The 271,922-nt window shown below is 46.9% G+C and overlaps 5 protein-coding genes, 1 long non-coding RNA gene and 1 pseudogene across 11 annotated transcripts; 2 read left to right on the top strand and 5 right to left on the bottom strand.

Moving 5' to 3' along the window:
- Window positions 1-34,996: 34,996 nt before the first annotated feature.
- LOC149334829 (uncharacterized) lies at window positions 34,997-41,674 on the bottom strand. Its single transcript, XR_016283970.1, has 3 exons — window positions 41,568-41,674; window positions 39,361-39,408; window positions 34,997-35,041 (listed from the first exon to the last, which is right to left on the bottom strand). It is a non-coding gene; the product is annotated as an uncharacterized LOC149334829 (long non-coding RNA).
- A 54,106-nt stretch (window positions 41,675-95,780) lies between these two features.
- Window positions 95,781-111,091, bottom strand: LOC149334830 (large ribosomal subunit protein uL16m-like). 2 transcript variants are annotated; one of them, XM_089551458.1, is made up of 6 exons: window positions 110,969-111,091; window positions 110,411-110,476; window positions 108,130-108,287; window positions 103,662-103,793; window positions 102,356-102,487; window positions 95,781-96,046 (listed from the first exon to the last, which is right to left on the bottom strand). In XM_089551458.1, exons 1-6 carry the CDS (start codon window positions 111,033-111,035, stop codon window positions 95,852-95,854), a joined length of 750 nt encoding a protein of 249 aa, XP_089407584.1. In that variant the 5' UTR covers window positions 111,036-111,091; the 3' UTR covers window positions 95,781-95,851. The 2 variants fall into 2 exon arrangements, with proteins under 2 accessions (XP_089407584.1, XP_089407585.1); XM_089551459.1 differs by having other exon boundaries at window positions 95,860-96,046; window positions 102,356-102,516.
- A 435-nt stretch (window positions 111,092-111,526) lies between these two features.
- LOC149334831 (RNA polymerase II-associated protein 3-like) lies at window positions 111,527-134,726 on the top strand. 3 transcript variants are annotated; one of them, XM_089551453.1, is made up of 10 exons: window positions 111,527-111,920; window positions 112,931-113,038; window positions 113,106-113,198; window positions 113,698-113,825; window positions 114,172-114,364; window positions 120,892-121,086; window positions 123,166-123,351; window positions 126,204-126,301; window positions 128,945-129,039; window positions 133,748-134,726. In XM_089551453.1, the coding sequence occupies exons 1-10, from the start codon at window positions 111,768-111,770 to the stop codon at window positions 133,813-133,815; spliced, it is 1,317 nt and encodes a 438-aa protein (XP_089407579.1). In that variant the 5' UTR covers window positions 111,527-111,767; the 3' UTR covers window positions 133,816-134,726. The 3 variants fall into 3 exon arrangements, with proteins under 3 accessions (XP_089407579.1, XP_089407581.1, XP_089407580.1); XM_089551455.1 differs by having other exon boundaries at window positions 111,532-111,672; XM_089551454.1 differs by lacking the exon at window positions 111,527-111,920 and adding an exon at window positions 112,102-112,818.
- Window positions 134,727-137,179: 2,453 nt separating this feature from the next.
- LOC149334832 (histone-lysine N-methyltransferase SUV39H2-like) lies at window positions 137,180-201,105 on the bottom strand. 2 transcript variants are annotated; one of them, XM_089551451.1, is made up of 11 exons: window positions 200,789-201,105; window positions 200,452-200,583; window positions 198,539-198,579; window positions 192,375-192,499; window positions 183,269-183,416; window positions 176,811-177,053; window positions 174,884-175,117; window positions 172,629-172,730; window positions 149,586-149,756; window positions 141,903-142,038; window positions 137,180-138,852 (listed from the first exon to the last, which is right to left on the bottom strand). In XM_089551451.1, the coding sequence occupies exons 1-11, from the start codon at window positions 200,958-200,960 to the stop codon at window positions 138,755-138,757; spliced, it is 1,602 nt and encodes a 533-aa protein (XP_089407577.1). In that variant the 5' UTR covers window positions 200,961-201,105; the 3' UTR covers window positions 137,180-138,754. The 2 variants fall into 2 exon arrangements, with proteins under 2 accessions (XP_089407577.1, XP_089407578.1); XM_089551452.1 differs by lacking the exon at window positions 200,452-200,583 and having other exon boundaries at window positions 137,181-138,852; window positions 200,789-201,104.
- On the bottom strand, window positions 158,967-159,443 carry LOC149334833 (uncharacterized; annotated as a pseudogene).
- A 234-nt stretch (window positions 201,106-201,339) lies between the features above and the next one.
- Window positions 201,340-205,518, top strand: LOC149334834 (NADH dehydrogenase [ubiquinone] iron-sulfur protein 5-like). Its single transcript, XM_089551462.1, has 3 exons — window positions 201,340-201,426; window positions 201,519-201,736; window positions 205,333-205,518. The coding sequence occupies exons 2-3, from the start codon at window positions 201,554-201,556 to the stop codon at window positions 205,453-205,455; spliced, it is 306 nt and encodes a 101-aa protein (XP_089407588.1). The 5' UTR covers window positions 201,340-201,426; window positions 201,519-201,553; the 3' UTR covers window positions 205,456-205,518.
- A 12,153-nt stretch (window positions 205,519-217,671) lies between these two features.
- LOC149334835 (tRNA selenocysteine 1-associated protein 1-like) lies at window positions 217,672-240,659 on the bottom strand. Of its 2 annotated transcripts, none has more exons than XM_089551461.1 (7): window positions 240,417-240,659; window positions 239,878-239,975; window positions 237,272-237,371; window positions 235,298-235,410; window positions 228,088-228,194; window positions 227,873-228,020; window positions 217,672-218,476 (listed from the first exon to the last, which is right to left on the bottom strand). In XM_089551461.1, exons 1-7 carry the CDS (start codon window positions 240,450-240,452, stop codon window positions 218,404-218,406), a joined length of 675 nt encoding a protein of 224 aa, XP_089407587.1. In that variant the 5' UTR covers window positions 240,453-240,659; the 3' UTR covers window positions 217,672-218,403. The 2 variants fall into 2 exon arrangements, with proteins under 2 accessions (XP_089407587.1, XP_089407586.1); XM_089551460.1 differs by having other exon boundaries at window positions 235,286-235,410.
- Window positions 240,660-271,922: the final 31,263 nt, after the last annotated feature.

Raw genomic sequence — 271,922 nt, forward strand, 5'->3', positions numbered from 1 at the left:
TCTATCCATCGTGTTCTGTCATTAACCTGTCAATTGTTGGAAGTGTCTAGGATGTTCGACACAACGTATATGAAACGAGCAACGTCTTACTGAGTGGGGAAGTGCGTGGTGGTGGAGGGAACGCGGCTTCGTACTTATCTGTTTTTTTTTCAGCAGCGTCTCCTTCCGAGGACGCTGTTGTCGCTGCGGCGCGCGTCTTTCTTTTCTTTTCTTCTGACCTCTTCATTCTCCTCTATATTAATTAGGCTGATTGATTAATTAAGCAATTAACTAAACTCAGTCCAACTTAGTTGCAGCATCACTATACGATCCCTTTCATTGGTTGCATGGTTACTAGCCAAAGTGCAATTGGCCCCATTTGAAATTCGCACACTGTGACGTCACGAGCATTTCGACCAATTGAAAAGCGTGACATTGGGGGCGGAGCTGGTTACGAGGCCGACGACGACGCGAAACCCAGGAACGGACGCCAAAGAGCTGCGCTCTAAAAAAACATGCACTGGCCACAAACACGACGACTGCAGGCATCCAAGCAGTGCACTGTAGAACGCTGCGCGCTAGAAAGTATCTGTGGTGGGGAGGCAAACCGGAGACAGAACGAGCGTTCCGGCGACGGCGCCGCCAGCAACAACAGACCAGCCACCGACATGCGTCGCCTCGTGCGTCCGCGGTGCGTCCGTCGCGCGTCCGCGGCTCCATGAATTCGGTAACTCTTCGACCGGGGACAGGTGCACAGGTCAAAGTCTCGCTCCGCGCATGATGATGATGATGATGAAAACTTTATTTATAACAAGGGAGTTTTGGACACGCACTGTGCTGGAGGCTGGATGGCGCCGCAGAAAGTTCTGCGAACTTCACATAACTATTCAAGGACTCTTGAACGCAGCCGTTGGGGGACCACCAGCAAGAGATCAGTGCCTTCAGGCTGCATATTGCGGTGGTATATGATGTTTTCGTGGAGCTCAAATGTGGCGAAGGAAGCATCAGTGCGGTTGGCGGTGAGGCGGTCAGTGACCGAGTATAACGAAGTTTATGAACACAGCTCTTGATCAATCTAGCGGGAGCCCCATATGGACAAAATTCAAGCGTTAGCCTTTCCTTTGCTGGAAGGGAGTGGATCGACAGACTAGCGAAGCCATCTGCATCTTGGTGCAAGCGCCCGAGCTGGCCAGTAGGTTAAGGTTTATGGGGTTTGACGTTTGAATGCGACTCAGGCTATGAGGGACGCCACAGCGAAAGGGTCCGGATAATTTCGGCCAGCTGGGCTTGTTTACCGTGCACCGATATCGCACAGCACACAGACCTCTAGAATTTCTCCTGTAGTCTTGTATCAGTAGCGTCTTTGAGCGAAGATAGCCAGCACAACACGCGATGACCCGTTACAACCGGCAAGGAGGGGGGGGGGGGGAACAAATAAGCACAAAATGACAGTTGCCAAAACGAGAATGACGCATTTTCGCTAAATGATAAAGTACCTACGATCAGGCATGGAAAGGAGGCGGCTGGCGTACGTAATCACGCGATTCTGGTCGCATTGGCGAAGGGCAACTATAGCATCGATACAATGGCCACTGACGTCGGTCCGAAAATCTGAGAGGGCTAAAGGATTTAAATTAGCTAAAACATGCGGAGTGTGGGGGGGGGACTTATAAGTGGGCTGAAGGAGTCAGCTATGTCCGACCCCCAAGAAGGATGTCCTTCTTTAGGAGCGTGGTAAGAGGGCGAGTAATTGCCGCAAAGTTCTGGATGAACCTATGCAAATACGAGTATAATCAGGAAGCTGCGCAAATCACCACGAGAACGCGGTGTAGGGAAAGGAACTCATGGCGCGGACTCTATCGGCTTCTGGCTGGACACCGGCAAGACCGACCATGTGACCGAAGACCTTGAGCTAACGGCGTGGTGGTGCTGGTGGAAAACGGTTATTTGCTCTATTTTACAATAGTTTTTTTCCGGCTTCAGATGGAGTCTTCCATCTTATCATCAGGGTCGGTTCCCCTAGCCGAGGGCTCCGCTGAGGGTAGCTGCCCTGCGTGCACGCCTTACTAGTCCTTGTTGGACTTTCAGGATGTAGCTGGGCAGCACCCTCTCCCACTGTTCCTCACTCAGGTTTTGAATTATGGGTAGCTTGTCTATTTTCTGGCATGCCCATGTAGTATGGTATAATGCTGGTTTGTCTCCACACCACGGCCACTCGCTCTTGTACTGTGTGGGGTAGATTTTACTTAGGATCTTTAGGCACGGGAATGTTCCCGTTTGTAACTGTCGCCATGCTACCGCGTTTCCTCTATTGAGTTGTTTGTGTGGGGGCGGGTATTTTCGTGTGATCCCTTTGTAGTAGTTAAGAATATCTGTATAGCTTTGGGCTACCGGCTCGGGTTCCTCAGCGGGGTCGGGAATGTTGGATGCTCGGTGTGTTGCGTACCCTCGAGCTGTCCTATCCGCCTCCTGATTTCCCGTAATGTCGATATGCCCCGGCACCCAAACTATCGTGTGTTTGGCCTGGTTGTTTTCGGTTTTGCCACGTGAGTGAAGAATGCGAAGCGCGCTGTGGCTGATTCTGTCGTTTAGGTAGTTGCGGCATGCAGCTTGTGAGTGGGTGGCCGAAGGTACAATTCTTCGAGTTAAACTGAAGAGGAGCACAATTTAAGAGGGCAAAGATGGTAGAAAGGCGGCGCAGATAGGTTCGGAATGTGGACGAAAAACAATGACATCATCCAAGCAACGGACGCACGTCATTCATTAGCCGCGCAGGAGCAAGTCCATGATGTGTTCGAAGTCCTCCAGGCCGTTGCAGAGACCGAAAGGCATGACTAAATTGATACATGCCGCCCTGGAAAAAACGGTGATTTTCTGCCGTCCCGTTAGTCAAGAGGTGGCGTCCTGAAAAGAGATCTATAGAAGGAAAGTAGCTGGCACTGTGCAAGCAGTTGATAGCGTCGCCATTTCGGCAAATGGGTAGACGACTTTATTTGTGATGGTGTTCAGCAGGCGGTAATGAACGCAGAACATCCAGATCTGATCTTTATTTTGACAACCAATGCAAGGACTACTTGAAGGCTCGACAATGTTGCTGGCAAACACCTTCTTTACCTCTGCCTGGATGCCACGGCGCTCAGAGAAAGAGAGGCCGTCTGTGGGTAGAATGGGCATCGTGGGTATAAATTCGTTGAGCGACAACTGAGGTTTTATCCAAGAGACGGTCATCAAAGCCGAAAATGTTGTTTTATAAGGACCGGAGGTTGAGAAGGGCCGTGGAGTTCACATAGTTCAGAGCGTCCACAAACCTGCTGGAAATAGGAACCGTACGCGAGCGCGGTTATGCGTAGGCGTTGGGGATGTCAGAAGGTAGTTAGAAACTAGGACATAAACTGGGCTATCGGTCCGTGGGGACAGCCCAGCAAGTGAAATGCCACCGGGGAGAACTGCAGACGGGGTCAAGTTGAGGAGATGGTGTAGGTGCGGTTCTGGGGGATATACAGACCGGTGCTGAAAGACGACATTATGGACATAATCACAGCGGTGATAGGTTAAGTGACGTAGGTGCCTTCAAGGACTGGGGAAGAAGGCGAAAAAGGGATGCGGACGGCAGCTTCCGGTGGTAGATGAGCAAACTCGGTGAGTGGAAGGAAGGATTGGCTTGTGGAGTCTTTATAGCAGAGGTGCTGTTCCAATGGAAGGCCAGTGCAAAAGTCAGAAAGGGCAGCAGTTAAGCAGCCCTTTTTGCCCAACGAAATGAAAGTGAACCCCAACAAACACATCCAGAGGGCACCTGGTTAGGTCGGTGAAAGGAACTGCGATATGACGACCGGTAATGCCCATTTCTGCATTGCACATTCTTGTTGCAGCCATAAGCAACGAGAATTGTGCCCGTGGCGGGTGGCGCTAAAACCTTCTTGAGGCGTCCGCGCAACGATGACATTATTACAGATACTTGGGCGCCAGTAACAGCGACGGTATGGACCGAGACACAATCCACAGGAACATTCACGACATTAATTTAGGTGGTAATAGTACAAAAAAAAAATTCAGTACGGGTGAATGATGCAGCGTCACCTTTGGAGGCGAATGACCTAGTTTCCTGATAGGTGGCCGCTGCTGGACGGAGATAAGTTGCCGCATTTCAAAGGGAAATGGGATCCACGAACTTGCGGGAACGGAGAGCGGCTGCACACACGAGATGGCAAAGTGCGCTCGCCAAGAGGCGCATGTGTACGAGATGAGTAACGACACCGGGTGTAGTGGCTGTGGCGGCCGCCGAAGGACTGGGAATGGGGTTGCGGGTACCAAAATCTCCGGTAATGAAGGGACATGTGCCCGAAACGTGAGCTTGTAATACAGATAGGCCGACCATGCGGCCAACGGCATTAAGTGTGATTGCGGTACCGGCACCGAGGAAAGAAGCTGGTACTGTAAATGGAAGCCGCGATCACGATCCATGGAGGGTCTGGGCTGGAGGAAACATAATCCGCGACGTGGCTAGCAGGCACGGCGATGTGGATAAGACGACAGCGTGGATAAGGGCCAGGATGTTGCTGGAAGTTGCAAAGTGGAGACAGCGGTGATCATTGCCCTCAGTTCACGACGCGCAATGCGGGTCAAGGTAGCCTGGTGGGAAGGCTGCCGCAGAATCGATAGGTCATCGCACGAGGAGCTGGCAACCGTTTTTGGCAGCCGATCGCAATGTTAGCAAATGCGCCCGTGTTTTCCCTGCTCGAAGCGCACGCGCACATCGAGAACAGACGAGAAAGTACAACAGTCTTTGTAGAGCAGGTGCAGAAGGGCGTCGTCGGCAATATCTTTAAGAGGCCAACTTTATCACCCTTCAACATATTTATCAACCTTCCTGCACATGGCAAGGACGCCTTGGTTAAAGTCAATGTAAGGCTGGGAGATTTTAATCCCACGACGAGACACCCATCTTGGCGGCGGCTGGACCTCCGGTAGGTTTGCCGAACAGGCCGCGGAGTCTCTGGGTGTTGCCGTTCAAAGATTTCAAATCATCTTCGTACGTTTCAAACCCCACCCGCGCGGTGTCGGTCAGAGAAAAGATCACATTGGCGAGCATCAGCGTCGCATCCCATGGGTTATGTTTTTGTGAAGGGCAGTACACGGGAGGCCTAGGCATTGCGCAAAACAACTCACTCTGCCAAATAATGTAACATGCATTGTGCCTGTCTTCAAAATTACCGCCTTGCACACGTGTGCGAAGGTCATTGTGTGGAATGCGGGCGAAAAAGAGGACAGACGTGCAAAGCAGCCAGAGGGTTAAATACGACAGGCCGTGCGAGGAGCCCAAACCAACCACAGACTTCCCTGCGGCGTGTTGTGCGGGGCCCCCTCCCCTCCCCTGGAGCGCAGACAAGCATGTTTGTGCGTTTGTGAGTGCGCGCGTGCGCGCCAGCAGGCGGCCTTACTAGCAGCGGACACGACAGACTGCGTAACGGCTCGAGGTTACGCAGAGGGCGGGACACTGGCTTCGGGGAAGCGTTGCCCTCTGAGGGACACCTTATCCCCTTCGACACATCCCAACAAGGCCATCGGCCGTCATGTCGTAACGGTCGCGGCTTCTTGAAAATTTCATGGGCACTCTAGGTCGGCTGCATGAGCAGCGACGGCGAAAAACCGTTGGGCGAGGACGACCTCGGCCCAGAGAAAGGAAATCGCCAGAGAGACACAGCGGCGGCAGAAAAGACAACAGAAACAAAACAAGCAGATACAAGTGAAGTGAGCAGAGGCATGATCGCGCTAGTCTATAGTCGACGAAGCCGGAGCTCAGGGGACCATAGCCAACTCATCGCCAGCCGAGACGCCTAAGAAGCTGAGCTCTCGACCTGTCTTAGCAATGCCAGCCACGACGACTAGAAGAACCGATCGTGTCAAGATCGAAGCCCCAAGTCAGCGGTCGCCGGACTGCTGGACCGTCACAATGCTGAGCACCAGCCCGCCTGAGCAGCCAGGAGCAAGGCACCTGTTGGATGAACTAGACCGACTCCTCACACAAGTCAGCGGTGAGCGGCACCCCCAGTTCCGACTTCACGCAGAGCGTCAATAAAAAAGGTTGGCCCAGAGGTGTTGTGTGTTGGCTCAGTTCTCGCTTCAGCAGGACCGGCAGAAAGCAACAAATTAGGTTGCTTTGTGACTGACCCCCGACAGATGGGAATGTCACACGTGCTGTTACTTCATAAAGTACGAACCTATCGTACGCATCAGTGTCTTTGGTCCCGCAAAATGTTCCTGGTTCGCCTGGGTGGGTGTGATGTGCACACCACACTGTCGAGGGATTTTTGGAACGCGGCGTGTCGGCAGTGATGCTTCGGACAGCGGAGCGCCGTGCCTGCCAGCCCCGCGTTGCGCGTGGGCGTGTACGCGAGGCAGGCACGAGGAGCGGAAGGCTGACGTGTCAGCACACCGAGGTGTTGAGGAACAGAACGCAGTACAAGTTTGGTCATTCAAGCGTGGAAGTGGCAGCTGTCGGACTTTGCGTTCGAGCTGCCAGTGACTGTCTGTGCTGCCGCGTACTTCCCTTGAATCAACGACGCAGGCCTACTGCGATCGCCACTTTGCTGCCAAGGCTTCCTTCGATAGGCTGCACAAGCCTACGTTGTTTTGGAACGCCGTCGACAGGTCCTGGCTACGGTTTTCCTGCTGCAGCTGCCCAGTTCTTGGGGGCGGCTGACAGGAGTTCGTCAGCGTCTCCTGTCTCCATCTCCGTTCGTCACCTCCTGGTGCTCTACCACCGCTTCCCAGGACGCAACGCCAGCGACGCATCGCAAGTCGACAACGCGCGTCTCGCTGCCTGAAAGGCATTCCCGCTCCACCTGGGACGCTTTGTATCCGGTGAACTCTCTCCTTTTTATCCATAGTGTTGTACGCGTTTCTAGTGTGTTTTCCTCGTATTTTCGTTTCTTTTATTGGCTCTTTTCCTTTAAAGTATAAACAGGGTTTCGTTTTGTTCTGTTTGATTCGTTTGTTTTCTTCGTCGAACCTGCACGCGAAAGCGTTCCCACTCAGCAGTCAGGGACACGTCACCCCCATTCGCTACAGTGGAACAGGCCTATGTGGCGTTGGTGATGTGGATAGTGTGAATTTGGGAGACATGATGACGATGCCGAAGCGGCAACCAGAGCGAAGATTCAATATTCTTTGCAACGAAAAGCCGACTGGGACAGCCGTACAGCTCAAAGCACGCGGTACAGCGTCGCCATCGTCCTGAGCATTTCACAGTCTTCTATCCGTAAGCAAAGAGACAAGAGAGGCAACTCATGTGAACTTCCATAGTCGTTATTTGAATGTTCTGCTCCGTAGATCAGCGTTTCTGAGAGCAAGATTGAGCTTTGTCAGCTTCACCTTCGTGAATATGCCTTTAATTGGCGCTGGCCTCGGGTGCTTAAAGCTCCATCTATCATTCTTAAAATTGCCCGGGATTAAAAGGCGTCATCTTGGTGGCATAAGGACATGAGACTATAGCTGTGCCGTAGTAGGGTTTCAGGCGGCCAGACTGGACAATTTCTTGGCCACGGCGACGGGGATCTGACGAGGACATGAGGGGCTTCGACGAGGTGACTCCGTAGGTTTGCTCAAGGACGCGATACGGAACCTGGTATGTGGTCACACGCCTGAGGTAGAGAAGGGCACCCAATGCCAAACTAAGCAGTCGGGACGATAAGAAGGCTGTAGACGGGCAGAAGTGGCAGGCTTCTTTTCAGACTGTGAGCTGGTCGTGAGCTGCAAATTTACGGGCGATTTGACGGAATTCTTCGGCATACGTTGCGGCTTGGGAGAGGATTGGAAATCCGGATGCATCAGGTCGGTCAGAGAGCATGGTGCTCCTTATGTACGAAGGCCCATGGCTCTACAGCAGAAAATACCGTGGAAAAACGGCATATGCTTACGTCAAAGAGTTTTAAGTTGATGTTGCGTATGGTAAAAGTCCCAGTTTGAGTGACGGGTTGAAAATAGTTTTCCATTATGTTGCCGAGGGTCTCATTAAAGTGCTCTTTCATGCCGTACGTCTGTAGATAGTACGAAAGCGTTGTGTAGCGAACGATATGACGCTCTGCAGAAAGTCTTCCAAGGCATCGGAGAAGAAGACGCGACCCCAACCGCTAAGCAATTCTTGGGGAGCTCCTATTACGTAGAATTATATTCTGGACTATGAAACCAGCGACGTCAGCGACGACGTCGAGGCTGTTAACGTAGATATCCCGCAAAGCGCGTCAGATTATCGGTGGTGGCAATGGTGCAGCTGTTCTGTCCAGAAGTGCTGGGAAGTGAACCATAAAGAGCGACTCCAACGCTGTTGAATGGCAGGGCTAGACAAAGTAATGGCTGCATAGCAGAAGGAGCGTGCGGTGGTTGGTTCGTTGGGCGCTGAATTTCGAGACAACAGCGGCTGTACGTACTGGCGGACGAAACTGTACATGCCCGCCAGTAGTACCCCGGCCGCACGCTGGTAAACATTTTCAGTAGGCCAGGACGGGCGCTTGTCACGTCGCCTGGATAACCGACCCCCAGTAGCACAAGGTGGTGGGCCCATGCGGGTCCGACATCGGCAATGAGGGCTGGTGGCTGCCCGCAATAAATCCACATGGGTCCCCCGCGGGTGCAGTGATGGCACAAAACGCTGGGGCTGCCCACTCCGTGCCCGAATGGGACCCTCGTCGGCTAGGCATGGTCTTAAACAGACTGGGCAGCCCACCTTGGTGCCACCGCAGATACACGCGGGCTAGGATGCGGGCTCTATTTTGGTGAAGCGCGGGCAACCCCAAAATCGGCTGCCCGTACCCCACCGTGAGGGAGTCCCAGTGTTTTTGTGTGGGCAAAGAGCTAGTAATCCCGTCTTCAGCCAACATGGGTCCCACAGAGGAAATACACGGGCTAAACTATGGGCTTCACAGTGGCGAAGCGTTTCTGACATGCAGTTCGGGCTGTCTTAGCAACACCGGCGAAGGTCCCGCCTGGGCTGCGTGCAGTTGGTGTGCATAAAAGATGGGGCTACATTACGGTGAAGTGCGGGCACACCCAAACGTGCAGCACCCTGACGGTGCCAATTGGGCTGTGTGTGGGCTAACTCCAGTATTCCCGGCTGTAGCCTACATGGGTCCTGCATAGAAAATATATGGGCTAGGCATGGCCACAATTGCGATTCCAACATCTTCCCCACCTGTATCGTACATATCTGGTAGAAAAGACCTAAGCGTGAGCTGTGCAGTAGCGAAACATGCGGTGTGTGCGTTCAAACGGCGAGTATATATCCGCCAGCACTCTTCGTAAATCCTGCGCAGATTACTCTGGGCTTCACAGTGCAGAAACATCATGCGCCATTAACGAGTTGCCGGACAACACCTATCGACAGTCCCACGTACATTAGTTGTACACGGGAAGAGTTGACATTCTCGCATTTAGTCCGCCTGCCTACCAACATCAGAGGTAAAAGGGTTAAGCGCGCCCAAATAGAGAGACCTTGCATGTTTCACACAGACGAAGAGCTGCTCTTTGAACGTCTTAATAACAAAAGAACCCGCTTCTGAGATTTATTGGTGCTTCTTTTGCGTTTATCGCATTGCATTTTTTTCTGGAGTGCTTCGGTCGCCGCGGAGAAAGCTGCGAGCATAAGGTTTCTTGCTTGTTTCAATGCACTGCAATTACGCCAGCACTGCAAGCGCTTTCGTCGTCTCCATGCAACATGTGGCGCATGGAATTCACGACTGGTTGATGAACATAGCGAGCTCCGGCGACTGCGCCAGAGGCTGCAAAAGGTTTGTTACTGTCGCGTTCATTGCAGCAGCTTTCTGAATGTCCGCTAGCAGCAGTCTGTAGCCCCACATCGATCAAGACACAAAATTCTTGGTTTTTGCGCAGGCATTCTTTGCGCTCCTTCTTTGCCAAGTGATCGCACACTGATAACGCAACTTGCCAAGTGCCATCGCGAGCGGCCCCACCCTTCACCCTATCAGGAAGAGATACTAATCACAAATCGCCCAGAACATTTCTAACCACGAACAAGAAAAAGTTAACTCAACGGAGCCGGCAGCTTGGGGTGTTCCCTAAAGGGCGAAAATTCGGGCTAGCGAAAAGGTACAGTGCTAGAGAGAACAAAATAAAAACAAAAATTCGCGTAGAAACGTCACACGAGTAACCTGTCTTTGCGCACACTTTTTTTTTTCAAGATTTTTTCTTTCCTCTCAACACCGCCTTCCCTGCTTTCCCTGGGTCCGCTCTCAAGAAAAAAACCTGCTCAACCCTGGTTTTTCTGTCTGCCTTTGTTCCTTCCCCGAGGACTCCTCTGTATCTGTCCTGTCCCTCCCAACCCCCTTCCCCAAAATGGCGCGGAGGCACTCACTCTACAACCCACTACCGAACATTTTAAGCCGTTCTCCCGACCACACTCCCCGCGACCCTTCCATGAAGGGGAGAGGGAGCTCCGATTCCACTTGTTCACTGTGTCCAGTCGCTGCGCGGTGACGTTATGCAGAAGTGCTCCCCCGCCTTTCCTGCGTTTGTTTGCAACAGGTTTTTCTTCTCTCCTGCGGTTGGGTTGAGTGTCAAGGGATGAAGGTAGCTGCGAAAACGCGCTGGCACTCGCTAGTCCTCGTTGAATTTGTGTTATACAGTTTTTTGTGCCTTTCCTCGTGTTGCTCGATCAATCCACGATCGAAGATGACATCGCCTTCCATGCGTACGTCCAGTGCAAGTATGATGGAACCCTGTCGTCCTTGTCTCAGTGTTGAATAACTTGGTTGGTTGGTTGGTTTATGGGGTTTAATGTCCCAAAGCGACTAAGGCTATGAGAGACGCCGTAGTGGAGTGCTCCGGAAATTTCGACCACCTGGGGTTCTTTAACGTGCACTGACATCGCACAGTACACGGGCCTCGAATTTCTCCTCCAAAGAAATTCGGCCGCCGCGGCCGGGATCGAACCCGCGTCTTTCGGATCAGCAGCCGAGTGCCGTAACCGTTGAGCCACCGCGAAGCCAGACAAATATTAATATGCTAATTACGCGTCAGAAATTGGACGGAATGAAAAGGAGTGTTATGGTGCTTCAGTGTACTGAAACAAATGGTGTGTATGTGTAGAAGTGGCGTAGTATCCAGTGCTCTGTAAGCTAGATAAGTATTGATGATAGGTAATCGATAATTGGGATTGTAATCGACGATCGTTATCGGTAAAGTGAGTGTGGATTGCTAATCGCTAAGAAAACACGCCTTGAGCAATTACCCTTCGTGGCCTACGGGAATAAAGAACAAACAAAAAACCTTCGTGGCATACGCGTTACTTGACTACCTGGCGCAGTGGGGCTATTTTCTTTTTCTATTTACAGGACTTGGGGTTTGTTTCGACGGGCGGAGCCGGGATTTCACCTGAACGAGCTCCTTACGCTGTCGCTTAATACTTGCGGCTGTCCAATAGACCTTTTCTGGAATGCATCACAGCTCGTGTTTCTGGTTCGATGGGAAAAAGATAGCGCGCACCGAGGTGTCTCTAACAAGGAGAAGAAATTGGGCGGGGGAGCGATCGTCGCAAGGAAAACCGGTTGAGAAGCAATAGTGGGCTGTTTTGCCTATGGAAGAAGTGCAGATTGGGCTAATTAGTGTATATTCATAATGGTTGTTCAACAGCGCGAACACACGAAGACCAAGAAAGAAAGAGGACACACACCAGCGCTGAATTCAGCGCTGGTGTGTGTCCTGTCTCTTTCTTGGTCTATGTGTGTTTGCCTGTGGGCCGAACTTGGGCTAGCCCATGTGGGCCGGACTTGGGCTAGCCCATGTGGGTCCCCGCTGCACTGCCGCCTAAGCCCTCCTGGAGGTCCCCTCTGAGAAGCCCATTAGTTCTCCTATGGGTCCAAGAAAGGACCGAGGAAAGCCCCCTTTATCGTTTTTATGCATGCAGACCATAGGGGTCCCCTGCTGGTCCTATGTAGCAAGCCCACTGGGCTGCCCCTGTGGGTCCCGCGCGATGCCGAGTTCAAATCCCGCACATATCACACATCGGGCCCCCATGGGCTGCCCGTGTCGGGACCACGAGGACCCGCAATTCAGAGCCCCGTTTGTGCTACTGGGGACGCAAATGATGGAGCGAAAATGCCGTGTAATAACTAGAAGTCATTTGCGACTACCCGGTAGATAGTTCACATGGTAAAGCAGCTTATCAGGTAAGAAAAATTGATGGGCTTGAGTCATAGCCAGCGGTTCGCTAAGAACTCCAAATTTGAAACAACCCAGGGATCCTTGCACTGCTGAGAAGCCTTATGAATGGCGTCAAGAGAAGAAGGTGTCAAGCCGGATACAGACGTGGATCAGGATCAGGGAATACATGGAAGCGAGATAGGGCGACGGCATCTGGGTGCGTATGACCGGAGTAATGAATCAAACGAATCTCACACTCTTGTAAACAAAGCCCAAAGATCGAGGCAGCGGGAAGAATATTCGAGAGAAGGCCGCCAGCGGCAAGCATGTTGAGCTGTGATAACATAAAATGGACGCCCACATAAATAAGGGAGAAAGATTGTCATCACAGAAATATGCGGCAAACGTTCTTAATTTGTGACCTAATAATTAGTCTTGGCTTTCGTGAGTGCGCGGCTGGCGTAAGCAACGCCGTGGTTTGCGCTGAGTGAAATCAACATCAGTACCCCTGGCGTCTGTGTGAAGTTCTGTAGGAGCGTGGAGATCGAGTGAGTGAGTGAGTAGAAACTTTATTGATTTATAAGATTTAGCCTGCGGTGGAGGTCTTCTTCAAGTCTTCTCTTCAAGTCTTGAGGTTGCCTCCTAGCCTTGGGTGGTCCCCTAGTCCAGGGCTCCACTGAGTCTGGCCACCTCGCTTGCGTGTGCTATGAGTGCCCTTTGGGCCTCTAGCTCGCAGCTGGTGAGCCGGCTCTCCCATTGCTCCGCACTTGGTGTGTCGTGTTTGTGGAACGATATGTTTCTGTCGCATTCCCATGTTATGTGGTATAGTGTTGGCCTCGCTTCGCACCAAGGGCATGTGGCGCGGTATTGTGTCGGGAACATCTTGCTTAGTATATATAAGTTGGGGAAGGAGCCTGTCTGTAGCTTCCGCCATTTTGCGGCTTCTTCCTTGCTTAGCTCTTTGTGTGGTGGGGGGTATTTGTATCTTAGCCCCCTGTATAAACTTAGTGTTTCAGAGTACCCAGCCCCTAGGCTAGTCCAGAGCTCCTCCGGGGCTTGTGACCCCCCAGCTCGGATAGTAAGCCCTCGAGCTAGTTCGTCCGCCCTTTCGTTGCCCCAGACCCCCGCGTGGCCTGGTATCCAAATTATGTTATGTTTCTCTCTCCTCCCCGAGGGTGTCCCCTCGCTAAGGATCCTGAGTGTCGTTTTGCCTACCCTTCCTTTTGTGTAGTTTCGACACGCTTCTTGTGACTCTGTTAAAATATTCAAGGGTCTCCCCTTTCTATCCACCTCCCTCATTGCTAGGGCTATCGCTGTCTCCTCCGCCTCTGCTACATTTGATGCCCTGGCCGTGAGGCTCGTTATGTGTTCTCCCTGGTGGTTGACGACTACCGCCACCATTTTATTTCCTCGTTCACCATAGTACGGGGTAGCGTCGGTGTATACCGTGCTGTCCCTGTGCCCTATTGTTTTTTTATAGTATTCTGCTCTGGCTCTCCTCCTGCTGGCATGGAGGTTTGGGTCCATGTTGCGGGGGATGGGTTGTACGCTTATGTTTCTTCTTAGTGCGTCTGGTATGTTTGCCCTGTTGTTGTGATGGTTCTCCGTCTCCCGACCCAACCTAGTCAGAAGTGCTCGTCCGGTTCTTGTGTCGCTGAGTCTTTGTAGTTGTGCCTTTATTTGGCATTCACTCAGCTCTTCAAAAGTGTTGTTTAGCCCTAGTTGCATTAGCTTCTCGTTGGACGTGTTCCTTGGTAGATGTAAGGCTATCTTGTACGCTTTGCGAAGGATAGCTTCTGCTTGCTCTCTTTCAGCTTTGATGGTTACGTGGTATGGTAGTGAGTATGTTATTCGACTGACTATCAGGCTGTTCACCAGTCTGATTGTGTCTTCTTCCTTCATGCCATGCCTTTTGCTGGCTACTCTATTTATCATTCGGCCTACTTGCTCCCCCGCTTTGCGTAGCAGGCTGAGTGTGTGGCTGAATTTCTTGCTACCTTGCAGCCACATACCGAGTATTCTTATCATTCTTTGTTCCGGTATGTTCTGCCCTTCTCACCTCGAGGTTAGCCTCTGTAGGGTGCCTTCCTACTCTGAGAAGTTCGGACTTTTCGGTGGAACACCTTAGTCCCCTCTTCTTCATGTATCCTTCAATGCAGGTGGCTGCCGCTTGTAGACTTTCTTCTTTGCTTCCTAGCGAGCCTTCGCTGGTCCATATGGTGATGTCATCCGCATACATTGCGTGTCTGATTCCTTGTATCTGGCTGAGCTCTTTGGCTAGGATGATCATTGATATGTTGAAGAGCACTGGTGATATCACTGAGCCCTGTGGAGTTCCCCTGCATGGTGTTTGAAAGACCTCGCTTCGTAGGTCTCCCAAACCCACCATTGCAGTTCTGTTTGTGAGGAAGCTTCTCACGCAGTCGTGTGTTTTCTTTCCGCAGTTGGTGGCGTTGATGCCTTCCATGATTGCTGCGTGGGATACGTTGTCGAAGGCCCCTTTGATGTCCACGGCCATGACTACGTTTTCCCATTTGCTTGGCATTGTTTCTAGTACTTCTTCTTTGAGCTGAAGCAGCACGTCTTGGGTCGATAGATGTTCCCTGAAGCCGAACATGGTGTTGGGGTACCATCCTCCGTCTTCTAGGTGTCTTTGTATTCTTTTAGTGATGATTCTTTCGAAAAGCTTGCCCAGACACGATGTTAGCGAGATAGGTCTGAGATTTTCTATCTGCAGTTTTTTGCCTGATTTGGGTATCATAACGACTTCCGCGTGTTTCCACTCTTTCGGAACCATTCCCTCTTCCCAGAGTTTGTTTAAGTATTTTGTGAGCTGTTCTACCGCTTCATCGCTGAGATTTCTTATCAACGAGTTCTGGATCTTGTCCGCCCCCGCTGCCGTGTTCTTTGTCGTTGCCCTTATGGCTTGAATAACTTCTTCTCTTGTTATCGGTTTGTCCATGTCCTGGTTTTCTTTCCCTTGGTATTCTCCTTGGTAGGCTTTCACCTGTTTTTTTCCGTAGCATTTCTCTTTTACTGCTTGGATTAGCTGCTCCTCCGTCCCTTCGTATTGGTGGATCAGTCTGTATCGATTTGTTACTTTCTGCTTTGTTCTTCGATGGGTCCATGAGCTTCCTTAGTATTTGCCACGTTCTGGCCGTGCCTAGGGTGCCATTCAGTGTTGTGCTGAATTGTTGCCATCCCTGTCTAGCCAGTTGTGTTGCGTATTCTTCCGCTCGCTGGGTGATTTCTGCTATCTTCTTTTTTAGTTTCCTGTTAAGCTTCTGTTTCTTCCAGCGTTTGGTTAGGCTTTTCCTTGCCTCCCATAGGCCGAGGAGTCGTTTGTCTACCTCTGGTGCCTGTTCTGTGCGGTTAACTTCTTTGGTATATGTATCTCTTATTTGTTTAAGTTGTTGGCTCCATTCTTCTAAAGACGTGATGTCGCCTTTGATGCTTTTGCAGTGGGTGCGGAAAGCGTCCCAGTCTGTCAGTCTTGCCTTGCCTATTTTCCTTCTGATGCTTTCGGCTTCAATGGCCACTCTGATTATAAAGTGGTCGCTGCCTAGGTTCTCCTGTGTGTTTTCCCACTCTGCTTGTTTAGCTCCTCTGACAAAGGTTAGGTCGGGACACGTGTCTACGCTTACGCTGTTGCCTTGCCTTGTGGGTTGGCTCTCATCCGTAAGTAGCTCGCAGCCTGTGTTTTCTGCTGCTGTACATATGCTCCGCCCTTTTATGTCCTCTTTTTTGCTGCCCCATTGCGGGCTTTTCGCGTTGAAGTCTCCAGCTATAACTAGGCTGTTCTGCCCTGCAAGTTTCTTTGCCTCCGAGAAAAGCTTGATGAAGTCTCCCCTGTTTTTAGGTGGGCTATATATGTTTATAACAAAGGTGCTTTTTGCTTTCCTTTTCCTTTTGGGAATTATTTCAGTTATCACGTGTTCTAGCTGTGTGTCTGCTATTTCCCCATGATTTATTGCTGTTATTTTGTCGCTAATGAGTGTTGCTGTTTTCCCTTTTTCCTGGCATGAGTAGCCTCTTAGGGTTGGGGTACAGTTTGTTTCTTGTAATAAGATTAGGTCTGGTGGGGTTCCCCTAGTGCTAATGAATTCCTGCAGGAGCCCCTGCTTGCGCCTGTAGCCCCTGCAGTTCCATTGCCAAATCTCTAGTTGTTGTCCTCCTGCCATGTTGCTGTGTTGCAGCTACTATTGTTCCCTTGGGTTTCTGTTCCGAACCTCCGCTCATTAAAGAGGCGGTCTCTGGCGTCGTTTAGTGTTCTCTGTGTTGTTTGATTTTTAACGTAATTACGGAAGCTCTGGTCTTGCAAAGCTATCTTCTGGCTTAGTTGTTGCATTTGTTGCTGCATTTGTTGTTGCATTTGCAGCATGAGTGTTTTTAGGTCTTCCCCTGCCGTGTTGGTCTCCCCCATGTTTTGTGGGTTCTCTATAGTTTGTGGTGGTGGTGTTGCCGTTCTCACTGGTGAGAAACCTGTTCTCCGTATCTCCTGTAGTTCTGCGATTAATTCGCTGATCTGCTTTCTTAGCTGCCTATTCTCCTTTCTTATGTTGTTGATTTCTGCTCTTAGGCTTTCGTTTTCTGCCTTGGTGTCTGTTGTGTTGTTTTCCTCGTGCAGAGCAAAAAGTATTTTGGGAGAGCCGCCTCCCCAGCTTACCTTAACTCCGCCGCTTTTCTTCTGCTGCGTTTGCTGCTGGCTGGCCGTGGTCTGGCTCGCCTCGCCTCGTCCCCGGCTCTGGCTCCGGTCCCGACTGCGGCTGTTGCTGCGTCCCCTGGACTCGCTTCCGTAGTCAGGTTGTTTCTCCTGGTCCTCGTTCCGGAACCAGCGTGGTCGTCGTCCTCCATTTCTGCCTTGGCTGCGGCCGCGTTGCTGCTGACCCCAGGCTCGTAGCTCTCCGAATGATTTTAGTCGCTGTGTGCATTCCCTTGCTCCTGTGACGTGGGAGCCCTTGCACACGAGACACTTCGGTACGCATTGGTGTTGCGTCTCCGGATTTGCTTGGCCGCATTGCCTGCACGCCTTGCTTTCCGGGTTTGGGCATACATCTGCTCGATGCCCTTGCTGGTAGCAGTTGTAGCATATTTGCCTCGTTGGTCTATATGGGTGGCACCACATCTCTCCCCCGTAGAGCAGGACTTGCTTGGGAAGGATTGGGCCGCTGAAGGTAATGACTGCTGTGCTGGATCTCCCTAGCATTCGTGCCGCCAAAATCTTCACTCCGTGCGTTCTTGTCCTTAGGTTGGCCTTTAATTCTTCTGGGGTTCCCGGGTCTACCCCGTGGATGACTCCCCGTAGCGTTCCCTCCAGCGCCGCCACGTGTGCCGTGACTTGGTAGCTTCTTCCACCGAAGTTGAGCTGCGCTATGTTTCTGACTTGTTTGGCTGTCTCTTCCTTATTCGTGCTGACGATTATGATGTTTGAGCCGTTGCGCAGCCGGATTATAAGGTCTTCTGCCTTGCATCCATGCCCGGTGGCTGCAACCACCGCTCGCGCCACTTGGTGTGTTTGCAGCTCTCGCACTGCTAGTCCCTTTGGCCTCAGGATCACCTTTAAATCTTCTTTCGGTAGGGGAGGGAGTCTCCTCTTCGGCGCTCCTTCCCTCTCGCCTTGCTTGGTTGTGCTTTGTTTGTCGCCTGTGCTTTTCCCTCCGCTTGAGGGGCTCGGATCCCCCGTCACGTGGCCTGCCGTCGCTTCCGGGCTCTTCCGTATTTTCTTGTGCCGCCGTTGCGACATGGCTACTGTCCAGTCTGAGTCCGAATCGTATTTGCGACTCGCCTGCGCTGTTTTTGTTAGGGTGCTGCCTCCCGGGATTTGGGTGTTCACCGTCGGGCCCTGTACGTGGGATCCCCCGGCGGAGGCGTCTCGTTGGTCTTCCTCCATTCTTTCTTGGGTCTCCATAATTCGGTTTGCCAAAAATTCATGTCTGGCATGGATGTCTTGCGTCTGGGCCATCTTTCCGCTGCCTCCTTCGCCTGCTGAGGTCGAGGAGTCCGCGGAAGTCGCCGCCCGTGAAGCCTAGTCGCTAGGCCTAGCGTTGGCTTAGCTCATGCGTCCACGTGGTTGATCTTCAAGACCGGATAAATCCAAAAATATTGGGCCCACCGGCTTGAAAATGGTGTCCTCGTGGTCCGCTTCTCTTCCTGCGTCGCCTCCCACCAAAATTTTGGCAGTTCCGCTGAGTTGACCGGGCCAAAAAGCCCAAAAACTGCGGAGCGCATGTGGCGTACGTCCGCTCGTAGTGGTAGAGGAACGCACCTCCTGGAGATCGAAATTATGCAAGAATTATGCAAGAATAAAATCAGGGGCCACTTTGACTGTCTAAAGTGCATTGAGGCGAAAGCGTTTTCCGCACCACTTTGACTGCTTCTGTGGGACTGGTGGCGTCACATGTAATTGAGTACTAATTACTAAGTGATGACAAATCACCAATTAATGGTTAATTATTGATTAATGCATGAATACTAATTAACTGCTAATAAGCTTCGCCTTTAGGAGTAGAACGCGACAGCGTGTTGTAGCGCTGCCAGGGAGTCCACGGAACGCCACCACCCGTTCGGCGCGATGTTTTTCCCTCTGAACGCAACGCTTTTTAAGGAAAGGAAATGGCGCAGTAATTCTCTGTCATCTCGGTGGACACCTGAGCCGCACCGTAGAGGAGGGAGGAAGTGGAAGTGAAAGAAGACAAAGATGGGCCGTAATGAAGAAAATGAAAATTGTATTTGAGGAAAGGAAATTACGCAGTAACGGTCTCACATATCACGGTGGACACCCGTCAAAATTCAGGGGGGGGGGGGGGCACTTTTTTGACCTAAAGTGCGGTCACTGATGTGTGGTTAAGATGTTAAGCTTCGCCTCTAAGTGAAACGCGACAGCGTCTTGCAACGCTGCCAGGGAGTCCATAGAACGCCATCGCCCATTCGGTTCTACGCCTCGCTCGTCGGTAAATTGGTTTTTGAGGAAAGGAAATGTATCTGCCTCTCATATCTCGGTGGACACCTAAACCTCGCCGGAAGGGAAGGGAGGAGGATGGGAGTGAGCGAAGACACCGTATTCACTAGACGCGCCTTTGTTCATTCCAAACCATCGAGCTGGCATGACAGAGGGAGAAAGACGAAGACGGCGTTGCGAACTGTCGCGTTTTTGATGCTGTCCGCAGAAATGGATAAATCCACCCTAGGCCGAGGTACTGTTGCGGCTTCTGCTGCCAGTAATACTTACCGTACTGTTCTTCAACGTCTGCCTGCTGGTAAGCTGGTTTTTAACTCCGTATTTCTGCATGCGGACCTTGCTGGCCGTCCCTATCGTGCACAGGACTTGAGATGCCTTACGGGGTGTCATTGACCTCTGTGACATCAGCTCTATCGGACAGTTTCAGATGTCTCACGTATGGATGATAACATGCAAGACAGCGTTAGCGAAAGCTAAGCTATTGAGCACTCAGGAGTTGCAAGTGAAAAACCGCCGTTTTCTAGTGATTGACCCGGAACCGAAGACAGTAAAGCTCAAGATACTTTGGCTCCCAGAACATCTTGAAGATTTTTACATTCGGGACGCCCTTCGCGCTTGCGGAACGATTACGTCCATCACAGTGGAGCACTGGAGGGTTCCAGAAATGGAAGGCATGCGCACCTTGAATCGAGACGTTGCCTTGACTCTTGCTGATGGCGTCACTGTCAACGACGTGCCTCACATTTTGACAATTTGCGGTGTACAATGTCTGGTTTTAGTGCCAGGAAGGCCACCACTGTCTCTGTTGCCACAAGGTTGGCCATATACGCCGTCATTGCCGCAATCCTCGGTGTGATGATTGTCGGCGTTTTGGTCATATTACAGAGGAGTGCGTAGTGTCGTATGCTGATAAGCTACGCGGTGGCACCCGTGCCATGGACGACGCATTGCAGGGGCACTTGATGGACGCAACAGAAGTTTTGGATGCTGCTGGTGGCACGCCAGCCGTTGCGCCCATTGACTCAGCGACTACTGACCCGCTGTCTGGCCCCGTTCCTGCTGTGCACCAGCCTTCACAGATGGAGCAGCTGTCTGCAGATGATGAGCGTCGATGCCTGGCGGAGCAGGCTCCAGCTATATGCAGTGTCAGTGATGGCACTCTTGGCGCACGTGCCTGTGCTGTGCGTGGGCCAGAGGAAGACAAGGACGACGGTGTGGCTCCGGCGCCGAGTGCCTGCACTGCTACATCTTCTGAGGCTCCTGGCGGATGTTCCACACAGGTAACAGAGTGCCAACCTGGCACTTCACTCCCCGACGGCAACTGTAATGCTGATGAGCAAATTTTAAGTGTGGCCTCGAAGCGCGGTGTGTCTCCGAGTTCTGCCTCCTCTGAGGAGGACAGTGTCCCCGCGAAGCACAAGTCCCGCCGTCGAAAGTCAAAGAATAAGAAACCTCCTCGGCGCTCCAGATCAAGGAGAAAGGGCGTCAACTCTAGGGAGGTCTCACCTTCCGGAGTGATGCCCCCAGACATCGTGGATGCCTGATTGAAGCTCAAGTTAGCCACCATGGCGTCTAACCAGCAGTTCACTGTCGCAACACACAACATATGTGGACTCCGTTCAAGGCAGAAACAGGTACAGTTACGCCGATTGCTTTGGGGCAATCGGCTAAACATTGTCGCTATTCAAGAAACTAAGATAGAAAGTGAAGTGGATACAGAGATAGCCCTGCGACCTTTCCTAACAGATTGCAACGTCTGTGTGTCGCACTCAGTGGGTCTTTCGGCAGGTTGCTTTCTTTTCTTAAAGAAGAGTCTACCTATTTCTGACTTTAAGTACCAGGTTGACATAGAAGGGCGTCTGATATGTTGTGACTTTCGATTGCATGGCGAGTCGTGGAGGGTTATCAACGTGTATGCTTAAAATAATCCGGTGCAACGAGCAGTTTTTTTTCATGCAATTGCAACTCTCCTAGGATGTGATCGTTATGTGGTTTTCATGGGTGACTTCAATTGTGATGCGACCCACGCGATCGCACAGGTCCTAACCAAAACGCCGATAAGAGCTCTGGTATATTATTGTCTATTACCGAAAACGCAGGTTTAATTGATGCCGGATTGTCATCCGCCTTCACATACATCAGAGGAGCCTCACATTCACGCCTTGATCGCATTTACGTTTCCGTAGATCTCCTTAAACGGCCCATTTCATGTGATGTCAAGCCTGTTTCTTTCTCAGATCATGCTATGGTCATTGCGCGGATTGGAGAATGCGCCCGCCCCAAATTTCAGCCACAGTGGGAACTGTGGAAGCTTAATTCCGAGCTTCTAAATTATGAGCATTTTCAGCAGCGAGTGATGACAGCTTTGGAATCTTGTTTGGTCATAGATGTCCCATTATTTGCAGCTTGGGAGATGTTTAAGCTCGAAGTTCGTAGTATAGCTATTGAGATCGGCTCCGTGAAGTCTTATCTTAAGCATGGTAAGGAGAAACGGTTACTTCAGAGTCTTCATAATCTGCATGCGCTTGAATGTGAGGCTCCTGGCTTGTACACAGAGGAAATTGGTGCTGTTAGTGCAACCTTCAGAAGTTTGATGCAGAACGCTATCGTGCGGCCCGTGCACGATCCCGCAGCAACCGTGTTCTGCACTCTGAGGAGCCTACTAGACAGGCCTTGCTAGATGAGCGTCTTCATGTGGCTGCCAAGCGGATTTCTGAGCTCTACTGTGGTAGTGCCCTGGTCACAAGTACAGATGTCATAGTTACCGAGTTTGAAAACCACTATAGCTCTCTGTTTGCTGCCACGTCTAGCACTGCTGATGATCATATAGCGCGAGTGGTGCCCATGATTAACCCACTCAATGAGGATGAGTGCAAGGCAATAAGTGGCTGTTTAAGCTTGGGTGAATTGCAAGATGCAATTGATCAATTGCCGCTTTCGAAAACCCCGGGGCCTGATGGCCTCTAAGGAGAATTTTACAAGGCATTTAAATCCGTTCTAGCCCCTCTCCTGCTCCAAATTTTTGAGACAAGTATTGATGTTAAATTTCTGCCTCAGTCATTTACGAAAAGTCATATTGTCTTTATACCAAAGACCGAGGATAAGGAAAAACTTCGATTTGTAGATGGCTACAGACCAATCAAGCTTTCTAATGTAGATTATATGATTTTTGCTAAAGTACTGTCACATCGGCTGCAGCTGCAATGTCTACTTTGATTGGCCCTCATCAAACATGTGGCTTGCGGGAACGATCAATAAAAACTAACCTACATGTAGCGCGTACAGTGTTGCAGTATTGCAGTGACGCTCAAGAACAATTAGCAATGCTGCAAATTGACCTGGCAAAGGCATTTGATCGAGTGTGCCATTCATTTCTTTTTGCACTTTTAAAACACGTCAATCTCGGTTCAATACTTTCTACTGGCATACGCCTTTGTTACATATCCTGTACCACGCGCTTGATTGTTAATGGCTGTCTCTCGCAACCAGTCCCAATTCAGTCTTCGGTGAAACAAGGGTGCCCACTGTCTCCGCTCCTGTTCGCATTATACTTGGAGCCACTTTGCATATGTGTTATAAACAGTAGAGCTGTCAATGGTTTCTGAATAATGGGCCACGAACTGAAGGTATTGGCTTATGCAGATGACCTTGCGTTTTTTTGTACTGATAAGCCAAGCATCGATGAGGTTATTCGTTTAACGGAGGACTTTGGTTCGGTGTCAGGGAGTTGGATTAATCGCTCTAAGAGTTGCGGTCTTTGGTTTGGTAGCTGGGCTACGACACCTGCAGAATATGCTGGTATAACATGGACATGCAGGCCACCAAAGTACCTTGGCGTCCCTTTGAGTGCCTATAAGCATAGCGCACATTATTGGAAAGACCGCGAGTCAACTCTTCAGCGCTATGCTCAAACGTTTGTCCCCCATGGCCTCTCAATTTTTGGCTGGGCGACCGCCTGTAATCTGTTTCTCGCCACTAAAATATATTATGTACTGCAAATTATTCATTGCGCAAGACTTCCTATCCATCGTTTTCACAGGGTTTTCGCTACTTTTGTGTGCGATTCGTATTTTGAATCCATGAGGCGTGATAACCTTTTCCGGCCTGTAAGCGCTGGTGGCCTTGGTCTAGTTCACCTGTATGTCCGACAGATAGTGTCACGTTTCATGTTTTCCGTGACACTACACACCCAATAGTACGTTCATTCCTGCAAACAAATTTAGTTCATGTTTTACCCAACCTCACTGTGTCTACCAATGTTTGTGACCGTCCGTGTTTGTGGGGCATAATGCAAGAGGTGTATTTGGCTGTCCGTTTCCTACTTGTTCGTTTTTCTCCCGAGTTCCTCTTTTTAGTGTCGAGGAAAAAGTTGTATAAGGATTTGATTAGTATGCTCTTCCCTGCGCCCATGTACCGCTCTCTGTATTTTGGTTTACCTGGGCATAACGTACTCAAAAGAGTACGTCAGATGCCAGTCTCGCCGTGTACAAAGACCTTTTTCTTTAAGTTACACACCGGTACGTTGCCCGTTAGAACATGGTTAGAGAAAAAGGGCATTTTTGTGTCTACCGCTAATTGCCGCCTTTGTGATGAACCAGAAACAATTGAGCATTGTTTCATCAGTTGCAAAGATGCAGTACTCTTCTGGAATATCCTGCAACGCACATTTAAAAAAAAGAATTCATCTGACTCCACATTCGGTTCGCTATCTCACTGCGCTGCGATTTGTTGATGAACCCCTGGACATGTTCTTTCTGATTGGACTGCACAGCCTCTGGAAAACCCGCATGATGGACAGACACTGTGAACCTGTTGTGTCTACAAAGGATCACTTCAGTCGAATGGTTGTTCATCTAAGAGACGTGTATGCCCAGACTGAGTACGAACCGGAGTGGCACTCACTATTAGTGATGTGCTCTGCATTGCCCCTTTTCTAGTGCATGGTCTTTTCAATGTGTATTGTTTAACACTGTTTTCATGGTGGCTTGTATATAGTTCATGTACATAGAACATTACATCACTGTAATAAATACCATGTTGAAAAAAAAAGCTGGCATGGCAGAGTGGATAGCATACTCGTCTCGCACTCCAAAGACTGGGGTTCGATTCCCGAGCCCGACCAATTTTCTACTCAGTTTTATTTATATGGCCTGACTAGAAAAGTTAATTAGTCTAATTGGGTAATTAAGCAAATAACTAATCTCAGTCCCACTTACTTGGAGCATCACTACATGATCCCTTCAATTGGCTGCATGGTTACTAGCCAAAGTACAATTGGCCCCGTTTGAAATTCGCGCACTGTGACGTCACGACCGTTTCGACCAATTGAAAAGCGTGACATTTCTGTCGACCACTGCTGCTTACAACGATGAGACATTAAAGGCTTTCGCCTTAACATTCAGGACGTGAGTAACGGGCGCAGCGTTGTAACAGCTTCGCCTCACGCAGGGGTACAAAAGCTTTCTGCTTAGCTATTGATAATGCTGCCCTAACGATAAAACAAGCCGTGAAATTTAAAATTGCACTAAAGCTATCAAGTCCTTATGGCTACCTCATAAGTGTAGTGGACAGGCTTCCGGAAGACAGAATGGGAGTTTTGACTAATCAAAGCAGTAGGCAAGGTGTGTTCTCACTTCGTGAATTTCAGGTGTCATCCTGCACAATGCTATTTAGAGCAGATGCTTTTGGATCAGCTTTCATGAAGGCTAACGGAATGAAGTCAACAGGGTATGTTCTACGCGCATCCGGCCTGAATAACAGGACACACAATTAAATCTGCTCGTTTCGATGTAGCCTCAACTTCGAGCTGGCAAACTTCTCAACAAAGTCTCCTTCAGAATGAGCTGTAAAGTCAAGCTCAGCCAATTTTTAACTAATGTAGATTCTTTGATGTCGTTTAAGGTACCAGGGGATTCAAGCTTAGTGCTTTTTAACGAAAATTTAGTCAGGATTGAAATATCATAGAGACCACCTCTTAATCATGCAACGTGGCGGTTTATCTGCGGTGGCCTTTTAGAGTTGCATGTAAGTTCGCTTTATTTGGTGCGCCTATTTGCTGTAGGCTGCTAAATTTTGTTTTTTCGGGGATGCAAGACATTTGTAGTGCCCAATACCCTGGCGGCTCTCAGGTTGATTCATTACACTGGCCAGGGAGTGGTGCAGTGTTGTGTGATCGGTTTCGACTACAGCCTACATTGCTAGAGGCTTAAAACTGATTAGTTATCGTAGAGAAGAGCAAGGCCCCCATGCAGATCCAGTCCTAATATCTCTGCGGCAAGTGACTGCGACCACTGGCTGGCCGACATTATCCTGGCCCTGGAGCAGCGGTCGTCAATGGAGACCTCCAACCAGGGACAAACTTTACATGCGGGACATATCGTTAGGCATCAACAGACGCTTCTCCTAACAGGCGTTCGAGTTGCACCAACATCCAGCATGCCGCCAAGGTTGCGGTGCCACAGCAGTAAGGTCTTTAGCGGCGTTTAGCGGCGTTTAGCGGCGTCGCCATTGCCGTCGCCGTTGCCGTTGTAACCACCAGTGGACACCTAAATCACGTTTTCAGCTGCGAAACCAATGGAGCGGGAACATGGAAAGCAAAGGAAAGGCGCATAACTGCCCTCTTTGAACAGAAGACCCCTCAGTCGTACTTTAAGCTACGCGGCGGGAGTGAGAGATGTGCGCTGCATGCTTTGGCATTGACAACGTTGTGCAATTTTAAGGAAAGGAAGTGGCTCCCTGGGTCAGTGGACGCCTGAATCACGCTTATAGGTACGCGGGGGGATCAGAGAGATGCGGGCTGCAGGCATTGACAACTTTGTGCCAGAAACGCCGCACTGAAGCCATAGGCCGCCAGCGTTCATTGTGTTCATTGACGTTGGCGTTGGCAACGGTTGATAATCCGATCATTTTAAGGAAAGGAAGTGCATATAATTGGCTTCCTGGGTCAGCGGACGCCTGACTCGCGCTTATAGGTAATTGGGGGGATGAGAGAGAGAGGTTTGGGTTGCATGCGTTAGCACTGAGAATGGTGAACGAACTCTCACGATCAACCATTAATAACCACCTGCCAGAGTGGCTGGATGGGTGATGATTTTAATGTACATATAATGACAAAGGAATTTGTTTACCACTTATCCGGAACATCCCGTTACTCTCGCTCGTAACGGCTCCCGCGGCTGTGACAACCTCGCGAAATACTTTCATAGACCTCGTCTTCGAGAACCAGGCATTGGTGCAGCAAATCGAGCATATATCCATATATTTCTCCGACCACAAACCTTCGTTCATCACAAGCAAGAACTGTTAGTGTAGTGTTTCTTAAAGAAAGAAAATGTGCGAAAAATAACATATTGTCTGTAGTTGGACATACACGTCTTGCTCAAATTTTTTGCCTCAGTCTATTGAAAAGCTAAAACAGCTGATGAGCTGCTCCGAAATTTTTGCATTAGGAAGTAACGTAATCGTCACCAATTATTTTTTTTGCGGCAGAAAGAGTTAGGCGACCGAAGCTTTGGCGAGGCGAATGTTGTGTTGGCTGACCACTCGGGGCTAACCAGATCGCTGGGAAAAGTTGAAATTTATTATTTGATGAAAGGCAATGACGCATTATCTGTATCACATATCACGGTGGACGCCTGAGCCGCGCCGTGAGGGAAGAGGTGAATGAGAGAGCGAAAGGAGAAAGAGAGATAGAAGTGCCGTAGTTGAGGGCTCAGGGATAATTTCGGCCTCCTGGGGACCTTTAACATGCATTAACATTGCACAGCACAAGGGTAGAAGTGTTCCCAACCATGTGAAATGGTGGCACAAAAAGAAAGGAGCCATAACTTTCCTAAGGCACCCGGCTGCCCAACCTGTCTGAAAGCCATCCGTCCCTATTTCCTGGAACGAAAACGACGGCTGATATCCCCTCACATCTCTACGAAGCGCTGCAGTTCGAAGCTGGTGACTGTGTGGACACGATACTTCTAGTTAACGCTGGTCAATGACCGATGTAATCAGGACCTGCTATTCATGATGCTGAATTGTCTTCTCCTCCTAAATAGCTGAAAATTTGCGACCGAATCGACTTCGCGGTCTGTATAGCGGACTGTCGGCACTATAAATGCTGCAAAGCGGCCGCGATACGGCTTGCTTCGGTGCTCACCTCCCCAAGACAATTTGAGGCACCCTTCGACTGGGCATTGATAAAGTTCGAAGACTTTCCAGCTAGGAAACCGGCGATCTAGCACTGTTTTTGAGCATAGGAACTGCGTGTGTGCCAGGCATCGTATTTATTACAGACTTTCGCTGCTCTCTCACGTGCTCCTACAAAAATGTAAAACCAACCCTGCTCTCTTCAAAGCCGGGACCTCCTTGAATAAAGACAGGACCGGTCTTTCGGCACAGAATCCCTGTACTTCGACGTGACTGAGTCGAGCCAGTGGAAATAAGTGCCCACATCTGGAAAGGGGTCTTCATATACATCAGTGCACCTAGAAAAAACTTGTTACGTGCGCTAGGCGGGCAGCCGCTGGAGTCACTATCAGGGGGCACGCTCGTGCTGGAAGTTTCATAACACTACAACAGTGTTCCTTTGACATCATTTTTGGAAAAGAACCTTATTTTGAGCACACTGTGAGCATTCAAGTCCGCTTCCGCTTGATTTCGCTTTCCGTGTGCAAGACCCTGCCACAACAAGGTACAACAAGGCGGTATGCTGTTTTGTTCGGTGCGAAGTTCTTCTTCACGATGACAACATTCTGTTCGCAGAACTAAGGCAATCCACGATTTCCAGATTGAGTTAGTCATCGACAGAACGAGAAAAATTTCTGGCTGTGTCTTCTCGAGTAAAAAAAAAAGAAAGACGGTGTTCGTTATAAACAAAGCTCATCCAAAAATACCAACAGCTGATCAGAAGGCAGGACGATCATTTTGAATGTAATCACTGAAATGACCAATGCGGTCGTTCTCTAAGAATGATCATTTAGGATCCCTGTTACGCAGTCCGGCGATTCCTGCATGGTTTCAGACCGCTGCAAAATATATTTCCAAAGCTGTCATTTTTCTCGATCGATATCAAGAGCCACGGAGGAGCGTTGTTTCGACAGTGTTTGTGGCAGAGTGTCCTCTAACCTTTTCGAAATCATGTCCGTTTCGTATTTCCCGTGTCTGGATTGCGGCGAACACGTGCCTGAAACAGTTGGAGACGCACGGTTGACTATACTGCGCTTCTTCCAAGGCAGCTGAGTGAAAAATACCACAGAACTGTTGCTGCACAAAATCGGCGCAAATGCCTCTCTAACAAGTGGCCAGCGGGGATTAAAGTGGACTCCTGACAGCGAAAAGGATAACTCTACGCGATCCTAGATAGCCAACAGTTCACTGTAGAAAACTTTCCGAGTAAACAATGGCGGCGCCTCAGTTAATGCGCGGGACTATCTGTCTTCGATTCCGCAGCGAAGGCCCAGGGATTAGCGTACTCGGCTGTTCAGCCCGAGCACGCAGTATCCCGGCTGCGGCAGCCTCGTCTTCCTGGAGGCGAAAGGCTAGGCACCCGTGTACAGTGCATGAGAAGGAACGCTATGGATGGTAGACATTAATCCGCAGCCGTCCACTGCGGTGTTACATCATACCACATGTCAGTTTCAGACGTTAGAGCCCATATACCATACCGTCACGTAGTGGTGACTGCAGTCCGGCGAGAAGGAAAATAGCGAGAATGGGTTCCAAACGAAACTATTGAATTTGAGTGGACTTCCGCCCGCAAACAACTGAATGACTCAGCGGCAGTGTAGGAACAGGCGTGCTTGGCGGTCGTCGAAACGAATTCCCGCCGCTCTCGGTTGCGCTCAGTTCAAAGCTGATAGCGAACTTTATATATAAAGCGTGCAAAGTTACTAGAACACTCTGGGACAGCAGTTTAATCGGCTCCACACGGATGCGACCAATAGAGATAAGTCTGATCACATCTTGCATCACAAACAAATCGATAAAGCGGCGTGCCGGCAGCTTTGAAGAATGACCAAGCACTACAAGAATTCCCGGCAGTACTCCCCTCTCAAAAAAACATCGACCCGATGCTTTAAAACATAAGGCAACTACAAACAAATAAAACGGATTGTGAAAAAATAAACACTGAGTGAGGAAACACAGCGTACTTTAGCGCGTATAACAGGGCTTTAGATGGATGACAGGGACAACTTCTGGTCCAAAGCGGCGTCGCTAGGATGCAGTCACTTCTTCAGGAAAAACTTCATCGTCCAGTTCACATAGCCGGCGAAAACTTTTGTATGGACCGAAATAGTAGCGCAAAAGCTTTTCACTGAATCCGTGACGGCGACGTTCTTCTTCACGAGGACAACATTCTGCACACAGAACGAAAGCAATCCTCGCTTGAACGAAGCGGGAGGTGAAGAAACCTTGCCTTCCAAGTACTTGATGAGGCGTTTTAGGTAGGGGTCTGAGCGTTGCTGCTGTGCAAAACAGCTGTAGCTAATGGGTCCCAGGAAGGCGTCCTCATCGTCGTCCGGCGGTGGTGCATCTACAGGGGCTCGTAACAGGCAGTCGGCGTCAGAGTGCTTGCGTCCAGACTTGTAAAGGACGGTGACGTCAAACTCCTGGAGTCGCAGGCTCCATCCAGCGAGGCGGCCGGAGGGGTTCTTCAAACTTCCGAGCAATCACAGTGCCTGGTGATCGGTGACCACCTATAACGGTCGTCCGTACAGGTAGGGGCGGAATTTCGACGTAGCCCAGATGATGGCAAGGCACTTTTTCTGAGTTGTTGAATAGTTAGCCTCAGCCTTGGACAGTGAACGGCTAGCGTATGCGATTAATTTCTCCAGTCCGTCGGTTTTTTGAACGAGGACGGCGCCGAGGACCACACTGCTTGCTTCGGTATGAATTTGAGTCTCGGCGTTTCCATCAAAGTGCCCGAGGGTGGGTTGGAACTGTAAATGGCGCAGAAGTTCCTTGAAGGATTCCGCTTGCGGCGCTTCTCAATTATATGGCACGTATGCCCTTGTCAGTTGGGTCAAAGGCTCAGAAATGCCCGGAAAGTTCTTTACAAATCATTGATAATATGCGCAGAGTAGACGATGCGGGGGCGAGGGTAGACGTCCTTCTTCGTTATGCTTTCATGCGGCGGTAATCGACGAAGAATCGGAGCGCGCCGTCTTTCTTGTTCACTAGAACAACCGGCGCTGCCCAGGGGCTGTTTGGTGGCTGCATGACGTCCTCGCGAAGCATTTCATGCACTTGGTCCCAGATGGCTTTGTCGTTCTCGCGGCGACACAGGGAAAGTGCTTTGGCGGAAAGGTCCGGCGTACAGGTCAGTTACAATGCGATGCTTGGCAATCAGAGTTTGTCGGACTTTCGGCGATGACGAGAAACACTCGCTGTAGCTTCGAAGCAGATTGCGGATTTGGTCTTGTGTGTTCCAGGACTGGGCTGGTTTGATGTCGCAGATATGCTTGTGAACCTCATTAGGTGAATTTTCTGGAACTCGTTCGGAGAGGGCAAAAGCGTCGTGAAGATCGGATAGTTCGTCCAAGAAAGCAATCGTCGTTCCCTTTTTAACGTGCCGGTATTGATCAATGAAGTTCGTCAGCAGTACTTCAGCTTGTCCATTCCGAAAATGAGCAATGCCTCTAGCGATGCCGATCCCTCGCTCAGGGACAACTCCATGTTCCCCTCGGTGAGATCTTCTTTTTCTTGCATCAGTGGCACCTAAGGTGACTATAACGCTTGATCGGGGTGCGACGTCCACTTGTTCATCCCTGATACTCAGGGCAACATGCTTCTCCATGGTTGTCATTGAAGGGACGACCTCATTCGTCGAAAGCATGATTAACTTGGATCGCAGGATGATGATCGCCTGATGCTCCTTACGAAAATTCACACCCAAGATCAGTTCGCGGCAACATTGCTGTGGCACAACGAATTTCACTGGATAAGTATGTCTTTTGACGTTCGCTCGCGCTGTGCATCGTCCCAATGGAGTGATGAGGTGGCCTCCAGCGGTGCGGACTTTGGGCCGTCCCAAGCGGTTGTGGCCTTTTTCAGCTGAGCAGCGAATGTTGCGCTCATCGCTGAATAATCGGCTCCTGTGTCAACTAGAGCGGCAACTGTACGGCCATCGATAGCCACACTTTCAAGTCCGATGTCCTAACTGTTGCGTTGCACGTCGTCCTTGGCGTCTGGTCACGTCTTCGTCGGGCATGAGAACCATGGGTAGGGCGTGTCAGGGATGCTTTACTCGGCGGCGGCGTCACTGTCAAGTCAGATATCGTCATGGCTGAGCTCCTGTTTGTATGTGGCATAGGCGCAGTGGGTGCGGCGTCTTCATAGGAGAAGGTCGTTGGAGGATATTCGTCCTTTCCTCCAGCGATCCAGGTTGTTTCAGCTTCCCCTACCAGGCGTCAAGGTTCCTTTCGATGGTCGAAGCTTCGACTACGGACTCTGCGACGGTTTTTGGAAGATACCGAATCAGGCCAGCCAACAGTTGCTCCTTTACGCACGCATCAGTAAGGTGAGGTTCTTTTATTCATTCATGTCAGGCTTGACGCGCCTGAAAAGGCGTTTCACTTCTACCACAATCGGAGCCACAGCCTCGTTTGGGTGTTGAATTCGTGACTGCAGCAGGGCCTCCCCTCTTTCTTTCTTTTTGCACGACGCTAGTGAAGCGGTCGTCGAAAAGAATTCCCGCCGATCTCGGCCATGCTCATTTTAAAGCTGATAGCTGAAGTTACTAGAACGTTCTGGAACAGCGTAGAATCGACTCCGCCTGGATGCGATTCCGCCTGGATGCGATAAGTCGAGATAAATCTCGTCGCGTGTTGCACCACAAGCAGAAACACAGCTTTGAAGAATGAAAAAACAAGCACTACAAACATTCGTGGAAATACCAGCTCTCTTCGAAGGTAGCCGTATTCATTCTAGTACCTCTGCCATAATCAGTAGACAATACCCCCGCGCTTGTGGAGCCCATCGGCGCACAATCATACAGCAGTTGCCGATGTCTGTACGGGGACGCAGTATCCTTCTAATGGAAAGGCTGGTCCCGTCGGGGCAGTGGCGTCAGGGAATGGTGAATGTAATCGCACAAAAAATAAATATTGCGGTCAGTCGTGAATAAACATGGAATGCATCTCTGGAAGGGCATAACGCCTTACAAATTGACATATAGATGGTGATACCTGCATTGTGGTATCGTCCTGGTGTCAGTATCTCAGTTGTGAGCAGGCGCCCGATTCAACCGACGCTACCTATTAAGTTTCTGTTTCCGTTCCTCGTGCCTAAGAATTTCCTTCATTTCCGCCTGAGACCGCCCTGTCAGCCTGATAAAAGGCGATCTGTAATCTGTGGCAGCTTTATCGACGAAAAATCAATGTGGTTGAACAATAAGGTCCTTGTTTCACATCATCGCCTCACTATCGCTGCCTGAAGATTATGGACAGCAGTTAACTGTTGTAATGGCTTTTCCCGAAATGTATTTCATTTGAGCTAGTCCTGTCTTATCACTGCTTCACTTGGTATCTTTACTAAATATTGTTGTACCTCACTCGATCTGCGCTAGAACTGGTGCCAGCCTTTACCATGGTTCTGAAGGAAGGGGACTTTCTGCGAAAAATGTTCACGACCCTGACCTTAGCGCTCAACTGGCATCCGACCGGGACAACCGCTCCTTCGTTCAAGGTCACGGCATCGACAATGATGTCCGGAATGTGCCTAGATAAAAGCGGCTTACGAGAAGCCGAAGGTATGAGTCGTCGTGGGAACAGCATCGTTGTGCGGCTTGCTTACAGCGTGCGTTTGTTCATTCCGGTTAGTAGCCTTCAAACCTTCCATGCAAAAAGTTTCATTAATGTTTGCCTATTGCTGTCCCAGAGGAGTGTTATTCTCTTTGTCCGCTCAGTATTTTCGCGCTGTCAAATGCTTTTGCTCCGCGGGGATATCGAAGTTAACCGCCGTCAAGCGGTCTGAAAAACTCTATGGTGCTCATCTCTGTTACAACGGGTCAACTTACGAACATAGAAGTTTTATAAGGAACAGCTTCAGCTTATTAGTTCAATAGTTCAACTAATAATGCGGTCACATTCATCTGCTATCCTAGACTTTTCTCGACGGAATGCAACAACTTTCTTCAAATGTGTGCCAATTTTAGCCTATCACAACTTTTCACTGAACCAAACAAAACTGCGTTATCGTCATCAAGTGTGTTAGGTCTAGTATTAACCATGTCCCAAGGCCTCATCATTTGTCTTGCATACCTTCCGGCGTTAAGCGATCGTTCATTGTTTCATTTGGAACTGAATATTTCTGCCCCTATTAGCGATAGGCAATTAATACCCCTCAAGAATTATAACAGATTTTATCACTATTAATCAAGAGCTTTGCCTTCTTTAATAACTACTTGCTAGGGTTGTCTCAACACTGGCTCGACGCAAGCTAGAATCTCTTTAAGGAAATGGTTTCTTTGCTCACTAACACATTCATGCCGCTAATAACGGTGACGACTAATAAGCCAATGACCGCTGGTTAGCCAGTTCATAAAGACTTCTAGCAAGAAAAGGTCTATCCTTCGTTCGCCTAATCGACGAAATTCTCTGGGGGGCGTATTTCGATGGCAGACGTATTTTGTGTATCGCCAGCGAACGACATAGCGTTTCAAAATCCTGAAGACTCATTTTTTAACCCCACTCTACCTTCGATGCTGATAATCAGCGTAAAACTATTTCGTGATGTAGTCTACAGAAAAGATGCTTCTAATCTCGGGTATTAGAAACTCTTTATTGGGCTGACTAGCACCCACAAAGATCTGGATGATTTGGCGGCGGCGTAGCTACAAGCGTGCTCGGCGGTTGCCGAACAGAACGGCTGCCGCTGGTGGCCATGCTAAGAAAAAAGCTGACAACGGATGCGGCGTGCAAAGTAACTACAACAGTTTGGAACAATGGAGCAACGTGGAATCAGTTCCGCCCGTGAGTGATCATTCGAGACAAATCTGGTCGCGTTTTGCATAACAAGTAAAGCGGTGAAGCTGCGTGCCAGCAGCTTCGAAGAAAAAACATATACCAATTACAAAGCTTTGCGCTAATATTGGCTCTCAGTTTTCCCCAGTTGATTCCGGTTTGCGTCAGGGTTTATTCTCTGGACTCCTGCCTTTCCTCGCATGCATAAATGGCTCGGCGGCAAACATTAGTTCATCCGTTTGTGTCTATGAGGATGACTGTTACGTTTGTCGTAAAATAAACAACTACTGCGACATCTCTATCTTACAATCAGATATTAGTAGCATCTCCGAATGGTGTCAACGGTGGAATATGAAACCCAACAAGAACAAGAGTGGATGTTTGCGTGTCACTCGTAGCAACCTGATGCAACCTGAAGAACTTGCACGTAGCAACCTGTCGCAACCTGAAGAACTTGCACACTCTTGTTTACGACACCCGTGTCTTCCAATTTGCTGCACACGTCCGCAGTAATCACTCCAGCTCGGCGACCTGCCCACGGTCTGTCTCGCAAAGAACGGGATGTGCCGAGATGAGGATATATGGCGCACGTCCGCCGCGCATATTCTTCATCCCCTTATGAACACTTGTCAACGCTGATTCCGATCTTATAAAAGAATAATTACGGCAAAATGCTCAACGTAGTATTCTGTACCAAGCGATGCTACCTACCCACTTTCTTTACACAGCGCGAAGCGATATCGAACCCCGGGAGAAAGCTCCTCGACATGTAACCGTTAGGTGCAAAGATGATGCAATGTGAGTATTTACTGAATGCCCCTTGCGCAAGGCTAGCATCTTTTATTTTGTAGTCAAAGTAGTATTTCCTGCAGAGTAAAAGTAAGTTAATCAACAGGTAGCTCTTTTTCTTGGCCCACCATTGTAGTGCACACATCTGATATGAGAGACAACTCACCTGTCGTCACCTTCGGATCACTTTTGCCTGAAAGGCTTGGCCCACCTGCGAAAGAAGCCTCGTTAAGTTCGTTAAAGTAGTGCTCTGCTATTTTCTCTTGCAATGCTCTAATGCTACAACATAATAAAGCGAATCCACACAACAACACAATAGGTCGCCAAATTAGCAGCGCAGTAGATGGGGCATAGCAGAAGACACAGACAGCGGCGCTGATTTCTTTCTGTCCTTTTGCTATGTCCGGTGTAGTAAGATGCTGATTTCTGTGGCATGTGTGTCAATTCCCCTCTTCGACCATAAAGCGCCGTTTTATTCATTTCTGCTGGCTACTTTCAGTATAGACCAACACCGAGCCGTGACGTAGGATGCGAAAGCGCTGCTGTCGCCGGCCGAGTCGATTTCGGGTGTAAAGTACACTGTAAACAAGTATAAACCCAATTGGGAGTATAAATGGTTTGCGTCACCCTTTAAACTCCATATGGCGAAATATTTACTCCATCCATATAAAGTAAAAATGTGATAAATGACATATTTTACTCCCTTCACTCAAAAACGGCGTATAAAGGAGGATTCTCCTCCTTATAAATCCCATCTTTAAAGGAGTTTCTTGGTTTCAATTCACCCTAAGTCCCCAGTAGAGTAAAAACATCATTTTGCGCCATACGCCCGCTACCTAGCGTCGCCTCTGCTTCTGGTCAGTCGCCTGATAATGGCGGTGAGTGACGATCTCTTGCTTACCATCATCGTTTGATATCTGCTCACTTCTGCTCCTTCACGGGCGCCTCCCACGGTGCAAGATATCGGGCTGTCGCGGTTCTCCACTACAGTAAGCTGCACAGCTGAACCACTCTTGTGAAGCCTCCAGTATTCTAACCATACCTGAACTCCCTTAATGACTGTCGCCTACCCTTCAGAGCCCACGCTTAGGCCTAATTCTTACAGCTTTTTTCAGTGTGGCTTTCGCGGTGTGTTGCAGCGGATCATAATGTGCTGCATGAACATGAAACTGTTATACAACGTAGTTTCAACGCTGAGCTTTTGGTTGAGCTGATGAGGGTACGTATTTCCTCAGTCATAATGAAAAGCCAAGCCTTAAAAAAGTGAATATGAAAGCAAACATTGCCATTCCAAAATACCTTCAAGTGTGTTGTCATTTTCAACCTATGTAGTCTGCTCTGGTTTAAGTCAAGTGTTGTGTAATGCATGACCGTGAAAATTAATCCACAAGCGACTCTTTTTCAAGTTTTAGCCGTTCATTCTAATGTCAAATCCCTTTATCAAAGAACATAGACAACCAAACGAGCTCGTACAGCAAAAGCAGACGACTCCTGTTGCCTTCGCCTACGCCGCCGCTAGGTTTGCACACGCAGAAAACAACGCGTGACGCGGAGTCACAATAGGGCAGTGCAGTTTAGTAAGTTGGGTTGCCCACCGCCCCAGCAGCTACTGCCCATTTTAGCAGCTGGCACGGCTGTAAGAATGAGCCTTAATGATGACAAATTAACATGACGCCATTTTCGGCTCCATTCCTGCGGGTAGTAAAAATTGCTTGTACACCTAAATACCCCCCTTGTTAAAAATATTATACTCCATTTATACGGAGTAAATAAAATCTCTTTTTTGGGTGCGCACTAGAGGGCGATGCATTTGCTCCCATTTGGGTTTTTTTTAAGAGTGCGGCGTTTTATAACTGACTTTCCATGTAATGCTGCCTGGGCTGTCTAATTTGAACGAAGCATATGTGAGGAAACGTAGCACACGCGACAGCGTGGTTAACTACACGAGAAGCATACAAGATTCGGGGAGACACCTGTCGGAGTGCCCCTTAAGAGCACCTCCTGAGGGTACGTAAGGCTTTACAATTCACAGTAATCGTGGAATTTTAAAGCGATATCTTCGAAATGAGGTCGCGTACCTTGTCGCACACTTCTCGAAAACACTATTCAACTGCGATGAATAGGCGCCTCCAAAGGTACTTTGCGAGATGATCAAAATAAGTTGGAAAGTATTCCTTACATCTTTTTGTAAGGGTCCACTCCCTACCTTTGACTCCCACGAACACGTATTGCGAAGTTTTCAAAGTACACCATCTCTCAAATGGTGATTCGTAGTTTAACAACCAATGTTCTCCCAATCTCGCGTCTGGTTCTCTACCATCCGAGCTACGTAGACGGCTGTGCAATCTGGTGCTTTTTGAGGTTATTCATCTATAGTTGAACCGAACCTTGAGAGTGTTCACCAGAGCTACCCTCGGCGGACGTAGAACGCCCTTTATTACTGCGAGTGCCACGTTCGGGCATCATCGAACGGTGAGAGCGGAAGCTGAGCGCGAACCCTCTTATGATTCCCACAGATCAAGACGCGAGAACGGAGGCGCAAGTTATCTATTCGGCAGAAAAATGAAGGAAAAAGAGAGGCTCTTTGTAACGTACATGACAGAAGCCAACAGTCACCAAAACCAAGGAGCAACCGGGCTGTTTTTTTTCTAATATGTGCTGTTCATTTATGGGAGTGACATGGGGTTTTTTTTAACGGTAACTGATTATGAAGCAGAGGAAAAAATAACCACATGCCGCCGGTGTGATCCGAACCCATGATCTCCGAATTTCGCGTCGGTACGTGTAGTATAACCGAACCGAACTAGGGTGGCCCTGCAGAACACTCTCGAGGTTCGGTTAGAGTACAAGTAAATGCCCCCGAGAGGCAGAACATCGGACAGCGTTTGCAGTAGCTCAGTTGGTAAAGCACCGGACACTAAATTCGTAGGTCGTGGGTTCACCGGCGGCATGTGATTATTTTCTGCTGCTTTATAATCACTTGTAAATAAACACCAAAATTAATAAAAAAACATCCCGCATTCTCCTTGGTTTCGGTATGTTCGCTTCCGTTGTGTGTGTCATATCGAGATAGTTATTTGAATGACCCTGAACAATCTGGTCCAGCAAACTCGTCAACCATGCTTCGACTACACACACGCACAGAATTTGGCCATTTTTTCTGCAGGCTCAGAAACCAAATAGTGCCAGAAAATAATACTCTTTTATAAATAGCGGCACAGCCACGGTGGCTCAGCAGTTATGGCATTCGGCTTCTGACCCGAAAGGCGCGGAATCGATCCCGGCCGCAACGGTCGAATTTCGATGAAGACGAAATTCTAGTGACCCATGTACTGTGCGAAATCAGAGCACGTTAAAGAACTCCAGGTCATCGAAATTTCCCGAGTCCTTTACAACGGCCTTTATCATAGCCTGAGTTGCTATGGGACGTTAAACACCCATCAACCAGACCTAACTACACTGATTCTGGCCTTCCTAAAACTTGTATAAACATACAGCGTCCAAACGTCATGTCTTATTTTAAAGCACCGGCATCATAAACATCACGTCTACGATGGCGCCGGTTTTAGCAGCATCAGATGGAACTCGCATGCTCGACAGGTAAGTTCATGATCCAAGCTTCTTCCAGCGGCACCGACAATCGCAATGTCGGAAACACTCGGCTATTGCAAGCTGACAGGGCAAAGTAATAAACCCTGCGTGCATTGAGAGCAGCACCGAATGAAAAAAGACGAAAATATAAAGTAACAAGCTCATCAAAATAGCTAATATTACCTGTAGTTAACCGGATACAACCATCTGAGATGGTGCAGGAAGGATATACACAGTAACTTATATAACTTAAAATATGAAATTCCGCAAAAGTTCTGACCAAGTGCGGGAAACGTAGCAAGATGGCGTTAAAAATAAAGAGCAAGAGGGTTTGATCAATAGAACTATCGAAGCTCCTATTGATAGTGCTTTCGATACTACTATCGAAAGTACTAACTATCTATAGTACTATCGATAGCGTGTGTGGGGATTCATGTTGCCCCTCGCCCGCCGGATGCACCCTTCTCTCTCTCGTGGCCTACCGCGGCTCTTCCTCTGGCGGCCCCCGGGCCCCGACTAGGCGCGGCAGCGGAGGGAGCGGAGGGGAGGCGCCCGCGACTACGCGTCGTCACGTGGGCAGCCCTCCTTACCCACCCCTCTCGGTTTCGGCGGCCGCACGGGCCGCGCGCACGGGTTTGGCAGGCCCAGTTAGAGCGAAGAGGTGGTTCAGCTTTATTGTTTCCGAATTATTATAAAAATTCAGGTCTGATTCTTTATTATCATTTCCTTTCAACGGCTCAGGATGGAGTGCGCGATTTCTCACTGCTGTGGAATGCACTCTTCGACGCAACTCGTGACTGTCTTTAAAGAACACTGTGTGCTACTAAGCTTTCTTTGCAGGCCTTGTCTAGCATTGCAGCCACACCAACAATAACACTATGAGGACGTACACGTAACCTTTGAATTGAAATCATAAAGAGACGTCACTTGGCGCCTTACCTTTGGCGTAGTTAGGTGGACTAGTTTCATCTGTTTCTTTAGCTTCCTCTGCGAATAGAATACGATTAATTAGTATTACAATACAGTTTTTTTCAACCCCTATGACATAGAGACGACATATTTTCTCCCAACACCAAAGGGTAAAATTTTTTCACTCTTGAAAGCAAAAAGCATAACGTAGTGATCAATATGGCATAGTTATGACTGTACGTTGGTGTGTATTGCAGACCCTTGCGGTCATCGGAGGACAGCAAAACGTTTTTGTCACACGAAAAACGCGAATTCTGTCGCATTTGGACGCAGTTCCGAACTCTCGAAAGTCGCTTCAAGGACTGCGACTCATTATCATCTGCTAAACTCACGCACTGCGAGCAGTTTAAAATTCATCGAAGTCTCGGAACTCCGTTGAACTGCTCAGGAAAATCACAAATCGCCTTTCCAGGCTGGCGGTGTTCGAAATTGGTTTTGCCCTCCTAACGATGCAGCCATGTTTGTGAAGCTTTTTGCAAACGCGAATTGTGCCCAAGCCCTGTACCTTTAAATTGGACTATGAGCTGTAACTTTTTCCTAGTGCGAATTTATTCTATCGCTCTTTCTACGTATCTTGTTGTTGTCTAGCAGTAAACGACGCATTTATTTAAAAATAGATTTAGATATCTTTCCGCCACGTGGTTCAAATTCGGGACATCTACGCGAGAAATCAGTGCATGAATAACCTTTTGACGTGATAACTGTCTAGACGAGCCTCCAGAATATGCGTAAAAAAACTGTGTCGACGAATTACACTTTACATCAAAAAACCAGATGGTGGAGCCAGCACTTCTTTATTTTCCCGACTCCTTCTACATTTCAAGCTCCATTTAAAGTGAAAACAGAGTATTTTTTGTTGTATTGCAGTAACCTAACGATAGAGGTCATTCGGAGGACATGACTCGCTTCAAGGGATAGCCGTGAAAACTTCGTTAAGTCAGTGCGAACGCAAACCCCCCTGCACCGAAAGTTTTGCACTCGGGAAGCGGAGCGATATCACCAATACAGAGAGAGGATTCTGCAGCCCGAGTCGACGAGGCCGATAAGACGAGATAATGGTGCCAGGCTCTGCAATTCTGAGCAGGAGACGTCTCAAGAAAGGGGTGAATAAGATGGTTCCACACGCGTGTTGGCCCATTAATTAAATGCCAAGCCAATCGGTTTTGCATATATCAATTGCAATAGCCTCTCACTGATGCGGCGGATACTAACGCCCGGTTTGCATTTGAACACATCATTCATTAGTAGCATCAAAGTTGCGCTTAGGATTAGCGATCAGCTGGCACTGTAATTAGCAGTACCTTTGATGCTCCTGGTTAGCTTTTCTTCATTTTCTCCGCGTTACATCTTACACTTTTTTGTGTTAACAAATTGGCAACATTTTCAACAGCAGAAGCGTTCGAGGAGATACGTAGCAGAATGCGCATATATATCGCAGTTACCCGTGCGCTCTTTGGAATGTACAAGAAAGTTAGCACTGATAAGCCTCCGCGAGTAGAACACGAATAGAAGAAAAGGAAGCAGTGTTCGAAGCCTGTTGACATTAGGTACAATTTACTCTTCCAGTGCTTGAAAAGGCAACCGATAGGAGCTGAAGAAGTGCTTTGTAATAAGAAAATGCATTTAAACGGAGTAGAAACTTCACGGCTCTACATGCGACATTGTTCATCCACAAATGGCAGAAATAAAAGCAACTATTGCATAATAAATTTTATTCTAAAGCGCCCCTTAACTTCATTTAACTGTTGACATCTAGACAGCTAATGCTTCTATGATCCACGACAAAAAATATTTCATGATCACCATTGTGATGCGAACGGTGGTTTCGGGCTGTGAGCCCGAAAAATTACTGTACAAATCGTAATTAATTCGTGCTATCTCGCGGTGAAGGCTGCAGATATATCTTAATATATGGGCCTTCTGGTTTAAAATAGCCGGGTTCCGGAGAAAATAACTTTCTGGTTAGATTGTCTTAATCCATCGTTACAGAACAGATTTCGTTCCCCCTCGTGTCCTTTTAATTGGGGCAGTGGTGGGCGCCTTTAGAAGGATGAATGAGATAACTTGGCAGTACGCATTCGAGATCTGGCTGGGTGTATTGAAGCCACCGCCAAGGATAATACCGCCTGGCACAAAAGGATCAGCTGCGTAGGTTTTACCTGTTGTTTGTACCTTACCTTCTTTAGAAAGGAGGCCAGACGCAGCGACCAAAGCAGCCACCACAAGGAGGCAACAGATCCCGAAGATAAGGCCAGCCTTACGGCGCTCATCGTCATCATCGCTGCGTGGACAAATACACAACAACCGCAACCTCAGTGTCCCAAGACCCAGCCCTCCTTTCGTGGCTTGCCACCCAAGATCGCGAGAAAACACGCAAGGTATGAATATTGCCTTTTCAGCCCATGGTATGGTACAACACTGGGGCTTCCCTCTACACGTCCAAGATTCACGAACAAAAATTTTACAAATTGGAAAATTGTAAGACACACTTCTGGAAATATTGAAGTAAATAATGAAGTCCATTATTTTTATATGTAGTAAAATATATCTTTTATACAGTTCCATTGATTGCATCAAACAGTTGTGGTTTAGGGGGGGGGGTTTAACGTCCCAAAGCGACTCAGGCTACGAGGGACGCCGTAGTGAACGGATCCGGACCTCCTCGGGTTCTTTACCGTGCACTGACATCATATAATACACGGGCCTCTAGAGTTTCGCCTCCATCGAAATTCGACAGCCATGGCCGGGATCCAGCCTGCGTATTCCGAGTTAGAAGCCGAGCGCCATTACGTCTTAAGCCAACGCGCCGGATCGCATCGAACAGTTAGGATTTCCATACAAAACCAATTTGAAACGCTTTTGACGATAGCAAAAACGTTAATAAAAAATATAACACTGGCGTCAAGTGATCAGTGGATATATTAATTGTTATAGTAAAATCGTAGGTTATAAGAAATAATTGCGTCCAGAGACGGATTCCCGCTCAAGAATTCTTTTATCCAGAATTGTTCGGTATCTACCCCTATCGCAAAAAGTAAACGAGCAACAGGTTTTTGCTTCTCAGCCGTATAACAGAGACGTTGCGGCACCCCTTTAAGACCGAAAGGTGTCAAAGCGTGAAGAAAAGGAATCACCTTACTTTACACCGAATTAGAGCTTAAGGGCTGCCATAGGTGCTCCGCTACTCGGCTAAGAAACAAACCACCTGTCGACGGTTACTTTTCGCAAAGACCATGCATCCATCATATGGGCTTCGAGCCAAATAACAAAACAGAGGTGGTAACACGCACCTTAACATTTTTTTTTATTCTAAGCACCAGGTGATCAGATCAAAAGGCTGCACATGCTGCACAAATTGCGAGATGTAATCGCTCGAAGTTTCCACACTGAGTATTGGCGCGGATTGGCAAAGAGAATGTGCGGACATAGGCCAGCCCAATATGGCACATGCATCCTAATAGTGTGTACATTCATACGCCCTTAGAATGCATGGGATTAGCTGTTCCTGTCCTTGAGAGATGCCGTCGACTTGTGGCATGTTAGCCGGAGTCAAGCTACCTAGTGACCAAGAGGGCGGTCGCCTGGTGCCCAGCTTTCGCCGGTCGCAACACAGAGAATGGGCTGGAGTCAAAGGCGCAATAACAAAACAAGCTTTACATAGCGAATGCACCATACATAGATATTACATCGTACTCATGGGGAAGCATGTAATTGTGAGCGGCGACCACCCTCCCGTTTCGCCTTACGCTCTCGCCGTACCTTCCTCCTTCCACGAAGACCATAACAAGGTTAAGCTTTGTGACATGCTCTCATCATACGCCTGCTCCTTCGGTGGTAACCGTCTTCCGGTTGGGGATTCCACTATTCCCATCACACCCTCCTCCCTCTACGGTAATCATCTTAACCCGCCTCCTCCAACATCCATGTAAACTGTCCTCCGTTTGGTTCCCGTGGCCACCATCCACCGATTGTGCCTTTTTACGGCCTCTCCACACCTTCCTGGTTTCATGGCAACGACTCTCCAGTTGGGGATTCTTCCGCTATGGCGATACCCTCCTCCTTCTGGGGTAACCCCCCCCCTGGCTCGTTCCGGGGCAACCACCCACCGGTTATGCATTCCTCCGCTCAAGTCATATACCCTCCTTCCACTGTGACCACATTCCTAGTGGTTCCCATGGCAACGCACCCACCGAACCGATCACGCCGATTCCAACCATGAACTAACCAGGATCGTCACTGTGAACCCATCGACGCATTTGGAGAGTGCAGCGGCGACACTATCAATCCCGTAGGGACTTGCCGAAGAGGCACAGTGTAAAAATAAAGAATTTTCTATCTTCTTGACTGTAGGCAACGTAGGCAGCAATATCGTATATTTTGAGCGAGCGACAGCACCTTCAGACGGATAGGAACACAGTTAAAGTGCTTGTGCGCCTGCCGCTTTAGAAAAGCTCGTTCCCTCCGTTACTGTTCCTTCTAAGCGAGGCACACACAGTCTGTATCCACTAAGCCTCCGCGAGGACAGAAACTGGGTGCATTATATTTGCTTGTCAAGCGTAAATGCGCCTTTACGTAGTTTGCGTATTTTCGTCAATTGTATAAATTCGCCGATGCCCTGCAGTTCTCACATTGTCATAACAACTCAAAACTGGCTGTTTCATCGCCTTCTAAGGCGGCTTGTAATTCTTGCTACATACAGACTCATTAGAGTCATCAGCTCGCGGCATAATATTTCATTTATTTTGGCATGCACCGAGCGGAGTGGCGACGCCGATAATACACTTCGAACTAGGCACTTCTAGGCGTAAACCCACAGGGAAACGTTAACGAAAGACAGTTAGGTTGGATCATTTTCCTAACTGCAACAGTGACGGACGCAGCAAAAATTGCGAAAAACAGGCCATGTGTTCTAATTTTTTTGTTCTCCTTCCAGGCTGCATGGTTAACCCCTTGCTAGTCATTTACTTCACATCTTTCACTATATTCGCACTAATGCTTCCATTACGCCCGTCCATAAAAGATAGTGCATTCGCCAAAGCTACTTCATGCACTACGTCGCATTCTGTGAAGCTTCCTGTGCATATTTCAATGGCCACCACCATGTTTCAGTTACCATCCAGCATATTTTCCAAGTTGCTGGCGACAATTTGCTTTCTTCCTTTTATTTATGAGTTTGAATTCCTTCAGGTCACTTACGTGAAGATATGCCGCTACATCCATCAAGTTGCATCATGCGGTTATCAGCTCACCTCGAAGCTAGGAGCAATAACAAGAAATTTCATTGCACTAAGTCCCACTCACGCATATCCGGTATGTGCGCTATGCCACACACAGATAAACCTTTTCAAAAGGCAACTGCGTAGGTTTCAGAAATCCAGACGAATGTGTGAAACTTGGAGGTAAAACATGCGGAGTCTTTTTGGGCTAGCATTCGATATAGTGATGTAATCTCCGATTAAAATCGCGACGCCTTTCAATCTTCTCCGCAGGGCACAACGCAAAGTGGGGGATAGATTTTGTCATCATGGAGGTAGCTATTCAAAACTATCGATAGTAATATCGATATAGGTGAGTCACTATCGAACTATCGATGGAAAAAAAGACTATCGATAGTTAGTACTTTCGACAGTGAATCGATAGTACTAGCAATAGCACTATCCAAAGGATTGAGCCTAGGCGTACATTAAATGAACGGTTGGACAAAAAGTATTTAATGGTGTTCAGCATTCTGCCACGGATGCCGAGCTCAGCTAAGTGCTGAAGAATCCCGAACCTCCAGGTAGTATCATATGCTTTTTCTAAATCAAAAAAGACGCTAAGACAGTGTTGTTTGTGTATAAAAGCTTCTCTGACAGTATTATAAACGCGGACTAGGTGATCTGTAGTGGAGCATCCCTTTTTAAATCCACACTGATGGATATCAAGAAGTTCACAGGATTGAAGAACAAAATTTAATCTTATATTAAGGACACTTTCAAAGAATTTGACGAGACAACTGGTTAACGCTATGGGTCTATAACTGCTAGCAGAGGTTGGGGGTTTACTAGGTATAAAAAACGGTACAATAATAGCTTTCTTCCAAGCTACAGGTATTTTCCCAGATATCCAAACTGGGTTAAAGAATCTTAAAAGTGCTTCTACGGCAGGCTCGGAAAGATGGGGAAGCATTTCATAATGTATTTCGTCGATCCTGGAGCAGATTTCTTGCCGGCAGATAGTACTCTATTGATTCCTTGGAGGATAATTACTCGATTGTATTTTTCATTTGCACCTCCACTTGTTGGGAGCCTCTGTTTTTCAGCCGTGTTTTTGTATTTTAAAAAGGGCTGCGTATAGTGTGATGAACTTTGTTTTTGTGCCATGTGTTGTGAAAAAAGGAATTGTGAATCGTGAATAGTTGCCGTTTAATTTCCGAACTTGCTCCCACATTTTTTTACATGGGATTTGACTGTTGGTAGGTGAAACATAATTCTGCCATGATGCTTTCTCGGCACTCCAACGGACGTACCGAGCTTTAGCTTTTGCCTTTTTAAAATTCAAGAGATTTTCATGTGTCGGATACCTACGGAATTTACCCCAAGCTCTATTTTGTTGTTTTTTAGCTTCTTTACAGTCTTTTGTCCACCATAATTTATGGTTTTGTCGCGCCACTCCTGACGACTGAGGAATAGCTGTGAGTGCGGCAGTTATGATACAATTAGTGAACTTTTCGTTTATCTGGTCGATGCTGAGATTTTATACAACTACGCGTATATTTTCTAAAGTTGCCTTTGCTCTAAAAAGTGACCAGTCAGCGAGGTGGAGCTTCCAGCGCCGTGGCCTTGTGGGGATTAATTCCGGTGGGGATGTTAAAGTGATTAGTACAGGGAGGTGATCGCTGTCATATGGGTTGTCAATGACGTCCCATTTAAAATCGTTAAAAACAGAATGTGAACTAAAGGACAAATCTCAACAGGTCATTTTCCCTGTGGTAGGGGAACAGTATGTGGCTTTTCTGTATTTAAAAGCATACAGTATTTGTGAGGATAAAATCTTCGATTATTTGACCCCTAGAGTCAAAGCGCTCGCTTCCCCATAAAGGAGAGTGAGCGTTAAAATCCCCAAGTACTAGGTATGGTTCTGGAAGTTCATTGATTAGTTCTTGTAGATCGTGGACTCTTAATGTAAAATGTGAAGGAATATATACAGAACAGATAGAAATTGTTTTATAGCTGACGACACTGACCGCAACGGCTTCAAGTGTTGTTCTAAGTTTGATTCTTGAGCAGGGACGCCGCTTTGTACGGCAATCGCGACGCCTCCAGAGAGTCTGTTTGCCTGCTCACGATCGCGTCTAAAAGTTTTATAATGTTTCAGGATATTCATGACTTGTGGACCTAGATTGGTTTCCTGAAGACATAAGGCTACGGGCGACATTGACCCTAAATATTTTTATGTCATTGTAATTTCTCAATATTCCTTTACAGTTCCACTGAACTAGAAAAGCCATGTTTATGTTTTGGGGTAGGAACTACAAGGGGTTTACTTATGTTCTGGGGCTGTTATGACGGCCCTGTCTTTTTTCCCCTCACGAGAGCTGTTCCGCCGCTGTAAAGCAGGCGGGCTGCGGGTTACGTCCATCACCTCGCAAGAGATGCTGGACGACCGCGGAGAAGCCGCGGGTGTGCGGGTGTCAGGCCTCCCCCGACGGGGGGAAGTCCTGCGGGATGCCGACCCATGGGCCGGCACTCCCTGCTTTGGAGTTGGCAAAGCAGCCTTCGCTGTCCCTGCCTGGGGCGTGGATGGCCCTGCCACAGGCTTGATGCAAGTGGCCTCAGCAGGTGCCGGAGTGCTGTGTGGTGCTACGTCCCTGCGCACCACATCAGCTAAGTTTGGTTTTGCTGTGAAGGAGATTGTATTCGTAAGCGCAAAACGCCTCCACGCTTCTCTGAATGAAATGTTTTCTTTGGTATCTGTGGTAAAAATTCAGGGGGGCACTTTGTTGGCCTAAAGTGCGGTCAGGGGAAAGCCTTAAGCTGGTGTTGCTGCCTGTGTCCATGATGTGTGGTTAAGGTGTTAAGCTTCGCCTCTAAGAGTGGAATGCGACAGCGTCTTGCAACGCTGTCAGAGAGTCTACAGAACGCCATCGCCCGTTCGGCTCTACGCCTTGCTCGTCGGTAAACTGGTTTTTGAGGAAAGGAAATGTGTCTAGCATATCTCGGTGGACACCTGAACCTCGCCGTAACGGGAAGGGAGGAAGATGGGAGTGAACGAAGACACCGTGTTCACTAGACGCGTCTTTTTTCATTCCAAAGCGTCGAGATGGCATGGCGGAGTGGTTGCGTGCTCGTTTCGCAATTCGGTGACCCTGGTTAGATTCCCCAAGTCGACCAATTTCCTACTAGTATTTATTTATTTATCTGGCCTGACTAGAAAAGTTAATTAAGCTAATTGGTTAATGAAGCAATTAACTAAAGTCAGTCTCACTTCCTTGGAGCATCACTAAACGATCCCTTTAATTGGTTGCATGGTTACTAGCCAACGTGCAATTAGCACTGTTTGAAATTCGCGTGCTGTGACGTCACGACCATTTCGACTAATTGAAAATCGTGACATTTCTGTCGACAACTCCTGCTTACAACGATGAGACATTAAAGGCTTCCGCCTTAATAATTTGTTTCTCCTTGTAAGGGTTCGGTAGCGTTCGCGGGGGTCATCGGAACGCGGCTGGGGGTGCTCAAAGCGAAGCGTCTCCTTTCTTGGAACGCGGCCGCTCGCGAACGCGCCGACAGGTATACGGGTGTCCCCCCACCCGCGGTACTGATTCGCACACGTGCTGGCACGGATGTCTATTTGTGTTTGTTCTTATTTTGTGGTGGAGGGAATGTTCTCTGCACGTACTGGCACGACCGTGCGTTTGTATTTGTGGAAAGGGCGTTTTGCCCTACGGAAGCTGGAGGGCTGGCCAGGCTCTTGATAAACCAATCATGTGAACATTGTGACATGATTGGAAGCTACGAAATGTGGGCCGGGCCTTTAGGACTTTAAAACCGGGCCCCGGAGCGGGAAGCGGGGTTCTGTGCTTAGGTGAGATGCAACGCATCTTCGGCAACGCCGAGTAGGGGCCTCCCCTAGTATTAGCCAGTTCCACCTTTTTGTTGTTTTGTATATTTGTGTCGTTAATTTGTCTCGAGTGCCTGAACTTGTATCTATTGTAAATTGCTGTACATAAACTGTACATAAGTTTTCCCTTTATCCCTGCGTCTTGAATCATCGAGAGACCGTCTCTGACGGGCACCCCTGGTGCGAAGAGCTTCAGTCTTCGAGTTAGATAAACCGTCTCTGGCGGTGCACCTCTGGTGCAAAGAAGAAGAAGAACCTGATCTTTACTCTCCTTTTTCCAGGACGGACACGCCCTAGAGTACGCAGCGTGGTCTCCTTCGCAGTTTGCACAGCGTAGTGCTGCGTCACATTCCTCAGAAGGGAGGTCTTTCGAAGTGCATTTCACGCAAGTTTTGCGGCCGCGGCAACTCTGTGAGCCGTGGTCAAACTTCTGACAATTGAAATGTCGGCGGGGATTGGGTATGTAGTGTCTGACAGTGACTTTCAAGTGTCCAACTTTATCGTTTCGGATAAGCTGGTGTTAAATGTCAGGACCATGTGTTTGGTATCTATTTTCTTGTTATCCTTGCGGAGATTGATCCTGTGAACGTCAATTACATTTTCGTCGGACAGTCCTTGAAGCATTTCGGATTTTGTTAGGTGGATAAAGTCAGCTTCTGAGATAACTCCTTTGACTGTGTTGAGATATCGATGCGGGGTCATGTAGACAGAGATGTCCCCTATAGAAGCGATGTTTGAGAGTTTTGAGCACTGGATGCTCTCGCGCAGTTCAAGGAGTAGGTCGCCACTGGCCATTTTTGATACCTTGTAGCCAGGCCCTATGGTATCTGTTAAGCATTTGGTAACAAGAAATGGGGATATTATACGGACTTGCTTTTCATCACAGTTACTGTGTATTACGTGAAACTTTGTCAATGTCACTTTCTTTTTTTGCAAAAATTCTGCTGCCTCATTCCGCCCTCTTTTGAGAGAGCGATTTGGTTTGGAAAGGGGAGGAGCCATAAAATATATAATTTCTTCGGTCATGGTGCCAGCCACCCACCACGAAGTCCAACAAGGGGACGGGACAGGAACTTAGAAGCAAGTCCTGCCTACGCCAGCTGTAGACCTTAACTATAACCAAATACGACGCAACTCAGGGTAGTTGGTCACACAAGGTTGTCCCTCACCACCTGGAAAAAAACAAAAAGCCAATAGGGGGGAAAGGACAGGAAAGTTTCCAGAAAGAAAATAGAAAAGTGAAAGATGAAGGGGAGGACAGGAAAAGGCGACTGCCGATTTCCACCGGTCGGGTCAGGCCGGAGGCGCCGTCTACAGGAAGCTGCGGCCAAAGTGGTGTGTTGCCTCCGCCGAGGGGCCTTAAAGGTCCAAACGCTCGGCATCGACTCAACCACCAGGATCCCCTTTTCCCAGGACACGGCGATGCCACGCACGGCTAGGCGCGGATGCTCGGGTTCGTGGTGACGCATTGCTCACCATCATCCCCCTGCGGGGATGTCCCTGCGGACGCTCAAGAACCCGTGGTGTCGCAACTCACCAACGTCTGCATGCTGCAGACGCCCCCCTGCGGGGACGATATATTCGTACTGATACTACTTGTTAAGCATAGTACTATCGATTCTATAAAATAAACTACACGTACCCACTGCATCCTAAACTTGGTTTCCCGAGTGGGTGGTATGGAGGTGATGGTATGAGTAACTGACAGGACTCGCCTGTTTTCGCGGCCTGCGCGTCACCGAGCTCTGTAGATGTTCCCTACGTAAAGTTGCTGGATAAAATGTTAGCGTGCGAACATCCCATTTGCGAAGCATGTGTGCGAAAAGCAATCCTGCAGCGTTTACGTCAGCAAGACAACGTCTGCAGTGCACGGTAGTGTCGTGTGTGCCAGCACAACTTCTGTTTTTTGTTCTTTCATCCCATGCAGTTCCAGGTATTTTTCCGAACTGTCCCAAAGCCCGTTAAAGAACCACAGCTGGTCGAAATTTACCCGGAGACCTCCACTACGGCATCCCTCATAGCTTGTGTCTCTTTAGGACGTTAAGCCTCATGCTACAGTGAAACCAATCAGGTATCGCAGATGTTTTTGTTGTATCGCTGGCCAACAAATGCATAATATCAATATTGTTACTAGCAATAGGTTTACCATCGACAGTTTCACTATCGATAGTCACAGCCACAGCGATAGTCATAGATAGTCATAGCGCATAGCTTGACTACCTTTGGGTCATTAAACCCCCATAAGTTAAACCAAACTATCGATAGTCTTGCTATCGATAGCGATACTATCGCTAGTAATACTATCGATGGCAACACTATCGATAGTATTACTATCGATAGTAGGCTCTCGATAACACTATCGAGAGTCTATCGATAGTAGCAATATCGATAGTTCAAAAGAAACTATCGATACTATCGATAGTCAACTTTCCGATAGTTTTGCATCATTACATGAAAGGCATGGGTACATTTCCAAGGCATAAACGCCTGCTTTAAAAGTAAAAAACCAACGCCACCGAGGACAAATCTCTCCGAGCGTTTTTTGGCAGCGTCTAACGAGGCACGGCAGGGTGTGGCTGACGACAGCGGTAATTGGAAAGCATACCTTCCGTGACGTCGCACTGAACTTCCCAGCACTCCTCGTGTGCATTGAGAAAAAGCGCAAAATTCAATCATCCATTACGTCACTATTTTAAATGCTATTGTCTCACTTGGCATGCCTTACCTATAGCCTACACAGATTTGAATCCTTGAATATCGTGAAATTCTGAAAACTTGGTGCAATAGCCCTTTACGCTCCGAACGGCTCAGGTCTTCCCGGTAGAATTGCAACCTGACTCCTTTTGAATCTCTATAAGCACCGAACAGTACCGGTATCTCCGTTACTCTTGCTTCACTGTACCCGCTTAAACCTGTCCGAGTTACAACGAATACCGATACCTCCATTACGAGCGCTATATTAGGCCCGGTTAAACCATTTTTTAGCTCGCAATAGTGCTATTCTCGCCGATATTAGCGCTAAAATGGCATCAGAGAAACCCGCTTAAGGCCAGGTATCCACCTGTTTGCTAGGAACAGGACCGGTGTAAAACCTGTTTCTTCCATAAAAATTCGTTTTCGTAACATGCGATGTTTTTAGTAAAATTTTGCCTAATCTATTCAATGCTATACTCAACTGATGCTCGGGATTGCGCCAAAAACTTTTCTTTTTCTTTCCCGTTATGCTTGGTGCATCCGAAGGCAACTTGCTGAGGCGGCATGCAGCCTGCGCTCTCGTTATAAGGAGCTTAATGTCAAGGCCCTAGCAACCCGCAACGACGGACGTTTCGCAGACTGTGTCTTGTATGATATTCCGCTATAGGATGCAAACTACATAATCTGTGAAAGAGTTTCAGGAGGCTATTTCAAATGATTACATACACGGTGGAAAACGAATACCTATTGACTACTTAGCCAATGCATTGTTGTGGTCCTCCAAAAACTTTGTGTGCAGGTAATTACTTTACATTGCCTTTCGAGGCCACACTTCGAGAAAAAAAAATTCTGGATAAATTCTAACCACTCTATAATGTCCAATAAACCTTTTTTGGGCAGCTTGCCTGCCGCTACCACTTTTCTACAGGCTTGCTTAAGCCCGAAAAGTTGTCTTCGTGGCGCTAAGAACTTGTCCCCTTCCACTCTTCAAATATTTCCTAACCGGTTTGTTTTCGGAATAATAAAAAGAGCTCTTCGATCGTTTCATGGGCATGAGAAAGCACAGTTTACAGCAACTGTACTGTTGGTTCGCAGTGGTGTTCCGCAATGGACACACTGTATCACGTTTTTCCCTATCCAGGAGGCGCTTATGTCACTACCATTGGAACCACTTTTATTTGCGCTAATTTCTCACTGATAACTAATTTATCTACTACAGAGCGAAAGTAGCGACCGATAGCTTGCACAATGACGCTATCCTCTCGGCAATCTCCAGCGCTGCTCTGAATGTGTCCAGATCTGTCAACCTGGTGAGATGTTGAAATGAAACATTAAGCAAAGACGCTTTCTTGTGCGTTCAAGTCAGGACGTGGGTATCCTGTCGAAGCGTTGTAGCGGCCGCAGTCCAATGACTGGAACACGGAACCCAAACCCAAATAGTATTTGCACGACTGGTCTTGGGTTCTCTGATCAAAAAAAAAAGTTATCTTCGGCCAACCGAAAAATGAGGCGCGAGCGCGAGGCTCACCGCCGTGACTACCGCCGCCCTCCGCCGACGGATCGAGCTGGGGCCCTTTTTTTCGCAGCTGGTATGACGTCACCTCGACTGTAGCGCCACTGGTGAGAGGAGCGCGAGGCTCACCGCCGTGACTACCGCCGCCCTCTGCCGACGGATCGAGCTGGGGGCCCTTTTTTTCGCAACTGGTATGACGTCACCTCGACTGTAGCGCCACTGGTGAGAGGAGCGCGAGGCTCACCGCCGTGACTACCGCCGCCCTCCGCCGACGGATCGAGCTGGGGGCCCTTTTTTCCGCAGCTGGTATGACGTCACCTCGACAGTAGCGCCACTGTTGAGAGGAGCGCGAGGCTCACCGCCGTGACTACCGCCGCCCTCCGCCGACGGATCGAGCTGGGGGCCCTTTTTTTTCCGCTGGTATGACGTCACTCCGCGATAGGTACCGTAACTACCGCCGCACCAACGCTGAAGGCTCAAAACCTAGCGTAGTATTGCTTCGCAATAAAAGAGATGATTTAATGGCCGCTGGCCTAGCTTGAACGTTCCCTCCCGCGCCACTGCCAGCTTTGTCTTCTTCGTCACACTACCCGGTGGCACCGAGCCAGTGTTGTCGGTAACGCGTTACAAGGAACGGCGTTACCGGTAACGCGTTACTTTTTGCGGTAACTTAGTAACCTACTCGTTACCATTTCGGAACTGTAACGGGTAACGTACTTAATTTAACATTTTTCGGTAGCGTGAGGTGTCACGTTACTAGTTACTTTTTATTTCAATTATCCCCCTTCGCCTCTTTTTCAAAAAATAAACGCCGAAAATGATGTTGCAAATAAACAAAATCTACCGGTGCTCTCGACGACCCTTGTTGCGGCTCGCATGCATGCCAAAAAACAGCTGCTCTTGACGACGCACTCAAGTAAAAAAAAATTGGAGGCTTATCAAGGTTAAGCCCAGTGGATGCGAAGCATGTTTAGCAGCTGCCTCAGTGTTGATGGGGCTAAGTAACGGAGACGTGGTTTTAGGTTAATCGTCGTACTTTATTCTTTGCAGCCCGACAAACACACTCTTATCGTCCGTAAATGCATGACTCTTGGTTTGCACGTCACTTATTCTGTATTGTCTTTGAGCATTTCTACACAACACCAAGTCTAAACTGTTTCCCCACTGATTCGTTTTGCATTACTATTATTAACGTCCTTAGCGTTTGGAGGCATCTTGACAGCATACACGCCCGGCGCAAAGACGCTGGCGCGGTTGCGGGCACAGAGACTGACGCGACGGCGGGCGCGCGCCGCTTCATCCCTGGCGTGACGTCACATATCACGTGATGCAGCGATGGTAGCGCCGCCGCCGCGTCGCGCGCGACGGCGCGAACCGAAGCGTGGAGGCGTCCGCCGGGCGACGTCCGACGGCGCGATATGAGGCCGCATCTGCAGCCGGTGTGACGTCATCACGTGACGTCACATCATGTGATCTCTCTTCAAGGTCAATGGTGGCCACCGCCGGGCGTCGCGCGAAGGCCCGAAACCTACGTTAATATGCTTCGCATCAAAAGCACGAACACGCACTGACCACTTATCTTCACCCCCAAACCACTCACACACACACAACTCTCTAAAGAGTGGACGCATGCCGAGCCACCAATGAACCATTTGCAGAAATCTGTAAGTCAATTTCTGCGTAAGCTTGTTTTCCAACCAAAAGGTCTCGTTCCCTGGCGACACTCTCGCATTCTTTGTGGAAGCAGTTCCCTCTTCTGAGTAAACTCTGGAATGTCGCCACTTTACTTCAAGATGGCCCCAAGACAGCCGTCGAAAGAGTGCAATGGTACAGCAAAGAAACGGGGATTGCAGTCAACCGGCTTTTTCTATCTGCAACTGCGGCTACGTTTCTGGTTATTGAGTTCCTAAGCGAGTAAAGCTGAACTTGAACACCTTGACGTAAACACTCGCGTTTTTGCGAATAATTATGCAGGTCGAAGTAAAAAAATTGTTTATGTGCGCAAATATATTTTTTCCGGCACTCTGACATTTAAGCATTTCTTTATTGCTACACAATTTCCGCGTAATTTCGTAAGCAGAAGCACAATAATTACTGTAAATTTGTTGAGTTCAGCTTTGTTTTCTTTGTGAAGTTTGAATTATATGAATTATGAGCTTGATAAAATTATTATCTTGAGTTCTTACAGCGAAGGCGCACTGATTAAAATTTATGGCCATGGAGTAACGGCAAATTAACGTGCGATACTTTTTTTCGGTAACAGTAACGCTAACGCGTTACCTTTGTTTGTAGGTAACGTAGGACGGTAACGCGTTCTTTTTTTTTTGTAGTGTAACGAGTAACGTGTTTAGTTACTTTTTTTCGGTAACGCCTACAACACTGCACCGAGCGACCCCCCCCCCCCCCCCCTTCGTCACAATATTACCACTTAGAAGTGTTAACATTTTTGTTCCCATGTGCTCTCCGTATGAACAATAAATAGCTGCCTAAATACTATGCTATCGGGCTCATAGCTTCTCCTCCATTAAAGCTGATCCTCATAGTTAAAGAAAAATTATCCTTCCAGCCTAAAAACATTGCAAGCGCAAATAAGTCCTCATCGAAGACTACTTACCGAGGGTTGGCTGGAAACACAAGAAAAAGTATTTCAACTTATTTTCCTAAACTTACACCGATTGTAATTTCGATCCATTGAGAATCGTCAGATACACACACAAGGCTTATCCAGTATTTCAATAAAGAAAAGCGAATGCTTTTATAGTGATGCTCTCAAGAGCCCGTTTCTCGCTTGTGCGTGGTCGTCGCTGTCGTCGGAGTAATTGGCAGACCAATAGCAAAGCACAGAGAAATAGCTTTTGACGAAAGGAAAGGGAGCAGCAGCAGCCTCACTTTTTGATGGACACCCGAACCGCGTCGTGAGGAAGAGAGACAAAAGCACCTTTAATTGCCAAGAACTTGTCGACCGCAGGCAGGCGCCTGAGTCTTAGTGCGACCCCCGTGAAGGAAGGGAAGGCGGAAGGCGGTGAGAGACGATATCGAAAAAATTGGCGGTGGTTTAGCATTGCTAAGCACGGAATAATGTGCTTGCTTGAGAAACACCTTTATTTGCACAGTCAAAGAGGAGGCTGGCCGGCGAAGATGGTGCGGGCCGCCGCAAGTGGCAGCCGACGCGCGACCGTCGAGCACCCGAGGAGGAAGGCATGACCCCAAGCCTCTTTAGGGAGGGAAAGGGAAGTAAGGACTGGGATGAGTATTCCCACACCAGACGGGAGAAAGAGCGCAACGGCTCTCTTCCCAGTGCGGATACTCGGGCTTCACGTTCGGGTCGTAGCGAGCAAACTGGGCCGGACAACGAAATGTGCGGGTCTCGAGCTGCCGCAAAACGCGTTCGTCGGGCATCGACGCAGGTTGCTAAGAAATGCGGATCCTAGTAGGTCTCAGCCATTAGCAAAAAGGCCGACAGTTGCACGACGCCAGCCTCTGTTGAAATTAGAGGGTTACACAGCAGAACGCCAGCACTTAACAATTGTTTCGGTCATGAAGCCGGACTGAGTTGCTCTGTGGGGAATCCTGTTTATCTCGACCACTCTAATAGACCGCCTGTACTCTGCATTCCTATAAACAGGGCACTAATTTCCGCTGTACGTAAGAAAAGCATATTATCATTTCTAATAACTTCCACTACAGCAAGTATATACAGGAGATATCAAAATTTCCAGGCCAGAATTTCGTATCTCTGCAGGCGTTAGAATAAGTGTCATTTTCCTCTTATTAGTCCCATGGGCGTCTGAGGCGGCAGAATATACGGCGCGAAAGGCAGACTCTGCAGCCTAAAAACTTTTTATGCAGCCTTTACATGTACTAGGAGCAGTAGCTGCAGAATAACATTAATGTTCATGTTTCCAGGGTCTCAAGAAAAAATAAATAAAGAGGAAAAACTGCTCACCCGGATCGTTGGTACCTGCGAATAGAAAAAAAAAGAAAACAGAAATCGATACATGAACTAGAGGATCCTTAACCAAGCACTAATTTTTCTGAAGTAAAACTACCCTTCAAGGCATTTGACAAAACCGGGCTTCTCGCCCTCAGTTCGCTGTGTCTCCGCTCAAAAACTGCTTCTCATTTTTACAACTTGTGCTCAGGATAACAACAAACAGGCACGAGGGCGAAATTGCGGTTAGCCTGGTCTGTTACTTGTCCTAGAATTGCAACAGCATTCCTGCTGACCATTTATTCTGAAAAAGCGCAGTGCCTTACGGGTTGGTCTGTGCCTTAGATAAACTTAGCAGCAAAATGAGCCGTGCGCAATGTTTACACTGCCACATGAAACAGGACGTGACAGTCGTCATTACCTGCGACTGGCCTAGTGCGTCGAGACAGCCCCAGACTACCTCTCCGTAAAGATTGGAGTTCAACATAGTTACGCTGAACATGTGCTGCCAAAAAGAATTGCCGCTCATTCCCCGGCTATTGAATGCGAGCTGAGAGGGAAATCCAGTGGGCCGAACTAACGGACACAGATACGAAAATATACGTGACCAAATCATCTGGGTGCTTGTTAATCGTCACTGTTCTTCTCAAAAACCTCATTTGTGCACCATAAAAAGTAGCCGCGAAGGAACAATGCGCAAACAAAAAAAAACCTTTCGACGATAATAATAAGAACTTGCCGCTTTTCTTTTTTCCTGCAAGACGCAGTGCGCGGAAAGCCAGAAGCCACTACGCACATCAAGGTCCGCGATGTACAAGCCCTCTTTCCAGCCACCACGGGAACATTTCGCTAAATTTCTATTGCTGTACAGGAATAAGATAGTGGTTCACATGCGGCTCTGTGTCTTAATTGCTGAGTTATTTCCGTTTTTAGAGTGATAGGAGTCTTGCGTTGTGGAAGCATGATGCCAAAAAGTTTGCACATTGATAATTCGTGACCCCGGTAACCAAGGAAGTATTTCTATTCAAGCAATACCCAACATAATAGTTTTTACCTAAACATGCCAAATGGTCCATATCGCCGGCATTGGAAAAACCAGCTTTCGGGGGGGACGAAAGCACTTTTCTCTCAGGTTTTTGTGTCCACGTATATGGGAACGTACACTGTTCTCTAACCGACATCTGCACCGCTTTGAATATGTGTGCGCATTCTGTTCTATAAAGTATAAAAGCTTAACAACTCATCCCACCCTCATCCCACCCTCAGGTGCACCAGGTGGTGTCCCCGAGAATTAATGAAGCGCATTTTTGCAAAACCTCGGCAAAACCAATAAAGTTTTACAGTGTGTCTGGATAAAATGGCCAGAATAAAGGGAGGAACCACAGACAAGCCCAAAGAAAAGTGATATCGCCCATTATCAACAGTGATGTTCATTAAGTGGTTATCAGTTACTTGCGGTGCTATAACGATAATTTCTAATGATACTTGTCTTCAAAAAGAAAATAGCCTGCTTATTACCGTCTGAGCATGTCATGCTCTGAAAGCAAAAAAGTCATTTACGTACCGCTTTCGGTCATCGTAGACATCGAGCCTAATGTGGAGAAATAATAACAAAAACAGCGATCAGTCTATCGCATACACAATGACTAAGCAATAAATGGCACTTTAGTGTTTGATATGGCAACACTGAAGAAAAGAAAGCGCATGGTGTAAGGGATACCAGAGAGTGGATGCTGTTAATGCTTTCATTGAGACGACGTTTGCGCTCTTTTTTCCACAAGTTCACAAGTCCTAAATAGGCACTACTCGAAGACGTAGAACGCTTCACAGGCGAAGAATTCCATATTACGGCTACAGCCGCACTTGGCGAGGAAACCATGCTGATGCTGGTTTGTTCCCGTGACAGCCTGCAGTACTTCCATGCAAAGAGCGAAGACACTCCTCCCCTCTCCCCATCCTGCTCGTACATATGCAGCATTCGCGAAAGCCACGATCTGTCAAGGTGTTCGCGCCCATCAGTTTTGGCGTTTTATAACAGACTAAATAAGAAAGTTATATTATCTAGGTCAGAAGGCTGTCACACTGAAAGATAATCTTTGGGCCCAAACTCGCCAGAAAATATATCACTGTGGGAGAAGCTAACAAATCACAAAATAAAGTGACAATGAAGGAATAAAAGCTAATGCGCTCACAAGATAGACCACTGACTGTGCTCCGTTTTCGAGCTCTACCCGCGATACGGTGACAAAGTTAGCCCGAAGCAATCTGACAATTCAACCCTAATCGCCTCTTTAAGAACACCTTAGTTTTAATTCAGGAACTCCTTAAGGGTCTTCGTTTTCACGTCGCCTTGTTATCATACTTTATCCACCCGTCTCTCCACAGCTTGACAGAATTCGAGGAAATAAAACGCCAAAAAGAAGTTGGTTCGAGGTAGATCCGAAAAAACTCTTCTTATGGGCCAGTAAGGGTAGGGGCAACGCGGCTCGCCGAGGCCGCATGCGCCGACGTGATCTCACGGCGTTCCTACTCATTCAACACAGCAAGAAGGTCGTAAAATATCACGAAAAAGGCGCTTAGTAATCTAGTAGTTAGCTTTCAATTAGTGCGTCATGAACGACAACAGCGCTGCTGAAAATCTTCATAGCAAAGCGTGAGGAAAGCTGAGATTTATATGAAATGCACCACGCGGAACCAGAGTTGCATGCACAGCATCCCCCGGAATGACGGAAGAATTACACTTTGGAAACGTTTCTTCTGAACCACATTCGTAAAGAAAAAGATGCTGTATCATTTGGAAGTTGTCCTTCACCCAAAACATCCAAATGGCACCCCAAATTTTGGAAGTAGATCCACTCCAGAAAATGAATTATTGTAGGTAATGTGGATTAGGGAGTGGATTTAAGCGGATAATTGGGTCTGAAAACTATACTATCATACGATAGGCTAATGGAACGTGCCCAGAGATTCTAGCCCTAAGATTCGCAAATTGCGGGCTGATGGTGCCACGCTCACGGTGACGAACTAAAACGTTTACCCCAAATCGCTCGCCTCCGCTGTCTTTATGAAACTAATATCATACCACCCGCTCATCTCTCCTTTCCACGGCGAGAGACCGGAGCCGTGGCCCCGTGGTAGAGCACCCGCCTGTCTTCCATAGGTAGTGGTCCGACTCTCGCTGCTGGCCGGGTACCCACCGGTTTTCTCAAAATGAGTAGAAGCTATCGCCCTGCCTGGTGATGGGCTTCCTAGGGTTGCATTGCTTCCGAAAGGAGCCTGCATGCGCCATCAAATTCCGTCACTCTGGGTTTGATGACTGGCCGTGGCATCATTTTTGAGCGCTTGCCTCTGCTTCTCGAGTTCTGCGGTTCGACCTCCACGGCCGCCAGTCTACCCAACCGCCCAAACCGTTGGGAACAGGTGGTTCCCCAGCCTTAGCGCTCGATTCTACAGGAATGCACCACATAGGAACGTATCCTGCGCCTCGAAATTCCAGTTGAATGTGGGCAAGAACTCGGAAGCGGTGGAACCCGCAGTCAAACTCGCTTGCCTCGTCAAGACTGGAACCCACAGAATGCGAAGTTGGCAGGGAAACTATGAAGAGGTGTACAGAGGTGTACACTCTTGTGAAACCCTCCGGAGGCCAATGCGGTGGCCTTGTGGTAGAGCATGCGGCTCGCATTCAGAAGGTGCTGGGTTCGATCTCCAGTGCCGCCGGGAGCCTACCAGTTTCCTAATGCGTACAAGATTTCCCTTCGTCTGGTGCTCGTCCTTTCTGGAGTGAAATGATTGGGAAAAGGGTCACGGACCGAAAGTTGCGTTGACGGGCCAGCGATTCGTTCCGCCTTCAAAAAACCCTAAAACCGCCTGGTTCAGTAAAAGCTCACTTGTGAAAGGACTCGGGCAATTTCGTATCCTTGACGCCCTTCGAAGCCGCGACCGTCACCCCAAGCAAACAAGGCTTCCCTTGCGCAATGCACCACCTTTGTTGTCATGGACGCGCGGTCGATGCACTCAGACGCTCTGGAATGCTTCTCGACGCTCTGTTCATCTGTGGACGCATCTGTGCAGGAGCGAAATGCCATCGAATAGGCCGCGCTGTCTTTAGAAAGCAACGCTTTCGCCAAACACCGGCGTTTGGAGAAGCGCGAGTGAAAGACGCAGCACGGCCACCTGTATAGGACGTGTAACGCGGTATGCATGCGGTCATTCCTGCAGTCGGGTGGTCAAGGGTTCACACGGACTGGGAAGTAAATATTGAAAATCGGTAGTAGCTCGAAAATTGTATAAACCGAAGAGAACTTTCGATGTAAGATATGGTCAATTAACATTTGAACTCCTAACTTATGACCTTCTTATAACGCGTGCTATGCTCGACCGAATAAGCTATTGTGGCTAACTCGCCTTTCACCTCATTAATATCAAAATGTTAGGAAGGTTAAGCCATAGACAACAATCTACAGAAAGAGCCTAGAAATCGTAAATCCAAAGTTTCGTCATCACCTCCCTCTGGTCGATCCATGATATTTCGGTGCGAAAGACCACAAATCTCTTTAAGGTGGCGTTGTCGGTGAGATATAATAAAGTTTCAAGCTGCTATCACATCTGAGGTATCAACCTACTCATAGCGCAGGACACTGCTATTTGGAGATTAGTGTTACAGGCCTTCGTCCTGCAGCAGACGTAGGCTGGTGTCAACAATTATGATGATCATGATCACGGACGTCTAGAAGTGTGCGACGGCGTGGGCAACTCTGCCAAAGTTATCGATCTCACGCCTTCGCCCTGGAAACCACAAAAACTCTCGGCGATAATTTTCTAGTTCACGCGCGGACAGTTATGAGCGCTGTTGTTCAGTCCGGAGCGATGCCGGCACTGTCGACCTGTCGCAAAGAGTTCCGAGTACACGTAGTTCCCTAGTGACTACAAAAAACGCACAGCATATGACTATTGATTTTCCGTTCAACAGGGAAGGGTGAAGGGCCTAGAGCAGATACGTATTCCGACCTCTGGCGCTGTCACCGAAAACCTCCCTACTCAGGTTCATTTTATGGCTGAATACTGAACTTATCAAACGATTCGCAATCAAAGTGAAGTCTATTCGTCTTGTTGCCGTTATAACTGTTCTTTTCGCATTTTTGTGTATGGGACGTTACACCACACTATTAATGAAGCGACGTAGCAGAATACAACAAAACGTAACGTAACGCTTTTACACCCATCTTGCACATCAGGAACTATCGTTGCTGAAAGTGCTCCTTCTTTGCGTACATCTTCTCTGTAGCCTCTGCAAGACGGAGTACTGCATTTGGCTTTGCGGGTAGCGGCGAAATCGTAGTCAGCAAGCAGAAGTACTAACCTGTGCACTTATGGAGTCAGTAATGAAACACTAAATAGACCTTAGCAATGGAGCCATACGAATGGACGATAGTTCCTGATGGTGTACCGTATTAAACGCGCAGACTGCAAGGGCGTGAACATGCTTGTGAGATGAATAATGCGTATTATTCATCTCACAACCATGTTCAGGCCCTTGCAGTCTCCGCGTTTAATACGGTACACCGGCAAGCTCCATGGGTCCTGACTGTTCCCGAGGCGTTTATACTCTAATGAGTTATGGAAATCGCAGCCCGTGCTTAGGAAAATTATTTCACCATCTCTGCTATGCCTGAAAACTGTTGCAATTTCGGGCATTGGTATCGCACTTCTGAACAATCTCTAGCCAGTCTTCAAAACAAAACCTTGTATCTTTGCAGTACTCTTATCATGCTTGTCATTTAGGACTGCAATGTTTCGCGATGACATGATCGATACAATAATCGACTGCGTGATCTGTACGTACTGGCTTCCATGGTCGTAGTCTTGCCTATCCGCGGCGGGCACAACTCCAAGCAGAAGATGCAAGCGGCGAGGCGCGCACTGGTTTCTTCTCAGCCGCAGGCTGTACTACACCGTCCAGTCACTTGCCCACACAAGCACAAGATAGGGCGACACAGGCTGTAGTACACCGTTAAGTCAGTTGCCCTCGCAAGCACAAGATCGGGTGACACAATCGTTGTTGTTGTTATTGACCTCTAGATCAATCACTGCAACGAGCAAAACCCTGACTAATCAGTGTCTCTTCGTCTTTCAAAGGGCAGAAAAGGTCGCGCGAAGAAGAAGAATAATAAGCAAAGGCGTAGCTGCATTCTCTCATTCCGGTTTCGCCTCCCGCTTTTCGAACTGCTTTTTAAGCGGCTACTTGGTTCAAAGGCGTCACAAAATGCAACCTATCAGGTGAAACAGCCCCAGGGGTAGCGGTGGATATTTTGCGGCATGCTGTTGATTCTTGGAGTAAGGAAGGGATGAAATATTTATTTTCTGCAATCGGACAAGAACGGCTTCTTTACTTATTGAAAACAGCTGCCTTGAGCTTCGGTGCCACTGAACCGTAGTGGATGAGCGCGTATAACTGGTCTGTTGTACATTCTCATAAAGTTTTTTTCTGCTAATTTGCCGTCGCGTAACGCGCACTACGTACACTGTTAACAAAAAACACCGAAATGGTAGTAAATGGCTTGTCTTCTAACGCACGCACAAAAGATGGTTTTATTTACTCCACATAAATGGTGTATATTATTTATTCCTTTATATAAGGGAGGTATTTAGGAGTACAAGTGAGCAAATTTTTTACTACTCACAGAAAGGTACCCCATATGTGGCATCTAGTTTATTTATCCCCATTCAGGGTCATTCTTACAGCAGTGACAGCGGGTGGTGGTGGTGAAAAATTTTATTTGATGAAATAGAATTTGGGAGCCACAGAGTGGCCCCTATGCGTGGTCGGCGTCCCTAGTCCGGGACACCGCATAAAAAGGCCCCGTCTCTCGCCCGTTTCACCAGAGCCCTTTGGGACTCAAGCGAGGAGCAGTTGAGGAGGGCAGTCTCCCATGCCTCTCTGGAAGGGGTAGGGGAAACGGGGAGGTGCGGATTTTGACAGCGGCGGAAACGGGCAGGAGCTGCTGCGGCCGCCGGCAACCCAACATGGGAAACTGCGCTGCCCTATTGTGACCCCGCGTTCTTTTCCCCGTCTGCAAACCCAGCGGCTGCGTAGACGGCAGGAGTCGCCTGCTTGTCGTCTGCTTTTGTTTTACGAGCCCGTTCGGTTGGCCATGTTCGTAGATAAAGGGATGTAACATTATAATAAGTAGTTCAAAACTGAAAAGGTGTCGCTGGTTAGTTTCCACAGTCATGCACCACGCTATATCTGACTATAAACCACAGAATAAAAGTTGAAAACACACCTGTTGGTAGGTTAGAATGGCACTGTTCCAGTTTAGCTTAACTTAAAATTAGTTCGAAGCCGACGGCGGCGGTCACTTGCTAGTCCGACGGCGTGGGTTCGGTGGCCTGGAAGGAAAATGGCGCCTGCCGGCTGTTGTTGCCAGCAGAACTAGCACTTTGCGGTACTCTAAAATTTTCCAGTGACTCTATTTTTGCTACCAGTTCATCCATCTCGTCAGCGCTGCATTCGCAGTTTTCTCGTTCGAATGAATCTGCCAGATCGCTAACCTCGCGGCCGTCCCAACGCGGATGAAATTTTTTTTATTTTCGATTACAATTCGTTCTTAGTCTTCATTGGGGGAGTCCACTGGAAACTACAGCCTTCCTAGCCCTCTCTGTAAGCTCATGCGGAACTTTTGGGTCCGAGCTGGACAGCATTTTCTCCCACCGCACAGACGTCGGTTCATTCATCATTTCTATTTTTGTGTTGTCTTGGCAGGCCCATACCAAGTGTCATATGCTCCCCATTATGCACAGTGTGAGCATTAAGGCGAAATCCTTTAATGGCTCGTGCTCGCGGTGTCCGTCCGGGCTCGCGGCGTCCGTTCATGCTTCCGGTGTCCGTTTATGCTCGCGGTGTCCGTCGCGCTGGAATCGTGCCAACTGTGGCCTCTCCTCCGGGCAGCGGCGCAACCTCCTCCGTGATTTCCTTTCCTCAAAATCATTTTGTTCACTACGGGCGCTCTTTCTGTTCCTTCTTTCACTCCCACTTCCTCCCTTCCTCTGCAAGCAGGGGATTGGTGTCCAAGGAGAGATGCGAGACAGTTACTGCGTAATTACCTTTCCTCAAATGGAATTTTCATTTTCCTAACCCCGGCCCCTGTTTGTCTTTCTTCTTTCACTCCCACTTCCTCCCTTCCTGTCGGTGCGGTTCGGGTGTCCACCGCGACGGTTGGTAGGCAACGGCTCTTGCAGCCGCTACCCCAAGACCTACCCGACCGATACGTGTAGAGTCTGCCGGAGGGAGCCGTCAGATCACACACACATCTTGTGGGACTGCACCAGTAATCCAAAGGAAGCAAGATCAGGAACAATCCCGCCGCGGCTGGAGGCAGCCGCGAAGAGCAACCACCATGACCAAAAGCTATGGGCCGTCCAGCAGGTCCTCGGGGCGCTCGAAAGGCAGGGACCCAGCGAGCCGGCAACGGCGAGCGGAGACCCGCGCCGAGTAACGGCAGCCTCGTAGACGACGTAGGCCCTCGTCGGGGCGCGCGTGCGCCCAACTGCAGGCACAAATAAAGTTTGCTCCAATCCAATCCAATTGCAGCCGCTACAACACAAAAGCGCGATTCAGGCGTCCACTGATCCAGCCAGTTATGAGCGCTTCCTTTCCTTAAAGTGTCCGAAGTGTACGACGTCATCACCAACGCTAATGAACTCAATGAACACCGAACGGACAGCGCTGACGGCGACGCCGCGAAACGGGCGCTAATGAGCCCGCTCTAAAACACTGCAATCAAAATAGATAATAAAAACCACAATGCGGGAAGCTCGCCACGCGCCAAGCGGTTCGGTAAAGCTGCGGTGAGTTGAGCACAAGGCTGTCGCCAAGCATAGTTTAGACATTCCAAAGTGTTTCCGGTAATTGCTCTGGCTCAGAGTACTCTGAGGACCCGCCGCGGTGGCTCAGTGGTTATGGCGCTCGTCTGCTGAACCGAAAGACGCGGGTTCGATCCCGGCCGCAACGCTCGAATTTCTATGCAGGCGAAATTCAGGAGGCCCCTGTACTGTGCGATTTCAGCGCACGTTAAAGAACCGCAGGTGGTCGAAATTTCCGGAGCCCTTCACTACGGCGTCTCTCATTCTCTGATGGTTGGTTGGTTTATGGGGTTTAACGTACCAAAGCGACTAAGGCTATTAGAGCCGCCGTAGTGGAGGGCTCCGGAAATTTCGACCACCTGGGGTTCTTTAACGTGCGCTGAAATCGCACAGTACAGGGGCCTCCTGAATTTCGCCTGCATAGAAATTACAGGCAGGCTGAAGATTAACACAACTTTCTGTGCTGAAACAAACTCAAAACACAATACGCGACAATTATTGCTGAAAAAAATAAATCAGCATCTGCCTGTATGTGGAACGTAAAATATGCTCGGTGGTCATATGTTCGGTGTCTGCATGCATTTGATTGACGCGCTGTTTCTAAGGCTGCCATCCCAGTGTGCGGCTCGTCATGGTGCCTCCAACCGGCCCGTTGGCCTTCCCAAATTAGTGCGGCCAAATGCAGCAATTTTAGGCAATGGCGGCACGCTATTTGCCTCAAGAAACATCATGTTTACATCACTTTATGTTGCTTACATGTGACGTGATTAGCCAGTCACGTTTCAGGAAGCGGTCCTTCTGATTAGGCAGTTATTCTCTAAAAATTGTGAAATCGAACGCAAGTGCTTTTTTCTTTGTCAGCTGTAACTTCACCTCCCCACCATTTCTCATATTTACCAGCCGGGCGCCAATAATGGCTCTGCTAAAAACAACTTCACTGTCATGTAATTTTTAGGTCACAGTTTCAGACCTGGGGAGCTTACTTGTGATTAGTGGTCGCTCTCAGAGGCAACGTGGAGCCGAACGGCCGCCTGGCTTGTTGAGAATAGTGCCCTCAGGTTTTTGAAACGCTTTGGAACTGTACATAGTGCGCGTCAGGCGACGGCAAATTCGAAAAAAATTTTATGAAAATGTACAACTGACCAGTTATACGCGCTCATCCACATCAGTTCAGAGGCAGGGAAGCTCAAGGGAGCTGTTTTCATCAAGTAAAGAAGCCATTCTAGCCTGATTGCAAAAGATAAATATTTCTTCCCTTTTTTACTCCAAGAATAAACAGCAGGCCGCAAAACATCAACTGCTACCCCTGGGATTGTTTTACCTGATAGGTTGCATTTTGTGACGCCTTTGAACCAAGTCACCGCTTAAAAAGCAGTTCGAAAAGCGTGAGGCAAAGCCGGAATGAAAGAATGCAGTTACGCCTTTGCTTATAATTCTTCTTTCACGCGCGACCTTTTCTGCCCTTTGAAAGACGAAGAGGCACTGATTAGTCAGGGTTTCGCTCGTTGCAGTGATTGATTTTTTCACCCGATCTAGTGCTTGCGAGGGCAACTGACTGAATGGTGTAGTACAGCCTGTGTCGCCCGATCTTGTGCTTGTGGGGGCAAGTGACTGAACGGTGTAGTACAGCCTGCAGCTGAGAAGAAACCATTGCGCGCCTCGCCGCTTGCTTCTTCTGCTTGGAGTTGTGCCCGCCGCGGATAGGCAAGACCACGACCATGGAAGCCAGTACGTACAGATCACGCTGTCACTTCTTGCACCGATCACGTCATCGCGAAACATTGCAGCCCTAAATGACAAGCATGCGAAGAGTATTGGAAATATACAATGTTTTGTTTTGAAGACTGCCTAGCGATTGTTCAGAAGTGCGATACCAATGCCCGAAATTGCAACGGTTTTTAGGCGTAGCAGTCATGGTGAAATAAATGTCCTAAATACGCGCTGAGATTCCCATAACTTGTGGTGTTGGCCGTCTTAGTAAGGAGAGTCGAGTCCGTGCTGCTGTCCCATGACCAAGAACAAGACCAAGACGCTTTATTGGACGGACACAGCCTATATATACATGAGATGACGTCACAAAAACAATAATTCAAGACAATGCACAAAACCGAAACAAGAACTGAAACAAGTACGCAAAACACATGAACCACAATACAACATAACTGATTACAGAATAAACGGCTCGGGAACCCTCAGGAGCCCCGGGGATTGCCAGTGTACCGTATTAAACGCGCAGACTGCAAGGGCGTGAACATGTCTGTGAGGTGAATAATACGACACAGAACGTAGCATTCAAGAGTGAAGGTTACTGAAAGTGCTCCTTTTCTGCATACATCTTCACTGTAGCCTCTGAAAGACAGATAACAGCATTTGGATTTAGGGGTAGCAGCGAAATCGTAGTCAGCAGAAGCACTAGCCTGCGCACTTAAGCAGTTAGTAATGAAACATTAAATTGCCTTTAGCAATGGAGTCATACGAATGGACGATAGTTCCTGATGGGCAAGATGGGTTTAAAGGCGTTACGTTACGTTTTGTTGTATTCTGCTACGTCGTTCCTTTATGTAGTGGGGTGTAGTCCCATACACCAAAATGTGAAAAGAACAATTAGAACGGCAGCGAGACGAATAGACTTCGCTTTGATTGCCAATGGTTTGATAAGTTCAGTCTTTTGCCATAAAATGAACCTGACTACGGAGTTTTCCGGCGACAGCCATAGAGGTCAGAATACGTATCTGCTTTAGGCCCTTCACCCTTGCCGTTGAACCTAAAATCAATACTCAATTGCTGTGTGTTTGTTGTAGTCACTAGGCAACTACGTGTACTCTAAACTCTCGGCGACATGGCAACAGCGCCGGCATCGTTCCCGACTGATCAATAGCGCGCATAACTGTCCGCGCATAAACTAGAAAATTATCTCCGAGAGGCTTTGTGCTTTCCAGGGTGAACGCGTGAGATTGATAGATTTGGCAGATTTTCCCACGCCATCGCACACTTCTAAACGTCCGTGATCTTGATCATCATAACTGTTGACACCAGAATACGTCTGCTCTAGGACGAGGGCCTCTAAAACTGATCTCCAAAAAGCAGTGTCCTGCGCTATGAGTAGGTTGATACCCCACATCTGATACCAGCTTGAAACTTTATTCTATCTCACCGGCAACGCCACCTTAAACACATTTGCGGTCTTGCCCACCGAAATATCATAGATCTACAGTGGAAGGTGAAGACGAAACTTTGAATTTACGACCTCCAGGCTCTTTCTATTGATTTTTTCTCTGGCTTAACCGTACTCATATTCTAATAATGATGATGTAAATGGTTAGTTAGTCACAGGAGCTCATTCGGTCGAGCATTGCACGTGTTATAAGGATGTCGTAGGTTAGAAGTTCCCAAGCAGGCGCTTGTGAACATTAATTGAGCATATCTTACATCGAAAGTTCTGTTAGGTTTATACAATTTTCGAGGTACTACGGATTTTCAATGTTTTTTTCACAGTCCGTGCGAACCCTTGACCACCCGACTGCAGGAATGACCGCATGCATACCGCGTTACACGTCCTATACAGTTGGCCGTGCTGCGTCTTTCACTCGCGCTTCTCCAAACGCCGGTGTTTGGCAAAAGCGGTGCTTTCTAAAGACAGCGCGGCCTATTCGATGGCACTTCGCTCCTGCGCAGATGCGTCCACAGATGAACAGAGCGTCGAGAAGCATTCCAGAGCGTTTGAGCGCACCGACCGCGCGTCCATAACAATGAAGGTGGTGCATTGCGCAAGCGAGAGCCTGTTTGCACGGGTTGGCGGCCGAGGGTTTTCAAGGGACGTTCAAGATATGAAATGGGCCGAGAACTTTCACAAATGAGCTTTTACCGAACCAGGCGGATTAAGTGTTGTTTGACGGCGGAACGAATCGCTGGCCCGGCAACGCAACTTTCGGTCTACGACCCTTTTCCCAAGCATTTCACCCCAGAAAAGACGAGCACCAGGCCAGCGGAAATCCTGTACCCATTAGCAAACTGGCAGGCTCCCGGCGGCACTGGGCACTGGAGATCGAACCCAGCAGCTCCCGAATGCAAGCCGCATGCTCTGCCACAAGGCCACCGCATCGGCTTGCAGAGAGTTTCACAAGAGTGAACGTGGTACGACACCTCTGTACACCTCTTCATAGTTTCCCTGCCAACTTCGCATTCTGTGGGTTCCAGTCTTGACGAGGCAAGCGAGTTTGACTGCGGGTTCCACCGCTTCCGAGTTCTTGCCCACATTCAACTTGAATTTCGAGGCGCAGGATAAGTTCCCATGTGCTGCACCCCTGTAGAACCGAGCGCTATGGCTGGGAAACCACCTTTTCCCAATAGTTTCACCGGTCGGGTAGGCTGCCGGTCGCGGGGATTGAACCGCAGAACTCGAGAATCAGAGGCAAGCGCTCAAAAACGATACCACGGCCATTCATCAAGCCCAGAGTGATGGAATTTGAAGGCGAATGCAGGCTCCTTTCGGAAGCAATGCAACCTGAATAACACCATCTGTCGGGCTAGTTGGTTGCGATCCATATGTATCAGCAGCGCGAACACCACACAGGAAGAAGAAGGAGAAGAAGGCAAGAAGGTAAAGAGCGCAAGAAGGTAAAGGAAATCAGCGCTCTTTACCTTCTTGCCTTCTTCTCCTTCTTCTTCCTGTGTGGTGTTCGCGCTGCTGATACATATCAATGCAACCGTAGGAAGCCCTTCACCAGGCAGGGCCATAGCTTCTACTCATTTTGAGAAAATGGGTCGGTACATGGCCGGCAGTGAGAGTCGAACCACCACCTCTGGAAGTTTAGGCGGGTGCTCTACCACGGGGCCACTGCTGCGGTCTCTCGCTGTGGAAAAGAGAGACGAGGTGATGGTATGATTTTAGTTCCATAAAGGTAGCGGAGGCGAGGGATTAGGGGTAAACGTTTTAATGCGTCACCATGACCGTGTCATCATCAGCCCCCCAAAATTTGTGAATCTTACGGCTAGAACGTTTGGGCACTTTCCAATAGACTATCATATTGGTCTATAGTTTTCAGACCAAATTATCTGCTGTATTCCGCCCACTAATCCCCATTACCCACAACAATTCATTTTCTGGAGTGGATATACGTCCAAAATTTCGGTGTCATTTGAAAGTTGTGGGTGAGGGCCAGATTCCATACGATATAGCATCTTTTTCTTTACGAATGTGCGTTAGAAGAAACGTTTCGAAAGTGTCACTCCTCCGTCATTCTGGAGGGAGGGGGGGGGGGGGGGTGTTGTGCATGTTTCTCTGGCTTCGCGTGGTGCCTTTTATGTAAATCTCAGCTTTCCTCGAGCTTTGCTATGAAGGAAATCAGCGCCTATTTCAGCAGCGCTGTTGCTGTTCATGACGCGCTAATTGAAAGCTAACTTCTTGATTAGCAAGCGCCTTTTTGGTGAAACTTTTCGACCTGCTTGTCATCTTAAATGAGCAAGAACGCCATGAGATCACGTCGGCGCATGCGGCCTCGGCGAGCCGCGTTGCCCCTGGCCTTACTGGCCCCACAAAAGCGTTTGTTCGGATCTACCTCAAACCGATTTTTTTATGGCATCTTATGTGATCGAGGTTTGTCGAGCTGTGGACAGATGGGAGGATCAAGATTGATGACAATGAGACGTGAGAACGAAAATCCTAAAGGAAGTCCTGATTTAAAACTAACATTGTCTTAAATAGGCAACTAGGGTTGGATTTTCAGAGTGCTACGGGCTAAAGTTGTCACCCTTTCGCGCGTAGCGCTCGATAACGGAGCACAGTCACTGTCCTAGCTTGTCAGAGCATTAGCTTTTATTTTTTCATTGCCACTTTATTTTGTGATTTGTTAGCTACTTCCACAGTGATATATTTCTTGTGAATTTTGGCCCAAATATTATCTTCTGGTTTGATTTAGCCTGTCATAAAACGCCAAAACTGATGGGCGCGAACACCTTGACAGTTCGTGGCTTTCGCAAATGGTCCTTATGTACGAACAGGATGGGCTGAGGGGAGCAGTGTCTTCGCTCTTTGCATGCAAGTACTGCAGGCAGTCACGGGAACAAACAAGCATCAGCATGGTTTTCTCGCCAAGTGCGGCTATAGCCGTAATATGAAATTCCTCGTCTGTGAAGCGTTCTACGTCTTAGAATAGTGCCTATTTAGGACTTGTGAACTTGTGGAGAAAAGAGCCCAAACGCCGTCTTCATGAAAGCGTTAACAGCATGCACTCATGGCATCCCTTACACTATGCGCTTTCTTTTCTTCAATGTTGCCATATCAAATACCAAAGCGTCATTTATTGCTTAGTTATTGTGTATGCGATAGACTGATCGCTCTTTTTTGTATTATTTCTCCACATTAGGCAAGATGTCTACGCTGACCAAAAGTGGTACGTAAAACTACTTTTCTTGTTTTCAGAGGATGATACTTCTGTAAAATCGTAATAAGTAGGCTATTTTTTTTTTTTTTGAAGACAAGTATCATTAGAATTGATTGTTACAGCACCACAGGTACCTGATAACCACTTAATGAACATCACTGTTGATAATGAGCGATATCAGTTTTCTTTGACCTTCTCTTTGGTTTCTCCCTTTGTTCTGGCCATTTTATCCAGACACACTGTAAAACTTTTTAGGTTTTTCCGACGTTTTGCAAAAATGCGCTTCATTAATTCTCGGGGAGACCACCTGGTGCACAAGAAGACGGGATGATCTTTAGTTGTTAAGCTTTTATAATTTATAGAACCGACTGCGCACATATATTCAAAGCGGTGCAGATGTCGGTGAGATAGCAGTATACGTTCCCATATACGTGGACTCAAAAACCTGATAGAAAAGTGCTTTCGCCCCCCCCCCCCCTCCCCAGAAAGCTGGTTTTTTCAATGCGGGCGATATGGACCATTTTGCACGTTAACGTAAAAACTAGTATTTTGAGTATTGCATGACCAGAAATACTTCCGTCGTTACCGGAATCACGAGTGATCAATGTGGAAACTTTTTGGTATCAAGCTTCCACAACGCAAGACTCATATCACTCTAAAAACCGAAATAACTCAGCAATTAAGACACAGAGCCGCATGTGAACCACTATCTTATTCGTGTATAGGAATAGAAGTTTTTTCTAAATGTTCCAGTGGTGGCTGGAAAGAGGGCTTGTACATCGCCGACCTTGATGTGCGTAGTGGCTTCTGGCTTTCCGCGCACAGCGTCTTGCAGGAAAAAAGAAAAGCGGCAAGTTCTTATTATTATCGTCGAAAGGTTTTTTTTTTTTTTTGTTTGCGCATTGTTCCTTCGCGGCTACTTTTTTATGGTGCACAAATGAGGTTTGTGAGAAGAACAGTGACGATTAAAAAGCACCCAGATGATTTGGTCACGTATATTTTCGTATCTGTGTCCGTTAGTTCGGCCCACTGGATTTCCCTCTCAGCTCGCATTCAATAGCCGGGGAATGAGCGGCAGTTCTTTTTGGCAGCACATGTTCAGCGTAACTATGTTGAACTGCAATCTTTACAGAGAGGTAGTCTGGGGCTGTCTCGACGCACTAGGCCAGTCGCAGGTAATGACGTCTGTCACGTCCTGTTTCAGCTGGCAGTGTAAACATTGTGCACGGCTCATTTTGCTGCCAAGTTTATCTAAAGCATAGACCAACCCGTAAGGCACTGCGCGTTTTCAGAATAAATGGTCAGCAGGAATGCTGTTGCAATTCTAGGACCAGTAACAGACCAGGCTAACCGCAATTTCGCCCTCGTGCCAGCACAAGTTGTAAAAATGAGCAGCAGTTTGTGAGCGGAGACACAGCGAACTGAGGGCGAGAAGCCCGGTTCTGTCAAATGCCCCAAAGGGCTAATTTTACTTCAGAAAAATTATTGCTTGGTTAGGAATCCCTAATTTCATGTATCGATTTCTGTTTTCTTTTTTTTTTTATTCGCAGGAACCAACGATCCAGGTGAGCAGTTTTTCCTCTGCATTTATTTTCCCTTGAGACTCTGGAGACATGAATATTAATGTTATTCTGCAGCTACTGCTCCAAGTACATTTAGAGGCTGCAAAAAAAGTTTTTAGGCCGCAGAGTCTGCCTTTAGGGCAGTATATTCTACCACCTCACACGCCCATGGGGCTAATAAGAAGAGAATGACACTTATTCTAACGCCTGCAGTGATACGAAATTCGGGCCTGGGAATTTTTATGTCTCCTGTATATAATTGCTGTAGTGGAAGTTATTTGAGATGATAGTATGCTTTCCTAATGTACAGCGGAATTTAATGCACTATTTATAGGAATTGAGAATACAAGCGGTCTATTGGAGTGGTCGAGAGTACCAGGATTCCGCACAGAGCAACTCAGTCCGGCTCCAAGACCGAAACACTTGCTAAGTGCTGGCGTTCTGCTGTGTAACACTCTTATTTCAGCATAGGCTGGCGTCATGCAACTGTCGGCCTTTTTCTCATGGCTGAGATGTGCTAGGGTCTGCTAGGATCTACATTTCTTAGCAACTTGGGTCGAAGGCCGACGAACGCGTTCTGCGGCAGCTCCAGACCAGCACCTTTCGGTGTCCGGCCCAGTTTGCTCGCTACGACCGGAACGTGAAAACCGAGTGTCCGCACTGGCAAGAGAGCCGTTGCCGTTGTCCCATCTTGTGTGGGAATACTCATCCCAGTCCTTCCTTCCCTTCCCCTCCCCGAAGAGACTTGGGGTCATGTCTTCCTCTTCGGGTCCTCGACGATCGCGCGTCGGCTGCCACTTGCGGCGGCCCGAACCATCTCTGCCGGCCAGCCTCCTCTTTGACTGTGCAAATAAAGGCGTTTCTCAAGCGAGCACATTTTTCCCTGCTTAGCAATGCGAAACAAACACCAATTTTTTTCGTTATCGTCTTTCACCGCCTGCTGTCTTCCCTTCCTTCCCGGGGTCACACTGAGATTTAGGCGCCTGTGGTCGACAAGTTCTTGGCAATAAAAGTTGCTTCTGTCTCTCTTCCTCACAGCGCGGTTCGGGTGTCCATCAAGAAGTGAGGCTTTTGCTGCTCCCTTTCCTTTCATCAAAGGCGATTCCTTTGTGCTTTACTATTGGTCTGCCAATTACGCCGATGAGAGCGACGACAACGCACAAGCGAGATACGGGCGCCTGAGAGCTTCGCTATAAAAGTATTCGCTTTTCTTTATTAAAATACTGGATAAGCCTGTGTGTGTATCTGACGATTCTCAATGAATCCAAACTTACAACTGGTGTAAGTATAGGAAAATAAGTTTATAAAATTTGTGTTTATAACATAAGTTTATGAAAAGTTTATAAAAGTTTATGAATAAAATACTTTTTCTTGTGTTTCCAGCCAACCGTCCGTAAGTAAAGTCTTCGATGAGGAGTTATTTGCGGTTGTAATGTTTTTAGGCTGGAAGGATAATTTTTCTTTAATGATGAGGATCAGCTTTAATGGAGAAGAAGCTGTGAGCTCGAGAGCATGGTATTTAGGCATCTATTTATGGTCCATACGGCAAGAACATGGGAACAACAATGTTAGTAACTTCTAAATGGTATTATCGTGGGGGGGGGGGGTCGCTGGGTGCCCCCGGGTAGTGTGGCGAAGAAGACAAAGCTGGCAGTGGCGCGGGACGGAGCGTTCGAGCTCGGCCAAAGGCCAATAAATCATCTCTATTTCATTGTTTATCGCGCCTCATTCTTCAGCTGGCCGAATATAACTTCTTTTTTTTTTTTTGTCAGAGATCCCAAGACCGGTCGTGCAAAGACTATGTGGGTTTGGGTTTCGTGTTCCAGTCATTGGACTGCGGCCGCTACAACGCTGCGAAAGGACACCTACGTCTTGCCTTGAGCGCACAAGAAAGCGTCTTTGGTTAAGGTTTCATTTCAATAACTCACCAGGTTGACAGATCGACACATTCAGAGCAGCGCTGGAGAATGCCGAGAGAATACCGTCAATGAGGAAGCTATCGGTCGCTACTTTCGCTCTATAGTCGGTAAATTACTTCTCAGTGAGAAATTAGCGCATATAAAAGTGGTTCCAATGGTAGGGACATAAGCGCCTCCTGGATAAGGAAAAACGTGATACAGTGTGTCCATTGCGGAACACCACTGCGAACCATCAGCACAGTTGCTGTAAACTGTGCTTTCTCATGCCCATGAAACTATCAAAGAGCTCTTTCTATTCCTCAGAAAAAAAAACTGGTTAGGAAATATTTAAAGAGTGAAGGGGGCAAGTTCTTAGCTGTACTAAAACAACTTCTCAGGCGGCGGCAAGCTTGTAAAAAAGTGGTAGCGGTGGACAAGCTGTAGAAAAAAGGTTTATTGGACATTATAGAGTGGTTAGAATTTACTCAGCAATTTTTTTCTTAAAATCTGGCCTCGAGAGGCAATGTAAAGTAATTGCATCTACAGAAATAAATTTTTTTGAGGAGCACAACGGTGCATTGGCCAAGTAGTCAATACATATTCCTTTTTCACCGTGTATGTAATTATAACAAATAGCTTCCTGAAACTCTTTCACGGATTATGTAGTTTGCATCCTATAGCCGTATATCATGCAAGACACAGTCTTCGAAACGTCCGTCGGTGCGGGTGGCTGGGGCCTTGACATTAAGCTCCTTATAACGAGAGCGCAGGCTCCATGCCGCCTCATAAAGTCGCCTTCCGATGCACGAAGCATAACCTGACAGAAAAAAAGGCCTTTGGCGCAATCCCGAGCATCAGCTGAGTATAGCATTGAATACATTAGGCAAATTCTTACTAAAACACCGCGTGTTATGAAAAGGAATTTTACTGGATGAAACAGGTTTTATACAGGTCCGGTTCGCAACAAACAGGTGGATATCTGGCCTTAAGCGGGTTTCTCTGATGCCAGTCTAGCGCTGATATCGGCGAGAATAGTACTATTCCGAGCTCAACGGGGTTTAACCGGGTCTAATTTAGCGCTCGTAACGGAGATATCTGTATTCGTTGTAGCTCAGACAGGTTTAAGCGGGTACAATGAAGCGGAAGTAACGGAGATAGCGGTACTGTTCGGTGCTTATAGAGGTCCAAGAGATGCTAGATTGCTCTTCTACCGTGAAGACCTGAGCCGTTCGGAGCGTGAAGGGCTATTGCACCACTTTTTTAGAATTTCACGATATTCAAGGATTCAAATCTGTATAGGCTGTACGTAAAGCATGCCTAGTGTAATAGTAGCGTTTAAAATTGTTACGTAATGGATTATTGAATTGTGCGCTTTTTCTCAATGCACACGAGGAGTGCTGGGGTGTTCAGTGCGACGTCACGGAAGGTATGCTTTCCAATTACCGCTGTCGTCAGCCACACCCTGCCGTGGTTCGTTAGACGCTGCCAAAAAACGCTAGACGGGATTATCCTTCGGTGGCGCTAGTTTTCTTCTTTTAGAGCAGGCGTTTATGCTTTGCGAATGTACCCATACCTTCCATGACGACAAAATGTGTCCCCCACTTGGCGTTGTGCCCTGCGGAGAAGATTGAAAGGCGTCGCGATTTGAATCGGCGATTACGTCACTATTTCAAATGCTAGCCCAAAAATACTTTTATGTTCTACCCGCAAGTTTCACACATTTGACTGCTTTAAGCTCATTGATTTCTGAAACCTATGCAGTTGACTTTTAAACAGGTTTATCTGTGTGTGGCATAGAGCACATACCGGATATGCGCGAGTCGGACTTAATGCAATGAAATTTTCTTGTTATCGCACCCAGCTTCGAGGTGCGCTGATAACTGCTTGATGCATCTTGATGGATGTAGCCGCAAATCTTCACATCAGTAACTTGGAGAAATTTAAACTCATAAATGAAAGCAAGAAAGGAGGTTTTCGCCAGCAACATGGAAAATATGCTGGGTGGTAACTGAAACATAGTGGTGGCCTTTGAAATATGCACATGAAGCTTCACAGAAGGCGACGTAGTGCATGAAGCAGCTTTGGCGAATGCACTACCTCTTATAGACGGGCGTAATGGAAATAGCATTGCGAATACAGTGAAACATCAGAAGTAAATGACTAGCAATGGGTTAACCGTGCAGCGTTGAAAGAGAAGAAAAAAATAAGAACACATGGCCTGTTTTTGCATTTTTTTTGTCTCCGTCACTGTTCCAGTTATGGAAATTACCCAACCTAACTGTCTTTCGTTAACGTTTCCGTGTCGGTTCCCTGTTTACTCCTAGAAATGCCTAGTTCGAAGTGTATTATCGGCGTCGCCACACCACTCGGCGGTTGAGAAAATAATCGAAATATTATGCCGCGAATTGACGATCTTAATAAGTCTGTATATTACAAGAATTGCAAGCCGCCTTAGAAGGTGATGGAACAGCCAGGTTTGAGAGGTTATGACAAAAGAGAACTGCAGGGCATTAGCGAATATCTACAACTGACGAAAATACGCAAACCGCGTTAAAGCGCATGTACGCTTGACGAGCAAAAATAATGCACCTAGTTCCTGTCCTCGCGGAGGCTTAGTGAACACAGTCTGTGTGCCTCGCTCAGAAGGAACTGTAACGGAGGGAACGAGCTTTTCTGGAAGGGCAGGCGCACCCGCAACTTAAGGCGGGGGTACCACGGCGGCCATCATGGACAAGACGTTAGTTCAACCACCAGGGCGGCTCCACTTGTCCGTGGAAGCGAAAAAGCGCTCCTCCGAGACGGTCTGGTCCTCCTCTCTGCGCTACCTTGACCTCCTCTCCCTCGCGTTGTGGCAGAAGGAGGCGGTTAGTCACGGAGGGGGGATAAACGCCACGACAATGACGACCGCGCTCGAACGTGTTTGGCACACCCGTACTGCTTCTTTCGCCCCTACGCACCCCTTGGCGGCCCTGCCATGGTGCCTGGCGATTCTTTTTTAGGAGGCACTATTTCGAATGTGACCTTTTGCGGGGCTAGTTGATGTGACATTGTGTTCAGTTGGAGTCAGCGCCCGTCCTGTCCGTCTTTCTGTGTGTTTTGTGTAGAATTTAGCGCTGTTTTTACTTTCCTGAACACGAAGTCTCTATATCTTTGACATTTATAGAAATTATATTTTTTTCCCATTTTTTTCCAGAGTTGTACACGTTGTTTTATAGTTATTCTTTTCTCGCGACCCTGACAAATATTTTGATGACTAGCAGCGGCAGCCACAGCAAGCAATATTACAAAATAAAGCTTCGTAGGTTCCACTGGCATCCATAACAAAGGACCACAAGACATCTATGGGCTATGGCCTTCGTAAAACTATGGATGATGTCGAAATGGATGCAGCGGAACAGTAGATGACCTCTTGGTTTCAAAGGGCGGTTGCCATGTGTGTTGTCACAGCCTTTTCTGAGGTCAAAGGCGCGTGGCGCGTAGCTTGTGTGCTATTGATTCCCGTTCACCATGCAAACGTTTATTTCGCAATTCCAGGAAAAACACCTGCAGTGAAACATCAACCCGAGATTTCGAAGCATGGCGAGTGTTTTTATTGTTTACTCACACACTGCCAGTGCTATGTAGAATTCTAAGAGACAGCTGATATGGTAACAGTAAATAAGAGAAAATGGGCAGAATAAGGCATATCAGAATGGTACAAACATATTGCGTTCAAGTCGTTGGGTCAGTAGCTGCGGAGAGGAAAAGAAAGCAATATCACAGTGTGTTAGCCCCCTTCATCTCCCACCCGTTTCCGATAATAGCTTGGGAGAGGTAGTCTGTGACGTTGAGATACGTTGCAAGTAATGCTGATTTTCTTTTTTTCCGTCCGCGCATCCATGCATGATAACAAAAATCCCGAAAGCGCTTACGGCCGCAGCCGGCAACATTCTTTTCGTTCACTTTTTATTGTCAAATAAACTGCTACCACCACCAAGGTTCGAAAAACGAAAAGGAAACACTGGCTGTGAAACTTCGACTGGAGACTGCGGGACATAGCTGGAAAGAGCTAATAAGTACTCATTACAATCGCGTCGAGTTTCTCCCTACTGTGGCCTTAGCATAGCATTTCCATCCATTCATTGGAACTGCATTTTGTAGCCACACGAGGCAACGTTCCTGCTTTTGGGATATCGTTAGTGATCTGCACGAAATTGTGATATTCCAACAGTTCTAATTTACTGCTGTCTTGTGAACACGGATGTGAGCGTGCGGCAGCATCTGTCTAGAAAATAAGCGATCGAATGTGGATATTGCACTACACCCCCCCCCCCCCCCCCCCCTCCCATCTTTTTGTACTGGCACTGTTTGTGCAGTAAATTTGTATAGTAAAAGGCTCATTTTTTTTCCATTCCGGGGAATGCGGGAAGTCAAAACTATACGCACCGTGGTAGTCCTCTAGCTGATGTCCGCAAAATCAGTGGACTTTTGCTTTCACGTCACTTTTCAACTGAAATCGCTTCTGCTGCTCTGTTTCGTTTTCTCTGTTTCGTGTTTGCTCTAGCATAAGAAAACATTTTGTGCTCACCCTGAGGTCTGGGGCGAATCGATCCTTGCACAGTTAGTGAATTTCGGCGATAGGTAGCGGAAATTCGCAGATCTGGCCTCCCAGTGGTCTGCATTGTCCAGGACCGATGCGAAATATATGGCGGCGTTTCAAGACAGCGCTTCTCAACCGATGAGCCATAGCGCGAGGCAGGGGTGCAAGATCGTGTCTTCACCCTAGGATAATCATCTCTGGCCGCCTCCTGTCTCGCTACTCACAGCGTTCCCTGTGCTCCTTCTAACACGGAGCGCCCGGTAGCTCTCTCGCTGAAAAAAAAAAATCTTTTAGAATAGCTGTGGAAACTGCGCAACGGCACCGGTTGTCAGAGCGTCAGCCAACACAGGGCATTCGTCCCGTGGATACATAAGCCCGACAGAAGTCGAGTTCAGTCCGCATTTTAAGGGAATGCGAAAAAAAAAATCGAGGAAGAGAGTAGAGGAGTCTCGGTTTTCCTTCTCAAAAGTTGCTCTTTCGAATACTGAGCTCGACCTGCACCCTGACCGCATTTCTTTTGATCGTGATAGTACGTTCAAAAAAGCGCTTGAGTAAGAGGCCTCAAGGGTCCAACTGCAAATTTTGCAGTAACACTTATTTCGTCGGTCGTGTTCAAAAAACTGCGCGAAAAAATACCCAGGAAGCGAGAAATAAATACGCCAACTGGCAGCACGGTTTTCATTTTTTACTTTTTCGCGAAGTGTTGCAGTCACCTGATGCGCTAACCCCTGCACCTTGGCAGCGACACGCGGTACGCCGGAGTCTCTAATGTCAAGTGCGAGCCATCTTGGCCCGGCACAACAGCATACTCGATATCCGTAGCGACAACTATTTTTCTGAAGAAACATGTCTGTTCCAAAAGAAACAACAGTGGAACGAAGGCATAAGTCTAAACAGATCATATCAACATTTTGAAAAAATATCATCTACCAACCACGCGCACGGATGTCGAACCTGCTTCTTCAGCCACACCTGACTGTATAGTTGTTATAAAGGTTATTCACGTGACAAAAGCGTGATAAGCCACTTGCCCAGAAATTTGATAATGGCATCCACTCCAGAGGCACACGAGGGGCATAGTTTGTCAGTACCCTCCAGTTGATGCCTTCTGAAGAAATGAGCACTGTTAGGGCACCCCTGTTGGCACCGTCATTTTTTGTACGATGTGCACGATGATCGGCTACCGGGATACAGGGTCGCCACAAACGATCCTCCTAGAGCCCTCAAATCCTCAATAGTCTTGGAAGCCAGGCTAGTCGAGGAATACTGCATACTACATGTCTACTCGAAACGCAAAGCTCAACTTAGCAACCAATTTCTCATGATGAGAGCTGTGCCCGCTTCAGCACTCCTGCGTAACACAAAAACTGCAACAACTAAAACTCTTTATTATGAGAAATAAATAACCATCCAAAAATATAAAAACCGGAAAAGAGAAACAGACAATAAAGTTGCTGGACTACCAATTGTTTATTCGCAAGTCTGGGGCTCAAATATATACAGGGCACTCAGTCACACGATCCGCGCACAACTGCTATCACATCAACCCTCCTTCGTGGAATCACAGTTTGCAACGACTTCAGCATCTTCAATCTGACCGTCGATCTCCAAGTTCCGGTTTCCTGCTTATTGTACAAAAGTAGCTCTGCAGAAGCAGCGTCAGAAAATCATTGCAAAATACAGTGATATACAATAAATCGGCAAAAATAACAACAAACAAGAAACAACAAAAGCGACAGAATGCTTTCAGCGCATAGCAATAAATCCACAACACGCAGAAAGGACTAACACCGGCGGCAGGTGGTTGTTTTTTCTTCTGCTTTTCTAATCAGTTATCTTTAAAAAAAAACGATAACATATTCAGTAATATTCTAAATTGATCAGCACCACAAAATAAAATAACTTATAAAAAACCCCCTGTGCCCCTTGGTTTCTGTGGCTGTTGGCTTCTGTCATATTTATAACGAGCCCCTCATCCCCTTCCCTTGTGTGCTTCTTTATTAGAAGTCATTTACTATCAAGGCCTGGTGATTATGAAAAAACATATAATGCAGCAGAACAATCACTACAACATGTGGCTCCTTTCTTTGCAATGAGAAAAGCCCCAAAGAACCTCGCGCGCTGTCTTATTCGCGACTCCTGCCAAGAACCTTGATACTGTCAAGTGCCGGCTCCCATTTCCACTCTGCGCATTGAAGAGGTAAATTAGATCCAGTTCCCTTTTCTAGCGATTTTGAGTGCTCTCATGCTGCGAATTTCATATACCACACCAACTGCACAATCCGCAAAGCATTCACCATGCCTCTTTTCGCACTGCTTTTTTCTTCGCCCATTACGTGTGCACAAACCGCTGAGCTGTCTCGTGGCCGAGAAAACAACAGGCACGCCATACCTGGCCGCAATATTTTTCAGGCTGTGTAAAAGCAAGGCTTTTCCCTAGTTGTCTAAGCAGGGATAAGATTCCTTATAAAGTGCTAGCATGCGTCAAGGTGCGGTTACCTCGTCCACACATCTACATATTCGCAGGACAGAGCCGTCGTCAGCAGAAGGTGCTAAGGCACGGTCAATGGAAGATAAAAATATATTGTATAGCACCGGTGCAACACCAGGAACAAACATGTTTGTTCCAAAAGAAACAACAGTGGAGCTAAGCACAACAAGAATCTTTGAACACTAATACCTGCTAAAATTTGAAACGATGTAGCCCCATTGAAATCAGTACACTCGCATATACTGCCTCAGGCAGTTCTGCGCGTGGCACAGACTATAATAAACCTTCAACATCAATTGAAGATAAAAACCCAACGTCCGTCTGCTTTCTCAAAAAAGGTGTCACGTCTGTCACATCCTTGGTGGCGAATTGAAGAACACGGCTAATTTGCGGTTGACATGAATTGCTCTCGGTAATAATACATCTGAAAAGCACATCGGGCATATGCGTTACCTCTAAATGACCCTTCTTGCACTTGCTTGGGCTCCATATCCTTACACAGGCCTATCATTATGGTGTTATTTATTTATTTATTTATTCAATAGTGGTGTTCACTGGTGTTCAATTCATGGTGTTCACTGTGCAGGCTTGTCTCCGCACCTGAACGAAGTTTTTCTATAGCGCGGATTCGTTGTGATGACAGCCCCAACCGCCAACAAAAAGGCCTCCCTATAGGAGGCCTATAGGGACCCCTTTTTGTTGGAGGTTGGGGCTGTCATCACAACGAAAAACTTCGTTCAGGTGAGCAGACAAGCCTGCAGAGTGAACACCATAACGATAGGCCTGTGTAAGGATATGGAGCGCACTAGCTCCTTTTTGTTGTATAGTTCGGGGCTGTCATAGACTGGCTTTCTCCCAAAAGGACGGTAGGCAGGGAGTAGTTGTAAGCTACTTCGAAGACGACGACCTATGACTTTTTTATTCTGATAAACAAGACGATTCGTGGAGATGACAGCCCCAACCTAAAACAAAAAGGCGGCCCTTTGTTGTAGGTTTGGGTGGTCATCACCACAAATCCGTCTTTTTTACCACCATGAAGAAGCCATAGGTCGTCGTCTTCGAAGTAGCTCACTACTTGCTGCCTACCGTCCTTTGGGAGAAGGCCATTCTGTGCGGTTCGCGTTAGGCGATTACTTCCGCCAGAAGCTCCAGGACTGCGTCCATGCCCGACGCGCTCCAGTGGACGCAATCCAGCCGCCTGGCCACTCCTATCCTCCTGAAAGAAATAACAGTCGTTATTTTGAGCGGAAAATGCTGACATCTTTACTTACCTTTCGTAAAAACAGTTTTTCACGCGATTTTTGAGCAGTGTGAAGAGGCGGTGTATCAGCACTGGCACCACATTGTCTGCGTAGAAATGAAAGCAATCATTATATTTTATAGACTACGTTACGAACTAACTTACCGTGGTTCTATTGAGTAATCCACGTGTTCACTACTTTCAAAATGCGCCAGTGGGTGCTGTTGTGGGCTGCACGGGCGACGGGTGGTAGCGTGAGCAGAACAACCACGGCACAGCGCCCGCGCAGCCACTCCACAATCTCCCGCAGGGTGGCCACGAGCTGCCTTGCGTCGACCATGGTACGCGCCTGCAAGAAAAAAAAAACAGGGAAATGAGTTTGCACGCATAATGCCGATGCCGTAAACAAGCGTACCCTGGTAAGGTCGTTCGTGCCAACCAGGACGGCGACCATGGGCTCCACGTGAGCCACCCTGCGTAGTCGCCCGAGCAGAGTTGCCGCAGTCCCTCCCGGCATTAGGGTAGGACTTTCTGCGCGGCGAAATTTACCAGCAGTTAGGCACTGCAGTTTCAGAAAATGAACCATATTTGCTTCTACGGCCAAACTTACCGATCTGGCTTCGCGGAAGTCCAGAAGCACGCTCCGCCAACCGCAGGAGCATGCTGTCCCCAATGAGCTGATGCTCGTAAATTTTCGCGGGTTGGTTTTGAAACATCTGAGTCAAAAAGAAAAAAATTACTCTTAGGTAATCCCCAGTTATGCCGCGAGTATATGGAAAAAGCAATACTTACTGCTGATGATCGAGGATCCTTGTGACGGGACGACGGGTCGCAATGCGGTTGCTACGCTGCTGGCCCGTAATTTATACTGATGGGTGCACACGGTGACCTCTCTCAGCTTACGTCATCCGCGCAGGTGTTTCCCGTCTCGTGGACAAAACTGGCGCTGTACCAAGAAGGCTCTTACCAGGAAAAGAAAGGCTGCGAGGCGTCTCTACTCGGGGACAAAGGCCGCGGAGGATCGCTCGACACCCTCAAATTTTTTTCAGACCCGAAAGCGGACAAGTTTCTTTTCATTTCCTGCCTAGCCTCTGCTGCCTTACTACAGAAGGTCGCCTGCGAACCCCTAAATTGTACTATTGTACATGGTCGTCCACTCTTACCTAGAATGCGCTAGCGCGTGGCCGTCCTCTTTGAAGGGTCGCTGCGTCCGAAACGGCTGCGCGTCGAATCGAAGTGGCAGATGACGCGAAGTACCATGTCCAGGTAAACCTTCTCCTGCGCCACTTTGCTGTGGTGAGCGACTGTGTCGCATGCGGTGGCCCTCTGAAGAGTGCGGCCTTCTAAGAGTGGACGACCCTGTACTTTCTCGACAGCTCCCTAGGAGTACTCGCGAAGTCACATGGCGACATTTCAAAGGTTTTTCATCAGCGGAAACATGGCTCTGTTCGTTTCCACAAAGAATGCGAGAGTGCCTTCCAGGAACGAGACCTTTTCATTGAAAACAAGCCTTCCCGAAAGCTCACTTACAGATTTCCGCAAATGTTCCATTCATCTTGCAGTTTTGCAGGGTGCAAAATGTCCCATTATTTAAAGTGACCATGCACTGCAATGGGCGTCGCGCAGTGAAGCCAGTGCTTTTGTAAAGGAAAACTTCAGGAACCGAAAAGCGGGGAAAGTGGGTAAGCTGCTGTGTGCGCTAACGTAGATGCAAGATCAACAAATAGCACATGCCTGCAGGCAGTCGTGATGCCATCTTCAACTTTTCGTATCAACACGTGGCTTGTTTACTCGAATATAGGTTTCACAAAACGTTTGACGCCGGGTATAACAGCTAACTTCATTGGCTCATACTTATCATGTTGGGTATTGTACAATCATAACGAATCGCTGCACTGATAACTGGGTCTGCAGGCTTACAAAAATTTGCAACCATGCTGAGCCCCTCTGGCCACGCACCGCAAAAAATAAAAACGTACATGGGTGCTTCGCTGCCTTACTTGGAGGTTTCAGTATACCACGCATCAGACAGGGCGTTGAACCTCCTACTCCTTGCTCTTCATTCTTCCAGCGTCCCCGGTCCTTTTCACTTCATTTTCTTTTTCCGTACAATGGTCCATTCTGCCATCCTATTCGTTATGTGAACGCGTAGCATTTTTCTGACCTCACACGTTTGCTGGGTGTCGCTTCCTCGACTCAACATGGTAACCATCTTTCGTCCCAAGTATTTGTTACCTGTCCGACTCAGTAAAGCCGGCACAGCTGCACCGGGTCCTCGCCTCCTGGAATATCTGACGATTATGCCGGAGGCTGGATGTCCACGCACTGTGCATGGGCATGCAGCACGCTTTGACAGAGCTGGTTGTCCTGCAGCTGCGAAGGTTGCCGGAAGCGTTTTCAGGAACAGTAACCAATTTTCATGCAATTCCACAACTGTAGTAGAGGAAAAGCCGCAAACTAAGCTACCTCGCTGCACATGACGCGAGAGCTGCACAGCTTGTACATTAAGTAGAACGTGTTGTCGGGCTAGTTGGTTGAATACTTCAGACAAGGCAGTTGCGCGAAACACACACACACAAGACAGCTTACGGGACGAGCTTGTACATTCCGTTGGGGAAACGTTGCGAGCGACGCTTACGATAAAGAATAAATGTCAGGTTTTTCGAAATGACCTACACGGTTCTCTGCATCCTGTTACGATTGTGTGAACACGTGCGCTGCTTTTGTCGTTGCGAGATAAAAACGTCACTGGTGCTAATCCAATGCTAATCACGACTGTACTTCTGCTTTCCTGTTTCATGCAGGGCTATGGCTGCGTTGTTTATAAAGGAGGATGATAAAACATCATACAAAAACCTTCTTAGTGAATCTGCAAGAATCCAAAAGCCGGTTACGTACCCTGCAGAGCTAAAGCGCCTTCACTGTGGCGGCGTGGCCTATACTGGGGGCAGGTACTAGGTGGTGCACTGACAACAATCGCGCATCTCCATCATTCTTATGACACGCTTTACACTCGCACTAAAAGGACGTCTTCCAAGCCGCTAATTGGAAATTGTAACATGCCTCCTGCTGATACAGCATGATTGATTCGAGTGGAGAACACCCGTTTCCAAAGCTCTGCCTTGTTAGCCCTGCGTGACAAACGCCCTTGCAGTGTATGTCCCGTACTACATAAACCTCGTGTGTCAAAAACCCCGTGCCAGAAAGCTTGCAACAAAAGCCTCGTACCAAAACGCATTTGCCCAGCAGTGAGTTTGGCGAACACACTACCACGGCCGCTCAATGGAGGCTTCCATTGAGCGGCCGTGACACTACACTTGGTCCGGCAAGGCGAGTGTGTAGTCTTAGCAGCCGTGCTCCACTGTACCGTGCTCCGCGTCAACCCCCCGCAGTTGTTGACGGAGCAAGCGTCGTTCCTGGAAAGAAACGCGCAACGCAACGCTTCACCACGACGGTGAGAGCAAGGGTTGGGTGCCGCGCTAAAGATTTTTATTACAAACCCCACTGCGCCCAGGGCGGGTGCGCCTTGACAACTTGTACCCACTCCCCGCAGCAGAGGCACACAGGTCTGTCTCCTCTTTCTAGCCTGGCCTTGGCTGCAGAAGAACCTTGGATTGGAACGGCCGCATGTCAATCGCCTTTGCAAAACATCAGCTTCGCAGAACTGTGAAACCCCCTCCCTATTGTAAGCAGCGTGACGTCAAAAAGTTGTGGCCCGGTTGGCAGAACTGACAACTTTTGGTTCTGAGCAGGTGTTGTTGGTCCCGAGGGCTCCTTCGCTGCCTTTCTACCCCGATTCGAGACGCCTCACCTGCCCTCACAGGATAGAAGAGGGGAAACGCTTGCGCTGAATGACTTAGGGCGGGTGGCAGGAGCGCGCTCCAGGCGCCAGTGAATCCGGCCGGTGCCTCATAATAGACCTCTCCCTGATGTAAACAGTGTGACGTCAAAAAGGTGTGCCCCGATGGGCAAAATCGTCGACTTTCGGTTCTGAACCGGTTTTTCAGGTGCCGAGCATTCCCCCACCAGCTTTGTTCCCTGATTCGAAACGCCTGGCAGCCTTTCTTCTCCCAGTGTGAGCCTTCTCGGTACGGCGCATGTTTTGCCCATCGGATCAGAAACACGTGCGTTGATGTGATAAGTTTATAGCAAAAATACCCTCTATAATGATTTTACCTAACATATACTCACCTACGAGGCCATAACAGGAGGGCGTAAAGAAAAACTATATTGTTGCAAAAGTGCAAACGACTAGGCGAGGTCTGATGGTCTGCAGCGGCAAGTCTTCAGGGAGTGCAGACATGTTGCATGCCATTTTGAAAATACAGTACCAGCATTTTTTCCAGCGCTAGATGTGGTGCGTATAAAAATTAGGCTCCCCGTGAAATTAGGCTCCCCGTGCTGCCAAATGCCACTCGCATAGAAAGGTGTCCATCCCCCCACAACGTAAACTGCCGCTGCCACGCACTGCGTGCTCCTAACGAGCTCAGGAGGAATGCAAAACGCAAACGCGAAATGTTTTGCGCAATACAGAATCAGCAGGTGATTTTATCGCCCTGTATAAGCTGTAGTATATTTTTTAGAAATGCCAACAGTTTATAGACTTACTTCAGAGCGGAGTGAAGAAAAAAATTCAATTTGCCACATCTGGGATCCAACCCGCGACGTGCGCATGCTCAGGACGTATCCCTCAATGCCCTCTGTGACTTTTAAAACTCATCGCCGTTTCAACTCTCCAATTTAGAGCCACTTCTACAGGACCCCAGCTAAGGAACAAAGAATTATGCAGCAGATTTCTGCTCTCGCCTTACGAAATGTCACAGTGCCGTGACACTCGTAATCTTGCACACGCGTTCATGAAAAACCGCACTCGATAACACACTACGCGGTAGCTCACGCACGCGACACAGGTACAGTTGGGACTTCAATGCACATACTAATAAAATTGCGGTCCGAATGACTCACCTGCGTTTGGCCCTGACATCAGCCATGCGCGTACGAAGCTTTGTCATCGTCGACCTTTTGCGCTGAAGGTATCGCCGCCGATTCCCCATTTGACACTTTTACACAAAAAAAAACTGGCAAGATAACGTGATAAAAAAACGGCGCTGCACATAAATACAAAAGCACAGTAAAAAAAACACCAACAAGCAAAACAGCACGATACGCCGATGACAGCCTGCTGAGCTGCCGAAGAAACGACCGCCTTGCTTCAAAATGTTTGACAGCGCCACTGTCGTTGACCGGCGGAACTCCATTGTTGAGTCAAAACGCCCGCGAGATTCAAATGCAGCAGCCCCGTCGACCAACAAAGCGGGCGAGTGCGAGCTAACATGAGTCGTTTATCATACCCAAATTTACATCACTGGTAGTATTAAGACCAGCGACTTCAGTTCCTGTCAAAAAAGCCTGGAATATAGCAGCGATCTTTCTCGCTGGATGTATTTTGCGGAGGTTACGGCGCACAAAAAATGGCGCAATTGAATGGCGCAGTACTACAGTTCTGTTTGTCATAGCGAAATGCCGACTTGAGAGGATTTGGAATATTTCATAAATATTTCGTGTGCCGAATTTGTTCCCTATACGACGTTTACTTGCTTCTACAACTCAGATAAAATAAGCGCAGTTTCTAGGTTATGACCAACTTTGAACAATGAAAACTAAAAAATTATGACATGTAGCTCAATGAAATTTTCAAGAATTAACAACATGGGTACTATCTACAATCCTGCTAAATATGTTTGCGATTTATGAATTGGACTAGGAGTTATTAATGCGTCATTCTTTTAAATTTCACACTTATTTATGGCACCAGTTCTAAATAACTACCCAATATAACTCAATAACTTGCCTGTGAGGTTCTCGAGTCACACTTCATCTAAAAGCTGCAGAAGCAGTTTTCTTTTCGGAGCAGTAGTTTTCGTAAACAGCAAAGCAAACGCAGGCAAGTCGAGCAAAAATATCGTTTTATGCCCCTCGCTCTTTTGCTCACTGCTATTATACTAACGTGAATAGCTTTTACCGACACATACCATCGCAAAGAAGATACAATTATCTTTACAATGCGCTCAATATCATTTTTTTAGCGCAAACGGATGAGCCACACCGCTCACACAAACATGACGAAAAACGGCTGCTGACCGCCGCTAGCGTGGTAACCTACCTATCCTAACCTAACCCAACCTAATCTAACCTGACCCAGCCTAACCTAGCCTAACCTAACGTAACCTAACCCAACCTAACCTAGTCTCACCTAACCTAAACCTATCTTAAACCCATCCCAACCTACCCTAAGCCAACCCAACCTAACCTACCCTACCGTAACCTAACCCAACCTAACTCAACCCAACCGAACCCAACCTGGCCTATCCCAACCTAACCTAACTTAACCTAACATAACCCAACCCAACTTAACCCACCCCAACCTAACCTAATCCCACCCAACCCAACCTAACCTAACCCAACCTAACCTAATCCTTTTGCTTATTTTTTTTTGTGGTGATATGCACCTTCTGCCAAAAGACAAGTCCAACATATGTTTATGGTGTTATTTTACTGCCACTAAGGAGTAGCTATACTTAAACTGTGCTACATTGTAACTCCAATATAGCCCTCAAAAATTATATATACTAGTCTGTGCAGTTATAATAGGGAGGAATAAATACGTTCTCCTCGCTTAAGTGCGGCGGCGATCCCATATCGTGGTCGGGAGCGGTACCGAGCGATCGCGGGCCTTGCTCTGAGAGGAACAAAGGAATATGCAAGAATGAATAAAAACTGTACCCGTATGCGGAGTCTGCATGTAACGCTATACACCATCGACAGCAGGAATAGAGAGGCACGGTCTGTCGTACTGCCGTCAAAGAAGCAATCGTCGTGCACCCACTGAACAGGGGTGTAACGGCCAAGCTCGCTGATTGTGAATTGTACTGCGAAACCAGTAAAATAGAACCCGCCATGATTTGCTTCCTTTCGTTTACCGAAGGCCTCATTCATATCTTCGATTCAACGACACCCTCATTGTCCTACCGCTGTGAGTTCAATAGCTTAACGCCACACCCCCTAATGCAGCGCACCACTTCCGTCCGCATTGTTCGATCACTTTCAACGTGAAATTCACGATCACAGGATATATGTCCGCCGTTGTGGACAAAGGTGGTCCTGGCGAACACTCTCGAAGTTGGGTTACGCGCAGCATAAATACCCCAACAGTAGAAGATTGGACACTCGGCGTCATTGAAGAGCTGGTGCAACACCGTACGCGACTTAAAGGGGCCCAGAAACACAATCTTAGTTAACTGTTTTGCCTGTTGATTGCATACAGTGAGTTATAATGGTGCTATTAGCGTCTGTAATACCGCGTACATTCCGTTTTTTAATATTTTAATGTCCTCCCAAAAACAACTTCATGGCTCTGATGGTGTCGCCACACAGTGGCGGGTTTTTAGCAGCGGATATGACATCACATGGCGCGAGCTTGATGACCGGACAAACAGTAAATACCCTGCAAATTGTGTGAATAAATAGAGACACATTTTGTCACCTGTCTGCGTTTTATATTAGATCAACAAAAACAATTTGTTTGTCTTAGATAAAAGCCCTGCAAAGCAAGTAAAATAAAAATACACCACCAGGGGCGCTCTGGCATGGAAACCACGCTGCCAGTCTCACAGAGAGCAGGCAACCATGGAGTACAAACTTCCGCGACGTGCTCTGGCTGGCTGTTTTGATTGGTTGCGCCAGGTGCCGTCATTGGGAGAGCGAAATAGGAGTGGGAAGCCCCGCCAAAATCGAGTTGAGGGCAGCGTTTTGTTTGCTTGTATTTTGAAATTTCTTCACTGAATAACTTCTGTTCCTGTGCATCGATTCCTGTAATTCTTTTTAAGTCAGCATCTGTGTGACATAAAGAACCCACCTGAAGTATAGCCGGTATTCCCCCAGGCAGTGTTTCGCAGCCCCTTTAAGGAGGCCATGGATTAGTATTCCGCTATCGGCATATGCCTGTTTTCTCTTCAACTTTGTAATAAAGTATCGTTAAGTAATAAAAATAGAGTACTGCTAGTTTCACAATAATAATAAAGAATACAAATTAAAAAACACACAATTCCTTTATGTTTTCCTCGCTTTAGGATGCTAATGGATTCTTTGAGACGCATGTCATTATGAGCCCCCAATTTTCCTACCATTGTATGATCAACCGCTGATCTCAAAGCAATGTCAATTCCGTGGCGTACGAAGGTCGATGCATTCATTAAAAGCAGAAGTGCGCAGCTAGTCTATAAACTGCATGACATTTTCTGTTTCATAGTGTTTGTGGCTACAGTGTTTAGCGTATGATTTATTTCCCGACTATATTGCCACGGTAGTGTTTGATACTAATTAATCAATAATCTGTCCAAACAATCACACCTATCCGAGCGAATCATTCCTCTTGCAATTAGCTTACTGCATATCAAAAATTTTCTTTTCGCTTTGCCTTTGCAGATTATGCAAAGAGGATCACAAATATAAGAGAGATTTAGCATACCGTAGACGTACTAGTGGAGACGCATACCGGTGTTATGTACGGCAGCTGCGCATATGCAGTGGCAAGGACGTGGCTGGGTAGGACCACTACGCATGCACAACAGGCGTACGTAAAACTGGTATACGTCTCTACCAGTACGCCTCCGGTATGCTAAATCTATTTTTCCACGCATGCATGTTTTGCCCATTTCTGTCAAAATAATTTTTGCCGATATTCTGTAGATGTCCATTCCGAGGCAATAGGGACATCTTCTAGACACAGAATGGACAAAGTGTGATCATTCAAAGACACCCTCTATACATTAAATATTTTGGGCGGTACATTCTGTCAATATCTTGTCGTACTACTCCCGACGATCTGCGGAAAAGCGAGGCATGCAGCCGCGATGATACAGGCCGTGAAAATCATTTAGTTTGTGGACACCACGATCATAACTAAATATTTTAAGCAGACTGGCCCTTTTCGAAACAGCGGCCAATCGGAAAAGTGCAGTTTCCAGCGGAGGGGTTTGCAAGGGAAGACTTAGAGTGATGATAAGGCGATTACCACACAAAGGTGATCGCTTACGTAGGGGTTGTCAAAAACATCTCTCTTAAAATCAGTAAAAAAGAAGGTGAACTAAAGGACATATCTAAACAGCTCAGTTTAGCTAACTTCGGGAAGCACCAAGTGTGCTTGCCTGTATTGAGCAGGCAGACATTACTGGACAAAATATCTGTCTCTTCACTTCCCCAAAATGAGGAGTGTGCATTAAAGTCGCTTACAACTAGATATGGCACTGTTAACTGATTAAAAAGTGCTTCTAGATCATGGAGTGTTGCAGCGAGGTGTGGCTGAAAATATATGGAGCACATGTAATTGTTCTAAAATGAAGAACAACGACTACAACTGCTTCATATCTTGTTTTGAGCTCGATTTCGTGGGTTCCAACACAGCTTGTGACTATGGTAGCAATACCCACAGAGAGCCAGCCTACTCACCTGCTGCCGGTTTCGTCGAAAGACTTCATAATTTTAGAAAGTATTTTTGTGTACACGCCCCAAGTTGGTCTCCTGTAGAGATAATGCTACAGGCGACAGTGAATTTTAAAGGTCTGTTCCATCGCCATAATTCTTTTGTAGTCTTCAGCAGTTCCAGTGGATTAGGAATGCCACAATGATTTATAGGGATACATTTAAAAAATTGGAGGGGATACTTATTCACCACCTTAAGGATATAACGTGATAGTGAAACTGGTTAATTACCATATATGCAGGTCATCATCTACTCTGCATTCATAGATCTCTGGGAGTCCTCATACCCCTCGATCCTGGTGCAGTGGTGCAGCAGTTAAGCGACTCACCACTGCCCTGCGATGGCAGGTGCTCACAGTGGTGGGCTTTGTGCGGACCAAGTTGCTCTTCCCAAGCGACCACAAATTAACTGCCACTTATAACGGTGGGTAGTTAGCTGACTATCCGGTTGACAGGTTGTGATGACGCTGCAAGGTCATGTGACCAAGGTGGCCCAGCTGCCTCACTGGAGTTCCGCAGAGCTCCCGCAAGCAAAGTTAATGGGCTTCTCCTGAAATGGAGAAGCTTGGTGGGCTGCCAACAGGCCCTTTTTCGGGGGTGGCATAGCAGCTTTCATTGCGTGCTGCCAGAGGCACAGGTGGCTCTGCCTCAGCCTCAATGTGTGTGTGAGCTGAGCAGGTACCATAGGCCGGTGTGGTTTGCCGCAACCACCGTATCGAAGAAGTTTGTACGCGGGGATGAAGGAGAAAGCGCTCAAGGCACATCACCTTCATGCTTCTTTGAAACTGACGTTTTCCTTGGTTTTTAGAGTTATTTCCTTTTCCTTCTTCCATGTGCATGACCTTGTGTAGGCAGCGTGCTATCCCTCACAGTTTGCATAGTGCTGTAGCAGTTCGCTGAAGGACGATCCTTCAAGGCACATTTCGTGTACATTTGGCAGCCACGGAAACTCTGTGATGGAGACAGGGAAGTCCCCAATAGACACAATGTTTGAGAGTTTGGAGTTTTGTACATTGTTACGGAGTTCGAGCATAAATCACCGCTGGCAATTTTGCATGCCTTGTAGCCAGGGCCCAAGGCCTCTGTTAAGCACTGGCATATAGTACAGGGACAGGATTCTTGCTTGTTTTCCTCCTACTTCACTATGTACGAGATGGATTTTGAAAGCTACCTTTCTTTGCTGAAAAAAATCAGCTGCTTCATCCGGCTCTCTTTTCAGAGAACGATCATTTTTGAATTGGGGGAGCTGTAAACAGTATATTTTATTCAGCCAAGCTGCCAGCCTCCCACCATGAAGCCCAACAGGTGGACGGGCCAGGAAATTGCAAGCCCTGCCCATGCCAGCTATACACCCTCAAACTAAACCAAATATATGGCGGAACTAAGGGTAGTTCGGCAAAGTCAACCCTAGCTACCTATGAAAAAAAAAAAAAGACAAGGGAGAAGAAGAAGACACGAAAGTTATGACAAGGAGGAAAGTGAAAGGTGGAGGAGAGGATAGGAATAGGTGACTACCAATTTTCCCCGGTCGGGTCAGGGCAAAGGTGCTGTCTACAGGAAGCTGAGGCCATGGTGGTGTGTTGCCTCCACTGAGGGGCCTTAAAGGGGCCCAGAAACACAATCTTAGTTAACTGTTTTGCCTGTTGATTGCATACAGTTAGTTATAATGGTGCTATTAGCGTCGGTAATACCGCGTATATTCCGTTTTTTAATATTTTAATGTCCTCCCAAAAACAACTTCATGGCTCTGATGGTGTCGCCACACAGTGGCGGGATTTTAGCAGCGGATATGACATCACCTGGCGCGAGCTTGATGACCGGACAAACAGTAAATATCCTGCAAATTGTGTGAATAAATAGAGACACATTTTGTCACCTGTCTGCGTTTTATATTAGATCAACAAAAACAATTTGTCTGTCTTAGATAAAAGCCCTGCAAAGCAAGTAAAATAAAAATACACCACCAGGGGCGCTCTGGCATGGAAACAACGCTGCCAGTCTCACAGAGAGCAGGCAACCATGGAGTACAAACTTCCGCGACGTGCTCTGGCTGGCTGTTTTGATTGGTTGCGCCAGGTGCCGTCATTGGGAGAGCGAAATAGGAGTGGGAAGCCCCGCCAAAATCGAGTTGAGGGCAGCGTTTTGTTTGCTTGTATTTTGAAATTTCTTCACTGAATAACTCCCGTTCCTGTGCATCGATTCCTGTAATTCTTTTTAAGTCAGCATCTGTGTGACATAAAGAACCCACCTGAAGTATAGCCGGTATTCCCCCAGGCAGTGTTTTGCAGCCCCTTTAAAAGTCCAAACACTTGGCATCGGCACAACCACCAGGATCTCCTTTTCCCTGGACACGGCTATGCCACACATGGCCAGATGTGGGTGCTCAGGTCTGTGGTGGCACAATGCTCACAGCATACCCTTGCGAGAGTGCCCCTGCGAGTGCTCAGTAAACGCTGCTGTCGCAACTCACCATCGCTTGATATGTTGCAGAAGGCCCGGCGGGGATGAGCAACATAAAACCACAGACACAAGCTCTGCTACCAAAGGCACTGCACTGAATGGAGAAAACCATAAAAAAGTAACATATTATTTTACTGAGCTTTATTCTATGTACAAAACAAAACAAGTCGGCCTGCAGCCACACCAGCTTTTACACTACTGTAACATCAGACGTATTTGGTATAGTATTTCCTATCATATTTGCTGATCCATCGTGCAGAGTCCTGCATCTGGTAATCGATAACTCGCTCGATGGTGAATGGATTGATGTTCTTGCTTGTCAACTCATCCTCTTCACGCTTTATTTTTTCAAGCACCTCTTTGCTGACTGGTATAGCATCCACAGGAAGCTTGTAACATACCTGGAAATAAAAGTATGCACAAGTGATATACAATGTGATGCGACAAATCTGCGCTAGCAGTATTGGTTGTACACGGTCGTCCACTCTTAGCATGCCGCTCCGTGCTGCTGGTGCTCCGCTGGGGGCTGTAGAAACTACTACAGTGGAATCTCGATTATACGTCCCCCGGTCATGCGACGACCCGCATTTTACGACAAATTTGTGCGGTCCCGGCAAAATCCCCATAAAGACAATGCATTAAAAACCTCGGTTATACGACGCAAATTTTAGAAGGACCGCGCTTCGTACGACGTCTGGCTCGTACCGTCCGTCAAAAAAGGTCGTCAGCAAACGCAGGCCGGGATGTACCGTATTTTCGCGATTCTAAGCACCCCCCTATTTTCGGAAAAAAATTTCTGAAAAAAAACTTTGCATGCGAATCTAAGCACCCCCTTTTTTGCGCGGAAGAGAGCGTTGCCAAGGCCGCGAAGTGCACTTGCTCTCTTTTTTCGTCGAGCCTGTGCAGTCGGAGTCCCGAGGAGGCGCGGCCTGCGCGTTGTTGTTGTTGTGACTGAGAGAAGGATGAAAAGGAAATTGCATGGGCCTGCCTACTGGCTCGAGCCAAGCCACCACCGCTGCCAAGTGCAGATAGAGGAGAGTTAAAAGATCAGAGGAAAGATAAAGAGAAAAGATAAGACACCCGTCGCAGCAACAAATGCGTCCGCCGGAGTGGACGCTGCTGAAAAAACAGATAAGTGAGTGAGGCCGCGCTCGCCGAAGCGAGGACAGGGGCGCCCACAGCACTTTTTGTGTTGCTGCGTTCCGACATTACAAGACAGGTGGCGGCACAGAACTGTCTGCAGCTATTTTTCTTTTGAATGTTCCCTAAATAAAATGTTTTTTCTCGTGCCCGTTTCATCGAGATTTCGCCGCGAAAAGAGGGGCCCGGGGGAGGGGGGGGAGGGGGGTCAGTTTAGATTTTTCGAATCTAAGCACCCCCTCTCATTTTGGGCATCGCGATCGTGAAAAAAAGGGGGTGCTTAGAATCGAGTAAATACGGTAGGCACACTTTAGCCAGTTGATAACCGGTGCGCCTTAATCTTTCCACCTATCAAGAAAACCGCGCGAGCCGCTGCCCTGCTGCACGGCAGCCTCAACGGCCATTTTATCTTGTTTGTTGAAGACTAGCCCTCTGCCGGCATAAATGTGCTGCATTTGTGTTCCGAAAAAAAAAAAAAAAAGATGACGATGAAGTTCAGACGTTAAAAAATATCACGCTTGATTTTCGATTATACGACACCCGGATTATACGACGGTTTCGCGCGGTCCCCTGAACGTCGTATAATCGAGGTTCCACTGTATTGCGCAGAAGCAGCGAGAGCCGTAGGCGGGGTTTCACTCATCGTCTGCTACAGTGCGCTCTATATTGTGGTGAACTGGGCTTCAATTTTGCACTGCGTCCACATAACGCAGATCAGAGAAACGTTTCTGACTAAACAAAAGATTGATGAGAAGCCTATCGGCTGCTTTTACCCCGTTGCAGCAACAATAGCAAAGTCTTCCATTCGCCTGCTTAAGTTGGAACATACAAATAAGAACACTGGGGAGAAAATACGCGCCACGTAATAGTCACGGCGTTGTATACTACTGTAACAGCACTGGGATCTGCAAATATTTTAAGTCTTTGGTGTCCGTGCAGCGCCGGCAGCACGGAGCGACATTCTAAGAGTGGACAACCCTGTACAATTCGCTCTTACATTCCACTACTGCGTGGGCTTCTGGGGGACGTAGGTAGGTGGGTGATGGAAGTGACTTCTAGAGGGTTGAGTGGGTGGATACTTCTGGGTGCATGATGCATTTTTACGACCGTATCTTCCGGTGTATAAGACGCAGCTTTTTTTTCAAAAATCTTGCTGATGCATCCTATACAAGGTTGCGCCTTATACGCAAATTTTTCGGGTTTTTTTTGCGAGTTCAGAAATTACTCAGGTTCATGTTCGAGCTTTTTTTCATCGGAAAAATATCACTGCGGTTGTAACATGGTTAATACTTCAATACGGGGACATGACAAAATTCACAACAGAGCTGTTAAGAGAAATGAGACAAGAAAGTCACAACAAATTTCATATAAATTTGGCATGCAGAACATTCTGAATGCGAACACTAGTGCTGAGACAAAAAAAAACAGGATAAATAATGCTTAAAAATGAAAAGGCATGCAATGAAAATGCTTTACAATTGCCAAAACTATTCCCATTTATTCTGACTAGGTAAAAATCGACCTATCTGATTTCGACGAACTACCACCAAGCAGCACTTCGCACAGAGGCACATTAGGACATACCACAGCCACTTACATCAAATAATGCATTCAAATACAGTAGAATCTCGATAAACAAAAATTAGCTAAACGGAATCTCTGCTTAAAAGGAACACCAGCCACAGAGTTGGTTTGTTTTGTAGTAAGGCACCGTAAAAGAATTTTGTTAATCGAAACCAGAGTTTCCCCACCATCAAGTAAAAAACAACAAACAACCAAATTGCCCTATTGTACCATGCACCCCATTTTTATGTTCGAGAGAAAAGAATCAACACAACTTTGTTCATGTTTGTTTCATGTTACGCTTCACTCTTCTGCTGGTTCTTTGCTGTCATCGCTGCATGCGCACCTCAAAGTAGCGTACGCATAGCAATGCGAGCGCAAAGCGAACTGATGGAAGCAAATGGAGGTCAAAGACGATAACACAGTGCACATTTCAGGTTTCCTGCATTCACATGCAGCTTGTCTGGCTAGCCTGGTAAGTGGCAAATCGAACTGCAAACGGTCCTGCAGTTTCAGATTCTGGCATGATGCAAGCTCCAGAGCATGGTGAAAGAAAGATAGGCGCTCCGACGATGCAACGGCGCTGTTGTGACCTGAAGTGAGCGCCAACGTTAGTGGCGGCACGTGTTCAAGGGTCTATCCTCTCCACCGATTCTGCTGGCATTGCTATGGAGCAGCGGCACATTGCGGAGAATTTGCAACCTCAGTCAGCGTTCAATGACTTCAACCTTGATGCATGCCTATTTTCTTTATTTAACCAATTTATTCTGAGCAGGTAGAAGCTTTCACACCGCTCACTTTCCAAATATTTTTATTTTCGACCGTGTAGAGATGCGCTGCGAAGCGGCACTGGAGGCACACACTGTGATTTGTCGCTTTGTTTGGCATATTAAAGAGATGTTTCATTGTATCATGCCACCAATAATAATGCATGATTGGGTTACCAGCAGCTAAGCTTACAGGCGTACGACGATAAGCAGGACCGTCTCGCGTGTTTCTGCGATCACGACTGCAAAGACATGCTCTAATTCGCTGCCTTAAATCTTTTGTGCATTTGGCTATCGCAAAAAATGCACAATTATGTGTCAATATGGATAAGAAGAACTTTGTACCTGACTGCGATAGTGGCTACACATCCTGCAAGAACCAGGTATCACTTTTCAACACTCCCACAGACTGAACTCACAGGAACAGCGGCAAAAGGTCATTCCCCTTAAAACCGTGTTCTCCCCACTATGACTGTGAATAGCATTTTGACAATGGTTGTGCCAGCGGAAGTAGTTCTCAGAAAACATTCTGTAGAGCCTGAAAGGTACAACCTCCCTTCCACTGAAATGCTTGTACAGCATTAAATATACATGTGCCAAGCACAAATTGGACCTAACAGAACATCTTCCAAATTCATACCTTGCAGCAACGACGCGACTATTCAACAAACAAAAAAAAGATGTGTCAACAGCAACTTGCGAAACTTGAGAAAGCTTGTGAAGTTGACAGCTGAGGCATCCTTGTGCCATTGCGCTGTTCTGTAACAACGAAGCAAGGCACTGACCTGGACTTGAGCAAGCATGGCAACATCGTTGCAAAGACGTGCCCAGTTCACTATAAAGCCGGGTTCAAAAAAAAAGGTGACCTTACATGCATCATCAGCCTGACTACATCCACTGCATGGCAAAGGCCTCTCCCATGGCTCTCCAATTAACCCTGTCCTTTGCCAGCTGCGGCCACCGTATTCTCGCAAACTTCTTAATCTCATCCGCCCAACTAACTTTCTGCCGTCCCCTGCTATTGCCTTTTCTTAGAATCCACTCCGTTACCCTTAATGACCAGCAGTTATCTTGCCTTCGCATTACATGCCCCGCCCAAGCCCATTTCTTCCTCTTTATTTCGACCAGGATGTCATTAACCCGAGTTTGTTCCCTCACCCACTCCGCCCGCTTCCTATCTCTTAAAGGGATACTGAAGCAAAATCTTAAAATTGAACAAAAACGCTGAAAATAGATTCTCGGAATGTGATTACACCGAAATCTAGTCGTCACTGTGCATATTTTTCAGCGGATGGTTTTATTTTTGATGTTTCATGAGCGCGCGCCAAGCCCTCCCGGCCGGCGCGAGGTGAAGAGAGTGACGTCATGGCACCCTCCCGCGGCGACAAATATGGCGGCGCCCTTCGATGCATGAAACCTCGCTCTGGACCGGTTTCGTCGTTGTTACTGGCTTCTTCAACGCGTTCACTGGCCATAAATGGGCCACCGGTCTTTCGCTTCGTCTCCTGACAACCATAAGAAAACTTACGAGTAATATATTTGCTTTATTTTTTTATTGAGAGTGACGATTCTGCCCCTTCAGGCTAAGAGGGGTGTCCGTTTGTTGACAACAATGCTTCCCCTCCTAACCACCAGATGGCGCCCCTAGTCTGAACATCGTCGCGCTTCTGTTTTAAAAGTGAGAATGTTAGAAATGGTGTAAGGTCCGGAAAAAGTAGCTGCATTTAGTGGACGTAAGCGTGCATGCGGTTATGTATGTAGACAGCATCGATTAACATCTTGACATATCTGTGTACGCCGTGAGCAGACGACAGACATGGAAAAGTCGCGAGTAGCGATGGCAATCGTGCTTCTGCGGGAACGGTGGGCGCGCAGGTGTAATGATGTCTAGTTGCAGCTTCCACAGGCGGCCGCCAGGTGCAACGATACGGCAATAAATTGCGAAAAAAAAAGCGTGTTATCCGCCTTTTCCGCTAAAATGCTTGTCATATTTATCAATATTAGCAGTCAAGCTCTTGTTTACGTGTAAAAGAGCAGCTCCAAAAAGTTTGGTTCAGTATCCCTTTAATGTTACACCTATCATTTGCTGTGGGTCGTCTCTCCAGTGACGGGCTACTCATGGACCGAAGATCATGCGATCATGTACTGCAACACACACCCACATGTATGCGAGAAAGAACACAGGCATGGTGAACGAACACTGCACTTGTACTGTACTAATGTACATTGTTGGAGACTTGCAAAGACCTACGAGGGGCAAGGCAGAGGAAGCGATGAAGAGGAAGTTGAAGTGGTTCGGCGTGTTTGAGCCCATCTAGCGGCCCCAGTATTACTTCGCGCTGGCCATGAGTCCCTGGCCCATTGAACTGGCTAGAACGAGTTGTGATGTTACAGCCGCAACACTGTGGTGGAGGAGCTGGGTGATGATCCCAACTACAAACGGTGCAACTGCTACTGGAGCCTCGCCAGAGTCGTCGCCTTGCCAGCCTGGGACCACTGAATGGCACCATGCAACCAGCCGATGAGCCATCCGCAGCACGTCGTTACGCTGCGATCCAGGCTGCAGACTGGCTCGTGGGTGCTGTGAACGGTTCCTTGCAGCCCTATTGGAAGCCTCGGGCTTTTGCAGAAGCAGCAGGTGAGGATGTTGGATGAGTGGTTGAGCCATTACTAAAGGGTGAGCCACTATAACCGGTGGAACGCCGCCACTCAGCTCATCAATGTGGTTTACATTCTGACACACACTGCTCCAGTCTGGTTAGAGAAGCACAAGGACTCTCTCACCACCTGGGACTGCTTCGTTACTGATTTGTGACAGTGTTCTGGTGACTGCCTCGCGCAATGAAAACAGGCTAAACAAACACTTGTACACAGGGCTCAGTTGCTGCAGGAAACTTGCACCACCTACATAGAGGAGGTCCTCAAGTTATGTAAAACAAAGAATGCTCATATGATCAAGGACAATGAAGTAGGACATCTGAATTTTACAAATTCATATCATATCGAAATTTATATCAGCCATGATCATATCATCAAAGATATACTACATTTGGTTTTTTTGTTAAGACCATGCCACTTTTGCTTTATGTGCACTGTGTCTTGATCTCGTGTAACATGCCTCGAAATTCTGCATTTTCTTGTCTTTGTATTTTCGAGTAAGTGTGAGTTACTCCTGAAAAAGCCATTTCACGGGGGTAACAGAACAATCAAACAAACACAAAAGATGAAAAAAGAACTGACGTCCTGCAGGAGTGGCCGGACTTCCTCAAACTCCACGTAGCCCCCGACTTCAATGATGACACGGCCTGCCTTGATGGGAGTGACGTAGTGGTCAATGGAGCCCTTGCCCTTTCCCATCCTTTTCCCCTGGCCCTGGATGCACGAGAAAACATCGGTAAAAACTACAGAGGTGAAAATGAAACTGAACAACCAAAAAAAATCCAATCTGTACCACAGTCAACAAGCCACATGATGTCAATCCGAAGCTCTGGTTTCCCGGCATGCCTCGGGCGTTCATAACCACCAGCTTTCCCTCTAGTGAAGAGCAAGAAACGCTCTGCTCCTGAGCTTTCCTTCCTGCGGCCCACAGTTAGTTTCTCGTCTTCCTTGTGCAATAAAGTGCACTTGGGACGCTAGACACAATCTTTCTTTTCTGCTCAACAAAACATCTCCCTTGACACTACAGCAGTTTAGTTGCAGAAACAGCCTGCAATGAAAATACCTATTTAATTTTCTTTTCTGCTGTTTTCTTTAGATAGCAGCTCATTTCTCAGCGTCCAAGCGGACATGTCACATGGCATTTTCTTATTTTTCGCAGGCATCTGCAGTGAGAGAAAAAAAAAAGCTAATAGGTAATAGATAGAAAGTTAGAAATTGCCCAGTAGGATGTTTTGCGGACCGTTCTACAACTGAGTGGTTCCACTTAAGATTGAACAAAGGGTGGCTGGTCAACCTCTTCAATTTATTTGAAATTTTTATATATTGTTGCCTAAACACTGGAAAGAAACAGTCCGCAATTGGCTTTCCCAAAAAAAATTTTTTCGAAGCAAACGAAATTACTCATAATGCAGAAGTGGAGTTCTGCACTTCAGTGCTCTGCAGTTTTGGCCAGCTTTGGTTATGAATTACATAAAATATATTAAAGTTAGGCACCTGAAAATTGTTTGAGTAAATATATAGATGTTTTTATTTGTGCTCCGTTATTTTTGTCTGTCTGCAAGCAATCGATGTTTTTCTAAAATCTTCGAAAATCCATCCAAAGAATGTTTCTTTACCTAGTTTGCGGGTCGTTATATCAAAAACGGCTTGCAGCAGAGTGGCAGTAGTAACTACGTTGGCTCGCCACATCGACTAAATATAGGCAGCCTACGGACAGTGGGTGTTGTATGCTGCAGTTTGTATGTACAGAAATTTTTTTCCTCTCCGTATCAAGCATTCCCGCTATAGACAGCTATGGCTCTACTCTACACTGGAACCTTATCCTAATATGGCTACGTGTAACGACTCAGGTGAGCAAGACTTGGCCCCAGTAGAAAATAAAGAATACCTTCTTGGTGATGGGCTTCCACGGTGGGTCAATCCTCCACACTGCAAACATCCTGGATATGTCAAGCTTCTTGTTTATTGTGACACGGATCATATCAATGTGACCCGGCCGCAGAAAAGCACCGGACAGTGCCTGGAAACCACAAAGTCAAAAACATCGTTCGGATATTTCATACAGTGACAAAGCTTAAGAACAAAACAACCCTACCCAACCAGACAACATACAAAGGCACAGAGAAGCGGCGCACGGTTATGACACAGTAGGTAAGATTTCAGAGTGCCTCGCGGTGGCTGGTTGTGCGTTGCATCATATCTTCACTGAGTTCTCTGATGAACGCTTTGTTGTTAATAGCTTGCTTACCTGCCAGCTCCCCTCCCCCCACTCACTTCATGCTGGTTCAAGGTGCCCGCTCGGGCTGATTAACGAAGCACACTGCTTCCAACCAGTGATTACAGTCATCACAGCAGTCGTGCCAGCAGCTGCACGTGCCTGCCTCTGACCTTAGCAGTGCTGTCGCAAGCTGCGAGCAGCGAACTCAAATATCAGGCATGATGTGAAATGAAAGGTTGAAATTGCAACGAAACTCTGTATGTTGGTTGGTTGGTTGGTTTATGGGGTTTAACGTCCCAAAGCAACAAAGGCTATGAGAGACGCCGTAGTGGAGGGCTCCGGAAATTTCGACCACCTGGGGTTCTTTAACGTGCACTGACATCGCACAGTACACGGGCCTCTAGAATTTCTCCTCCAAAGAAATTCTAGCCGCCGCGGCCGGGATCGAACCCACGTCTTTCGGGCCAGCAGCCGAGCACCATAGCCACTGAGCCACCGCAGCGGGCGAAACTCTGTATGTGCTGTAGCGAAATATATCATAACAAGAAGCAACTGGTATCACTTCAACTTCGTTCTTGTGTTCAGTGTTTTCAGAGGTAAACATTACATGTATCGATCTGTTGATGCTACCCATATAAAACGTGCAAATAAGAAACTTAAATAAGATACTCTGCTAAGTTAAACACTGTATACATGCTTATTTCGCTCCGACAGGCGCTTTGCTGTAAGGCCTTTCCACTCAGTTCTGCAACACTTTATACATGGCCATTTTTAAAGAGGCGGCGTCTTGACGGCAATATTGGTGGCCGACAACATTCAAAAGGGAGGCCCTAAATGGCCTTGAAACCGAAAAAAAAAAAAAAAACGATTATCGCGACTTTATGAAGCGCCTTGCTCAAGTTCCCGAAGGCTGCTTCGAAAGCAACCCAGCAACGCCGGCCAACGCATGTTAGTCGGCACCGGTGTTTGTGGCACCCCCTGGCATTTGCAGGTAGCCTATATCCATAGTTGCATATTATTCATGCAAATACAGTACTTCCATAAGACATAAATGAAATCAAAAACATGATACCATAAAATGTGATAACTGAAAATAAACATCATATAGAGGGATGATAAGAGCAGGATAGAAGGCATTTATAAGGGTTTCTTTTATAAACCAACACTCTGTGTTTAGTAAGTAGCCAATTAATTACCAGAGAGCACCCTTAGATCCATGCCATCACTAACAACTAATATAGTAAAGACCCTGATATAGTCGCAAGGATTTTTGTTGGTCTGAGTCACTTTGCCGTAGAGGGGTTCTACAGTATTTCTTCATATACGTGTTCCTTCCACTTTATACAACTTTACCTCACCACTATGTAATGCCCGAAAGAGCCCCGAGATAAATAAATCAATAAATATATAAACAAACACCTCCTAAGGATGTCGAGGAAAACGGCTAACAGCAAGGTTACGTGCAATAAAAGCTCAATAGGACCACCAGAGTGCAACCAACAGAAAGTTCAACACGGCGGCGTCTCCACAGCGAGGTCAGTGCCACACATGCCGTTTATTTCAACAATCCAACATTTTGGACTTTATTCCTTCCAAAAAATTCCCGCAGGAAATTTTGCAGCTCACACTTAAGATATGAACAATTTGCCAGCAGCTGTAACAGCTTTGGTCACTTTGGCTTCGGCCAGCAAGAAAGCCTGCAATGGGGTTTATGGCTTGCCCATGTGTACAGCCCGTTTTTTCCCTAAAAAATGTCTCTGATAGAGAGAGGGAGAATACTTGAAATTTCAAACAAGCATCAAATATGTTTGATATTTGATACATATTCGTATACAAGAAATGGATACTCGAGAATTTACATGCGTACACCAGCAGTCATACACCATGCCAAATTTCATAAATTCAACCATGGCAAATATCTGGACACATTATCACATGACTGAGTTTAAAGTGTCATGAAAACGATACAAAGGTCCTATCAGCTTCCTTCTTCGTTTATCACGGGGTCCGATCACACTTGGATGCTGCTAGACTTGACCTCACGCAAAATTCTGCAAGTGGGCTTTCCCACACACTTCAAACAATCACAAGAAGCAGGCTGTCTTTTGTTTGTTTGTTTTTTATTATTCTGTAACATGTTATGTACTTAACACCCACGTCATTCATCGTGTCCCCTTCATAACTCTCCTGGCGTGAGCTCCCTAATCTAGCTTTAATCAACCATGATATACGGGAAAACTCCCACTTGTCGAACTTTGCATGAGGCTCCCACAGGGGTGAGTCGAGGTGTCACAGCAGGGTGAGCAATCATGTACAAATCCCACCTATTACATGGTGCATTGTAACCCGTGCACCTCTTAAATATGATTAACCCTTTCAGGTGCCAATTTTTGTTTTGACTGAGATCAATTATTTTTTTCACCTAAGTAATGTATTCAGGCCTCAAGAAAGGGAATTTGTTAGTTTTCAACTGTGAAAGGCCAGCAGGTAATTTCTCACAACGATGTGGAGAATTCCGTACAAAGTGTCAGATTTGTTAGAAATAGTACCACCGAAATGTTCTCGTGTGTCAGGTAAACACCCCAGGGACCGTGGAATCACTGCGTGTTTCGAAGATGCACATTATGCTCGAATTTGAGCAAAAACCACCAATATTTTAATTCGCGGCAAAATCTGTCTGCACAAAAACGGCGAACAAAGTGCTACCTTGTTCCCTGTTATGTGAAATATTACTTACTGCGTTCGCTACATGGTACCAAAAAAGCAACTTATTTGCAACAAGAAGGGTGCTCAATTAGACTGAAATAATGAAAACACTGTTAAGTGCTCCATTTTCTCAGAAAAAGCTGCAAGTTTGCCGCTTACGCAATTGTGTACAAAGCACCTGAAAGGGTTAATGACAGGCGTGACAATGATCAGAGGGCCCTCATCGCTAGGCCAAAAAATAACCTGGCCACGTAGTTTCACTTTCTGAGCTTCACCACTCACCCACAGCAAAGGCAGCTGTCGGACCGCGCATTCGTCAGTCATCTGAACCTAGCTCGGCACCACTTTTGGATTGACTAACGCTTCACTGGTTATTTCTTTTTCCTTTTTATAAGCGGCCTCACCCTTCCGACGCCAGTGTACAATCCCCTTGCTTACGTCCGCACTCTTCTCCCAACACACCGAAACTGCACACTCAACGCGGGCTTTTCGGTGTTTCTGCGATGGTGCCTCCTCATAAGGCTTCATCACATTTTCGACAGTATATTTTATTTTATTGCAAAAGCAATACTACGCTCATGAACGGCCTTTCGCGTAGTGGCCAGTAGCCACATTTGACCTTTAGAATGACCTCTGACATCATACCAGGGTGACAGATGGGCTACCAAGTCGAGTGGTCGTGCAGCGGCGGCCGGCAGCCACGCGTGACATTTAGAATGACCCCTGACGTCATGCCATACCAGGAGTGAGAGACAGACTACCAACTCGGCTCGTCGGGTAATGGCGGCCGGTAGCCACGCGTGACCTGTAGACGTGGCGTGCCGCGTTCCTTCCGTTAGAGGCGCTGCGCTCGCTTTTGCAACCTACCAGGCTTAACCAAAGCTAAGCCCCCGCCAATTTTTTCAAGGGGGTGCTCGGCATTATTAAATCGGCCTTGGAATAATTTGGGCATTTCTTTTGGTCTCTTGAACTAGGCACTAATGAGGTTATTTATTAGCCATCATGCTATTTTTTTTTGTCCTGTCATTTTACACATTTCATTATGCATGACCACGTAAGTTGAATACTGTTATGATATCTAATCAAGTATTATACATTTCTATGCACATGCTTTCTTATATGGTGCTGACTCGGTCTAATTTTGCTCATTTCAGTTGCAAAGAACATACGCTATTTTGTAAAAAAAATAAGGGCAACAGCATTTGCATGTTTCTTCATTTTCTGAAAAATGTTTTTCCTACTGAACAGATCTTCAATACTCGAAAGCATCTTTTCTTCACATTGTATTTAATAGTAGTCGGAAATTTCAATACTTGCATATCTAGCTTCTGAATAAAATCAAGGACAATTTTTGGGAGAAATAAAGTCGCATGTCCATACAAATGGGAGGTTCGGTCAAAAAAATTTTCCCAGAAATTTTGTCTACACCCACCATTATGCCATACTGGTTGTATAGGAGCCTGTTGTGCACCAGTTCAGGACCTCGAATGGTGTGTAAGTCCTTGAACATCTTGGGAGGTCGAACACCATACGGGTACGTCGGCACTTTCTCGAGGTTGCGAAGCTTCCGCTCCTCTGGAAGCTCGACACCTAACAAAAGAAATCGTAGCTAAAATTGGCAATTGAGAATTTTTCAACAATGACAGCGCAATACCTTTTTCAACCAGTGAAATCCAAGCCTTGATTAAGACAGGCCGCTACATGGCTGGATAGACTGAATTCAAACTTCGCACATAAACGGTAGCTGGTTTGGACTGGTACCAAGTTAAATGAGTGTTTCCTTAGTTCCTCTAAATGACAGCAAAACTGTCACCTGCAAGTGTAGTTCCAGCTGATAAAGCGCACTATTTTGTGTAGAGAAAACCATGGCACCATCCATCAGCAAGGAAGACAAAGGAACCAGAACTTTTCACCTAACTAGCAATGAATGACAGCCTACTCATACTGAATTCCACGTTTTCAGTATGACCTCACGGTGAGCCAAGTGCTATTTTAGATTGAACAAAACAGGCAACCAGACATTTCTGCACATGAAGCAACTGCCTAGTATAAGTATCAGACTAGCAGGCAGTCAATGTGTCATCACACCATCATTAGTACTGCACGATAATCAAATGGCATTTTTGGAAACTTGAGAATTGTACTTAAGCTGTGGTTTTTTAAATTGGTCTCCTCGATTTGGCTGCACTTTCTGCACCAGTTCAGGCGACGCTGCACTCGCGCACTCATTTGCCAGTGCAGCTAGCGCCACCTACACTTCGGCACTCGATTTGACTTCATGCTGCACGAGTTCTTCTGCACTAGCCTCCTGACAAGTTCTCTTTTCGTGCAAGTAGTGCAAGGCGCTTGTTGCGCTCTGCAGCAGAAGGCGCCGCGGCCATTTTTGTTTTAATGAGCGGCGGTGAGACCATGGTTGAGACGGCTCCATACCCGTGCTATACGCGGCATCTACGCCGTGCCCTCCCCAAACCGCTGAAATGACAGTGCGCACATGTGTGTGTATACGCACGCATACACTTTACACAATTTCTCTTTTGTGTGCAAATATTATTACACGCAGCATGATGGATTGTTTCCATAAGAGGCAGATGGTGAGATGTTTTTAGTACTCGGGTGATTGCAACGTTTGTGATGACTCGCAGCGACATCAGTAGCTAGCTCCACTCACAGCAGCAACTGACCTTGAGGTCGCAGTCAGCTCACACCTTCGCCTGCCAGTTAGTCTCCGATAGTCACTCCGGCGTCACTATGTGCCAACAGTGAACGCGAGTTGTGTTCAAAATAGTCCAAGTTATCAGGTAACTCGTTTCTTCTGTAATTGGCGGACAACCGCAGTCACTTTTCAATAGAACAGCAATAGCCTGGATCACGTGTATGAACTGCCAAAGGTCGTCTTGAGCGGAAGTCTGAATAACCTCTCGAATTCAAAGTTTGTTGCCTCTTCAAAGTACCTGTCGAATTGGTGATGTTCGAATGGCAACACTTTGCACAACGCAACGGAAAGGACGGTGTCAAATTCATCACCACTTTTGGAATTAACAAATTTCATAGTCGCTCTACGAGATGCACCACTTCGAACAAATGCACAGCGTTCAATGCAGCCAGCACAATCCTCTGCATACGTTAAACCATGCGACAAAACACTAACACACGGCTGCAGCAGACCAACATTTCTTCACTTTTGCACTCGATTTTGGCCGCTGCACACACGGCATCAGTGTCAGGCTACACTAGCGCCGCAAAAACTGGTGCTGCACTGGCGTGGCACTTTTGTGAACTAGTGCAGAAAGTGCGGCCAAACAGAAGAGACCTAATAAAGTGTCAGCTGGAAGTGCAGCGCTCATCCTGTCGTGCTTGTTCACTATCTTATTCCCCGCCTTGTCTGTGCTGTGAAACTCTTCTTCTATATACAAGTGCAAAATATGGACACAAAATAAACACTGGTGCATTAAGTGGAGGCATTCATGTTTCCAACGGCAATGCAACCATTGGTAAAGAAGCATCACATAAAAGCGAAAAAGTAAAGAAAAACGACAGTTTCAGCCACGTTAACTAAGTGGTAATGACTTCACCAACACACAAATAATACAGGTCGGGTTCCTTTGGGTTTAACTACTGCAATTTCGGGTTTAACTACGGCGTGCAGTTTAAATGAGTACGTTAATGGTAAACAAACGTGAAATGAAATAATAGTAGCATTTACTGAGTGTTACCATCGTAGTCCGGAGGCGCCTTCCATAGCTTCAGGCCGACGCAACAGGCAACTTGTGGGGTCCGTGCTTCGCGAAATAAATATCAAAATCATATTAGTACAGTAATACAAGAACAGCAAGGTGTTGTTCTGATCGCAACAGTGCTCATAACAGTATTTTCTGGCAGCACTGGCTCGCACATGTCGGTAAATTCGAAATGCTACGCGAAAAGGCGAGGAAATTAAACACACTGCGCTGTCTGTGCTTTTCTCGCCACTCCGTCTTTCGCGCATAGCCATGAAACCATGTCAGAAACTGGGACGCCTGCCCAGCATGAGAAACACCGCCAACCTTGAGCGCTGATTTTGAGGAAAGTACAGCTTCCTAAATAAAATACACTTTGGACTTGCAAAAACGATACCCTATTTCCTAAAACTTATTATAAAACTTGCTTTTAAGCATTATCCACAAGAGCTATCCAGTGCAGTTAGTCTGCAAGACTACTAGGACAGATTAACTCCACAGTAAGCTTTCTCTGCAGGATAATCATAATCAGAAAAGAAGGCAGAGATCGCTTACGTCTGCAGTGCAAAAGCTGAAAGGACCTTGTTGCAAAAGCACGCATCACGGATATGGACGCCGCCATGTTTTGGCCGCAAGTGTGTGGCGTGTGTACCTGTGTGTACGGTACATGCGTGTGCGTGTGTGTACCAATAGTGGACGGCGGAAAAGGATGCGAAAATTTACAAAAATTGCAATTGTAATTATAATTTATAGGCAACAATCACGTCAATATTACAGCCTGTGTTGCTTGCTCAGTTACTACACTGCCACTTATCACTATCATCGTCTCAGACAAGAGCAACAAGAGATTGATTTGATTCATATTTGATTGGCTTTGGTATAGTTTTCGTGTGGTTATTTTGTTACGCATATACAGTTTTTAGCCGCTTCACAAATTTCGCGATCAGCGTTTCTAAAACCTAAAACCGCTAAAACGGCTTCGTTTCGCTTTGTGCATGGCTTTGCGCAAGCTTTCTGAATTCTGCCTCCCCTCCTACACGCTTATTAGAATTAATTGTGAGAAAAATAAAATAGAACGCGGTGCAACCGCTTTCTTTTTCCCCCGCAGTGGGTACACGCCATTATTTTGAGAACAACAACTACCGCTGCTGGTGGCCGCAGCATGTGGTCGCGCGCCTGTACTGGTGGTTTGTCTGCAACAGGGCGTTAGCGGAGTACTTGGAGCGCTTTATAAAGGCGGAGATCTGCTGCAGTGCTGTGTAATTTTCGCACGTGATTATCGCTAGTTATTCGTGCTCGCTGATTCGGTCTCGTAACTCGGTTCGTGCGTGCCATCAATCGATGAGACGCAGGCATGCCGTCTGAGCCGCGTTATCCAGCAAGCACGACGAAAGCCCACACCGCCGCCTACGAAGAGTATCTACGCAACCTGCGAAATTGGGAGGCCAGCGTCAAAATGAAAGACGCTCATCTGCGGTCCCTGAAGTCTAAGCTTCAGCCGGCCACGGTAGAAAATTGCAGTGCCTCGTTATTCAGTGCGCCCATCAACGGCTTTGCTTTTACTAGCGCGAGGATGTCAGAAGCGCGTTTTTGCTGTGCGTCCGCAAGTGGCATTGTTTTGACGCGCTGCGCTCGGCCGTGTTACGTTGTCTGGTTGGCGCAGTTGACAGCGAGCCTTAACATTTAGTTAAAAAGAAATAGTAGCCCACAAAACACGGGGCGAACGAGAAGACACGACCGCTTGCCCGCGTCTTCTCGTTCGTCTTGCCTTTGTGCGCTTCTATTTCTTTTAGCCACCACCACGCTCAATGAATGAATGAACTTTATTTCCGTCATCATGGGGCCTCACGGTTGGGGCGCAGCAACCACGCTCAAACTTACGCTGTTCTTAGCATTTAAATTGTCTGCTGTGTGCCTATTCCTAGACGTATCTCTAAAGTAAAGAGGATGTATTCTGTTGTGCAGCAGAACTATGGATGCGCGTGAGACTTTGATCAAGGCTGCTAATGGGGGGATAAAAATAATTTGCAGAATAAATGTGTGCATGTAATTTATTGTGAAACAAAAGTGAATGCTCCAAGTCTTTAAACCCACCCAGTTATCACAGGACATCTTTCACAAAAAAAAAAAAATAGCATTGCTGACACGTCACAAACTGACAGGAGTGTTTGTGGCACTGCATTAAAATTACAGTTGTGGTTTGAAAGCATTACAGAGCATATGTTTGGGTACTGAAGTATAGCGTCCTTCATGGTTGCACATACTACGTCAACTGTATGGAACCATAAACCAAACCAAAAAAATGCCATTTCACAGCATTTCTGAGAGACTTGCCGGTTCCACTTGGAATTTTGCATCCTGTGCTTCACTCATGTCTTTGTCAAGGAGTACAACACGAGTGTCAGGTTTGTGCCAACAGGGAGGGCATCTTTATTTTTCTTCCTAGCCCTTTCAGCATCTGTCCAAACTGCTCAGTGTCTCTGAGTTTGCTGGACATGTGTCATTTGATGTGCTCAGGAGCCCATGCCTGTGAAAAGACCTGCATCTTTGGAGACCGACCCGTGTCCTGATAGCACACCGACGGGAGAGCCAGGAGCCACGGTTGCATTAGAAACATTGATAAATGTGCGTGTCTGAGGTTTGTAGCCCCCCTCCCGCATTGTGACTGCCAGCAATCTCTCTTGATCATTAGGAAGAGGAAAGCTCATCAGGCACTACTGACAGTGAAGACGAGCAGTTCCAAGCCGAGTGGAAGCGTCAGCGGGCGCTCATTGAGAAAGAAAAGGTAGGTGCCTCTGGGACAGGCTGCATCCTCCAAGCACCCACTGCTTGCGCTGCTTTGGACTTGATGTGTTCTTTTGCTGTCCTCCAGTTAATTGCACGCATCAGCTGTGCAGCTAGACTACTGTGTCGATGAATATTCATAACCCATAGTACATTGTCATGCAGTCGTGTTGACAAATTTGTGCGTTCACTGCTGCACTTTATATGCAGGATGTGATTGGGTTGCTAAGCAAGAACCTCTATGCAGTCCTGCCATTATTTGTCTGCTTTCGATTACGTAGATGTGAGGTGTTCAGTCTGCATCTGCGTCAATCACACAATGTGCAAATAAGTTTCTGTGAACCGAGACTGTTGACTCATAGAGAACTCGGGCAGATGTGGACCCAATTGGCATCCTTCACTGCATCAACTTTCACAGCCAAGGCTTTGCTTTCAGACATGAAACCTGCTGCTTTTTTTGTTGTCGTTCAGGTCTGATTGGTCCCCTTCAATTTGCACAGGGAAACAGGCTCTTCAAAGATGGCCGCTACGATGAAGCAATCGAGAGTTATGGCATTGGCATCGAGTGTGACCCCCAGAACGCAGTGCTGTATGCCAACAGGGCTATGGCTTTTCTACGTAAAAACATGTAAGTTGTTGATCATTCTGCTGAAGCTGATGTCCACGCATGGTTTTGAAATACTTGGATTTGAAGAATCATTTTTAAGACATTGAAATTGCTGGAAATATCAGTGGTTGTTAAAAACACTTATACTTCTGAGGTTGTCTTTAGAAAAATAATACTAGCATTTCTTCTTGTATGCCTGAAGAATTGAAACAGAAATCTCAGTCAGACGCACTGAAGTTACAGTTCGACTAAAGGCTGCATTTTGTGTCATTGCGAACCTGCTTGTTGAGAACCTACCTTTCGCTTCAGAAATGCTCATTCCAAAGCCTTCATGCTGTTGACAAGGGGCACAATTCTGTCTGGGCAGGCTTGGTGCGGCCGAGGAAGACTGCAGTCAGGCCCTAGAATGGGATCCCAGCTACGTCAAGGCTTACCACCGTCGTGGACTAGCCCGGGAAGGCCTCTCTAAGCGGGCACTAGCCGCCGAGGATTTCCGCAAGGTCCTGTCGCTGGAGCCACACAACCGGGAAGCCAGGCAGCACCTGACGCAGCTAGAAAAGGCACGAGTTGACCGATTGCAAAGCAATGCAGCCAAGGGATCACCAGGTGTTCTGTAGCAAGCCTTTCACATATGCTGAAATAGCCTCCACTGCAGTACTTCAGAATGCATTTCATGCTTGCATGGCAGATCATTTGTTTTAGTGTTTGTGTGGTTATTGTGTGTGGAGATATTTTAAATCCACTGTAATCTAAGTGACCTAGAAGTAAGGGCATTTCTAAAGAACAGAAAGGGGCAAAGAAAGAACAGCTACCAGTGTGAGGTGCAGTGAACAAGTGAGGGGAAAGCCTCAGGTTGCTTGCCAAAGTTTTTACAAGAGGACTTGTCTTCGTCTGTGCAAAGCGTTCATCATTGGCGGGGTTTAAATAGGGCCTTCACTCTGAGGAGGAAGGCCTGGTGAGGTGGAGGAGGGCATGAAGTGGGAAGGGGTCTAAACTCCTAAATTCATTTTCAGAAAAACCACTCATATACCTGACGGAAGCCAACAGTCACCGAAAGCAAGGACATAGGGGACTTTTTTTTTATTTGTGGTGTTCATCAATGGGAGATTAATAGTGTAATCTTTTTTTTTTAAGATAGCTGATTAGAAAGCAGAAGAAAAAACAACTACATGCCGCCAGTGGGATTCGAACTCATGACTTCCAAATTACGCATCTGGTGCGCTCTACCAATTGAGCTACGGTAACGGCTGTCCAATCTTCTGCTTTCGGGGGTATTTATGTATTTCGTGTGACCTAACCTTGAGAGTGTTCCTTAGTGCCATCCTCGTCCATAGTGGTGGGCATAGTATGTCTTATGTCATAGTATGTGATAGTATGCGAGCATGTAGTTGCTATTGCTGCAATGCCACGTGTCTGCCACAACGTTGTCAGCGTATCGGCTAACCCATGCAGCCCACATCTCTCTCTCGCCAACACCACCTACATCAAAGCGCGACTACGGCATCCACTGACCTAAGAGCCAGTTACGTGCACTTCCTTTCCTCGGAATCATCAGAGTCTAGAGTGTTGTTAACGCAAATGCCAATGAACACAATGAATGCCAACACATGCAGCGGACATCTGTCGCTACCGCCACGTAGCTTAAAGCGCGACTGAGGTGTCCTCTACCCCAGGGGCCCAGTTATGCTCCTTCCCTTTGCTTTCTAAGTTCCCACTTTTCATCGGTATCGGCGTAGCTCCGGGGCGGCTGAAGGTTGCTGAAGGTCAGAGCGACACAGTCGGCAAAATTCGCGGAACATGGCTTAGTAAAGCTTTCGCTTTAAAGCAGCCACATGCCGCCGGTGGGATGAAACCCACGACCTCCGAATTAAGCGTCCGGTGCTCTACCAATTGAGCCACGGCGATGGCTGTCCAATCTGCTGCTTTCAGGTGTATTTATGTATTGCGTGTAACTTAATCTTGAGAGTTTGCCAGCGCCACCTTCGTCCATAGTAGCGGACGTAGTGTGTCCTGTATTACTGCGAGTGTGACATGAAAGCTGAATTCGATCCAGCAATGATTCACTGCACCGCCTGCACCGGTTCATGGTGCGCTGCACCAAAGGCCTCGATTCACAGTGCCACCGCCGTCCGCGATTGATTTGGGTGCAGCCGTGGCGCTGCTTTGGTGCAAGGAGCATTGACACCAGCCGCCAAGGACCTGCAAAAAAGTTGTGCACGTGCAGACAGCTTTCAGCTGACGGGTCCAATGTCATTTTGGAAAAAAAATGGTGCTGAAATATACGTGACAGCAGGTATCCTTTCTGTGTTTTGTGTTGTAGCTGCCATGTTGTGACGGCCTGTCCATGGGAGTTCACACAAAACTTCACGCAAAACGTTGTGTGTGGGCTGCTGGCAAACTGCAGGCAGGGCGAATCTGAGCATGTTTTGCTACAACCAGCGCAGGTTCCTTTGCCTGCTGCACTAAGCATGCAGGCAGCTGCTGCTGGTTCGTTGCTGCCCCGCCATACTGCTGCGGCTACGGGGATGCCGGGCCTAACGCTAAGCAGCGAGGAAGTCCTCTGGTGCTGCCAAAGGACTGTTTCTTTTTTAATCACTGCTTATAGACCTTTGCATCGGGCGAGGGAGTTGTCGAAATGCCTCCTCTTTGGACTGTCGTAAACCGGTTCCGCCGCCGCTTCCAGCGTGCTAGCGCGAGGTGCTCACAGCAGTCCAGTGAACAATATGACAGCGCCCAGGAAGCCTTTTATTGCAAAGGTCTATGAAGAGCTAGATGAGCGAGGTGGGTTCTCGGCGGTGATTGTGGGCACCCTCCCATAGGTGTCAGAAAATATGCAGGGGCCTTGATGTGCGCCGAATATTCCTCGAACGTCTCTCCAGAGAGTCTGAAGAGTCTTATGAATTCCCAGTTAAAGTAGCTTGCAACCATGCTTTTATAATACTTCGGAATTCATCCACGGTTGGTCCAAACAAATGAGTTGCAGCAAAAGACAGCACGGAGTTGGTTTCCTCTTAGTCACTGTAGGAAGATGGTTTATGGTGTTTAACGTCCCAAAGTGACTCAGGCTATGAGGGACGCCGTAGTGAAGGGCTCCGGAAATTTCGACCACCTGGTGTTCTTTAACATGCACTGACATCGCACAGTACACGGGCCTCTAGAATTTTGCCTTCATCGAAATTCGACCGCCGCGGCCGGGATCGAACCCGCATCTTTCGGGTCAGCAGCCGAGCACCATAACCACTGAGCCACTGCGGCGGCGAGCACTGTCGGAAGAGTAGAACTAAGTATTCTATAGCAAGGAACTATGCGATGTCGTTGTCGTTGACTATGGCCAACTCCATGGCCGACTCAAGTCTTGTTAGGTACAAAAGCAACCGCACACAAAAAATACATGCGAGAACTGAACACCTCCACATCTTCATAAGGAGCAGACGACGAGATCTGCCTGCCACGCGCTTGATTGAAAACTCGCTCTTATGAGATGTGGTGCTGCTAATGCACTGGCACCAACGGCACTTTTTCAGGATTGGTGCTTTGAATTGAATGCAGCTGGAACGTCATCAAATAGTGCGGGTGGAAGCTGTGCGAGTTTCGGTTTGGTTTGGTTTGGTTTATTGGGGTTTAACGTCCCAAAGTGACTCAGGCTATGAGAGACGCCGTAGTGAAGGGCTCCGGAAATTTCGACCACCTGGTGTTCTTTAACATGCACTGACATCGCACAGTACACGGGCCTCTAGAATTTCGCTTCCATCGAAATTCAGCCGCCGTGGCCGGGATCGAACCCGCGCCTTTCAGGTCAGCAGCCGAGCGCCGTAACCACTGAGCCACCGCGGCGGGCGCGAGTTTCGGTGACCTTTGGCTTCTGTCATGTATGTCATAATGAGCCCCTCTTTTTTTTCCCTTCCCTTGTCCGTTCTTATACCTGTTTTGCACACACAATATTTTCATCATATGGGAACATGGATCTGAGACCCTAAAAGCTTTCGTTTTGCACCTTAATTGATTCCACTCTAGCATTAAGTTTACCTTTCAATACTCTAAAGTAAATTTCCTCGACGATACCATCTGTTTAGAAAATAGCCAGCTTAAAACCACACTCCAAAGGAAGCCAACAGACCGACACCAATACCCAGATTTCACTAGCCATCATCCAAAACACTGTAAGCAAGGCATATTTGTAGGACAGGCAACACGCTTCAGAAGAATATGTACCAATGACTATCTTTAAACACCTCCACATCTCTAAAAAACACCCTAATTGGTAGGAATCATGTTCAGAACTCCCTTGATAATGCTTTCCAGTAAACAACCACTCTTTAGTAAAACGAGGCGATGTACTTAAAAAACGAACAAAAGTTAAAGGTGCACTGGAGAGGAATCTGACCTCATCTTTTTGCCGCGAGAACTCGATCTACATGTTCCTAGCATTCTTAGAAACTGCGACTTATTGCTATGTGTGGCCGATTTCCCTAATTAAATCGAATTAACGCCCGGCTCCCACCTTTTTTTTTTTAATTCTCCCTCGTACAGTGGGCGGAGTCGACCAACGCGGGGAGTGCCTTTCAGCCAGCTCCGTGGAGGCTTTGCTTTCGCTTCATTTTGTTTTATAGGTTTCCGCGAATAAATAGTTTCATTTGCAGATAATATAACTGCAAAATAAGCCCGCAGAAATAAAAATATGCGTGGACTATTTGCTTCTACGGACTACTACGTATTACTCCGCCGATGGCAGAGCAGCAAGCCGCCACGGGACTGGGTAAATGGCACTCCCCGCGTTGGTCGACTCCGCCCACCGTACGAGGGAGAATTAAAAAAAAAGCCGGGAGCCGGGCATTAATTCGATTTAATTAGGAAAATCGGCCACACAGGGCAATAAATCGAAGTTTCTAAAAATGCTCGGAACGTGTAGATTGAGTTCCCGCGGCAAAAAGACGAGTTCAGATTCCTCTTCAGTGCACCTTTAACAGTGAGCGGCCCGTGAACTTACAACGAAATACTCGCCCTTCCGAACATGAACAATATTCTGTAGAAGTACCACCCTATTTTGTCTCAAGAGAATATTTCCTGACACACTAAAGTAACATACAGATGCAACACAAACCTGAGAGATTATGGGTGCGTTCAATACTTAGACGTCTTGCCGGACAGCCGCCATTTTGAGACGCATTCCGTTTTTCACGAAGCCGTCCAAGAAGACTGCTTCGCCGAAGTCAACATCGATGCAGGCTAACTTCCACTCTAAACATGGCGGAGCAGTTGGTGCAGTCAGAGCTGAGCGACCTGTGCTCTTGGCGGGCATTGGAGCCCGGAGACACACCATCTTTCAAGTGTGAGTCATTCCGTGAAATTGATTTTTGTAAGAACTGGCGGCCAATAAAGCAGTCTTTATGGACCTACGATTGCTATAGCAGCTTATATGTGTGAATCGCGCGGGAGGAAATCGTGCGAGTGAGATCGTCTGCTAAAGCGGTAGCGATGAACGCACCATTATTGCAGCAAAAAAAAAAAAAACAAGCCAACTGCTAACAGCGCGTTTTTAACTTGTTTTAGTAACAATTTTTAAGAACATAGGAGTGCAACTATTCGTAAATTTTAGTTCAATATGTATGCCGCAAGGCGGCACGTGAAGAGACACGTCCCAATATGTCAACATGTAGACGGCTTCCTAAACGTCTTGTTGGACGTCTAGAGAATTGGAAAACACCATAAGATACCTCTGTGGACAGTAAGCTCGTTCTCTCAACCTAGATGCAAGACATGCAAGCGTTTACAAAACAACACTTCTGTTAGAAGCAGGGCAAGTGATTTCATCTTCGATATAAAGGCCAGCTTTAACTGCGTGTCGTCTAATGTTATCTATATGCTTCAGTGCCCCTCTTGTCGCATGCAAGACATGCAAGCGTTTACAAAACAACACTTCTGTTAGAAGCAGGGCAAGTGATTTCATCTTCGATATAAAGGCCAGCTTTAACGGCGCATCATCTAATGTTATCTATATTCTTCAGTGCCCCTCTTGTCAGAAACAATACATCGGAGTAACCAGGCAATCAATGAGCACCAGACTAAATGGCCATCGAGCTGACTCGGCAAAGAATGTACAGAAGGCAGAGCCAGACCATATTAATCAACTTTGATAACCTGAAACTGTTAATTCTTCAGTCAGGCTTCAAACCTGCAAGGGATAGAAAATACAGAGATGCATTTCTAATCCACAAATTTAAACCTTACAACCAGCAGTGATGCACATATTCAGAGGAAACTTAGAGTAGAGTCTCTCAGGTACAATCCAGGACTGGCGTAGTTCTTCAAAAAGGTGTTGCATGTGGTCAGAGCGTTTCCCAGTACTCCATAATGCCGCTTTATAGTTTATGGTTTCTTTCACTCTACCCTTCCACCCCTACCTGTTCTTTACCTCCTCAATGACAATTTCTTTTTTTTCTTTCTCTCTCTTTGTTCAATTTTATCTTTGGCTAGTGCCCTGCTTCTCTTGTGTCATCATTTCTCAGGAACACTTGGCTTCCGCATTCCTTTCATGCTTTCTCTGAACTCACTCCCATGTTTCCTCTTTTTCCTTTATATCCCCCCCCCCCCCCCCCCCCCAGTGTTTCATTCCGCCATGCTGACTAGTACTTCCTTATCTGAGTTTTTCAGGTCAGTGCTGGAAGTCATACCAAGCCACCCGTCGAGGTGGACACACAGAGCCTTTCAAGCTTGTGTTCCCATCTCTTCCACGCTCCACACCTCCGCATTGTTTTTTTTGCTTAGCTAGCCTTTTTCTTTTCAGCTTTGCAGATCAACCGTTTAACATTCCTTTTAGCAGCCGTCATGCCTGGACAAGATTCACCCTCCCCATCCTAACACCCTTACCACTTCGTGCCCTCCTCCCCCTCGCCGTGCTTTCATCCTCGGAGTGCAGGCCGTATTTAATCCCTGCCAATGATGAACACTTTGCCCAGACGAAGACAGGTCCTCTTGTCGAAACGTTGCCGAGCAGTCCGTTACTTTCCACAAATGAAGGCAGTGCATCCTTTCTTCTCCTTAGGATTAGGCATGATGATTCAAACATCTTGTTCTATTCTCCATTCAGGAGTTGAAGCCCGATGGTGCCAGTGTTTGCACAGAGCAGCCTGCACCCTGCCAGCCACCGAACATCGAGGTGCCGGTTGAACGACCTACGACCACGAATGCCACTACTGATATCCTGCCGCCGGTCAGCAGAGCGGTGACAGTGGTTAAAGTGGAGCCGCTGGTTAAGGCTCCCAAGGACAGAAAGGCGTCGGAGGCAAGTGGGCCCACTTGGCAGTTCTTGGTGGCTTATAATGAATGCTACTCAACCACTGTCTCTGTAGTAAGGTGGAAAGTTGGGCGAGTTGAATCTTATTCATGATGAAGTTTAGCGCCAAAAACGAGGACAAAGAAGGAGTGAAGACACAACACGAGCGCTCGTGTTGTGTCTTCACTCCTTCTTTGTCCTCGTTTTTGGCGCTAAACTTCATCACTGTCTCTGGTTTCTTGTGCACAAGGTGTTGATTGAGATACTATCTAGAGTGTCAGTGCTTTTAAAAACCCTTTCAGGTGCTTTGTACACTGCTGTGTAAGCGGCAAACTTACAGCTTTTTCTGAGAAACTGGAGCACTATAACAGTGATTTCATTATTTCAGTCAAATTGAACACTCTTCTTGTTGCAAATAAGTTGCTTTTTTGTACCATGTAGCAAATGCAGTAAATAATATTTCACGTAAGAGTGAGCTAGGTAACACTTTGTCTGCCGTTTTTGTGCAGACAGATTTTGCCGAGCTTGAGTGAAAACACCAATTGTTTTTGCGCTCAATTTCGAGTGTAATATGAATCTTTTAAGCACAAAGCGATTCCACGATCCCTAGGGTGTTTACCTGCCACACGAGCACATTTCAATGTTATTATTTCTAACAAATCTGACACTTTGTGCGGAGTTCTCGACATCATTGTAATAACTTACCTGCTGGTTTTTGACGTTCGAAAACTAACAAATTCTCTTTCTTGAGGCCTGAATATACTACTTAGGTGAAAAAATGATAGATTTCAGTCAAAACAAAAAATGGCGCCTGAAAGGGTTAAGGGAAACAGTTGGGCAGTAATTACTCATTAGTACTGGGGTGCAAATGTTGAAATTTTCGAATGCAAATATGAAGAAAAACTGCCTTTGAATATCGAATCGAATATGTTTTCAGTATTAAAAAAAAAATTAAGAACAAGACAAGTTGGATGTTGCTGTTCTTATGTTTTGAAGACTGTGTATGACCTGGGCAACCGCACTAAACAAACCTAGACGCATGAGCACCCTGTGAAAAAAAAAAAAAAGATGTGCACAGAAATGTATACTGTTTGATTAGATAGCATAACAGTATATAACAGCAAAACAGCATTGGTCTGACTCTTCTTTTCACTCTCTTTTTTTTTCTCTCTCTCTCTCTTCCCGCAACGAATGCTATCTGTGTGTTCCAAGTATTCTAAAGGTGCCAAGCTGGGTAGCTCTATCTCTAATCTCAGTCCTCCTTATAGCTGGTGTCAACTCTACGAGCACCATGCACCTTTGTGTCCGCTGCAGGCATTGGCTATGAGGTGCCGATATCTGGCCATCTCTAGGCCGCAATAACCCATGTTGCGACACCGTGTTGGTTAAAAATTCGTTTGCCAACTGTTTAAGCCCTAAGTACATGCCTTTGAGTCTGCCGGTGGCAATGCATGCCATGTGAAGTGCGCACGATGTCGAGATCTGGCATATGCGCCACGCTTAGGCAGGAGTGAAGGTGCGGACAAATGTGGAGATTTTCTTCTCCCTTCGATTCACATTGTAGGCTCTGCCAGCAGCACTAGCTTCCCAGAGCATGTGCTGGTAGTGACAAAAGTTCGACTCCTGTAGCGACTGGTGGCCGTTACGGCGAAAGCCATTACTGGGACCCCTTCCTAAGTGGTTATGTATAATTGAAGCCCGTTTAGTTGTTGTCACAGCCGGGCCAAAGAAGAGAAGGAGGAAAAAATGGAGGGGCATGACAGTTCTCACCGGGTGCTTTAAGCAAGCCGTAGACTACCTAGTTTATCCAGTTTTCTTTTTTTCGTGGAACCAAGATCCGCCTCATGCCCATTGTGGCCCTTTTTCTGTAAAAATGGATTTGAAGGTTCAGGCTTCTTTCTCAAGCCATCCAACCAGGGGATAAGCTTGTATCCCATTTGAAGAGACCGGTGGTTAGCCGTCTGGCGCAGCCAAGGCATGTGCTGCCTTGAGGAGAAGTATTCACCAACAAAGTTGACACCTGGCTGACTCTGCCTGCAAGCATTACATGTCCCAAGAAGAAGCTAAGATGTGACTGCTTCCTTGCAGAAACCGCTGAAAAGGGTGACCATCCAGGATGTCCCAGGTGGTGCACCCTTGAAAGAAGAGTGGGTGGCAGCCTCCAAGACACGGCACGAACCTGAGCTTCCACCACCTGCAACCAGTGCATACCAGTTTCAGATTGACTGGAGGCAGTTGGCCTCATTTCCCGAGCTACGCTACAAATACCTCAAGGTCAGTAACTTCCTCAGAAGTGTGCATTGCCTTCATTCTGGCAGATTGAAACCAGAACAGCAATATGTGTACATTTTAGCGTCATTGCTCATCATCATCAGCCTGACTACACCCATTGCAGGGCAAAGGCCTCTCCCATGTCTCTCCAGTTAACCCTGTCCTTTGCCATTTGCGGCCACCGTATCCCCGCAAACTTCTTAAACTCATCCGTCCACCTAACTTTCTGCTGGCCCCTGCTACGCTTGCCTTCACTTGGAATCCACTCCGTTACCCTTAAGGACCAGCGGCTATCTTGACTTCTCATTACATACCCTGCCCAAGCCCACTAATTCCTCTTGATTTCAACTAGGATGCCATTAACCCGCGTTTTGTTCCCTCACCCACTCTGCTCGCTTCCGATCTCTTAATGTTCCACCTATCATTTTTGTTTCCATAGCTCACTACGTTGTCCTTAACTTAAGCTGAACCCTCTTTGTTAGCCTCCACATTTCTGCCCCATAGGTGGGTACCAGTAAGATACAGCTGTTGTATACTTTTTTCTCTTGAGGGATATTGGTAAACTGCCATTCATGACCTGAGAGAACCTGCCACATGCGCTCCACCCCATTCTTATCCTTCTAGTTAATTCCCTCTCATGATCCGGCTCAGCTGTCACTATCTGCCCTAAATAGACATATTCTCTTACTACTTCCAGCACCTCACTACCGATTGCGAACTGCTGTTCCCTTGCTAGGCTGTTGAACATTACTTTGGTTTTCTGCGTGTTAATTTTTAGCAGGGGTGTGCAAATAGAATTTTTGGGTACGGGTTAAATATGAATATGAAGAAAAAAGGCTTTTGTTCGTGATGTGTTCTTGACTATTGAATCCATAGGTCGACACACTCACTCATGAGTCAACTCACTCGGGCTCACCCAGGCTCATTTCAGATCTTGATCTGAGTCATAAGTGAGTCCGGACTCATGTTCAGATCATGACCTGAGTTGTGGTGAGAGTGGGCTCACATTCAGACCATGGTCCGAGTCCTCCTGGTCAGTGCGGTAGAGTGTGGGCCTTCAGATAAAATAAGTCCATGATGTGAGGTCAAACAATCCCATGGTCCCAAGTGAATCCATGATGCTGATTGGGCACGAGTTTGGAATGTTGATAAATGCGAGCTTCCTGTGCATTCTTACTACTGAATACATTTTTGCTTCGTGGTCTGGATTTGTTTATTTCAGTTGCAAAGAACATGCACAGTGCCGCAGAACAAAAGTGCCGCAGCATTTGCCTCTGTATCGTTTTCTGAAATTTTATTTTATAGTGAACAGTTATTTAACATTTGATTCGATATTCGAAGCCATTTTTTCTTCTTCATATTCGTATTTGATTCGTGTTCGAAAATTTCAATCTTTGCATAGCACTAATTTTTTTTTTTTTTACTACACTGCTTCCCATTGTTTGCAGTTGTACCCCTGGCAATCATGTACCATAAGACCTCCTTCTGTACTAATTTTATTGTATTCACTATTAATGTATGCATTAATGAATAAACTTGAACTTGAGTTTGACACTGTCACCGCAGCTGGTTGGTTGGTTGGTAATAACTTTATTAGACCCATTTCAATGGATCAGGTGAGGGTGGGTGAAGGGGAAGGAACGTTGAACAGGACAGCGACGTTGAACAGGACAGCGACGGGCCCTCGGGCCACTCTGTTGCACTTGCCAGTGAGGTGCTGGCTGGTCACGGTAGCCAATAGCTTGCTGGCAGTTGCTCTGTAGTCGTGTATGTGCCACACTTTGAATGAGCCCTCATATTCTAACAGAGGATTGTGTAATGAAGTCGCCCAAGATAGCCTCCATCTGGGAGTACTAGAACTACGTGATATTTGTCGTCGTAAGTTTGAACCAATCTACTTCTTCCTTATAGAAAAGCAAATGCACCTGCCAGGCGTTTTGAGCATAGTCAAGGTATATACGTCGTGATTCAACTTGCGGTCGTTGACCCCTCGATGACCCCACCAAAAAGAAAAAAGAGGATGACTGGCTGCGATCGGTGCCAACGACCTTCCCTTCGAAAAGCAACCGACGACCGGGAAAAAAAGGGTGCCCCTCGTCTGAAAAAAAAACCCGGAACGAATCAGAGGAAGCCAGTGCAGCTGCGGCTGCGACGTCATCATGCCACACCTGTGTTCGATGAACGCCAGCTGCCAACACAGTGCGACAGGGATGCGGACTTAGGCTCCCTCCTCACCAGTTCCCAAGGGTGGGCGCTACAACAGGTGTCTTCGTTGGCTGTGTGGTGTAGTACCGATCTTTTGTGTCACGATGAATTGCCGCCTGGTGAAAGGGCGGAGCCTTGGGCTATTTAACCTGCGCCCAAAGTGAGCACGAACGCTCCGGGCCCTGGGTAAAAGGTTCATCCAGTCGCTCGACGTCATGAACTCTTAATTTTTGATTCCTTGCTCTTCTTTTGTAAATTTATGTAAATAAGTGTCTTAGTTTCTTGCTATTAAACCTGCTTGTTTTCGTATTCCCCAACCTTAGAAGCTTTAGACAGTTTCCTCATCCCGGACGAGCCCCCTTGGTGTTGCAACAACTGGCCACGCTACCTCGAGCCATAACAATACTCACCTAACAAAAGTCCACTGCGCTGAACATGCTAATGAAATCCTTTTCACATCAGCAGTGATAGTGAATGAACCGAGCCAAGTGGAAATGAGTGTTGGCATGCCAAGGTAAAGTTGTAGTAGTATTAATTAGTTCAGTGGCACAGTTATATATGATTTTGGCAAACACTGTGCTTGGAGCTGCCTCTAAGCGATGGGATGCACACCTTTGATTTCCTTTTCATGCTCTCTCTCTCACTGACAGCAACTGGACCCGAGCAAAATAGGAACATACTTTCAAGAGTCAATGGAGAGTGAACTCTTCTGCGAAATTCTCGGCATCTTGGAAAACCACTTTGTGAGGTGCGTATGACGATCCTCCCAGAGGAGTTTTTGACTAGTGTCCAGGAGGATTGGACTGGACTGCTACTCCTGTATGTGTAATCAGTGGGCATGTGTGAATGTTGGTTTTATGGTTCAAAGCAAATTCGAAGTGAACAGTAATTTTCTTCGAATAATTTCGAAGCAAATGTTTGCAATACTTCTGGCACACTAAAAAGGTTGACTGGCACAAGAGGCAGTTTCAAAATCTTGTATTTTTCAAACACACAAGGCCATTACCTGAAAAAAGCTAAGAGTGCATTGAAGCTTTGCCACACTCATTGAAGCTATATGTCGACCTTCTGCAAAAATGACCATCGGAAATTGGGGGAGCCGACTTAGCCGACATATCTTCGAGGTGTGAGACCTATCTTATTATCATCAGCCTGACTACGTCCACTGCAGGACAAAGGCCCCTTCCATGTCTTTCCGGTTAACCCTGTCCTGTGCTAGCTGCGGCCACCCTGTTCCTGCAAACTTCTTAATCTCATCTGCCCACCTTACTTTCCACTGCTCCTTGCTATGCTTGCCTCTCTTGGAATCCACTCCGTTACCCCTAAGGACCATCAGTCATCTTGCCTTCGCATTACATGCCCTGCCCAAGCCCATTTCTACTTCTTGATTTCGACAAACAGTGAACAAAGTGAACAAAGAATTTCAAACAGTGAACAAAAGATGGCTGGGGAACGGAAAGGATTCCAAGGAAAGTTGAGGGAAGCTGAACAGGCTTCTAGCCATGAAGAAAAGAGTCCCCGAGAGCACTGCGATCCTCCAATGGTTGTATTCCGGACCCCGCTTCCAACGCGCGTGCCCGTGCACAGGCGCCGGTATCTGACACACACAGATATCTGCGCCCCGCTCGTGCATGCACAGACAGGCTCCAGCGTACGCCCATGCATGTAGGCGCTCCACCCGTACGCATAGGATGTGTCCATCAAGTTAGCGCTTTATTGTTACGCCTATCATTTTCTTTTCCATAGCTTGCTGGTTGTCCTCAGTTTAAGTTGAACGCTTTTCGTTAGCCTCTACGTTTCTGCTGCCTAGGTGAGCACCAAGCTGGTACACACCTTTTTCTGGCAGTTCTCTTCTGAGGCTGTTGAACATTGCTTTGGTTTTCTGCATATTAATTTTTTTCACCCACTGTTCTGCTCTGCCTGTCTAAGTCGTTGATCATGCTTTGCGATTCATTCCCATGAGTGACTTAGCTAGGCAATGTCATCAGCAATTCGCAGATTACGAAGGTGTTCTCCATTCACTCTTATCCCTAACTGTTCCCAATCCAGGCCTCTGAATACCGAATACCTCCTGTAAACAGGTGGTGAATAGCATTAGCGAGATCATGTCTCCCTGCTTCACACCTTTCCTTATTGGAATTTTATTGCTGACTTTATCGAGGACTATGGTGACTTTATAGAGACCTAGATGTGGGGCCTCCAACTGCTGCTTTCAGTTGCAGTTGCGTTGTTGTGCAGCTGTTGCCTCTTGCTTTTAAGCTGTGACTCCATGACGCCTGCTGGGTGTACGGACCTAGAGTCACTGGAAAATTTCAGGGTACGACGTTCCTTTTCCCTGCGCCATCAGGCTTGGAAGGAATATGGCCACCGTGGCTCAAAGTTGCAAGAACAGCGAGCTCGAAAATTTGCAGCATGCTGCTGTGGCCATCCAAAGCCTATGGGCTCTCCTCTAGGGACTGCATACATGCACAATGTGCTGTTCAAACAAGTTGCAAAAATCACTGCTTCCAATTTCGTCTGAGCGTTTGCTCACAACGTCACTGAAGCTGCCTCTGTCAACTGCACAGAATATTATTGTGCAATTCATCATACTGATATTACAAAGGCATGTAGACAGGGCACCACAGACGTGATTATCATGCCGGGAGCATGAGGCAGCAGCCGCTATATACCTTACCTATATACCTTACACCTGCCCTGTCAGGACCAGTCAGTGCGTGCACACTGGCGGCGTGCAGAAGTGGTTCACGCTATGTTAAATCTCTCTATTGGTGCACACGACCATGCCGGCAATGGTGCGTGCGTACTGCAAGCAGCACGGCCGGAGACACCTGGCATATACAGATCTGGACGCTGCCTGTGCTGGAAGCGTGTGCAGAGTGGCTCTGGCATATGCATGGGAGCCGAGGCACACGGCGTGGAGTCGGAGCTTTCGTTGCGCGCATGCTGCAATTCCATGCCAGATGAGGTACGCTGAACCAAAACCACTGGCAGCAAGAGTTCCAGAAACATTATTCACTGAGGCAAATACTTCGAGATTTGAATACCAAACATTTGGATCGAACCGAGTATAGAATAGTTTACTATTCAACCGAATATTTGAAATTGTGGGATGTCAGCACATGCCTAGTAATTACGCATGCTTCTTTCGTGATGCTGTTGTCAATGCTATCCAAAACTGGACTGCGGAAATGGATGAATTTCCTGCTGGAAAGAATGGCTGTTAGAAGAAAGGCAAAACATTAAGAACACTAGTGCCGGTTTGAGGACCGTGATGGTGATTTTGCACATTGTTCATCTTTGCATTTGTGTGAGGGTACAGTAGTTCCATGTGGTGATAAGGAAGTGATGTTTCGCCATTGCTAATGTTTGTTGCTCTACCTTGTTTCAGGGATGGTGTCGATATCTGCCCCATCATGAGCAACCTGCCAAAAATAGGCCGATTCGCAACCTTAATCATGTTTCTTGGAAGCGAAGACAAAAAAAGTGAGCGTTAAGTTTCTTCAACGTTTGCATAAATGGGGACTATTTTTGCATGCACATTGTTCCATTTCAGATGTCAACAAAAAAGTGTGGGCACTATATAAATGGAATCAGTTGTCATTTGTTAGCATTTGTGTGAGTCAGTGATCGGCTGTACTATGTTTATTATATGTAAATCATAATAGTATCTACTTAGCCTTACTCTTTAATAGCCACAGTGTTGTTAACCCTTTCAGGCGCCATTTTTTGTTTTTACTGAAATCGATTATTTTTTCACCTAAGTAGTATATATTCAAGCCTCAAGAAAGGGAATTTGTTAGTTTTCGAGCGGGAAAGACCTGCGGATAAGTTTTACAACGATGTAGAGAATTCTGTACAAAGTATCAGATTTGTTAGAAATAGTAACATAGAAATGTACTCATGTGTCGGGTAAACACCCTAGGGATTATGGAATCACTTCGTGTTTCGAAGATGCATATTTAAACTTGAAATTTAGCAAAAACAATCGATGCTTTCACTCGCGGCAAATTCTGTCTGCACAAAAACGGCGGACAAAGCACTACCTAGCTCGCTGTTATGTGAAATATTATTTACTGCGCTCGCTACATGGTACAACAAAAAAACTTATTTGCAACAAGAAGGGTGCTCAGTTTGACTGAAATAAAATCATTGCTAAGTGCACCAGTTTCTCAGAAAAAGCTGTAAGTTTGCCACATACGCAATTGTGTATGAAAGGGTTAACACTGAGTGTGAACAACACGGTTACTATTTTAACTTTTTAACATTTTGAGTGTTTTAAATTAAAAATTATCAAAATTCACTGTGCATTGTAATGCATCAAACTGTAGCTTATTGGTTAGACTTCTGAACAAAAAAAAAAAATGCCACAGTTGTGTGTGGAAAACTTTTCGAAAAATTATAGTTGAAATACATTAGTAAAACAAAACAAGCAAAGCAGAAATAAGCCGCTGCGCTGAGCCTGAAGTTTATTACCAAAAAATTGAAACATGCAAAACGTTGCACATGTTCTTAGTCACCATTCTTGCAGTTTTCAGCTGCGTACATAGTACCGTATTTTCCGGTGTATAAGACGCACCCTTGTATAAGACACACCCGCCATATATGCAAGCTGTCATTGAAAAAGTTCGTATATAGGACGCACCCGTGTATAAGACGCACCTCAGTTTACCTAGTGAGGCTAGTGAGGCTTAATTAAACACGCTCGCGCGACTATCGCGAAATGCACCGTACCTGTGAGCAATTCTTAAGCAACGCTAAGTGTTCGAAAAAGGCAACACTCACGCCATACCCGCCCACGTTTTAGCAAGAAAGAAAGAAAAAACGAAAGAGCTCCCCGTATGTCGATAACATTTTATTTCTACTTGAAACCTTCGAAGTCTTCATCTTCAGATGCGCTATCAAAGCTTCACCCCTTTCTGGAGGGAACTCGGCTGAAACACGCACTACGTACACGCAGCAAACAAAGTTGCAAAGGGTGACTAAAAAAGAACACCGGCTTGTCTTGAATTGTTTTAACAATGGCGAGAAGCGCGATTGTCGCCATCTTTTGGTGTTTCTCATTACTTTTGCTTGGGGCCTCCAAAACGGCCGCGCGTTTGTGATCCTGGAAGTCGTCATCCCCGGCGTTTCGTGATAAAGGTCACCTAAAATGTCGCGCATGGCTGTCCCGGTATTGAAGTATTAACCGTGTTACAACCGTGTTATTGGTAGTGATATTTTTTCGGTGAAAAAAGCTCCTGAGTAATCGGTGAACTCGCAAAAAAAAAAAAAGACGAAAAATTCGCATATAAGACGCACCCTTGTATAGGACGCACCAGCAAGATTTTTGAAAAAAAGCCGCGTCTTATACACCGGAAAATAAGGTACACTGCGCTTTCTATGTCCTTTCAAGTTAGAGAATAACTGCTGTGCCACTAGAGAATGCAGTCATGGGAGGACATGAAGTGGAGGTAGATATGGGATGTGCTATACATTACACTGGTTGCGAGTTCTGTTCTTTTTTTATAGCAGAGTTCGGAGTTTCCCCTTTTCTTCCATTTTTTTTTAAAGTGGGTAACAAATGGGTTCTGTGGGTGTAAAGGGGGCGTGGCCTTCATTGATGTCGTCATAATCAAAATTCGGCTGATGCATTTGGTAAAATATCTTGGCAGTTTGTTGCGAAGACCCTAGAGCACCAAATAAAGCCACTCTCATCATTTATAAATCAAATGCACTATGTAAAATAAAACGTGATTAGTAAAATTAAACATGTCTTGAGCACACATTGGTGTCGCGGGCCTTTGAGGTGAAGTCTCCATCTTGGAACTAAAATCCAGTCATTCCATATCGTTGTCTTACTCACCACTGCTGGTTTAAAAAAAAAAAAGAAAGAGAGAGAGGCGGCATGAGAACAAACTAAACTGCTTTGACAAAACTGCCTTTCGCATTTGAGGAGCGTGCAGTGGAACGGACAAGGTTGTCCGGACTATGTCCGGACAAGGTTTCATTTGTTATGTCCTCCTCATGTTAGAAAATGAAAAACAAAACTGAAACCAAAGAGTTGGTGTTATAGAAGAAACTTTCTCATTTTTTTCACTCGGTCGCTTATTTGACGATAGTAATGAGTGTATTATACAAACGTGGATATAATGTTCTGTGTGGGAAAACCTCAGGTTGATGAAAATATTTTAAGAATGTTGCTGCATGAACCATTCCTTTGGCTAAAATGCAATTCTAGGCTCCTACCTTGTTTTGTTGTCACACCAGGCTTTCTGTAAGTTTGGTATAGCAGTGAAGGACAAAAAAATATATAATGTCCAATCTACTGAAGATATATGAGTGAAAATTTGTGTTTGTTAATTTATTGCACTTCACAATAAGCGCGCCAAATTTTATCGCTCTGCGCAGAAAATTTTTAAAGATCGCCCCCAAAACCCACGTCCCTCCCAAGAAGTTGTAGAGTGCATCGAGAAACACTGAACATAATGTGTTCCTGATATGCTACGTTCTGCATAGTGATTCTTGATATACAGGGTGTTCAAAAGTAGACTTTACTGATTTTTTAAAAAATGCGAGCAATCACTGTGCTGGCGGATTAGATGACTTTCTAACTTAGCGACTAGGCGTGGTGTCACCTGCTGTTAGACAGCACTGTGGCAGCGAGGATATTCGGCGCACCTGTCTGATTTGAGGGCCCTTCATTGTCTTCATCTGAGGACCTGCCGGCAAATCAAACGACGACTTTGAGGTGATGTGCCGAACGCGTTTTTCTTTGTGATATATGGGACGGACGGATGGAAAGTTGGCCAAAACAGCACAGCACTGAAGCGCGGAACTCCACTTCTCCATCATTAAAAATATTGTCACGCTGTAGTGACGGCAGTCCAGCGGTCAGGAAGACAGCAACAAGACTTGCAAACGAAGCTCTTCATTTGGGCTGACTTGCGCCCGCAAAAGAACTGAATCACTCGGCAGCGGCGTAAGCAACAAACGCACTCGTCAGTCGTCAAACTACGAATGCCCGCCGCTCGTGGCATCGCTCAATTTAAAGCCGGCAAGGGAACTTCGAGATAACAGGTCAAGGTCATCTACAGTGATCTGGAAAAACGTAGATGCAGCTTTTCATGGCTGTGATCAATCGAGGTTAGTCCGGTCGCTTGCGTCACCAACAAAAATGATAAAACCCCTTTCCTGCGGCCTTGAGCACGAACGAACAAACACTACAATGATACGTGGCAATATCGCATGCTTCGAATTTGGGGGGGGGGGGGGGGGGGGGGGCAATACCAACTGCGGATCACTCCTTTCCAGTGATTAGGCAAGAATATATACAAAAATTTCAAATAAATAAATAAATTGAAGAGGTTGACCAGCCACCCTTTGTTCTATCTTACATGGAACCGCTCCCCTCTGATAACTATACTAGCTATTGCATCATGCGCGAAAACACCTGCGACGAGAACTACACTGCTCTGGTGTAGCCCCGATTTCACCGCACCCACTACGCACCGGGCGGCCAGCATAGAGTACCAGTTGCATGCAGCGCCCTTACTCGAGACGGTCATCACACTGCCCAGTATTTTAAAGTACTATATCATCGCTTCAAGACGTGGTGGAAATGACTTTTGTCGCTGCTCTTCAACAAACCAGTTGGAGAAGCGGGGAGCCCTGCCTCCTCTCCACCTCAGTACTTTCAAACCTTGCAAAAAAGTATGGGGGCTGGGGGAGCTACAGTGTTATCAAGCAGGAGCCTCCTCTTGCCTGCCAAATCTGAGAGTGAATAGGGTCCGTATTTTGTCTCGTATCATATGTTATTACAGACAATTACACTAGGGCTCTTTTGCCTTAGCAGCCCTTGTCCCAAACACCTCATGACATTATGATATCCCTGTGCTGTAAACCTGTCTCATAGAACAGCTACAGAAACAGCTGGCCGTTTAGCTGCAAGCATGCAACATAGTAATGTCTGCAGTTAGGGGGGAAAAAATTGCTATGAATGGCATGAGAACTTAGTTTAGTGTAGATGGCATTAATGGCTTTTTAATATTTTCGTGCTTAAAATTCAAGGTGATTCTGTCTAGAGAAGGTTCACACTATTCACATGGTGATCTGAGCGTACTTTACCAGTATCTTGCTTTAACAATATTTTGTTGTTGCAGCTAGCCTTGACAATGTCACTATAGTATCGTTTTGTTTTCCCCACCACATGCAGGACTGGCACGATTACTTGCCATAGCATCAGAAGTGGACCCAGGGCTCGCAGACAGCTATGGATTGTGATGGAAGACAAACCCTGTCACCTTGTGCACAGACTCAATCGATTGTCGCCGTTAGAGACTTTGTAAAGCCACATGCAACTCTTTTCTTTGTGAAAAAGTGGTCTGCATTCACATACTCACACCCATCGTTCTTGCGCACATTTTGCTCACTGCCTGTAGACAATATGAGTGTTTTAAATAAATATGTTGAAAGATTGGCGACCCTACAGAGTTTCCCAAACTGCAGTCACTTGCTAGTGCACATTATTGCTCCCCATCTGTTTTCCCTCGCTGCATCTGATAGCTAGAAAGAAAGCTATCTCCATGCTGCATTTAATCTCCTTTCAGTCATGTGTTCACACACCTGACTGCACATACGGCGGCTCATTTTGTCTCTTGGTTCCACTGACACCAAGTGCCACCAGTGCATGAATCGCCTTCTCTTTAGTGTGACAGTAACTGGCAGCAGTGGAGAGTTGTGTATTCTTGTGCTCAGTACTTCATTCCCTTTTGTCACGCATAGCACATATTCAGTTTTAGAGTGCAACTCTTTGGCGCCCGTATCGCGGCGTCACCGTTGTTCCTCGTAACCGGGGTAGTGCGCGCTTCTGGCGCCACCTCTCTCACGCCCGAGCCAAAACGCATAGCCGCCATCGTTCGCCACTGCGAACCACTTGCCTATATAAATAGTTTATTCTCTGCCAGTTCTTTCTGAGCCATGAGCGAGGCAACCAGTGGGAGTCCTTCGTGACAACCTCGCGAAATACTTGCATAGACCGCCTTGTCTTCGAGAACCAGGCATTGGTGCAGCAAGTCGAGCATACATCCATCGATTTCTCCGACCACAAAGCTTCCTTCATGACAAGAACTGTTAGTGGAGTGTTTATTGAAGAAGGAATATGTGTGACAAATAAAAAGCTGTCTGTAATTGTACATACATGTCTTGCTAAAATTTTTTGCCTCAGTCTATTGAAAAGCTGAAACAGCTGATGAGCTGCGCTCAAATTTCGCATTAGAAAGTAACGAAATCGTCGGCAATTTTTTGCCTCTTTTTTTAAACATCGGATGATTTTGCTTAATATTTGCTCAAAAAGCAGACCACAAAATTCATTCTGCAGTGCTCTGCGCAAGTTGCAGCATTCTGTGAACACTATCAGTGCAGTGTAATAAATGGGTAACATCGCAGCTTGCGTGTGCTGCTGTTGCCACCGCTTGGCATTAATACGACAGTGATAAGGGAAAGGAATTTCTCAGTGTTGACATCACTTTAATGACATATTTGGCATAAGTTATAGCCAACAGCAACAGAACAATGTAAATGAGCACAGGCACACTACGACTGTTGCAACCAACAATAAGATGGCAGAGAATTTCATCTTCCACACAAACTCTCACATGTACAGACCTTATTCACTCATTGGTGCATCTGCTGACCAGACCTACATCTATTGGTGGCAGTCATTAACACTTTCACTACCACTTCCGGTGATTTAAAAAAACCAAGCAGTGAAAGGGTTAAGTGGAAGGCTGCCACAGAAAGGCTCCTTGGAACCCATGTAGGCTTACCTACCTTCATAACGGCTGCTGTATGTGTTCAGTGCCTTCACATTGGCCACACAAAACTGACTCACTAGCAATTACAAAGCAGTTCTGACAAAATAAAACCTGTATACATTAACTGCACAAAAATGGCATGCCAAAAATGCCAGGAGCACCGTGACTAAGATCTGCCTAACTTGCAAAACATTACCAGCCTTTCGAAGACATTTTTCGCTTAGTTCACTCTTCCTTACACTGGGCAGACTAGCCTTGCTACCCAAGATAGAATGCTGTTTTGCACTAGACATGGTTGTGGTAATCCAAGAATGCTGGTTTTATATTTGCCAAGCAGCGAATTCACGTGTTGTAAAATGTCATGGTACTTAAGGGGGGACGAGGGTCTTAAAACTGACCTTTTTATTTGTGGCTCGAATCTGATGAAATCTTGCACACAGATGTGTTTTTCTCTTCTGATTTCAAAAATGTAGTCATAATTGAGCTTGTTGTCTTAGATCAATAGTTATCTTAAATTCTAGAGTGTAATTAGGTAATTTCTTACGCAGCTTTAATGAACTTTCTCATTGCATTTTGTTGCTTTTAATTACATGAATTGATAGCCAGCAAATTCCCATACCCGATGACATTCTTACTTTTTTTGTTTAGGCCATGTATAAATAGCAATTTACAATTAGCTTAACGAGTTGCAGTGTAAAATACTGCAACCTTTTACTCTCGACACAGTATATCAGATGACATGCCTTTAGAGGAAAACGAAGAATGTCATCGGGTATGGGAACTCTCTGGCTATCAATTCATGTAAATAAAAGCGACAATGCAACGAGAAAGTTCATTAAAGCTGTGTAAGAAATAACTAATTACATTCTAGACTTTGTAAGATCTAAGACCACCAGCTCAATTATGGTTACATATTTGGAATCAGAAGAGAAAAATGCATCTGTGTGCAAAATTTCATGAGATTCTAGCCATAAATAAAAAAGTTCGTTTTAAGACCCTCGTCCCCCCTTAAACCATAATCAGAAAATGCTGCTTTAAATGCTTCACGATAAAGTTCTAGCTCAGGTGCAACTTTTGTTTTCATATTAACATATATGAAAATGCAAATTGTTATCATCCAACTGTTGCAGCAGTTTGGATATAAATTGCTGCCACCAAAAGAAAAGGTTCTACTGATTGATGGATGCAGAACGTGACGTCAGGTGTGTCAGTGATGGGAGGACGAGCGAGCGGGAGCAGGATCGTGCCGTTTGCATGTTGTCGTTCCCAATTATGTTTTCAGCTGGCTTACGTTTTTTTTTTATTTTTTAATTGGCTTTCGGGTGTCAGCCTAGAATTGAGGCCGGCCTAGATGCGAGTAAATACAGTACTGCTCATCAGCACTCGTCACTGGTAATGTATGCAGCACAAACCTTTATTTAATTACGTGAGCGTACAGAAAATTGTAATGCAGTAGTAGTTTCCTCAACAAACATAAATACAGGAATGATAACAGCCAGAATTCTTCTCGGGCACTCTTTTAAACCCTGGTCTTGAAAAAAAAATTTTATTAATCTAGATATAGTAATGAAATTTTCAGGCCACATGTATTTTTGTGTGCTGATTTTAGATATGTCATTTAATTTTGTGTAAAACAATTCCTTGAGCACTTGTGCAATATTTATGCAAGTCTTTTGGAGAGAGCATATAAGAAAATTTGCTGCAGGAAGTTCGCTGAAATGCATGCCATTTGGCTCTCTTGACACCAAAGAATGCAATAAGGGTAAAATTATCATCCTGGCTATCATAGAACCTGAGTTACAGGGTACTGAAGCTGCCACTTCACAAACAGGAATACACACTTTTCTTCTCATTTCTGAAGCGACAACTTCAAAACTCTATAACTCAAGTTCTATGATAGCCAGGGTGATAATTTACCCTTATTGCATCCTTGATGTCAAGAGAACCCAATGGTATGCATTTCAGCGAGTTTCCTGCAGCAAATTTTCTGCAAAACTTTTCCCAAAATACTTGCATAAAAATTGCACAAGTGCTCAAGGAATTGTTTTACACGAAATTAAATGACATATCCAGAATCAGCGCACAAAACTACATGTGGCCTGGAAATTTCATAACTGTGACTTCATTAATAAATTTTTTTTTTTCAAAGACCAGGGTCCCCCCTTAATAGTGAAAATGGATATGCACATTGTACTAGAATTTGTTTGCACAGAGTCTTCCGTACAAAGGGAGGGCTGCATACCTTACAATGATGCGCAACAGCCCCATTACCAACACTGTGAAGACAAATTCGGAAACTTTGGGGCAATCCAACAAGTAGCATCAAAAGTTGTATGTACAGAGGGCCTAGCAGGGCACAGAGGCTGCTCAAGTAGTAATGTGAAGTTGGCACGAGTGTGTAAACATGAACAGCAGGGTGAAACAACCTGCAGATGATCCAAGGCAGTGTTGCGCTGGGGCACGTCCCGGCCAGAAAGCAGAAAAAAAAAAAAATTACAGCTTTCTTTTTACCATCTTGCACAAAGATGCACACTCACAGCTACTATACTTGATGACTGATGCAATGGACGTGATGAGGTATATGAACAGGCCTCCACAGTTGCACACTTGGGCTGAGCCACTGAGATAACCCCTGTTTAAAGACCCTTGCACTGCACAGGCTTCATCTGCTGCAAAAGAGGGACTCGGCTGGTCAGCTAACTTATAGTTTTCATGCAGGCCGCCACTGCCGCAAGTTAGCTTAGCTTCAAGTGACCTAACAATTTCCATAAGAAAGCCAAACAAAAATCACCAGTTGCTATAGCCTTCCTACAGGTCAAATAAAAAAGACATAATGCCAATCAGTTGAAATATAAAGCAAAATAACTACTATAAGGCAGAGTCCACACCACCTTTGCAAAAATCTAATAACATCTAACAAAATGTCTCAACAAGTCTTGCTCCGAATGCTGCTGGCTCATTTCTCAAGCAGGCAGTCTTGTTTTGTGGGTATGAGGTCTGAGCACACACAAACACGGAGAAACACTACATGGATGGATTGAGACAAATCGGTTCGGAGCAGCTCCTAACTGACCAACAGGCTGCAGGTGTAACAATCAAATGAGGCCCTAAGAAAAGAGAGTTGCAAACTCTCTGCATCCTGGCAACAACCCAGTGCCACTGTTTTCTACGCCAGAAAGCACTTATCACCTCTTGCCTCAGTGCAGCATTCACAGCAACAAAGCCAGCACAGTCAAACCTGTCATGTAACATTCGCAAAAACTAACACAGCCCATAGCAGGGCTCAGTTTACTGGCTGGATCCACTGAACTGATGATGAAACAGACAGCAGCCACCACCACCGGTGGCACAAGTAGCGACGAAGCGTCCGTCGCCTTTTACAAGCCTAGGATTCCATGTCCTTATCATCAATTGAGAAACTTGCGGCAGTTTTCAGACCCACATTTGCACTCGATGCGGACGTGGCTGAAAAGGTGGCTTTTCTCACGGTCGTGCGCTTCAGTGGCTGAAAGGAAAAGTAAACGGGTGAAAGTATGGCAGGTAGCTCAGATAGCTTTACACTGCATGAAAGAGCCTTGCCAAGCTACATGCAGTGGCGAGAAGTGTTTTGTAGCAGCATTATCATGTCTTATAGCAACAGATCAATGCTGAAAATCAAGGTAGAAACGCTAACACGGGCTGAACATGTGCTGAGCGGTCTCCTAGAGTCTCCAGAGTGGTTGTACTTATGTGCCATGAACAACGTTGGTTCTCGTAGAATGCTTTAAGAAATTAATGCTAACGCATATATGCCGTAGGTATCTCACTATGAATTTTTTTTCTCTCTTGCGTATGTAAGTATGATTTCACGCGTCAATCCTGTGCCTCGCACACTGAGAGCAGAACAACAAGACCACTAGATGTAATGCGAATAACAGCTACCACTGTGAAAAGGAGAAAGATTTGAGCACACTTGGATGATCTGCATGGGCACCACCATGGATGCTGTGGTGTGGGCACTCAGCCAGCAACAGAAATGGTGGATTGCAGCTGGACTTGCGTGTAATCAGGCACTCTCATGATGTGGCAACTTTCCTCTTTTCTTTGGGAAACATGAGGGTAGCAAACACCTTCAGTCAACATTATGCCAGTGTCCTTCCATGTGGCAAAATGAGCAACTGCCGTAGAACAACACAATGGCTGACTGCAAGCAGCATGCAGGATTGTTTCACACACTTCTTTTTGGGAGCTTAAAGTGATTGCTGGCACAATGGCTGACTGCAAGCAGCATGCAGGACCCCCACCCATGACCAGGAGTCAGCCCACCTCTGAAATTTTGAACAATGAGGGCTGCGCCAAAAAAAGTTTTTCGTCACCACCACCTTATCTTTTATTGCTTCCTTCCACTACTCTAATGCATATATGCTATCACAGGACCCGATAGTTCACACACTGTCGTTAAACCCAAACTCTGACAAGCAGGACAGATTTACAAGATATTCTCGTGTTCATCTCAGAGGTAGTCCACTGCACAAAGAGCAGTGAACATCCCTATGTCCCCTCACTGAGAGCAAGGGGGAATTTTAAGGCGAAAGCCTTTAATGTCTCATCGTTGTAAGCAGCAGTTGTCGACAGAAAATGTCACGCTTTTCAATTGGTGGAAACGGTCGTGACGTCACAGTGCACGAAATTCAAACGGGGCCAATTGTACTTTGCCAAGTAACCATGCAACCAATTGAAGGGATCGTATAGTGATGCTCCAAGTGGGACTGAGCTTAGTTAACCGCTTAATTACCCAATTAGCCTAATTAGCTTTACTAGTCAGGCCATATAAATAAATAAAACCGATTAAGAAATTGGTCGAGCTCGGGAATCGAACCCCGGTCTTCGGCGTGAGAGACGAGCATGCTATCCACTACGCCATGCCAGCTCGATGGTTTGGAATGAACAAAGGCGCGTCTAGTGAATACGGTGTCTTCACTCACTTTCATCCTCCTCCATTCCCTTCCCGCGAGGTTTAGGTGTCCACCGACAAATGAGAGACAGATACCTTTCCTTTCCTCAAAAACCAATTTACAGACGAGCGAGGCGTAGAACCGAATGGGCGATGTCGTTCTATGGACTCCTTGGCAGCGTTGCAAGACGCTGTCGCGTTCCACTCTTAGGGACATCAGTGACCACACTTTAGGTCAAAAAAGTGCCCCCTGAATTTTGTGAGACAGTTACTGCGTAATTTCCTTTCCTCAAATACAATTTTCATTTTCTTCATTACGGCTCCTCTTTATCTATCTTCTTTCACTCCCACTTCCTCCCTTCCTCTACGGTGCGGGTCAGGTGTACACCGAGATGACAGAGAGCTACTGCGCCATTTCCTTTCCTCAAAAAGCGTTGCGTTCAAAGGGCAAGGCATCGCGCTGAACGGGTGGTGTTCCATGGACTCCCTGGCAGCGCTACAACGCGCTGTCGCGTTCCACTCCTAAAGGCGAAGCTTAAGCGTCATTAATTAGCAGTTAATTAGTATTCAGGCATTAATCAGTAATTAACCATTAATTACTGATTTGTCATCACTTAGTAATTAGTACTCAATTATATGTGACGCCACCGGTGCCACAGAAACAGCGAAGGTGGTGCGGAAAACGCTTCCACCTCTACCCACTTTAGACAGTCAAAGTGCCTCCTGAATTTTTTTCTTTAGTGGTGGTGTTGATCAAAGAAAGAAATCAGTAGCACAATTTTTAGGAGAAAAAAAATTAACGTGCTGCTGGTGGGATCAAAACCCACACAACCTCCACTGGTCTCGTGCGGTGCTGTTTGGTTGGCAAGGCAAGTACGCAACCTCTCGGGTTCGGATCCCACCAGCAGCATGCGGCTGGCTTTTTCTGCTAAGTTGCCTTTCATCTGAAAAATAATTACGCTACTAATTTCCCACTTTGACCAACACCACCATTAAATCTCACTGAGGGAGAACTGAAATTTGACACAAAGGGATGGTAGACACGGATGAGCACTTTGTCCACATCGAATTTGAGTGAGCTCTATATAACATCTGAGCACCGGTTTGGTTTGGTTTGGTTTGGTTTATTGGGGTTTAACGTCCCGAAGTAACTCAGGCTATGAGGGACGCCGTAGTGAAGGGCTCCGGAAATTTCGACCACCTGGGGTTCTTTAACGTGCACTGACATCGCACAGCACACGGGCCTCTAGAATTTCGCCTTCATTGAAATTCAGTCGCCGCGGCCGGGATCGAACCCGTGTCTTTCGGGTCAGCAGCCGAGCACCGTAACCACTGAGCCACCGCGGCGGGTCCATCTGAGCACCAACTAGCCCGATCTACCACCCCTGTGGACCATCATTCCATGGTTCCATTGACTGTTGGCTTCTTTTACGTCTATATCATAACGAGCCTCTCATTTCCCTACCCTTGTGTGTTCAGCGGCCAGAAACCTGAGTAACATGCCCAAAGCACTGGGGTACTACTTGGGTTGCACTCACACCAAGAGTGAAAGTACCAGCAAGGGTGGCATAACTGAAAAGTATCGCTGCTCAGTTAGTGGCAAACAAGTCCGAGGTACTGACCTGCACTGGACATCTTGTAGTCGACGGTCAGCTCTTCATGGGCACAGATGTCCCGTTTTGTGAAGAATGCCAGGCGCGGCATCCGGACGTCCAGGTTGTTAATCCACACCATGCAGACAGCCATGTTTGGCTCACACTGCAACCCGTAAAAAAGGTGAGAAGGAGATTCAAAAATAGCTCCCTCTTATCTCTTTGGTCTATTCACAACTGAGCGCACTTGTACGGACTGCGTCATCACACTGGGTATTATTTATTTATTCAATACTGCCAGCCTTAGTAGGCCCAGGCAGGAGGGGCAATACGAGACACAAGGCAAAGTAACACTTAGCACACAAACTAAAAGATAAACAAACCAAAGACAACCAATGCATGATTCGAACAAAAAAAACAGTCAAATTGAACACAATGACTCGGCAGAACTGGAAGTACAGCATACAAAAGTCGTTATAAAAAACTGGCAATGCTCTCAGTGCTTAAGAGTGCAGTCAAAGGAAGCTTGTTCCACTCAGTTATTGTTCGCAGAAAATAAGAATATTTATACAAGCTGGTTCTGGCACTATAAGGCGTTAAGGACTGGGCGTGACGATGTCTCGTTAATCGTGTCACTAGTGGTTTTATCTAAGGGTCCAGGCTCATTGATAACTTATTTTTCAGCAAAAAGGATATACAACAAAATGTGTATTTTGTCCAAGTGTTGCCATAAGCAAACTTCACCAGGCAAGAACAAAAATGTGGAAAAAATAAATTAATGATGAAAACACGACACGATCAAGCAAGCTCTTTTAAAATGGGCCCAAAAGTTACGGTTATGTTATCCACAGCACAGCAATGCTCATCAGCGAAGGCTCTTCAAACTATAGTTGCTGTGGAACATTAAGTAAGCAGATATGTAGGAACTGACATGCCCGTAGGTTTGTTCACCTCCATGCAATGCAATCCATCATCTATCGTGCTTTCCGTCAAGTGAACTTTCATGGTGTTAGCACATTGTCTGCACCTCTGGCTTTGCTTTAAATCTGACATCAATAAATAAAACATGCATTCAATGATATCAATCAGTCAACCAACTAACCAATCAAAGCGTTTTTATTTCACCAAGTCGAAAAGAGGCGGCAGGTAAAAAAGCTATACAAGGTGGTTCCACACGAGATTGAACAAAGCATGGCCGTTTGACCTGTTAAATTAATTTGGAATTTTTATATATCGTTGCCTGATGACTGGAAAGAAGAGATCTCCTCCCCTCTCTCCCCCCCCCCCCCCCCCTCAAGGAAATTTTTTTTTTTTAAAGCACTGGAAATTATTAACAACAAAGAGGTGGAGTTCGCCCTTACATGCCTGCTGTTTTGGCCAACATTGTTATGAATTACATAAAATATATTAATGTTAAGCATCTGAAAATTGAGTAATATAGATGTCTTTATTTGTGCTCAGTTATTTTTGTCTGTCTGGAAGGTATAGATATTTTAAAAAATTTGTCAAAGTCAGCCCAGGAAATGTTGTTCTGTCTACTTTGCAGGTGTTAATGTCAAAAAAGGCTTGTGGCAGAGTGGCAGTCATTATGCGTTACGTTCTATGCAAACTGATCAATCAAACTGCTGAAGTTCATATTTATATGGCTTTTTGATAAAGAGATATGATCACACTAACTTCAAGAAAACAAAGAACAATTTGAAACTTCTGACAACATTAACATTTTTTAACTTTTCCCACATATTTTCCTCCATATCAGCTTTTGAAATCATTAAAAACATGTTGTATAATTTGATTGCTGTAGTAGCTATGGCCCCTCCAATGAGACCTTTGCACAAGGATTGACAATTGATGCAGATCCGACTTCTTGCCTGCCACATCTACAGAATGTATAGAATGCAGACAGGATTACATCTTCAGGTTCTTCGAAAAGGCCTGGAGTAGCGAAAAGATGTTGGCCGCACCAAAGACTTCAATTTCAACGCGATTTGGGCTCCGAAACGGCCATGAGCGCAGGGCTACCGAGCAGGCGCGCATGCGCCCCAGACGCTTTTAAGAGGCGACATGGTGGGAGTTCGTTTTCGCGTCCTCAGACAGGCACACAGAGTAGAGAAAGCCGCCTGAAACTGGTCGTCTGTCTCCAGACATGATCGCAACAAATGGGGATAATGCACGGCTGGCCACCGCCACGGGGAACGGCATGTCAAGGAACCCACTGGAAACGAGGCCTTTAGTGCTCAAAGTTCAGCGCAACATTCTTTTTGGTGGATAACGGCCGCACTGTGACACAGCCCAGCAGGGCGATTGGAGCCAGAAGACACCCGAGCCCTCCATTACGGCAGGCCTTGGGAGCAATCTTCGTCAAGTAGACAAAGGGTGCACTGGCAAAGATGTGCTGGCTGTTTCCAGAGGAGACTTGCGGTCGCCACTACCATCATGGCTACGCCAGACAAGAGTCCACGTTCTAATCCACTTAGGCTGGAAGGGAGCCCAGGCCCAACACTCCCGACCGGTTGTCGAATGCTCACTTCTGGTGCAGGTGAGCGCGAGACGTACTTGTGTTTTTGTTTTGCTCTTATGCCACTGCTCACGTGCGTCTCATGGCGACAAAGTATAGCTCTGGGCAAGTGTTTTCTGCAGCTTACCTTTCCAAGCACAAGAAGCTCACTGCAAAGAAGGGAAATTTTCACAGCTTTGCCAACCCAGACATCAATGTTTTGAAGGAACTTCTAATATCCGAAAGACATGTGAATGTCAATGAGACTGACTGCTTGTGCAACGAGCGCTTTCGCTATTTCTGCAAAGAAATACCTTCACGGAGCACGCAGTTGAGTAATGGTATTTTTATGCCCCCTGAGGAAGAAATCAACTTCAACCAAAGCAGTGTGGCTACCAACGTGTACCCGCTGAAACCGCCAGGCACAGTGAGAAATCGGGGCAGGCCTGATCACATCAAGAGGAAACAAAGTGAGGTGCAGAAGGCAGCGTAATCTGCAAGACACGCCGGGCATACAGCCAATTTAAGGAATGGGAAATTCACCAGAAGAAAGGTGCTCCTTGTACACACAGTAGACCTTTCGAAAGCACTCAGCAAGCCTGTGTAGCATGTGCGACAAACCGACGACATTTCCAACCTCTCACTCTCCTGCCATCAATACTGGCAAAAAAAACTGATTAAGAAGCTTGCCCCTCAAGCATCGATGTATCTAATCAACAAGTCCGGAAAGCTGAAAGAAAATTGTGGTACCAACAATATCGTTTCAACAGGCATAAGGTTGTTGTTGTTGTTAGTAGCTATTTATTATTAAGAAAAATAAAAATAAATATGGAAGGAACAGATGCTGCTAGCCGTGGCATCTCGAAACCTGAGGCACCTGAGCTGCGGCTAGCTGGAATAAAAGAACAGGGAGAACGAAAGAAAGGGGGGAGCAATAGTAGGAAAGGATAGGGGTAGGGCTGCAGTATACACTGCGTACAAATACAGGATATTGAATAGAAATACATTTGGGGTGCTGTGCGACGCAAGGTTGTCGAGAGCACAGGCATAAGGTTAACCTGCGTGCATTTCTGTGGCGCGTGAGTACTACACAAAGGACAAATTGGAATGTTCCAGACAAAGTCCTGACAAAGTCCTCTGCTACCATCGATAGAAAAAAAATATTAGTAACAAAACGTCTCAAGACAAGATCAATTAGAGATATTTTTCGCAAATACTTAGATGACCATCCTGACTCTGGCATTGGCCTATCAGAATTGTACACCTTGCTACCATGATGGGTAAGTGTTTCTCCCGGCATGATGTGTATGTCTGTGTCATCATTTGCGCCAACTACAAACTCTGTCTCGCCACTCTTGAGAACGTTACTGGCCACCGAACCGATGCTGACGACATTCACCCAGCATTCATTCGCGTTCTATCATCAACGCAGTGCCTTTTAGGTGAATGCAATCACTGTTTAAAAGGCAGGTCTCTGTCACTGGAGGAACTTTATATCCCAGACGACGAAGATATACTGTTAGGGACATGGGAGTCAGACGACCTAGCTTTCTGAAAAAGGCTTTGAATGCTGACACTTTTTTTTAATCATCTTCGGGCGTTTGCAGCAAGATGGATTGTGCACAACCACATTAGGAAGACACAAGGTATAGCGATCTACGAGGAAAAGCAATGCACACAGTGTGGCAGCACTGTATGCCACTTTGATTTTGCCTAAAACTGGACTGTCGTGCTTCCTGAAGAGGTTCAGGTTTATGGTTTATGGAGATGTAACGTCCCAAAGCAACTCAGGCTATGAGGGACGCCATAGTGAAGGGCTCTGAAAATTTCGACCACCTGGGGTTCCTTGATTTATTGATTTGATTTATTGGGGTTAACATCCCAAAGCGACTCAGGCTATGAGGGACGCCATAGTGAAGGGCTCTGAAAATTTCGACCACCTGGGGTTCCTTGATTTATTGATTTGATTTATTGGGGTTAACATCCCAAAGCGACTCAGGCTATGAGGGACGCCATAGTGAAGGGCTCTGAAAATTTCGACCACCTGGGGTTCCTTGATTTATTGATTTGATTTATTGGGGTTAACATCCCAAAGCGACTCAGGCTATGAGGGACGCCATAGTGAAGGGCTCCGGAAATTTCGACCACCTGGGGTTCCTTGATTTATTGATTTGATTTATTGGGGTTTAACGTCCCAAAGCAACTCAGGCTATGAGGGACGCGAAAATTTCGACCACCTGGGGTTCCTTGATTTATTGATTTGATTTATTGGGGTTAACATCCCAAAGCGACTCAGGCTATGAGGGACGCCATAGTGAAGGGCTCCGGAAATTTTGACCACCATGGGTTCTGTAACGTGCACTGACATCGCGCACAGTGCACGGGCCTCTAGAATTTCGCCTCCATCCCGTCACAGCTGGGATTGAACCTGCGTCTTTCGAGTCAGCAGCCAAGCGCCATAACCACTGAGCCACCATGAGGGCCGCTGACGTGGTTCGGTCATACCACTGGCAAAAGAAACAAGTATCAATAACAGGACTCAACAGCGCACAATGGACAAGGACACAAGGAAAGAAACGACGAGACACAAGAGTATCAATATTTACGTATGTGATCACAACAAGAAAATCTAGAACAGTTTCACCACTGTTAGTGACAACTTGAGCCATGACTCCGCTCATGCCCATTTGGCTGTAAAGGAAGTGAAAGAATGGGTAGACAACAACCTGCCGGTGTATTACAAAGTAACATACGTGAGTGATGGAGCCACCAGTCATTTCAAAAATAGATGCCAGCTTTTCAAGTTTGGAAAGAACGATTGTCCTAATACCCAATGAATACTCTTAGCAACTGAACATGGGGAGAAAAGCGTGCGACGGAGATGGAGGACTCGTTAAGCACCAAGCTGTGCTCAACAATCTGAGAGCAAACCCTGAGAGTGCAATTCGGACAGCCAGAGACTTTGTAACTGATTCCACCGAGAAACTGAAAGTTGTGCATCTAATGCATCTGGAAGAAAAAGAACTTGTTGCCTTCCGTGAGTTAAAGAAAGAGTGAATGACAGTGCGTGCCTTCCATGGCATTCAATCTTTGCAAGTGTGCCACTATTCAGGTCATCAACAGAAGCATCTTCTGAATTGTATGTGGCACATATAGCCAGGTCTGCATGGAAGAAACTAAGACTGGTTTGGTTTATGGGGGTTTAACGTCCCAAAGCAACTAAGACTATGAAGGATGCCGTAGTGAAGGGCTATGGAAATTTTGACCACCTGGGGTTCTTCAACGTGAACTGACAACGCCCAGCCAGTACACGGGCTTCTAGAATTTCGCCTCCATCGAAATTTGACCGTCGCGACCGGGATCAAACCTGAGTCTTTCGGGTCAGCAGCCAAGCGTCATAACCTAAGCCACAGCGGCGGCACGAAGAAACTAAGAGTACAGGAATTACGGCATTGTGCATTGTCCATTCAGTCGAATAAACAAATACAGCCCAGAAACAAATTGTTTTTAATGAAGCGATTCTCCGTGATATTTTCAATTTATCCATTCCGCTAAAAATTATTATAAATGTGTTGCTTGCTTATTTAACTTTAACTTCTTTATGTGTAATCTAAGCTGCGCGTCAAATCCTGACGACTGTTGTTTGGTAGAGATGAAATGCGAAAAACATCTGTGTGCTGTGCGATGAAGATTAAAAAATTGGTTTTTGAGGAAAGGAAATGGTGCAGCATCTGTCTCCCATACCTCGGTGGACACCTGAACCGCGCCGTAAGGGATGGAAGGAAGGTGGGAGTGAAAGAAGAAAGAGAGAAAGAGATGCCCTAGTGGAGGTCTCTGAATAATTTCAACAACCTGGGGTGATTTTAACCTGCACTGACATCGCACAGCACACGGGCACCTTTTGCATTCCGCCTCCATCGAAACGCGGCTACCGCGGTCAGGTTCGAACCCAGGTACTCTCTCTCGGTAGACGAGCGCCTTAGTACCCAGATTCTGGCTCAACCTGGCTCCACTGACACTTTGAAACTAACATCTTCTTCCCTGACACCATGTTCGGGTTCCGGCCGCACCTCTCAGCCCAAGACATGCACCTTCAGCTGAAAGAGGCAGGGACTGATCATCCTGGTAGGACACAGGCCCGTCGAAACCTCAGCAGTCATGCAGTCGTTGCGCAATCAGGGCTTAGAAGAGCCTTATGCAAAAATACCGGAAGGTATCTATAACTGCTGCACAGCTACCATAGTCCTCCATAAAATCAGCCACACAATTCCAATAAGGAAGGGTGTCAGGCAGGGAGACACGATCTAGGCAATGCTATTCACCGCCTTTTACAGGAGGTGTTCCGAGGACTGGACTCGGAACAGTTGGGGATAAGAGTTAATGGAGAATACCTCAGTAATATGCGATTCGCTGACGACATTGCCTTGCTAAGTTACTCAGGAGATGAACTGCAAAACATAATCAGTGAGTTAAGACAGGCAGAGCAGTACTGTGAAAACCAAAGTAATATTAAACACTCTCGGAAGGAAACAGCAGTTTGCAATTGGTAGCGAGGTGCTGGAAGTGGTGAGAGAATAAGTCTACTTAGGACAGGTAGTGACCACAGATCCTGATCATAAGAGTGAAACAACGGGAAGAATACGAATGGCGTGGAGCGCATTTGGCAGGCTCTCTCAGATCATGAATGGCAGTTTAGCAATACCCCTAAAGTGAAAATATTTAACAGTTATATCTTACTGGTACTCACCTATGGAGCGGAAACATGGAGGCTAATGGAAAGAGTTCAACCTAAGTTAAGGACAGCGCAACGAGCTACGGAAAGAAAACAATAGATGTAATGTTAAGAGACAGGAAGTGGGCAGAGTGGGTCAGGGATCAAACCCGGGTTAGTGACACCCTAGTCGAAAAGAAGAAGATGTGGGCTTGGGCAGGGTAAGTAATGCGAAGGCAAGATAATCGACGGTCTTTAAGGGTGACAGAGTGGATTCCAAGGGAAGGGAAGCGCAGCAAGGGGCAGCAGAAATTTAGATAGGCGGATGAAGTTAAGAAGTTTGCGGGGATAGGGTGGCCGCAGTTGGCACAGGACAGGGTTAATTGGAGAGATGGGAGAGGCCTTTGCCCTGCAGTGGGCGTAGTCAGGTTGATGATGATGACGCCAGGAAGAATGCTGATGACAAAAGCGGCACGCATTCCTCCACGCTGCCTCAAATCCTTACCGAGTGGTTCACAAAATGGCTAATGTTCCCAAATGTTCCGGCATCCACAGTGTACATAGGCCCTTGATCCAAAGATTCTTCTGTGAGGTGGTAGTCAAGGTCAAACAGGTATGTGGTGCCTTGGGCGTCGTACCACTCGCCGCGTTTATTGGCTTCCTCCTCTGTGATCACCTGCACAAATATGTGGAAGAGATGTGGCCAGTTAGAGGGTAGCTTCATGGATGCCCTGCTAGGCTAACAGGATACACTGCACTTTGCACTCACAGAAACATGGCAAATGCCTTTGTTTGAAACTGAGCTTAAAGAACAAACATGCACTCTTTGTCCCATTTCATTATATTCCTGAACATAACCATACTCCGTCTCACAAGCTGTTTGCAGCACTGTCAAAGGTAGAGCTCTCTCATCCAATTAGGGCTGCAGGAGCACAACAAATAGTCCCTCGAATATCTGAGCAGCCTAGGACTATTTTGCAAACTATCAACACAGAAATTTAAAACATAGTTTGGACTGACATTCTTAAACTATAGAGAGCGTTTCAATCAGTCATGAGATTAATAGACAAAGCCCGCACAGACGCAGCTCTGCGGAGGCCTGCGGCTAGGAGGTGGTGTGCAGTCTTTCAGCAACACTACGTCGCCCGTGTTGCCTGTGTACCATCCACCAAAAGTGCACGGTTCCCCCAAGCTGGCAACGCAGTTAGCTTTAAACTTACTTGAAGCGCTTCGCATCGAGTGGGGGGGCAGTTCAAGTTTGAACTCGCTCGTCAAGAGGACTGCAAAATTCACCCAGGTGAGCGAGCAAATGCTCTATCAGTGGACAACGTAGACGGGGAAGGTGGGCAGAGTGCTGTCACTGAAGAAGCATTCTTGTGGAAAAGGCTCGAAGCGAATAAAGAAGCTGAACGATTTCAACCTGAGTGTGTTGTGAAAGGGTGGTGCACAACTTTTTCCAGAGAGGGGAAATACCAGCTATCGCCAAGGTGGTGCAGCGTTCCAAAGAGGACGACACGCTACCAGCTGTGCCCCCAGCGACAATGCAAAGGATGCTGAAGAAGCTTGGCTTCCAGTACAAGAAACACTCTCGGAATGCACTGTTGATCGAAGCGAAGCACATTGTGCAGTGTTCCCACCGGTACCTGCACGAGATAGCAGAGCTGCGACACCAGGGAAGGCCAATTTTTTTCACCAATGAAACGCAGGTCAACGCCGGCCACACGCGTAGTCGGGTGTGCATTGATAGCACCATCCAGTCTCTCTACGAAACACGGCGATCTGGACTGTCGACCAGTCTTCAAAACCCCAGTGGCAAAGGCGGCAGATTGTGACGCATTGCGGCAGCGAATGTGGTTTTGTCGAAGGCACAGCAGAAGTCTTCCGAGCTAAGAAAGGCTCGGGCGACAACCATAAGGAAATGAACGGGGACCACTACAAAAAGTTGTTCAACCAGAAACTGCTCCCACAACTACCACCAGGCGGTGTTATAGTCAGGATAACATAACATATCGTTCCGTGAAGAAGCCGCCGCACTAGCTCGGTGGTTATGGTGCTCAGCTGCCGCGGGTTCAATCCCAGCTATAGTAGTCGCATTTTGATGGAGGCGAAAAGTGGCCTGTGTACTGAGTGATGTCAGTGCACGTTGAAGAATCCAATGTGGTCGAAATTTCCGGAGCCCTTCACTACACTGTATCCCATAGCCTGAGTCGCTTTGGGACATTAAACTCCCATAAACCACTCTGTGAAGCAGGATAAAGTGATACACATGAGTAGTATCAAAAAGGACATACAGGCTTGGCTGTCCAGAAAAGGTGTAGCGTGAAGCAGCAACATGGGGAAGGCGGAGCTCATGAAGCTTGTCAAAAGCGTAAACACAGACGTGGACCGATACCGTGTGGACTGCATAGCTGAAGCTGCTAATCAACGCGTTGTGCGCTGCCTCCCTATACCATTGCCAACTGAACCCTATAGAGCTTGTATGGAGCAACGTCAAGAGTTTCGTGCCAAGTGCAAATAAGACGTTTAAGTTCCAAGACGTGGAGCCTCTGGTTTGGCAAGGCATCATGCAAGTGGCTGCTGACAAATGGAAGAGCCATGTGGAGCATGCTCTCAAACAGGAAGATGTGATGAGAAAAACCTCCACTACGGCACCTCTTTCTCTCTTACACTCCCACCTTCCTCCCTTCCCTTACGGCACGGTTCAGGAGTCCACCGAGATATGTGAGACAGACACTGCGCCATTTCCTTCCCTCAAAAACCAATTTACCTGATGACAAAACTGGACCACATCATCGATGATGTTGTTAACCAAGGTCCTGCTGTTGTAATCAGCCTGGAGGACACAACAACCAGCAGTGCTGGTCTGAGTTGTGATGAGGACGATGAGATGTGAACCCATCTAACAGGCTAACTTTATTCGTTACTTGTGTGCGTACAAGTCAGGATCAATCATTACAGTCACAGAGAGAGTAGCGAAAATGAGAATGCGAACGTCGCCAAGCTATGGCAGACACCGTAGTCGAGGGCTCCGGATTACTTTTGACTGCTTGTGCGTTGACAATCGCACAGCACACGGGCTTGCTTTGCATTTCGCCTCCATCGACATACAGCTGCCCCAGCCTGTATACGACCTAGCTTCCTTGGGCAGTGGCCATGCTGAAGTAAATATTTGTACATACATGTGGCAGAAACATTGAGAAAAAAACCTGATGTGACAGCAAAAGAACTGGTGGTGACAAAAAAAAAAAAAGAAAAGAAATTTGGGCCAGTCCCTCTGAAACGGTGTTTAGTCTGTTCAAAGATAAAAAAAAAAGAAAAGATAAAGAGACCAAACACCAGCTGGTACAGAAATAAAAAAATTCAGGGGGTACTTTGACTGTCTAAAGTGCGTAGAGGCGAAAGCGTTTTACGCACCACTTTGCCTATGTGACACTGGTGACGTCACACATAATTGATGATGAAGTAATGACAAAGTACTAATTAATGACTAATTACTGATTAATCACTCGGCACAAATTGACCACTAATTAATGGCGCTTAAGCTTCGCCTTTAGGAGTGGAACGGGAGTCCACGGAACACCACCACCACCATCTGTTTGGCTGCCTTGCCCTTTGAACGCAACGCTTTTTGAGGAAAGGAAATGGCGCTGTAATTCTCAGTCATCTCAGTGGACACCTTAACCGCACTGTACAGGAAGGGAGGAAGTGGCAGTGAAAGAAGAAAGAGGGGTGGTAATGAAGAAACTGAAAATTGTATTTGAGGAAAGGAAATTGCACAGTAACCCTCTCACATATCTCCATGGACACCCATCAAAACACCAACATCTGTGGACACCACAGCCATGAGGCATTAAAGGCTTTCGCCTTAAAAGCTATTTAATAGTAAACCTTTTCTGACAAACCTAGTAAACCTTTTCGTTTAAGGTGCCCTTACCTTCCACAGTGCCACAACCAGCTTGTGAGATGGAGTATATATAGGACAAGAGAGAAGGTATCAACAGATGCCCTGCTCAACCCTTTCTTTAACGTAATAAATTGCTTGCTTAAAAAGGTTACCATACAGCACAAAGTGAACAAGGGAGAGAAAATGTCAGGGCACTTGCCAACATTTCGACAAGAGGATTTGTTTTTGTCTGGGCAAAGCGTTCATCATTGGCAAGGTTTAAATAAGCTCATCCCTCTGAGGAGGAAGGCCTGGTGAGGGGAAGGAGGGTTGGAAGTGGGAAGGGTGTTAGGATGGGGAGGGTGAATCTTGTCCAGGCATGACGGCTGCTAAGGTTGATTAACCGGTTGAAACTGGGAAACTGTGAAAAGAAAAAGGCCAGCTCAGCAGAAAGGAATCCCAGGGTGTGGAGCGTGGAGAGATGGCGAGCGCAGCCTTGAAAGGCTGTGTGTGTCCAGCTGCGATAGGTGGTTTGGCAAGACTGGCTGCGTTACCATTACACCTATCATTTGCGTTAAAGTTACACCTATAATTTTTCTTCCCACAGCTTGCTGCGTTGTACTCAATTTAAGCTGGACCCTTTTCGTTAGCCTCCACATTTCGGCCCTATAGGTGAGTACCGGTAAGGTACAGCCCCATATGCCATATGCACTCTACACCAATCTTATTCTTCTAGTCATTTCCCTCTCATGATCCGGATCAGCAGCCACTACCTGCCCTCAGTACATGTATTCCCTCACCACTTCCAGCACCTCACTGCCAATTTGAACCGCTGTTCCCTTGCAAGACTGTTGAACATTACTTTCGTTTCCTGCACGTTAATTTTAAGACCTACCGTTCTACTCTGCCTGTCTCACTCATTGATCATGCTTTGCAGTTCATCTCCTGAGTGACTTGGCAAGGCAATCCCATCAGCGAATTGAAAATTACTTCGACATTCTCCATTAACTCTTATCCCCAGCTGTTCCCAATCCAGGCCTCGGAATACCTCCTGTAAACAGGCGCTGAATAGCATTGGCGAGATCTTGTCTCTCTGCCTGACACCCTTCCTTATTGGAATTTTATTGTTGACTTTATGAAGGACTATGGTAGCTATGCAGTCGTTATAGATATCTTCCAGTATTTTCGCATAAGACTCTTCTACACTCCGATTCCACAGTGCCTGTACGACAGCTGAGGTTTCCACTCAGTCAAATGCTTTCTCGCAATAAATGAACGCTATATATGGGGGTTGGCTATACTCTACGCATTTCTCTATAACCTAGTCTCTATCCCCTAGTCAGCATAGCAGATTGAAGTACCAGAAAAATAAAGAAAAAGAGAAAGCATGGGGGCGAGTTCACAGAACGCAAGAAAGTAAGGGGCCAGCAGACAACTCGGCAACCCTTGCCATTTTAAGAAACTAGATTCCGATCCCACATAAGGGTTCTGCAATGAAATTCTGAGCAAACTGGCAGACTTATTATCCAGGTAACTAATACCGCAATCGGACAACAACTTCTTAAATCCGTCAGACAAACAAGCAAGATGCTTCTACAATTACAACATAAAATCCATAAGGTTTCTGCAGAAGGAAAGTTATGATACATTGTGAGCATAAGGAAAGTTGTGATACATTTTATGACACAAACATAGCCTTGCAACTATACAGCACTGCTGGAAGGTTAGGTAGGCATGCATTTTTCTTGAGTGAAGTAACAATGGTAGAGTATAATATGAGTAGATGAATCGAGTGGCATGATTTTGAGCAAGTTCAATACAGATGGTTAATTGGTTTGTACATAGAAGGTTGGGGCCAAGTACTACATCAGGGTGGCCAAATCCTGTTCTGGTGAGGAAGTGCGTCGTCAGTTAAGGACAACGCAGCGAACTATTGAAAGAAAAATGATGTGTAACGTTAAGAGATCAGAAGTGGGCGGAGTGGGTGATGGAACAAATGAAGGTTAATGGCTGGCTTGGCTTATGGGGTTTAACGTCCCAAAGCGACTAAGGCTATGAGAGACGCCGTAGTGGAGGGCTCCGGAAATTTCGACTACCTGGGGTTCTTTAACGTGCACTGACATCGCACAGTACACGGGCCTCTAGAATTTCTCCTCCAAAGAAATTCCAGCCGCCGCGGCCGGGATCGAACCCGCGTCTTTTGGGTCAGCAGCCGAGCACCATAACCACTGAGCCACCGCGGCGGCTAACAACCACATGCAGGTTAATGACATCTTGGTCGAAATCAAGAGGAAGAAATGGGCTTGGGCAGGGCATGTAATGCGAAGGCAAGATAACCAATGGTCCTTAATGGTAATGGAGTGGATTCCAAGAGAAGACAAGCGTAGCAGGGGGCAGCAGAAAGTTAGGTGGGCGGATGAGATTAAGAAGTTTGCGGGGATACGGTGGCTGCAACTGGCAAAGGACAGGGTTAATTGGAGACATGGGAGAAGACTTTGCCCTGCAGTGGGCGCAGTCAGGCTGATGATGATGCGTAAAAATTGAAGATTATTATAACTAAAGTTTGTTCAAAACTCTGGCTTCCTTGAAAACTTAAGAATAGATGAAAAATCAACAATTACTAAAAGCAACATGGGGCGTAATGGGATGTATTCATTGTGGAATGCTGTCAAATACTTTTCTCTTTGTGGTTCAAGTTTCCTACATAAAATTAAAATGTGGTTTACTGTGAGTTCAGCACCACATATTTCGCAGAGAGGTTTGTCTTATTTTGTCAGTGAGAAGTTTTGTGTAAGGTGTGTGTGCCAATGCACAGTCGACATAAAACAACTTCTGTAAAACCACCTTCATGTCCCATAATGGATACTAAAACGCAAAAAAAGACGAGCACACAGAAGAAAAGCCACACACAACAAGTGTTTACTAGCAACAAAAGTGTTTTATTTCCATGCTCAGAATTAATAGGAGTCAGGGAAAAAAAGCACAGAAAGAAAAAGAGAAAGAAAGAGGAAACGCAAAGGAACAAGAAAGAAAAAGATGATATGCCAAAAATGCAAGTTCTTTCCCCGACAGCAGAATAGGTGGTTCGTCGACACAGCCTACAGTCTTGGCAAAATATGGTACAACTCCACAATCTCTGTTGTCCTCTGATCACGATGCACTAAGATTATCGTAGTTTGCTCCAGTTGAGCTTGACAGGATCTGCCTTGTTCATGGCGTTTCTGTACATGATTTGCAAGGTGTGTGCCCGTGCCATTTTCTAATGCTCTGCGGTGTTCTGAGAGGCACGTGTTGATGCAGCGACCTGTTTGACTGATATACACAACCCCACATGTGGCAGGGATCATATGCACCATGTTTCGATTGCAGGCGATAAACAGATTTGCATGTCTAATGCCACATTTCTTGCGCGCACCAATGTTTTGTTGTTTGGCCTTATCCTCTGCCGCATGACAAATTCTGTTGAGCTTTTTTGGCGCTGAAAAAAACATCAACTTTATAATGTGCTGCGACTTCTTAAGCCCATGAGACATGCGATGAACATAAGGAATAACAGCAATCTTCTGGAGCTGCCTGTATTTGGATTGGCCGTTAGGGTTTTTTTTATCTTTTGAGCCATCTTCTCGCATGTCCCGGAAATGACGTAATGAGGATAGCCAGCAGTTACCAGCACGGTAATCTGCACGTCTAGGCTTTTTCTTCTACCATGTGATGGCAAGTCTTAAATACTCTAATGGAGGACTGGGCTATGCCATTCTTCACCAGTTCTGAGTGTCCCGAGCTGGAATGTAGTAGTGGTTCCTCGGATTATTTTTCCAACACACATGGTCATCCTGGAAGTGAAGAGATAGGTCAGCAAACTGCAGCACGTTGCCCTCAGGAATCTTAAAGATGAAACTGAGGCTGAATGAACTTTCCTTAGACGCCTTTAGTATGTCTATAAGGAGGCGGTTGAAAGTGTTTTTGCCCGCAAAGATAATACAAGCGTCGACGTACCTAAACGCCTTCAACATCATTCCACTGATGTCCGGTTTGATGCTTCGGTCAATCCTGGGATGTTGCTTAGCACTGGAGCGACACACAAGCTGATACACCTGCCGGACTCTTGCCGATATGTGCTTCCTTTCCATTCCACATATGTCGAGGCGAAGTAGAAAGTGAGCAGTTCCACAAATGCATCGACGGAGATTCCGCATCTTGTCATATAAGCAACTCCGTCATTCTTGCTGATGTGTGTCCTAACGGAACGCATGAGCTTGGGATAGGGCAAGGTCTACTTTCTAAACTGACAGAGTCTACGCCGTTAAGAGTCCACATGATTTCAATTCTCTTAAAAGAGGCTTTACAGATTGCAGTTTGTTGTTTAACCTGTTCTTCCCATGCAGCCTGCCATTTACTTCTGAGCTTATTGTGCATCAACTTCAAACAATCCCTGTGCGGTATGTTCACCTGTTGTATTTGACCAAATCGCGATTGTGCAGCACACGCATCTGCTTTTCTTTACCAAAAACTCCAACATGGTTAGGAACCCAGTGGAATTTAATGTTATGTTTCGTGTTGTGACATTAATTATAATATGTACGATGTTTTCTATTAAGGGTTCAGCGGCATTTCTAGAGTGCAGTCCTATGAGCGTACTCAGGGAATCAGTGCAGATGATGCCATTTTTGATATTCTCGTGTACTATTTGCTCCACAGCACAGAGATGGTATAACAATCAGCAGTCAAAACCAATGTGCACTGTGGCAGTCATATCATTTTTTCCACTTTTGCCTCGAACTACTGCACTTCCACCATGCATTTCTGTTTTTGAGTCATCAGTATAAAATTTAGTGTAGGTGTCACATTTTTCTTGCACTGCGAAGAATTCTTGCAGCATGTATTCTTGTGGCATTTGCTTTTTGTGTAAATGTGTCAGTGTGAAGTCACATACTGTAGAGTAGCTGTACCATGGTGGCAAATATCCATGTCTTTGTAATATATTCGGTAGAGCATCTAGTACAGCTAACTCTTCACATTTATCATCAAACCAAAGTACTAAACGCCTGATAAAATGCAGTTTGTTGTTGAAAAATCTTTTGAATGGGCGCCTGGTGACAATGGAATGGCAGAGATGTTTCGGGAGAGAACAGATTTTTAAGCATGTGTGCATGCAAGTGCAACTCATTAGCTTCAATGAAAAGGAAGGCAGGCAGGCGACTCAACAAGCGAGGCTGCACACGCTTGCCAGCGCACAACAGCAGTGGCTGCTCGCAGAAAGAAACGTGAATGGTATTTGGTGCTCCGCTGGTGGCCCATCGATGTGAAGCTTATTTGCAGGGTGTCAAAAAAAAGGAGAACGGCAATTGTGCTCAGTGCTGTGAGACAGTTAATATAACTGGCAATAAAGATAATCCTACAATGCACCAATTCTAGTTATGCTGACGTTAAAATTTAGCAGCGCGTGTTAACAGGGGGATTGACAGCTTTGAAAAGAACAAATCATTGCTATAGCAACCCTGAACACTGTACAATTGATACCATTCCTTCACGATTCGTGCAAAGAATGAATAAGTGTAAAGGTTCATCCTAGGTATTCTCGAATTTCGAAGTCATGATCAGTGTGTTTGGATACGAAATGTGGTTGTTTTAAGTAACTATCTTTATTAATTCCAGTCGTGTTGTGAAATTCTGGGAACAACTACTTCACATGGAGTTTTCTTTGACGATAGGACAGCGCTTCCCATTCCAATTCACTTTTCATTTTAAAACAGCTATGTCCTTGCTGATACCGTCGCATTGCAAACATCAGTTCAACTCTTAAAATTACCGTTATGATACTTCTGTTCTAAATGTAATGCTGATCAAATAATAAATGTAAAATAGGATTACAAGTACAGTAAAAGCTCGTTAATTCCAATTCCACGGGGCCACCAGGCCAGTTCGAATTAACCAAAATTCGAACTAATGAAAGTGAGCAGAAATGGATGCGTTTGAAGCCCGGAGGGCACAAAAAACATTTATTTACCAAAAAAAATCTGTTATCACCTTCTGCTTCTTCTCTCTGGGGGCTATAATTGTCACTCTGTCTTCCAGTGCACAAATGCGACGCAGGAAGTCTTCTTCCCCCTCTTCAAAGCTAAAGAAAAGGCGCGACATTCAGCGTTTCCATTACTTCTGCTGCGGACGGACGCACGGGCACCTGTTCCTCTTCGTCGTCCTAGTCTTCTGCCTCTTCTGGGACAGACTGCTCCCCAACACCGCTGCACTGGTGTCCACTTCAACGTAATCAGCAAAACTGTTGTCCTGAAGCGCAGCGCATACAGCCGCAGGCAGGAGCTCCCGACTCCCGTTGTCTCCACTTCCAGCAGCAAGGCCACAGTGGTGGAAACAGTTTGCAACTGTGGACGGCGTGACCTGCTCCCATGCACACACCAACATGTGCATTGCTGTGAGCAACATGATGCTGCTGCTGTTCTGGTTTCCCATGCACAAAATCATGCGCACTTGTTTCATGTTTCTGACGACACCCTGATCCATTGGCTGCAGGGCCGCAGTCGTGTTGGCAGGCAGAAAGACTGACCTTGTGGCTTTCAGCTCGGGCGTTGACTTTGTGTGCTGAACAAACGATCGAACTTCAGCAACCACTTCTTAAACAACTCACCCGTCATTAACGAGAACAGTAAACTGGGCAAGTTGGAACAGATTCATCTTAAAGCAGCGCGATGCACAGGACGAGTGAAAGAAACAAGAGACGACACGAGCGCGAAGGAAAAGAGCCCATTGTACAAGAAGTGTGGTTAACGAGAACAGAAAACTGGGCAAGTTGGAACGGATTCAATTTAAAGCAGCGCGATGCACAGGACGAGTGAAAGAAACAAGAGACGGCACGAGCGCGAAGGAAAAGAGCCCATTGTACAGGAAATGTGGTTAACGAGAACAGAAAACTGGGCAAGTTGGAACGGATTCATCTTAAAGCAGCGCGATGCACAGGACGAGTGAAAGAAACAAGAGACGACACGAGCGCAAAGGAAAAGAGCCCATTGTACAAGAAATATCGTTAACGAGAACAGAAAACTGGGCAAGTTGGAACGGATTCATCTTAAAGCAGCGCGATGCACAGGACGAGTGAAAGAAACAAGAGACGACACGAGCGCGAAGGAAAAGAGCCCATTGTACAAGAAATATGGTTAACGAGAACAGAAAACTGGGCAAGTTGGAACGGATTCATCTTAAAGCAGCGCGATGCACAGGACGAGTGAAAGAAACAAGAGACGACACGAGCGCGAAGGAAAAGAGCCCATTGTACAAGCAATATGGTTAACGAGAACAGAAAACTGGGCAAGTTGGAACGGATTCATCTTAAAGCAGCGCGATGCACAGGACAAGTGAAAGAAACAAGAGACGACACGAGCGCGAAGGAAAAGAGCCCATTGTACAAGAAATATGGTTAACGAGAACAGAAAACTGGGCAAGTTGGAACGGATTCATCTTAAAGCAGCGCGATGCACAGGACGAGTGAAAGAAACAAGAGACGACACGAGCGCGAAGGAAAAGAGCCCATTGTACAAGAAATGTGGTTAACGAGAACAGAAAACTGGGCAAGTTGGAACGGATTCATCTTAAAGCAGCGCGATGCACAGGACGAGTGAAAGAAACAAGAGACGACACGAGCGCGAAGGAAAAGAGCCCATTGTACAAGAAATATGGTTAACGAGAACAGAAAACTGGGCAAGTTGGAACGGATTCATCTTAAAGCAGCGCGATGCACAGGACGAGTGAAAGAAACAAGAGACGACACGAGCGCGAAGGAAAAGAGCCCATTGTACAAGAAATATGGTTAACGAGAACAGAAAACTGGGCAAGTTGGAAAGGACTCATCTTAAAGCAGCGCGATGCACAGGACAAGTGAAAGAAACAAGAGACGACACGAGCGCGAAGGAAAAGAGCCCATTGTACAAGAAATATGGTTAACGAGAACAGAAAACTGGGCAAGTTGGAACGGACTCATCTTAAAGCAGCGCGATGCACAGGACGAGTGAAAGAAACAAGAGACGACACGAGCGCGAAGGAAAAGAGCCCATTGTACAAGAAATGTGGTTAACGAGAACAGAAAACTGGGCAAGTTGGAACGGATTCATCTTAAAGCAGCGCGATGCACAGGACGAGTGAAAGAAACAAGAGACGACACGAGCGCGAAGGAAAAGAGCCCATTGTACAAGAAATGTGGTTAACGAGAACAGAAAACTGGTCAAGTTGGAACGGATTCATCTTAAAGCAGCGCGATGCACAGGACGAGTGAAAGAAACAAGAGACGACACGAGCGCGAAGGAAAAGAGCCCATTGTACAAGAAATATGGTTAACGAGAACAGAAAACTGGGCAAGTTGGAACGGATTCATCTTAAAGCAGCGCGATGCACAGGACGAGCGAAAGAAACAAGAGACGACACGAGCGCGAAGGAAAAGAGCCCATTGTACAAGAAATATGGTTAACGAGAACAGAAAACTGGGCAAGTTGGAACGGATTCATCTTAAAGCAGCGCGATGCACAGGACGAGTGAAAGAAACAAGAGACGACACGAGCGCGAAGGAAAAGAGCCCATTGTACAAGAAATATGGTTAACGAGAACAGAAAACTGGGCAAGTTGGAACGGACTCATCTTAAAGCAGCGCGATGCACAGGACGAGTGAAAGAAACAAGAGACGACACGAGCGCGAAGGAAAAGAGCCCATTGTACAAGAAATGTGGTTAACGAGAACAGAAAACTGGGCAAGTTGGAACGGATTCATCTTAAAGCAGCGCGATGCACAGGACGAGCGAAAGAAACAAGAGACGACACGAGCGCGAAGGAAAAGAGCCCATTGTACAAGAAATGTGGTTAACGAGAACAGAAAACTGGTCAAGTTGGAACGGATTCATCTTAAAGCAGCGCGATGCACAGGACGAGTAAAAGAAACAAGAGACGACACGAGCGCGAAGGAAAAGAGCCCATTGTACAAGAAATATGGTTAACGAGAACAGAAAACTGGGCAAGTTGGAACGGATTCATCTTAAAGCAGCGCGATGCACAGGACGAATGAAAGAAACAAGAGACGACACGAGCGCGAAGGAAAAGAGCCCATTGTACAAGAAATATGGTTAACGAGAACAGAAAACTGGGCAAGTTGGAACGGATTCATCTTAAAGCAGCGCGATGCACAGGACGAGTGAAAGAAACAAGAGACGACACGAGCGCGAAGGAAAAGAGCCCATTGTACAAGAAATATGGTTAACGAGAACAGAAAACTGGGCAAGTTGGAACGGATTCATCTTAAAGCAGCGCAATGCACAGGACGAGTGAAAGAAACAAGAGACGACACGAGCGCGAAGGAAAAGAGCCCATTGTACAAGAAATATGGTTAACGAGAACAGAAAACTGGGCAAGTTGGAACGGATTCATCTTAAAGCAGCGCAATGCACAGGACGAGTGAAAGAAACAAGAGACGACACGAGCGCGAAGGAAAAGAGCCCATTGTACAAGAAATATGGTTAACGAGAACAGAAAACTAGGCAAGTTGGAACGGATTCATCTTAAAGCAGCGCAATGCACAGGACGAGTGAAAGAAACAAGAGACGACACGAGCGCGAAGGAAAAGAGCCCATTGTACAAGAAATATGGTTAACGAGAACAGAAAACTGGGCAAGTTGGAACGGATTCATCTTAAAGCAGCGCAATGCACAGGACGAGTGAAAGAAACAAGAGACGACACGAGCGCGAAGGAAAAGAGCCCATTGTACAAGAAATATGGTTAACGAGAACAGAAAACTGGGCAAGTTGGAACGGATTCATCTTAAAGCAGCGCAATGCACAGGACGAGTGAAAGAAACAAGAGACGACACGAGCGCGAAGGAAAAGAGCCCATTGTACAAGAAATATGGTTAACGAGAACAGAAAACTGGGCAAGTTGGAACGGATTCATCTTAAAGCAGCGCAATGCACAGGACGAGTGAAAGAAACAAGAGACGACACGAGCGCGAAGGAAAAGAGCCCATTGTACAAGAAATATGGTTAACGAGAACAGAAAACTAGGCAAGTTGGAACGGATTCATCTTAAAGCAGCGCAATGCACAGGACGAGTGAAAGAAACAAGAGACGACACGAGCGCGAAGGAAAAGAGCCCATTGTACAAGAAATATGGTTAACGAGAACAGAAAACTGGGCAAGTTGGAACGGATTCATCTTAAAGCAGCGCAATGCACAGGACGAGTGAAAGAAACAAGAGACGACACGAGCGCGAAGGAAAAGAGCCCATTGTACAAGAAATATGGTTAACGAGAACAGAAAACTGGGCAAGTTGGAACGGATTCATCTTAAAGCAGCGCAATGCACAGGACGAGTGAAAGAAACAAGAGACGACACGAGCGCGAAGGAAAAGAGCCCATTGTACAAGAAATATGGTTAACGAGAACAGAAAACTGGGCAAGTTGGAACGGATTCATCTTAAAGCAGCGCAATGCACAGGACGAGTGAAAGAAACAAGAGACGACACGAGCGCGAAGGAAAAGAGCCCATTGTACAAGAAATATGGTTAACGAGAACAGAAAACTAGGCAAGTTGGAACGGATTCATCTTAAAGCAGCGCAATGCACAGGACGAGTGAAAGAAACAAGAGACGACACGAGCGCGAAGGAAAAGAGCCCATTGTACAAGAAATATGGTTAACGAGAACAGAAAACTGGGCAAGTTGGAACGGATTCATCTTAAAGCAGCGCAATGCACAGGACGAGTGAAAGAAACAAGAGACGACACGAGCGCGAAGGAAAAGAGCCCATTGTACAAGAAATATGGTTAACGAGAACAGAAAACTGGGCAAGTTGGAACGGATTCATCTTAAAGCAGCGCAATGCACAGGACGAGTGAAAGAAACAAGAGACGACACGAGCGCGAAGGAAAAGAGCCCATTGTACAAGAAATATGGTTAACGAGAACAGAAAACTGGGCAAGTTGGAACGGATTCATCTTAAAGCAGCGCAATGCACAGGACGAGTGAAAGAAACAAGAGACGACACGAGCGCGAAGGAAAAGAGCCCATTGTACAAGAAATATGGTTAACGAGAACAGAAAACTGGGCAAGTTGGAACGGATTCATCTTAAAGCAGCGCAATGCACAGGACGAGTGAAAGAAACAAGAGACGACACGAGCGCGAAGGAAAAGAGCCCATTGTACAAGAAATATGGTTAACGAGAACAGAAAACTGGGCAAGTTGGAACGGATTCATCTTAAAGCAGCGCAATGCACAGGACGAGTGAAAGAAACAAGAGACGACACGAGCGCGAAGGAAAAGAGCCCATTGTACAAGAAATATGGTTAACGAGAACAGAAAACTGGGCAAGTTGGAACGGATTCATCTTAAAGCAGCGCAATGCACAGGACGAGTGAAAGAAACAAGAGACGACACGAGCGCGAAGGAAAAGAGCCCATTGTACAAGAAATATGGTTAACGAGAACAGAAAACTAGGCAAGTTGGAACGGATTCATCTTAAAGCAGCGCAATGCACAGGACGAGTGAAAGAAACAAGAGACGACACGAGCGCGAAGGAAAAGAGCCCATTGTACAAGAAATATGGTTAACGAGAACAGAAAACTGGGCAAGTTGGAACGGATTCATCTTAAAGCAGCGCAATGCACAGGACGAGTGAAAGAAACAAGAGACGACACGAGCGCGAAGGAAAAGAGCCCATTGTACAAGAAATATGGTTAACGAGAACAGAAAACTAGGCAAGTTGGAACGGATTCATCTTAAAGCAGCGCAATGCACAGGACGAGTGAAAGAAACAAGAGACGACACGAGCGCGAAGGAAAAGAGCCCATTGTACAAGAAATATGGTTAACGAGAACAGAAAACTAGGCAAGTTGGAACGGATTCATCTTAAAGCAGCGCAATGCACAGGACGAGTGAAAGAAACAAGAGACGACACGAGCGCGAAGGAAAAGAGCCCATTGTACAAGAAATATGGTTAACGAGAACAGAAAACTGGGCAAGTTGGAACGGATTCATCTTAAAGCAGCGCAATGCACAGGACGAGTGAAAGAAACAAGAGACGACACGAGCGCGAAGGAAAAGAGCCCATTGTACAAGAAATATGGTTAACGAGAACAGAAAACTGGGCAAGTTGGAACGGATTCATCTTAAAGCAGCGCAATGCACAGGACGAGTGAAAGAAACAAGAGACGACACGAGCGCGAAGGAAAAGAGCCCATTGTACAAGAAATATGGTTAACGAGAACAGAAAACTGGGCAAGTTGGAACGGATTCATCTTAAAGCAGCGCAATGCACAGGACGAGTGAAAGAAACAAGAGACGACACGAGCGCGAAGGAAAAGAGCCCATTGTACAAGAAATATGGTTAACGAGAACAGAAAACTGGGCAAGTTGGAACGGATTCATCTTAAAGCAGCGCAATGCACAGGACGAGTGAAAGAAACAAGAGACGACACGAGCGCGAAGGAAAAGAGCCCATTGTACAAGAAATATGGTTAACGAGAACAGAAAACTGGGCAAGTTGGAACGGATTCATCTTAAAGCAGCGCAATGCACAGGACGAGTGAAAGAAACAAGAGACGACACGAGCGCGAAGGAAAAGAGCCCATTGTACAAGAAATATGGTTAACGAGAACAGAAAACTGGGCAAGTTGGAACGGATTCATCTTAAAGCAGCGCAATGCACAGGACGAGTGAAAGAAACAAGAGACGACACGAGCGCGAAGGAAAAGAGCCCATTGTACAAGAAATATGGTTAACGAGAACAGAAAACTGGGCAAGTTGGAACGGATTCATCTTAAAGCAGCGCAATGCACAGGACGAGTGAAAGAAACAAGAGACGACACGAGCGCGAAGGAAAAGAGCCCATTGTACAAGAAATATGGTTAACGAGAACAGAAAACTGGGCAAGTTGGAACGGATTCATCTTAAAGCAGCGCAATGCACAGGACGAGTGAAAGAAACAAGAGACGACACGAGCGCGAAGGAAAAGAGCCCATTGTACAAGAAATATGGTTAACGAGAACAGAAAACTAGGCAAGTTGGAACGGATTCATCTTAAAGCAGCGCAATGCACAGGACGAGTGAAAGAAACAAGAGACGACACGAGCGCGAAGGAAAAGAGCCCATTGTACAAGAAATATGGTTAACGAGAACAGAAAACTGGGCAAGTTGGAACGGATTCATCTTAAAGCAGCGCGATGCACAGGACGAGTGAAAGAAACAAGAGACGGCACGAGCGAGCGTGCTCGTGTCGCCTCTTGTTTCTTTCACTCGTCTTGTGCATCGCGCTGCTTCAAGATCACCCGTCATCCGCACCTTGCTGTTAGCAGCATATTCTGTCGGCTGTGTTCGAATGCTCTTAAAACACAAGGGCTTATTATGTACCTTCCCGACAATAAAAAGTGGGACCTTCTCTGTCCCGGTCATATTCGCGGCGACCAAAATGGTAATCCGTTCTTAGTTGCGCTTGTCGCTAGCACAGCTGTCTCCTTTAAATGTAATTGTTCTGTTGGGCTGAAGCTTGTAAAACAAAGCTGTCTCATCAGCATTACATATCTCCTGTGCCGAGTAGCTCTCTAGGTATTGCTGCAGGGCACCGCTTCGCCAGGTCGCACACGTTTCTGTGTCCATTTCTTTCGCTTCACTGGTCAACACCCGGAAGACAAGATTATGTCGGTCCCTAAAGTGGTGGAACCATCCTTCAGAGGAGACAAAATCTTGCACATTCACGCGCAGGGCGAAATCAGCCGCCTTCGCCATTATAATTGAGCCGCTCCGTGGTATATTTCCACTTCTCATTTCTTTCACCCATGTGATGACAGCGGCTTTAACTTCAGGGTACTTTGCTAACCGTAGCCTTTTTTTGCTCCTGGCGAAATCTGTTTTGTAAACATCCTCAATGACCTTTCTATTGCGGAAGTACGTCGAAAATGTGCTTGGCGGAATCCCATACTTCTTCGAGATTTCCACTGTGCTGGCCTTCCCTTCGTCCACTCCATGTAAAATCGCCCCTTTCTCCTTCACCATCTTGGCGCAGTACTTTGCACGCATACACATCTCGCGCACACAAGCTCACAGCAAGCGACATGCAAAACTAGTGCTCACAAGTCACAGCACAAAAAAACATTGTGAGGACTCTTATGCTGTGCTTATGAGTTGACGCGATAGAGTATGCCGTTTGGTGCATCATCTGATGGTGATGTGACTGCTTAGGTTTTTTTTTCACCCGTGTCTTCGCCAGTTGCTTTTCGAGGTGTGCCCCGCCGTCGAGGTTCACACCCCGCAACGTCCACAGCACTCACAGATGGCTGCGGTTCCATCACACCGGTTATGAAACGAATGACACTACTCCGACACAGAAAGCTCGCCTATGCACACATCACCTGCCACGCCAGCGTCATGCATGGCGAAGGGGGAGGGGTACAGTGGGTGCCACATGATGGCGCTAAGACTACATGCCAAGCACGGAGCGAAATTAACTGGAAATGCACGGTACTCACTTCATTCCAATATCTGTTATTTACATACTCATAATTACTCATGTGCACCTCAGTACAGATCTCGAAGATATATGTCTAAGAAAACGATGCATTCACTAGACGCGCTTTTATTCATGTTCAAATGTTGAGCCATCACGGCGGAGTGGAAGCGTCCCCGCCTCGAAAGCCAAAGGCCCTGGTTTGATTCCTGCCCTAGACCCCGGTCTTTTTAATCACTTGGTGTGTGTGCCTCTGATTTTTACGCAGCCCCCGAATATTTCCAACGCGTGGAGCCAACAACTAAAACTGCAGCTATTGCTCTGGCACAAAAGAACTGGCATTGTAACCCATGCACTAAGTGGGCATAACGGTCTGCGAGACAACAATCGGAGGGCCCCTGTCACTAGGACAAAAAATAGCCTGGCCATGTAGTCTTTGTTTCTGAGCTTCGCCACTCGCCCACGGCACCAGTATTTATCGGCCCGCGCATTCGGCGGTCGTCTGAACCCAGCTCCGCGCTGATTGCGGATGCTGAATGGCGCGTTGCTGGTCATTTCTTTTTTCTTTTTAGAAGCAGTCTCGCCGTTCCGATGCCAATGTGCGTTCCCCCCGCACTTACGTTTGCACTGTTCTTTCAGCGCTCCTAAACTGGGCACTCATCACGGGTTTATAGGCATTAGCGCAGAAGAGCCGCCTCATAAGGCTTTACCGCACTTCCAGAATTTATTTTTTTTTCAGGGACCGCAGGGCAATTTATAAATTTATACATCTTCCAGTCCCTTGAACTCCGATTTAATGAGGTTTTACTTGCCATCATTTTATTTTTTGCCAGTCTTGTCATTTCATGTATTTCATTTTGCGTCACCATATTACACGTTGGATACTATTATACTCTCTAATCAAGTAATAAACATTTCTGTGCACACAATGCTCTTTTTTTATATACAGTGCTGAGCCAGTCTAGTTTTGTTTATTTCAGTTGCAAAGTCACTGAGTCATCATGCCCCTGAAGATGGAGTCTTCCAACCAGACATCAGTGCTGGTGTTTCAGCAACGCCATAGGCCACGTGCTTTCCATGGCACACAGCACCATCTGACTGTGTGCTGGCGCTCAACAGATGGGATGGGATGACCACACAAAGCTTAACTTTGGTATGTCTTCCTTGCACCAGATGGCCTCTCCATAAACCAAGACACCTCCTTAACAACACAGCATGAATTCAAGACGGAGCTTCTGCAGGCATTCACAGGTGCCAGCCGGAAAGAAAAATATGAGGTTCTCCTCCAGCTCAGGGTCCAACTCCTGAATGAGTCTGTCCTTGTGTATGTGGAAGAACAAAGCGTCTCTTTCACTGCACCAAATTCTACCAGGCCCATGAAATGAATGTGAAATTCCTAATATGCAACATCAGTGAGCAACTTCCGGCCGGCCTCACATGTAACCCGCTCAAAACTGTCGCTGAATTCGCCAAAGTGCCATCTACCATCGACACCTGAACCCTCTAATGCAACCGAATGCTTCCAGTTCTCTCAGCAAACCATCCAGACACTGCACAGTTGCAAGAGTGCAGTACAAGGACGTGAGCCATCAACCATGAAGTGACTAAAGTAAAACAGTGTTGATAGTGCGTTTTCTCAAAAATGCATAAAAAAACTTATTATTGAAAGAAAACATATGATCAACCCACTAAGATTCTGAAAAATGTGGCTACGAATGAAGTACAAAGGCATTTATTTACGCTTTCACTTCCTGGAAAGGCACTTAGCGCAAGATCTAAAGAGCTGTTACAGTGCTTCTAGACTTCAGTCGTAGCTGTGCCGTCTTTAGTAACGCGAAAGAAACTCAGCAATGTATCCAGGCCGGCGACAGCAAGAGTGAAAGTAACCAAGACCTTCACAGCCAGAATTCAGCGTTAACACAAGAGGAAGCAAGAAAAAGCACACACACAAGCACTAAGTAGAAGAAAGGAACCAGGAGGATGCTGAACTGAGAATTCCTCTTCAGTGCTCGTGCGTGTGCCTTATGTCCTTGTATATAGCGCTGAATTCTACCAATGAAGCCACTCTAACTCGTCCAGTTCAGCACCCTCTTCGCTGTCATCATCGTCGTTTTTGAATGCTTCACCCCACCGCATGAATGCGCTGGGGAGGAGACACTCTTGCAGTTGACTGTGGCTGCGCTTTGGTTGCCTTGCGTGCTCCCAGCTCTTGCGCATCATCGTTTTCAAATGCTCTGCCCCTTATGCACTGAAATATCGCAGAAAAGCCACCCTGTCGACTGACTGCCACTGGTCTGCTGATAATGCATGCCGCCACGTTCAAACAGCTTGCATGTTTGTTGCTTTCGGACAACCACTAAATATATCATACTATCAGAATTGGCGAAATTTTGAATTTACTTACACATGAACAAGGAACATACCAATGAGATTTTACTGCAAACGGCTGTACAGTCACTTGTCTTGGTGGATGCAGGAGCAGACTGCAGTTAAACCTGAATGTAACGTACAGCGAATTCCTTGATATTGTCACGAGGAGGGCAGCTGCAGACATAGAAGGGGACCTCAGAGAGGCCCAGTTTAATCCCAGAAACCTAACACTGCCCGAGTACTCCTCATGCGACTGTGCCCACTTCGTCGTCCTCATGGCTCAGCGCGGAGATGGTGCGGGCCAGGCGTGTGGCAATATAACGACGTTTAATTCCCCAACACCACCCCCCCACTGAAGCGCGTGCATTTGAGACCTCCATGTAACGAACGTGTTGACCTCGATATAATGAACTTGCTATGCCGACTACAGTAAAAGCTCGTTAATTCGAACTTCACGGGACCGGGAAAAACGTTCGAATTATCCGATGTTCGAATTATCGAATGGCCGCGAAAAAACCGACAAGAACTATTTGCATTACGGTATATGCAGGGTATTTGCTCGCGTAACGAACCCACTCACATAATGAACCCACCCACCCCTGATTTTTGCCTAAGAATCTGAAAAAAAAAAAAGCATCAGTCGTTAACGCTTCCCTCTGTTTGGCACCGTCACGGCCCGCAACGCATTTCTTGGCAGCACGCCAAGATGCTGCGCAGCGATAACATCACTTTTGACGTAAGCTCCAGCAAGGGGGAAGCGAACTTTGGCAGAGTGCCAGCGCTTGTTCGGTCGTGCAAGCCTCGTTTTCAGTAAGTTCGCCTTATCGTGCCATGGGCGATTGGGGCAAACGCCGTCTAATGCCACTCAAAAGCCGGCGTCTTGTTCGCGGCTGAGCGCGTGCCTCCGTTGGCGACCGACCGATGGGTGGAAGCATGGACGACACTCGCAAAGAAAAAAAAAGTTTTTCGCTTGTAATTTGTAGCGCCCGTCAGAAGTCATAGCCTTCATGGGCGTTGGGCTGGGACCGCGCTGACAGTGCTTATCCGTATTTTCGAATTAACGATTATTTAGTTGCGAGTTCCGGAGGTTGCGCGGAAAAGAGGGTAGGCAGCCGCCAGCGCGGTCGCCAACCCCTACCCTCCGGTGCCACCGGCCACCGTGCCGGTGATGGCGCCATTTAAGCTTTACCCACTCTTCCAAGGTTTTATCTAGTTCCATCTTCTGTCCCCGTTTAGGACGTACGCAGCCTCTAACTATGCGGAGGAGGTGCTTTTTTTTGGGGGGGGCCACATGCTGTGTGCCAAGCCGCCCAGACGCGGTGGCGCGTAGTTCGAATTATCCGTAACGGAACCGACTCGCTTTCGAATTAACGGGCTTTTTTATACACAGATCTCAATGGAGCTTGGCCGGACCAAGTAGTGTAGTTAGAATTATCCGAAAATTCTAATTATCGAGTTTTGAATTAACGAGCTTTCACTGTATCTGTTTCCTGAGTTATGAAATTTGGCAGAAGAGTTTCATGACGATAAAGCACGAACTGACATCACAGGGATGCCAATAACCGCAACGAGCGACCACAATTGACACAACGCATTGTGCTCCAGCACTGCTGGCGTATCACCGCAGCGTTTGCTTTTGGAATGTCATACCACGCAGCACTACAAGAGTTCATGCCCAAAAGCAGCAAAACATGACAGGGCAGAGCAAAAACGCAACTGCATAAGCAGCGGCCGGTCTATGGCAGTGGCACAATCATGCGCACTCTCCTCTAGCTTGGCCACCGTGCCCCCACCTCTCCCACCCAACCCCACCGCAAGCCATGGCAGTCACGCTGTCAGCGCAATTGTGGAACGTCTCTCCGTGCTTATGACTTCAAGTAATGGGGTTTCCTGTAAACATTTTCAAGGTGATTTCACCAACACTTATTTCTTAATCTCCTTTCTGTTGTTCTGCATTGCCCTTTTAGGTCTTGTAAAAAGGGCATGTAACGAAAACCTGGATGTAACGAAAAATCCTGGACTTCTGGTTTGGTTTATGGGGTTTAACGTCCCAAAGCGACTAAGGCTATGAGAGACGCAAATCCTGGACTTCTTTTTTTCAACTTCATTATATCCATGTTTAGCTGTACACTGTTACCACATTGTTACTCTGCAACGCAAGAAAGGGACGATTATTAGAGATGGCCACTAAATCTACACCCCAGGAGGTCGCTCTATTACGCCGCTACAATAATGCACCACACAAGTAATAATGAACGGACATAATTACCCTACAAGCTTTACAGTCCTGCAGCAGAGTTCTCATGATATTGATCTTAGACATGGGCTTCCTGACCGAGCACATTCAGTGATCACTGACCTTCAGTTCAAGTCTATCACGTTTACAACGACTGATGCCATAACCTCAAAGACTACCCTTTAACATCGCACAGCCCTGGTGTGCTTGACAAAGTTAGCATCCTACCCTCTTCGGACACCTGGGTCTCCACAAGTGTCAGGACTGCTACTGCAGCAAAGGGTATCGTCAAGGGGAACACACAGTTGCTACTTGAGTGTGGAATCGGCCTCGCAAGAGGCAGTGCCCATTTGCAGAATGGACAAGACAGAGTGCGAGGAAGAACTTTAGTCCAAGATACCCTCACCAATACAAAGGGGCAACTGCTGTTAATGTGACAATGTCCAAAATGCATTCACCGTTACCAGTCTAGCAACAGCAGCACTGAGCCCTACAAATGTTAAAACATTAAAATAAAACAATTAAAAACTGAACTCGCATAAAGTGCATGTGAGCATGATCCCATAGAGACTTACTTGGCCGAGGTACTCCATGACGAATATGCCTTTGCTTATGCGCTGGTCTGTCCGGACCCCCCAGCCACGTCCATTCGTTGTCCTGAAGATGGTCAGTGGTATCTACAGAAGGAAAACGGGTCTGGTGTTCAACTCAATGTTATGCCAGGCAGATGCCTAGGTGGGCACAAAACATAGTCAAGCGCTTCTCATGACAGCAAAATTGGCGCTGCAGTAAGACATTTCGCACAGACACAGCACATGTCCTCTGCTACTGGTGCTGCTACATACTGCCACCAAGCCAGGCTTATTAGTTTGGTTTATGCGGGTTTAACGCGCCCAAAGCGCTGACAACGTTGTGGCAGACACGTGGCACTGCAGCAATAAGCATTCATTGGGTGAGCAAACTCTCAAGATCAACCATTAACTGCCACTTGCCAGGATGACAGGGTGGGCGTGCTGCCTATCTAGTATCCGGTACGAACTCAACGTTGCAGACGCCAAGCCACGTATGGTTGCCCTATACGCCGTAGCTTTCGCTCTCTAACCAGGTTCAGTAGTAGTTGAACAGCAGCTGATTTACTTCGTCAAGGTTTCCGATTCCGCTCTCTATGGGATGCCGTTTTGTGACCGCAGCTAGCGCCACGCCACCAGCTTCACCGGAAAGCTCGATCTATCGCACCATTGCTGGCTGTCAAAGAAAGCTGCTTAGGTACTGCTTCTGCACCAGCACAGTCATGATTACGCTGTCTGTACGCAGCAGAATTCACCATAATCACTCCTTGCTGTTGTGCTAAGCACCGCTGGTGACGGTGTTATCAGGCCATAAAGCGTCAGCGCTTAATCGCTGATCGTAGATAACAGGATGAGACAATGCAGCGTACCCAATGTGTTTCGGATCTCTACCTTTCACTCTTTCAGGATGTGTGTTCACTCCACACTGTCACGCTAAGCACCACCGGTTACGGCGTTATCAGGCCATCGCAGAGCGTCCTCGCTGATAGTCGAACACCAGTCGCTGATAACAGAACACCAGGATGTGACGATGCAGCGTACCCAGTGTGCTTCGAATCTCTACCTTTCACTGCCTTTTAGTGCTTTTAGCCTAAGACTTGTGCAAATCGAAATATTTCGCACTTGGCGTCCAACAAACCTTACCTGGCCGTGGTAGCGGGACTGCGCAACCCACTCAAAATGGCGCCGGGCTGCAAGCGGCCCACGCCGCCAGCCAACCAAAAGTTGCCATTTTGGTCACATGATTTGGAAAACCAGTAGCAGATAGTGGTGCAAAACTATCAGGAAATTGACTATCGATAGTATCGGCAGTTTTTTTGAAACTATCGATAATGTAAAACAAACTATCGATAGTACTATCGACAGCAGAATCGATAGTATTGCTATTGATAGCAAAAGTATTGATAGTGCGACTGTCGATAATGTGACTGTCTCTAGTAAGACTATCAATATTAACATTATTGATAGTAACACTATTGATATTATGCATTTGTTGGCCAGCGATATAGCCAAAACATTTGCGATACCTGACTGGTTCCATGGTCTTATGAGACTTAATGTCCCAAAGAGACTCAAGCTATGAGGGATGCTGTAGTGGAGGTCTCTGGATGTATTTCAACCAGCTGTGGTTCTTTAATGTGCACTGGCATCGCACAGTACACAGGCCTTTTGCCTCCATCGAAATAGAGCCACCGTGGCCCTGGACCAAATTCGCATCTTCCTAGTCAGCAGCCGAGTACCATAACCCCCGTGCCACCACGGCGGCATTTGCGGTAACTGACTACCAGCAATATCTTGTGGACCAAATATCTTGTGGACCAATGAAATATTTAATTCTGCAGTAAAAGACCCGGAGTATAATAAGGGAGTAATTACTCATAGACATCCACCCAAGCGCAGCCATACGGCTACAAAGGAAAGCTATACAGCTTTCTCAGAAACTTTGCCGTCCCGGTTAGCTGAGTTGGTAGAGCGACTGCTCCGGTAATGCTGTGGTCCCGGGTTCAAACCTCGGACCAGGACAAATTTTTCTTTAGCTGCGAAGTTTCCGAGAAAGCTGTATAGCCTTCCCTTGTAGTGCCCAGGAAGAGGCGGCAAGACAGTATGAAAGAAGATCTATAAGTGAAGAAGCTCTAGAGGGAATGACTTATTTAGAGACCATCAAAAACAGCGACCTCATACAAAAACGGAACAAAGCTGCAAAAGAGGAAGTATTTTACAGTGTGTGAGCATAATAAGCAAGGCCAAGAGAAATGGCAGACCTTGCAGCCTCGCTGGACAACACGGTTGGGGCAGCTGATGTCGCACTTGCAGTAGCGGTTGCACTCAAAGATTGGGCTGCCAAAGGGGACACAGAGCGTGCCGTTGGCCGTATAGGCAAACTTGACCTCGTTGAATGCCGGGCAACAGCCCTTGCGGCCCTGGTAGCAGTCCTCACAGCTGCAGCCCATTTTGGGGTCATCGGGGAACTCCACGCCCGGTCCCGGCAGAAAGTCCTGCATCGAGAATTGCACAAGCAGACACTGTTGTCAGACTTCTGTAAAAGTAGTTCACTGCTCCCGGCTACCCAACCACACGGCAGTTGAACACGGAGGCCGCGGAACAATAGGAATGGCTTAACGACCCCTGGTCATTTTTGTGGCACGGCTGCTGGGCAAAAGCAGCGCAGCGTACAGCAGTGTGCTCAAGGGTTCTAGCCCCATTGCTCAGACACGGCTGTCCCCCAGAAGAAACCCTCAGCTGGATGTTTTAGTTGCAAGCTTCACAGCACTACACAGCCTGCTTGCCGGGCAGCACATACGCTCTATAGTGCTAGACCAGAAATGGCAAAAATCACAAAATCTTCTAGCGGTGAACTGCACTTCTCATGAAATATGAGCCTCCTAATACACAAAACAAGCTACTAATTATTAATTACATGCATAAAGGCGATGCTGGCATCACTTTACAAAAAAAATATACCAGCGGATGCAGATAGCGCATGGTGTCTTTTCTAACTGTTTTGCCACTTGCAATAAATCCAGTCCTCCTCCATCAAAAACAGCAGAGAGATCATGGCATTCGACTAAGACAGGGGTTCTCAAACTGGGTGTCACAGGCTGCTTTTGTGGATTCTGCGAGCACCCACACTGGCCAGTCATCCTATTCAAAACACTTCTTGTAGGTACGTGCGGACCAGGCGTGGCTTGTTAAAACTAATTACCTCACATGTCAGGGCCAAGCGTTGGCAGCTGGAGCATTACACCTGACATCATTTTGCAATCAAGCTCACTACATCTTTGTCTGCCTGCATTTGCACTTCTATTTGTCGTTGGCAGGTAGCGCCACATGTACACGTGTATGGCGACTGAAGGTGTGGGCTGCACCGTGGTCCCCATGCGTGTTGCCGTCGGCACCGCAGCAAAGTTTTGACACTGGTGAGCATGTTTACGCCAAGAAGCCAGTATCTGCCCTGCAGTATCTGCCCTCCTGCTTGCACCAGACCCATCTTCATTCCTTCTTCTAAACAGCTCGTGACTGAAACAGTCTTCCCACAAGTGCTGACCTTCATACAAACCCGGACCATTTCAAGAAAGCCATTGATATGATAATTTATTAACGCCAGGTTGTTATCCCACCTCTCATGTAAAGCCCTCCCCAAGGGCCCTTCAGATATCTGAAATAAAAAATCAAAAATACTGAGACTTTGCCTGTGCGAGCACTGACATGAAGCATGGGGGTGGGGCTCCCTTGGTACACAGTGAAGACTCTTGGGGTTCCTTGACGCAAAAAAGACCGAGAACCCACGAGAATGTTTAAAGAGTTCATCTAAAGAGTCAGCATAACAATAGCTGCTTGTGCACAATACTAGTGGCGCATTTTAGTGATGTTGGAAATCCGTAAAAAAGTTCTTGACCGCAATGACTGCATAGCACGTAAAACTTGACAGCCGCAAATAGCTAAGCAGCAGGATTTTGTACCACATGGACTCGCGACTCTTGAACTGATTCACAATAGCACTGTGAGAAGTGTTCAACAAGTTCTGGGTACAGACCCTTTTCATTCACGTCACACTAAACTGAAAGTCTCCGATCTCCTCTCTCTCTCACGTCACCACACTGGTGTCTTGCATGCAGCAGGTAAAGTCTCAGAACAGCAGAAGGCAAAGCAGAGGAATACCATGTGACAAAGCTGCGAGAACCAGATTACCTTGATGTAGACGAAGCCAGTCGGCGGTGCTTCCTGGTCAACGTGGTTTTCGACGCGCAGCAGTGGCTTGGTGCTGCAGGTGTCGTATGCGCCAGAAGCCACCTGGATGTAGAGCTCCCAGAAGCGGATTGTCTTGGCCAACTCCTGCCTCTCCTCGACCAGCCGACAAAATGACTCCCACGACCCAAAAACCTTCGACACCCGCACCATCTGCGCTGACCGATTCGTCGACAGTTTCAGGACCTGTAATGTGCCACCAATTCTGTTGTACTTAAGCATGGACAAGAGTGAGACACCCTTAACCTCTGGGACATAGCAAATAAAACAAAAATTTCCGGAATGGCTTAGTGGGAAAACCGATATCTTTGTTTCCCGCACGTTTTCCACCACAGCGAAGTATATTTCATCACAACTAGCAGACCCTTAACACTGATGTGAGCTCAATTCTAACAGAAGTGCTCATCAGCACAAGGCTTTTTCTGCACATTAGCTGGGCTTGACTAATTTGCGGGTACGGTACAAGGCTCTGCAGGCATCTGCCCCACAAGGATATGCACAAGCTTCGTTGCTGGGTGAAGCAAAACATCCAGAGCACACAATGCTCAGCGAACATATCCCAACTGGTGCTTAAAGACTAATTCTGCTCTGGATCAGACCACAGGATGGCCACATTTGAATGCTGTACCCTAAAGCAGAACTTAATTAACCAGTAACTGCGCTGTCACATTCTGCAGTACAGGCTCCTGCCTCTAATGATGTTTTGTGCCAGTTTTTACTGTGATAGCGGGATAGCCCTCGTTCGGAGAAAATGCTACCGTGTGAAGCCTTCACCCACCACAAGCCACCGACCACAAGCAGTGAAATGAAAGAGTGGAGGCGAAATCAAATTTGAAGATTCAATGGGAAGGTAACCAACACAAAAGCGAAAACAAAAAGCAACATGCAAAGCCAATATTGGTAATGCAGATTTGTTGTGTGTAGAGCTTTATGGCACATAGGCAATTTATTTATTTATTTATTTATTTCAGGTTCCTTCATGGCCCTTGACAGGGCATTAGAGGAGGGAGTGAACGGTTACAAATTCGTACAGAATGATATACGTACACAACGGGTCATTTAAAACAATGGCTAACACGTGTATATTTACATTTAGCAGCATCATTACACAAGATTTCTAAAGCCATCATACGCCAAACGCAAGGCTTAAAATGTTTACGAGAAAGGAAGGTGCTAAAACGTTTTTAGAGTACTGTAACTGGTTCAGAAACTTTGCTTCTGTCAAGAATAAAACAACACAGGAAATTTTCATCAGTTAATTTTTTCCTAGGAGTAAGCTTGGATGGAATAGGACGTGTTCAAACAACATAAAATTGCGGGAAATGCTTTTTCCTTAGTCCCTCATGTTTTGTACATGAAATTAAGATGTGGCTTGTTGTGACCACCTCTCCGCAGAGTTCACATGTAGGTTCACCTTTTTTTGCGAGAATGAAACAGCGTGTTAAAAGACTGTGTCCGATACGAAGGCAACAAAAGTTACGTCAATGAGAAGCTCTTGATGACTACATTAAATCACTTCCATTCTTCGATAATCGGCTTCACTAGGTGTATAGTTTACTGTTTATTTCATTATCCCATGAAGTCTGCCATTTTGCTTTGTTTTCCGGTTCAGATTTCAGGACATCATTATGTGGAATACTTTCTTGTTGTATTTTTGCATTTCAGGCTGCTGCAACAATGCATCAGCTTTATCATTGCCGCTGATTCCCACGTGGCTAGGAACCCAGCAAAAATTAATTATTTGTCCTTGTGCTTCTGCTTTTATTACATTATATATTATGTCTCATATGATGGATTGAATTGAGTTTCTGGTGTGCAGTGTAGTGATTACGCTCATTAAGTCAGTGAAGATAATGTTATTTGAAATGTTTTCCTTTATTATTTTTTCTAGAAGCTGCAGCCACAACCATGGCGTGAGGCAGCCTGGCTACTTTTTCCCATTTCCCTTGTATTGCCACACTCCCAACGTAGTGGCGTTTAAGAGCCATCTGTGTGAAAATCCAGCTAATTTTCGCATTTTTCATTTACTGCGGGAAAACTCGTCGAATATATTCCTGCGTGGTTTGCTTTTTTGTGAATGTCATCATCATCATCAGCCTGCCCACTGCAGGGGAAAAGCCTCTCCCATGTCTCTCCAATTAACCCTGTCCTTTGCCAGCTGCAGCCACCATATCCTTGCAAACTTCTCACCCTGTGCTGTGTGCTGTTTGCTGCACTTAGGTGCATTGAGGTGCACGCACACCATGGACTGCAGCAGTCGCTCGAAAAGCTTTTTTTTTTTAGCTCCGCAATATAAAATGCATTTTCTGTGTTTCTTATTCGAAGGCTTCACAGCATAGTACGCGAGCTTAATGATCCCTGGGGAAGCGGACCTGTTCGTGGCGACCGTCCTCCGACTGTAGGGGAAACCGAAACCAATGGGCCCCTGCTGTATTATTTACACTTATAAGCATGTCATTTGCATATTATGGGTGTGGTCTCTCTTGATCAGCCAAGACTTCCCATATGTGAAGGCCAGCACGCACCGTGGAAGCCTTTGTTGATGTGCGCCCTAAAGAGAGTGGCATTGCCGTTCCATCACTGACTACCGAGTTCTTGCCCATTATTCGCCGCCTGATAATTAAACTCAAATTATTAAACTCAAGATGAAACTAGAGTAAAGCTTGCGGCACGAAAGGACCCGAGAAAAGTGCTGAATGAGACGGCTTCCCTGCTGTCTGCATGTTTATTTTGGCAATTTTGGAGAGCGAATTCAAAAGTTTTTTTAGTGCATGCAAAAAGCTGTCAAGCGTAGTTTTAGCTACACTGTGCTCAAAGCAATGCAAATGCTCTCTGAACATATTTCTAGATAAAGAGATTTAAAATCAGGTACTGGTGACATTGGAAAAAGCACCGGTCCCACGAAAAGTGTTTCCCGGGCAGGATCGCACACACCAATCCGGCAGACTCGCCCTACTCCATTTCATACATGGCAGGTAACGTTGCCAAAGCTAGTGTGCCTGTTCACACAGACTAAGCCCGAGCCCAAAAAGTAGTTTGCCATACAACCTCCGTGAACACAAGCACATTTCGTTGTGACAAACCTCAAATTCTCCTGAACTGGAACCCCCTGAAATTCGTTTCACCTTTTGCCACATTTTCATCTTGCAAACCGTCGAGACTTCGAGAAGCAAGAATTACAGTGCACAGTTGGCAGGGTGAATCACTCCTGATCAATCTGACACACAGTGCAAATCATAGCCAGAGGGCCCACACACTGAGCGCCTCAGAGCTTCGACCGTCTTTTTAAATGCTACTGCGTCCTTAACAGCTGCGCTCAAGTTCTGCACTACCAAGTGTCCGTCCAGTGAATTTTGTGGCAAAAGCAACACTAACTACTGAAGCCCAGCTCGGCTCGTCGCGTATGCTCGTGGCGGTGCGGCCACCAAACGACCTTGAGTCACTGTTGCCTAGCAACCGCTTCAGCTGCACTCCAACAGATGATGCCGCTGCCACCTGTCGCCTACACACCCAGAGGGCACCACGCTCGCACAGGCACTAGGTTTCACAGCTCATGACGGCGTCGTGCCGGCCAGGGAGCTGGTACGAGCTAAACCAAACACTTAACCACAAGCTAACGTCACAAGTGTATTGGCAAAAACGGCACATACGATCTAGTGCCGTTGCCTAGCAACCCAAGTTACTACCCGAGCTTACACGAGTTACTCGGGTAAGCTCGGGTAGTAACTCGAGTAAGCTCGGGTAAGTTCGGACGAGCGTCGTGCCATCTGCCCGAGAGGTTGCTCGGGAAGAGCAACATGGGTCGCACAATCCCGACGGGTGGCTGGGATAGAAACAGCCACCTGCCAGAGCAGTGGCGCATCGCTGGACCGGTGCACCACTGCGCTGATAGTGGTATACGAGGACTCGCAGCCATCTATGAATCTTAAGTATGAATTACCAGTTCAGCACACATGGGCATTAACCCACTAAAGATATCGTGCCACACCCCTAAGGCGGAGTTTAAGTGCCCCCTCCAATTGAAGAATGAACACCTGCTTTCGCAGGTCTACTCGGTTTAACTACGTTAAGCCCCTATCAATTTTTTGACTCAGTTATCTTTGCTCACAGTGGAGAACTGGAAAGGCCAAGCATGCAACGCAATAAGCAAGCATGGCCCTCTGATGAAAGCTTCCAGGAGGTCCAAGCATCAGTGTACTGGCGCAAGCTCTTTGAGTGTCATCACATGCAGTAAAATCCTAATAACCGAAATTTCCCAAGGCCATGAAAAATATTTGTACCCCCCAAGTTCATATCCTCTAAATGCAGGCATGCTCCGGCATAAGAGATTTCTGGTTTGGTTTATAGGGGTTTAACATCCCAAAGCCACTCAGGCTATGAGGGATATCGTAAAGAAGGGCTCCGGAAATTCTGACCGCCTGGGGTTCTTTAAAGGGACAGTGAGGAGAGCTCTATTAATATTTTTTTTACAGCAAAATCCGATAGTTCGACATTTCATGGCTTTGTTGCCACTTGGCCAGCAGCGAAAAATGCATTTATTTCTAAGAAATTTGGATTGGAAGTTGAAAAAGTTTTTCCCGCCGCTGATTCAAACTTGGGACTGCACGCTGAAGGCATCTATCGGCTATTGCAGCCATCGCTACCGTCGCTTCATTTACGTTTGCACCGGCGTTTTGCCAGCGTTACGATGGATCCCGTTCTCGAAGTCATCAACGAAGTTCTCGCAAATAGACACCTTTAGCATATCGTATACCTTGTTACCATTAGCGGAGTACCAAGAGACCGCCTACCACCAGTGAGAAGGCGCCGATAGGTCCCAATGCTGCAGGCGCGCGTGTAGCTGCTGGGTACGTGGCGCCATCTGGCGACGTCAAGGAGATTTGCACGTGCATTGGCTGCGCGCGGGCTCCCGGAACTCAGGTACCGGTAACGGGAACACAGTACACGGTATGCTGAAGGTGTCTAATAACTTCGGCCTGCACTTCAGCGACCTCAGCCCCACAGAGCGTCAAATAGTTGGAAGTTGACTGGCTCAACCGGGAACGTTTCGTCGGGCAAGCGTACGAAGACTCAAGGTGCTCTTTACACTGCAAACTGCCTTGTACGATCACCGAAAACCGTGCCATCATAGTTTTTCATCGACCGTGGCGATCATCTGACCAACCTTAACAGGCTCCCTCAAAAGTTAACTAGCATTTGGAGCAGCACTTGGATTTCCTCTGCTGTTCTGCGCTTGTAAATCAAGGCGCATCAAAAACAAAACCACGCGGGCATGCAGAGCGCACAGACGCGAAGCGCCATGATATACCAAAACTCATCTGGCCGCCTGTGGCGCCACTGTGTATTGATTTTCTTCGCTTACAACATTCAGGTTGTCTTTTGTCGGTCTTCCTTGTGTGATAAAAGCGCACCATTGGTTTCAAAACAAAGCTTACTTCAGTATTCAACCGCGTAGCCTTCGTTTGTCAGCCTCAGTGATTCGGGGCTTCTCGTGTCCCAGTGTTGCTAGACCCATTGGTTCTAGCAACACTGTCTTGTCCTATGACGTCACCACGCTTGTACTTGCAAGTTTGGCCTGTGGCGGTGATACCTGTATTTTGGTTCTTGCTCTCTTCTACATTACAAGAGCTTTGTTGTCAGTATAAGTGGCGTTTTTGTAATCAGGAGGAGGTAATTTATCGATACAAGCCAACTTCAATTTCTCCTCAGCGTCCCTTTAAAGGGTAACTGACGTCACACAGTACAAAGGCCTCTAGCATTTCTCCTCCATCAGAGATTCCTGGAAGCTGTGTCCCTAAACACTCTCAATGCCTGCAGAGGTGAGCCCACTAGTCCACATGCGAATGCCGGTGTTGTAGTCCTGCCTCATCCAACCATGTATTTCAACCGTGCCGCTAATATGCCATGGCCTCCCTACTGCGTTACTGCTGTCGGCTTCCACATACGTATAATCTACAGTGGAGCGCTTGCAATATTTGTCCACTACAGACAAAGCATTTCAGCCAGGGAACTTCACCATACAAAAATATGTACCAGCTGTGATGATATTTGTACTGCATGATGAGGGATCATGAGCAGCAAACACAAAGCTTGTTGAGACTGTGAAGGGAAGGATGCACGAGGAAGTAACCGGCACAATGAACCGAGTGTGGAAAGCTCAAATCAGCACCCGTCTATTTCTGTACTATAGGAAAATAGCGCAAGAAACAAGAACAGAAAGAAAGGAAACAACAGGACGAGTGCTAATTCACAACCTTTCTTTCCGTCCCCGTTTTTTGCGCTATTTTCCTTAAGCATGTATCACCAACTCCCTCGTTTCGCCATTGTATTTTCGCACCTTCGCAGGTAAGTGACCTTGTCGTTATGGTGCCCATGGAAAGCAAGCAAGCAAAAAAACGCACCTCTTTCCTCATGTCGGCAATCTTCTGCTTTCTGATAAAGCCATTGTCCGGCATACTGAAGCCACACAGCCTGCTCAGCACGGCCACATCCGGATCGTCGGCCCTGCAGGCAAGACGAAGTGCCCTCTGGACGAGGCTGCCTCTGTAGCTGCGCCAGCAAAAAGTGAGAACCAATCCATCAGTCCTCTCCACACCAAACCAGGCAGCGTTGAAGAACAGCAAACAGGGCTCTGGGTGCACAATCATCACACAATAAACCACAATTTCCCATTGGTTTGCTGAAGGCCTCCAGATGCTGCCTGCACAGTTTCATTTCTCACAGCAGTTGCGGCATACAATTTTACCGTATAAACACGTGTAAGGGCCGCACTTTTTTTTTCCAGATTCGGGGGCAAATTTTCGGGGTGTGGCCCATACACGCGATGTACGGAAAAATTTTTTTTGCAAAGCAAAAACACGCCACTCAGGGAATGAGCGGAATTTATTCTATGTTCAATCGCCACTCGCGGAGTATTTAGACTCTGAGCTGGTGCTGTGCTCTGGTGCACGCTCATCCCAAAGAAGCCGCGCAGCATGTCCGCCGTCAACGCGTAGCCGTTGTTCCGCATTTCCATCACATAGCAGAGCAGCTCTTTTTCCAGTTCGAGGAACTGCACAGCTCGCCTCGGAAAGCGCACCCTTTTGATTGCACGATCATCGGACGCACTTCTCGACCACGTCGAATTCCCTGTCCGCCACACGCTTGCCGTGTTTGAGAGCTAACTCCCAGCCCTGTAGCTGATAAGGTGCTTGCCCATCGGGCTAAAACTGCATTACTCGGTGGCAGCACACGAAAGCCACAACTACGGTGAACGCGCTAACACACCGTAAAAGACTGGTCGCGGGGGAAAAAAAACTGACGATGATGATGATGGCTGCCGCCTCGGGCGCCATCCATGGACGGTTTTTGGAAGCTCTTGTGCGCGTGCTTGGCCTCCGCGATAGAGCGCATCGTTGTTCGCAGCCGGAGCCGATCGCGGAGGCCACGGCGCATGCATCTAGAAGGCTATTCCCGCCCGGGTCATGGAAAGTTCGGGTGCGGCCCTTACACGTATTTATTTTTTTTTAAACATTTCCTTTGGGAAAACGGGGTGCGGCCCATACACGGGTGCGGCCCTAACACGCGTTTATACGGTATAACAAAAACTTCTTTATTTGTCTTAACAGTTGCCATTTGCAGCACGCAATATGCTGCACCGTTAACTCTTTCGCTACTAGGCCAGGGGCCATCAGTCACAAATGACCGACGTTTTGAACCTGCCGCCAAAAATTCCATACTGCATTCCTGGACAAGCTGCGCCATCTAGTTTACTTCCATAACACCATCTATTTGGTTTCAGTTTTGTTTTTTTTCCTTTTCTAACACGGGGAAGCAACGTGAAAAATGCAACTTTGACTAGACTTAGTCTGCCAGTTACTGAGCATGCCATCCATTTCACCTCAAAGACGAAAGGCTGCGCTAAGCACTTTTGTCAGTTCTTATGCCGTCCTTTTTTTTATTTTTTTTTAGCGAGTTAGACAACCGTTTGGAATGGTCAGATTTCAGTTTCGATTGAGAGACTTAGTCCCGGAGGCCCAGGACATCAGTGCGTGCTCACAAGTGCATCGTTTTACCGTTCACGCTGTATTTTATGTAGTAGTAAGGGAGTAATTACTCATTGACGTCCACCCGAGCGCAGCCATACGGCTACAAAGGAAGGCTATACAGCTTTCTCAGAAACTTCGCAGTTAAAGAAAAATTCGTCCTGGTCCGGGGATCAGTGCGCTTATGTAGTGCGCTTCTTATGTAGTGTAATCATAGTGTAATCTTAGTGTAATCTTATGTAGTGCGCTTCATTTGTAAACAATGAGATTGGTTTTATTTGGCGCTTTAGGGTCTCTGCAACCTATTGCCAAGATATTTTACCAAATACACCAGCAGAATTTTTATTATGATGATATCAAGGAAGGCCACGCCCCTTTTCAACCCACTGAACCCATTTGTTACCCACAGAAAAAAAAAATGACGAAAAGGAGGAACTCCAAGCTCCGCTATAAAAAAAGAACAGAACTTGGAACAAGTGTAATGTGCAGCACATCCCACATCTACCTCTTCTTCAGGTCCTCTCGCGAATGCTTTCTCTAGTGGCACAGCAGTTATTCCCTAACTTGAAAGGACACAGAAAGCGCAGTGTACTACGTACGCAGCTGAAAATTGCAAGAATGGTAGCCAAGATGTGCAACGTATTGTATATTTAAATTTTTTGTAATTAACTTCTGGCCGAGTGCACTGGTTTATCTTTGTATTGCTTGTATGTTTTTTTTTTTTGTTACCAGCATATTTAACCAACAAGTTTAACCAACAGGAGGACACAGGGGCGCCCCTGTGTCCTCCTGAAAAGTTATGAACCAACACGGCCAAATACAAGTACTTCCGAGTATACTATCGCTCTTTGCACCCTTCCCACGTCATATCTTCCACCACATTTCCAGCCTTCTCACCGTCTCCCTGTGACTCACCCCCCCTTTTTTTTTTTTTCTCCTAATCCCCTATTATCAGTTCTCGGAAACCACGACATTCCTGTTACCCCCTCCGCCCCACCTTTTTGGCTTTCTCTGAACTCGAGCCATTCCCCCCCACCCCCCTGCCTTGTCCTTCCTTGGAAATGCCCCTCCTTCCAGTGCCAGCCTATGTTGTTTGCCTTCTTCTCATTTCCCTGTACCACGCTGACTAATCCTCTTATCTGAGTTTTTCAGGTCCTACAGCGCCTCCCCCCGTCGCAGCCCCTTCAAAGCCTTTGTTCATTACACACCCTCGGGATATATAAGTTTTTCCACTATTGCAGCTTAACGAATCAAGGTTCACCTCCCTCCCCTTCCTGACACGCATCCCCTCTCACACCACTTTCCTTCCCCACCCCCGGGGCCTTCCTCCTCGGAGCGAAGGCCCTATTTAATCCCTGCCAATGATGAACGCTTTGCCCAGACGAAGACAAGTCCCCTTGTCGAAACGTTGGCTCAAGCAACCTGAGGTTTTCCCCTCCCTTGTTCATTTTTGTGATCGCAAAGGACGATCAACCACACCCTCTCTCTACCATGGACTCTTGAGATGGTTCAAAACAACTCTGCACATTTTGTCCTCACTAAATATAACCGCACTGCAAGCATAACTACTACGAAGTCTAGTCTTTCACTTCTATTGTGGTCACTTTGTCGAAAAGTGTCTCATATCGCACTGTTTCACAAGTTGTACCGTCATCCTGTACTGCGCAGTCGCCTTATACCACAGCCATTTTATGCATCCCAACATACTGACCATCCTCATACAGTCGGTTTCGATTCTTGTAACAACAAATACATTTCTCAGTCATTCTTGCTGCCTATTTCGCGTGACACGAATGCTCCGCGCAGCTATAGCTAGCACTGTATACTCAGGGTGTTATTTAAATTTGTCTCTCTGCTGTATTTTTCTAATCATATTCTTGTGTTTTTGCCACTCTCCCTTTGTAATGCCTCTGGCCCTGAGGAGTATGATAAATAAACCAACAAATTGGTTCAGACTGGTTCAAATGGGTTCAGGACAAAAATAAAAGTTTTTTTTTGAACGCAGATGGATTTTAATCAACCTTGTCATACAGTTTACTTTTCTGTGCAACAATGGCAAATAAAATTAAAAATTCTGAATTTCTGTAGTGCGAAGTGTCTTCTCTCTACCCACTTTAATTTACTCTCTGCGGCAAAAGTATAGGAATTTATGGCAAGAGCAGCAACATCAAATGAACTCAAAATTAACATAAATCAGCTATGCAATGCTAGGATTCATATGATATATATGAAATATATGATATATGATTTATATGCCATTGTGCAAGTAATTGGTCTCCCCTCATGTGAGTCGGGAATATCAGATAAAAAGTAGGAATGCGCGAATGGGACAGGACAGGAGAAAGAGGAACGAAAACGACAACACATGTACGTACTCTGTGCAGGGAATTTCTCCTGCACTGAGTACTTACATGGGCGTCATCAGGACCGCCATATGTGTCCTTCACGTTACCGCACACTATTGAGAGAGGAAGCTGCTCTGTATCGGCAGCTATACAGCTATATACAGGCAGACCCTTTCCGTCGACCCAAACCCAACTTGCCAGTCCCCCCCCCCCCCCCCCCCCCTCTGCAGCCCCCAACCCAACAAGAGCCTAGTGGGAACACTGGCTCTCCCTAATAACCAAGAGATCACATTAAACATATTTTCTTTAAATCGCCTGTTCGACATCGCCTTCGTACTCTGCGTCATATATCTCGAGCACCTGTAGCTCAGTATCTTAAAAAACGCAGCTAATTGCGGCTTCTCTATAGTACAGTGTAAAATCAAGATTTTGGCTAATGCTGATGACGTCACCCTCTTTTGTTCTCATAAAAAGGGCATGATATAAAAAAAAGCATGCTGGGATGTGTTGGCAGCACTTCGTGTCTGCACGGACACAGATTTGCAACATCTTCATTGCGACGTTGCGATGCAACACTGCTGCAAGAGCTGCACTGTGCGAAGAAGATACACGCGCTACATAGAATTTTTGCGGCTTTTCTGGGCGCTATCAAAGGGAGCCTATACGTCGACAGAATTTTTTTGCTTCCTGAAAGGTGCAGTGAAGAGGAATCTGAACTTGTCTTTTTGCCGCGGGAACTCAATCTACACATTCCGAGCATTCCTAGAAACTTCAATTTATTGCCCTGTGTGGCCGATTTCCGTAATTAAATCGGATTAATGTCCGGCTCCCGCCTTTTCTTTTTTAATTCTCCCCCTATGGTGGGCAGAGTCGACCAACGTGTGGAGTGCCTTTCAGTCAGCTCCGTGGAGGCTTGCCGCTCTGCCATCGGCGGAGTAATACGTAGTAATCCGTAGTAGCAAATAGTCCGCGCATTTTTATTTCTGCGGGCTTATTTTGCGGCTATATTATCTGCGAATGAAACTATTTATTCACAGAAACCTAAAAAACAAAATAAAGCGAAAGCAAAGCCTCCACGGAGCTGGCTGAAAGGCACTCCGCGCATTGGTCGACTACTCCCACTGTACGGGGAGAATTAAAAAAAAAAAAAGGCGGGAGCCGGACGTTAATACGATTTAATTAGGGAAATCGGCCACACAGGGCAATAAGTCGAAGTTTCTAAGGATGCTCGGAACATGTAGATCGAGTTCCCACGGCAAAAAGACGAGTTCAGATTCCTCTTCACTGCACCTTTAATGGAGTCCTCGTGCACTTTCTGTCCACCAAATTGTTCCAGGGTTTTTTATTTTTCAAAACCATTAACCACCCCTTTCTGGCAGCTGTGCTTCATAGGCGAATGTGCACTCATTTGTCTTTTCTGGGCACAGCCGTGGGAAAATTCTGTGCCGATACATTTGGTCTCCTCACTCTACACTTTTCCTTAGAATACCTGTACGACCTCTTCAGAGGCAGAAGACTGAGGTTCGGGTAGTCATTACTACCTCTACCCACATAACCTTACTGAAAAACAGCGTGAAAGACGACGGACTGACGTCTACCCAATGAGCCCAACTTGTCGCCATCCTGCACCGTTTTACAGCTTCGTTTGACTACCAGCAAACTTCATTGGGCCGCGCAACCACCATTACCCACTGTATTGACACTGGCACCCATGCCCCTTTGCACCAACGTCCGTACCACGTGTCAGCTGCTGAGTGCCGCATCACTGACGAACAAGTGACCAACATGCTCAAGCGCCACATGATACAGCCGTCGCACAGCCCGTGGGCATCGCCCGTGGTCCTGGTCAAGAAAAAAGACGGTTCCATCCGGTCACCTACCGTAGTCTGAACAAGATTACATGCAAAGATGTTCACCCTCTCCCTCGTATAGATGATGCCCTCGATAGCCTGCAGGGCGCCGAGTTCTCTTCATTGGATTTGCACTCTGGTTACTGGCAGGTGCCAGTGGCAGAGGCCGTTCGCCCAAAAACTGCATTCGTCACACACGTTGAGCTCTATGACTTTAATGTCATATCCTTTGGCCTTTGCAATGCCCCCCCCCCCCCCCCCCCCCCCTACATTCGGGCGCATGAAGGACAGCCTCCTCCGCGGGCTTCAATGGCACATATGCCTTTGTTACCTAGACGACATTGTGATCTTTTACCCGGATTTTTCGTCTCACCTCCAGCACCTTGAGACTGTTCTTCGCTGCCTGGCCAACGCTGGCCTCCAACTCAATTTAAAAAAGTGCCGCTTCGGAGCTCGGCAGTTCACCATTCTCGGACATGCTGTGTCAAAGGATGGCGTTCTTCCGGACCCGGCCAAGTTGCGAACTGTCGCAGAATTTCCGAAACCCACTTCTGTAAAAGACCTCCGCAGCTTCGTCAGCCTCTGCTCCTACTTACGCCGATTTGTCCGCATTTTCGCCACTATCACCGACCCTCTGACCAAGCTCCTCTCTGGCCACTACCTTTTGGCCTGGTCGCCAGCCTGTGATGAAGCCTTTACGACACTCCGCCGCCTTCTGACCACTCCGCCAATTCTGTGTCATTTCGACCCTCATTCCCCGATGGAACTTCACACTGATGCCAGCGGCATCGGCCTCGGTGCAGTACTCGCTCAGCACAAGCCTGGCTTTCACAAATACGCTGTCGCTTACATCAGCCGGACACTCAAAAAAGCTGAAGCCAACTAATCTGTCACCGAGAAGGAGTGTTTAGCCATCCTTTGGGCGATCATCAAATTTCGCCCCTACTTGTACGGGTGCTCTTTTGATGTCACCGATCACCACGCCCTCTGCTGGTTGTCCTCTTTGAAAGATCTTTCTGGTCGACTGGCGCGCTGGGCTCTGCGACTCCATGAGTACGACATTCACGTTGTCTATCATTCCAGCCGTAAACATGCCGATGCTGATGCCCTCTCACGTTCCCCTCTGCCATCTGAGGCAGTGCCTTCTATATCCGCCCTGCATTCTTTGATGTTTGAGTCCGCTGATATGGCTTCCGAGCAACGCAGAGACCCGTGGATCGCTTGCCTCTTGGATTTCTTATCTGGCCAGTTGTCTCGACCTCCTTCTCGTGCTCTCCGTCGTCAGTTCCACCATTTCGCCATCAGAGACGAGCTTCTTTACCGCCGGAACTACCTTCAGGATGGTCGCAAGTGGCTACTTGTCATGCCGACCTATCTGCGCTCCTTCATTTGCTCTTTCTACCACGATGATCCCAAATGTGCCCATCCCAAATGTGCCCATGCCGGCTTTAGAAAACCTTCACCCGTCTACGACGTCGGTACTACTGGCATGGGATGTACCGCAATGTTCGCCACTTCATTCAGTCCTGCATCGCATGCCAACGCCGCAAAAACCCACCTCGCCGCTCCTATGCAACCGCTACCTTGCCCAGCGCAGTCCTTCGAGCGTGTTGCCATTGGCCTCTACTGCCCTCTTCCCAGCACATTAACCGGCAACCGCTGGATCATCTGCCATCGATCATCTTACCCGCTACGCCAAAACGTCGCCTTTACCATCTGGTACAGCCCACGACATTGCATCCTTCATCCTCCATCGAATCATTCTTCACCATGGTGCTCCCAAAGATTTGCTGAGTGATAGAGGACCGGCCTTCCTATCTGAAGTTGTAGAAGCTCTCCTTCAGGAATGCAACATAGTTCACCGCACCACCTCTGCCTACCATCCGCAAACAAATGGAATGGTTGAGCGTTTTAACCACAACCTCGGCGACATGCTGGCCATGTATGTAGCTTCCGATCACTGCAACTGGGACCGCATTCTACCTTTCGTCACCTATGCTTATAATTCCGCTGCTCAAGCCACCACCGGATTCTCTCCATACTTTCTCCTCTACAGCCGTGAGCCTTCTTGCACAATGGATGCCATTTTCCCATACCGCCCTGATGCTTCTGAATTTACGACTCTTTCTCAAGCTACCACTTATGCCGAAGAATGCCGCCAGCTTGCCAGGTCTTTCACTTCGCAAGCCCAGCAGCAGCAAAAAAGCACCCGTGATCCCTCTGCACTTCTTCCCACTTATCCTCCTGACTCTTTGGTCTGGCTGTGGGTGCCTTCCTCAAGTCCCAGCCTTTCCTCCAAACTTCTCAGCAAGTACCAGGGCCCCTACCGCATTTTTAAGCAGATATCCGCCGTCTATTGCCTCATCGAACCCCTTACTCCATCCACTGATCATCGTCGCCGAGACCGTGAAATAGTCCACACCGACCGCCTCAAACCATACTGCGACCCCGCCGTCGTCACATCGCCCTAGGCCGCCAGGATGGTGCCTTTTCGCCCGGGGGCAGTTGTAAGACAGGCCTTCGGCTCCCAAACCATCGACGGCTGGCGCTTAAGGAAGAAGACGACGACAAGTGAAAATCGTGCCAATGCTCGTGCTTGTGCTGGACTGATCACTGCCTCTGGTCTGTACCGGGACTGTACCGCTAGCCGTTTCTCGACACAGTGCCTTGGAAGACGTCCTACATTACACAAGAATTATGGCTTACAAGACTGGGCATCAAAGCAGGGTTTCTGCCAGAGCTCTTCTGTGCCGCCCAATCTTAAGGCCGCGTATGAGTATTGGGAACACTGCAACTTGAATGGACTGCATTGAACCTTCCATCCCACGCAGATCGACCACGGTAGCATGCTAAATGGCATCGGAGTGGGCCTTTCTTCGAAATACTATTCGTCAATGAAGACTACAACGAGCCTTATTTGAACTTGGTGACAATTACTCGAAAACTTGAGAATAAATTTGATTTGTTTAAAGTGATTTCGAACATTCACTATTTGATTAGTTTAACAAATCGAACAGAACATTCGATTCGCTAATCCAAGATTTAAAATATTCAGACACTCCTACTTGCAAGGCATTTCACACTACTGAGCAAATATTACTGCTATTACTGCAAAAATTCAAACAGCTTCTACAATTAACCTGCACACACACATACAACAGAGCCATGCAGCCCCGCAGCAGAAGCAGCACCGTGGGCTCACGCAAGACCTCACAAGATTTACCTTCTTGGTAGGAGAAAAAAGAAATGAACAGCGCGGGAGGTATCAAAGAAGAGGAATCTACAAACCTGGAGTTAGTCCGAATGCAGCAGTCTAGAACTAAGGACATGCAATTCTGCACGCTCTCTTCAGTCTCCCACGAGTTGAACCTACTGCTCCAGTTCTTCCATTTGATGAAGAACAGTGTTCGATCCTGGAAAACGAGAAGAAGCTGCAATCAAACCTTCAAAACTATGCTCTTTTAACTTTCACTAGCAATGAGCCCATCAGGTTTTTTTTCACTGAGCCAGGCACTGCTCAAAGTTCTCCTTACAAAACATATTTCAATAATCATGGTGAAACAAGTTTCGCTAGGAGAGTTTGTTCAAGACTTGACTACATCATTAAGAATAGATGTAGACTTTTTAAAAAATTATTGACACAAAACTTGATACATAGCTATTATCATGGTCTAAACCTTCAACTGTACAGGCACATGGCATATTGTCAATACGATTGCCTACTATGGCCAATTTTGTTTTTGAATGCAAACGGCCTGAAGTGCTCTACAATGACATTGTGAGCCTAGGGATTCCACCTGATAATTAAAACTTTTAACATGCCACAGGCACAGGAGCATCCAAGACAAGCCACTAGAAAAAAGGCAACTTTTTGACATCAACAGGGTATCTACAGGATCAAGATTTTCAAATCGCCGGCTTTCGATAAGGACTGGAAAAGGGTCCAATTTGCTGTTGCACTGCGGCCCATGCCCTTCGACTACCTGCGATAATCCACGCCTGCCTCTGCTGGGAAGAACCAAAATTTTGAGGCCTAGTGGCGACCTGATGGCACGCCAGCTTGCTGAGACTTTTTTCATTAAGAACAAAAAGAATGACTGCGTCAACGACACCTTGATAAAGTAGTATCAGAAAGAAAGCAGGTTTCTAGCACGCATGCAGTAAATGTTTTGGCAGACATGACGACATAAATATCTATTCTTCTGAATAAACCCAGTCGAGAGTCTGCGCCCGTCCTAGTCGTCTTCATGTCCGTGTTTTTCTTTTTGCACAGTATCTTTGCTTTACTCACCCTTTGTCACAAATTATTTCATTCTGCACTCAATCGGTCACCATATACCACAGCCACAGCACACATATCTCACTGCATTAGTCATCCCCTACAAGCTGCCTGGCTGCCATCGCACACTATCACCTTTTCTTCTTCATTCTTTTTTCGAGCAGCAACGGACTGGAATGGCCTACCCCCCGACATCGTCAACATTGCTTCATCACCTACTTTTCAAGAACGTGTAACCAACCACCTTCAATGCTAAATAATTTTCGCTGTTTGTTTGCCCATTTCAATAAAATGCCACCCCTTATGTAATACCCCCCCCCCCACAAAAAAAAAACGGGGCCTTTGATGTAATAAACTGAACTGAACTGTTCTTTAGTCGATCTCTAGTCTTTGAACAACATCCGATTTTAAACACAGTACCGCGTTCACAAAAGTCGGTCCCAGAATCATTACACCCTCCCACAGTCCTCGTATGCTTCATATCTATTGTATCCCCACAGTGCTCCATTCTTCACTATAGTCACATTCGTCCTTCCTTTTGCCTTGAGATGCTCTTCATAGGTCTTTAAATACTTTATTTCTTCATTAAGAGCCCCCCCAGGTATTTGTACTTCGCCGCCACAGTGGCTCGGTGGTTATGGCGCTCGGCTTCAGACCTGAAAGGCGTGGGCTCGATCCTGGCCGCGGCAGTCAAATTTCAATGGAGGCGAAATTCTAAAGGTCCGTGTACTGTGCGATGTCAGCGCACGTTAAAGAACCCCAGGTGGCCAAAATTTCCGGAGAGCTTCACTGAAGCATCCCTCATAGCCTGAGTCGCTTCGGGACGTTAAAACCCATAAACCAGCCATCCAGATACTTGTACTTCTCTATGCGTGGTTTTTCACGTCCCAGTACTGATACTGTTCTAGTCCTGTTGTTGTTTTTATACCATAACACCCGATTTTTCAACACTGAATTCAAATGCAATGTTTGCTACTTCCTTCCCACAGACATCAGAGAGGAGTTGCAGCTAGCTTTGGCTATCTGCAAACAGTACCACATCACCTGACAGGTTAAGGCCACCCGAGCAAGCACGCAATTTTTACCAAAAACAGAGAAAATTCCGTAAAAACGAAGTATATGTGGCAATACTCCTCAAGGCTTCCTAAGCTACAGTCCTGCCTAGTGACAAGAGGCGCTCCTTGTGGAGGCTTCCGGTATAACTTCGACCACATGGGGTGCACATTAAAGAAGCACAAGTGGTTGAAATTATTCCGGAGCTGTCCATCACAGTGCCTCACTCATTATTTCTTCCCTACCCTCAGGACCAAGAAGCGAGACAGCTCCTCTGTCTTTCTTTCCTTTCCTCGCAGCTAATAATTATTACTTGCCCGTCACAAAAGGTGCAGCGCTTTCTCGTGGAACGCTGTTCTGAAGTCAATGGGCAAATGCCATTGAAATAATAAGAAAGCAACAGGACAAGCATAGTCAAGAGTGAGGGGAGTCTCATAATTAAAACAGTGCAAACCAGATGACCGGCAGAAAGCCAAGACAAGCACAGACGACGAGTCTCACCTCGTGTTCTGTGCACTCAACATGAATGTAGCCCTTCTATACAGCAAGTTCAGAACCGCAAGCGCTGTGGCAAAACCAAAAGGTGACAAAAGTGCACTTCCGTGCCGCAATAGCCAAGACACAACAGACGTCCCGCATACTGGTGTTGCAGAGCGTGGCATTACATAGTCGTGGTAACCATCGGCCAAATTTTTTTGGCAAAGCTTGTATATTCTTTTCAACACAAGACTAAATCCTTTAGTTAAAATTTTAGGCTTCATCAGAAATGCATGCATACTTCCAAATAAATTGACTTCGGTCAGCAAATTGCATCGTGCAACTTCAAAAAGCAGTTACACGTGCTCCTACACCTTTCCTGCCTTAAGAAATTGCACTTTCTCCTCCAAGATAATAAAGTGTCAAGTGCGTGAATAAAAAAAGTTCTGAGCTAATCCGTGACCCATTATCGGGTTTCTCCACTGATGGTGCTACAAAGGTGATGTCAGTGCAAAACGCCACCCTTAGCAGCGACATGCTGTACTACATTTCCAGGCGCAGAGTGCGGTGAGTGAAAGTAGCATGATATTGAAGAATATTAACACGAATCACAGCATTTTGTACAAACATCATTCAACAAGTCGCCACACTGCCTTCCTGAAATGACGCTTCTGGTGCTGTCTGAGTGACTGTGACCAAAAGAGAAACCAAGCTGCAAAACATAGCCAACACTGAGCAGGGTCTGCAGCAACTGTTGGCTTTGGTTTTTGTCATGCACTGTTTTATCCCGCAAATCTACAGAGGGCAATTTCTACATATAAAGATAGACAATGTTTGCGTTTGTTGCATAAATCATGAAATTCAATGAGAGCTAGCAAAGACATCTGCAGCTTTTTGTTTTAATGTCAGCGCTTTTCACCACTTTCTTAATCCTCTCCTTCATGGCAGGTGTCCAACCACTGTGAGACTGCTACAATGCCTTTCTCTATAACCGCTACGCAGATGCGTACGCTCAGTGGCTTTGGAAGCTGGTGCCTCGAGCTGTGCTAAGCTATACCAGCAAAGTGTTCAGGGTAGCCCTAACAGCTATCGCTGTAACACTCTGCAGCTTTGGAACCTGGTGCCTCGAGTTGTGCTAAGCTACCCCAGCAAAGTTTTCAAGGTAGCCCTAACAGCTATCGCTGTAACACTCTGCGGCTTTGGAAGCTGCTGCCTCGAGCTGTGCTAAGCTACCCCAGCAAAGTGTTCAGGGTAGTCCTAACAGTTATCGCTGTAACACTCTGCGGCTTTCGAAGCTGGTGCCTCGAGCTGTGCGAAGCTACCCCAGCAAACTTTTCAGGGTAGCCCTAACAGCTATCGCCGTAACACTGCGGCATTGGAAGCTGGTGCCTCGAGCTGTGCTAAGCTACCCCAGCAAAGTTTTCAGGGTAGCCGAAATAGCTATCGCTGTAACATTCTGCGGCTTTGGAATCTGGTGCCTCGAGCTGTGCTAAGCTACCCCAGAAAAGTGTTCAGGGTAGCCCTAACAGCTATCATTAACACTCTGCGGCATTGGAAGCTGGTGCCTCGAACTGTGCTAAGCTACCCCAGCAAAGTGTTCAGGGTAGCCCTAACAGCTATCGCTGTAACACTCTGCGGCTTTCGAAGCTGGTGCCTCGAGCTGTGCTAAGCTACCCCAGCAAACTTTTCAGGGTAGCCCTAACAGCTATCGCTGTAACACTCTGCGGCTTTGGAAGCTGGTGCCTCGAGCTGTGCTAAGCTACCCCAGCAAAGTGTTGAGGGTAGCCCTAATAGCTATCGCTGTAACACTCTGCAGCTTTGGAACCTGGTGCCTCGAGTTGTGCTAAGCTACCCCAGCAAAGTGTTCAGGGTAGCCCTAACAGCTATCGCTGTAACACTCTGCGGCATTGGAAACTGGTGCCTCGAGCTGTGCTAAGCTACCCCAGCAAAGTGTTGAGGGTAGCCCTAATAGCTATCGCTGTAACACTCTGCGGCGCATTGGAAACTGGTGCCTCGAGCTGTGCAAAGCTACCCCAGCAAAGTGTTCAGGGTAGCCCTAACAGCTATCGCTGTAACGCTCTGCGGCTTTGGAAGCTGGTGCCTTGAGCTGTGCTACGCTACCCCAGCAAAGTGTTCAGGGTAGCCCTAACAGCTATCGCTGCAACACTCTGCGGCATTGGAAGCTGGTGCCTCGAGCTGTGCTAAGCTAACCCCAGCAAAGTGTTCAGGGTAGCCCTAACAGCTATCGCTGTAACACTCTGCGGCATTGGAAGCTGGTGCCTCGAGCTGTACTAAGCAAGGTTTCCCATGTGATTGGTGGGAAACTGAATCGAGCATGGGAACAAAGCACCCGAGAGCACCAAACTGGCAAGACGTGTGGAGTCGGTAGCAGAGCACTCTGCTGAGCTCATTTACAAGTGAGAATTTTTTAACTCTGATCAGATAACAATAAATAAGTTGTTTACAATTTTTCAGATAGTTTCTGCTCACAGGTCAGATCGCAGCAATAAGGTAAACAGAGATGCGCTTCTGCAAGGTGCCGACAATGCATGCATTGCCTTACCACCTCATCATAGAAAGATGACATGAGCGTAGTTCCTTCCACGTATCACGTTTTCTAAAATTTGAAAGGCTATGGTACTTAAAAACAGCAAAGTGCAGTGCAAACAAAATAGTAACAACTATTCACAAACAATTTAAATTTTTCAAATGGATTTATAAGGTTTAACATCCCAAAACGAATCAGGCTATGAGAGACGCCGTAGTGGATAGTTTTCACCACTTGGTGTTCTACAACGAGCACTGACATCTCACAGTACACGGGCCTCCAGCATTTCACCTCCATCGAAATGAGACTGCCACGGCTGGGAAATTTCAAATAGTCACACACAACGAATATGAGTGCACACACTCCCAATATGCCCTTTTCACGGTCATTCTGCTCATGAGCAGCTCTCCTCTCCTGCCATGCTCCACTGCTTGAAAACAAACCACCTGCATGTGTCACACACACGTGCAGCTCATGCACAGCGATGAGCAATTCCATTCTTTCAAGGGCACAGTGCACCACAAACTTCCGCCTCTCAGCTAGTCTTACCGCTTTTTATACGGCTCAAAGCATCTGAGAGTCTGACCTAAAAGGTAACACATACATAAGAGAGATTGCGAAGGATTTGCAAGCTGCTAGTTCTTGGTGCAAAAAAGGAAGAGACTGGGAAATGCTGGCGAGGGGATTCCAACTGCTACCTTGCACATCCAAAAGAGCCACAGAACAGACAGGAACGAATGCTTTCGTTTGTGTTCAGGTCCAGTGTCATAAATTGCCCCTATCGCTCCTAGGTGACTCTGCTAAAACTGGAAGTTTGGGTAATGTACTATCAGAGAATGGAATCATGTGCAAGCAATAGCTGCACATACGCAGTTGGCGCATCGCATAAGTGGACCGCGCCTGTAGTGGGCACAACAGCACCCGTGTGCATTTCTTTTGAGTTTTTTGTGCAGCAGAGAGGGTGCCACATCCTGCAGAAAAGGCGGATTTGCAGCAGTGATAGCAGAGTATTTTCAACCACAGGCTTCACTGTGAAAACATTCTTCACAGTACTAACTACAAGAGCTGTCACCAAAACAGGCAAGTTTCACGCACCTTTTCCTTCTTAATAGCCAGGACATCTTCCACCTCATACTCTGCAACAGAAAGTTAATCATCAGACTATCACAACAGCATGCAGCAATATTTCTTCATGCAGCAATATTTCAGCGTGCAGCAATATTTCAGCGTGCAGCATTGTTTCAGCGTGCAACAATATTTCCGCGTGCAACAATATTTCCGCGTGCAACAATATTTCAGCGTGCAACAATATTTCACAATGCGTCTGATATAGCCTAATCTTTTATTTCTTTTCGTGACAGTGTTATCAACGTGTTTTGACTAGCCAAGGATTGAAGTATAAGTAGTTACATGAGGAAGCGGGCTACGTTGCAAAGAATATGCATAATTCAGCAGCCCACACTTGTGAGTAGTTATCACGCAAACTGTCTTATGCAGGCTCAAGGACACCTGCCACTGAGTACACAAATCTTCTATTCAGAATAAATAATCATTTAGCTGAACTTGGACATCAGCAGCTATGATTTCGTTATAGATGGTGCTGTTGTCTGTGAACAGCCTTACTTTTACTCGTGAATACTGGATAGAGTCAATTAACCCCTGTGGCACACCTAACTTTGCAAAAATCTTACTGCTTATCCTCCAATGCCAACACACTGTGCAATTGCTGAGAAAGCCCTCTACCCATGTAGCTATGCAGTCATGTTCCAATATTGTTTTTATCTTAATTAGAAGTTTTCTGTGATAACTTTATCGAAAGTTCCTTTGAAGTCTAGGCATATAACATCTATCTATCCCCCCTGCCATCTAAAACTTTACAAAAATCAAGCATACAATCCAGTAGATGTGTGACCAGCTAGTTGGTCATTACCAGATATAGTTGAAGAAATGCGAACTGGCCCAAAAAACGAGAACAAAACAGGCCACTGTTATAATGACAGGGCAAGGAGGCATAATGAGCAGGCAAAAATGGATACGGTGGCAACACATTTTTGCACTGCCAAGGCTGGCAGGATTCATCGAAAGTTTGAACAGCAACAGAAATCACAGAAGAGTTTTTTTTTTTTTTTATCAATGACAGAAGGTCAAAGAGTGTCAGCAAGCCATCCCTGTCAGTCATTGATGAAGAGTTTGCCTTTATGAAAGGGTCAGTGCACACACTTTATTCTCTTCGTCTACTTCCCAGCACTTTTTCTTACATCTGATCTTTCTAGCTGTCACCCTCTGTATTTATTATTTTTGTGTGTATGTGTATTACAGTTGTAGTCACAAGCATTTTTTTTTTTTATACATTAAACTACTTGTTGTCTCAACTATGTCTCAATGCTTCCATCTTCATTCTTTACACCAGTTCACATTTCTTCGGCTATTGGAAATGTAGCTAATGCATAATCTATGAAATAAGGTGTCAGATGGCCTCCCCTCATCATTATCATTACTCACAAACCTACTCCTGGAAATGTTAAACATACCAGTACATAGCTGTTATGGTGTCTGTACTCAACATATAAAACAATCAAAGGCAGATAAAACAATCCTTCATTTCGAGTTCAAGAGATACTGGAACGAGCACCGATTCTGTATATTACTACTTTCCAATGATTAAAGAAAACAAGAGGTCACTTTCTCCGAGATTTTAATAGATTAAGAGAACTAACTCCTTTCAAAGACGCACAATTACGCATCTTTCACCCCCGGTTCCGTTACTGTTTCTTTTTGATTTTCTCGGGAAAAAGCGCTTACGTGTGTCGTTAGACATGATGAGAGGATGTGCTACTGTGAATACTGTCGGAAGGTGTCGGATAACCAGCCCGACACCTGTTGAATATTTGCCTGAACGCTCGGCGGTTCGAACCGCGGGTGCGGCCACTAGGATGCTAGCAGATGCGAACTGTCGATACGCATGATGCAAAATGACGCCGCTACAGGGCCTCGAAATTATTTCTTACCTTGCTTGAAGGCTGACCCGTTATACTGCGAGGCGCAGTAACCTGTTGCGGTAAAAATCTCTTCTTCGGTAAGCCGCTTCAGTAACACGCGTGGGCACTCGTCGAAAGTTACACTTCCGTCGCCTGGGGTACCTACGGAATCGCGGGGAGCACAAAGTTCACGCAACTGTTAATGAGCGCCCTGCTGCTCGGCGCGCGCGCGCGGCGTGGGAATAAGCGACGTAAACAAACGAAGGAGCGAGCACTGTTATCGACCGCGCCTCGCGCGCAGCCTCTCACAAAATCGCCCAAGGCGGTTGCAAGTGTAAGGACGGTTGAAACAGTGTGAGACGCTCACCAGGCTCGTCGGTGACGCTGCCGGTGGCGGCTGTCTCAGGCCGTGGTGGGGACCGCTTCAACGGACTCGCTGTCGGCGAGCGAGGTCGCTTTATACAGCCATTCAGAGTGGTGGCGTAGAATGCAGAGGGAGTGACGCACCGCTGACTGTCTGATTTCGCAGGCGAGATCATCGCCGAAAGCCTGTGGTTAAGTTTACTATTCTGAAAAACTCGGCCAGAACACCGCCGAGAAAGAAAGGCAAAGCGAATGCGCGCCGAGCGAACGCGACGATCAGCCGGCTAGAGGTACTGCACAAGTCAAACGCACGACCGTTTGAAGTAGTGCGCGACTGCGCGTTGAGCAGAAGAGGTCGTAAACAGTTTCGGCTAAAGTTGAGCAAATAGACAAATAGACCTAGACAATCAAATATTTTTTCAGGCGTTTTTTTTTATTGTAAGCATTCAATTTGTCGAATCTTTCTACGAGTATGGCTCAAATCCACCGATCTCCACTAGGGGCCTAAAGGGACTTCTGCAGTCCAGAAGTGACTTTAGTCCAGTTCTTTGGGCGGCTGTACAATCCAAATATAGCCAATCCAGCAAGCTGTATTGTCCACCGGACAGTCTGCCAGAGTCTGCTGCCAGAGCGCATTGCAAGGTCGGGTTTTTGCTGGGTTTCTTTAAAAGGGCCCCTGATTTTAGCCATATTGGTGCGGGGTGAGCAGCAACGTCGCCCGTTCGACTTTGCAGGTTTGTGTGAAGCCGAGATACAAGCAGCTGCCACGATGTTCCGCACACCGTTCACGGACTTGGTGTCGTCCTCAGTCGAGACGGAAGGCTACCGCAAGTGCCACAAGTTGTCCATGCAGTTAGCCCTCTGCAAGGAGGCCTACGGTTTGAACAGGGCTCCTGAGAAGTGCAAGGCAGAGGACGAGGACTTCAAAGAGTGCATGTTCGGTTTCAAGCAGGCGAGTACCCCGGCAATTTGAAGCCGACCTACCTGTGTCCCTTGCTGTGGTCACAGGTGTCGCCCGCAAGTGCCTGGCGGGTCGAAATGAGCGTTAGTACTGGTCAGTGGCAGCGTCTTTCCCATAGCGGGTCGACAGGAGCTATGTGTAGGGAGTTTTGTTTCATTTCAATAGAGATGAAACATTTTTCACTGCTTCAAAGCACGACTTTACTGTACCGAAGTTTTATTATCCTGCTTAACCTATTTCAATCAACTCTCATTCCTCTCTTTTGGTTCTTCTGTATTGAATAAAATAAACCACCCCGTACGTTGCACCTTTTTTTTTTCCATTTCAGTGTCAGAGAACAGAGTGAAAACATCTGATTCGAACGGGAGAATACCATTTCATGATGAACATGTGCTTTATCTACTTGTCTATCTATGAAAATGAGGTGAAAGGCAGCCTGGTTATCAAACTAGGCCTCATTCCGGTGCTTTAGGTACATATGGAGGCTGTAAAAGGCAGTCATCAAAAGCTCTGCTTTCACTCGTGAAAGTAGGCACTTTAGAACCTAAGAATTTGCGTGAGGTGGGGGCTAGTTAGTGCCTTTGAGCTGCTGCGGGACATAAAGCAAGCATATATGCATTGCAATATAATGAAGTGCATACTGGAACACAACCATCTGTTTCAGCCAGAGTAAGTGTGGCAACGGAAGGCATTCAGAAGTGGGTAGACATACACACAATGTTGATTCGAATCAGCCTATGAACCTCGTGTGCTCTTTTTCTTGCACAGTTTGGCGTGAAATGTGGCCTAGAACTCCTTCCAAGAGACTTCTCCTGATCAACAAGGTCATCCCTCGCTCAAATGATGTTGATTGCTCTTTCATGTGGGAGAGCCTGTGACAGCCGTATCCATGCTGCAAGAACATAAATATGCTTGCTCACTATTTCAGGAGGCTGGCTGATAGTTCGTAAAGATGCGAGTGCATCATGCAGTTTAAAATAAGTGCTCATTCTGGCCTTCTTAAAACACTAAAGTCCTGGAAGTGCACAAAGTAAAATCCCACAAACTCTGTGCATGTATACTATGCAAGTATGCCATTCATTGTGCTTACTGATGGAAGCTTCTGCAACTAAAGTTCTTTGTTGCACTTCTACCAAACAAGTGTAAAAGAAGAGTGCAAGAAATCATTGCTAAGCGTGCTACTTTACAACACAGTCACACCAAAAATCAAAACCAACTAGCCCCCGTTTTAGCACTGCAGTGCAAGAAAGATGACGCCAAATCGCGCAGCATTGCAGCTTATTTCATTAGAAAGGACACTGAAGACAAATTGATGATGGTGGTGACTGATCTCCACCGATAGGTGTCGCCATCACTGGTAGATTTCGCAAAGTAAACTGCATGCATCAACACAGTTTTTTGGGCATGGATCACTGGGGCTGGCCTACGCTACCATTCTGTTCACAATGTTGCTCATGGATTCCTTTTCAGTGTAGATGTCGCGAGCTTGAATTGGGTGGCAGGGAAAGTCTTTAATGCAATCTTCTCGGCAACCAGTGCATCTTTTGCTGCCAGTTAGACATCAACATAGACAGAAAAAGCCACGGAATCTATTCCTACTAAGAACAAATATTTGATGAAGTTGTGTGTACACCTGCATGTTTTACCTGTCCTTTTAACATGTTTTGTCACCACTTTTGTTCACGGCAGTGGAGCAGACAAGTTGTCTGCACCCCACTGCTTCCCGTTTGCAGTGCGCTCTGAAGTAGCACGTAATATATTAAAAACTCAAAACTTGCGCTTGTCTGTAAACTTTACTTTACTTAGAGGGAAACCAGGAGCACGTGGCTGCCGCGGTTCAACTACCGCTGCCGGCGAGAGGCAGCAAGAATTGGCGCTTTAAGTCGCATGCGCGGAAAGAGCAGCCGGCCACACTTGTTTTGCGTCTTTGCTGCCGATTCTCCCTCACTGTCGGCGGCAGCGCTTCACGAAGCGCAGTGGCCACATGCTCCCAGTTTCCCTCTTAAGTGTGGAACAGCCAGTATAGATACAGCCAAAATAATGGGGAGCGCGCTTCAGCGTTTGTTCTTATAGAAAAAAGTGTGAAGGTTTGTTGGGGTTATATGGGAGCGCACCAGCGGCCCTTACAATTAAGTACCTCCTAATGTTCACTCTGCAAAGCATAAGAAGAGTTTGGAGTTGAAGCATACTCTATAATTTTGTGGCCATGACCGTCATGAGTAAAAGGTTTACGGATTGCGGAAAAGAATTCATTCTTGCATTGCCTCGCTAGGCATTCAGTTGGTATTTGTTCTAATGGATGGAGCACACATGTTCGTGCTTCTGCTTCTATACTTCAAATTGACCTACTTTGCCTGGCCATGCTGAAATAATTTCTTTTCCTTGAAGCCACGTCCTGTAAAGTTCTTGTCTGTACACAGACAAGACTATGTAGGCAAGCACATTTCATTTATTCTCAGCTCTGATTGGTGTTGTGTACATGGATGCATACACACAAATCACCATAAACAGAGGCATGCTCAGAGGCATGCTGAAGTCTTCATCTACCTTTGTGACCTTTGAAGGCTGAAGACTTTACTGAAGAGGACTGAACCTAACAGCAGTTTTGTTGTGTCGTTTCTCCGTAGCCATATTCATGTTTGTTACTCTGGTCACAGCACTGCGTCTTTCTTTGCATTGCATTGCAGAGTATAGAGCACGCCAGAAAGTTCACAACGGAATGTTTTCAGCCTGAACAGTTTTGAGTAGATTGGCTGAGCTAAGCAATGCACCGCTTTAATTATATTGGCACTGAGGTTGTCGTTTTCTTTGAAAGACTGCCATGCAGAATGAATGTTGAGCTCTGCCTGCTGTGTTTGCTTTGTGTGAATCCTCGTTGTCTCTGTTTTGTGCTCAGTGGTAAAGTTACTGTGTGCCGGCAGCATGATCTGCTTGAGCTGCGATTACAAAATGTTTCCTTTTTGGTCATATTAATGCGATAGCGTTGAAGGTCTCATTATCCAGAAAATATGATGTCGGCGTTGCGAGCAAAAAGTCATGAGCGTATGACTCTCGCAGGTGGTGCCCGGAGAGCAGCCTAGGAAGTAGATGGGCCACCTAGGTCACGTGACCCCGCAGCATTATCAAAACCTGCCCACCGGATAGTGAACAAACTGCCCACTGTGGCTGGTGGCAGTTAAATTAATAATTGGTCACTCAGGGAGATCAACCTAGGCCACACAAGGCCCACCTCTGGAAGCACCTACCATTGCAGGGCAGTGGCGCATTGCTTAACCGCTGAGCTAGGAGGGGTATGAGGGCTCCTAAGGATCTATTAAGGTAAAGTAGGGAATGACATTCTGTATATATGGGAATTAACCCACTACACTATCACGTCATACCCTTAATGCGGAGCTTAAGTTTCCCCTCCAATTTTTTTTCTTTTGGTGGCACTACTGCTTGCCCCGACACGTTTTTACATCATATCAGTTGAGTAAGTGCTGCTTCAAATGCAGGTTAAAGTGTGCAGTGTTTGAGAGTAGCCCTAGGGGCTGACAGTGTGCACAGAGAAATTGCCATTCTGCCTCACCCCACTGTCTTTTTCACAGCGGATGCGAGTGCAGCTGATGCAAAAGGAACGGGAGAGACAGTTCAAGAATGGCGAGCGCGAGCAGAAGTATGCCGAGCCTGCTACCATGGATGGCTACAACATGCGGAATCCCTACAACTGATCCCCTGGTGTTGTGTATAGTAGGAAATAAATTGGTGTTCGCTGCAGCACCCTTGCAGGTTAACACTGTCAGCTAGGCTGTTTTATTTTTCTATATTGTTGTTTCATTACCTTTCGCAGGGGGTTTGGAGGGCTTGTGGGCACGGATAGCTCGTGAAAAAATTCTCAACACCCTCACCTTCTGCCACCGACCATTGCGTGCACAGAGCCTGTGCACAAAAAATGAAATTTGGTTTTTGAGGAAAGTAACTACCTCATTTCTCAGTGGACACCCCAACTGCACTTTGAGGGGAGGTGTGAAGGAAAAAAAAAAGGGGCTCCTTAGGGGATGGCTCTGCATTAATTTCGACTGTCCGGGGTTCTGTAATGTTCGCTGACATCGCACGGTGCATTACGCCTCCATGGGAACCCTTGCACCCTCAGATTGACTAGCCGAATGCTCAAACATTGAGCCACAGCAGCGGGTGGGTTACTTCGTTATGTGACAAGTTTACACGGGCGAGGAGCTGCCTGTAACAGCTTCTGCACAAGAGAGGGTATTGCATTGTGTGAGCTGTATAGCTTTCTTTTGCAGCTGTATGGCTGCACTTGGGTAGACGTCGGCGATTAATTACTCCCTTAATATAATGTGACGCCCATGAATGAAGAGGTGATGCCTATTCTATTTGGTCGGCATCGCTGACTACTAAGAAGATGAGGAGAACAAGGATGTGTCTTATGCTCGGCAAGTGGACCCAGCTGGTTCTCAGTCGCCCGTCGTGGTCTGAATACACCCTTGGTCGTAACATCCTGGTGGAAGGTGCCGGGTATACACATTCCTCGGAAGACTGATCTCCAGCTTCACATTCACCGCAGTCGTCGCATTGTTGGTCTGCCGCCTTCTGTGCCCATGTTGCCCCTGGACGGCGACGCTCCGAGGTCTGTGCCCAGCAGTTCATGGCAGCATTACCAGGAGCCACAGTTGTTCGCAGGCTCATCCAGCGACGACGTTGATGAATGGCTCACCCAGTACCCACGGGTGAGTCGCTACAAGTGGAACTCCTCCGCCCGGCTTGCTAGTGTCGTGTTTTCCCTAACCGACACGGCCCTAACGTGGTATGACAACCACGGGGATTCTCTCACAACATGGGACCGCTTTGTAGAGGAGCTCAAGAAGTGCTTCAGTGACTCAGTCGCGATGAAACGGGCTGAACAACCGCTTGCGCAAAGGGCTCAGCTTCCCGGTGAAACATGTGCAAAGTACATTGAGGAAATCGTGAAGTTATGCAAGGTTGTCTCTCGTGTCATGACAGAGGAGGACAAAGTTGGCCATTTACTTAAAGGATTCGCCGGAGATGTCTAAATTTTCTTATCGGAAAAGAAAGTCTTGAGTCCGTGTCCGACGTCGTCCAGCACTGCTGCATGTTTGAGACATTGAAAATGCGTCACATCACACCAAAATTTAGACGTTTGGCCGGGGTGACGATGGTGGCAGCTCTAGACACACTATCGTCATATGATCTGGCCTCCATAATCCACCAGATCGTTCGCGAAGAGTTGACCAGGTCGCTGGAACTCACTCGAAATTCCTCAGCGCTCCCTCCTGTGTATCTCACGCCCTACTCCGCCAGCCACCATTAACACAGCGGACTTTGAGGATCACCGGGTACCGTGAGGGCTGCGGCCGAGCAACATATTGTGATCACCCCCAGAGCACCGGTCTCGCTTTTACCAGCCTACGCTGGCCACATACGACGAGAATTTTCGGCCTGCTCCTTTGTATGATGACTACTTGCCGGCGCAGCCTGCTCCCGGTCCCTCTCTTGTGTGTTGCCGCTGCGGTCAACCCAGTCACATCTCCCGATTTTGTCCCCACCGACAACCATCCTGTCACGGCTCCTCTCCCTATCCTCCGCAGCCGGATTACCAACCCATTTCTTCTCGGTACCCATCCTACCCGCCTGATTCCGGCAACCCATGGCCTGCACAAGTGCGGAATCGTTTGCCGGCATTGGATGGAAGTGTGACACCGCCTCCAGCTTTCAGCACTCGTTGATCTCCATCACCCCAATGCCACTCCTCCTGCCTCCGCCGGAAAACTAGTCGGTGCGACCGATGGGGGTGAGGCCGCTAGAAGTCTGCCGCCGGAAGCGGTACCCCTGCCTGTAGTTATGTTAGGGAACAAAGTGCATGTGCTAGTGGATGATGTACCTGTGATAGCTTTAGTGGATACCGGTGCTACTGTTTCAGTTATGAGTGTTGCGTTTAAGTGTCTCCTTGGACGTAAAGTTTTGTTTCGATGGGACCAAAATGTCCAGTTTCGTGGTGCGAGTGGCGAACTATTGCCAGCAGTTGGGGTGTGTAGTGTTAAGGTTTCCTTGAGTGGTGAAGTGTTTAGCATGGAAATGGCAGTGCTTGCCCGGTTGACGCACGACGTTATTCTTGGCCTCGACTTTTTGCAGATGTGTGGCACTAGCGTCGACTGTCACACCGGTGAGCTCAGCGTCGGCAAATGTTCCACCACTGGCCTTGTGGAAGGCTCATACAGTGGAGAGAGTGTGTTCTGCGTTATCCGAGGTACTGTCGTGCCTCCTTCTTCAGCTGTATGTGTACCAGTTTCCTGCCCCGATACCACTCTCGACGTGTTTGATACGAATGTGGAGCCGAACCATTTGAACTGCATGAAAAACATCTTGGTTCCTCATGACATGGTTTCCGTCACCAATGGAAGCACTGAACTGTGGACAGTGAATTTTTCGACAGAATTTGTAGTTCTGCCTGAAGGCCTGAAGCTTGCGTCATGCCGCCACGACACGCCGATATCCGTTGCCTTGGTTACCGATGATAGTGTTCCCACGCCTGCTGCTTTATCTGGTCGCATGGGTCTTGGATGGCATTATAAAAGCCGCTCATTTTTCGGAATAAATGTGTTGGTAGTCAGCGCCAGTCCTGTCCACTTCTTCGTTCGTCCTTGTCTTTTCGCGCTGCATTCTTTTAGATATGAGCTTGAAGGAGATAGTGGAAGTTGGCATCCTGAGGAGGATGTCTGGAGCCGAACTGCGGGAATGGGTCGACCAGGAAAGAGAGAGGGCTGCAAAAGAAAGAGGGAGAGAAAGACAGTGCGCTAGAGAAGCCGCTGAGAAAGAGGCAAAGGAAACGAGAAGAAGAGAGAGAATGAAAAAAGAGAGGAAGAGGCCGAAAGAGCATTTGTAAGAGAAAGCAATCCTTCTGAGGAAGCTTGCTGAAGTTCAGCATTTGGGGAGTGTCAGGGAACCAGTGGAGCTTACCCCCGGAGAGGCCGGGTGGAAGAATAACAAGTCTGATTCATTGGCAACCACAGAAGAGGTAGCTAGCTCCACAGGTCAGAGCTTGGTTGTGGAACAGCCCGTTCCGGCCTGCAACTGAGATTACAGAGTGAAGTCCAAACCGGAGTGTCGCTTCCTCAAGAAAGCGGAACTGTAGCTACTATCGAGGTAGTAGGCAATGAGAAGGCCAACCTGAAGCTTCAGTCAGAGTGTGCATTAAGGAAGCCGCCTGAGGAAGTAGTTCGGACCTCTTGGCGGTCATCTCTATGGGGTGAACCAAGAGTGGACGCCCGCTCACGTCCTTACGTGTGCACGTGCCACCGACATTCCTCGTGGTTGTTGTTTATTTCGAGGTTTTAGGGCACTCCTATTTACTTGTCTGCCTCTGACACTCCAATAAAGACGATAATTGTTTATATCCAGTGCGTAATGCTGGATCACGACATCCTGTCGGTCTACGGCAGATTCTTTGCCGCACGGCGTCTTAAACACCGCGACAATGGCGTTAAGTTCCCTGTCAAACCACAACGAACAGGTTGCTGCCGTACATACAACTGAATGCAGCCACCCAGCGATTGTACATCGCCGTCAGCAGTTTGAACAGGCTATTTTATGCCCTCCATCTGCATGATCAAGTTGAGTTTTTTCTTCTATAAGGCATTTATATATTGTTTATTACTGTTAAGCTTTACGGCTATTACGCATGTGCACGTCACAACAGTGAGAAAAGTTTGCCCCAGAAAACTGCGGAAACGTTGGAGAATTCACATCATGCCCAGCACTTAAATGAACAGCAAATATTACCTGGTCAAACCAGAGAAAGGTATGCCATTGTCGGCCAAGTAACATTGATACCAAGCTAAGTGCGCGTGGTCACCCGCCTAAGCTCATTGCTGCTGACGAGCAACATGTGTACTACGTCAGTCTATGGAGAGGAATATAATAGCACTGAATATCATGCGCACTTAACTATCATTAACTTCATACGTGGCGCTGTTTACTTGATGAGGGGTAATAGATTGACTTGTCACACGAATACGAAGACAGATTTTTTTTAGGGGGAGGGACAGCGAATTAATACGTGGAAGGTTTTAATTCCATTTACTATTTTCCCTAATATCCCCCTATTTATGTTTTGTATAAGACTGGCACTGCCAATAATTGCAGTGCTAAAGAAATCTTCATTCCCTCGAAACTCCTTTCACACGCCTAACCACTCGCACAAATCCAATTCGCTTCCACATCAGCGTATCAAAATTAATCGAAGCTCTTAAATTTTGGTGACCATAATACTCTGTCACACGGCCAAACTGTCATTTTAAACTAGTGACACTTGAATTCAGAGTCATTCGTGCAATGTCACACAATTTTCACTGAAACTGGCTGCAAAAATGACAGCCTCGCAGTAAGTTCGACGAGATCTCTCCACTCGGCTGAAAGTTGAAACATTTCTTACACGGTACACGCGTGAACAGTCAGCTTTCCTGTGCGGCGAAAATTATTCTGTAACGCCGGCGTAATTTACTTTGGGGGAACAGTTGCGCTCACCATCTGTGGACACACCTACCTGCTGCCAACACTCAGTTTAATCCGCTTAATCTTTGACTCAAGAACGCTAATGAACCAGACCATGCCTTTTTTGAGTTTTGAGGTAGGTCAGGGTGGAAAGTCGCTGCACCTCTGCGCGGGCTCAAAAAATGCTTGCACAGCAACAACTGTATAATCTCGAAGTTCAGCGTTTCTCTGCCCAGTGCCTGTCGTAGTAGACAGGCACTGCTGCGTTGCTTTATAAAAATAGTGGAGGGAAATTTGCACATGCATAGTACGTTGCTGGAAAAAGTATGTTTCGAATGGCACCACTTCTAAGTTGACCGAATGTTTAGGGGAATCCCCCAAGGTGGAGTAGATTTTTAATAAGGGAGCAATTACTCATTGACGTCCACCCAAGCGCAGCCATACGGCTACAAAGGAAAGCTATACAGCTTTCTCAGAAATTTTGTAGTTAAAGAAAAATTTGTCCTGGTCCGGGGTTTGAACCCGGGACCACCGCTTCACCGGAGCAGTCGCTCTAGCAAATGAGCTAACCGGGACGGCAAGTTTATGGTAGGACGAGAGCGAATTGATCAATAACTCGAAGTGGGAACAGTGTTGACCAAATGTTTAGGGGAATCCCCCAAGGTGGAGTAGCCATATGCCTGCGCTCGGGTGGACGTCAATGAGTAATTACTCCCTTATTACTTCTTCTAAGTGTAGCACCATGTCTCGCCACAGAGACACTTCATGAGATGAAATGCACCCACTGGCAGTCAGTCATACTTAATTTGCCTGTCTGACACCAGTACAACTATATCACCTCTGTGAAGTTCTGTGGTACTACATGCAGTGGCGGCGCGCACATTGGTGAAAAGGCAAAGAAAAACAAGACTGCCATTAGGGAAATGTGATACAATAAATATATAAGGCCTGTGAGCGCGGCACAAGGAAAACGCACGCCAAAAGGTGAGAAAATAACAAAACCGAGGTTATGTGGTTGCATGGCAGTCCGGGCCTGTATTTTTCTTTTTTTATTTTTGAAGAATTTGCGCTTCTTTTACATAGCGTTTGCCACAGCTGCGATCCACTTCTAGCTCCACAAGGTGCCCTTGGCTTCAATAACGCATTGGTGTCTTCACAAACATAACAGCAGTTTCTCTCAACCGGGCAGCAGGCAACTTGCTACTCATGAGTGCACGTGAACACGTACACTCACTCAGACTTGCCTGCATCGCATGGTGGAGGGGGAGCGGGGGCATGTCGAACCTAACACCTCCCACAGAACTGTGCTGCAGTCTTCAAAATTTGCTGCACGTACCTAATACACCTGACGCAAGGGCTCAACGTTTTGCAACAACTTCATATTTGCCGGCAAGCACTCTTTGCCCCCCCCCCCCCCCCCCCCCCACCGACGCCACGAACGCCAAACCTCCCGCGAACCCAGGCCGCAACAGGACTTGGATGACTCATGACTCCTATAAGCTCAGACATTGGACAGTTGAATCTGTTTTAAGTCCAACAGCCCATGTTACACGCCTAAAGTAGCATTTAAATGCAGGCTAAATTGAGAGACCTCTACTTCTCATACTTTTTTTATGCGTTTGTTCTAATACTGTACAATTTATTAACAATTTTGAGCAACCTTATACATCACATATCAATTCTTCTGTGTGTGTTTCAATATTTTTGCCTCGTGGTCTTCTTTTGTTTCTACTCTGTGCTGTCCTTCGTCCAGAATTAGACATTACCAAAGTTTTGCATTGTGCTGTTTCAGCTTTTAAAACATCTATTACACCCTTGATTTTACACTATTCAGCTGGTTCTGACCTGTGTAAAATCCTCTCTTGCGTGTCCGCACCACAGAAAGATTACATTAGTTCTTAACGGCCGCGTTTCGATGCAGGAGAAACACAAAATGCACCCGTGTGCTAGCTGGCTATTCGCGGTGGAATTGGATATGCTTTGGTTGTCGCTAAGCTAGCCAATCAGTAAATCCTGTTGTTGGTGACCTGTCGTGACATATCGTTGACTTTAGCGTTTAGAAGTATGGCCTAAGCTTATTCACCCTAAACAGAAAGGCGTAAAATGGGAGTAAGCACTCATCTGGCACACTCTTTTATAAAAGGGAAGACAGAGGAGGCTAGAGGACAGCTTACTCCCTTTTTATTTCCATATAGGCGTATTTGTGCTTAGACTGCCGTTTGGCGATACCATCACATAGCTTTATGGCCGCATCTTCGCAACCACTGTTACTGGATCTTTCCTATGCGCCATTATATTCTCACCGCCTTCTCCAGCCAAAGGACCTGGTTCCCAGACGCAACTTGTTTAACAGTTGTCCTCAACCACATAAGCGTGCTGTGCTAGCTAGATCGCTGCTTCTAGCGGTTTTCTCACTGGCTCCCTCTAGGTCCTTTCGTAATTTCTCGAGATGGTCTGCTGCCAGCACTGCCACCGAGTCAGCAAGACCCAGTCTCCTGACCACATCTTTTGCAGTATAACCAGTATTCCGACAGGCACCTTTCCATACACAAGCTCGAGTGGCGACTTACCCGTGATAGCATGTGGCACCTCTTGATATGCCCCTAACAGGAATGGTACCATTCAACCCCAATCACGTCCGTGCTCACGTACAATGTGAGATAGCATCCTTTCAAAAGTGTCACTCCATTTCTCTAGCAATTCAATGCTTTGTAGACGATCTGGGGTGGAAAACCTAAGAGTCACTCCCATTGTCTGCAGCACAATCCGAGTCAAACTTGACGTGAAATTTCTGCCCTGATCCGAGTATATATGGTCTCAGGCACACCCATTCAGGAAAGTATCTGAATGAGCGCATCACAGCTAGGTAGCCTTAGCTGTGAAAGACCTCAAACAAATAAGTTCCAGCCATCTGGTATGCAAATTGACTATGCACAGTGCATAACGGTGTCCCTTTGGTGGATAAAGTGGACTGATACAATCCATGTATACCATCCGGAATGGTGCACTAGGCCTGACCAATGCCATTATGGGTACATGGTCCTGCGTTCTCATAGGGGCAATAATCTGACCCTGGTGGCACAATAGACAGTACTCTTTGACATCGCAGCTCATGTTCGGCCAATAAAATGACGCTTTTATACAATGCAAGGTCTTGCGTTCCCCCAGGTGACATGACCAAGGCGAATCATGTCCTCTTACTAGCACCTCCCGCCGTTTATGCGATGACAGTACCAACTGTGCACATGCGTCCCGCTACGTGGCCCTGATGATAGAGTAGATCACCCTGGATCACCATTCTCTGCTTGCCAGGCCTATCCCGTTTCCAAGCATCTTGAAACGACAAGTCATTATCTTCTGCCTCGTGAAAAACTTGTCGCGCGTTCTGCTTTTGCTCAGCTCGTTTCTCTATTCCCATGACTGCCAAGGGTACACCCATCTGCTCATGTTTCTGTTCTGCTGCTGTGTTCACTCTACCTCTGAAATATGACATCCCCTGCATTTGGTCATTCATTAAGGAGTTCACTGTAGCCTGCTGGAGTTATGAGCGCATCTACTCCAGTCAACAATTTCTCCGTCAGCGCACATAGCAAAGCTGGTTGCGCATCGTCGAACGATGAACAGCGGACCTTCTTTTACTGTGAGAGGAATAACGTACGTACGCCAGCTCAGCGCTTAATTCTCAGATTGCTCCCCTCAGCTTTATTTGCCTCACATTCTGGCACCAATGCCCATCTGATGACAATCATTTCAGCTCCGGAGTCAAGCACAGCAATGATTAACTGGTCCGAGGTTTGCAACTTTACAGCTGTGAGACAGTTCGTACCAGCTGCTCTCCGTTTCCTCCTGCCGTTTCAACCTGCCCGAGTCAATCGCTGCTTTAATTCTGCAGAACTTCTTGCCTTCAAGGTTTTCATATATTAATTGAAATAGTTTCTTAGCTGGATTGCGAACTGGCCCGTCTCATATGACGCCTTTGCCACCCCACAAACAGCCTTCTCTATTGTACCGCTGATGACTTGTGCCCTCTAGAACATCCTTAATTTTCTTATAGTCTTCTTTCTTGGGCTGTCAACAAAACGCAGTTTGCATGTCCTTTAACTGAAATGTGGCAAGACCAGCCCGGTACTCCACTCTGATGGGACGTCATACGAATCAAGAGTCACCTCTATGCCCTCAAACTATCCGGGCACCACAAACTCCCAACTCTGCATTGGTGCTAGTACTCCCTCCTCTAATATCACATATTTTAAACGCCTATACTCCTCTGACCTACCCACAGCCAGTGCTCCGCTGCTACTGTTCTCTTGGGACTCGGCCTGCTCTTGAGCTCGCATCTTCTGGCTCTCCAGAATTAAGCGCTGCTTTTCTTTTTCTGCCTCAGCAATTTTAAATCGAAGCTCCAGCATCTTCATCTGCTACTCCGACACTGTTTCGGACGTACATGACGCTACTCAGATCGCCTGCCACGTCACATGGTCACTACCAACTCCTGCAAGCTTTCATCCGCGTCCGACTCCATATTTGTGGTGTTATTCTCCCCACCTCACAAGTTGCATGACACCGTCATCAGCCGTTCCCAACAGGAAACCAAGAGGCACTCACCCGACTTCCGAAGTCTCTCCGCGATGCTCACCTCTTCCACAGGGCTGGAGAGATTGGTCATGGCGAGTAGCTGCCTGCTCAAAGACACTGTCGGGTCTGCCATCCATGCCAACCCTGTTGTCCGGTGTCCACCGCTGTTGATTGTATTCGCTTGTTGTTGGAAAATCCTGTTGACTGTGCCAAATGAACAATTTGTTCGTACTTCGTGATGGTCCCAAAGTTTCTTGCTTTCTCCTCCGAAGTGCGGAATAAGGAGCAGACTGTTCCAGTCAGAAGAGATATTTATTTTACATGATGTAGTTGAGAGAAAAGCCGTCTGCGATGCTGAAACCCGATGTTTTAAGCCATGTAATGTACCTAGGTGCCTAGGCAGGGAATTAGTTGTCCTTGGGCTTGAACCAATCGAAGAGCACAAATTTCCATTGTTTTCACATGGCATCGTAGTGACCCGCCCCCAAATTACTGCAAGTATGCCAACTGCACGCAGGCACACATACCTCCAGCCTTCCACGGGCAACCATAGTTTCTCATGCTGCGACACCGGATCACGCTCCTGGCGTGCCCATTCGTCCTGGTATGTGCTTGTAGGCCTCCTCCTTCTCAGGGGTGTGTCTGTTTATTTCAGCCGAAGGGTAACTGTAGGCCGACCCCCGTACAGAGCCGGTGATGCTTTCATTCCTCCGCTGCTGCACCTTGGGCAGATCGCAGTTTTCAAGGATAGGTTCTGCCGCCTCTGGATATCGATACTATGTGAACAGACACTTAGCGTATGGTCACGCGAGAGGTCAGCCCTCGTAGAAGGCATGCCTGATGCAAGGCCAGGGCTGCGATCCGCTTCTAAGCTCTACAAGGTGCCCTTGGCTTCAATAAAGCACTGTTGCAAGTGGATACGAACACGCACACTCACTCAGACCTCCTAGCTGGCACCAACTGCGTGTGCTGCGTGGGACATGTTTAACCCATCATGACGGTGGATTGCAATGCATTGGGGCCTCATCTCTAACGTTTATCACAAATAAGAAACGATTGCTGAAATTCATAACTGGTACTTTAGTTCTGCTATGAAGCCATGATCGAAGGCTGGTATGACAACAGCGCAGCTGCAAGCAGCACCCTTAACCCTTTAACCGCCAACCTTGAGCTGTACTCGTCATGGGAGTTTGTACCAATACCAATGATGAGTCACGCTCGTCCGGCCCAATTTTCCGCTATGTTACGGTAAACTGTTGCTTTGTTCCAAATGTCATCCCTAGAGGGCGATAGTTGTCCATGAAAAACCGTATTTCACACTTTTCGCACACGTTTTGCCCGGCAACTGCCTTTTCATGATGGCTCTTCACCTGAATGTTGGTGGCGGCGATGCTTGGAGAAAAACAGGTGCTTCTTGGAGTAGTACCGAAAGCAGCGTTGCTGACGGCATGGAATTAGTGTCCGACAGTGATTTGGACTTTGTGTTTGAGCCGGATATTGCTTGAGATGACGACGTGATGACGATGACGACAACGGTGAGGCGCTTAGTGCACATATGTGGCAGCGTGTGAACACCCTGACGAGAATAATATTCTCGGCTGGTTCCGTGTATTTTTTGACAGGAGCATCACCGATCTAATCGTGACGGAGACAAACCGTTACGCGGTAGCGTGTTGTACTGCTCGGGAAACCATGGAACATGGAAACCAGTAGACAGAGGTGAGATGATGGTCTTCTTTACACTAATGATATGTAGGTTATTGTTGGCAAACCCCAAGTCGAGATGCGCTGGTCAACAAAGGAAGCTTTGGAGACACCAGTGTTCAGGAAAGACCATGAGCAGGAACCGCTTCGGTGCATTGATGCGCTGCCTGCATTTCACCAACTTGAAAATCGTCGATGAAGCTACCCATCCACACCCCAGGCTATGGAAGCTGTGGCCCGTTATCACAAGGCTGAACAAGGGTGCTGCCTATGTGCCAGGATGTGTCCGTTGATGAGAGCCTCTTGCTTTTCAAGGGAAGATTAGCATGAAAGCAATATCTTCTGCTCAAACATACAAGATTTGGCCTTAAATTCTTTCTATTGTGTGAATCTTTAAGTGATTATATCTGCAACTTGATAGTCTACACTGGCAAGGGGACAGCAGAGTACCAAGGTGGTGATGGACCTTATGGAGCCCTTTCTTGAAAAGGGGTACACCTTGACGGTTGACACTCCCAGAACTGGCAGATATTCTTCTTAAGTGCGCTTTTCAGTTGTGTTACCGCGATTTGCATCAAATGAATACTTCCAATTTCAGTACGTTTTGACCCATTACCACGGCATACATTGAGGAAAAGCCTCCCTCAGTTTTTTTTTTTTTTTTTGCGAATTCGAACCAGAAATCAATTATATATATTTTCAGAATTAAAACTGCATGCCAAAAAATTGCGACAGCTTAAAAAATTTGGGAATTTTGTTACGTTTTTCGGGAGTTGCATTGGCGGTTAAAGGGTTAAACTTAACATCATGCAATTCACACCGCAGGCAGTCATCAGCTACAAATGTGAAACAAAGCATACAGTAGCTGACCTATCTACGAGGCAGAAAATTTTTTAGTTTCGCCGTGCAGTTGATGCGAGATAGCCTAAGTCACATATGTGCCATAAAACACAACAAAGCCATCCAAAGCACCACATTGTCAATGGCACAGTTCACTTTTTCAGACTGCTAGGCTTTTCACACTTTTTCCCATCCCTTTCAGATAAAAAAAAATGTGTATATATACACACACACACACACACACACTTGACGCTTGCTATTAAGTTATACGACTTCAAAGCAGCACAGCTGGACACAAATTAAGCTGAACAGGGTAGTTTTATTTAAGTGCCACAAAACAACATTGTAAAGAAAAATACAAATGGTCAGAGTGATCTACATGAAACACCTGCAGTCAGTATGTCTATTCCAGCATTTAAAATTGAGTACACAATGTTCACACCCTAATCAATGATGAGAAAGAGAAAGAAGCGACAAATGATGCTGCGAGTTTTTGTACTACGCAACCAAACTGAAGAGTAAACTCAATTAAAAGTCAGTGTTTAAATACACAGTGTCTCCATTCCGTTAGAATCACCACCACATACCCACAAACAGGGCCTAACCAGCTCTCGCAAACTGGCTCCCACAAAATGTATGCGATTACTTGAAATAAACATTGTTTTTAGATGCCTTGGCCGCCTTAAATACCATGTGCAGTGGGTCTTTGTTAACCTGCCTCGTTTAAATCGTACTTACATTATATTAAGAAGATTTCTAGCTGCATAATTTAGACAACTTTCTGGTTCCCTTCAAATCCAAATCGCAGAGTCAACTGTATTTGTTGGCATAAAAGATGTGGAAGCATGTTTATGACAAAAATTTTTATGATCTAGATGGTTCAGTCATTAAGTGTTCATATGTACAGCTACAGTATGGCTCCCAAAAACATTTATTAAAAGCACAAACAGGCATCCAATGCACACAAGGCTCTTGAAACTTTTGTGCAGGGGGTCTGTAATCCTGACAGCCAGCAGAACACTCCTCCGCTCCTAGTAGTAGTTTGACGACTGGCTACGGTAATAGACTTGCTGACCACCACCACCACCTCCGCCGGTAGCAGCCCTGAAGAGAGACGCAGCAACAAAGGTCAAACAATAGCATTCACTACAATGGGCTTCGCAATAGCTTTTGTCAGATGACTTCATAACGAACACAGAAACAAAGAATTACCAGATACAACAAAGGTCCAGGTTTCTACAACAAAATGGAAAAGGCGTGCAAGGTACCGGTTATAGCAAGTTTTTTTCCACTATCGTGGTTCAAAATAAGTAAACGAGCAAAGAAAACCTCAAAGAAATGTAATCGTTTGAATTGCCTATGCTTGTAGCACTCCGGTGCCATCTACTGGCAGCAAAAAACTGCGATCACCAGCACGTGACTAAACCGTTTGTCACTTTGGCACACAAATAGGCACCTCCAAGCAGGAACTTCATTTGCAGGAAGAACGACTGTGTGCAAAAGCCCATGCTTTCTAATGCTCTCAAGTGCCACCAAAGCAAAGTAATGCTATTTTTTTTAACAGACTGTACTGTGCACTTCTACTAGCGTTCCTTGAGTTATAAACTTTGTGCATTTTTCTTTCGATGCCACATACTGTAAGGTACAGTTTCACAAGTTTACAGCAGGCTGCAGATTCAAAGACAGCGCTTCTTTGTAACCTTGTGTTTTCGGCGCTTAAGAATCTTTTGCTTGAGCTTTCCCACAGATTTGTCTCTACAAATTTCAGTGCCTGCTTCTAACACGAGTAACTGATGTAATCAATGCGTTCCACTTTGAAACTTATATCTTTACCCGAGGTTCAACTGTACGTCCTGGTGTCACAGGCTCTCATTCTTCCTTTCGCACTGAGCGTATGATTTCTCAGAAAAAATGCAGTGTTCCCAATGGTCAATCAAAGACATAACCTCGTTTTCCCCCATACAAACGAAGCCAACCAATGGTGGCTATTTCATCTTCAGTGATGCAACAGAAGTCACAAAAACAATGTAAAACTGCAAGAAAACGCAATGCAAGAAACGCAAGAAAACGCCAACAAAAGTTGCCAGGAAATGTAGCATATATTCTTATTGAGACAGTCTACTCTCAGACGACGACTACAAAAACAGAAATGAGGCTAACCAATGGTGGCCATTTCATCTTCAGTGATGCAAAAGAAATCACAAAAGCAATGTAAAACTGAAGAAATGCAAGAAAATGCCAACAAAAGTTGCCAGGAAATGTAGCATATATTCTTATTGAGACAATCTACTCTCAGACGACGACTACAAAAGCAGAAATGAGGCTAACCAATGGTGGCCATTTCATCTTCAGTGATGCAAAAGGAATCACAAAAGCAATGTAAAACTGAAGAAATGCAAGAAAACGCCAACAAAAGTTGCCAGGAAATGTAGCATATATTCTTATTGAGACAGTCTACTCTCAGACGACGACTACAAAAGCAGAAATGAGGCTAACCAATGGTGGCCATTTCATCTTCAGTGATGCAAAAGAAATCACAAAAGCAATGTAAAACTGAAGAAATGCAAGAAAATGCCAACAAAAGTTGCCAGGAAATGTAGCATATATTCTTATTGAGACAATCTACTCTCAGACGACGACTACAAAAGCAGAAATGAGGCTAACCAATGGTGGCCATTTCATCTTCAGTGATGCAAAAGAAATCACAAAAGCAATGTAAAACTGAAGAAATGCAAGAAAACGCCAACAAAAGTTGCCAGGAAATGTAGCATATATTCTTATTGAGACAGTCTACTCTCAGACGACGACTACAAAAACAGAAATGAGGCTAACCAATGGTGGCCATTTCATCTTCAGTGATGCAAAAGAAATCACAAAAGCAATGTAAAACTGAAGAAATGCAAGAAAATGCCAACAAAAGTTGCCAGGAAATGTAGCATATATTCTTATTGAGACAATCTACTCTCAGACGACGACTACAAAAGCAGAAATGAGGCTAACCAATGGTGGCCATTTCATCTTCAGTGATGCAAAAGAAATCACAAAAGCAATGTAAAACTGAAGAAATGCAAGAAAACGCCAACAAAAGTTGCCAGGAAATGTAGCATATATTCTTATTGAGACAGTCTACTCTCAGACGACGACTACAAAAACAGAAATGAGGCTAACCAATGGTGGCCATTTCATCTTCAGTGATGCAAAAGAAATCACAAAAGCAATGTAAAACTGAAGAAATGCAAGAAAATGCCAACAAAAGTTGCCAGGAAATTTAGCATATATTCTTACTGAGACAGTCTACTCTCAGACGACGACTACAAAAGCAGAAATGAGGCTAACCAATGGTGGCCATTTCATCTTCAGTGATGCAAAAGAAATCACAAAAGCAATGTAAAACTGAAGAAATGCAAGAAAATGCCAACAAAAGTTGCCAGGAAATGTAGCATATATTCTTACTGAGACAGTCTACTCTCAGACGACGACTACAAAAACAGAAATGAGGCTAACCAATGGTGGCCATTTCATCTTCAGTGATGCAAAAGAAATCACAAAAGCAATGTAAAACTGAAGAAATGCAAGAAAATGCCAACAAAAGTTGCCAGGAAATGTAGCATATATTCTTACTGAGACAGTCTACTCTCAGACGACGACTACAAAAGCAGAAATGAGGCTAACCAATGGTGGCCATTTCATCTTCAGTGATGCAAAAGAAATCACAAAAGCAATGTAAAACTGAAGAAATGCAAGAAAATGCCAACAAAAGTTGCCAGGAAATGTAGCATATATTCTTATTGAGACAGTCTACTCTCAGACGACGACTACAAAAACAGAAATGAGGCTAACCAATGGTGGCCATTTCATCTTCAGTGATGCAAAAGAAATCACAAAAGCAATGTAAAACTGAAGAAATGCAAGAAAATGCCAACAAAAGTTGCCAGGAAATGTAGCATATATTCTTACTGAGACAGTCTACTCTCAGACGACGACTACAAAAACAGAAATGAGGCTAACCAATGGTGGCCATTTCATCTTCAGTGATGCAAAAGAAATCACAAAAGCAATGTAAAACTGAAGAAATGCAAGAAAATGCCAACAAAAGTTGCCAGGAAATGTAGCATATATTCTTATTGAGACAGTCTACTCTCAGACGACGACTACAAAAACAGAAATGAGGCTAACCAATGGTGGCCATTTCATCTTCAGTGATGCAAAAGAAATCACAAAAGCAATGTAAAACTGAAGAAATGCAAGAAAACGCCAACAAAAGTTGCCAGGAAATTTAACATATATTCTTAAATGGATTGTCTACTACCGTATTTACTCGCATAATAGGCGCACTCGCATAATAGGCGCACCCCTAGTTAGGGCGCGAAATATCAGATTTTTTTATTTCCGCGCATAATAGGCGCACCCCGAACTTGGCACTGTGATCAATACTGTATTTACACGATTGCAAGCCGACGCCTCGCCACCCCCCGCTTCCCAATCTTTATTTTAACAAAGTTTTTGCTGAACTGACTACTAGTCCCTACTAGTGCTGCTGCCGTCGCAGCTGCTGCGGACCCACAGCACGTACAACGACATCGCGCAGAACAGCCACACACAGTTTTCAGGGATGCTCACTTTAAACGTCTGTTTGGAAAGCTTCATCTCCAGCTGGAAACGTTCCCGACTTAGGCCCGCGAAAACCTCGGCGCTTGGAGTCGCGTACGAAAATTTAGGGACGCCGCAGTCGCAACTGCGGCACTTCTCGGCCACGTCGTATTTTCCGACCTGCCGCACGCTTGCCGCGTTCGAGAGCAAACTCCCAGCCGTGTAGCTGTTAAGGTGCTTGCCCGTCGAGCTAAAACAGCAACGCTCCGCTGCAAAGCCATAAACCACGATAACTATCGCGCTACCGCAAATCCCGGCACTTGACAGCAACGACAACAACAACAAAAAAAGAGCTGGAGATGCTGATGGCGATATAGATAGCGAAAGCTCGCGGCGGAGGAAAACGATGATGATGAGCTTGGCCTTGGGCGCCCTCCGTGGGCGGCGTCTGGAAGCTCCTGTGCGCGTGTGTGGCCTCCGCGATCAAGCGCCCGTTGCGCGCAGCCGGAGCCGATCGCGGAGGCGAAAGTTTCGGTGCGGCCCTTACACGGACCTTTATTTTTTAACATTTTCTTCACGAAAACGGGGTGCGGCCCCTACACGAGTGCGTTTACGCGGTGTGTTCAATTTTGCGAGTCGAAAAATTTCCGGAAATTTTACCCCGCGTAATAGGCGCACCCCGAACTTTGAGCCGGATTTTCTGGTAAAAAAGTGCGCCTATTATGCGAGTAAATACGGTATCGGACACGAGTAGAAAAATACAAACGAAGCTGAGCAATGGTGGCCATTTCAACTTCAGTGATGCAACAGAAATCACAAAATAGTGTAAAATGAAAAAATGCAAGAAAAGGTCAACAAAAGTTGCCAGGAAATGTAGCATGTATCTATGAAGGGGCAGTCGACTATCGGATGACGAGTATAAAAATATAAATGAAGCCAACCAAAGTCCACAAAAAACGAAAGCACAGCTCCACAACCACCGCCCTTTATTTCATAAGAAAAAAGTCAGTCAGCTTAGCTTGCCTCTTCTTCTGCACTTCAGTGCAAGTTCATTAAGCTGTCCTTAAGCTTTTTGATGGTAACCAAATGAGAAAGGCCAGTGCCTTCCATTGCGCCAAAACAGCAACGAATGACGCTGAATGCGGATGGAAGTTGGGCCACAGCGCATGGCGGCTGGGTCTCTTCGCCAGAATCTTCACCACTGCTCAGGTCCGCTTCCTCAGTATCAATGATGTCAGCCACAATCTCAGCACCAGCACGATTCGCAATGGCTGGCACGTCGTCGTCAGCACAGACAAAATCTTGTGCTTATGTTAAGCCATCTGGGACGGCGCCTGCGAACGCTGAGAGCTCACGAAACTCGCTGTCCAGGCATCTAGCACCGCCATCTTAGACACCTGCCATCTGAAGACACCACAAGCCCTGCTTTGCGGAAGCAGTTCACGACTATGCTTTGCTTCACGTCCTTCCAAGCACCAGCCAGCATCTGTACGGCTGCGAGGAGGTCCACCTTGAGTTGGTTTCTCAACCGAAGGTTAATTAGGAGCCTTTGCACCAGTTGCTATCCGTAACCAGCCTTAAATGCCTTCACTATGCCCTGATCGAGAGGCTGAAGTTTCGCCTCTGTATTTGGAGGCAGAAATTTGATGATCTGCTTCAACTGGCAGACGACATGATGGGCAGAACAGTTGGCAAGAAGAAGACAAACCTTGCGGCCTGACTTCTCCAGTTCGGCACCCCACGTTTGGAGCCACTCGGTGAAAAGATCACGTGTCATCTAAGCCTTCTTATTAAATGCATGCCGAACCGGGAGGCCTTAACCGGGAGGCCTTTTGTGTTTCTGAAACAGCGTGGCGACCTCCTTTGGCCGATAACCAGTGGCCGCAGTTTGCATGACCCATACATATTTGCAGCGAACAAAATCGAGACTCTCACTTTGCTGTTCTTTCCACCAAGGCATGCACTGCCCTTCAGGTACAGAGCCTTATTTGGCAGCATTTGCCAAAACAATGGTGTCTCATCTGCATTGAATATTTGTGACGGCGAAAAGCTATCGCACACCTCTGACGACTCTTCCGACAGCTACTTCTCTGTGTCAATACTGCTGGTCGCCTCACTTTCACCCGAGAGAGTCTCTCCGACGATGCTGTAGAGATTCTTAAAACGCTGCTGCCAACCACCGCTACCAGTGAAATTCTCTTTTCGGAAAACTAAAGCAAACCATTTCCCTTTTTCCATGAGCATCGGGCCATCGAAAGGGATGTTTAAGGTGTGTGCCTCTAAGAACCAGGTGTACAAAGCTTTCTCGACCTTGTAGGTCGGAGCACACATACAACATGCTCCAGGGCGACTGGATTTGTGCTGCCTTCAACTTCACGTCGGCTTTGTTCATCAGGATTGTACTCAGCGTGTTGTGAGAAATTCTGAATGCATCGGCGACAAACGACTTTTTCTCGCCAGCCTCCACCCGTCGAATGATGTCCGACTTTGCTGCCAAGTCCCAATTCTTGCATTTTTTCGCCTTCATGGTTCCCAAAAATGCGACCAAAGCAAAAACGCATGGCACCCCACAAATCACAAGTGAACTCGCACTGGCCTTGCAAACAAAGCGAAAAAAACTACACCACACCGCAATCAGTACCACACCAGTCATCACAGGCACAAGCAGCACCGACAGCAGTAACAGCCAAAATGGCCAAAACGTTGACGATGGCTAGCTGACATCACTTGTTTTGGCTACGCCTGCGGAGTCAGCCAACCAGCATGCGACAATCGGGAGCCTGCGGCCAGAACGGTTTCCCTCTTCCCAGCTCCTTACATGCCCCTATGGCCATTCCCATTTACTTTCACACACCCCACAAAGTTCCCATCACGTGGCTTTTACTTGTGCAGCTCCGTGCGAAGCTGTCCAAGGACATGCAAGGCACGCACCGATGGGAGAAGCCCACTTCCAAAGTGGGGTGTACTGGGAGAAGCGCACTTGCGCAGGCGCGGTGTGGCACGGAGTTCGATATTGCCACCATACGCACCAATCAGTGGCGCCGTACCGTGCCCAAACTGTTTCAGCTGGAACTTGCCATGCCTTGGGCATTCGAGGTGCTCGAAGATTGCCTTCTTCCTCGCTCGAACTCCCTGCTGTCTGGCACGCCCATCTTGTCTAATTAAACCTGGGCTGTGTTCTTCAACCGTTTGTCGGTGACATATCCGGTGGAGCAGCTGGGTAGCGTCCCATGTACTCCGACTGCGAGGACACTCTTGACGCCTGTTCTCCACGCGTGGACTCAACACCCGTCCACAAAGCGAGCCGCCGTCTGCGAGGCCTACAACCGGAGTTCGGTCAACTGAAAGCGCCGGTAGGAGCGGTAAGAGCCATGATATCCACCATGGCTAGCCAGATGACTCAGCATTCCGGGAATGCCCAGTCATTCGTCCTTCACGCACCTCTGTCACCGCCACCGTTCCACTGGGACAGGTTCGAGGACGTCGAAGACTGGTTGGCCAGCTTTGACCGAGTGGCGGGGTTCTCATGCGCTGCAGGACTCGGCCAAAACATGGTTCGAGAATCACGAAGCTTCCTTTACCACCTGGGAGGTTTTTCGTCAAGAGCTGCTAGCGACATTTACCACAAGCGAAAGAAAAGAGAAGGCTGAAATCGCCCTGCACTCGAGATCACAGCAGTCAAACGAGAGTGTCGCGATGTTCATCGAGGACATGACGCGACTGTTCAATCGGGCCGACCCTGCTATGCCCGAGGCCAAGAAAGTACGCCACTTAATGCGCAGCGTAAAAGAGCAGCTGTTTGCCAGACTGGTCCGTGACCCGCCAAGAACAGTGGCCGACTTTACAAGGGAGACAATGGGTATCGAGCACTCTCTGCAGGAACAGGGAGCACACTACGGACGTCAGGCTACTGTAGCAGCCGCTTCCCAGTACACACCTACGTCGCTGCCCGCCGAGGAGCTTCGGGAGCTTGTGAGAAGCCTTGTGCGCGAGGAACTGGCGAAACTTCGCTTTGAAGCTCCACAGGCCACTGTTGCTGCCGTAACGGACGTGGTCCGTGACGAAATGCGACGAGCTGTGCAGCCGCCCCAAGCTCCAAACCCGGCGCCCTCCGTTATGATGTACAGCGACGCACTACGGAGTCCTGGGCCAGCGATGCAAGCCTTTTCCCCCTTCGCTCCTGTGCCTGTACCATCTCTGCAGCACCCAACCGCAGCAGTACCCTCCGTGCTGCAGGAGTCCAGGCCCCCCATGAACAAAGCGGACGTGTGGTGTACGGCAAACAATCGGCCGCTCTGATACTACTGCAGGGAGCCAGGCCATATCCACCGTCACTGCCCCTACTGCAGAATGGGTTTAAGGGGGTTTTCACCTGATGCACCTCAACTGTGCTACGGTGAAAGACCACAGGATATCAAACTGTACCTGGCTGATAATGTGCAGTCCTCGACCTTGCAGCGACGCGAGTCCTGATCGCCATCCCCAAGGCAGTTTCCTTCGCCCAGCCGCCCATCATCCTCTGGCCAGTTTAGAGGTGCGTCCCATATCGGGAAAACTGAAGACAGCGTCCTCCGGTGGTAAGGGCCACCGCCACTGGACCGTGTCAAGAGCCTCCACCTGAAGATTCGCCGCGACGCTCCGACCGACGACCACCTGACCCAACGACCTCAACGACACGCTGCGACCGACTGGTTTCCGCCAAAATTCCGGTATCCGCCGACAACCATGACGTTACCGCACTCGCGGATACCGGCGCCGATTTTTCTGTAATGAGCAGTCGGTCAGCCACGGCCCTGAGGAAGGTTCTGACCCCTTGGTCTGGGCCACAGATCTCGACAGCTGGTGGCCATGTCGTAACTCCGATTGGTGTCTGCACTTTGCGAATCCAGATCCGCGGTGTTACTTTCCCTCGTTGCTTTGCTGCATTACCGGAGTGCTTCAAGGACCTCATACTCGGTTTGGATTTCCTTCAGGAGTACGGTGCCGTCATCAGCCTTCAGGAGCTAATCATGTCGTTTTCCACCCAAGGCCCTGTCAACGACGATACCATGCCACGCAGGGCTAAGTTGTGCGTCTCTGACAACCAGGTGTTGATCCCGTCAAGAGCCAGCATGTTTGTTATCGTAGAGTGTGATAACAGCCCCAGCACTCATGGCATCGCTGAAACCAACATCTCGCTGCTCCTGGGTCGGCAAGTCTGTGTAGCTCGTGGAATTACTGAATCGAACTGTGGCCAAACCGAACTTTTGGTTCTGAACCTCAGCGTTTGCATGGCAAGTTCCAGCTAAGACAGTTCGGCCACGGTACGGCGCCGTACGAACCGATCAGTGGCGCCGTGAGATGGCCCAAGTTGGTCCACTGCTCATCCCTTCGATGATCATTGCCCCCACCGCACATGGTACAACCCAACAAATCGTTCACCACATCGACACTGACAACTGCGTATGTTGCTGACTATCAATGCGGAAGAGGTTTGGTTTATGGGGTTTAACGTCCCAAAGCGATTAAGGCTATGAGAGGCGCCGTAGTGGAGGGCTCCGGAAATTTCGACCACCTGGGGTTCTTTAACGTGCACTGACAACGCACTGTACACGGGCCTCTAGAATTTCTCCTCCAAAGAAATTCAACCGCCGTGGCCGGGATCGAACCCGCGTCTTTCGGGTCAGCAGCCGAGCACTATAACCACTGAGCCACTGCGGCGGCTTAAAAAAACGAACACCCCACGGCTCAGAAACGAACACCAGTCTTCTCGTGGACCTGCCAACACACAACTCTGCACTTGAAAGCCACACTGCATCGATCCTCAGGCCAACTGCCAAAAATGCACTCTGGAAAGCAGCGAACTGCCCAGCAGTGATTCCAGAGCAAGAAGAGAAACTGCATTTCCTCTGTGATTGAATGTCAACTCACCTGCGGGGGTTGGCGACGCCCACACGGATGGGTTTGGAGCCCACCAGCATGGAATGCTGCATGTCCACCAGGGCCTCCTGGTACTCGCCCTCGTCATTGAAGCGGACAAAGCCAAAGCCCTTGCTCAGGCCCGTGGGGTCCAGCACCACTGCACCAGCAACCTCACTTGCCCAATGCACACCGGCAGGCGACTCAGGGCACAGCACAACACATACCTTTGGCAGCTCTGACCGATGGGTAGCGCTGCGAAAACACCTGGTAGAGCAGCGTGTCATCGACGTCCGAAGAGAGGTCGCCCACAAACATGGACAACTCGTTCGACCTGCACGCAAAAACCACGGTGAAATGCCGCAGCTGCACACAGACCACACTCATTCTAGGGCAGGTCCAACTTTGCTCTAACCAAACAAGGCTGGCATACGGTGTCATTGTGACAAAAAGTGACCTCGACAATACGATCTCGTGGGGCCACAAAAACATTTGTAGCATAAAAAAAAATTAACGACATCCACAAACTGAGCCATGTGAAATGCATTCACGCAAATTTATTTATGGAATAAAGCAGAGAGAGGGGAAGGAATTTTAATGAGAGGAAAGGTCAGCCGGTGGCAACATGGCCCTGGCCTGCTACTCCACACTGGGGAAAGGGAAGGGGAGGAAACGAAAAGTGCGAATGAAGGCTGATGATGGCATAATACAATGAGTTTCACGGGTGATGTCTACACACACACACACACACCACACTGGCTGGCACTCGCATCGCGGTGAATAGATGCACGTGAAATTAGTCCAGAACACGCCTACCGACGCATGTCATTAACACATACTGAAGTAGGGGCTCCAGGAAAGCACAAATGTGCACTCTCACGCACGTCAGACAATAATCTGAGTAAACCATGTAAACTGTGTAGGCAGTGCGCAAGCGCTCACAAACAGATGGATTGAAAGATGAAAAGAATTCTGGAATTAGTAACACAGGGCTTTATATGAAAAAAAAAAGAAAGCAATCTTTACGCGAAAGGGCTCAAAGCAAGATCGGAATGTATTGCACGGTGGTAGTGGGTAAACCATTCCAGGGCTTTGGCAACACAGCCTTATTGCCTCAACGAAGTAAGTTAGCCTTCCTTCGTAGCCGTAGGGCTGCGCTTAATTGGATGTCAATGAGCAATTACTCCCTTATTACAAATCTACTCCACCTTGCGGGGTTCCCCTAAACATTTGACTAACTCAGTTCCCACTTCGATTTATTGATCAATTCGCTCTCGCCCTACCATAAGCTTGCCGTCCCGGTTAGCTCAATTGGTAGAGTGACTGCTCCGGTGAAGCGGTGGTGCTGGGTTCGAACTCCGGACCAGGACGAATTTTTCTTTAACTACGAAGTTTCTAAGAAAGCTGCTAAGCTTTCCTTTGTAGTTTTATGGCTGCGGTAGGGTGGATGTCAATGAGTAATTACTCCCTTATTACAACAAAGTAAGTAAGCTAAGTAAGTACATAAAGTAAGTAAGTTAGTAAGTAAAGTAAATAAGTAAAGTAAAAGTGCTTTATTCTTCCGTTAGCAATATACATTTGAGAATGGTCAGGTTTGCGAAAAAAGCTACAGAAGCAGCTTGACAAGTCCTGAACATTCTGAAAAAAAAAAAAGGGGGGGGGGGGGGGGCAGCGATGGCGTAGAGGTTGAGCATCCATCTCGTGTGCAAGAGGACCGGGGTACAAATCCCGGTGCCACGCAATCCTCCACTGGGTTAAGAAAAAAAAAAAACCCGCGTGTCGATGGAAGTGCATAACCAGGCCTGGAGTGCGGCCTGATCTCTGTGACCAGAACTGACTACGCACTTCCTCACCAGAAGAGGATTTGGCCACCCTGGTGTAGTAATTGGCCGCAGCCTTCTATGAATAAACCAATTACCGTATTTACCCAATTCCAACGCGCCCCCGATTCCAACGCGCACCCAATTTACGGCACCAAAAAAAAATAAAAAATTTCAAGCCCCGATTCTAACGCGCGCCCGATATTGGTAATGAAAAAAAAAAAAAAACTACAAGCCCCGCTTCTAACGTGCATGTGACTTCCACGAATGAAAATAATTTGCAACCGTTTTTATATTTTAAGGGGAGATGCGGGTGAAAAAACCGCGATTTTTTTCGATAAAGTCGATTTTGTATTTTCTTGCGTTTTGTATTCCCCCAAGCCTCTTCTTTTATGTGTAAAAAAATCAAAGCCAATAATCAATGGGAAGTTAGTAAAAAATACTATTAAAGCACTCGCGGTGGCTCGCGAAAGTGCGAATTTGACCGAATTTCGGGAACGCGGCATTTCGCTCCACGGCGTCGCCCGCTCTTGAATATTCGCGGGGAAGTAGGCCTACCCATCGTCTACGACATGCGAGAAGCCACTTCGGCAGCGGCGCATTCTTGATAAAAATACGAAAAAAAAAGATCGTTTCCCGCTCGAGTCGAGCGTCGCGACTGGCCCTTCAAATCACGTGGTACGATCGGAGCCGTTCCATTGGCTACGAGCATTCCACCGCACGGTCGGGCGCAGACGCTCTTTCTTCGTTCTGCCGCCACCGAGACGTGAACCAACGCTTCTGCCCGGGTTTTTCTCCTATCTCCACTATGGATGTGACTGAGAAACGAGATTTTCGCTCACGCAATTTCCTGACAAAGCATCAGTATAAAGGAAGACGCCCCAAGCGCAAGCGGAGAGCTCCGGTTACGGGAGGTTCGTCTGCTGCTAGGCGTAACTGCGGCAACGGCGATGCTTCTTGCGGAGCATCCATGACTTCGTCAGTGCGTCTGAGCGAAAGATAAAGATCTTCGACTGTAAAAACGGGCGCGGGAGCGCTGTTATCTGTGAGATCGGCATGATGCACGACCTCGTCAGCGGCGCGGCGTGCCCCGCCTGCGGACGATGTAATCTCTGTCAGAGAGTCGGCCGCAAAACAGAAAGGAGTCTCATCGTTTTTGGAACTTTACCGCCGAAATGACGCGTTTCCGACAACCGTTGTTTCATCAACATATTCTTCGATCTGCGTATCTTGATCGTGCAACGGCAGTGATGAGGCGTCCGCCCGCGGCAGTGCACGGGATACCGTCGTCGTGAACGCGGTCCGTGGTCGCTGAGCACGCGACCAATGACAAGCGCCACACCGGTTGAAAACGGCTCCTGCGACGCAGAAAACGACGAGCAAACGTGCTCCCATGTTTCCAGCAGTTAGTGAGCTCCCACATCGTATAATGGCGATGACGATGGGCAGCTATGGGGCAGTTTCGGTTTGCACTCGAATCCAACGCGCATGCGATTTTGAGACGTATTTTCCCCGAAAAAAGGTGCGCGTTGGAATTGGGTAAATACGGTAACCCTCGGCCCTCACTGGCCGCAACTGGCGAAGGACAGGGTTAATTGGAGAGACATGGGAGAGGCCTTTGCCCTGCAGTGGGCGTAGTCAGGCTGATGATGATGATGATGAAGGGCCCAGAACTCTTTTTCACTGACAACTAATGCCCTCTATTGTCTAATACAACTTAAGAACGCAGCGGCTTTTCCAGCCAATGGCATCGGCCGATTCTCATGGCCCTGCTAGTGTAACAAAGCAGGGAGTGGTAGATGAAAAGGGACAATCCCTGCCGTCTAAGGTCGGGGATAGCACCAGAATGGAAGCTTGGGCGAGTTGGTGACGGTACACTTGCCACATAGCACTTAACAGACACGGACACAGGGAGACAACCAGGATGGGCGCTGTTTGTCTCCATCCTGTCCTGTTTGTCTCCCTGTGTCCGTGCCTGTTTAGCGCTATGTGGCAAGAGGATAGCACCCCTCTCCATTGTGGCGCCACTCCCTGCATTGTCACGCTAGCAAAGTCACAAGAATTGGCCAACACCACTGGCTGGAAGGGGGCCTTTGACAGAGAAAAGCCACTGCGTTCTTGCGTTGAATCCGACTATAGTGTGAAAAATCCGGAGTAACGCAAAATTGGGCTGGATGAGTGTGACTTGGCGTTGGTGACATTTGTTACCACCCCTCACCCCCCCCCACAGCTTTCACCTAGCACAGAGAGTACCGTATTTACTCGCGCAATTACCCCCCCCCCCCCCCAATCCCCTTTTGTCTTTGAGAACTTACCATTTTTTTTTAAGCATTAGCTTTTCTTAGTGCGTTAATCAGTTTCACAGTGCCCGTAGCATAGCTCTTGGCAGCATGTCAAGATGCTGAGCGCCGATAACATTACAGTGCATTCATCTTTTAATGAGAGCTCCTGTGGGGGTGGCGCACTCAGCGAACTTGTCAAAGTAGTACGACACTATGTGCCTTGGACAGTACACTGCTGCAGTGGCATGCTTGCCACACCACTATGCACCTGGCTGCCCCAGTGTATACTTAGAAAGTCTGCGAGCACTTGAACACCTGAGAGGAGTTTACCATACACAGGATGTCCCAGCTAACTTTAGCCAGGGTTTAAAAATATGCTGTGGAACTCTAAGACGACGCAACCTAACGTATGTTGCTGGCTATAGTACTGTATTTTCCGGTGTATAAGACGCTGCTTTTTTTCAAAAATCTCTCTGGTGCGTTCTATACAAGAGTGCGTCTTAGATGCGAATTTTTTTTTTTTTTTTGCGAGTTCAGAAATTACTTAAGTTCATGTTCAAGCTTTTTTTCACCAAAATCAATACTGGGCCGCCATGCGCAACTTTTTTAGGTGAACTTTATCATGAAACGGCGGGAATGACGACTTCCGGGATCACAAATACATGGCTGTTTCGGAGGCCCCAAGCAAAAGTAATGTGAAATGCCAAAAGATGTCAACAATCGCGCTTCTCGCCATTGTCAAGACAAGCCAGCGTTCTTTTTTAGTCACCTTTTGCAACTTTGTTTGCTCCGTGTACGCAGTGCGAAGAGCATGTTTCAGCCGCGTTGCCTCCAGAAAAGGGCGAACTTTTTGATAGTGCATCCGAAGATGAAGGCTTCGAAGGTTTTAAGTAGAAATAAAATGTTATGGACATAAGGAGAGTTCTTTCGTTTTTCTTTCCTTCTGCTAAAACGTGGGAGGAGAGGAGGAGAGAAAGGTTTGCAACTGCACAGGAGCTATGTAAGCAAGCATGGGTTCGCGAAAGTAGTATGTACCGAGGAGCACACTGCGGACATCATTCCTTGACCTGTTAGCTGTTAGAGCTTTGGGGGTGGGGGAGGAGGTTTAAAATCAATTTTTTCCTTCCTTTTTTTTGTCACGTGAGGACTAAGTTTGGTGACTTCATATTCGGAAGTGATTCATACACTATACGTTAATAACAAAATGACAGCATCAAAGTTGCTGCTGTCGTTGCTGTGTGTTTGCAAGGTACGAGCATGGCCAAGATATTGCAAAGAACATTTCATGGGCTTCAAATTTTCTCGCGCATTCCTTACAGAAGATGCGATGGTTGAGTGGGCTCACACGCGAGCGCACCAGTGGCATGCGATAACATTTGTCTAAAATACTTCCTAGTTTTCGCAAGGTAAGGCGTGACAGGAGTTTGATTACCGAAGCATGCTCTGCAATATTATTGCTGGGACTGTACACACAGACCACATAATACGAGGCACTGTTCACTGTTGAAGAGTCCGCTGTAATAAAGGGTGGACCAGAATGTTGGCAGCCTCCAGATTTGGTCTATTCTGTCAAATGCATGTAGCAACTGAATTACGGTACACAAAGTCAAGTCAGTGGCAGAGACAGGTAGAACACCCAGATAGGGCAGACTGGTATGCTATATCCGAACGTCAGTTGTAATGTCACTGCACTACATAAAGCCATCCTGGTTTGCTCAGTACAATCAACTGCCCCTTATAGGCGATGGGGTCACGATGGAGCTCAGAGTTTTTCTTCAGCTGTGATGTCTCTAAGAAAGCTAGCTGTACAGTTTTTCTTCGTACCCGTTCGGTTGTGCGAATGCCAATGAGCATTCTAGCTCGCACACGATTGAAATGAGGGGCTCCATTAGGGGTAAGTGTGCACTAAGGCTGGCCACACTCCTGCCTCCAGCAATGATGACATGTGTGCTTTTCAGATCTACTAATCTGCTAAATGCACACCAAATTTACTAATTCTTCTTGCCTTTACTTCTTGGTCAGTCTTCATGAGTTCAACCTGCATGTCATGCTTCCTTTTCGTTTCGTTGAAGCCTAATGCCTAAGGGGATGGCCCAACAGTCATTGCCAGACCACATTCGATAAACACTTTTTTAGACCTTTTCCTTCCTAAACAGGAAGCAACTTTGTTAGGCTCGAAGCTGGCACAGCCTCCTAAGCTCAGTGCAATGACCTGAACAGAGTGCTTTATAACAGCTAAAAAACACGACAACTTTAGACAGGGACAAAGAATAGACAGACACCACAGCACTGTGGTGTTCTGAAAGTTGAGCTGTGTTTTTTTTTAGCTGTTTTAGCTGTCATGAATTACCAACTAGCCCGAACAGCCACGCTTGCAGAGTGCTTTCCCAGGCAACCTGGCTTGTTACTGGGACAGCAGCCAAGTGATGCAATTTGTGCTGAACTTCCAGGTGCCATGGCGGCTTCTAACAATCTGAGCAGTGCATAGTACCAGTCATGGAAAGCACCGTGAGCAACAGTGGCAAACACTCTGCGCAGCATTAAGGGGGGATGTGGGGATCAGATCGTAAAAATTGCGAAAAAAGTCGATTTTTGAAACGTACACTTTTTGGCATCTCCAACACTGTTTCTATGCTGTACTGAAATATTTCACCCAAAAATAAACTTTAAGCGCTCCAAATATAAATATATTTGTCGGCATCTACACATAGACAGTGTGTGCTAGCTTACAACTTTCAGGCTTGTTTTCTCGAAAGTTTGTTTCGAGCTTAATACCTTGTTCGTGGAAAGCAAAGCACAGCAATGGGTGCAGGGATTTTTACCCAGTTTGTTTTGTTGTGATCACTGAAATGTGGTCTGCATCAAGACAGTCTCAGATTTACCATTTAGGCTCTCATGTTTTTATTACATGGCAATTAGAGCATGATACATTCTAAACACAACAGAAGGTGCATATTGTGTCCTTTGTAAAAAAAAAAAAAAAAGCAGAGAAGTTTAAAAAAAATTAGGAGAGTCTTGATTTACACTACACTTCTTGGTAATTGTTAAAAGCATTTACAGACCTGTAGCTTGTTTTTATGTCATGCTAGGCTTTCCACAAGCAAGCAATATGGGACAACATATAAACAATGATAAAAGGGAACCTACTGAAGCTGTCATTGTGAAACTTTATATCCGATCGTTTGATGCTGTTTTAGGCCAGTCTGCCAAATCTCTAAGTCGAAAAATAGAAAAGTCGCCTTCGATCTCCTCATCCCCCCTTAAATGTGATGTGAAACCGGATCTAACAATAATGCAAACGAGAACAGGCACAGTGCCCTTACGAAGATCCGTACTGGGAATGGCCCCCGCTGGAGTAGCCGCCGCCACCCGAGTAACCCTGCTGGTAGCCTCCTCCACCACCATTGCCAGAGTTGCTGTTGGCATGGTTCAGCCGGAACATCTTCGGCTATGAGAAGAAAAGAGGTCACACCCGCTCATTTAATACACTCTGTGCTTCCTCGTCACTGCATCTTGTCCACTCTCGCTTGGTTTTTCGAGCACTTTAGCAAAGGCACCACCAAAAGCTGCTTGCACCATAGTAAATTTCTTTGCTGAAGGGGCCTACGAGATAGTCAGTTGGCGGCAAAGCTTCCTACATGGGCGGACTACAATGGTCGTCCTCGAAATGCGTGCCACTGTGAACACAGCAGAGGTGCGTGTCCGACAATCCATCAAGTAATTCAGTCTTGTGGAGGGACGTCACTTGACAATTCCCCCCTCCGACTTTTTTTTTTTTAATTAACCCCGCAACATTCAAGCTAAGCACTTGACATCACAGAGTTCCGTAAGCTGCATACCATTTGCCATGCCAAGCCTGTGCTTTCATCGGGAAAAGCAGCATCAAGCTGTGACGTGCCCAATACCAATAGGGGATATTCAAAATTCTGCAAGTGCGCTTTCCCGCATATCAATGTTGCCCCCAACAAGATGGCTGACCATGCGTTTCCAGCTGAAACAAAGCAAGAAAGACTGGTTTTTTGTTTGATTCTTCCAAAACACGTTTCTTACATTCTATCCACACCTTTAGCACCTGTCCTGAAGCCCATGTAGCTCCTTTATAATAAGCGAAGTTGGCCATCTTGTTGGGGGCAACATTGTTATGCGGGAAAGCGCACTTGCGGAATTTTGAATATCCCCAATTGTAGGGCTAATCAGCGGTCTGCGTGTGGCGCGCCTTACTGGAGGAGTGGCATGCACACTGGGTCCACGCCTATTCACCAAACTATGACCTAATGCAAAATACCCCTAAGGCCATGCCATTCTATGCAATAATATATGGCGCCTTCCGTTAGCATGCTCTGGTGAAAGTGCAGCTGCACTGTATTTGGCATTATCGGTCTCATTGTTCATGCATTAAAGTTGTTCTGTGTTTAAGGGGGGACGAGGGTCCTAAAACTAACTTTTTTATTTATGGCTTGAATGTCATGAAATCTTTCACACGGATGTAATTTTCTCTTCTGATTCCAAATATGTAATCACAATTGAGCTGGTTGTCTTAGATCTTACAAAGTCTAGAATGTAATTAGGTAATTTCTTACGCAGCTTCAATGAACTTTCTCATTGCATTTTGTTAATTTTATTTACATGAATTGAAGGCCAGAGAGTTCCCATACCCGATGACATTCTTCGTTTTTCTCTAAAGCCATGTCATCCTGATATACTCTGTTGAGAGTAAAAGGTTGCAGTATTTGACACTGCAACTGGTTAAGCTAATTGTAAATTGCTAGCTATACATGGCCTAAACAAAAAAAGTAAGAATGTCATCAGGTATGGGAATTCGCTGGCTATCAATTCACGTAATTAAAAGTAACAAAATGCAATGACAAAGTTCAAGGCTGCGTAAGAAATTACCTAATTACACTCTAGAATTTAAGATAACTCTTGATCTAATACCACCAGCTCAATTATGACTATATTTTTTGGAATCAGAAGAGAAAAATACATATGTGTGTAAAATTTCATGAGATTTGAGCAACAAATAAAAAGGTCAGTTTTAAGACCCTCGTCCCCCCTTAAATTATAGCTACCAACTTAACTCCGTCCGTTAGACTGGCACAACTGCTAACAAAGGACCACAGGTGAAGCTTCACTTCACTTCTCTTCACTGCATGAAACAAACAGAGGACCCTTTCCAAGCTAGTGTGACAACATTTGTACCCTACATGTGTGTATAAGCTTGAAAAATGAGACGCGCAGCCCGCTACTAATGAACACTCGGTACAAACAAAAAGGTTTCAACACACATTCCCATGCAGAGCTGCACGCACCTGCATTGCATTGGGAATTGGCTTCCCATTGCAGCGCAGCAAAGCCCTCTCTGCGGCCGCTTCATCACCAAAGTCCAGGAATCCGTAGCCTCGAGGCAACCTGCTCGGCAATGAGACAGAGAGCAAGAGTAAAGGTGCCCTCTGCTGCAAGAGGAACGAGGCATCCTTTCAAGAGACGAAAGTCCCATCCTCATATTCTGCATTCTCTATACGTGCCCCTTACCAATGGCTCGCAATGAAGGCCCAGCTTGTCGCTCAGTTTTAACAGCGGCCTCTTGACCCCAAACTAGACTTGTGACCAAACTAATGACACGGAGAGTATTCTCTGCAAGGAAGATTGGTTGGGTTGGTTTATGGCGTTTAACGTCCCAAAGTGACTAAGGCTATAGACCTTTTCAGGACCCCCGGAAAAACCAGTTTTCTGGGCTGTGCGGAAAACGTGGGGGAGCTCGTGCCTAACTCTTTCCTGTACTACGAGCACAGCCCAGCGCACAATATGGCGGCGCCCATGGACCCCTTTTTGAAAAGGTCTATAAGAGACGCCGTAGTGGAGGGCTCCGGAAATTTCGACCACCTGGGGTTCTTTAACGTGCACTGACATCGCACAGTACACGGGCCTCTAGAATTTCTCCTCCAAAGAAATTCGACCGCCGCGGCCGGGATCGAACCCACGTCTTTCGGGTCAGTAGCCCAGCACCATAACCACTGAGCCACCGCGGCGGCGTGCAAGGAAGATTGTCTATGAATACATAATGCATGCCGCGATTTGCACTAACTGCGTTCAATTTAAAGGCATTAGCCTGACCAGCAGTGCAAGCACTATTGTGGCCAGTAGATAAAGGTCATTTTTAACCACAGCACCTGCGCATTTCTACAAAGTTAATTTTCGGCCAATATTTTCACAGAAAGCTCCAAACACGTGGGAAGTAAATAACAGGTATTTGCAGAAGTGTGGGAATACACAAACTAAACACCGATGCCTAACACAATGAAAAACTTTCTGATCACACGGTGAAATTCAAGACTGTCTAGATTCAGAACGTTGAGTTCTAACTTAAAACTTGCCCAATGTCAGCATTGCTTATCCTTAGACAAGACGATTTTTCACAAAGCTGTTAGCATTACTCTGAAACCCAGTAGTTCTGCTGGACATTAAGAATTCTGTCCGAATGCCCAAGGCTATTAAAGAAGCAGTCCATTACGAAGTTTTTTTGGTGCGTTGTAGCAAGAAGCTAAAAAAGCACGAACACCAAATTTTGGTGGCATGTCTTCATCTTTGCAGTGATGTGCAAGACATTATTATGCATCAACCGCCATGTGGTACCCGCCTAAAACCGCTAAATAATTTATAATCGAATTTTTCTGTCATGCTGTTTTGGTTTCAACAGCTCTGTGACGTTGAAGTTGTGTTTAGGTCCCACAAGGCATGCAAAAACAGCAATATAATCTTTTTCATTCATTGTCATTCCAGCTACTGAGGCAGGCAGGCTTTAGCACTGTAGTGAATTAAAACTGAGAGGCAGCGATTATATCTCACATTTTTTTTTTCATGCCTCACGTGACCTACACGCAACTTGACGTCACAGCCACCGTTCGACTGTTGAAACTGAACAGTGTGAGAGAGAAATTGGATTATAAATTATTTAGCAAGCGTAGGCAAATACCACATGACAATCCATGTATGCTAATGGCTTACACATCAATAAAAAAAAACATGCCCAAAAATTAGGTGCCTGTACTCCTTTAACAATTGCCACTCGAATGACATCAACCTCAGCCCCTACTGTCTACTACAGCTCAACAAGAAGACCTCACATGCAATACAGCTTGCATACACTGACATCCATCACTCAAAACCATAATCTGCAGCCATGTAACAGCACAAGCAACACTGCATTCTTACCTGAGGCGCCCTGAGGGGCTGAACCGTGGAAACTAAGTGCCTGATCGGCACTCCCAAAAATTTTCGGTTTAGTTCAACCCTTTGGCGCCTTACGGGTTCGAAATTTACCCCATCCTGCAACGGAAAAACCGGCAACACCCCACTTAGTGATGTTCTGTCTCAGGAGCAGACGCGTGGGAAGTGTGTTTTGTGGTCATCAAGCACAAAGACTGCTCAGCAGCTCTAATCAAATGCGCCAAGACGCATCAACGAATCATTTAAAAACTGCCTCCTTCTAAGACCTGAAAACCCAAATGACCGACCTGTACTCGAGGTTCATGAATAACAATAGTAAGGCATTGATGCAGTGCACAAAGTCACGCATACGTGCCTAGCTGCACGCGGCAACAAGCTAACGCTTTAGCGCTGGTGACACTTCGTTCGCTGTTCCCGCGCGAAGCCTGGTCAAATAGGCTGTGACCGGTCAAACCAGCATTTAGTTCAGTGATTACACGCTCGAAATGTCACTAAGCCTACTGAAGTAACCGCGACGGCACATCAGCAGCGCGGAAGTAGATAGGAGTCGAATTAACGCCAAACGGCACACACGAACGCATACCTTCCAGAGAGGTAAAAGATTGACCAAACAGGCTAAGAAACAAGCAATGCGTTGCCAAGCTTGGCACTGACTGCGCCTGTAGTGCAGTCACGAAACAGGACTCACCCTGTAAGCCGGTTCCGGATGATCTTGACGTGAACCGGGTTCTCGCCCATCATGCTAAAAGCCTGCTGCAGAAAGTACTCGTCCATGGTGGGCTCCAACTGCGAGTTAGACACATGAGGCGAGAAACGCGCCAAACTCTCGTACAGTTTGCTAACGAATTGTGTTATTTACAGTATCAGCTAGCATGTGCAGGCCCCTCGTAACTGGCCGTAAATGGCGAGATTCAACATGCAAAGAGTCTGAACAGAGTAACGGACAGCAAGCGACACAAATCTGTGTCAAGTCAGGCATGGAAAGTAAGCATGCATGCTGTTGCCGGGTTGGCAAGGGCCGACATATCGCTGCCGTGCGCTCCTCACTCGAGTTGCCAAAACGAACTCGAACTTAATCCAGTAACAGAAAATACACTCTTTTATCCCCAACTACTTACATGCATTCCAAAAAAAAAAGAAACAAGCCCGCATGACCACGGAAGTTCCCCGAACTTCGCAAACGCAGAACGCGCAGCATTTCAAGTTACTACTGCGTGGATTACTCACGTCCCCCATCCAAAGCGTCGACGTTGCACCGGCCATTACGAATTGTGAATTCAACACACGGAGGGCACCCGCGCAGCAGCTTGCGACAGTCTACGAAGGACAGCGTAAAACTACGGAACGGTCACCCGACAAGAGCGCGAAATAAGGTCCCGAAAAAACACGACGCCGTGACGACGTTCAGGATGCCTCACAAAGCGCCAAAGCAGAAAATGGAATCCACCGCTATCCAAACATGCACGTCACCGGAGCTCGGAGCATAACGATAACATGCCCACGTAGCTACGAAACTCTCCAAAGGAGCAAAATCCGGGGGCTCTAGTGGACCAGAAAAATGCCGATTAGCTGATCGTCGCGTCACCTATAAAAAGAAAAAGAAACTGTATATGAACTGCAACTTTCAAGATTAAGCATCGCATTTGCAGCATGTAGCATGCAGTGCACTGACAACGCGATGGAACATCGCAACAAAGTCAATTAAATAGATAAAGTAAAAGAACACTCGCACATGTATTTAAAATCTAAAAAAAAGCATTGCATTTTAGCGCTTCTCTCTTCTGATGTAAATAGATTTATGTGTGACATTCAGTCGAAAAGCTGTCATACAACTTAAAAAAATAGCAGTTGCTAACACTGGGCCGCGGTCCGCGGCGTCTTGTTTTACTCCGCTGGCCAACCGCGACTGTAAACGGAATCAGCTTTTTAATGCTTGACTATATCAAACAATCCATGTGTCAAAATCCTAGAGCTGATAATTTTTTTCCTGTGATAAGCTTCTTGTTTACGCAACAAGAAACGTTTAAGCAGCGGACTACTTTTTTGTCGCGTAGGAATTCTGTGTGCGGGGCGGAGTTTCTCTGCAGACTTCAGTTGTATTAGTTGTATCCGACTATAGTTGTCAGCACCGCGCGTCGGAAAAAATCATATCCTGCCAACCGTTTGCCGCAGAATGTTCCGAATGGTACCTTACGGTTCAACATTTTGTGCAGCATAAACCTACTAGTTAAGTTAGAACCTTGCTCACGGCAGAGATTTGAACCGGCGACCCATAATCGGAAGAATTGGCGGCCTATAATCGGGCGCTGCGCATTATTCGTGGTTCGGGTGTCCACCGCAGAGTAGCATGCCAGCGATTTTTTAACGCCGGCTAAATTCTCTGTATTTCATTAAAGAGTATCTCTCTCTCTCTCCAAGACAAGCGAATTGTTACTGCATCATTTCTTAAAGGTATACTGCGCACATAAAAACAAGGACGTGAAGGTACACGTGTAGTGTGCCAACTGTGACAGGTTCCGCTACCACCATGCGCCGACACTGCGCTGCACCTGACGACGACGAAGTTATGCGCCGACACTACGCTGCGCCTGACGACGACGAAGTTGCCCCGCTCTCTTGGTGCTGGCTACCCGTCTACGCTGCCAGATCCTGCACGGCGGTTCGGTCTCTTGAGGACGCCTAATAAACGCACCCCTACACACGCAAAAATTAAGCACAGACTGGCGACTGAATTCATATGAAAAGAAACACATCTTAAATGCCTTCTGTTACAAGACGCTCCGGTAGATGGCGCCAGCTGCACCGGCAACGCACAAGCGTTTGCGGGACGGCAGGCTGGAAACGCTGATTGGTCAAAAAAATATGACGTCATACGCGTGACGTCATAGGTCACGTGATATTTAATGACGTCATGTCCGGTTGGGGACAGGCATGTTTTCCCTAGATTTTCCCCCGCCACCGCTCGTCAGCGGACGGGGCTGCTCGCCAGGAGCCGAGAGGCGAGGAGGCAGCGTGCACTGCAGCGTTGCCTCCTCGGCGTGTCCCCGTCATGTCTTTCGACCCGCCGCGGTGGCTCAGTGGCTATGGCGCTCGGCCGCTGATCCGAAAGACGCGGGTTCGATCCCGGTCGGGGTGGTCGAATTTCGATGGAGGCTAAATTCTAGAGGCCCGTGTACTGTGCGATGTCAGTGCACGTTAAAGAACCCCAGGTGGTCGAAATTTCCGAACCCCTTTCACTACGGCGTCCCTCATAGCCTGACTCGTTTTGCGACGTTAAAACCCCAATAAACCATAAACCCATGTTCTTCAGTGCGCGCGCGAGATTAAAAAGCGCACCTGTCGCGCTGCGCTGTCACACTGCATGCCTGCTTCCGTGCATTTCTTGCGGACTCCTTTCAGTCATACTTAGCTATACTTTGACCAAAAGGCTTCTTAAACAGTTATTTCAAGTTTTATTGCTATGTATAAAGAATATGTTTGTAGCAGGTGCGTGAGCCCGAACAAAAGAAAACTGTTTTTATTCCCCTTCAGTATTCCTGCTTATCGAGACTTAAGTATTTATATGTTGCAGTACATCTTTTTTCAGGCATCACAACTGATGTTTCGATGTGTTTGGTAATTGACTTCATTGTAGCTTCATACTTGCACCATTTAAACTCTGCACATAGCTCTTTTTTCACAAAAGGAAATGTGATTAGGTTTCTGAATAGAGCTGTGCACGGGCCGCAATTTCGAACCCGCGCCCGGCCCGGGACTTAACCTACCGACAGGAAGCCCGGCCCGACACTGAAGGACCCTGAGCACGCTCGTGCTCGGCCCGACCTGCAAAGCGGCGACGACACAAAAAGAGAATTTCAGGAAAATGAGTTTATTTCAATGACATTCAAATTTTGACCTCGCATTCCAGATCACAGTTTGGGATTATACACAAGACACAACGCATAAAGGTATAGATTTATCACTCTAAATATGCAAGTTGTTCATTGATGATGGCTTGATCGAAACAAGAGCGGCGCTCTTTCATTACGAATCCTGCGGCGCTGAAATTTTTCTCGCTGCTTGAATTGGTGGCCGCAACGGCTAATACTTCCATAGCAAGAGAAACGCTTGAAGTATGAAGGGGAATGACAGACGTGGTGTCGTAAGCCATGGATGGCGTGCCACAACAGGAAGACTTTTTGACTTGTTAGAGGATAAGCGAGCAAATAAGCGACAGGGCGGCGCTATACTGCGAATGCCGATGTGGCCGCGACGTCCCTGCTTGTACTATTCACGGGAAGGCACGGTGCTGTGTTCACTTTGCTGACAAGCGATTACGGCGAAACGCAGCACTGCGCCAGAATAGTACAAGCTGAGCCGTAGTGGAGGCGCCAGTGACATTCTTCTAATGCCTTTCATGTGGTGCCCCCCCCCCCCTCCTTCGCTCTCGCCCGCGACTATTGTCCGTCTCCCCGGCCGGAACCTGCCGGGTAGGCGGACAAGAGAGAAGGCTGCCGGCTCTGCGGTGCGCTGCGAGTGGCGAGTGTGGAAGAATTTAACCTTTTCCCGATGTGCTGCTGCAGCGCTACTCCGTGACCCCGCGACCTCGCGTGCGCCGTACGCAGCCCTGCCTCCGCTTCCCAGAACCATCCTTTCTTCTTACAAGGCGCCCAAAACTGGTTGCTTTGCCCCAACGTTGGTACTTGCTAGAACGAAAAATGCGTTTCTAGCCCCAGCTAGCTTTTTTTTTTTTTAGCGTTTGTACTATCCTCCCGTCCTTGTACATGCCCTCCTGGATGGTCTAGACACAAATCACTTCCTGCTGTGCATGCAAGACGCCCAGCGCACCACAGCCATATTCGCACTTCCACATATATGATACATGCTTTGCCCAACTTAGAGCCTTGGGCGTTTGGTTGTGAGTAACACCGTATGGCGCGTAATGCATTCCCATCAGGCAGAATTAAAATATGAGAAAATTCATCGCAAGATATATTTCCTTGTATTCTCCAAGTAAATTACTTCTATACTAACTCCTCCCTTCTGAAGTGACCAAAAGATAAAACAACTCAGCGTGTAAAAAAGGTGAATGCAAAAATACACTACTTTTGTGCAAAATTCACAGGAAGTGCACTTAAATTGCCACAAGTGCATGGCCAATTAAGGAAAAAAAAAACAAGGGCAAAGGACGGAGACGCACAACAGGAACACAGGACGACGCTGTGTTCTGTGTTCCTGTATTCTGTGTTCCGAGTTCTGTGTCCCCGTCTTTTGCGCTGGTTTTCTTTCTACAATCGTGAACCAATTAACTCGCCCAGCTCTCCACTCTACTGGACCAATAAGGCATCAAGCTTCACAGTGCATTAGTGTTATATCTTACGCTACATATTTTCGAATTGTTTTTGCTCGGCATACACGTCTTTCATTTGCTTAGGAAGAAAGCAGCGCAGTCAAGAAAGTTACTCCCTCCTGCCAGCGAAAATTAAAAAAATGCGGGTTTTTCAGCGCCAGTATAAAATCTTTGCATGCTGACGGCATGTTGAAATTTTCGTTAATGCACCGTAATAATTATCTCATGAAGCCCCAGCTCTTGTGGCCCAGGACGAAGAGTACGATGATTTATGGCAATATTTGAGGTGCATTTATGAGCCAAGTTCTTATTGCTCTAACGTTCTCCTAAGCAAATAAAACTGAAAATTGTGATAATTTTGATAATGCTTTATGGAGCTAACACTACCAGGACGTGGTAAATAAACAAAAAATAAATTCTTTGATAAAGGCCTGTACGCTGCACTTGTGCTGCTCATTTATTTCGTGCTGTCCATTTTCTCAGTGCAGTGTCTTCTTTGATATGCATATTTCTGGCTCATTACATACTTTGCTTCGGTTCACAATTCTTCTTTTAGCTATATTTCATCCACTTTCCTGCCATAATCTCTATTCAAACGTAATTTGTGTAATTTTGCTTTGTCCGGGCTCCTGCAATGTTCTAGTATATATGAATGATGTGAAGACCTGTTTCAAGCTGTTGCACTATAATTCAGTCTAACCTCCTCGATCACGATCACCTAAGCCTTTCCTTATCTGTTGCCATACTTTTTTATGGAAACACTTAAAAACAAAGCACCATGATCTATTTCAGTATTGTTTTATTTGCCGATCTAATTTTTTCGAAGATAACATGGGATACCAACTCCCCTTTAATGTCCCCGTTCTCGTCTCGAAGTCGCGAATTTTTAGATGTGCGCTCAGTATTCTCGTTAGTGCATTTGTGCTCACAAGGGACTATAACAGCCAACGCGGCTAATACGCTAGATTTAATCCTGACAAATCGATCTGACATAGTCTCACCTATTACATACCTGCCAGGCATCAGCGACCACTTGCTAATGCACTATGACATTAATCTAGCCACTCCGAACACTAACAAAAAGAAAAAAAATAATAATACGAGACTACAATGGAGCAAATTTTCAGGCGATAAATAATGAACTATTTTTTTTTATCGATGCTTTCCCATAGCTTTGGCGTCCGCAGCATTCAAACCAACTGGAGCATGTTCACAGCTATAATCACCCAACTCACAGAACAATACACTCCTGAACGCACTGCTACCACCCACTCAATAGCTCCCTAGTGTAATAATCACATTAAACGTTTATCTAACAAAAAGAAAGCCTCTACCGCATCGCAAAGTTCTCGCCAACTAGTGAGCGATCGGACTTCGTATTCAGCGGCTTCCAACATGTATGTTCAGGCGCTCAAAAGCGCTAAAAGCACTTCCACTCACATGTAACCACCAATGTCAAAAATTCTGGCGGGTCATTAATCCTTCCACCGACGATAGTTTTGCGTTATCTGACCCGTTAGGCGACCTCATCCCTTCCGACGTTCGCGTCACGATTCTTAACCGCGTAATCACTGACAACTTTACACCCATATCTGATGTATACATATGCCTACAACTCACCACTTCAACTATGTTTTCATGCCACCTATAACTGTTGCTCCTACTGGTGTGAATAAGCTTATTGATGGACTCGGTGTTCATTCCGCTCCGGGTTATGACTGCGTTACTTAAAAAGCACTGCAGCTTATTCGCCCATTATACTAACCAAACTTTTCCAGCATTGACCAGTCAACGCTGCTACTGAGTGTAAGATCGGAAAGGTGGTTACAGTCTACAAATCCGGCAGCAAAGCATCCCCTATTAATTATCGTCCCATATCCCTTACCAATACTTGACCCAAAATGTTCAAACATATAATATTCACCAACCTTGTTAACTTCCTTTCATTGAACAACTTTTTATGTCAGCGCAACATTGTTTTCGAAAACTTTACTCTTGCGAAACACAGTTAATATAGTTTACACATGCATTGCACTGTATTCTAGACCTATCATCACTAACTGGCTGTATATTTCTGAATTTTTCAAAGGCTTTCGACGATGTATGTCACAACCTTTTGGCTCACAAACTAAAACATCTCAATATTGACTGTAACTTATTGAAATGGATTGAATGTCTTCTTAATCGCTCACAATTAGTTATTGCTTACGGTTATAACACCTGTTTTACAGAGATGTCTTCCGGAGTTCCACAAGGTTCAGTTCTTGGACCCTAGCTACTGTTCCTGATCTAACATTAATGATCCCCGCTCTCTTATGGATTCTCATATTCACCTATTCGCTGATGTTTGCGTCATTTTTAGAGAAATAACCAACACTAACAACCTTACATTACTTTAGTCAGTGGCGGTCACAGAGAGTGGTTTTAGGGGGAGCGGACAGACTGCTGTATATAAAAAAAGAAAAAATAGAAACAACGATTTTTCATTTTATTTGCACAAAATTTTTTTTGCGCTTTGTTATTGAAAAATAAATGGCGAAAGGTATAGACGTTATACCATTACTCAATCTTTGAATGTTAACGTTTACGCGAGCAATATTCATTTCGATACCAGGGGAAACGAGTCGACGTCTGAGATAATTGCCACGACATGTCCACTAAGGTCAAAGCACCTGCCCGGACATTTCACCAGTGGGGTTAGCGGCCTTCATTTATCAGTTCTGGGAAATGGCTTAATTTGTTCTGCCCTCAGTCCCCAAGGCGGCTGGTCGGCGCTCCTTGTCAAGCCAGAAAGGGATGGTCCCCTCGCTTGCGTCGCTGTGTCCCTGGTGGGATAAAGACATGAATGGGTGGCTCCCCCCCCCCCCCCCCTCCCGCCGACGAGGTTGTTGGCCACCGCAACCGCAGGTAAATGGCACCGCCGTCGCCGCCGCGCCGGCGGCATGGCAAGACAACGGTGGCGGGAACTTGATTACTTTTGTATTTTGTAAATAGTGTACAAAGCTCTCCCCTGTCCTTTCTTGCTGTCGCTCCCCTCTATACTTCTCCTTACTATCCTCTCCCTTTCCCTGTCGTTTCCGCCGGCTGCAGCTCGGGTGCTTAAGATATTAGATAGCAATTGCCGCAGCCGGCAACACTCTTTTGCTTCCTTTTTTTTTTTAAATAAACCACTACCACCAAGGCAGGAACACGATACCTATCAACGTGTAGAACGTGGAATTGTGTGAAATAAGACAGCCGCTAACAAGGTGAACGTACAAAGCAGGGGACTACTTGACGAGACCGCCACTGACTTCAGTGCGAAGAATGGTGAATGCAGCTATATATGAACAAATGCAAAGTCATGCGTGTATCTAGAAAAACTTCCGTCCCACCTCACTACTACATCGATAACATTTCGTTGGAATCAGCCTCATCATATAAGTGCATCGGCGTCCACATTACTTATTATCTTAACTGGTCTCTTCATACCGAGAACATAATTGAAAATGCTAATCGCATGCTTTGCTACTTACGTCGCAACTTCTTTAACGTTCCTTCCAATTTGAAACTACTGCTTTATCAAACACTAATACGATAAAAACTCGAGCATGCAACACGTGTATGGCACCCTGCTCATGACTTCATTAATGATCTTGAGCTGGTGCAAAATAACTCTGTGCGTTTAATCCTTGTTAACTACAACCGCACAGCTATGAAGTCTAATATCTGCCTCCCATAACTGACATCGCGTAGAAAAGTGTTTCGTATCACCCTGTTCCACAAGCTGTACCATCATCCCGCTCTTCGTGATCACCTCATCCCCCGTACAATTTCTGTATCCCGCCGCATTGATCATGATCACAAAGTTGGAAGTATGTCATGCAACAGAAAATGCTGCTCGCAGTCATTCCTGCCGCGAACCTCATGCGACTGGAACCACCTTACCGCAGAAGTTGCCGGCACTGAAAATTACGAGCAGTTCCGCGTAGCACTAGCTAACATTGTATATTCAGGCGCTGTTTAATGTTCATGTAATCAACTGTATTTTTCTCTCAGTTTTAGTATATTTACCATTCCCCCTGTGTAATGCCACTAGCCCGTTGTGCTCTAAGCGGTGCGGGCCGGGCTCTATTATTTTACTTTCCTTTTAGACTAGCCCACCCTAACATCTGTGTAATGCCACTGGCCTTGAGGGGTAAATAAATAAATAAACAAACAGAGTAATATGCAAGCCTCTCACCCAACATTCACTAATATTTCTTTCTTTCTGTAATAACAATTTGTAGACAGCCTAAAGGCTCATATTTCACTGACGTGAAGGTTCATTTTTCAGTCACAGTTCCATACTGTAGAGCGCAGGATAGCGCTTGTGCTGCATAGTTATTCTTCTGTGTGTGTCATTGTAGGCGCTATTGTTTGTTTTCTCAAGTACTATGCACCGTGTATCCCAAACTGAAGTTCTTCTAAATCTTCTTTGATATTAGCAGTTGCAAATTCAAGCCTTCTGCAGGATTTGAAGGAGGCCCAAGGAGACGAGGACTAATTTTATGCATATGCAAATGTAAACAGCTAATCTATCTGTACTATTGTAACTTGCATTCTCTTTTTTGCTTTATGTGCTGTTCTTATATTTCGTGCCATAATGCTGAATGTCGTGATTTTTGTATGTATTATAGTGTAAATTGATACTGTATGTCTGCTGTCAAAGTGTTTTCTTTTTCTTTACTGTAATGCGCGATTGTAATGTTTATCTCTTATATTGTTTGGTGTACTTTCCATGTTCTTTTAAAGTACCAACTTGTTTTTCCTACGTTCAAAACTGTCATCTAATGGTCCCCTGGGCCTTGTCAAGCTGTGTGCACAGCTTTTAGCCCAGGGTGACCAGCCAGATTTTTCTGGTAAATAAAGTGCATTGACTGATTTATTAATTCATTGATATGCAACTTACAAATGATTGGAAATGAGGGGAACATGTGCACAGGGCGGAAAGCGCGTGGTCTGCCAGGAAACACTGAGGTGGCCCCGAGAAGGGCCTTTAGTAAGGACGACATCCGTTTTGTGCCTCTTCACTAAGCAGCGACGACACGGCGTGCGCAGTCCTCGTTTTGCACGAGCTGTCGAAGCAATCCTTGGTAAAAAAAAAAACACGAGGGAACAAAGTCGTGCTGTGTATGCAGATGCGATCGCCTCGTGGTTCCATTCACGGCGAACAACCATCCGGCAAGCCTGGCTCTTTCGACGGATTCAGGAAACGACTGAAAAGAACAAAAGTAAGGAGCGAAGAAAGGTGCACTGCTTACAGGTTAGAACACAAAAACAAAGCTAGGCGCTGCACTCGGTTAACCCATTCAACGAGGCGTGGCGTGAGCTTTAAATCCGATTTCGACAAGGCGTGAGAAGTCGCTAAAGAAGCAAAGGCACACTGCACTGAATGAATGATATAGATAGACTAAGCGCAAGTCATAACTTCTCTAAAGCCACACTGCACTCGTTTAACCCTGCAACGAGGCCTAGCGCGGGTTCTGATGTCTGGCGCCGATTTCGACAAAGAGAGGGAACACGGCCGCGAGATTGATGCCCGCAATCTTCCAGGAAGCAATGAAGCGGCCCTGAAAAGGGCCGTTTGGAGCAGCTCTTCAACGTCAACCTACAGCGGCGTGGCGGCGAGCAGTAGGCCCAGCGTCCGCGGCGAACAATGACATCGGCTTCCGAGAAGCATATCCAGGGAACGACGCTGCAAAAAAAAAAAAGTTTCGTTACAAGCACCGCAATTTGGTGAGTCCTCAATGCACGAGAAAACTTGCGACAATGTAGTTCAGTCCTTACCTCAGGGTTGAGAATGCGCACCCCCGACAAGCGCGTCAGCGTAGCTGTCAAACGGCGGTCCTCAAAGCGCGCCTGATGCGGATCCTTGTAGTGCCGCGGCAAAAACTTTAAATACGAGCACGACACTAGCCACGTGCTCCTGGGGAAACGGCGAAAGCCGCAAGCAAAAACTGCACAGAAATTTCAGCTGGCTGTCGCCGCCGAGCGCACCACGCACGAACGCCATAGCTGCACACGCCTCGAAACGAGCGCGCCGAGGATCACGAAACGAATGCGGCATGCCCGCTCACCACGCACGCGCGGCGCGGCGGGTGCACCTAGCGATTCCCCAGGCGCTCTAGGGAGAGGTCGAGAAAGGCGCGCTGACGCCACGTCCGGTTGAGAACGAGGGCGAAGTCAAAAAACGTCACGGAGAAGCGCATCCCATCGACCAATCAGCGTTTCCAGCCTGCCGTCCCGCAAACGCTTCTGGCAACGCACCCTCCGCTGTCGTCCGGGCTGGGAAGCAATGGAGGAGGCGCGGCCGTCGCAGCGATGACAGGCGCGCCAGGCGGCCAGGGGGCGCTGCTTGCCAAGGGGTGGTGGAAGCGCAGCTCGAGCGCGCAGTCGTTTCACGTGCTGGCGGAGAAGAATTTGTTTTATTGTTGTGCGTGTTGCATCGCCGTGTATTGCGTTTTCCTGATGTATTGTTGACGTCTGCCTGTGCTTAAGAGTGTGATTAAGCGAGTAATGCGTGCATAATGACGGAGAGACGACGGGACAAAAGGGACATCACATGTTTCGTGCCGGGCTGCAACAGTGGTTACAGGTCGTGCAAGGAACCTCGCTCCCTTGCAAATGCATTTATAAGCACTGTATTTAACACACCGAATAGTCGTGTGCATGCTGGTTACGTACGTGAAGCAATGAAACGCGACAGTGCGAATGTAACCTTGAAAGTAATGCCTCACATCACAAAACTACATCTTCATCCGAACAACTTTGAGAAGATGCGAGTTGCCCCAGCGCTTCAGCTGTTTAGTGAAGAGGTACTAAAAGGACTGTTCTTTTACCGCCAGCAGGTAGAGAAGGCATATGGCTGTTCAGCACAAAAGACTGAAGAATTCATCTCGGGGATGTCGAGGTTAATTAAGGTCATGACAGCACGAATTTCTAAGTCTGCTTTAAGACCAGATTCTGCTAATGCCGTGTTTTTTGGAGAAATTCATCGATTTTTTGGCAGAATGGGAATTGCATGCACACAGCTCGAAAAACGGGTTTCTCAGCGACAGTACAGCAGAGGGACTTCGTGTGACACTACAGTCGACACTTGATCTTGTGCGCTACTTTTGTTCGCGTTGCAGTTTTAAATACCCGCTGCCATCGAAACTTAGCCAAGACAAACTAGAAAATTTATTCGGAATTGTTAGGCAATTTAATGGAAATAATGACCATCCAACCCCAGCACAATTTCTTGTCGCAGTGAATGCACTCGCTTTTTATAACTTAGCACAGTTCCCCCGAAACTGGAAACTGCAACCCCGACGTAATGAATTCATTGCTTGGGCATCATAGAATGGCGCCCACTGAAAGTCGTGCAAACCCTGTTGATGCACTGGACAAGCTGCTTAACGAAGGAAGGCTGGATGAGGCAGAAACTGCTTTGAATTCTTTTCCTCCAGAAGACCATTTGGACTATATTGCTGAAAAGAGTTCAAGCCGCCTTTTGCACTACGTTGCTGGGTATGTGGCCCATAAAGCGCTGCAGAGCACAGGATGCAGCCTTTGTGCTGAATGCTTGACAATTACCAACGTGGCTGCAAACCAGATCTCGCAAAATGAGTTTATCCGGCAATTTGATTGTGGCGGCCTATTGTATCCGTCTGGTCAACTTGCAATATTAATCACCACACTGGAAGACTCATTCACTATTTTTTTAGCACTAGAAAGATTAGTGCAGCAAGTATGTCTGATTTTGCTTCCTTTCTGCATCGTATTTCCCTTCCAATGGTTGTCTGTCCTGCCCATGATAGTGATGTCTCCCTTCGAATTGTTAAGTTATATGTGCTCCTCAGGTTACGATTCTACACGAAATCTTTGAACAAAGACAGGAGCTCCCAGCGAGAACGACTGAAGCACCTTAAGCTGAGGAGGTGCAAATGAGTGTGGTGTACGTAGCCTGCCAAGGCTCTGCTTTGCATGCTGTGTCATGTTTGGGACATGAATAAATAAATGTCAGCACACTGACCCGTTGTTTTCGCTCAATGCGCGAACTTTCTAAAACAATGAAAATGTCCTGGGCGTGAGTTTCAAAACGCCGCAGACTTCGAACAATTGCCTCCACGCAACGAATTTACGAGCTTGTGTGCATAGTATCGGAAACAGGAGATCCAGCAGGCACACGTTGAATGCGTCCTGTACTTTCGCTCATGGCTAACGGCCGTTAAAGCGTGCACCGAACAAAATTTTCGTCGTTGGCATTATCCGTTTCCTACAGCTGCACACTAAACGAAACAACGCACTATTGTTGAAATGTTGCACCTGCTGCTTAGGTAATTGAGCCATCAGCAGCCAGCAAATATCTCAAAAATGCACCATTCAGTACAGCGGCAACGCAGCGGACGGCTCGCGGACGGCCGCCTCGATCACGCGCGCGCGGCGGGGCTTGGCACACCTGTTACACGTAGCGCCCCCTGGCCGGCAGCGGAGCAGTCATCGTGAAAAGAGCCCTTGCTCCGCCGCCGCACGACACACTGCCCAAGGTTCTAGAGCACTGTACCTCCGCTGTCGGAGCAGCAGCCAGTCACCCTCGGAGGCAATGGAAGACGACACAAGAGTATTCCATTGCACTGTTTTTTTTTCCAACTCGTGAAACATGTATACAGTCTTTGTCGAATGTAACCAGGCTGCATGGTTTGATTCTAGCTCGTGCAGTGAAGCCCTTACAGCATCCCTGAAGCTGACATGAACGTTAAAGGTAAGGACTGGATGTCTTCTTACCTTCCAACACCTTCTGATCTTTAGGAAAGCCACAAGGTCTCCACGATACAAGCTAAAAGCAAACCATGCAGCCTGGTTACTTATGACAAAGACGGTACCAACCAGCCCGTATATTTGCCTTCTTCTGGAATAAAGTCCTGTTTCGAGTCTCAAGTCTAGTCGTAAGTGGGCGCTCTGGACAGGTGTGCGGACGACTGTACGTTTGTGTGGGGCTGTGTGAAAAAGAGTCATTCCTTACGCAAATTTATAAACATCGAATGCACTAGAAAATAACCCTGTATGAAGGCAACTTTCGCTCAGGAGAAAATTTGCAGGCAACGTACAGTCGCGGGTAAAAAAAGATTAGCACACATGACGGAACACCAGAGCGCCGGAATGACAACGCTGGCGCTGCGGGTGGCGAAGAGGCTGATAACGAGAGTGCCGGGCCGTTCCCATTCTACGGTATTAGGGGGGTTCAGCGGACTACCACGGACAGCAAAAATTACTGGCTAAAAGCAGCGCTATCATCTATTGTTCCCGCGAGTTCCTTTTGACAAACCATCGCGGACATAAAAAAACAGTAATAAAAAGAAGCCATCTGCTCATGATAACCGAGCCAAAATAAATGCCGCAAGCACAGTCATGTAGGGTCGGAACTTCAACGCTCGGGCGGTGCACGCTTGATAAAGCTTACTTCATGCCGTCCCCCCCTTCGCTGCAAACATGAAAACGGCCCGATAGGCAAGTCTGCGTACCGCAGCGGCGCGTGGTGAGATATACGAATTCTGATCGCCAATGATCTGTGCTAATATTTTTTGCTCGCGACTGTACGTTTTTCTCGGCACGTGCCGAAAAAAAAAAACAAGGAAAGGTTTATGGGGGTTTAACGTCCCAAAGCGATTGAGGCTATGAGTGACGCCGCAGTGAGTGACGCCGCTGTGACGCCGCTCCGGAAATTTCGACCACCTGGGGGTCTTTAACGTGCGCTGACATCGCACAGTACTCGGGCCTCTAGAATTTCGCCTCCATCGAAATTCCACCGCCGCGGCCGGGATTGAACCTGCGTCTTTCGCGTCGAGAAATGATTAACTTCGAAAGCTTCCAACAGCTCTCACACCTTCAAGAAGAGGGCTTAGTAGGGCTGGTTGGTGCACGCAGATGGAAATCGATTGAACAGCGATAACATACAGGCAAGAGAAGGCAGGCGTAGCAGGGGGCGGCAGAAAGGTGGGCGTCCTTCCAGTCGCCTTCCAGATTTCGTCCGGTTTATCTATTGACAACTTCTTAGAATTGCTTAGCTTTTATCTTTCTTCTGCTGTTGTGGATTTTAACGATGACTGTTACGTGCAAAAGCAAGGTATATACAGGGTGTTTCACCTAAGACTTTCTGCAATTTTTAAAAATAAGCTATTTGAATTAGATGCGCGCTTTTTCTGGCATAGCATTGTCAGAGGTGTAGTACATCATAATGTATCTAAGACGTGCTAACTAGCAGGCTTGTTAACCAATATTTAATAGTTAACTTTTAAACTATTATCGTTGGGCTCCTTAATTATTGAGAGGCCTGTAGCCCACCGTAAGTAATGTCCATATCCGTTTTTAGAATTTCGAGAACGCGATTATCCTCGGCGCTGTGGCCCAGCAATTTTTGGCTATTCCGACGAGTTAGGTTCACTGGAGAGGTTGCTTTGCCTGCAAGCTTCTCAAACCGCATGTATTTTGGCGCGATGTAGGTGAAATTTGTTGGCCCACAGCGCCGAGGATAATCGCGTTCTCGAAATTCTAAAAACGGATATGGACATTACTTACGGTGGGCTGCATGCCTCTCAATAATTAAGGAGCCCAACGATAATAGTTTAAAAGATAACCATTAAATATTGGTTAACAAGCCTGCTAGTTAGCACGTCTCAGTTGAATTATGATGCACTACACCACTGACAATGCTATGCCAGAAAAAGCGCGCATCTAATTCAAAACGCTTATTTTTAAAAATTGCAGAAAGTCTTAGGTGAAACACCCTGTATATGTATTGGTTCTTGCACTGCGCCTGTTTTAAGTGGCTTGTTTCCAGCTGCTATTGACAAAGAAATTTATTCGCGCCTTGACAAACAAGACTTTGCCGCAAAAATTTTTCAATATGTGGATGGCTATCTTGTTTTCTTGAAAGGAGTGGCGCCTGATGGAAGTGAAGGCATTGTAGATAGCGTTTTTAATGTCTTTAAAGAGTGTGTAAAGTGTTTGAAATTTAACCGTGAGGTTCCTTTTGAGTGTTGCTCGCAGTACCTTGATACTCTAGCATCAGCTTTATGAATAGTTCGCTATGTTGAACATATTTTCCTCGCTCAAGAAAGCCAATTCTAAACTACAATTAGGCCCATTCGAAGTCAGGAAAGGAATAGCTTTGATTTTGGTTTATTGGTTTAGTGTTTTTTAATGTCCCGAAACGACTCGGGCTATGAGGGACGCCGTAGTGAAGGGCTCCGGAAATTTCGACCACCTGGGATTCTTTAACGTGCACTGACATCGCACAGTACACGGGCCTCTAGAATTTCGCCTCCATCGAAATTCGGCCGCCGCAGCCAGGATCGAACCCGCGTCTTTCGGGTCAGCAGCCAAGCGCCATAACCACTGAGCCACCACCGCGGCGGCGGAATAGCTTTGAACTGCCACACTTAAAAAATCCCGTGTTCACAAGGTGTACTTGAGTGTTCACCATCAGGTTCTTCGCCTGCGCGGCGCTGGATTCCCAGACAGCACGCTCACCTCTGCAGTCGAGAGCCTGATTAAAGAGGTCAGGCATGGGCGCAAAACAACACGCTGTAGCAGTGACACTTCCCAGCGACGTCCCGTCGCTGTGCCCTGTATACACGCACAGCTTGTCCCATCGCCAGACGGGCCAGTGCCTCAGTGAAAGACTGAGGAAGCACAGCACGACAATTTCTGCTCTGATGGCCGCAGGCCATTTGGCTGCCCATTGCCGCAAGTGCAAAATCATCAAAAAAGGTAACAAAGAAGAAAAGTGCAACGCTCTTTTTCACCACACTCGAGAGCTGTAGCGGCTCCGCAAGCAAGCTGATAGGGAGATTTTTGAAGCTTTATACATTGATAAAGCAGGAGAAAAGTGCGTAAGTACCCCTTCCATTGCCCTAACTGGAAACGAGTTGTCATACATAGCAAAAAACACGCGCATCACCTTGCTGAGAATATTGTGAATGCTTGTTCGTTCGATATAAAATAAAATGCTTGCAAAATTGAGTTTCTTGAACATGTGCAGAAGTGATCTGGCGAATTGAGAATCTTTTCTTGGACGTCTATTAAACTTCACTTGATGTCTAGTGTGTGTCCCGTCTGCTTCTCTGTCTCTGTCCGCTGTTTTATTCGCTCTAGTTAACTTGTCGCAGTCAGTTTTCCAGCAGCTCCGCGAGCCGCCAATTTTTTACGGGCTACCCAGCGAAGATGCAGAGGATTGGCTGGGCCAATTTCATCATGTGGCAGACTTCAACCCATGGGACGGCCAGACGAAACTCCAAAACATCTATTTTGCTCTGGATGGCCCTGGCCGAACATGAGAGTAGTGAGACTTCCTTGCCAACCTGCGACGAGTTTAAGAAACAACTATCTAAAAACGTTCGCTAACATTGTCCTCAAGGAAAGAGCGGAGTTGCAGCTTCAGGCGCGCAGTAAGCACCCAGGTAAGACAGTCGCTGCCTACGTCGAAAGAATGACACTCCTCTTCCGTCATGCAGACCTTGAAATAGCTCAAAAAAAGGAATTAATGCGAGGGGTTAAGGAGCAGCTTTTCGCCGGCCTCGTGCGCAACCCACCGAAAGTTGTTCTTGAATTCACCACCGAGGTATCTACCATAGAGAGGACCCGAGCTCGCTAGTACGACTGGCGGCTGACAGTGCTTTTCTCGTGCAGAGTGACAGCATCGGGGGGCACTTTTTCATCTTTTCCGCCAGAAATCAGCTGCAAGTTCTACAATTTTTGCATTCTCTTTTGTAAGCATCTCATGCATCTTTCAGCCAAATTTCAAGTCTCTATAGGTCGAGTAACTTTTAAACTATAAACTAACTTTTTTTCGTAATCCGGTTAAAAATGTTTGTTAAAAGCGCAGACAAAAAAAAGCAGCGGTATTATGAATGATATGATCAGACGCCACGCTCTTCAAGCCCTTGTCTTTATAAACGAACCTGAGAGTCACCTTTCAACAGCGTGCGGCGTTTAGCCCAGATTTCTGAAACGCTTTCTGCACTCTGGGGAACTTTAAAATGTTTTTTTTTTTTTGTCGGTGTAAACTGGCCAAGCTATTCTTTTACAGCGCAGACATACAGGCACAACAGTAAGGTGCGCCCCGCCGCGGTGGCTCAGTGGTTACGGCGCTCGGCTGCTGACCCGAAAGACGCGGGTTCGATCCCGGTCGCGGCGGCCGAATTTCGATGAAGGCGAAATTCTAGCAGGCCCGTGTGCTGTGCGATGTCAGTGAACGTTAAAGAAGCCCAGGTGGTCGAAATTTCCGGAGCCCTTCACTACGGCGTCCCTCATAGCCTGAGTTGCTTTGGGACGTTAAACCCCAATAAACCAAACGACAGCGGCTCTCGCGGTGCCTCGCATGCCCATGCGTCATCGAAGAGTAGGAAAGACGCAATGCGAGCGCTGGATGCGTGCATACGATGTCTCTTGACGTGCTTTTAGCGGAACCTGCTCGCTGCAGCGTGTGCAGGCAATAAATGTCTCAGGTTGTCTGTGGGATAAGAGTGCGAAGGGCGGTTCAGGAAAGACGCAGCCGAAGAAGACATGCACCAGTGTGCTTTACATAATTCATTAAAGCGCCGTTTTCCTCCTACAGTTCTGATTTCGGTTACAGAGAGAACAATTTGAAGTTAAGCCATCGTCTCATGGAAATTGAAGAAGCGCCCCAACCATTCTCAGCAGACGAGGGAACAGCGAATAAACCATTGGTCTAAAAGGGCAGGTGTGGCAATTCAATGTAGCATCTTTTGACGTCGCATGCCACGAACTACGAAACCGTAACTCTAGGAGAAAACCAGTGCTGCAATAAGTTATGTAAAAATCACTATAGTAGGATACAACTTAAAAAAAAAGCAGTTGCAAACACTGGGCCGTGGTCCGCGGCATCCTGTATTACTCCGCAGGCCAATCGCAACAGTATACGAAATCACCTTTTTAATGTTTGGCTATACCAAACAAACCACATATCAAAATTCTAGAGCTGATAATTTGTTCTTGCGATAAGATCCTTGTTTAGGTAACAAGAAAGTTTAACCAGCGGACTACTTTTTTGCAGTGGAGGAATTCTGTGCGCGGAGGCTGAATGTGGGCGGAGCTTCACTGCAGACTTAAGTTGTACCCGACTATAGAGACTATCTTCTACCGCTGTAAAACCCCTAAGGCCCTGCGCACCGTTACCGCCTTAACACAGAACCCAAAGATTTATTGTCACTGCTCCTTTAAAGGATTTCGGTGCAAAAATAATGCTTTATGTATTGAATCTTCTTCACAATGCAAGTATAAATGACACTCAGACCTGAGTACCCATGCCACAAGCACATATTGGTTTGAGTCAATTTCTACTCAGGTTCCCGAACTTATATAGACAGTGTATCGCGAGCTTAACACACGTAGCACCTTTCGAGCGTGAAGCCAGCCAGTGGAAACAAAGAATCAGTATCTTGTGGTGGAACAGCTGCTCGCATCATGGCCCGCATGGTGCCCTACTAGATGCGTGACGTTTTGTGCTTATTACCTTTTTCTTATTCGGGGCTGCGTCGCTGCGATGGTCGGTGCGCAGAATAAAAAACCAATTTGCAGAGGGCCGACTCATGCGGGCCGGGCAGGCGTTCCACTTTCTGCGCTTCTTCTCTGGCAGTGCACTTCTCATGCTTTAATTCTGAGCGGTGGAATACGGACTGCAGGCAGTGATCGTTTGGCGCGCGATAGCTACGAATATAGCTGAGAGGACAGGGGCTGCCGGTGACGTTTTTTTTTTTAAATGTCCGTGTCATACAACGCTGCCAAAGCTAGCGCCCTTGTTCGCGCAAGCTAAGACCGTGTCCAAAAAGTAGTTCGCCATACAACCAGTACCCGCCGCGGTGGCTCAGTGGTAAGGCGCTCGTCTACCGAGCCGGAGTACCCGGGTTCGAACCCGACCGCGGCGGCCGCGTTTCAATGGAGGCGAAACGCAAGAGGCGCCCGTGTGCTGTGCGATGTCATCATCATCATCATAATCAGCCTGACTACACCCACTGCAGGGCAAAGGCCTCTCCCATGTCTCCCCAATTAACCCTGTCCTTTGTCAGTTGCCGCCCACCTACCTTTCTGCCGTCCCCTGCTACGTTTGCTTTCGCTTGGAATCCACTCCGTCACCCTTAAGGACCAGCGGTTATCCTGCCTTCCCATTACGTGCCTTGCCCAAGCCCATTTCTTCCTCTTGATTTCAACTAAGATGTCATTAACCCGCGTTTGTTCCCTCACCCACTCTGTCCTCTTCCGATCTCTTAACGTTACACCTTTCATTTTCCGATGCCAGTGCGATGTCAGTGCACGTTAAAGATCCCCAGGTGGCCGAAATTATTCCGGAGACCTCCACTATGGCACCTCTTTCTCTCTTTCTTCTTTCACTCCCACCTTCCTCCCTTCCCTTACGGCGCGGTTCAGGTGTCCACCGAGATATGTGAGACAGATAGTGCGCCATTTCATTTCCTCAAAAACCAATTTACCATACAACCAGAGTGAACACAGGCGTATTTCTTTTCGACAGATCTCAAGTAGCGCAATTGCATGGAACCTCCTGCACTTCGTTTTACCTCTTATACCACATTTTCGTGCTGCGGCTCATCGAGACTTGGAGAAGTAAGAATGACATGTGACAGTACAGGTGTTCAAGAAGAACAGCGCGAAAAGACAAGGACCACAGGAAGATACACAAAGACAAGCGCTGACTTTCAACTAAAGATTTATTGCTCGGAACGTGGAAATAAATACATCAGGCTCTAAGCAACAAAAAGAACACATAGGGTTGATGCACACTTGTCCACGCACACAAAAAATACCAAACAGATACAGCAGCATTACTTCCTTGCAGATAGAAATTATAATTCTTTCTTTGACAACGATAAGGAGGGACTACTGATACACGCGTCATTTAGCCGGGCGATTTCAGCAGCTTCAATGATTTCTCGAGTCAGCGTATTGGGGTGTCTACTTAACACTTTTGTTTGTTGGAAGAATGGTTGGCACGTTTTGCTTTCGCAATCTCGGCAGTGGATGCCGAGGTGCCCTTTAACAGTATTATAAACAGTGATATTATGTTCTCTCAGGCGCTCGTTCAGGCATCTGCCCGTCTGGCCAACATACTGTTTCCCGCACGAAAGTGGAATAGAGTAAATGACACCTTCTTGGCATGCAACAAACTGATTTTCATGCTTTATGGAACACTTTTTTGGCGTGAATTCATCATTCACTTGTTTACACAGTTTCCCAAGCTTTTCGGGAGCCGAAAAAACAACTCTTACTTGAGCTCGGTTGCCTATCTTCTTTAGCTTATGGGAAAATTTATGAATATAAGGAACAACTGTTGTCTTTTCTTTTACCTTGGCAGACTCTGTCAGATCATTCTTGTTGTTTTTGCTTAAACTTGCGAGCATCGATTCAGAAACGGACACGAGCAGTTGCTTGGGATATCCTGCCTTTACAAGGCGATCAGTTTGCTGGTTGAAACTGTCTTGTTGAGCGTGAATGCAAGATTTATTTAGAGCGTTGTAATAGCATGACTTAGCCACGGCGCGTTTAACTAACTTGGAATGCGACGATGCGAATGGAAGTAGAGGCTTGTTGCTTCGCGGTTCAAACGACCAGCAGGTATGATTCGGCGTAAAGCTGAGTCTAAGATCAAGAAATCTAATCGTATTATTTTCAGGAACTTCGGAAGTCAACGTGAGTGGATGAAGGCACTGGACAAAAATATCTTCAATCTCTTGCTTGACTGGTTCAAAATTATGGACATCGGTGTCTAACAGAACAAAGAAATCGTCAACAAACCGAAAACAGCGCAAAGCTTTTGACCCTTCTAATTGTCGCTGGAGCCTTCTGTCCTTTTGTGCGAGCAACAGATCACTAAGCACGGGCGCTATGCATGAGCCGATGCAGACTCCTTTCTTCTGCAGGTAAAGAACACCATCCCAGATATCAAATGTTGAATTTAAATACACTTCAAGCAGTTCTAGGAACCCTGAGACTGAGATGCCTGCCTCATTTTGGAAGGCAACAACGTCGTGTTTATCGATGCATTCTTCGATACATAAAAACAGCTCATCATGCGGCAGTGAATAATAAAGGTCTTTTACATCAAACGAGCAAGCCATGAGGCCTTTGTTCTTATGGGTTTCTAAAACCTGAATTACGTCCTGTGATTTTTTCACCAGAAAGGGATCGTCTAAGGTCAATGAATTTAAAATCTTCTTAAGAAACACTGCTACTGATTTTTGCCACGCGCCGTTCTCAGAGACGATTACACGGAAAGGACATTCCGGTTTGTGCGTCTTGGCATTAAAGAAAAGCTGCAAACTGAGTCCTTTACATTTGTCAATTGAATTTGCCAAGACATCAAGGTTATGTTTTTTACATGTTTTTTTTACAGCAAAGAAGGTTTCCCTGGCTAAGATCAAGGCAAAAGCCAAAAAAAACATGTAAAAAACATAACCTTGATGTCTTGGCAAATTCAATTGACAAATGTAAAGGACTCAGTTTGCAGCTTTTCTTTAATGCCAAGACGCACAAACCGGAATGTCCTTTCCGTGTAATCGTCTCTGAGAACGGCGCGTGGCAAAAATCAGTAGCAGTGTTTCTTAAGAAGATTTTAAATTCATTGACCTTAGACGATCCCTTTCTGGTGAAAAAATCACAGGACGTAATTCAGGTTTTAGAAACCCATAAGAACAAAGGCCTCATGGCTTGCTCGTTTGATGTAAAAGACCTTTATTATTCACTGCCGCATGATGAGCTGTTTTTATGTATCGAAGAATGCATCGATAAACACGACGTTGTTGCCTTCCAAAATGAGGCAGGCATCTCAGTCTCAGGGTTCCTAGAACTGCTTGAAGTGTATTTAAATTCAACATTTGATATCTGGGATGGTGTTCTTTACCTGCAGAAGAAAGGAGTCTGCATCGGCTCATGCATAGCGCCCGTGCTTAGTGATCTGTTGCTCGCACAAAAGGACAGAAGGCTCCAGCGACAATTAGAAGGGTCAAAAGCTTTGCGCTGTTTTCGGTTTGTTGACGATTTCTTTGTTCTGTTAGACACCGCTGTCCATAATTTTGAACCAGTCAAGCAAGAGATTGAAGATATTTTTGTCCAGTGCCTTCATCCACTCACGTTGACTTCCGAAGTTCCTGAAAATAATACGATTAGATTTCTTGATCTTAGACTCAGCTTTACGCCGAATCATACCTGCTGGTCGTTTGAACCGCGAAGCAACAAGCCTCTACTTCCATTCGCATCGTCGCATTCCAAGTTAGTTAAACGCGCCGTGGCTAAGTCATGCTATTACAACGCTCTAAATAAATCTTGCATTCACGCTCAACAAGACAGTTTCAACCAGCAAACTGATCGCCTTGTAAAGGCAGGATATCCCAAGCAACTGCTCGTGTCCGTTTCTGAATCGATGCTCGCAAGTTTAAGCAAAAACAACAAGAATGATCTGACAGAGTCTGCCAAGGTAAAAGAAAAGACAACAGTTGTTCCTTATATTCATAAATTTTCCCATAAGCTAAAGAAGATAGGCAACCGAGCTCAAGTAAGAGTTGTTTTTTCGGCTCCCGAAAAGCTTGGGAAACTGTGTAAACAAGTGAATGATGAATTCACGCCAAAAAAGTGTTCCATAAAGCATGAAAATCAGTTTGTTGCATGCCAAGAAGGTGTCATTTACTCTATTCCACTTTCGTGCGGGAAACAGTATGTTCGCCAGACGGGCAGATGCCTGAACGAGCGCCTGAGAGAACATAATATCACTGTTTATAATACTGTTAAAGGGCACCTCGGCATCCACTGCCGAGATTGCGAAAGCAAAACGTGCCAACCATTCTTCCAACAAACAAAAGTGTTAAGTAGACACCCCAATACGCTGACTCGAGAAATCATTGAAGCTGCTGAAATCGCCCGGCTAAATGACGCATGTATCAGTAGTCCCTCCCTATCGTTGTCAAAGAAAGAATTAGAATTTCTATCTGCAAGGAAGTAATGCTGCTGTATCTGTTTGGTATTTTTTGTGTGCGTGGACAAGTGTGTATCAACCCTATGTGTTCTTTTTGTTGCTTAGAGCCTGATGTATTTATTTCCACGTTCCGAGCAATAAATCTTTAGTTGAAAGTCAGCGCTTGTCTTTGTGTATCTTCCTGTGGTCCTTGTCTTTTCGCGCTGTTCTTCTTGAACATGGCATACCAACTCGCCCAAGCATCAGTCCTAACGAGTACAGGTGTGATACGTGGCTGGTAGGGCGAATCGCTTTGACTCCATCCGCACCTAAAAAGTGGTGCAAACTCAGTGACAATTATAACTAGAGAGCCCGAACACTGAGCACCTCATCGACCGTGAATCTCCATGCTAGCTCTGTGTTTTAAACCGCTCTTTGTTTTCGTCCAAACGCTTACCGAGAGAAACTACTGATACTTGAATGAGTAATATGGTTATGCACCAGCCCTCCGCTGCGTTGCAGCTGCTATGTATGCACCGATGTAGGCGACATCGATCTGGGTTCAGGGAATGCTCTAGAATTTGCGTCGCAGAGTCGTACGCGATCACCCAGCGGAAATCGAATAACAAAGCAAAGGAAATCGTGTACCACTCGGTCAGCATGGAATCGAACTTTCGACCTTACTATGGCAGGTTCGACGAGCTACGAGCCTACATTTTCTTTTATTGTCTGGCTAAACCCTGGAAACTAATTTGACTAACTATTCGAGACGCTGTGCTGTATGAACCGCCTGAGCCAAAAGGCTTTCGTTCACCGGACGCGGGCGGCGTTGCTTGCCAATGGGGCTCCGGAATAGGGGCTCCACCTAGTATTGTTAGGGGAAAGGGCCAATAGGGCCTACCCCAATCACCTCTCTGTAAAAAATTTAATGCACGATAAATGTTTTTCACCACCACCACCACCTTCAGAGGCGCCACTCAAAGTTTTTGAACACATGAGAGAGTCACCTTCCATCAGTTGCTGCAATAATGACCGACGCTCGCAACTGCGAAGACGTTCAGGCACCCGTTCTGCAAAAAGTCTCGCGTCGTCGCTGTTGTGAGCGAAAAAGGGAGATGACCCACCTGCCCCTCGGGTGGTCACGTGAACTTGTGACGTCATCACGACTTGCAAATCGTGGCAGTAGGCAGGTAAATTAATGATCGGTTGCGAGAGGTTGCTCGGGGAGATCAACCGGGGTTTCACAAGCACCACCGGTGGCTGTGTTTGAAACCTACCCTTACAATTTTTTTTTCAGACAGTCTATAGACTTTCCATAGACTTCGGACTATAAAGTTTATAGACTGTCTATAGACAAATCCTAGAGAACAGTCTATAGGCAATAGAAATACTGTAGACCGTATATAGACAATCTATAGATTTAGGGCCATACACTTCTAATAGACTTCTGTCTATAGACAGTCTATGGACTATGAATAGACAAAAAGAAATATCTATAGGAAGGCAATAGAGTCTATAAGAAGTCTATAGACTGTATGTAGACAATTTTTATAAGGGCACCTAGGCATCGCTTAATTAACCGCTGCACCACTGTGTCAGGAGCAGTATATGACTCCCCGTGATCTATGAATGTAGAGCTGAAAATGACCATGTCTGCGAAGTGATACGCACAGCCTATACCCCCCGGCTGCTGAAAGGAAACCATTGACACTATCGCGTTTAAAGGAGCTCTGCAAGGGGCGCTCAGTAAAGTTACGGTGCTAAACGACGCCGCTTCACGAATGTCCTCCAGCAACAACGGTGACCGAGGAAGGGCATGCAACTCGTAGTAAACGCGATTGTACGCACAAACTATGCAGAAATAGCCGAAGAAGCGGCAGGTGACTTGGCGCTGATAAACCCGCGAGCTGAAGTGGCGATTACAAAGCAGCCATTGGAAATTTTGCGAAGGGCACGGTATCTCCCATCTCCTCGGGAATTCTCACGAATCACCCGAATGAGGGGAAAGACGCGGAATTGGTCTGGGTACTGGCTTACTCGTCAAACACGGGGAACGAAGCAGACCGCCATAAAGCTCGAGGATCTATCGGCTGAGCTACGTGGATGATAATTCGGACGTTTCAATGACAAGAGACGGCCTTAATACCTATCGCGAGATCACTCAGCATTACAGACCCACCTCCGCATAAAACCTAACCAAAGAACAGGAGACACTATGGGGATAAATCCAAACTAGAACCCTCCTTAACGCCGCCGTTCTAAGCCATATGCGCCCCGATAGATTTAAACAGGAGTGCAGCATATGCGGTGGCCAAGCCACCGTATAGACTACATCTTCTGTTCATTCTAAAACAGCGCAAAAAAGACACGGACACCAGGAAGAGACGTACAAACAGGCGCCGAGGATTTTATTGCAGAGACACCGCCTTATATAATGTGGGCGCGCAATAAAACTGAAAGTAGTGCGAAAAGACACAAAAGGAGAGGGAGTGAAAAAATCAAAGCATACTTGTTGTCAAAGGTTTCACAGATAAGCAGAAACATACATCACTTCTTTGTCAGATAAAAGCACTGATGGCGCACTGACACACGTGTCTTTGTTAAACGCCTTAATCTCTTCCCTGGTGAGTTTATCTGCGTGCCGGGCTAAGACGTTGCAGTGCTCTAATTCAGCCTCACATTTCTCAGATTCTGGGTGGCATGCGCTACATGTTTTGCAATGTGCGGTGAGGTGTCCTTTTGAACCCGTTTTCATATTATTGTGCTCTCGCAGCCGGTCATTCAGGCATCTGTCCGTCTGCCCGATGTACTCAGCGCACGTGGTCCCGCGGGGGAATGGGTGCTCAGCTTCGACCTGGAAATACAAGTACAGGTCGTGACAAGAGCCCAAGAGGTCGCCGCTAGTCTCCACTGACCGCCGCCTTGCAAGATCAACTCATCAACTTGTTAATCAAGCCTTATACTAAAAGTTTGACAATCCAAATACGCTTTTTGGAAGCTGTGTTATCTCTAATCAAAGTTTCGATTTCAGTGCCTCCTCGTCTGTCCCTCTCCTCTCTTCACCTTTTGCACGGTGAAAGGTTAGCGCTCCTCCGCTGAAGCCACCGCCGACGCGCGCGGGAACTCCCTGAGGGGCGGAGCTTCCTGTAGCTGGCAAACCGAAGCGACGAGGGTGAGTGGCGGCGGCCATGGTAGCTGCCTGACATCTGAATAAGCGACAACAAAGCCGAAATGCCGACCTATGGGATTTTTCTAAGAACAAAAAAAAATTGATAGAGCTGTCCTCAGTGTCTGTTTAAAAGCAGCATTTCGCGGAGATGGTACCGCCAGGGAAATAAGCGCGCTCTCATTCTGGGCAGAAGCGTGCTTGCGACGCTGCGCATCACACGCAGAAACAGCATTTACATTTGGCTTTCAAGTCTCATACCACATCTAAAGCACTGTTCGATCTTTAGGAGTCACCGCGCGTTCATGAAAGGTAAACCCTCGTAAGCACCGCACGAGATGGAGGATCCTCAACTGCTCACTGCCAGCCAGCCAGCTTGCCTGCGGTGCGGTAGGACTGACGTCATACTCGGCAGGCAGCTAGCGTCCAGGGGCGCGCAGAGTGCGGCCCGGCGGTCACCCACGAAACATTAAACATACAGCCATTCGCTCAAAAATACCCGGAAAGATGACTGTATAATCGAGTTACTGCATCTTACCAATGAAAATGTGGTGCTTTTTCAATATTTTCAGGTTTTTATTCGGCATCCGTTTAAGCTTGTGAGTGACATCCTAGCATTTTTTCTCGTTTTTTTTTGTATTGGCCAAGCTCGGCTGGCGACAAGCTCCGCTGGGTTCGGCCAAGTAACGTCAATCCTCCGAGCCGCTATCCCTGGAAACGCTCCATTCAAGCTTCGCACGTTAATCTGAAACGAAATGCTTATGTTCAACGCATTCGCGGTGGAATTTACCTGCGTCTACAAAGGCAGGGGGATGCTCGCTTTGATTAATCGCCGGAGTATATACAATCTGAGTCACCGCTAGAAAGAGCTTGCCAGGGTTCGACCCGAGTCCAGCCGCTCGGAAGAAACAGACTGCGGCGATCGACGAGGCCATATGGCGCCGCCCCACGGCAGGATTGCGAACTCGTTTAATTTCGAGGATTACGTCTCCGCAAAGCACGATTGCGCCGACACACAGCGGCGCGGGGGTTTCCTCGGAAGCGGCGGCGTTGGATGGGGAGCATGTGTACTAAGCCTACCTTGGTCTCTCCACGCTTCGGTGTACCCACAAAGGGAGGCGGACAGGTGCGTGCGGACGCGCACAGAGCGCTGCGACCGCAGATTTATACAAGTGCACACCCGCTCCGGCGAATCACTGCATACGTGTTTCGTCCTTCGAGCTTTGATTTCCGTACGTGAAAGCACGCGGCCCTGCTGCCGTCGCCCGTGCTCGCCGAGAATCGAATCAGCCCGAATGTATACGCTTTCGAGCAGTACACGCCGCATACAGAAAGGTTTTGTTTGTGTTTTTCACTTTCTACTTTAGGTCGGAAGTAGACATAATGTTGGAATACGAGTGAACATTCGAGATCACAGGTGGGACGCACCTCGCACCACGTAAACAGAGGAAGTACAGTTTTTGTCAAAAGTTTGGAGCCCAGGGGGTTTTCTTTTGAGGCACACTGTGTCGTTCTTAATGGACCTCTAGCGCTCCAAATTTCCTTGGCATGAGAAGGTTTCTGGTACTGCCTCCTGCAATAGGTAGGACTTCCATGAATGCTCCTTGAGTCCCAGTATAAAGCTTGGAAGTGAACCCCCTGGGCTCTAAACTTCTGACAAAGACTGTACGTATTAGGCTGGGTGGTTTCTGACTTTCCGGTGCCATCGTATATACCAGAACCCTAACGTAACAACACCAAACAGAAAAATATTTTTACCGTGCTTATGGTTGGCACAACCTTCGCTGCAAATAGAAGCCGTCTGTCGCTGTTGTACCAAAAAATGTTCTAATGGCAACCCGATTGAATGATGGAAACTAGTTCGTCTTCGGCCGCAGTCTGCTGGAGGCGAAGTGCGGAGAACGCCCGTGCACTCAGTAAAGGACCCTACTAGGCGGCCCCTTTGCCACTGCCCGCCTCACAGATGGATAGTAAGGTGGGGCCTACAGAGAACGACCACTACTGTACCGCAGGATAAGACAAAAAGGTGAATTCAAACATTAAAAAAAATTGGGTGTGGCTTAGTTAAGGTCAAGCCTGGATATGTCGAAGCGAAAAGCTCTCGCTGCTTTTCAGCCAACTCCCAATCTACCACTTCTTGATCGGTGTTTCTGCGCCGTCCGACTGTTGCTGCTTCTTCGCCTTCTATGGCGAGTGTCTGCGCCTGTTTTATGGGCAAGCAAAACCATTTACAGGGAGCAGTTTGTTCTGTCCACGACAGATGGCGCCACTAGGAGGTCCGCCACTTCTGGCCTTCGAAGCCGGCGTTAGCATCATCGGCGCGCAATGCGAAACGCTGCTTAGCAGCTTGTGTACGAACGTCAAGTGACTCTTAAACAACCCAGCTATAATACGGATGTCATGCAGATTACTGAACTAATTTAGCCGTGAGTTAATTTAGCTTGTTGTTGAATTAATCAGGGTGTCGAACCGGCATTTTTTCGGGTTCGGTTCGGGTTCGGGTTCACGCCTTTCGGGTTCAGTTCAGGGTTCGGCTCCAGAGGGCCATTTCGTTCCGGTTCGAACCGGTTCGGACCATCTCGAACCGGTTCAAACGGGTTCAAACGGGTTCAGGACAAAAAAAAAATAGAGCGCAGATGGGTTTCAGTCAACCTTGCTATGCGTTTTCTTTTTTCTTGCACATCGGTATACAAAATAAAGAAATGCGAAGATTTGTTTACAAGAACATAAAATTGGGCTGGTTGGTAAGGATTCATGCTTAAGCAGCGCAGTAAACAGGGCAAAAGAAAGAGTGGAGACGACACAGACGCTGACTAACAACTGGTTATTACATTCTAGGAAAAGTATATGAAAGCGCAGGCCGCAGTGAACAATCCAAAAAACAGAAGAGCAAAGATTAAAACGCAAAAAAATACTGCGCATGCGCATCATAGTCGAGTCATGACATCCTTGTCAACGAAATTCCAATACTATATTCCATAGTAGACGGCATTCCCCTATCTCCTGGACCTCACACAGTTGCCAAGAAAGCCTGACTCCTTATCTACGAAATTGATGGATGGTGAAGCAACATGCTCTTCTGCTTCCTTCCTGATCATAAAGGCCTGCACCATCTTCCTACAAATTCCATCAGGATGATTAAACAGGAGACTTGTCTTTCTAAGTGGGGAAGCAATGAGCATTTGTTCGAACATCACAGATGGGTGAAAATAAAAAATTCGCTGTGGCTTAGCTTGGTTAAGCCCGGTAATTGCGAAAGCAATATCCGTACCTACGCCATGGTACAGCTGGTAGTGTAGCTGGTGGTGGTGCTTGTGGTTAGACTTGTGGTGATGCATCGGTTATACAATCCAATCCCATCCAATCAAATACAATCCAATCTAATCCAATTCAATCCACTCCAATCCAATTCACTCTAATCCAATGTAATCTAATCCAATCCAGTCCAATCTAATCCAATGCAATCTAATCCAATCTAATGCGATCAAGGTCAAATGAAGGTCAATGGTGGTCACGGCCGCGGCACGGCAAAGGCGTGAAAGTGCAAGTAGTATTGCTTTCGCAATAAAAGTAGCGCTGTTGTACAACTTGGCTTTGCACTGCAGCGAGTGCAACGATTGCTTTCCCCACTAGATAAGACAAGTGTCCTGTTTAATAACCCTATATGATCAGGAAGGAAGCAGATGAGTGTGGTGCTTCATCATATATCACAACGTTGTTGGGTCCTCGCGCTAGTATTTCACCTATTTGTGGGAAATGACGCAAAGAAAAGGAAGGCATTCTCAATCCGTGTTAAAATGTCTATAGACACCCAGTTTTATTGCGTGTTTTCTCCTTTCAAATGACACCATAGAGATTAGATTACATGGATGACCGTGTGGCATTAGCCTACTGCCAATAAATAATTTAGAAAATAACTTTTTCTCCCATACTGTTTTGGTTTCATCAACCGAATGATGGCTGTCACGTGTGTTGAACTTTACGTCATGTGAGGTACGGGAAAACTAATACAAACGATGATACGTTGTTTCGACTCACTATAGTACTTGAGACGGCCAGCTTCAAGAGCTATAATTACAACGAACGAAGTACCAGCAGTTATATTGCCGTTTTATTGCGCCTCACGCGACTTAATTTTCACCACGCGGTGCTCCATGTACACCAATGTTTAAAGCATTGTTTGATAGAAGAAAGCACGCAAGCAAAAATTTGTTGTCTATGTACTTTATTGAGTTAGAGCAGTCCTAACAATTTGATTAAAAATTGACGCAAATATGTGAAAGAGAGGAGTAATAACTGAATATTTCACATAAACCTGACGTACAAGTCTTTAGAATTGGCGGTAGTACATTACAGAAGCGTCAATTAGGCTTCCTCCCAGGCACCAGACTTCCTGTAAGTTTGCTGTCGCTTATACTGGGTACCATTCTCGCACTTCCCAGCGCAGACAGCTACAGGTGGGTAAATCTATGTGCTAGATCATCTTATTTTGTCCGAAAACAAGAAGTATGCCGGAATGCAAAAAAGTGGGGCTGAACCGGGTCCCGAACCGGTTCGGAACGGTTCCTTTGAATCGTTCCGGTTCGGGTTCAGTTCCAAGATGGCGAAAAAAATATGGGTTCGGTTCGGTTCCGGTTCCGGGCGAAAATTCGGGTTCGGTTCCGGTTTTGGGTTCGGGTTCGGTTCCGGTTCGACACCCTGGAATTAATATCAGGAGCTAATGTCCCTATGGTGTAGTGTCGGAAAAAAATGGACGCGCTTGTTACATAAAGGAAACCGCGACACGATTGCCACCGTTTTTGGAGAAGCCGTCTTGCGAGTTCATGCTGCTTCCAAGCAGAACAGAACGGTAATGTGTTGTTCCACGAAAAAATAAACATATCACAAACGCCGCGCGCTAGTTTATTAAGGCGGAAGCCTTTAATGTCTCATCGTTGTAAGCAGCAGTTGTCGACAGAAAATGTCACGCTTTTCAATTGGTGGAAACGGTCGTGACGTCACAGTGCGCGAATTTCAAACGGGGCCAATTGTACTTTGGCTAGTAACCATGCAACCAATTGAAGGGATCGTATAGTGATGCTCCAATTAAGTGGGACTGAGCTTAGTTAATTGCTTAATTACCAAATTAGCCTAACTAGTCAGGCCATATAAATAAATAAAACCGATTAAGAAATTGGTCGAGCTCAGGAATCGAACCCCGGTCTTCGGCGTGAGAGACGAGCATGCTGTCCACTCCGCCATGCCAGCTCGATGGTT

This window comes from Amblyomma mixtum, chromosome 7 (genome assembly GCF_055824585.1).
Source record: "Amblyomma mixtum isolate Tamu chromosome 7, ASM5582458v1, whole genome shotgun sequence".
NCBI classification, from domain to species: domain Eukaryota; kingdom Metazoa; phylum Arthropoda; class Arachnida; order Ixodida; family Ixodidae; genus Amblyomma; species Amblyomma mixtum.

Excerpts from the sequence above, each read along its gene's own strand:
- LOC149334830 (XM_089551458.1), bottom strand. The coding sequence starts at position 111,035 with ATGGCGGCGTCCATATCCGTGATGCGTGCTTTTGCAACAAGGTCCTTT. Across the intron at positions 108,288-110,410 it reads GGCGCCTCCGGACTACGATG|GTGTCGAGCTTCCAGAGGAG; the intron begins GTAACACTCAGT and ends TTCTTTTGTTAG. Across the intron at positions 103,794-108,129 it reads ACAACCAGTATGGCATAATG|GCACTGTCCGGTGCTTTTCT; the intron begins GTGGGTGTAGAC and ends TGTGGTTTCCAG.
- LOC149334831 (XM_089551453.1), top strand. The coding sequence starts at position 111,768 with ATGCCGTCTGAGCCGCGTTATCCAGCAAGCACGACGAAAGCCCACACC. Across the intron at positions 114,365-120,891 it reads ACCTGACGCAGCTAGAAAAG|GAGTTGAAGCCCGATGGTGC; the intron begins GCACGAGTTGAC and ends TTCTCCATTCAG. Across the intron at positions 129,040-133,747 it reads TGGAAGCGAAGACAAAAAAA|GACTGGCACGATTACTTGCC; the intron begins GTGAGCGTTAAG and ends CACCACATGCAG.
- LOC149334832 (XM_089551451.1), bottom strand. The coding sequence starts at position 200,960 with ATGATCTCGCCTGCGAAATCAGACAGTCAGCGGTGCGTCACTCCCTCT. Across the intron at positions 183,417-192,374 it reads TGCATTCGGACTAACTCCAG|CTACAGAGGCAGCCTCGTCC; the intron begins GTTTGTAGATTC and ends TTGCTGGCGCAG. Across the intron at positions 177,054-183,268 it reads TTGCCGACATGAGGAAAGAG|GTCCTGAAACTGTCGACGAA; the intron begins GTGCGTTTTTTT and ends GGCACATTACAG.
- LOC149334834 (XM_089551462.1), top strand. The coding sequence starts at position 201,554 with ATGTTCCGCACACCGTTCACGGACTTGGTGTCGTCCTCAGTCGAGACG. Across the intron at positions 201,737-205,332 it reads GCATGTTCGGTTTCAAGCAG|CGGATGCGAGTGCAGCTGAT; the intron begins GCGAGTACCCCG and ends TCTTTTTCACAG.
- LOC149334835 (XM_089551460.1), bottom strand. The coding sequence starts at position 240,452 with ATGGCCGGTGCAACGTCGACGCTTTGGATGGGGGAC. Across the intron at positions 239,976-240,416 it reads CGACGCTTTGGATGGGGGAC|TTGGAGCCCACCATGGACGA; the intron begins GTGAGTAATCCA and ends TCTAACTCGCAG. Across the intron at positions 235,411-237,271 it reads CAATTCCCAATGCAATGCAG|CCGAAGATGTTCCGGCTGAA; the intron begins GTGCGTGCAGCT and ends TTCTTCTCATAG.